Source organism: Eptesicus fuscus, chromosome 10 (assembly GCF_027574615.1).
Source record: "Eptesicus fuscus isolate TK198812 chromosome 10, DD_ASM_mEF_20220401, whole genome shotgun sequence".
NCBI lineage: Eukaryota > Metazoa > Chordata > Mammalia > Chiroptera > Vespertilionidae > Eptesicus > Eptesicus fuscus.
The window spans coordinates 23,750,021-24,023,824 of record NC_072482.1 but is presented as its reverse complement, the minus strand read 5'-3'; the positions used below and the strand labels follow the sequence as shown (position 1 = coordinate 24,023,824).

At 38.2% G+C, this 273,804-nt stretch overlaps 2 protein-coding genes, 1 non-coding gene and 2 pseudogenes across 4 annotated transcripts; 3 read left to right on the top strand and 2 right to left on the bottom strand.

Moving 5' to 3' along the window:
* The first annotated feature begins 44,075 nt into the window (after positions 1-44,075).
* Positions 44,076-160,907, top strand: COL21A1 (collagen type XXI alpha 1 chain). Of its 2 annotated transcripts, XM_054721962.1 has the most exons (29): positions 44,076-44,242; positions 47,848-48,399; positions 62,967-63,135; positions 63,226-63,442; positions 65,979-66,152; positions 67,169-67,246; positions 69,163-69,171; positions 69,427-69,510; positions 76,748-76,810; positions 92,341-92,394; positions 92,487-92,540; positions 106,052-106,105; positions 106,582-106,633; positions 107,484-107,539; positions 107,655-107,708; positions 114,898-114,951; positions 136,795-136,839; positions 139,007-139,060; positions 140,068-140,121; positions 143,491-143,544; positions 145,826-145,897; positions 147,477-147,512; positions 151,098-151,142; positions 155,887-155,919; positions 156,478-156,624; positions 156,707-156,761; positions 157,246-157,446; positions 159,310-159,387; positions 160,616-160,907. In XM_054721962.1, the coding sequence occupies exons 1-29, from the start codon at positions 44,155-44,157 to the stop codon at positions 160,801-160,803; spliced, it is 2,874 nt and encodes a 957-aa protein (XP_054577937.1). In that variant the 5' UTR covers positions 44,076-44,154; the 3' UTR covers positions 160,804-160,907. The 2 variants fall into 2 exon arrangements, with proteins under 2 accessions (XP_054577937.1, XP_054577936.1); XM_054721961.1 differs by lacking the exon at positions 69,163-69,171.
* LOC103301064 (tetratricopeptide repeat protein 19, mitochondrial-like) lies at positions 49,697-50,587 on the top strand (annotated as a pseudogene).
* LOC114231230 (U6 spliceosomal RNA) lies at positions 141,822-141,928 on the top strand. The gene has a single exon (XR_003617195.2). It is a non-coding gene; the product is annotated as a U6 spliceosomal RNA (small nuclear RNA).
* A 23,753-nt stretch (positions 160,908-184,660) lies between the features above and the next one.
* Positions 184,661-212,755, bottom strand: LOC103283976 (ATP-dependent RNA helicase DDX54-like; annotated as a pseudogene).
* Positions 212,756-246,404: 33,649 nt separating this feature from the next.
* LOC103300104 (cytochrome c oxidase subunit 7B2, mitochondrial-like) lies at positions 246,405-246,630 on the bottom strand. Its single transcript, XM_008157308.3, is given in 2 exon segments — positions 246,405-246,561; positions 246,563-246,630. Coding segments are annotated over 2 exon segments (225 nt in total).
* Between the last annotated feature and the right edge of the window lie 27,174 nt (positions 246,631-273,804).

The window sequence follows — 273,804 nt, the reverse complement described above, 5'->3', positions numbered from 1 at the left end:
CCTTGAAGTTTCTTCAGCCCAGGAACACGACTTGCTTTATAGCCAGGTGCGAATACTTTACACTTTAACCAAATGTCTGTGAAGCATTTTCCTGTGCCTCATCTCATTTGATCTTCACAGAAGTCCTGGAGTAGGTAGATAGGAGACTCAGTAGAATCCTATTTTTTTTTTTTTTTCATTAGCTGGAAAACAGAGATTTGGAAAGCTTAGAAACTTGACCCAACTGAAGAGAAGTAAGAAATGGTGGACCTTGAAAATGACTTCAGGTTTTCTCACTGCGCAGAATATAGTCAAACACTGCTGCAGTTAAATATTTTACCCTTTGTTATCCCTGGGTGATCTACAATAATAATCTGCTTTGTGTTGATATTTTCTGCTATGTTGCTGACAATTACTTGAAAGAGAAGTTGGGGTGCTTCACTGGGCTGGAAGAAGTTTAGCTAAATCAGAAAACAGGTCTAATTAAGCAAGTTTATTCTGTATCTATAAAAGGCTACGTCGATTCTTTGTCCTAAAAATGAGCATGTTCATAAATTAAATGAAGAAATTTTGTATATACTCGATGGAGATTTTCACACCTATTTGAGTGATAGTTGATTCCATCGATTTAATGGATGATGCTGAAAAGGAAAATTTTCCCATCAAATTTCTTAATAGTATTACTCCTTTAGGAATGCTTAAATTAAAATTGAAAGTAGGTGCAATCATCATGCTACTGAGAAATCTTAATAGTAAATGGTGTCTTTGTAATGGTACTAGATTTATTATCACAAGATTGCAACCTAACATAATTAAGGCTGAAATATTAACAGGATCTGATTTGTCCCTGTCTGACACTGGCCTCCCATTTAAATTAATTTGAAGACAGTTTCCCGTGATGACAGCATTTGCGATGACTATTAATAAATCACCAGGACAAACTCTAGACAGAATAGGAATATTCCTACCTGAACCTGTTTTAGGACATGGTCAGTTATATGTTGCTTTCTCTCGAGTTCGAAGAGTGTGTGACGTTAAAGTTAAAGTTGTAAATACTTCATCACAAGGGAAATTAGTCAAGCACTCTGAAAGTGTTTTTACTCTTAATGCGGTATACAGGGAGATATTAGAATAAGTTTAATCACTTTATCAGTCATTGTTTGTATCAATGTTTTTATATCATGTTTTTGTTATCATGTCTTTGTTGTTATATCATGTTGTTATTGTTTATTTATTAATCAATTTATATATTATTTTCATGTATATTTTACTAATTTTCTTTCACCTCTGACACAGTTTTATAGAGAAAGGGTGAATAGTGATATTAAAATATTTCTTCTATTTAATCTCCTTTCAATGTGCATGAATCTGTGCACCGGACCACTAGTTATATAAATAATGTTCATTGGTCTTTTCAACGCTTGAAATTTTTTTCCTGATTCTGAATTATAGGCTTTGTGAGGGAAATCATGCTTATATGAATAATCAAATGATATTTTTAAGCTCTAAATTACATGTTTCTCAAAACGTTAACAGTTGTGTTTGGGTGGCAGAATGATAAATATTTTCTACTTGCTTTTGTTTATTTTTGTTTGTTTGTTCTTAATCCTCACCCGAGGATATTTTTTCATTGACTTTTAGAGAAAGTGGAAGAGAGAGGGAAAAAGAGAGAGAAACATCGATGTGAGAGAAACACATCAATTGGTTGCCTCCTGCACGTGCCCTGATCAGGGCCCTGGCTGGGGAGGAGCCTACAACCAAGGTACATGCCCTCGACTGGAATCGAACCCAGGACCCTTTGGTCTGTAGGCCGACGCTCTATCCACTGAGCCAAATGGTTAGGGTTATTTTTTAATATACATGTATTACTCCTTCAATACAAAATGAGCATAACTACATGCTTTGCAGACAGAAACATTTGAAATTATAATTTTGAATTCCCATACAAATGAGAGATAATAACGTAACAATGTGATTAATTTATGTCCCTGTAATTCATAAAGCACATATTGTGCCAGATGTGCTTTTTAAATATCAGACACACTAAGTACAGATAGTACAATCTGGCTAAAATTACATGAGAAAAAAAATTTAAAAGCAGAAGAATCAGTTTATTGCCTCTTGTGAATGCCAAAAGAATATTATGTACTCTACTGTAAACATTGAGGCCATATAAGATAATAACTAAAATCATGGGTGTTGTGCAGTTGTGGCCCTGACACTTAGCACCTATGTGACCTTGTGCATGGCAATGAACCTTTTAAAGCTTAATATGCCCATCTGTTAACTGAGGACCATAGGACCTATTTCATAGTGTGGTCAGGAAGATTAAATGGGATAATGCAAATAAACACGAGGAGCATAGAGCCTGGCCGATAAAAGTACTCAAATTAGCTTAAATTTGTTTTTATCATAAGTACAATATTCTTTCTCTAAGTTTCCCCCATGGATGTCAGCGTTGGTTGTCATACCACAACCCTATTCCATTGCTGCTTAGGGTGGAATGTCTGGAGGAGGTTCTTGTGGTTGTTCCTATGTTAATTGTCTCATTACCTCTATTATTATTTGTGGCTGTGGTTAGATCTGTGTTCTCCTAAGTTAAACATATATTATATACATCAGCAAGTTTTTACAAAGTATTTAGACTAAGCATGTCTTCTACTCAGCCCAAAACAAAACAAATCAAAAAGCCACGATGAAATGAATCTAACTGACAGATATCAGAACCCTGGAAAAAAGCGTGAATTTTAAAAAAAATGTTTTTATTGATTTCAGAGTGAAGGGGAGAGGGATAGAGAGAAACATCAATGATGAAAAAGAGTCATTGATTGGCTACCTCCTGCATGCCCCATATTGGGGATCGAGCCCACAACCTGGGCATGTGCCCTGACCAGGAATCACTGACCTCCTTGCTCAACCACTGAGCCATGACAGTTGGGCTGAATGTTTTTGATCTCCAACTCCTTCTAAATGATTTAATTAAATGAATGTCTGGACAGTTATCAATATAAGAGACTTAGGGTCACTTGTGCATTTGTGTTTTTGTAACCGTGGCTATAAGTATTTTTAATTTTTAGGTGGTAACTTCAGATTTGTCATTTTTGGCCAGACCTGTTACATTATTAAGTGCTAAGCCTGAATCATGCAATGAGTTTGTGCATTTTAAGTGTTTCTACATCATCTTGGATATGGCTGTCAAGTTGAATTCCAAATTTTTCTTCTAGTAACTTGCCATGTTTTTGAGCGTTGGGCCTAAAGCAGCCTATGTAAGTCTAGAAAAGCAATTATAATTTCACATTTTCAAACTTGATTTGAATACTAATGACAAATTTAAAAATAAATGTGTGTATGTTTATCCCCTCTTCCAGTTTTATCCACAAAGATGGACATTTGTTATAAACTTAGCAGAAGAAAAATTTTTCCTTTTCGTTTCTTTTATTGCTTTAGTAGTTTCAATCCTTAGACAAGGCCACTCTATTTTATCTGATGCTGTTTTCTTATCCAAAGCTATGTTTTCAAGGAACCCACTTATTCAGAGTTACAGTCTTGCCAAACTTTTTCAGAGTGCAAGACTTTGCTACTATTACCATGCACTCTAGAGAATTTCAAATTGTGGCTTTTATTCCTTCAAAATCTTTCTGTTTTCTTAGGGTTGGCTATTGGTATGTTCTAAGGTAAGAAGAGAAAGGAAGAAGGCATATTTTATTATCTGCAAAAGTTGCAAAAATGGATTTTAGTTTCTGTAACCATTATTCTCATTAGAGAGTTTGGAAGTTTTAAGTGGAAAATTTCAGGAATTTTGATATATCAAGGGGGTAGAGGGGTCACAGGAACTCCCAAGGGAGTTGGTAATGTGTATTTCATCACTTTCACAGCAAGGATTTATTGGTGACTATAAAAACATTAAATAGGTGCTATATGCAAAATACAAGAGAAGTGATAAGCCAGTGTGTTTAATTTCAGTGGCTATCATAGGGTGCCTAGTAGATAGAGGTTCCATGACTTCAGGTACTTGTCATACAGTTGGGAAATGGACTATTTTAAATATAATTTTGAGGAAGCAAAATAAGACTCTGCAATTGATCTTCAAATGGTCTAATACTGGAGGTAGACACTGGAAGATATGGTCTGTTTTTGTCATGATTTGCTTCATAGAGGAGGTGGGGCTCGAACCTGCTTGTTGAAGCATATTTCAGTTTGAACAAATGGTTCAGTTTAGATGCACATTTTAGTCAGCATACATCACAGGGCTGGAAATGATCCTACAAGTAATTATTGTTTGCAATACAAATATTGTTTATACCAACAGTATTTGATGCCTTAACCTCTCTCTCTAGCATACCTAATGTGCAAATTACCCAGTACCAGAAACATCCAGTGATGGGCCACTTTCAGTTTTAGGGACAGCCCCATTTATTTAGAACTTCCCTCGAATTAAACTGAAAACGTCCTCTCTGGAATTTCCAGGCATCGATCCTAATTCTGTACTCTGGGAGTGACAGGGACAAGTTAATTTCTTTTCCACATGGCAGTCTTGTGAGTATCTGAAGACAAGTGAAGCATATTATTCTAAAACTGCTTCTCTTTTGCAGCAGTCTGGAGTTACGTCTCCAATCCGGTCAGCCTTCCCGGGTCACACTGCATTTGATTCTCTCTGACCATTGGTTGCTGAATAGAAAGGGTGCAGCCCTGTTCTTTTTCTCCCTCAGAGCCCAAGACCAAATGAATTGTTGGCAACCAGTTCACACTAATGACTTCAGTTTACCACTGGCGAAGACCTTTCGCCTACTCAGACCTCCTGCTAGTAAGCCAACTGATTCCTATCGAGCCTTCTACAAACCAGACTTTGGCTCCCAGGATTTTCCTGTGTTTCTTTTGAATTTTGTCTTCTTGCAGTTGGTCCATTATTTATCCAGGTGAGATCTTCTAAATCCAAAATCTTTCATTTAGTTTGAAATCTGTTTTAGCTTAGAATGGAAATTGATTTGCAGCTCATCGTTGCCCCCACCCAAATTACAAATATCTAATTAAATGGCCAGGGAGAATAGCAGAATTCTAAAACATGTCACTAGAAACTTCCTACTAGGTTGGCATAGGTATTACTCTTCATTGGGGAGACATTTAATTAGTTTTATATTAAGCTTGCATCTATCTGTTTTCAGTGAGCATGGTATTCTAATGTCAGCCTAGTACTCCCATCAGAGAACTATAGGTCAATTCGATATGATTTATTCTTGGCACTTAACAAGTGTTTTAGGTAGATTTCTTGTTTTAAGCAACATTTAGATGGACTTAAACACACACACACACACACACACACACACACACACACACACACACACCTGAAATTTCTGAATTCTAAATGGCAAATTTAACCCATTAAACTTGATTATAATTGCTAACATATTTGGACTCTTCTTTTTCATGCTACTGTTACAATGATTATTATTAGTTGTATTTTTTTAAATTTTTTGTTTGGAATTAAGTTGGCTTCATTTTCTTCTCCTACCAGTCATCTCTGGAAATTATATTCCTGTTTACATAATAATGGTTACCATTATATTTCTACTAGAGGCCCAGTGCACGAAATTCGTGCGGGGCGGGGGGTGTCCTTTAGCCCAGCCTGCACCCTCTCCAATCTGGGACCTCTCGAGGGATGTTTGACTGCCTGTTTACAGGGATCGGGCCATGAGGGTGTGGCCAGCCTGGGTGAGGGGCTGATGGCTGTTTGCAGTCTGGCCACAGCCCCTTCAGGGTGGGGGTCCCCACTGGGGTGCCTGGCCAGCCTGGGTGAGGGGCTGAGAGCTGTTTTCAGGCTGGCCAAGCCCCCCAGCGGGGACCCTCATCCAATGGAGGTGTGGCCAGCCTGGGTGAGGGGCTGAGGGCTGTTTTCAGGCTGGCCACACCCCCTGGCGACCCAAACTCCCAGCCCCACCTTTTTTCTTTTTTTTCAGTGCCTCCTTGAGTGGAGGCCAGGGGCTGGAAGCAGGTATCTGGGATTTATTTATCTTCTATAATTGAAACTTTGTAGCCTTGAGCAGAGGCCAGGGCCAGCCAGGGCGGGCGGGAAGCTTGGCTTCCTCCATCACTGGGGGCAACCCAAGCCTTCTGCTCGCTCCAGCTCCATGGCCGCCGCCATCTTTGTTGGGTTAATTTGCATACTTACTCCTGATTGGCTGGTGGGTGTAGCGGAGTGATGGTCAATTTGCATGTTTCTTTTTTATTAGTGTAGATCAGGCGTCCTCAAACTACGGCCCGTGGGCCACATGCGGGTGTTTTTGCCATTTTGTTTTTTTACTTCAAAATAAGATATGTGCAGTGTGCATAGGAATTTGTTCATAGTTTTGTTTTTTTTAATTACTTTATTGATTAAGGTATCTCATATTTGTCATCAACCCCACCCCCCCCATTCCCATCCCAAACCCCCCACACACGCATGCCCCCATCCCCCTGTTGTCCGTGATCACTGGTTAGGCTCATGTGCAAGCACACAAGTCCTTTGGTTGATCTATCGCCCTTGTCCCCACCCTCCCCTACCTTCCCTCTGAGGTCTGACAGTCTGATCAATGCTGTTCTTGTTCTTCAGTCTATGTTGTTCATCATTTCCCCTAGATGAGTGAGCTCATGTGATACTAGGAATTTCATAGTTTTTTTTAAACTATAGTCCGGCCCTCCAACGGTCTGAGGGACAGTGAACTGGCCCCCTGTTTAAAAAGTTTGAGGACCCCTGGTGTAGATATCAATTACAACTTGAGGTTTTCTAACAGCCAGTTGGAATCATTCCACCACCTCTGAGATAATGTACTTACTCTCTTTACGGGATCTGTTTCACCCTCACTGCCCTTCATCCCTCACTCCCCACCCTGCTCCCTGTTTGAAAACTTGTATTTTATTTCTAGAATGTTACTAACTTTTTAAAGTAACAATTTTAGACAGAAGTTTATTTTGGAGAAATGGTTAGAGAGGCAAATTTTGTTCATTTAAAAATAATTCTCTACCCCACGGATAGCTTTGTTTGTTTATCTTCTGATAATTTACTGGAGAGAGTGAATAGATAGTCAACATTTGAGTTCTTTAATGTTCATATGATCAAAATTTTCATAAATGAATGTTTCTTTGGTTAGGTCCATATTTTCCTACAGAACTTTGAAGATTTTGATCCATTCTTTTTAGCCTCACTTCTGTGGTAATCTCTAGACAATCTGAATTTCTTTTTAGTTATTCTCCCCATCCTCCTCCCCATCCCCCACAGAAACTTAGGATTTTTTGCTTCATCCTTTGAATTATGATTTTTCACCAATATGTGTATAAAGGAGGTCTTTCCCCCCACATGTAATTAATTTGGTACTTATGAAACCATTTCAATCTGAAGATTCAAATCTTTTTTTTTTTTTAATCCTCACCCAAAGACATGCTTAGAGAGAGGGAGGGAGGGTGGGAGAGGTGGAGAGAGAGAGAGAGGAGAGAGAGAGAGAGAGAGAGGGAATGATGGAGAGGGGGAGAGAGACAAACATCAATATGAGAGAGACACATTTACTGGCTGCCTTTTGTACTTGCCCCAACTGGGGTGGAACCCACAACCCAGTATACCTGATCTGGAATCTAACTGGCAGCACTTTAGTGCACAGGATGATGCTTAACCAACTGAGCCCCTCTGGATGGGCTGAAGATTCAAATATTTACTTAGCTTTTCATTATTTCTTTATATGTCCCTGTTTTCCTTCTAAAAATTCTTTTTTTTAATATTTTGAAAAATCTGTGTCCTTTTCCATTGTAATCTGGTAGAATTCCTCAACCCCCCTCCCCCCCGGCCCCTCATCTAGCTACTTTTCTCTTCAACTATTCTCACATACATCTCTGAATTTATTAATTACATTTTAAGTTTGTATATTAACTCTGGATGTTCATTACATGTTTGTTGAGTTTATGGTCTTCCTCCATGATGCTGGTTTTCATTGAATATTTATGTTTGCAGTTTCATGTTTACTACTGTCTGGATTTTCTCCCTCTTTACTACAGTTTGCTCCTAAAGCTTGTGGAGTTGGACAATGTCCTAGTTCATGTCTTGTTTTCTGGACGTGGTTGCTTCCAGTTTCTCTTGGGTTTTGCTAGTGAGAAGCCTATCTGAGGCCTGCTTTGCCGAACTAGTCAAAGAGCCCATACTCACGGCTTCCCATGGGTACAATGGGGGAAAAGTTGCATAATATCCAAGAGGCCACTGTTCTTTCTCATTTGCACAAACTGCTTCCTGCTCAGCCCCAGAGGCATCTACCTCTGTCAGGATACTTTTCCTTCTCTGGTTCCTGAGAACCTCTTTTCTTCCATCGCTGAGTAATGCTATTATTCCCTTGATCTTCCCAGCAGCGTAGGCCATGGGGTTAATGAAGGGATCACGTTCAGTGTTAACCTGACAGCATTCTAAAGCACCTGTAATTGCAGAAAGGAACGAAAATCATTTTGCTGCCTGCTTGATTCTACTGTGAAGTGAACATTTTGGACCAAGCCATATGTAGTAGACCATCACAGTTGCTCCTTGATGGGCTGTTGGTACTGTGGCTTTAGGAATCTTGTTTACAGTTTCTTCTGAACACAGTTGGATGATGTAGAAAAATAAGAGCAGCTCCATTTGCTTAAACTCTGACATATTGTAATTCTGAGATGCACTTGGCACCATTCCTAGAGAAATGTCAGTTTTCCAGCATGAATGAAATCCATCCAGTGCAGATGTTGCTGTTTGAGATCATTGAATTCGAACATCTGTATAAGAGAATGCAACCAATAAACTTTGGAGTGAGCAGTGAAGCATAAGTTTCCCACCTCATGAGTTTTTTACATTGTAGATGTCTTTGATAATAATAATAACACTAACTTAAGTTTGTATATCATAATCCATTTTATGGCTACTTTCTGCAAGAATTTTAAAAATATTATTATATAAATATTTAATGTCACCTTCGACAATTCATTCTTTTTATAACAATAGTCTCACAGAGCAGGGATTTAACAATATCTTTCTAAACATCTCACACCGTTCTCATTTGCTAAAGTGTGAACCAAAATATATACAAATCAAAATGTTTTCTAGTTCTCTTGGGTTGGTTTTTCCTCAGAAAGTTTCATTATTTACTCAGCTTGAAGTACAGTGTTGTCAGTTTCCAGAATGCCAGGCATAGCTTTATTCAAATGTAAGAATAAAACACATTCCAATGCCCAATTGTACACCCCCCCTCCACCATTTAAGAAAATCTGTATAAGATATCCCTCCTTGCCATTACAGATGACAGATAATCAAAACTTGACTGTGGTATTTATTTGCTAACTTTTTGTGTGTGTGTTTTGGGGAGAACAATGTAAATAGTTTAAGAAGCTCTCCATTTTAGAATTCAGAACCATATTGCAATCATTCAGTTGAATTTGTGTAGTGATTGTCATTTGTTTAAAAGGAGGAGCATTTTCAAGGAATTATTTTTTGTCTGATACCTTAGTAATAAAAAATAAACACTGCTATCATGTAAAGAGAATGATCAGAATAGTGTGCATGTCTTTGGAGCTCTTTGAATGCAACAGAAATGTTAATGATATGGTAATTTTGGTCACACAATGATAATTTGTAGAAAATTCATCATATATTAGATCTAGTAGATTCAATTTGGGAAGAAATTACTCTTTTGGGGGGGTTGTTTTAATGAATTAAATAGGTAAATTATGAGAATAGAATTGTAGTCAATTTGAAATGGAAGAGATCCTACAACTCACTCATTCATCTCTTCACATCCTGGTTTTAAAGAGGAGATACTGAAGTCCAGCCAGGCTTGTTTTCTTGCCCAGATTCCTAGTGTCCCAGTGGCCTAGCTGGGTCTGGGACAGAGATGGACCAGCTGCCGGTTCAATCCTCTTTCCCCCACACCTACCTGAATAAGGCCAGGAAGGAACTGAATATTGTGACTCATCACTTTTAAACAAGTTACTGTTACTGTACTGAATATAATGCTTCCTTAATTAACAAATGCAGGATGTTCATTTTTCCATACCAGAGCTTCCTTTTAGATGGTAAAAAATTGCACACTAGTTTATTTTTGAGGATGTTCTTTTCATTTTCCATTCTTTTCAACAGTTAGTCATGTTTCATTTGGTTCCCTTGAATGTCAAGATGCTAGGTTGTATTAATTCACAGTGACTCCTTTTCTCCTCAGGAAACCCCTCTGGCATACCTAGTATGTGGTAGTGGAGCCATCTGGGAGCCAAAAGAAGATTGTACCATTTTGAAGCATTTTGTTCTTTTCCTGGATGTTTAGCTAGCATTTTCCGTGTAGGAACAAGATGTTGGCTTTTGAACTGGCACTTCTCTGACGGGTAGGTAGGGAAAACCATGGGGAAAGAGTAGAAAACATTGAAATTGGTTGAAATGCTCACATTTACGTAAGCACTTATAAACATTTCACATAGATGATAGAAAGTAAGCGTTAAGATGAATTCATTTAAAAAATTGAAACTAACTTGATAAATACTGCATTTCCCCCCATGAATAAGCATATAGAATGTGCATATTTCAATTTTGTATTTTCTTAGTAGATGTTAAAAGGGAGGAAATTGAAAACTTGGAGTATTAAGTCTATATCAAGAAGTTAAGTACAATAGGTATTTTGCAGTTTTGAAATATGCATTCTTCCCTTAAATATCAAAGCATCAAGTCAGAAATCATCCATGACAATGTGTTTTATATGTTAACAGGAATACAGAATAAAAAAAAATTTGGTACCATTCGTCTTGCTCAAGGATGCCATTTAAGTTAATATAAGAATTTGTGTATATTCCTAACAAACCAATAAAATGAGGCTCTGTAGAATTGAGGAAAAGCTTTTGAAGCTTAAATTTTTGTTATGTATTTTAGGATAAATAAAAAGTGAACTCAGTACTTATAAGGTGCTAAACATATGAATCACTTCATAATATTTCTTAATTGAGTTACTATTAAGAGAGCATTACATTACATAAAGAGTAAAAATTGGACTCAGTTCTTAAGATTGATACCACTGAGGAAGCCCATATTTTCCTAAATGTTTTATGGTAGTTATAGGACACTGGAATAGAGGAGCCAGTATCAACAGAAAATTAGGTTTCTATATATCTGGCTTAGTTGGTGCTCTCATAGAACAATTGCTTTCAAAAGTTTTTACAAAACCCACAGGAAGACAGTTAACATTGTGACACATCTGTATTTATTTGGTAATTGTGTCATGATCAATATCTACCTTTTCTGCATTATGTTCTGACATTTCCCCTTCCATGGAAAAACACTGATCATGACTCACTAAATTGATTTTACAATCTACCGATGGGTCATGGTTTTGCGGTTTGAACAACATTGCCATAAAATTCCCTCCATAATTTTTTTTGGAAATAGTTTTATGTGACTGTTGTTAGCTCTGTTTGCCAAGTATATTTCAGGTATACAATGGGCTTACATCTCCTGATTCCATAAGTTCTGTAAGTTCAGTGGAAATTGACATAGGTATGTTTCTGGACCGGAGCATTTAATTTCTGTTTGAGACCTTCTAAAGCTCTTTACCTCTGCCATGTAAGTGGCCGTGCTCCTTGAAATGGGTCCCGAATAGAGGAATGTGGAGCAGAGCCCATAGCCAGACCATAGTAGACATAGAGTGTGAACACAAAATAAAACTTTGCCTGGCTGGAGTGGCTCAGTGGTTGAGCATCGAACTATGAAGGGTTTGATTCCTGGTCAGGAATCAAATGCCCAGGTTGTGGACTTGATCTCCAGTGTGGGGCATGCAGGAGCTGATCGATGATTCTTTCATCATTGATGTTTCTATCTTTCTCTCCCTTCCTCTCTGAAATCAATAAAAATATATTTTAAATAAATTAAAAAAATAAAACTCTTCTTATAAGGCACAATTTTTAAATTTGCTACTCTGCATTTCTCCTGATTGGTAGAGAATAGTTCAATTATGTGTTCTGCTGGTGGTAGGAGAGAGAACCTTCTTTTGGAATATTAACTCTACCTAAAAATATGTACAAGTTTAAAAATAAGTTTGTTATTTCTGATTATTAAACAAGATATGCTCCTTATAGACACATTTGGAAAATATGAGAAAGCATAATGAAAAGAATTATATATTTGTAACACTGCTATTCAGAGGTAACAATTTTTGACATTTCTATGAAAACATATATTTTAATCAATTATTTATAGTTTTGTGTTTTGCTTTATCTCTTACTGTTTTTTTTATGTCATTGAATACCCTTGGAATACATGGATTTCAAGCTCTGTGATGCTTCAGCATGTAGATGAACCAGCACTTATTTAGCTATGCTTGTAATGTTAGATGTCTGTTTTGTTCAATACAAATAGTTTTAATGGTCTAAAATCACAGCCCTTGGTGCTCAAAAGCAAATAATAAACCAGGGGAGGACCCACATCCTCTGACTCTGCTTAGCATCATCTGCATCTCCCCATTGGCCCTTTCCTGGCAGAGTGGGCCAAGTAAACAATTCCATATGTACATATACCTCATGCAAAGCTTATACTCAATTTTCTAAAAACTAAGAAGCTTTGTATTTCCTCTCCTCATTCCCCAGCAAACAAAATTGGAATTCTTTCTCTCTTTTCCTTTCAGGAAAGGTCATTGTCATCTACTAGATGCATAAGCCAGAGGGAGGGCTGGGGTAATTCTCATTTCTCCCCTCCACACAGATATAATCAGTCAAACTTGGCTTCTCCTAACTCCTGAATCTCTCTCAACTCTATTCTCACTCCCACCTCAGGCTCTCACCATCCCTAGTGTCTTTTCTGTGCATCATTCTCCCGACTTCTGGCATAGTGAGCTTTACCATGAACCAGAATGCCATTCCCGGCTTCTGGTTCATATGTGGAGTCCTAGAATGAGCTATAAAAAGAAAATCTATTCCTCTTCACTTGATTTAGAATGCCCTTCATGTTTTTTTTTTTTCGTTTTTTTTTTTTCTAACTACCCTCCCCATCATTGTCATTCTTTTCCCTGACTGCCTGCTCTGGACTGAAATGTGTTAAAGCCCTATCCTATATAATCCTATCTAATAAAAGAGTAATATGCAAATTGACCATCACTCCAACACAAAGATGGCTGCCCCCATGTGGTCAAAGATGGCTGCCCCCATGTGGACACAATACGGCCGCCACAAGATGGCCAGGGGAGGGCAGTTGGGAGGGATCAGGCCTCCAAGGGAGGGTAGTTGTGGGCGATCAAGCCTGCAGGGGAGGGCAGTTAGGGGTGACCAGACCAGCAGAGGAGGAAAGTTGAGGGCGACTGGGCCTGCAGGGGAGAGCAGTTGGGGGGAACCAGGCCTGCAGGGGAGGGCAGTTAGGGGTGACCAGGCCTGCAGGGGAGCAGTTAGGGGCTATCAGGCAGGCAGAGGTGGTTAGGGGTGATCAAGCAGGCAGGCTGAGGGGTTAGGGGTGATCAGGCTGGCAGGCAGGCAAGCGGTTAGGAGCCAGTGGTCCTGGATTGTGAGAGGTAGTTAGACATCCCCCGAGGGATCCCAGATTGGAGAGGGTGCAGGCGGAGCTGAGGGACCCCCCCCCCCGCCCCCATGTACGAATTTTGTGCACTTGGCCTCTAGTAAGAAGATAATTAAGATTAAATGAGGACATGAGGAGGGTGGGGCTTTGATACTATTGGATTAGGGTTAGCTGTTCTTATAAAAATAGATACCAGGGAGCTTTCCCTCTCACCCCAGTGTGTGTCTGCACCTGCATGCATGCACACACGTGCACATGTGCACACACACGTACACACACACACACACACACACACCTCTACAGACACCTACAAGTGGCATAGTGAGGACACAGCCAGCAAGATGGTGGCCTGCCTCTAGAGAGGTCTCACTGGAAACCATGCTGGCACCCTAATCTTGGACTTCCAGCCTCCAGAACTGTGAGAAAATAAATGTCTGTTGTTTAAGCCCCCAGCCTATGGTATTTTGTTATGGCAGCCCTAGCTGAGACACTGCCCCCGACTCCCTACAGCTACTTCAGAAATCTTCACTTCAGAAATGCTGTTTCACTGAGAACATATTGCTCTTTAGTATTTCCAGGCAAAATCAGGTACCACATTATCTTCCTATCCTTAGGTTACCTACAAATTCCTGGTTCTTCAAATTACAGGTCAGACTTTGCCTTGTTTTGGAAAACTCCCATCTTCTCTCTGCCAGGTGGATTTAGGTATTCATCTCTCTGAGCATCGTGCAAAGTGCACTCACCTCCCTTAACATCGCCACTCTTCTGTGTTAAGTGTGGATTTGACAGATTCCACCAAACCCTGCATTTCTTAAGGTCATTACCTAGCTCTTTCATCTTGTATCCCCAATGCTTAGCACATGCACTGACAAATAGTAGGTGGTCGTAAATGTTATTGAATGAATAGATAAGTAATAGTGGTAAAATAATTATTCGTGTATTAACTTGTATCTCTGGAAGATCTTTTTCTACTCTCTTACAATCCAAACAACCAAGCTTCATGTAGTCTTATCAAAACCAGCTGTGAGGACAGGATTTGAAATTCATTTACTCTGAAGTATAAATAACTGATAACAGTTTATGTCTCCCAAGGGCATTTCAATTTTAACAGGGATAGATTTCTTAATCTAAAGAAAGAAAGCTTTCTTGGAATTTCAGGCTTAATAATCATGTGGATTGTTTTAATTGAGGGTAGTGGTAGGGCTTAAGAAGTTTTCTTTGCTCTGCCTAAACATGAGAGCAGCAGTCCTGTTACCTGCTGGCTCACAGAATGAACTGGTATGTCAAATTACACAGCAAATTCATTTTTGTTTCTATTGCACAGCATAGATCATATGAACTTCACATCTGGTAAAAGTTTGGACATAAAATGTGCATCTGACAAAAATTGTGGTTTCCTGGGACATCCCAGTGACTCTGAGTCAAGGTCACAAAACCAGCATTGCAGAGTTTTGGTAATCTGGAACTGTGCTCTGCTTTTAGTTATTGAAAAAAATTACTCTTAGTTCCTTTGAAGACCCCCCTATATCATCATTATAGGCTTGGAAAAGCAATTGATTCAAAGTCCATTCAACTGTTAGTGGACTCCTTCTATGGAAGTCATCCAACAGGGATGAGAATCTTGTCATTCAAAAAAAAAATTCCATACACATTGTTTCCCAGTTTTTCTTAATGACCCCTTTCTATGTCTTATGGTCTCATCAAAAGTTTCATTCTCATACTAACTTAAAATCCTGTCTAATTTAGTTTTGTCACTTTATTCTACTCTTCATAGAGTGAGGAACATCTGATTTTCATATAAACTGCAATACTAAAGAAACCAAGCAGTAAATTGTCCCATAAAATCGAAGCAAATCAAAGAACACCATCACAAATACAATCCAAGTTAAATTAAGTTAGGAAAATGGGTTTTTCTGACCACAATGGGACTCAAAGCAGACCTGCTAGTTAAGGGGGGAGGGGGGTGCGGAGGGGGGGAGGAAGGAGGCTGACAGTTTGGTATGTTGTTTGTATTCCCAACATTTCCAATGAATTCTGCCCTGAAAAACCAGGTAACATTAATATAATTGAGGAACTGGTTTATTTTATATTGTTTTAATTTAGAAAGCAGTTAAAATATCTCATGGTAGCGATCTTTTTCTTTGAAGATTGTGAAGGAGAGGAACAGATACTTATCTCCTGAAATGTAGAATCATTTGGAAGATGGATCCATGTTAATTAAATGATGGAGGGACATTTGATTAAAAAAAGTTACCTTTCTCTATTTCTGGAAAGGAATAATATGACATTCTTGTCATTGAAGGTGAAGAAATCAAAGAGTTTTATCTTGGTATAAAATTGACTCTAAAAGCCACCAGATTGGGGGTTCATCTATGCCTGATAGTTTCAGTATTTTCCTATTAGTGAATGACTTAACCATTAGAAACATTTCTGATGTTGGGTTTAAAAAGTAGAATTTGATACATATGATTCTTTAAACAGTTTTGTTTAGTATTTGTTGATTCTTAGGAAGAGTATTTGAAATAAGGTGAAAAAAAGATTACAAAATAGAAGGCGTAATACTGATTATAATTTAGTGATTTTCCAAATAAATGTTCTGTTATAGTTGGAGTCTTGCCTCTGAATTCTCTCCTAGCCAGAACTCAAGTAGCGAGGTTGCTGAACCCAGGTCCAGTCTAAGGCCACTGGTCAGACACCTGGTGTCATTCCTGCCACCTACAACATAACTACTATAAATATACACACCTTAGAAAGATAGGATGCTCTCTTAAATGACTAATATATTTAAAAATTAAATGTCATGAACATATTTAAAAATTTCAAAAATTTGCCCATGGTTCATATCAGTGACACATCCTTGTGATTTGAAGTCCTTTTCTTTAAAATGCTGAAGCCCTCACCTGATGTTTTTATGATGCAGATAATTTTCTTTTCACCGAGTACCTGAAAACAGCACCCCACTGGCTGGGACAAGCTGAAAACTCACACAAATGGCAAACTTTAGGCAGCCCAAATGCCAGGTCTTTGCTGTCTGAGTAGGTTTTGGTTGCTGACATTCTAGCAAGTACCGTAGATTCTCTTTGTACTTGAGCAAAAAACTTAGCTACTTAAAGCTTTTAAGTTTCTTTACTGATGAACCAGCAGTAAGCACTAAAAGTGAAATTCTGTAAAATGTTTCAAATATTTTGAGTCATTTTATCAGAATTAGGTGTTCTGAATTGATGATCAGTTGATCAATTGCAATGATTTTCAACCTTTTTCATCTCATGGCACACATAAACTAATTACTAAAATCTTCTGCACACCCAAAAATATATTTTTTACCAATCTGACAAAAAATAGGTATAATTTTGATTCACTCACACCAGATGGCTATTGTTGTTTTCACTGTTGTCATTTTTTTAAATTTGACAACCTAAGGGAAAAGAGGTCAACACCCCTGACTAAATTGAATGTTTTAAAAATCCTTGGGGCACATTGGTTGAAAATCGCTGATCTAGTGGTTAGAAGTTTCTCAGTAGCTCAGGATCTCAAAATGATTTAATGAAATGACTATTTAGTACAGAGAACAATGTTTGCTTTAAAGGAAGCCTTATTTTAACACATGATGTTAAAAGAAAATGGAATATTTTAAGGGTTTTGTGGAGGGAAATTTAAATTATGGCTTTGAAAGAGTCAATGGTGTTTAAATTAAGTTAGTGGTTAGAGTGATCTTTTTTTTTAATTTTCAAAAAGGAAAATTTTTTCTGATTTTTTTTTTTCTGGAGGGTTAGGATTTTGTCTTTCTTTTCCTATATATTGATTTAAGTATTTGTTTAATGTTAAAATTTATATTACATGGTATCTTACTCAAGAGTCTTGCTAGTCACCATTGTCAGTTGAAAAATCAATTAAAATAAAACAATTTAAATATATATTACATATTAATTTAGTTCTTTTGAGGTGGAAACATTTTTGGTGATTGTCAAAAGGAGCCCTGGTGCATTTTGTTACTCTGGCCATAGATAATGCTATCATGTTCCTGAGCATCTTTGATTTAAAAGTAGTTTACCATAACTGCATTATACAAGTATAGTTTTTCACTGATTAAGTTTTTATATAGTTTTTGATAATAATATGATTTCTTCACCTGTGAAAAAACAATGTAATAACTATACTTATCAGAAACCATTTACTGGTGGCCTCCAAAAGATTTTTTAAAAATGCGATTGCTTGTTTAGTTTCTTTTTCTTTTTTCCAGAAGATTTTAATGCACTCTGTTTGCCAACATATATAGAGAATGACATGAACCTCCTACCTAAATTCTTAGGAGAATTTCATATAATTTTTATTTTTAAAATTGAAAGATGTAGTTATTTGGGAAAGCAAATAAATGGGCATTTCTGCGAGGCATGTTGTGGAACGAAGAATATCACTTATGGCATCCAAATAAAGCATGCATAAAAAGATGAAGTAAGAAAGTACTGGCCTTTTCCTTCATATTGCCTTCATGCAGGACATTTTGACTCTTCAGTGGAAAGGGAGAGATAACATTAAGACAATAAATAAACAAACAAAGGCTGTAGGGAAAACACACATTACGGTCCTCCCTACTACTGATAGTGCTGCATGACACAGATAACCACCATTATGCGAGGGAGTGACAGCCTTTCTTCAAATAAACACAACTGATATATAGGCTGATTTTCATGGGAAGTAATATTGGTAGGATTACTGTTTATCTCAGAAGAAACTAGCCCAATCATAGCTTTTAGCCAGGGATTACAAAAAATTTTTATTCTGAACAGACCAAGGATATCTCTTCAAACCTATGTGTCTTCTCAGAAACATTTAGTAAAAAATAAATATATGAACTGCTTACATGAGATCGCTTATCTCTTTGGTATGAGAGCAAAGATGTAAAGGATGGAAAAAGTAATGGACATAGAATAGAATTAATCCACTCACTTACTTTTGGCAAAATCATCATGTATTTAGGCTTAATATTTAGGAATCTGGGAGTTCTGATCTGTGTGAGCCACTTTGAAATTCTCCCCGAATCTCCCTGGGAATCCTTCTTTTTGAAGAATATGTGCTTAAATGGAATGAAACTATATCCAATTGACAATCACATGAAAATCCTCTAGGCTGAAAGCCAAAGAATATTTTTGTACATGTTTATCCCCCCTGAACTTTAAATGTAACTAGATGAAGTTTTTTAGTACTATCCTACACAAGTGAATTAAGTGAACGAGTTGTCTTCCAGTGGGAAACCTGCATTTTCTCACAGAGATGGATGCCAAGCCTTAAATTTTACTCCCTAGAGAAGCTGTACCTATTTTGTATTTTCAGTGTATTAGCACCCAAACTATATAACAATTTCATTATATGCATGAGATCTTAGAGCTTTGTAGATGGGTGGATCGAGAAACATGACACATATAACCACCATTATGTGAGGGAGTGAAGTATAATAAAAATCTTCATAGGCAACATTATTATAATATTTTACAATGTTATCTGTGAAACCAGAATAAAATAGAAAGAAAACACTTTTAATTTTATTTTAAACACTTTCAATTTTAAAAGGACTCTGTTGTTCATGGCCAAAGAATAAAAAGCAAATGCAAGCCATGAAATTGAGTGTGGTAAGTTTTTTAAATTTGCTTTTAGATTATTTTTTTAATGACTTGATCTATTTTAAGAACATTTGATTACAAAATAGAAGTAAAATCCTAGAAATACTAATAGTGGAAAAGTAGAGTTTATTTCAAGTCTGAAACAGAAAGGCTAACCAAACAAATTCAAGTCTGTTTAATATTTTAAACAAACTAATGCTTTTTATTTTATTGCTTTATTTTTGGGGCAAAGGACTATGAACATGGTGGTTGATTCCTACTATGAAATCTAAGACAAAGTTCAAATACAGTTTCACTCATTAAGGCCTTCTAATTGCCAATCCTTGCTCGAGGCAACCTCTATTGATAATTCTGTGGTTTTCAATGTCGTTGATTTAGCCCCCTGGCCATGACTAGGAACATTTTTTATTCTCACGACTGGAAGGGTGTACTACTGGCATCTAGTGGGTGGAGGCCAGGGGTGCCACAAACATTCTAAAATTCACAGGACAGACCCCATGATAAATACTTATCTGGCCCCAAATGTCAATAGTTGAGAAAACTTGAACTAAATACACAGTAGAGCATTTAATGCATAAAGAACTACAGGATATCAGTTAATGAGAAGTAGATTTTTGCCTCAAGACCAGCATTGAATTGTATGGTAGAAAGCAGGGCTCATATGACCTCAGAGTGACTTTGCTAAAATTTCTGACTCTGCTTTTGTGACTAATGTCTTTTAAATCTCTCAGACCTCACTGTGCTATTGTCAAATAGAATTAGTAGTATAGTTGCTGCTTCAAGGGCTTGTATGACTAAATGAAATAATGTATGTGATTCCTTAATCCATTGCCTGGTTCATATAGGATCTTAGTAAAAGTTAACTATTATTCAGGGTATTATCAGGAAGAACCTTGTAGCAGTTAGAACTGTTTAAAGATTGATGGTTTATTTGGGAGGTAATTAAGTTTCCTGTTAATAAGTTGAAGCAAAATATGGACAACATCTTGTGTTCCTTTGAACTCTATAATTGATTAAATGGTATTCCATTTTTCTTAGTCATACAAAACCATTCCTAAATAAATCATAAAGTGGATGATGGCTTTCCTCGAGTCTTTAGTAGCTACAAAATTTTAGGTAAGCTTGACACCAAGTGAGCATAGATAGCACTGATACATTCAATAATATTAGGACATTAATACTAAGACATTGACTTTCACTTCTTTCATACACGTTCCCTTAGTTCTCCCTGCTAAGCAGTGTTGGTTATTTGCTTGGATTCCCCCAGGCTGTTTTCTGTGTTTCTTTGTACATCTGTTACCAAAATCAAGGGGTGTTCTATTTAAGAAGAGACATTGTTGTCATTAGGTAGTTTTACTTACTTGCAGCAAGTAAGGAAGACAGGGGATTCACATAGAAAGCTCTGTCTCCTGGAAGGAAGGCTTAGCCATTGCTCATATATACTGTTTGGTTAATTACATATTGATTTCTTCTTTTCAGTTGGATAAACATATCCAGTAGGATTCTGGTCAAGTTCATCTGGTTATAGCTGAGTCTGCAAAATATTGTGCTCCATTTTAGCATTTAGCAAGAATAGCATTTAGAAAGAATCGCCCAGACCTTGAGACCATTGTGTGCACATCCATTGTGTGCCCATTGCCTAGAACAGGTCATGGCTGGCTAGCTATTTATCATTCCATCTAACATGACATTTATTGAGCAGCCCGGGATGTCAGGTACCCTGCAGTGCGCTGTACATATATTATATCTATATCATTTGCCAGGCAGGCAATAAATGTTCATTGAATAAATAAATGAACAAATATGTTAACAGTAAAAGCAACATTAATTGAACTTCTACTATGTATTATGTGGTAATACCGTTATTATTAAAAATAAAAATATATAAAATATATCTTCATCCTACTCCCTAAAAGCTCTTAGTTTTGTTGGAGAAACAGGATATATTTGTAATAAACTTCCTCTAAACAATGATTTAATTTAAATGGATTATACATCTTTATAATACTTCAGTTCTTATCAGACAATAAATATCAGGTATTTAGTAAATCAAACACTCAATAAAAATTTGTCCCTTTCCCCCAATTGAACAAAGTGCCGTTCACTGGATAGATCAGCAAACTTTTATTGCAATAAAAGTCAGCTGCTTGAAAAAAATGCTATCTTAACTGTGTAATGAAATGGAATTATTCTGCTGATCTCACAAAGGATAGATATCTTCATGAAAGCAATAGATGTTTTATTGCAATTTTTGCTAATTAAATTTTTATAAATTTATTTTGGAGCCCACAATTAAAGAATATGTATACCACTGAATATGATGTTTGCTTAATATAGGAAATATTTGTAAGTTGCTTTGGAATATATAATTAGGACTCACCTTCTAAATATACAAACTTATTTTCTCTTGTACTTAATTTTCAGAGAGAAATGACTAATTATCTTATTTTTAAAATATGAAAGATGTGCAGGCAAAGGATCTGATAGTTTTTTTCATTGTTTAAAAATGAAAATAGGTGTGGAAAAATCCAGCTTAGCCTCATGTGTTAAGAAGTTTGGGCCTGAATAATAAGACACAAGTCAAGAAAATATAGTTATCTGCAGGTGGTTAGGAGTGGGAATTGAACTGGAATCATCTTGTAGTCAGAGACAGTGAATAATGCTGATTTAGCATTGGCTCCATGTACCATCGAGCCTCACATCTGTGGGAGGTTGACTATAATCAGGAGGCTCCATTGATGGTTCTGATGGGAATTGTTTGGATAACAGAGAACGGAGTAGAAGGAGAGAGGATGGGATTCTCAGCACTTCTTTCAGTCATCCTAGTGTGGCTTGAGCTTTAAAAGATAACTTTTGCCCGAAAGGGAATTCACGTGTTTGTGAACAGGGAATGGATCTTTTTCCTATTTTTATATTTGGTTGTGCCACCTTTTGGCTCTACTTGGGTCAAAATTTCAAAGCTAAAATATGATACTTCTAAAAATAAACTCTTCTCCAAAAATAATAATGTTGGTCTTCTGTGGAGTTTGATGGTATCTAGACTGGCTTGCTTGGTTGGTTGGAACATGACCACTAGTGTGGCAATGGGTCTCATGTGTCAGCTGACTTTACAGCATTCCACAACCACGTTCGGTACACTTTGTCCTAGCCAATCATTCCACTAATGTGTGCCTTCAAAAGAAGTCATCTTAGAAAGTGCAGCCTGATTAGCAGAAGTCTACCACTGTTGTTAAGACATAAAACTAAATATCTTACCAGTGGTGGGTGAGCCATCAAAATATTTAACTGATTGCCTATCGCTTGTAAAGCATAGTGTGGCTTACAGAATTAGTGGTTTTGAATCCTGCCCTCCAGGAACTCACAGCTAGTCAGGCAAATAGGAGATACACTTCATGAGTGTATATTACCTTATAGAAAAGTGATAGATATTTGCTTAAAATTTTCAGATAATGCTCTATGTGTATTCAGGAAAGTGATTCTTTTCAACTATAGCAATCAGTTGTTTTTCCACTCATAGTTTTTGTAAATCCTGGTGTTAAAAAATTTAAGGAGAAGGGAAGAAAAATGTTATTTATTGAGTTTTATAATGGGTGAGATACTTTATAAAGTGCCTTTATGCCATTTCAATTAGCATTCACAACAACCCTTCAAAATAGATAGGATCAATTTATTTCTGATTGTAGAGAGGAGGACTATAAGATTCAGGAAGATTAAAATACTTGTGTTAAAGTCACACAATAAGTGGTAGCTAAGAATTTAAATCTGTTTTAACTGAAAGCTTATACTCTTTCAACTATGCCATGGTTTTTAGAATTATGTGCAGGAAAATACAGAAGTGCCTAGATTTGGGCAAATCTCCAAAAATGTTTCCATTTTGATCTGCAGGTAATTGTACTGCCAGGTGAGGATGGTGGACATTTCTGCAGATAGAGGGGGGACAAAAACTACAGGTGCAGTGTCAGTGGTAGCACCAGTCTTTGAAAACTAGAAATCTAGAGCTACATAAGTGAGCATGAAGGAGGAGATAAAGCGGCCACCCAAACTCTCAGGGTTGGACATGTGTTTATGCCCAATAATTTACTGGTAAAGAACCTCTGATTAAGAACCTTAAGGTGGTGGGAAACAAAGGGGACATTCAGCAAAGGTTTTGTGTGTGTGTGTGTGTGTGTGTGTATATATATATATTCATCCATTCCCCCCATTTATTGAATTTCTCATAGATAAAAGCATTATGAAACACACAGGGATATTCAGATCATATCCCTGTCCTCAAGAAACTCACATTTTGGTGGGTAAGGATGGATATGTATACAAACAATTATTATATCAGAGGTCCTTTGAAGTTTTGATATGAGACTGAATCCTAATTCTCTGTGAGTGGGAAAGCTATCACCATGGCAGTACCACAAGAATCATGATGTTTAGCAGGGTGGACAGTGATGGTTCTTGAATGGTAGGTGGGGACCACATCATGAAGGGCTTGTTTGAGAAAGAGCTAGAGCTGTGTCCTGAAGGCACTAGAAAATCATTAAAGGATTTAAATTTTAAAAAATTGATTTGAGAATATTTTGAACACAAAACACCCATGAACTCATCACCCATATTTATTTGCTTCAGATAGTTCTTTCTTTTTAAAGGTAATGAAGTTGCTGATGAACAGCTAAAGATCTCCTCCCATGCCTTTCTTGATCTTTTCAATCCCAGAAATAAATCACTCATTGAAGGTTGCTATATATTATCTCAATGTGTACATTTGTACTTTACCAAATATGTATGTGCTTTCATACAACATATATTATTATTTTGTAAATTTTAAAATTTATTTAGCCCTGACCAGTGTGGCTCAGTTGGTTGGGAGTCATCTCATACACCAAAAGGTGATATAGGTTTGATTCCCCGTCAGGGCACATACCCAGGTTGCAGGTTCGATCCCAGGTCTGGGCATGTACAGGAGGCAATTGATCAGTGTTTCTTTTTCTCTCCCTTCCTCTCTCTAAAAAAAAATAAATAAATAAAATCAAAATTTATATAGATGACATCATACTGTTCATTTCTTCCTGGAACTTACTGTTTTCACTTAACACTATATTGGTACACACAGCTCTAACATCCATTTTTACTGTTTGAGACATCCATTTTTACTGTTTGAAATAGCAAGGCTTTATATTTTTGATGGAGAATTAGGCTGTTTCTTTTATTCTGGTGACACATACTGCTGCAGTAATATATAGTATGTCTTCTTGATGTCTCCCCTGTACAGAGGTATGTTTTTTCAGAGTGTACTCCTTGAAATAGAATCATGAAATTGTAGCATATGTTTTTTTCAGCCTTACTAAGCTGAAATTGCTCTTCAAAGTGGCTACACCAGTGTATTCTCTTTAGAAGCATGAATTTCTATTTTTCTTTATCCTCTTTAACGTTTGTTGTTAACATATTTTGGGGGTATGAATAGCATTTTGCTTTAGTTTGTATTTTTCTATTGTCAAGATTGCTTATATTTTTAAATTGGACATCTAGGATTTCTATTATTTGAGTTTCTTGTTCATAATCTTTACCCATTGCCCTATAAGAATATTTATATTTTTTCTTATCAAATATAGATAGGGTTTCTTTATATATTCAAGTCACCAATCTTTGGTAGAAATGTACATGGCAAATATTTTATTCTAGGTTAGTTTTATCTTTTAACTTTTTGATGTCCTTTGTTAGAGAAATATAAATATCTTCCTTCCCAATGTTAAAAAGATATTCTATATATCCTAAGAGTTTTAACATTTTGCTTTATACATTTAGGACTTTGATCCATCTTTGGCATAGGGTGTGAATAAGGATACACTTTTATCTATATTTCCCCTTTCCTATATGATAAGCAATTACCACAGTACACACATTCAATAGTCCAGTTCTGCAACTCATTTATAATGTTGCCTCTCTTACAACCACTCCCATATATAGGTAGGTTTGTTTCTAGGATCTTTATACAAACTCACTATTCTAGTCTAAACCTTTGTCAATACTAAATCTTTAAAATAAAGTTTGATATCTGGTAGTGTAAATCTATTCCTCCTAACTTTTCTTCTTCAAAATTGTCTTGGCTAATTTCTTCCATTTGAAATTTTTGATCAACTTGACAAGTTCCATTCTTATACTCAAATATAAAACAACTAGGTTTAGATGAGAATTGCATTTACTGTATACATTATTTGAGGGGAAACCTTTTACCCTTATGATATTAAGTCTTGCCATAAAACACATTTATTTTTCATAATTTATAACTTTTTTATACTTCAATTATAATGTGGTTTTATTCATCCTAGACATGCCTTTGTTTTTATTGCCATCCTGAATAGTATTTTCAAAAGTACATTTAAAAAAGCTTTTTACTTCTAGAATAAGGGAATGTTATTTGATGTTTGAAAGCTCAGTTTTATATGCAACAACTTTGCTGAAATCTGTCATTTTACTTTTATGTAGATTTTAAAATCTAGATTATTGCCCCAAATAATTTATAATTTTATTCCTTTCTCAACCTTATGCCTTATTTTTGTCACCTTATTTTCTTAGATAGAGTGTCTATTACAGTGCTTAATAGAAGTGGTGATTGCAGGCATTGTTGTATTATCCTGGCTTTATTCAAAGAGAATTCTTCCAACATCTCACCACTAATTATTATGTTTTCTAATTTAGTTTTTATTATTTTAAAGAACTTGCCATTTTATTTTGAAATCATGAATGGGTGTTGCATATTTCAAAATAACGAATGAGTGTTTAAATACTCAAATGTTCTTCTGCATCTGTATCAGTAGTGTGGGTGGGTATGGGATGATAAAGTCCCAGCCTATGACAGTGGCAGTGGACATAGAGCACATAGAACTTTGAGGATTTTGCTATTAGTTGTGAGAAAGGATATACAGAAAGTAGCTTTTGGACGCACAGTTCTGACTTAGGATAACTGTAAATGATAGAGTCATTACTTGAATACAGAACAGAAAGAAAATAGCAATTTTTAGGAATAGATTTTTTTGAGCTCACTTTTTAAGATTTGTTGAAACTGAGATGTGTGTTGGTTGTTTAAATGTTGATGTTCAGCCGAAGCCGGTTTGGCTCAGTGGATAGAGCGTCGGCCTGCAGACTCAAGGGTCCCGGGTTCGATTCCGGTCAAGGGCATGTACCTTGGTTGTGGGCACGTCCCCAGTGGGGGGTGTGCAGGAGGCAGCTGATCGATGTTTCTCTCTCATCGATGTTTCTAACTCTCTATCCCTCTCTCTTCCTCTCTGTAAAAAATCAATAAAATATATTTTAAAAAAATGATGTTCAGCAAACTTTTAGATATAATTATTTAAAAATGGACTCTGGAATGTAAGAGTTAAGTATGCTCTGGAGAAAAAAATTTGCGGTTTGGTGGTTCCAAAGTAGATGCAGAGCAATGAGAGTTTGCAGAATAAGAAAAGTAGAGACTCTGGCTAAATCCCAGGAACCTGTATACATGAAGGACAGTAGGCGGGACTCTTAGGGAAGTCTGAAAATAAGTTACTCCTGGGGAGCGGGGTGTCAAGGAAGACTCAGGGGGAAAGTTTCAATTTTAAAAAGCCATCTATATGAACCCAGTTCGGGAAAGTTAAGAAAGATGGCCAGAAAGAGTTGACTTAATTTGGCAATTGGAAGACCCATGGTGCCTTTCACAGGAGCAGTTTCCGTGCTAAAGGCAGACGCTGGATTTCAGGGAGATGAAGCTTTAGCAGGAGGTGAGGAAATGGAGGAAGACAAGTGAAGGCCTCTCTCATGGAGCTTGGCCATGAAGGGAAAGAGAGAAAGGAAAGTGCAAATAAAAGAGTCCAGGGAAGAATGATCCTTTACGAATTAGGTGTAAGTTTCTCACTTTTGGAATTGTCTTATGGGTAAAGCATAGGAGGTTAAACTTTAGTTAAATGTGATGGTGAGATAGTTGCTGGATGTGGTGAAAAGCTGATCAAGGTTGTATGGCTGGACAGTTTTAATTCAGAGTTGAATTTCAGGTACATATTTGCCTGCCCTTTGGCTCTTCTTACTTGTGTCCAAAGGCACGGGGTCACACAAAAGAATTTCATATGAAGCAAATTTAAAGGCTGTTGCCAATCCCTGTATTATAACAATGAGGTCCTTAATAAATGTAAAACATGGCACAAAAACATTTTTAGATCATTAATAAAACAAACATTTTTGTGTTTTATTTATGGCCTAACAACCATATGCCAATGATCAAATGGATCTCTAATGTGAAAAAAAAAACCCCCACAAAACTAAATTAAAAAAAGTAGCCTTGCCTGTTTTGGAATAGGATGTTGAATCTATTTTGGTTATCGTGATTCAGTAACAGCTATTAAACCCACAGGCTCTGTTGGTCTGTAACAGAGGAAGTCCTTGTCCCTGTTCTTGCTCCAACATCAGAATCAGAGGACAACCATATTCTAGATTCTATTTATTTTGGCACAACTTAGTTCATTGGATTTGTTTCCAACTGAAATGATATCTTTGCCAGGTGAAGTTGGTAATGATTACAGAAATTTAAAAATATGTCTTTAATCCTGTGAGATGCTGTCGGTGTATTTAGCTGTCATTTGAAAATTACATTTGTGATAGAATGGGCAAATTTTTTTAGGTTGCCAAATTTATTTTTATAGTTGAAATTAGCCAAAATTGCCAACTTAAGTTGAGCTGCAACAAACCAGTTCAGGGTTTCCATGGAAACATGATTTCATCCCATCTATGAAAACCCATTTTGTTTTTTCTTCTTTATCATGGAACTTGAACCTCTGCAATGTTTTTCCTGTGATTCTTGCTCCAAGAAAAAGAAAACAGGTTTCCAATTAGAAAAAATTCTCATTTTGCCCATTAAAGTTTAACTTCATGGGACATGTTCATTTAGAAAGATAAACCATGGCCACATTATAAAACCTTTCCTATTTAGGTATAACTATGCATTTTTGTTATTTTTTGCCATGTATTTTTAAATACTTTGGCCCCAATCTCCAGTCACAATTATTCCAAGTTATGTTAAAATTACTTCATACTTCTAATATTTTTATCACGTGGTGTCTAGCTGGTTTAGAAATCTTCAGTGAAAGAATTGTAAAGTTCTTCTTCATTTTTATTTTCTCACCATGCCTATCCCCAAGGCCTGACACAAGTTGATTCTCAATAAATGTTTATTGAGTCAGTGATGCATCAAATATTTCAGTGCTTTCTGTGGGCTTAGCATCATTAAAAACTTTGTGGAATGCAAAAGACATTTTCTTATTTATAATTAGGGATCTGGGGAAGATAAAGAATGAAATGTAAGTGCTTGCTATTATTTCAGCTCACATAAACCAGAGCTTTACTATCTCATTTAATCCTTAGAATAGTCCTGGAAGGGCTGTGGTATTATACTGAATTTTCAGATGAAGAAACTGGCTAGGCAAGGTTCCAGAACTTGCCCAGGCTAGTGATTGGTGGACCAGGGTTTGAATTCCAGATCTCCATTGGCAAGTACACTTACTAGATGGGGAGACAATTCTTCTATACAGAAAACAGTTGGTGAAATAGTAAATGTTACTGATTGTGAGGAGTTCAGAAAAGGAAAGGTTATGTGGATGAGAGTACTCAAGGATGATGTAAGTAAAAATGCCATTTACTAAGTGGTGAACTCTACAGTATATCTAATCAGTACTATATATTTATATTTTATCCACTAGAATAAAATAACTTGACTCTGAGACTAGTTTCTTAAATGTCTACAATTTTCTTTCTCATAAAACAGGCTGCACAATGGTATAATTGTACTTTTGGGTAAAACACACAAAAGAATACATGTAAATTGATGTTACTGATTATCATAGATTCATAGAATGTCAGGCTGGCCAACCCTTCTGTTTTTATAGAAAAGAAAATCAAGTCTCAGAGCATAGTCCCAGCTGATTTGTTTTCGTTCTCTCTTGCTTACATTCATATGACAGCAGAGTCAGGCTAAAGACAGCCTTCCAACACCAAGCCTACTAATGTTCTTGAAGCCACATAATGTTTTCACTCATTGATTTGTAGCAGATGGGTACACATCATTAACGGATAAAAATAATTCTAATAATTTTGAGTACCTATTATTTATTTTCTCATGTCTCAATAAGCTATGATAAAAATATCTTACTGTGGAAACCATACATTTTACATTCTTGTACAAAATAGTCATAGAAATTACCGAAAATTTTAATTACATTATTACATTAGGTCATAATAATGCTTCGTACCTGTCCTTTGCTTATTTTTTGGTACCTTTTCCTTGGTGATGCTTTGTTTCTTTGACAATGTTTCCAAATGTCTTTCTCTAGATCTTCTCTTGTGTTCCATGTAAATGTAATGCTTTTTTATTTTTCATGATTAGTTGTTTTCTTTGAGAGGGAAAACTTATAACTTCAGAAAGAAAATCATAATTATTATTTACTTAAATGCTAAGTTTTTATCTATGTGTCATTTTTCTAACAAACCTAAAATTTTTCCCGTAAACCTAGAATACGTTAGAGTAGGAACCGTTGTTGTTTTTTTTGTGTTTGTAGCAAAATTACGCTATAAAATCCATGACTTTCTAAGTGGTTTATATTCACTATATGAATATTATTATTTTGGGAGGAGCTTTATTTCTGACTAGCAATTAATTTAACATTAAATAATATACTATTGGCTATCTCTCAACAGCAGCCATGGACCCATGATAATTCAAAATAGAAAAATAATGACCCAAATGTTTAAAAATGATTCTAAGTTTGCAGTACATATCAATAGTAGGAGACCCCAAGGTATCATAAAACATTTCCAATACACCCTCTAGAGAATATCATAGCTACAGTGTAAATATAAGAAATGTTAATGAAATGCTTAGCGCTAATTTTATTGGCCCTCTTAGAATTAAGAATGATTTAGGAGTGATTTATTCAGGTTAGACCAAGTCTCTCAAACCATCCGTGGAAATTTGAATTGGTGCCATCTGTTTCTCTAGTGTCCACTTGACAATTTCACAATCTATGAAACTCATCAAACTTGGTTAGAAAAAAATAAGAAAAATAACTACTCATACAATGCAATGCTTAGAATTGCTTTTCTTGGCAAACATAGAATTTTGAACATAGTGGTACAGATTGATGTAGTTTATTAATTAGGCAGCTTTAAATTAGTTTAATTTGAAACTGGAAACTGCAAGAGGGGGGCAGCTTGATGGAGAAAAATAAGTATAGTTTAGAGAATGACCCAGTGAAATAAAATTTATTTTAAAAGTTTGGGGGGAATTACACTAATTATTTTATATATATTTTATTTTTATATATATGTTATATGTTATAAGCTATATGTTATATATGTTATATATAGCTTATACACACATTTAAGCTACATTTGGTAATTAGTCCAGAATAGGAACACTACAAACCAGATGAGTTTTTAAATTTATTTTTCCAATCCTCACCTGAGAATATTTTTTTCATTGATTTTTTTTAGAGAGTAAAAGGGAGAGAGGGAGGGAAGGAGGAAGAGAGAGAAAAAGAGAAAAACATCAATGTGAGAGTGATATATGGATTTGTTGCCTCCTGCACACCCCCCTGACCAGGCCAGGGATCAAACCTGTAACCCAGGTGGGTTTGAGTGTTGACTCTGTAACCACTGAGAAACACCAGCCAGGGCAAGATGAGTGGTTTTTTAAGTAGAGGTAAATAATTTAATATAGTACTTTCTCCACTGAAATGGCTGAGTGTTTTATTACTATCATGCATGCTCTTTGAGTGTACTACTATTAGCCATACCTAGGAATTTTTTTGTGATATAATTTTTAGTAAATCCTGGCTACTAAAAAGGTTTAAAGTAAGAAAAACACAAGCAAAAAGACTTGGATTTACTATTAACCTTAGAAAAAATTTAGAATAGAAAATTTGTTTGGGATACGAATTCTTTGTTGATTATATGTGATACAAATATTTTTTACTACTTTGGGCTTGTACTTTTATTATGTTACCCCTATTTTTCTTTGAATACTTAATAAGCTAAAGCAAGTCAGCTAAAGCACAATCACCATGCTAAATGGTGAATAACATGCTAAATCGTGAATAACACCTAATGTGCAGTCCATGTTCAGTTTTCTCTGTTTCAAAAATATCTATGTACAGTTTAAATCAGATTCTCAACAAAGTTCACAATTGTATTTAATTGATAGCTGATCAAGTCCCCTTTTGTTTTCATGCCATTTAATTATTAATTGTATAAGTTTGCATTTTCTAGATTTCACTGATTTCATCCTCTTGATGTCATTTAATAAATTCCCAAATTTCTTATAATTGGGTGGATATAGAGACTTGAATAAATTCTGGTTTTACTTTTTATTGGCCAAAAATAATTTGCGGATGGAAACTTGGTCCTTCAAATTATGTCATGTCAGGAGGAACATCTTATTCTACTCTAATGGTAGATGAGTAGGTTCAAGTGTAGTCAAGCCTAATGCATCTGACTTAATTTCAATATAATCTTTCATGTAATAATATTAGCACCTCTGGTGATCCTTGCCTAGCTCCATTATTTCATTAGGGGTTGAGAAATATGATTTTCTAATTCTATTAATCTCCTGGCATTTAATAACTTGTATTATCCTGAAATATCATCTATGTAGGGTAAGTAGGATAAATGTTTGATTCTCTTTTCTGTTTTCTAGCAACCCCCAAAAGTGACCCATACTGTGTGTTTTTTATGTTTACCAAATTATGAACTCATATATTTAGTAAATTATTATATTTCAATCCATTGTAATTATTTTTAATGATCAGATGGTTTCATCTTTAGCCAATAGGAGCCCCTCAGCTTAGCTTTTGGGTCCTTTTGATCTAAGCCCAGTAATTTCTGAGATTTTCCTTGTTTTCAGAATGACAAGATTTCTCTGTCTCATATATCATATACCCTAGATCTGGATCTGCTATTTTCCCAAAGGCTCTGGTTCCGTTTTATGGGAAATGATATTTAGAAACCACAATTAGGGTGCTAAAGTTGTTTATTGATGATTTTATTCATATTCCTTGAGCATAAATTGCTCATTTCCTCCCATTTGCTTTTACCCTAGTTCCTCTTTTGTCTATTCCATTTGTTTTGTATTTATTATCTGATATTGCTATTTAACTTGGCACATGATCACATTTTATTGTCTAAGTAGGCAAGCAAGGAGCATTTAGGACTTGAACTCACATCTCATGATTTGTCATCCGCATTCTTTTTGGTGTATCATGGATGAAATGGAAGATTAGTTGATTGGAGATCAATTTGAGCTGAGTTATGTGTTTAAAATTTTATTAGCTTCCCTTTGGGGAATTTACTTTCCTGATACATTATCATCAAAATTAGAGCTAAGTTGGGAAAAATATAGGAATTTAGGGATGAAAAAGGGCTACAATTAAGCACAGCTTAAAACTACCAACAGAATCCCACGACCTGATTTTAATTGATTTGCTAACACAGGCAAATAACATACACTATACTGCATCTTCTTTGGCTATCTTTTATTAGTCTCATTTTGAAGGATTGCACAAACATGCATATTCTTTTATTGCTTGAATATTTAGAAGCTGTTCTGGCCAGATAGGATTTTAAATCACTACACCAAACTATAGACAATCAAGTTACTGCATTTCAATTTGTTGACTTTTTAAAAAAATTGATTTTAGAGAGAGGAAGGGGGAAGAGAGAGAGGGGAGAGAGAGGGGGGGAGAGAGAGAGAGAGAAGAGGTGAGAAACATCATTGATTGGCTGCCTCCCACATGTGTCCCTACTGGGGATCAAACCCGCAACCTGTGTATGTGCCCTGATCAGGAACCAAACCCACACAGAACCCATCACCTTTTGGTGTACAGGACAGCGCTCTAACCAACAATCAAGGTGGCATTAATTAATTACATATTTTGAGGGGCATGATTTGACCTATGAAATTCCAAAAGTTTTAACTCTAGACCTGTTGTTTTAATGATAATTAAACAAACCAAACTCTTACATAGGTACATGAATTAATTCTTAATTCTTTTACCTGTTTGCCAGAATTTTGCTCTTCTCAATTCTATCTGTCCCAATTGATGTTTCCCTCTACTAATACTACTACCTTAATGCCAGAAACATAGACTATAATAGATACGTGTGTGTGTGTGTGTGTGTGTGTGTGTGTGTACACGTTCATAAAAGCGTGATGATTAGAATTTCAGTTTTCCCACCTTTTCCTGTTTTACATTTGAGTTCAAAGACACAGGCTATAAATAAGCATTAGTGTTAGTGTCTCCTGAGGGGACTATTTTGGTCTTCAATTATATTTGAAGGTTTTACAGTCAAGCAAACAACTAAATTTTGATAAGCATCTTTCCTGAGAGTCCCTCGTTTTGAAAGCTTTTATTATGTTCTTGATGGCTCCTCCTGGAATTCCCATGCTTTTCTTGTGGACCCACTGGGAGATACATTAATTTCAAGGAGATGAGAAATTTGCTTTCATTTGTATCCACTACTCTCCGAAATTTACTCACATGTACTTATTTTGATTTTAATAAAGTGCCAGAGAAAATGACAGTGGAATATGATAACCACATAAGGTAAGGAAATAGAAGAGATATGAAAACAAAAGGATAACAATGGATCAATTTATCTCTCTTCCACTTCTCTGAGAATCAAATTCTTAAAGTTTATCGAGCTCTTTGATTTTGAAAATGGGACAATCTACTTCATTGAAAACCTGATGTACCCAAGCTTAAAACCCTCCATTGGATTTAATTTTCATTTAGGGAAAACAAATCTAAGTTTAACGTGCTACATGTGGCCCTTGCTCTTCTTTAGGTCCTCCCATTCTTTCTCTCACTCTCACACTCATTCTTCCCCGATTTCCTTCTGTTTCTAGAACAAGTCAAACTTATTCTAGCCCCAGGAGGGAAAGTTTGTCTTCGGTTCCTGGCCAACGTGGCTTTTTCATGTTACTGTGGTGTCAGCTCAAATAGCACCTTTTCACAGGCCTTCTCGGACCTCCATATCCAAAGGAGGGAGCCCTTCCTTCCTCCTGGCCCATGCGATACGTTACTGTTTTCATTTCTTCATATCACTTACCACTATCTGAAAATATCTCACTCAGTTATTTAGTTTCTCGAACATAAGCTACAGGAAAGCAAATTCCTCATCCGGTTTATTCACTTCCGAGTTCCCAGCACCTATGAGAGTATCTGGCACGTAATAGGCACTTGGAAAATATTTGTTGTTGAATGAATGTAGTGGAGGGAGTGCTGGAGGGAGAGAACCCGGGTTTGTTTTAGGTCTGTTGCTTAGTAGAGGGCATGTGACAGGCAAGCCGTATTACCCTTTTGCCTCTTTGTCTCAACACTTCCTAAGATTAAAGGAAAGAATGTTGTCGCAAGCATCGTAAACTCTCCTAAGTTTTCATTATCACAGTAATCCTGTGAGGTTAGAGAATACAGATCCCTATTTCTTTGTTGAAGGTAAGATTACAGATTACCGATTTCATCTCCTTTGTTTTTGAACATTAGACCATATAAAAATGATATTGTTATAGTTAATGGAAGTGTTATATCTATAGTCTGGAGTGCCTGTTGTATATTTAGCTTAGTGTATGTTCCATATTAACTGGTGTGCTCAGTTTAAATTTCTACATAACTACATTCTGCTATAAGTAATTTCATCTTTTTCCATTATCCATTAAGATTTATTTTATGGCATTAAATGGTTAAATTTTCCCCCAAACAGCATTTTCAATGTTTAAAAGGAGCATATATTCTTACGTTCTTTCGAGGCCCCTTCACTAGCAGTGAGGCGAGTGGTTATGGGCCTCATGCTGCAGCAGTGCCACCTGGGAACTTGTTAGAAATGAAAAATCTCAGGCCGTAAAAACACCTATGAATCAGAATCTGCATTTTAACAAGATCTCGAAATGTTTATATGCATGTTAACCTTTGAGAAATGGGGATGCTTAAGGTCCCTGACTACTCTTTGAGTAGCAAATCTTTAGAAATTTTTGCTTGTCAAGATTCTTTGAGTTAATAGTGAGCCCAGCTGCACTATTTGGGATTGCTAGCTTATTCATCTACCAGGGGAATAGGCATCTTTTTCTTATCATTTTTGTATTGCCTTATACCAGAATTTCTAGAACTTTGGTGTTCATTAGCATATGGGAAGCTTTTTTTTTTTTTAATTTAAGGTTTGGTCCCTTGCTCTATAATCTGAAGCTAGGACATTCATATGTTTAAAAAGCTCCCCAGATGATTGACATAAATGTTAAAACTTGATATGCCTCAGTTTATATGCATTATAAACACACAATACATATTTATATATAGCTATGAAACATTTATGAAACATATCAGTTACGTGTCAAGGGTTAAATAATGTGGCAATAACATGTCTTTGAAGCCCTTTTCATATGATTACTTTATAGAATGTCAATCTAGAATATAATAAAATTAGATAATAAAGTTTAGCCCAAGAATTCTGAAGGATTTAGAAACTACTTGGAAATAAAGAAAATGTGCCCAGCTAGCTTGGCTCAATGGTTGAGTGTCGTCGACCTATGAACCAGGAGATCACTCTTTGATTCCTGGTCAGGGCACAGGCCCTGGTTGCTGGCTTGATCCCCAGTAGGGGCGTGCAGGAGGCAGCCAGTCAATGATTTCCTCTCATCATTGATGTTTCTATCTCTCCTCTTTTCCTCTCTAAAATCAATAAAAATGTATTTGAAAAAAGATAAACTTCAAAAGCTACAAAATGAAATAAAGAGGATGTTTTTGGTAGAGGAGCAGAATAACTTAATTTTGAGGCCTTTGGGGAGGAAGGTAGTCAATATTAATACACATTGTTGCCATAAGACAGCACATCCTGGTGATGACTCACCAAAAATGCCTGTCATTGACATTCTCCGACCTTTATAGCCCTTTGCCCAGAGGGGCCAGCCTAATTTGAAAAATGACATTGGTGATATTGGACAGAATGTTTTGCATTAAGGTCTAGCTTACACAACAAATGATATAGTTGTCAAGCCTTCATGTTAATAGTCTTAGACAAATTTATGTACCTGAATATCATCACTGCAAATGTAGGATATTCCTGTCACCCAGCAAGTTTACCAGTGCCACTTTCCAGTGGACTTCTCCCATCAAAGGCAAATTTTGTCTGATTTCTAACACCAGAGATTAGATTTGTATTTTGGATCCACATATAACTGGAATCATGCTCTATATATTCTTTTGTGTTTAGCTTATTTCATTAACTAGAACATATTTAAAATCCATTTATGTTGTTATGTATAACAGTAGTTCATTACTTTTTTGTTACTATACATTACTCCATTATGTGAAGACACCACATACCTCTTGTTTATCTGTTCTCCTGTTGGTTGCGTTTGAGTTCTTTCTAGTTTGTATTATGAACGAAACTCCTATCAACATCATTAAAGTCTTTTTTGTGGAGTCATGTTTTCATTTCTCTAGGTTGCATACATAGCAGAAGAATTACTAGTCATAGTTTATGAGAAACTGAACCTAGCCATTCTCTAAAGTGATTATGAAACTGTTGTAATAATCTGGTTATTATTGAACAGGAAAGGAGTAAAGGGAAGACTAGGCAATATAGGCATGCCATTTACACAGTTTGCTAATTCATTACTCTCTAAGTCTGTTCCCCGCTGATCAGTGGTGGAAGAGACTGAACCAAAATGCACGCCCAGAAAGGTCCTGAGTGACATGGGAAGGTGCCTACTTGTTTGCAGTCACACCTGGGAGTGAGTCAGTGGCCAGGATAGGCATGACCACTGCAAGGGCAAGAAGCCTGAATATTTATACTTTCAGACAAAAGGTTAGAAGTTTGGCTCTTGGCCCTCGGCCCTCAGCCCTCTTTAGATTCCTGTTGCAGGGGGCACACTCCCCTGCATTTGCCATGGGCCATGCGGACTCCTCACAATGGACTAATGGGCTTTAATTAACTAATGCTGAACTAGACCCCGCTGCAACATGGAAAGGGAGCTCTGGACACTGGCCCTCCTTTTGGCTCTCCTGGAACACCAGCTGCACCTTTTTCAGGACGGGGTTAAGGGGCATGAGACTTTACAACCTGAGGAATGTAACTCCACGCAAATAAGCCCTTTTACCACATCTCATTCTCCCATCGGGGCTTCTGAAAATGCTTCTTACAGCAGTACCCTATGAACCTCATGCCCATTTGTGTCTGGGAAATTCGGCCCACTGATTTCTCCAGTAACAGTTACATCATTTTTTCTCTTCACGTAGCCTCATAAACATTTGATATTGTCACTCTTTTAGTTTTAGCCATTTAAGTGCGTGTGAAATGATATCATAGTGGATTTAACATACATTTTTCTGATGACTAATGACAAACACCATTTAATATGTTTATTGACCATTTCTATATCTTATGTAATGTGTCTGTTCAAGACTTATAGCCATTTAAAAAAATTGGATGGTTTTCCATTTTATTGTTGATTTGTAAAAAATACATGTCTATATATATTCTAGATATGAGTCATTTTTCATAAGTATTTTATTCTGAATATTGGCTTGAACACTTAATAGTGTCTTTTGAGGACAGAAATGTTGAAATCTATATCCATATTTAAAATTGCTAGTCATTTTGGTGTGCTGAGAAAATTTGCTTAATTCCAAGGTTGTGAAGAAATTCTCTTATGTGTTTTTCTAGAAGTTTTATAGTTTTAACTTTTACATTTAGATCTGTGGTTCACCTAATTTTTGTACATGGAATGGGATGAAGTCAAGGTTCATTTATTGAAAAGACTTTCCTTTTCTATTTAATTACTCTGTCACTGTTATTGAAGATTAATTAACCATTTAAGTGTGGGCTATTTCTGAACTCTATTGCATTCTATTCTATATGCTTATCCTTACACCAATAGCACACTTGATTACTGTACATTTATTGTAAGTCAAAATCATGTAGTGTAAATTATACAACATTGCTCTTTTTAGTCAAGATTGTTCTTTATTTAAGACTAGAGGCCCGTGCACAAATTCGTGCACCAGTGGGGTCCCTTGGCTTGGCCTGCAGGATCAGGTCAAAACCGGCTCTTCGACATCCCCTTAGGGGTCCCAGATTGTGGATTGCGAGAGGGCACAGGCCATGCACAGGGACTCCACCAGTGCACAATCGGGGACAGGGAGGGACGTGGGAGGTTGGCAGTCTGGGGAGGGACCATGGGAAGGCTCCAGGGCGTGTCTGGCCCATCTCGCTCAGTCCCGATAGGCTGGACCCCAGCAGCAGATGCTCCTACCGGTCGGAGCGTCTGCCCCCTGGTGTTCAGTGCATGTCATAGCGACTGGTTGGCTGGTTGACTGTCTGCCCCCTGGTGGTCAGTGCATGACATAGAGAGCGGTTGAGTAGCCTTGGCACATCATTAGCATATTACGCTTTGATTGGTTGAACAGACAGACACCCGAACACTTAGCATATTAGGCTTTTATTATATAGAATTTTTTTTCATTTAAATTTGTTTTTCTTAAAATCATTTGCATTTTATATAAATTTTAGAATAAGTTTGTCATTTTCTTTAAAAATCTGCTGGGGTTTTGTTGGGATTGTGTTGAATCTATAGGTCCTTTAGAAGAGGATGGAAATAACCAATACTGAGTCTTTTAATCCATGGATTAGGTCTTTCCATTTTTTTTCTTTCTTAATTGACCTCAATAATATATTGTATGTTCTAGTATAAAGATCTTTCACATTTTTTCATTAGTTTTCTTGCTAGGTTTACATATGATGCTTTTGATACTATTGAATATGATATTACATTTGCCCCCAATTTTGTTGCTGGTATCTAGAGTCACTTAAAAAACAAATCATTAACCTCATGTCTTGAGATGTTGGTAAATTCACATATTTGTTCTAGTAGTATTTTGGTAGATTTCCAAAAGTTTTCTATGTAGATACAGTCATGTTTTAGTTCTTTATATTTTTTTATTTTTCATTTTGCATATAACACTGGCCAGGACTCCCTGTACATTTTTAATAGAACTGATGTGAGAGTATATCTTAACTTATTATTGATTTTTGAGGGAAAGCATTTAGTCTTTCATTATTTAATATTAACTGTAGATTTTCATAGCTAATTTGATTTAAAAAATAAATACTGATCAGTTTGAAGTATTTTTAAAATCTATGATGTTTTATTAAAGTATAGTTGACATACAATATTAATTTTAAGTATACAACATAGTTATTCAACATTTATACAATATGATCACCACAAGAAGTCACCATACGAAGTTATAACAATATTATTGGGTATATTCCCTGTGCTGTACTAGTATATTACATCTGCATGACTTATTTATTTTATAACTGGAAATTTGTATCTATTATCCTTCATGTTTTCCATGTATCCTCCTCTCCACGCTCACTCCTATAAGCATCAGTTTGTTTCCTGTATCCATGAGTCAGTTTCTGTGTTATTTATTTTATTTTTTTATATTCCACATATATGTGAAATCATATGGCATTTACCTTTCTTTGTCTGACCTGTTTCACTTAGCATAATACCCTCTAGGTCAATCCATATCACAAATGGCAAGATTTTATTCTTTTTTTTTTATTGCTGAGTAATATTCCCTTGGGTATATATGTACACCACATCTTCTTTATCCACTCATCTATTGATGGACATTTAGGTTGCTTCTATCTTTTGTCTATTGTAAGTAATGATGCAATGAACATAGGAGTGCCTATATCTTTTTGAATTAGTGTTTTCATTTTCTCTGGATATATATCTAGAAGAGGAATGGCTAGGCTGTGTATGATAGTTCTACTATTTATTTTTGAGGCACCTCCATACTATTTTTCATACTGGCTGAACTGATTTTCAATCCCAACAACAATGCACAAGAGTTCCCTTTTTGCACATCAATGCAAATACTTGTCATTTGTTAATAATAGCCATTCTGACAAGTGTGAGGTGATATCTCATTGTGGTTGTGATTTGCATTTCCCTGGTGACTAGTGATGCTGAGCATCTTTTCATATGTCTGTTGGCCATCTGTATATCTTCTTCAAAGAAATGCCTATTGAAGTTCTCTGCCCATTTTTTAATTGGATTGTTTGTTTTTTTGATGTTGAGCTGTTTGAATTCTTTATATATTTTGGATATTAACCCCTTATTGGATATAACATTTGCAAATATATTCTCCCATCCAGTAGGTTGTTCTTTTGTTATATGATGGTTTCCTTCACTATAAAAAACACATAACTTTTTAGTTTGATATAATCCCATTAGTTTATTTTTCCTTTCTTTGCCATTGCCTAGGGAGACATATTCAGAAAAATGCTGCTAAGACCAATGTCAAAGAGTTTATTGCCTATGTTGTTTTTTTTTCTAGGAGTTTCATGATTTTAGGTCTTATATTTAAGTCTTTAATACATTTTGAGTTTATTTTTGTATCTGGTATAAGAATATCATCCAGATTCACTTTTTTTGCATGTATCTGTCCAGTTTTCCCAACATCACTTATTAAATATTCTGTAATTTTTAAAACTGTATACTCTTGCCTCCATTATGATAGACTAATTGACCATATGTGTGGATTTATTTTTGGTCTTTCTATTTTGTTCCATGATCTGCGTCTGTTTTTGTGCCACTACCACACTGTTTTGATTACTAAAGACTCCACCAAAAAAACTATTAGAATGAATAAATGAATTCAGTAAAGTTGCAGAATAGAAAATTATTATACAGAAATCTGTTGCATTTCTATATATTATTAAACTATCAGAAAGAGATATTAAGAAAATTCTATTTACAATTACATCAAAAAGAATAAAATACCTAGAAATAAATTTAACCCAGGAAGTGTATGACCTGTACTCTGAAAACTATAAGACATTGATGAAAGAAATTGAAGAAGACATAAATAAATGGAAGGATATACCATTTTCACGAATTGGAAGGATTAATATTGTTAAAATATTGAAAGTACCCAAAACAATCTAAAGATTCAGTGTAATCGCTAATACTAATGGCATTTTTTACAAAACCAGAACAAATGATCCTAAAATTGAGATAGAACCACAAAAGAGCCTGACTAGCCAAAGCAATCTTAACAAAGAACAAAACTGGAGGTATATGCTCCCTGATTTCAAACTACACTTCAAAACTTTAATAATATTTTTTTCTTTTTAATTCATGTATTATTTAGAAGTATATTGCTAAATTTTCAAGTATTCTAAGATAATCTTCATTTTCTTTTCTAATTCAATATAATTTAGGCCAAACAACATAACTATGTAATCTGAATTTTTTTGGAATTTGAAGCTTGTTTTTTACCCACCGTATGATCTATTTTGGTGACTATTTTATGTGCATTACAAAATAATGGATATTCTGCTGTTGTTAGTTGAAATGTTCTTTATGTCAACTAGGTGAAAAGTAGCAGTTTTTCAAATATTTTGTATCATTACTAATTTTTTTTCTAACTCAATAATTACTGTAAACTGATGATATCTCACATTGTGACTTGAGTTTGTCTTTTTCTTTTTTAGCTTAAATTTTGTTTTGCTTCATGTATTCTGAAGCTTTATTATTAGATGTTTACACATTTAAGATTTTTTAGCTTTCTGATCTGTTGCCAATTTTATTACTATGAAATTTCCATCTAAAATTCTGATTATTGTTCTCTGTATGTAATGTACCTTTTTTCCTCTGGTAGTTTTAAGGATTTTCTATTTTATTTCTATTTCCAACTGATTATGATGTGCCTAAGTGTGACTTACTTTACATCTTACTGGTGTTTGTTGAACATCTTTGCTCTGATTGTTTGTAATGTTTGTCAATTTGGAAAATCTTGACCATTGTATTTTCAAGTATCTCTTCATTCACTTTCTCCTTTTCATCTCAAAAACGAATTACTTGTATGCTAAATCAAGCTTTCTTGATATTTTCACATAGATTTCAGATGCTCTGTTCTTTTTATCACTGGCTCCCCACTCATCCTTTGGGTTTCATTTGGGCTCATTTATATTATTGACTTATTCATAAGTTTACTGATATTTTCCTTATATGTACACAGTTAAGCCCATTGCATGAATTTTTATTGATTTTTTTTTTTTATTGTAAGCACTTCAGTTTGTATATTTTTAATCCTCACCTGAGGATATTTTTCCATTGATTTTTAGGGAGAGTGGAAGAGAGAGGGAAAGACAGAGAGAAACATTGGTGTGAGAGAAATACATCAGTTGGTTGCCTCCTGCATGAGCCCCATTCAGGGCCTGGGCTAGGGAGGAGCCTGTAACCAAGGTATGTGACTTTGACCAGAATCGAACTCGGAACCCTTTGGTCCACAGGCTGACGCTCTATCCACTGAGCCAAACCAGCTAGGGCTCAATTTGTATATTTAAAAAAAATAATAATAATGTTTTTATTGATCTTCTTGTTTTAGAGAGAGAAAGGGAGAGGGAGGGAGAGCGAGAGAGAGAGCGAGAGCGAGAGCGAGCGAGAGAGAGAGAGAGAGAGAGAGAGAGGTGAGAAACATCAATTGATTGCCTTCCCCAAGCACCCTGACCTGGAATGAAACCACAACCTTTTGATGCATGGGATAACACCAAACCAACTGAGCCACTCCGGCCAGGACAGTTTGTTTCTTTTTTATAGTTTCCAGCGTTCTTCTAATTTTTTTCATATTTTTGCACATTGTTGTTCATCCTATTTATTAGATATTATAACAAATTTATTATTGATGTTGTATAACCCCTGTTTGACATATCTGATATTTAGATAATCTCTGGATCTGCTTATACAGAGTGTTTTTCTCCTGATCAGAAATCAAAAGACCCTTGGGAGATTTCTTTCAGCTTTTCAGTATGGTTTCCAGCTTTTTATTTCTGCGTTCTATTTTTTCTGTCCTTCCTTGGCTTCCTGCTATTCGAGATCTCCCTCTCACTGTAGTGAAGGACTAGGGTGTCTGGAGGGACTCCCCTAAACTCTGTTGTGCCTCGCCCAGTCTTCATCAGGCCAAGGATTTGTATTTGACATGTACCCTGGGTATCTGAACAGGGGAGGGTCTCTCTAGGCTGTTTCAGCTGCTCTCATCTTTCTTTGTATTACTTGTGTCCTCACTTAAAACTCCTGGGGAAGAATTGCTGGGTGGGGCATACTTGTTCTGTGGCTGGGCCCCCCAGGATGCTAATCTGCCTCACCAGCTTTGACTGGTTTCTTCCATGCTGTGGCAAATTCCTCTTCTTGAGGAGGATTCCCTTTCTGCTAGGGACAAAACCAGCTCTGAATCTGTTCCACCTTAGAAAGGATTAATAACTGTTGGAATTTGGTTAATTTAGGTTTCTTTAAATCCCGTCTTTTCTTCTGGGTTTAAAAATACTGTAGTTTTATAATTTATCTGGCATGTTCTCATTGTTGGGAGTGAAAGTCTTGCAACTTTCCACATTCTAACCAGAAGTGAAGTCCGTGGACTAACTTAAAAGATATATTAAAGTCATATAACTGAGTGTTTATAAATCAAATAAAATATATCTTTATAATTACAGCCCATTTTTTAAAAATGAAACTTTATCACTCAGTTTTATCTTATTAATATTTTAGCGCATATCTTTTGAATGTTTTTAAAATTCAAATCCATATTTAAAGAAGAATGTTTGCTACCATTGAGATAATAAAAAGAATGTGATAAGGCATTACAGGATATGCTCAAATGAATTCTAGTAAATATTTTGGGCAAAGCCCAAAGTTTTAGAAAAGTCTATAATTTTTCAAGGTAATTATGAATTAAAAGGTTTATCATGGTCTTCCTCAGCTCCTATTCATTGTGTGGCTATTTTAGACACACAAATTAATTTTAAGGACAGTAAAAATTAACCGTGCTCTGACTGGGTATTGCAATTTTAAAATTAAACTTACAATGGCTAGGTATTTGTCTTTATTTTTAAAATATATTTAACTTTTCTTTTTTCTTTTTTTCTTAGGAATCTGAAAACCAAAAATATTAGAACAAAAACAGAAACATGGCTCACCCTATTACATTTCTTTGGATAGTTTTGGTCCTGCTTCTTCGGAATTCTGTATTAGCTGAAGATGGAGAAATAAGATCAAGTAAGAACAACCAGTATTGCTCCTTTTTGTTATCAACAAGTTGTAGAAATCAAATAAGAGGAGCTCAAGCTTTGGTTTTAAGGATCTTATTCCTAGTGTCTTTGATGATGTAATTTCCTAAAATGAATGAATTGCTATGTTACACATTAACTGAGAGGAAAAGCTTCTAACAGAGGTAATTCTGAGAAAATTCTATGGTAATTGTTTATTCTGTTAACCCATCAGACTTTGGAATAAACAGTCTAGTGTTGAGTTCAGCTCTTCATGAGCTTCTTGATATGAAGATAAAAAAATACCTACATATTAGAATGGTTATCAGGACCATCCTATGAGATTAAATCATAGAGATAATGAGGTAATCCATGTAAGTGAGATAACGCATGTAAATGGCTTAGCACAGTGACATCTCAGTAAATGGTGACTATTCTGATGGCCTGTAGGAAAGCTTTCATTAGAGAAGGAGAGCTCTATTAATGTAGTTCTGCTACCCAGGCCACCAGTGTAGATACCACACTTATTTTTAAGAGTTTGCTTATTTTCATATCTTAAAACTTCTAAACATAAAGGCCCTACTATAAATTAATTCCGGTTTCTATAACAGTTAAATGAGGTGGTTTGACAACTTTGCTTATCTTGGCTTAAAATTTATTAAAATAACTAGAGGCCTGGTGCATGAAATTGGTGCATGGGTTGGGTCCCTCGGCCTGGCCAGTGATCAGGGCTGATCCGGGCCTTCCGGCTCCCCTTCCAGCTGCCAGCTGCCAGCTGCCAGCTGCCAGCTGCTGGCCGGGGCCTTCCTTCGTTCCGCGCTGCCCCTGGTGGTCAGTCACCTCATAGCGAGTGATCGAACTCCTGGTCTCCTGATCAAACTCCCAAGGGGACAATTTGCATATTAGGTTTTTATATATGTAGATGTTTGCATAACAATTTTATAGTTTAATCCACCGAAGTACTCTACTTCGGTAGATATTCTTTCCTCTCTCTATTTTTATTTATTTTTTGATCAGGAAAAGAGATTCACAAAATTTAAGAGGCTTACCTAGTATCACATAGCTTGCTAGAGCTGTAACTAGTACTTAAACTATGCTTTTGATCTTCAGTCCATTCCTTTTCTATGACATCTCTGATTCATCTCCCTAAGGAGAAGGTGTCTTAGAGTGCTATTTTGTCTGGTGTTTATAAATGGTGATATTTGCTTTTTATACCCACGGTCTTAGCTAACCTTACAGTTATGAAATATATACTTTATGGCTCTGGAAAGGGGTAGGGATTGCCAAGAATAACCCTGTAAGCGTTTATAACCACAGAATCAAGAGGCACACAAACACTGGCAGGTCCAGACAGTAATGAATCTCATAGTATTTAGGAAGGGCAACATTGAAGAGCTCTGCAAACACAACTTCCTGTCCTTCAAAACCTCAATAAAAGCATAACCCGAGACCAGTGTTCAAAAATAACAGAAGAGCTATTTCCCTTGGTTAGAAAAGTTGCCTCTGGACCAGGTTCCACTCTGCTGTCCCTGCCCTGAACTCTGGCAGCGGTCACCATGGCAGAGGTTGTTGCATAGTGTCCCTTGTACCCTTCTGCACTGCACCACCACCTTAGGAATACCATCGTAATCACACTTGTGTTTTTGAGACAAATCCATATTTTGGCAGATGTTTTTATTTTTAGTAATGTGTTGACTCTTATACATGTTCACCTGATCACAGTGTTTATTTAGATGGTTACTCTGATGGGTACATTGAGGTAACTGTTAAATTGAGGACTCTTCATGTGAGCCTTGTCATCATCATCTCAGATATGATATGTAAGTAGGCAAAGATAAGGAAAAGAGAAGAAAGGAGGGAGTGAGGAAGTGGAAGAGAGGAAGAGAGAGATTGACTGATAATTTACTCCTAAAGAGATACAAAAATACTAATTAAAACTAAACAATTCTTAGCCAACACCGTTCTTTGCAATTACATCTTATTTGGAAAGTATACAGAAAATAAATCATCCTTATTATAACTTTAAATTGGGCATCTGATCACAATTTAAGAGAAACCATTAATATGAGTAAAAGCGCAAGACTTAAAATTTGTTATCATATTACCTCGGCTCATCCCATATTCTTCCAACTCTTCAAATCCAGGGACCTGGGATCCTTATCAGATGGGCCCTGAGCAGTAGTATTTTTGCTGCTTTTAATTCAGAAGTTAGAGAAGGAGAAGGCAAATATAGCAGTTCCATCCTGAGAATTCTGTTGGCCATTTCAAACTATTGGAGTTATCCAAACAAACCTTGTCTTTTGGCTGTGTCTGCCTCTCATCTCTGGACCTTCACTCTTGCTGTTCCCTTTGATTAGAATGTCCTCTTCACCTGGCCAAAGCTCTCCTTTCAGATCTCAGGTTGCCTGCCGGCTTTCCCATACAACCTTCCTGAACTTTCCACAGTTAGGCTACTACCCCTTCCTAAATGTTTTCATAACACTGAACTTTCCCTAACCAACCAGTTATCTGTCTTACTGGACTGTGAGCTTTTTTTGAGATCTCTTATGTATCTTTGAAGGCAGTACCTTGCATGATATCAGACACAGAGTAGGTGTTCAATATACATACACCAAATGAATGAGACAGGGTTAGAGGCATGCTATGTGCTTTGAAAAAGAGAGTGAAGTTTTTTTTTTTTTTTTCTACAAGTGCTTAGAACTTGTCCAGATATAACTTCCACCAGAGTTAGTCTTTTTCTCCAATAGAACTATAATATGTGCTGATCACACTGTTTCCTGATTTCTGGAAACAAGAATCTTTATGGAGAAAGAGCTTTATAACTTTGAATATAGAGTCACTTGGCACAAGCCAATGTTTTAGCTACATTATTTGCTGAAGATGAGAGATCCTACCTTTAAAAACTCATTTTGCATGTAGTGCAAAAGTGATGGCTTTTGTGATCTCGGTTCATTTAACTTTTATGAACTATTTTAAAGAATACGGATCTTTTAGTGGCTGCTGAGTCCTGAAGTTGGCAGAAAATTTTTAATTTCTTTCTCCCTATTAATTGGTTTATATATATTGGTAAATATTTCAGGTAGTATTAAATAGAACATATTTCATTGAAAACTTAAAACAATGTTGGTGTATAGCTGAAAACCAGGCATTTATTTATTTTCATTTATTCAATGGGGAAATAGAATAAAATGCTGCTTTATGACAGGTAACACTTGTACTACAAAGAAATACCTAGATATCATGTCCATATACAGCATGCATATTTTATTCCTTATTTTAAAGCTGAATCATTAATTTTAAAAATAAAATATCAACCAAAGCAATAGCCTTCATTTACAACGATTTTTCATGAGCTAAGCAGTGTATCTTAATCTTCACAAAGCTGCTATAAATAGTTACTATGATCTTTAAAAAAAAATCAGCTTTAATGGGGTATAATTCACATGTAACTTGTAAAATATTTAAAATATTCATTGTAGTGAATAGACATACACATAAATTGGGAAAGAATTCAGTCCATCCGGTTAATTAAAAAATCATGCTTTTAAAACTTTCCACTTTTTTGCTTTTTATATAACAAATGCTCACTGATGATTTTTTTTTTTTTATACTTAGGTTGTCGGACTGCTCCAACAGATTTAGTTTTCATCTTAGATGGTTCTTACAGTGTTGGCCCAGAAAACTTTGAAATAGTGAAAAAGTGGCTTGTCAACATCACAAAAAACTTTGACATAGGACCCAAGTTTATTCAGGTGGGAGTGGTCCAGTATAGTGACTACCCCGTCCTGGAGATTCCTCTTGGAAGACATGACTCGGGAGAGAATTTGGTGGCGGCAATGGAATCCATACATTACTTAGGAGGAAACACAAGGACTGGGAAGGCCATCCAGTTTGCACTTGATTACCTTTTTGCCAAGTCCTCACGATTTCTGACTCAGATCGCAGTAGTACTTACGGATGGTAAATCCCAAGACGAAGTCAAAGAAGCAGCAGAAGCAGCAAGAGACAGTAAAATAACATTATTTGCCATCGGCGTTGGCTCAGAAACAGAAGATGCAGAACTTAGAGCTATTGCCAACAAGCCTTCATCAACGTATGTGTTTTATGTCGAAGACTATATTGTGATATCCAAAATAAGGGAGGTGATGAAGCAGAAACTTTGTGAAGGTAAGCCTTAATATAATTTGGAAACAATCAATAATTTCACTTTTTTACATTTTGGCATAGCTTGTTTATTTACACTTGTATAGTTATTTTTTTCTTTTTTTTTATTTAAGTTTTTTTCTTTATTGATTAAGGTATTACAAATGTGTCCTTATTCCCCTATTGTCCCCCCACCCCTCCAGTCCTGCCCTCACCCTCACCCCCTGTTGTCTACGTCCATTGTTTATGCATATATGCATGCATACAAGTCCTTCGGTTGATCTCTCCCCCTTACTCCCACCCTCCCCTACCTTCCCTCTGAGGTTTGAACATCTGATCGATGCTTCTCTATCTCTAGATCTGTTTTTGTTCATCAGTTTATGTTGTTCATTATAATCCACAAATGATTGAGATCATGTAATATTTATCTTTCTCTGACTGGATTATTTCACTTAGCATAATGCTCTCCAGCTCCATCCATGCTGTTGCAAATGGTATGAATTCCTTCCTTTTTATGGCAGCATAGTATTCCATTGTGTAGATGTACCACAGGTTTTTAATCCACTCATCTGCTGTTGGGCACTTAGGCTGATTCCAAATCTTAGCTATTGTAAATTGTGCTGCTAAGAACATAGGGGTGCATATATTCTTTCTGATTGGTGTTTCTAGTTTATTGGGGTATATTCCTAGAAGTGGGGTCACTGGGTCAAATGGCAGTTCCATTTTCAGTTTTTTGAGGAAACGCCATACTGTTCTCCACAGTGGCTGCACCAGTCTGCATTCCCACCAGCAGTGCACGAGGGTTCCTTTTTCTCGCATCCTCACCAGCACTTGTCATTTGTTGATTTGTTGATGACAGCCATTCTGACAGGTGTGAGATGGTACCTCATTGTCGTTTTGATTTGCATCTCTCAGATGATTAGTGACTTTGAGCATGTTTTATATGTCTCTTGGCCTTCCTTATGTCTTCTTTCAAAAGTATCTATTTAGGTCCGTTGCCCATTTTTTGATTGGGTTGTTTGTCTTCCTTTCGTTAAGTTGTATGAGTTCCCTGTAAATGTTGGAGATTAAACCCTTATCGGAGAGGAGGCCAGGCGCCAGCGGTGGGGATGCCGCCTTCCCTAGTCACTCCGCAGGGCGGGGGCCCCGGCCTGCTGCTGCTGCTGGCAGGTGAAGATCGGGGCTGGGCTCGCCGGGCTAGGCGCTGGCTGACTGACGTGGAGTTTCTGCCGCAGCACTCCCGTGGTTCTCGAGGCCCGCCGTGGCGGAGGAACTGGGATTGGGTGGGGCCTCCCTGGACTCAGAGGAGGATGAGGCCGAGGCCGAGATCATCTGGCTGCTGAAGCAAGCCAAGTTGAGCATCATGAAAGATGAGCCAGAAGAGGCTGAGCTAATTTTGCATGAGGCACTTCGTCTTGCCATTCGGAGTGATAACAAGAAGACCATCATTTACACTTATGATTTGATGGCCAACTTAGCATTTATACGGGGTCAGCTTGAAAATGCAGAAAAACTTTTTAAAGCAACAATGAGTTAGTTACCTGCTTGGAGGGGGCATGCAACAGGAAGACAATGCAATAATTGAAATCTCTCTAAAGTTGGCCAGTATCTATGCTGCTCAGAATCGACAGGAATTTGCTCTTGCTGACTATGAATTCTGCATTTCAACTGTAGAGGAAAAAAATGAAAGAGAAAAGGAATTAACAGAAGACATTTTATCAGTGGAAGAGAAAGCCAACACCCACCTCCTCGGCATGTGCTTAGATGCTTACGCTGGCTGCTTTCTGTTCTCCAAGCATCCATCACAGGCACAAAGGATGTATGAAAAAGCTTTGCATATTTCTGAAGAAATACTAGGAGAAAGACACCCACAGAAAAAGCTGCCTGTTTGTCTTCCTTGTATAGACCATTGTGCTAATGAGTGACCTGGCTACCACCCTGGATGCACAAGGCCACTTTGATGAGGCCTGTGCTTACGTGCAGAGGACGTCAGATCTGGCAAGACAAGTAGGACATCCTGAGCTGCACATGGTGCTCAGTAACCTGGTGCAGTTCTGATGCACAGAGAACGATATGCACAAGCAAAAGAGAGATCTACCAGGAAGCACTGAAGCAAGCAGAGCTGAAAAGAGATGAGGTTTCAATACAGCACATCAGGAAAGAATTGGCTCAGTTGTCCAGAAAAAGTAGATCTTTGACTTAATTTAATCAAGCTCTGAATAACTTTTTGTTGTAGAGAATTTTCCAGTACCAGTGGCACCAAAATCAATGGCTTAAATGAGAAATTTTCAACCTGTGTGTTGCAAGAATTTTTAAAACATGCAGTATCTGACTAGTCAGGGGCACTGATCTCTTTTCCCTTAAGTTCTCAAATAAAAAAAAATTACAACAGCCAACACAAAAAATAAAAAAAAATAAACCCTTATCGGAGATATTGTTGGCAAATATGTTCTCCCATGCAGTGGGCTTTCTTGTTTTGTTGATGGTTTCTTTTGCTGTGCAAAAGCTTTTTATTTTGATGTAATCCCATTTGTTTATTTTCTCTTTAGTTTCCATTGCCCTAGGAGCTGTGTCGGTGAAGATATTGCTTCAGCATATATCTGAGATTTTGCTGCCTGTGGATTCCTCTAATATTTTTATGGTTTCCCGTCTTACGTTTAAGTCCTTTGTCGATTTTGAGTTTATTTTTGTGTATGGTGTAAGTTGGTGTTCCAGTTTCATTTTTTTGGCATGTGTCTAACCAAGTTTCCCAGCACTATTTACTGAAGAGACTGTCTTGACTCCTTTGTATGTTCTTGCCTCCTTTGTCAAATATTAATTGAGCATAGTGGTTTGAGTCGATTTCTAGGTTCTCTATTCTATTCCATTGGTCTATATATCTGTTCTTGTGCCAGTACCAGGCAGTTTTGAGAACAGGGACTTTGTAATACATCTTGATATCTGGTATTGAGATCCCTCCTACTTTGTTCTTCTTTCTCAGGATCGCTGCAGCTATTCAGGGTCTTTTTTATTCCAGATGAATTTTTGGAGAGTTCTTTCTATTTCTGTGAAATATGCTGTTGGTATTTTAATGGGGAGTGCATTGAATCTATAGATTGCTTTGGGTAGTATGGACATTTTAATGATGTTGATTCTACCAATCCATGAACACGGTATGTTCTTCCATCTGTTTATGTCTTCCTCTATCTCTTTTTTCAATGTCCTGTAGTTTTCTGAGTAGAGGTTTTTTACCTCCTTAGTTAAGTTTATTCCTAGGTATCTTAATTTTTTTATGCTAGGGTAAATGGGATTGTTTTTTAAAATCTCTCTTTCTGTAAGTTCACTATTGGTGTATAGAAATGCCATAGATTTCTTGTCGTTAATTTTGTATCCTGCTACATTGCTGAATTCATTTATTAAGTCTAATAATTTTTGATGGAGTCTTTAGGGTTTTCTATGTACAGTATCATGTCATCTGCGAATAAGGATAGTTTTACTTCTTCTTTTCAATTTGGATGCCTTTTATTTCTTCTTCTTGACTGATTGCTTTGGCTAGCACTTCCAGTACTATGTTGAACAGGAGTGGTGAGAGTGGGCATCCCTGTCTTGTTCCTGTTCTTAAGGGAAATAGTTTTAGTTTTTGCCCATTGAGTATGATGTTGGCTGTAGGTTTGTCATATAAGGCTTTTATTATGTTGAGGTATGATCCTTCTATTCCCACTTTGCTGAGCCTTTTTATCAGAAAAGGTGGTGGACTTTGTCACTTGCCTTTTCTGCATCAATTGATATGATTATGTGATTTTTGTCTCTCAATTTGTTTATGTGATGTATCATGTTTATTGATTTGCAGATATTGTACCAGTCTTGCATCCCTGGAATAAATCCCACTTGGTCATGGTGTATGATCCTTCTAATGTAATACTGGATCGGTTTGCTAGAATTTTGTTGAGGATTTTAGCACCTATTTTCGTTAGAGATATTGGCCTGTAATTCTCTTTCTTTGTGCTGTCTTTATCTGGTTTTGGGATTAGGGTAATGCTGGCTTCATAGAAAGAGCTTGAGAGTGTGCCTTCCTCTTGAATTTTTTGGAATAGTCTGAGAAGGATTGGCTTTAGTTCTTCTTTGAATGTTCAGTAAAACTACCCTGTGAAGCCATCTGGTCTAGGGCTTTTGTTTGCTGGAAGCTTTTTGATTACTGTTTCAATTTCAGTAGTTATCGGCCTATTCAGATTTTTTGAATCTTCCTGATTGAGTTTTGGAAGCTTGTATTTTTCTACGAATGTGTCCATTTTGTCGAGGTTGTCCAGTTTGTTGGAGTAGAGTTGTTCGTAGTATTTTGTTACAATCCTTTGTATATCAGTGGGGTCAGTTGTTACTTCACCTCTTTCATTTCTGATTTTTTTATTTGGGTCCTCTCTCTTTGTTTCTTGGTGAGCCTGGCTAGAGGTTGATCAGTCTTGTTTATCCTTTCAAAGAATCAGCTCTTGATTTCATTGATCTTTTGTATTATTTTTTTGTTTGTTTGTTTGTTTCTATGTCATTTATTTCTGCTCTGATCTTTATTATTTCCTTCCTTCTGGAAACTGTGGGCTTTTCTTGTTGCTCTCTTTTTAATTCTTTAAGTTGCAAGGTTAGGTAATTTATTACCAGTTTTTCTTGTTTTTTTGAGGTAGGCCTGTAGAGCTATGAACTTCCCTCTCAGGACTGCTTTCATTGTGTCCCATAGATTTTGGATTGTTGTGTTTTCATTGTCATTTGTTTCCAGGATGCTTTTTATTTCTTCTTTGATCTCTTTGGTAACCCAATCATTGTTTAATAGCATGCTATTTAGCCTCCAAGTGTTTGATTTTTTTTCCATTGTTTTTATTGTAGTTGATTTCTAGATTTATGCCATTGTGATCTGAGAAAATGCTTGTTATGATTTCTATCCTCTTGAATTTAAAGAGACTTTGCCTGTGTCCTAATATGTGGTCTATCTTTGAAATGTTCCATGTGCACTGGAGAAAAATGTATATTCTGTAGCTATGGGATAAAATATTCTGAAGATGTCAATTAAGTCCAGCTGATCTAGTGAGTCATTTAGGATTGCTGTTTCTTTGCTGATTTTTTGTTTAGAGGATTTATCCAGTGGTGTCAGTGGTGTATTAAAGTCCCCTACTATGACTGTATTGCTATCGATTTCTCCCTTGATATCTTCCAGAAGTTGTTTTATGTATTTGGGTGCTCCTGTATTGGGTGCATATATGTTTACCAGAGTTATATCTTCTTGTTGAATTGCTCCATTTAGTGTTATGTAGTGGACTTCCTTATCTCTTGTGATGGCCTTTACTTTGAGGTCTATTTTGTCAGATATGAGTTTCACAACCCCAGCTTTTTTCTCATTTCCATTGGCCTGAAAATTTTTTTTCCATCCCTTCACTCTCAATCTGTGTGAATCTTTTGTTCTGATGTGGGTCTCTTGCAGACAGCAAATATATGGGTCATGTTTTCTTAACCATTCAGCTACCCTGTGTCTTTTGATTGGAGCATTTCATCCATTTACGTTTAATATTATTATTGATAAGTACTTGTTTGTTGTCATTTTTATTCTTAATGTTTGTGTTTCTTCTTGCCTTTCTGTTTTTTCTTTTTACAACAGTCCCTTTAGCATTTCTTGCATTGCTGGCTTGGTGGTAATAAACTCTCTTAGCCCTTTTTTTGTCTGTGAAGCTCCTGATTCCACCTTCAATTTTGAATGATAGCCTTGCTGGGTATAGTATTCTTGGATTCAGGCCCTTGCTTTGTATCACTTTGTATATTTCATTCCATTCCCTTCTGGCCTGGTGTGTTTCTGTTGAGAAATCAGTTGATATTCTAATAGGAGATCCCTTGTAGGTAACTTTCTGTCTCTCTCTGGCAGCCTTTAAAATTGTTACTTTGTTGTTGGTGTTTGCCAGTTTAATTATGATGTGTCTTGGTGTTGGTCTTTTGGGGTTCATCTTGTTTGGGACTCTTTGTGCTTCTTGGACTTGCATAGTTTTTTTCTTGCCAATATCAGGGAAGTTTTCTGTCATAATTTCTTCAAGCAGGTTTTCTGTTCCTTGCTTCTCTTCCTCTCCTTCCGGGAGGTATCCTGGAAGAGGGAATTAAGAGTTCCTACAGCCCTATTATGCAAATGTTGTTTCGTTTTGTGTTGTCCCAAAGCTCCCTTAAGCTCTCCTCTTGCTTTTTAAATTTTCTTTCCAGTTGCTGCTGTGTTTGTGTGTTTTTTCCTACTTTGTCTTCTAATTCGCTGATGTGGCCTTCAGCCTCTTCTAGTCTACTGTTTAAGCCTTCCATTGTGTTCTTTATTGCAGCTATGTCATTCTTCATTTCCTCTTGGTTCCTTTTCATGTTGGTGACATTCTCATTCAGCTCCTTATAATTCTCATTGAGTTGTGTGTATTTGTCACCCAGCTAGCACTTCCAATACTATGTTGACTAGAAATGGCAAGAGTGAGCATTCTTATCTTGTTCCTGATCTTAGAGAAAGAGCTTTCAGTTTCTCACCATTGAATATGTTTGTTAGCTGTGGCTTTTCATATATGGCCTTTATTATGTTGAGGTAAATTATTTATATACTTATTTTGGTGAGTGTTTTTATCATGAAAGGATGTTGGATTTTGAGAAGTGCATTTTCTGCATCTATTAAGACAATTATTTAACTTTTATGCTTTATTCTGTTAATGTGGTATATCATATTAATTGATTTCATAGGTTGAATTATATTTGCATTCCAGGAATAAATTCCATTTGGTCACTTTGTGGGATACTTTTTGATATGCTGTTGAATTCAATTTGCTAGTATTATGTGGAGGATTTTTGTATCTATATTCATCAGGAATGTTGGCCTGTAGTTTTCTTTTTTTGTAGTGTCTTTTTTTTTGGTTTTGGTACCCGGGTGATGATGGCCTCATAAAAAGTGTTTTGAAATATTCCCTCCTTTTCAGTTTTTTGGAAGTGTTTGAGAAGAATTGGCATAATTCTTCTTTAAATATTTAGTAGAATTCACCAGTGAAGACATCTGGTCCTGGGTTTTTTCTTTGCTGGGAGGTTTTTGATTACTGATTCAGTCTCCTTACTATTTCCAGGTCTGTGAAAGTTTTTGATTTTTTAATGATTCAGTCTTGCTAAGTTATATATTTTAGGAATTCATATATTTCTTTTAGGTTATTAAATTTGTTAGTGTAATTGTTGCAGTTTCTTTGCATTTTTGTGGTATCAGTTGTAATATCTCCTCTTTCATTCCTAAGTTTTTTATTTGAATCTTCTTTTTTCCCTCTTTTTTCCCCCTTAATCTAGCTAAAGTTTTGTCAGTTGATCTTTTAAAAAAACCAACTCTTTGTTGAGTTTTTCTATTGTTTTACTATTCTCTATTTTATTTATTTCCACTCTAATCTTAATTGTTTTCTTCCTTGTGCTAATTTTGGGCTTTGTTCTTTTTCTAGTTCCTTGATGTGAAAAGTTGGGTTGTTTACTTGAGATACTTATTTTTCAATGTAGATTTTTATTGCTATAAATTTCCTTCTTAGTACTGCTTTTGCTGCATACCATAAGTTTTGCTATGTTTTAGTTTTACTCAAGATACTTTCTAATTTCTCTTTTAATTTTTTTTGACTCAGTGATTATTCAAATAAGTGTTGTTAGTTTCCACATATTTTTGAATTTTCCTCCTAACATTAATTTCTAGTTTCATTCTATTGTGGTTGGAAAATATACATGGTATCATTTCACTCTTCTTAAATATGTTGAGACTTGTGTTTTGACCTAACGTGTTTTTTCTTGGAGAATGTTTTGTTTGTGCTTAAGAATGTGTACTTGCTGCTGTGTGGTGGGATGTTCTGCATATGTCTGTTAGATTCATTTGATCTGAAGTGTTTTTCAAATCCTTTGTTTCCTTTTTGATCTTCTGTCAGGATGTTCTATTTATTATCAAAAGTGAAGCATTTAAATCTCTTACTATTATTATGTTATTGTATATTTCCCCCCTCAGTTCTGTCAGGTGTATATATATCTTTAGAGTTATATCTTTTACTTCTTGCTGGTGAATTGACCTTCTTATCATTATATAATGTCCTTCTTTGTCTCTTTCGACAGTTTTGACTCAAAGCCCGTTTTATCTGATATAAGTATCAACACCTTTGCTCTCTTTTGGTTACTATTTGCATGGAGTATTTTCTCCCATCCCTTTACTTTTTACCTGTGTGTGTCCTTAATTATAAAGTACATGTCTTATAGACAGTATATAGTTGAATTTTGGTGTTTTTAAAAACCCATTTAGCCACTTCTTGTCTTTTTATTTGTGAGTTTAATTTATTTACATCTGAACTAATTTCTGATAGGGAAAGATTTCATATTGCTCTTTTGTTGTTTGCTGTCTTATAGCCTTTTTGCTGTTCTTTTCTCTCTTGTGATCTTCCTTTATGTTTCATTGATTATTTTTGTAGTGACATGCTTTGATTTGTTTTTCACTTTCATGTGTATAGGTTTTTTACTTTGTGGTTCCCATGGGGGTTACATTAAACATTATACTGTTATAAAAATCTACTTTAAGCTGATAATATCTTAACTTCAGTCACATACAAATATTCTACATTGTTGCATCTCCCTGCCCCTCTCACACTTTGTTATTGATGTCACAAACTACATCATCTTATATGTATATCCATTAACATATTTGCAGTTATATTGTTTATACTTTTATCTTTTAACTTTTATATCAGAATTAAAAGTTATTTACATACCACCTTTATAGCATTTCAATATTCTGAATCTATAAGTTTACTTTTACCAACATTTTTAATACTTTTCAGTACTTTTGTATTGCTATTTAATGTTCTTTCAGTTCAACTTGGAGGACTTCCTCAGCATTTCTTGTAAGACAGGTCTAGTGGTGATAAACTTCATTAGCTTTTTTAAATCTGGGAAAGTGTTTATTTCTTATTCATTTTTTGAAGGACACTTTTGCTAGCTATACTATTTTGGTTGGTAGTTGTTGTTTTTTTCATTTCAGCACTTTGAATTTATCATCCCATTCCCTTGTGGCCTGCAAGGTTTCTACTGAGAAATCCACTGATAGTCTATTGGGATATCCTTGTCATAAGGAGTTGCTTTCTCTTCATGCTTTCAAAATTCTCTCTTTGTTTCTGGATGTCCATTTTCTTTCTCAGACTTGAGAAATTTTTGGCAATTATTTTTAAAATAAGCTTTGTCTCTTTCTTCTTCTGTAACTCCCATCCTATGTATATTTGTCTAGCTGATGGTGTCCCATAGAGTCTTTTAGGGTTTTCTAAATTTTTCTCATTCTATAGAAATGTTGTTCCTCTGCCTAGATAATTTCAATTGACCTGTCTTCAAGATTGCTGGTTCTTTTTTCTCTTTGATAAGTCTGATTTCAAACCCCTGTAGTCAATTTTTCCATTTGGTTATTGTGTTCTTCAGCTCCAACATTTCTTTTGGTTCCTCTTTATATTTTCTGCCACTTGGATGATATTTTTATTTTGCTCATACATTATTTTCTTATATTTATAAAGCATTTTTATTATGGCTATTGTTAATTCTTTGTCAGTAATAGACCTCCCTTCATTTAGGATTGGTATCTGGAGAGTTATTTTGTTCTTTCGATTCTGTCATGTTTCCCTGTTTCCTTGTTTATCTCGTAGTCTTGTTTTGGGATCCACACATTTGAAAAGAGTCACCTCTCCCAGCCTTTACCAACTGGCTTTGTACAGGGGAGTCTGACACCAATCTCTCTGGCTAGAGATTCTGTGGGCCTCTGAAACCTTTTTAAGGAGGTTGGGGGGATGATATTTCTCTGGGCCTGTGTGAGTAATTTCTTAATTAGGGAGGCTTGCTGGTTTCTTTTCCAGGCACTCATAGTCTCTCACTCCCTTTGGTGTCTGTCTGCCACACTTCAAGTTCTCTAGTTCTTTAGCCACAACTTCCCCACTTTTCCTTGTTCTCAGTGACCACCAGGCAGCCACATATGCTGGTTTCCTGTCAACATTCTTAGGCAAGACAAATATCATCTTGTCAGGCAGCCCTTTGAAAAGCTGGAATACTGGAGTCATGTTCCACTCATTTCTCTTCCTGTGAGGGAGAAGCCTCAAGTAGTGTGTCTTCTGTTCACGCTGAGCCATGCAGCCACAGCAGTCCACCCCTCACTCTTCTTTGTTCTCAGTAGCCCACAGGCATCCAGATGATTCTGATTCCTTAATGCTCCAAGTGAGGTGAGGCAGATACCAGTCTCTTGGGCAGCCTTCTGAGAAGCTGGAATATTGGAAGCAAACTCTATTCCCTTCACCTCCCTCCGCGAGGGAGATGTCACAAGCTAGGGCATTCTCTCTTGGCACCTATTTGTGTAGGCACTTATTTGTGGCGTAAACTGAAATTATAACTGTGTAGTCAACCATTTGTGAACTTGAGTCTTCCCTGTGTCCTTTTTCCCCTTGCTCCTGAATGCACTATTTGTTTACCTAGATTATTCTATCTACCTATTGTAGGTGTTATAGCAAGTTCCCAACTGAGTTTCTCTTAGCACTTGATTTTCCTGGTACTTAAAATTATAACTTTCAAGTTCCAGTTTTTATTTTTAGTTTCCATTCCCCTCTCTGAATGTGGTTGCATACTTACACATATATTTCTTTTTTCTACACAATGAGAATGTTAATTATTTGCCTGTTTTCTTTTCCCTTAAATTTATGCAAAAATTATTGGTTGGTAATCAAAATAGCATTTTTCTTTCCAGTTCCCATGTGTAAGGGAACTTGATATGATATGCCTTTCACTTCTCTGGGAAACTAGTGTCTCAAATGATGTGGAAATTTTTATATGGTTGAAATGCTATTAAGCTGTTATACTGTAGAAATGTTGTAATATTTTCAGATTCTTCCAAGGCCCTCATATAACATACACATTGAGCATGACTGCTTATATTTTATAGTGCAGCTAACAGAACAAAACAAGAATAAACTTCACTAAACATACCTTAAAGTAATCACTCTCTTACATACTGATTTCAGAGAGGAAGGGAGAAGGAGAGGGATATAGAAACATCAGTAATGAGAGAGAATCATTGATAGGCTGACTCCTGCACTCCCCACACTAGGGATTGTGCCCACATACCCGGCATGTGCCTGACTGGGAATCGAACCATGACTTCCTGGTTCATAGGCTGATGTTCAACCACTGAGCCACGCTGACTGGGCTGTAAGGGTATCTTCTGGTTCTCCTTGTAGGTGAGCAAATTGGGAAGAAGGTTATTCCTCCAAAAAAATTATTTAAATACATTTTCCCTAAAGAGATGTGCCTAGATGAACATGAGAACATGGCTATATTGTGGCTGTTAATTTATATCCCTGATTTTACAAACTGTCACACTGCTTTCTATACATTTTGGGGAATTAGATTACAATGCAAAGGATTTTATTATTGAAAACGATGGATGCAATGTGTGCTTTATCCCCTGTGCTCACATGCAATTATGGAGTTACAAAGAACTTTTGCATACATCACCACATTTGATCCTCAGGCAATATGTAATCATCACCTGTGGAGGTGATTACATATTCTCACTTCACAGATTAGAATCTATGATTCATGAGAGTTTATGAGAGAGGCTAAGGTCTAAATCTAAACTTTTTGTATTAAGTTTGAGCTCTTTGTCCAGCATCTTATAACTTCTCATTTGTAAAGCAAATCAAAGGTGCAATTGAAATCTGAATATTCTTATGATGTAATGTTAAACACATTTTCTACTCAGCTGAACTTTTTTCTTTTGCAGTTCTAAATCAAATGCATTTGAAGTGATTGTTTTCTATATCTGCCTCCTAAATATTGCCTCATTATGATAGGAAAAATTTAATTTTGTGCATTGGTTTATGATTTAAACTGTGTAATAGAGTATCCTACTTCTCATGTTTTCATATGGAGGGGTTAGCTAGACCAGCTTTTTTGATCTCTCTTCCTGCTTTCTTTCACTCCTTACCCCTGAATGAGAAAAGAAGTTTTCAGATTAGTGAGTTTGATAAAAGTAATTGGTAGACCACAAGTGATCTTAGTGGGCAGCGCCTGCCTCTGAGGTGGGGTAGGAATAAATCAGCCTTGCATTGCTGGGAGGGAGTGCCTCATGAAACTCACTGAATCACACATCTAACCAACACCTTCTGTTTGCCTGATTTACCTATCTCCTCATGAGGTACCTCCAAGCTTACCAGAGCAAGAAGGATGTGATTGGGTTCCTTCAAAATTCACATCTTAAGACCTGAGAGAAAAAAATACCTCTCTTCCCAGGGAAACATCCATCTGATTTTATTTATATCAATCCTTTATTTCCAATATTCTGTGGTATAAGTTATGACTATACATATTGGGCTAATGAAATTCATCTCATTACTTTTTATGGTGTTATAAATATGATGCCTTCCCCTTTCCCTAATGTTATGTAAGAGAGTGATTACTTTAAGGTATGTTTAGTGAAGTTTATTCTTGTTTTGTTCTGTTAGCTGCGCTATAAAATATAAGCAGTCATGCTCAATGTGTATATTATATGAGGGCCTTGGAAGAATCTGAAAATATTACAACATTTCTACAGTATAACAGCTTAATAGCATTTCACCCATATAAAAATTTCCACATCATTTGAGACACTAGTTTCCCAGAGAAGTGAAAGGCATATCATATTTTATAACTTATATAGATGACTGTATAATACAAACTAATTCTTGTTAAGGAAATAGTTTTTAGTTATTTATAAATGATTATTATAATATATAATGTAGTTAATCATAGAAGAGATAATAGGCCCATTTTTAGAACTTTCATGAACAGAAAAGACTCACAATTAAGTTTTTTCCAGATTGACAGAACCAGTGATATTTAAACTGTAGAATTATAAACTGCTAGAACTGGAAAGGATATGAAGAACAACACTTTTTTTTTTTACCCCTCAAATGCTAGGAATGCAAGAAAGGAATCTTAGGATTCATTTAGATCCAAGAAATTTCAGAGTTATCCAAGGTCATGTGACTAATTAATAGTAAATCCTGGATGAGAATCATGAATCCTGTTTCAGTGTCCTTCTACCCCTCCAGGTATTAGGTTGCTCCATATTCAAAACTAGAGGCCCGGTGCACGAAATTCGTGCACGGAGGGGGGTTCTCCCTCAGCCCAGCCTGTACCCTCTCCAATCTGGGACCCCTCAAGGGATGTCCGACTGCCTGTTTAGGCCCAATCCCTGAGATCGGGCCTAAACGGGCAGTCGGACATCCCTCTCACAATCCAGGACTGCTGGCTCCCAACTGCTTGCCTGCCTGCCTTCCTGATTGCCCCTAACCGCTTCTGCCTGCCAGCCTGATCACCCCCTAACCACTCTGCTGCCAGCCTGTTTGCCCCCAACTTCCCTCCTCTGCCGGCCTGGTCACCCCTAACTGCCCTCTCCTGCAGGGTTGATCACCTCTAACTGCCCTTCCTTGCAGGCCTGGTCCTTCTCAACTGCCCTCCCTTGCAGGCCGGGTGCCTCCCAACTGCCCTCTCCTGCTGGCCATCTGTGGTGGCCATCTTGTGTCCACATGGGGGCAGGATCTTTGACCACATGGGGGCAGCTATATTGTGTGTTGCAGTGATGATCAATCTGCAGATTACTCTTTTATTAGATAGGATAGAGGCCTGGTACAGGGGTGGGGGCCAGCTGGTTTGCCCTGAAGGGTGTCCCTAATCAGGGTGGGGTTCCCTTGGGGCGGGGGCGGCCTGAGCGAGGGGCCTGTGCTGGTTTGCAGGTGGGCCACGCCCCCTGGCAATGCAAGCAGAGGCCCTGGTATCTGGAATTTATTTTCCTTCTACAACTGAAACTTCGTAGCCTGGAGCAGAGCCAAGCCTGGGGCTCCCTCTGAGGAGGCCCGCAGCCATTTGTGTTGGGGTTATAATTGAAACTTTGTTGCCTTAAGCGGGTGGGCCCGGCCAGGGTGTGTGGAAAGCTTTGCTTCCCCTGTTGCCGGCGGCAACCCTGGCCTGCCCTCTCAAGCTCCATTCTGCCGCCATTTGTTTGAATTTGTTTACCTTCTGTAATTGAAACTTTGTAGTTTGAGTGGAGGCTTAGGCCTGCAACGGCTGGCAGAAAGCTTGGCTTCCTCTGTTACCTAGGAAACCTTGCTCTCTGTGGCTGTAGCCATCTTGGTTTGGGTTAATTTGCATACTTGCTCTGATTGGGTGGTGGGCGTGGCTTGTGGGTGTGGCTTCTGGTGTGTCAGAGGTATGGTCAATTTGCATATTTGTCTATTATTAGATTAGATACACAGTAACTTATAAACTTCAGCATAATGTTCAAAACAATCCATTAACAAATGTTTCTCTTGCATTTCTGTTTTATGTTTATCCCCTTTTAATGAGAGAAAAGTCAGTTGAGACCTCACACTTGAATGCCAAAAAAATTTTCACGTTTTCTCAGAAAAATACACTTATATCCATTAATATATATTTGCATGCCTATATATATTTTATACTTCTTATATTCTCTAATATCCCTCTATTGATTTTCTTTGCTTATTAAAGTATTCCATGCTTAATCAACATTTACTGCTTTTGCTTTTGATTTATAGAATCTGTCTGTCCAACACGAATTCCAGTGGCAGCTCGAGATGAGAAGGGGTTTGATATTCTTTTAGGCTTGGGTGTAAAGAAAAAGGTTAAAAAAAGAATCCAGCTTTCACCAACAAAGATAAAAGGATATGAAGTAACATCAAAAGTTGATTTATCAGAATTCACAAGGTAAATGTTATGTGTTGATATATATTTTTTTGATATGTCTATAGCTTTGTTGAGAATTCTTTAAGCTTATTCATGTTCTTTTTTTCCCAGCAATGTTTTTCCAGAAGGACTTCCTCCATCATATGTATTTGTCTCCACTCAGAGATTTAAGGTCAAGAAAATGTGGGATTTATGGAGAATTTTAACCATTGATGGAAGGCCACAAATAGCTGTTACCTTAAATGGTGTGGATAAAACATTACTATTTACAACGACCAGTGTGGTTAATGGCTCACAAGTGGTCACCTTTGTTGACCCTCGAGTTAAGGTAATGATGCCTGGATATGATTATGCTATTCATGAGGAAACACTGTTAGGTTTATGTGTATTGGGGGAAGAGAGCTATAATTTTAACATGACTGGAAAGATATCAACTTCAGATTTCAATGTTGCTTTATTGAAAAAAAACAAAGGAAGGAAATTATTTTTAAAGTATTTTTTATTGATTTCAGAGAGGAAGGGAGAGAAAGATAGAAACATCAATGATGAGAGAGAATAATTGATTGGCTGCCTCCTGCACACCCCACACTGTGGATTGAGCCCACAGCCTGGATATGTGCCCTGACCAATAATTGAACCGTGACCTCCTGGTTCATAAGTGGATGCTCAACCACTGAGCCATGCTATCCGGGCAGGAAAATTCTTTCTTAATCCATGTGGAATTTAGGGTGGGGGGAACTAACATTTTTTAATGTCTGCTACTAGGTGCCAGGCACATTGAATTATAATACCCACCCAAAGAAGAACCTGTTGTTCCCATTTTACAGACAAGGAACCAAGGTTCAGAGATATTAAGTTCCTACTCAAAGTAACAGAGCTAGTTAAGTGGTGACAATAAAAATTGAATTTAGGTTTGGTTATTTTCAAGGTCCATGTTGGTCTGTTTTACATGGCCATGTCCCACAGGATATTGAAATAAAGACATTTGTTAGAACATTAAATACAGGCAGAAAATGGATGCAGAATTCACATTAAGTGTAAGGATATTTTATTCCCCATAAAGGGATATATTTAATAAAATCAATAAACTAAAAATAAAAGTGTATTTTCTAAGTCATGTGTTCTGAATACAGATGTGATGAAAAAAGCAATTAAGTTTTGATATTTACTATAATTATGAAAGTTTGATGATGTAGTATATAATTTAGGAAATGTACAAAGTCATGTAAAATTATGCATTTATATAATTTCTTCATTTGGTAAATAGATTAAATTTTAAAAAATTGTTGTCTGCCATTTTCACTAAAGGCAATGTTCTAGGTTCTGTGAAAAATGAAAAAAAAACTAAGACATGTTTCTTTCCTTCAAGGAGCTTGCTTATAATGAAAAATTTAAGGCTTCTGATATCTAATAGAAGTATATCATAGTTAGCAGAGTGTGGAGGGAAAAGTGGATTCTAATACAAAATATAAGAAAGTCTTCATAAATGATATGGTTTTTGGACTGACCTTGAAGCATGTTTGTAGAGGATTTTGATGGAGAGAGATAAGGACACATTAGGTCAGTGGTTCAGTATTGAATAGTCATGTGTTGTACAATTCAGAATTTTTATTTAGAGAATGGAAATTTGTATCCCTGTGTTTGGAGTATAAGATGCATGAAAGAAGGGACTAGCAAGGTATGCGCTCAACTTGTGGGGATCTGGAAAGCCACACGAAGGGGTATGGACTTCATTCTGTGGATGACAGGATTCCATTAAGAGGTCTTGACCATAGATGTGTCATGATGGAAGAAACTCTTCTCTTTTTCTTTTTTTCTTTTATAAGCAATACTTTCAAGTCTGTCTTGGAATTGTGTTAGATTCTGGGAATAAGAAAATAAGATGGGGCATGTTCTGTGACAAAACTTGAGTGAGAGAGATTAATGGTGGTATGAAGGATAGCCTGGAGAGAGAAGGGTTTGAGATAGAGATATGTTTGAAAATTATTCAAATAAAGCAAGCTACTCATGAGCCCAACTCATGGCAGTGAGAATGGACGTGAAGAAGTGAATTTCAATCATGTTTAGGAGATATATTTGGTAGAACTTTGCATCTATTTGTTATTGACACTGAGGGAAAAGAAGAAGATAAAGAAACTCGTTTTGTGTTAGGAACTGAAGATACTATGATATAAGGGAAATAGGGATAAGAAGAAAGTTTGGGGGATAGTTCAAGTTTGTTTTGTAACATACTCTGTCAGGCTGATTGTAAGACATCCTGGCAAATTATTCTAGCAGTACTGGAATTAGAGGTACCATATGTTGATGTAAGTATGGGAATTAGTTCATAGAAGTAATAATTGACCTGTAGGAATGGATGAGATAGTCAGAGAGGAGAGTGAAAGATGTCAAGAACAGACCTGTGGGGAATGCCTCATTAAAGGGCAGGTTGCAGAAGAGGGGTCCTCAAAGAGTATAAGTATGAGCAATTGGAGAAGAAATGAAGATAATCAAGGTAGTTTGAATCATGGAAGTTGAGTGAGAATATCAAAGAGGAGGGATTAGCTATGGAGTCCAAAGTTGCAATGAAGTAAAAAGGATGAGGAATGAGAGAAATTATTTGGATTCAGAGATTAGGACCTCATTTGTGACCTTGAGCGAGTTGTTTGACACATCTACTTTGGGATATGGAATAGAAACTCTGGGGATAATAAAATAATTGATGAGTGGCATTTGAGGCCCAGCTTGGGTTAGGGAGAATTTGTATATAGTATAGCTAATTTATGTGGTGTGGATTTATGGTTGACAGCAAAGGAATGAGCATGAAGAAAATAAAAGGTTGTTAGGAATTTTATTTATGAATCTTCTATACTTTCTTCCTATAGACATTGTTTGATGAAGGCTGGCATCAAATCCGTCTCTTAGTAACAGAACAGGATGTAACTCTATATATCGATGATCAACAAATTGAAAGCAAACCCTTACATCCAGTTTTAGGGATCTTCATCAGTGGCCAAACCCAAATTGGAAAATACTCTGGGAAAGAAGAAACTGTTCAGGTGGATAAATAATTACTTGCTTTTTGCATTATATAAAATGGAGCTTTTGCTGTCCTTTCTGATAGTATTTATCACATTTAATTTAATTGTGAATTTCTTTAAGATACTTAAAAATGTGGTCAGTTCAACAGTGAAATTGTGTGTTTCTGTGTAAGTATGAAAAAGCAAAATTAGACTTAATCTATTTTATAAGAATACTTAGAAAAATGTTCCCCTGGGTTCAGGGTAGAATTCTCATTCTCATAAAACATTAATTTCATATACACTATCCCAGGAGAGGCATAGATTAAATAATGAATTTGGAAAAGGCAATGTGATTAGAGTTGTAAGTAGCATTATAAACATTTCTTTACAGCTGTGAAGATAAAATTAAATTAATGCATGTCAGGGTTTTTCATGAACAAAACTAACTTTTTCAATATCTCTTTAATGCACACTATCTATATGTGGGTTGAGAAGTGTGCATGTAACATCATTTCTTGTAACATCCTCTATTTGAAAAGTCAGGATTTCACACTCTTTTTATTAAGGGAAGGCTGCACATTTAAATGTGTGATTGCACACATGGTCTCTATATATTAATGTTACATGTCAATTTATACTAAGTATTTAAATAGTAACAGGTGCTGGGCCTACTCATCACACAACATTCCAAGCCAGCAACTAAATCTCTGAGACTAAAGATGGTTTTGGAGCCACCCTTTTTAACTGTCCTAGAAAGTTCTCTCTAGACTAAAGAGCTCTTTAGTACCACTTAATCAGTGGTACTAAAGAGCTCCACTGGGTTCCTGAAGGAAATCAGAGATTTATTTTTGGTGCTAGAGAAGTTTGCATCACATCTTTAATACTATATGCTAGATATTCAAATTTTATTATTTTCATTGTTTTAGCTGAATGCTGTGATTTAAACTTTCCATGATTGCTAACTATATTGGCTGTTTCTGTGTATCTGAGTTGTTCTTATAAAACAATTAGCTTGGGCCTCAACTTTTACTTGATTGGATTTATGTTCCTAGTTTGATGTCCAAAAGTTGCGAATCTACTGTGACCCAGAACAGAACAACCGGGAGACAGCATGCGAGATTCCCGGATTTGTAAGTAGGATGGATTATTTTTTCCAAGTGTTGCTTTAGTACTTTCAAAGCCATAAATAAAAAGCAGATAATATGTGAGTTTTAACTTAATGTATAGAGTTAATTTTTTTCAATTGTCAAAGTTATATTGATTAAAACATATTTTGAAGCTCATAATTGAAATAAAATTTTAATGTTTCACTGTGTAAGTATGAATGAAAGACCACAATAAACTGTTTTTCCCACATCATGTCTGGTTGTGACTGTCCTAATATTCATGAGAAGCATGACTAGACTTGCTCTAGAAAATTATAGGATATTTTGTCTGAATATCTTGTGTGAAATACATTTCTGTTCTTAATTAAATTTATAATTAGTATATTACGCATTATAGTTCTGGAGCAGGAAATGATTCATTTTCCTGATCACCAGCACATTTTCTCAAACAATAGTATAGTTCTCAAAATATATAGTTTTATTTTTATTGTTGTTACCTAAGATTTTCTTGCATTTCTAGGATATATTTATTTGGCTATTTTCATTGATGTGTTAAGAAAGAAAAGATTATAAGCTAAAATGTCACAAAGTCTGATTATATATACAAGGGCATATAATCAATCTATTTTCCTCTAGGCAAAAATGGTATGCAGTATTGCTGCTATTGCAAATAATGTAGAATGTTGTAAAACTTTTTGACAATGTGGATTCCCAGTGATATTTGAGCCCTATTTGAGCTTTTTTAGTTTATATAGTCATGCTGTCATAATCTCCTTTTTTCCTATTAAACTGAATAACTTATGAATCCACATGTTCTAAAGTCTTGAGGACATTGAGCAACATAATTAATGGCTCTACAATAAACTCAAAGATGGAACCTTTTATAAATGATTCATTACGGGTATTCTAGATAGGTAATTGCTTAAGCAATATACCTTTTAGATACTTATAATTTAGAATATACATCTTTACTAAACATATTGTTATTGCATTTTGACAGTCCACTGTACATACTTTATTTATTGATTTCTGCATCATTGTAATAACCATTACCATTTCCCTTCCGTATAATAAATGGCAGATTTTGAATTCTCACATTCAGTTTTTTTGTGTGTGTGCGTTTATGTCTCCTTCCTTACTCTTAGCTGTGACTTGGTGTAGCTTGTTTGCTTTTTGTACCTTTATTCCCACCTTCTCATTTTCTGATATAACGTGGTATTGTTTGGAAAGGTTATTAACCTGTCTCAAATTGTGACTTATTCAGTAAGAAATAGACTGTTTAAGGAGAAGCTCCCCTGGAGTGCATGAAATTTTTTTTTTTAAATATATATTTTATTGATTTTTTACAGAGAGGAAGAGAGAGGGATAGAGAGTTAGAAACATCGATGAGAGAGAAACATCAATCAGCTGCCTCTTGCACACCCCCTACTGGGGATGTGCCCGCAACCAAGGTACATGCCCTTGACCGGAATCGAACCTGGGACCCTTGAGTCCGCAGGCCGACGCTCTATCCACTGAGCCAAACCGGTTTCGGCAGTGCATGAAATTTAATTCATGCTCTTTAGGACTGGTTAGATATGTTTTGGCTTTTTTCTCTCGTTCTTAAAGGATTTCCAGTAAGTTCAAGAGAGCATATAAATTCTACATTGATGTATTTTTGTTTCTGCGTGGTCATTATATTAAGCAGCTTTGGCATTTTAATTTTCTCCTACTCTTTATTGTTGTTAATTTTATTTGTTTATCCTACTATAAATGTAATAATAACATGTAGAAATAAGTAATTTTTTAGGATAGTTGCAAATAAATGTTTTAGCTCTTGCTGGTTTTGATACTTCAGTCATCTTTAATCTGGACCATGAAATATCTGAAAATTAGGAAGATAATTTAGAATTTAATTAAAAACATATTTTCAAACACATTTGTTATTGTTTTTCTTTCAGAATGGTGAGGTAGGCCTGGATACTATTGTTTTCCTTAAGGTAACATTTGCATTGTGGGACTGTTTAGCTTCCTTCCATCAACTGTAAGTATTTTAGATACATTACACCCACCTTTTTTAATGTAGTTTGAGTGTATTTAGTATTCATACCTTTTTGTGATTGGGAATTTCTTATTAGGTTAGGCTAAATAAAATATGCACATACATACGTACATATACATATATATGCATCTTTCCATGTTTATTTCAATTTTTGTCTTCGTAGTGTCTCAACGGTCCCAGTGATGTAGGTTCAACTTCAGCTCCCTGCGTTTGTCCTCCGGGGAAACCAGGACTACAAGGCCCCAAGGTGAGTAACACCAAAAGTGCTATTTTTTTTTATTAAAATACACAAACAAGAGCTTCCAAATTTGGAGCTTCCACAAAATTCCAAATCACCAGTGACCCTGTTGTGAAATTTTCACCTAATGATTTAGAACAGTTTAAAACCTGAGTGTTAGTGGCCTTTTAAAAAGCGTATTCTAGTCCATATTTGTCTTTGAACCTAAAACTGATACCTCTAGCCCACAGTAGAGTGAGGGAGCAATATTAGTTAGTTTGCTTGTTTATCTGCTTGCTCCCTCACTGTCCCCCTCCCCCAACACTGCTGCTGATCCCAGAATGATTCTTACGACTCGGTAAAAAATTAAGAAAGAGCCCTTAAGATATGCTCTAAATTCTTAAATATCTAAGATCTCAATTTGTCAAAATGATTTTCAGATAGAAAAATGGAGAAAAATTTTAAAATTGATTTTAATGTTGTGTTGGATGTCTAATTTTAAAAATGGAGGCATATGTATTTATTTCACTTAATCATGTAATAATTACACTGGGGAAGTATGTTTGGAGCCGTGATGTACATACTATTTTATAACCAGTTTATTTTTTACATAACAAAATACTTTGATATGTTCCTATGTAATTAAATATGAATGACTAAGTTTTTAAGTTAAGTTGATACTTACTGTAGCATCAGACATAGCCTAAGATACTGAGAAGTGGTCTGTTCACTATAATGTTTTTAATATTATTTTAAAAATCACCTAATAAAAATAATGTCTAAATTGAAAGCAAGTATGACTCTCTTGGGAAAAAGTGTTTTGTGTATTGATCATCTATTACTTGAGATGACCATAAAATTTTTTCTTAAATATGAATTATAATTTATATTTAGATGGAATTTTCTCATTTTGAAAATATATTTTTATTGATTTTAGAGAGGAAGGGAGAGAGAGCTAGAAACATCAGTGATGAAAGGCAATCATTGATTGGCTGCCTCCTGCACTGCCCCCTACTGGGGATCAAGCCCTAAACCCAGGCCTGTGCCCTTGACTGGAATCAAACCCGGATCCTTCCTCCAATGGCCGATGCTCTATCCACTGAGCCAAACGACTAGGGCTAGATGGAATTTTCTTAGTATTTCAATCACCATGACTAAAAAAATCTTAGCTTCTGGACTACTGATTGAAGATAATTTAATTCTTCCTATCTTTTATACATATTTCTCCCATTCATTTTCATATAATAGTTCATGAAATACTTCAAGCCTAGCAGTTAAAATCCATAAAGAAATGAAATTTAAGAAATAAAAGTTTACCTTCAATATTTCATTTAAAGTGAATCTATTTGGTTTGGAATTTGACTTCAGTATATTATAATTAATTTACTATTGTAAACTATTTTTAGATTACTTTTCAGAAAGTTGACCAAAGAATTCTTTAGTTCAATTAACTCCGTTATTTAGGATACCTTAACATTAATGAGAAATACCTATAAATGTTCCAAGGAGAATATATTTATAAGACAGCTTACTGTGACCTACCAGCAGACTTCTTTTTAAACATATTTACAATACTGAAATGTTATACATAAAAATGATTTGATCTGCAAGAGATACAATATGGAAACCAGAGTTCCATGTCACCTGTTCTCTAAAAGCCCAGAGTGCTTTCCTCACTCTTAATGATTCTGGTCCCCCCAGGATCTCTAAAGGGCTGTCCACTTTTGAGGAGGAATCAGATGCTTTTGATGTTTTCTGATTCTTCATTAGTGGTTCATTAGGGATCTTGTAGTGTCACTGCTTATTATTCACCTATGTTTCCATAGCAGAGTTTTAGAGCACCCTTTGTCTTATCTGATATCCAATATTTTTAGGTTTCACGTGTTCCTCATTTTCATTCTCTTTTCTTAGTCATAATGTAACCCCATTGCCACCTATTACTTTAAGTGAAATTGCAGTTTTCCACCAATCTTCAAGTTGGCGTGCCTTCTTGATCTGCTTCCCATTTTCTTCAGAAGATCTGGCTGGAAGAAAGGAACACACACACACTCCTCCATCCTTTTAATGCTCTTTCCCCTGGAAGTGGTTCCTTAGCCACATCAGGGACCTGTATGTGAAAAACAGAATCCCTAGCAACACTCTGAGTTTCATGCACTTCCTGTAGAGAATTTGTGTCTTGGAAAATTGATAGGGTTTTATTTTGATTAACAAAACTGGAATTAATTGAGATGAAGCAATTTTACTATAGATCAAATTGAGACTTTTTGGCTGTCTTTGTTTGATGCTCTCTGGAAAGCTTTGCAGATGTCTATCAATCAGAGTTACCTGTGAAAAATAAATCGTCTTTTTATTAGCCAGAAATAGAGTTCTAGGAGGTGAGAATTGAACCATGTGAGTAAAACAGAAGAGAAAGTCTTATATGGATAGGTGGGTAAGTGCTTATTCTAAGATAACTAGCTTTCCCGTTGCAGGAAAAATCCTGCAATAGGATTTCCTGCTGCACTCTACCTCGCCTCCGTTCCTCCCTTGTTCGCCCGCCTCACCTTCTCCTCCAGCCCGCCCTCGTTTCGCTTCGCCCCCCCCCCCCCGGCCCCGCCTCCGCCCCTCCCTTGTCCCCCGCCCCGCCTTCTCCTCCAGCCCGCCCTCGTTTCCCTTCGCCCCTGGCCCCACCTCCGCCCCGCCCTTGTCACCCGCCCCGCCTTCTCCTCCAGCCCGCCCGCGTTTCCCTTCGCCCCCGGCCCCGCCTCCGCCCCGCCCTTCTCCTCCCCCCCCCCCCCAGCTTGCTTGCTTCTTCGAAGCTTTACTCCCTTCTGCAGCTGTTGGCTTCTTTGGACGCTGTCTTGATATGCAAATTAGCCGCCATCTTTGTTGGGACAATTTGCATACTCATCCTGATTGGCTGGTGGGCGTGGCTTGGCTGGTGGGCGTGGCTTAGGTGTAGCAAAGGTGCGGTCAGTTTGCATATTTGTCTATTATTAGATTAGATGTCATCTGTTATAAATTCTTGAACTTTCCAAAAAACATGACAACCCTATTAAAAAAACAGGTCAAATAAACTATGATAGCACACACTTAGACTTATCATGGCATGAAAACTCTTCAATAAGCAAAGAAAAATATATCTGTTATTGGACTGTGAATGCCTTGAACATAGCTTGTTCATTTTGTATCCTTAGTGTCAAACCTAGGAAATGAGTAAATTAATAAATGAATCTGTTGGAGTAATTTTTATATGCAAGTACTTCACAATGAAGGCAAATGCAAACTAAATTCTCCTTTGGAATTCTATCTAACCCAGTGTTTAATAGTAATATTTTTTAATTTAATGAATTAGGAAATCATTGAAAAAATAAGATTTACCTCTCCTCCTTATTACTTATCTGGAATGCCTTTGTTCTGTATGAAAAGTCCAGCAATCTCCAGTTGACAAACAACTCCCTTTTGAAAGACCTTAACATGCAGATGGCAGCTTCTTCCATCACTTTCAGTAGACATAGGAACATTTTTGAGACACACTTTACAGTTGATCTAACCTTAAATGTTAGATGTATTAGTTCAGAAGTGAAAAGAAAGCTTTTTTTTTTTCTTTTTCAGAAAGGAACAATTTCTTAATAAGTTCTTTGCTCTGAAATGCCACTCTCACTCCAACTGTATTCCTGCGGATGCCCTTTGTTTCACCCTCATAATTCTACATCAAAGTGATTCATTTGGACTTTCAAAGTATCCTGTCTGAATACAAAAAGCCTTTGGAAAATTTCAGGGGCCACTAGGCATTTACATTTTTATGTTAATTTTCCTAGGCTCAGTAGATTCCTTCCCACCTAAGAGAGCGGGTGTTTGTGTTTTGAGGGAGGGAAGAGGCTGGTTTTGGAGAATGGAATGGGTTTCAGGTCAGATACTCCTGTGGAGACCAAGACTAGAATGAAGGCACAAAGATTTTGAGAAAAGGGCTTGATAACATGGGATTTGTTCCTACATGAAGAGCTCCAAAGACATTTGTTTTAGATGAGTAACTTAAAATATTAGCTTGCTTTTGCAAGCACAGCTATTTTTCATTTTAATTATTCATAATTACACTGCTTGAGAGGCCACGTTCAGAGATGGTTTAACTCAATCCATGACATTTCCACTCCCGTCCACAACTCAAAAATCCTGTGGCACAAATTCAATTCAACATAAGTAAGTTTTGCTTTTCAGCAGGATACATATTTTTAAAAATTCAAAATATGCAAGTGTTTCAACTAAATTAGGAGAAAGTGATTGAGAATTTATCACAATTGTATGATAAGTCATATGTCTAATTTAATGCATTTGGAAATCTTTTTCCATGTTCAATTTGCTAGCAGTCCCCATGTCTGGTTCTGATTAGTTTTTGAATTTTAATGTAGGCAGGCAGAGTAGTTTGTAGACACAGGGACTCTGGAGCAGAATTGGATGATTTCAAATTCCATCTCCACTATTGTTCCGTGGCCTTCAGCCAGTTACCTAACCTTCTCAGGCCTCAGTTTTCCTACATATAAAATGGGAGTAATATTACTTGCTTTATGGTATTATTATGGGAAGTCATTTAATGTATGTAAATCTTTAAAAGCAGTCCCTAGCATACAGTGAACAACCAATAAAGATTGGGTGTCAGCTTTTATTACAGTAATAAAATGGAATTTTTATTCTGGTTGGCCTTCTCTCCAAAATTAGTTAGGGTTTTACTTTATTCTTTCAATTTTATGGAAACAACACCAAACCTACCTGAGTTTTTGCAAATAGTAGGGTAGTGATCAAAATAACCATTAAACTCTATCAGTAATAATAAAGCCTGCAAAAGAGATTACTTTCCGTTTGTGGAGCCGTTGACCAGTGTTATGGTCCTTAGGAAGTCACATTGGATTTATCTTGTGGGTGATTTCTTTCCCCTTGGAAACTTGGTTTTGATTCATTTAAAATGTTAGTGTTAAGTGTGTTTTGTGCTTCTGTGTAGCATAGAAACAAATTCTGTTTCTTCTTGTGCCAAAGTTTTATTTCAGGCTCATCATAGGAGAGGTTAAACCTTCTCAGAGTCTTTCCATGTCCTAGATTTTGTGCATAATTAATATTCTGCACGTAAAGAAGTCTTTAACAGGAGATTTGATTTGAAATAAATCAATCAGCAAATAGTTATTGAATCTCTACTTGATACATAGCATTGGAAAAAAAGGTAGAAAATATGGACCATGTTTCAAGGAATATAAATCCAAATGATAAGTGAAGAAGACTAATCAAGAAAAAATTGAGAAAAGTTCAGTTATGAATAAGTGATCAGTGATACAGGGGCTGCTGTAGCATTTCAATAGAAAAAGACATCAGGAGAAAATGGAGTTACAAGGAAGGTGCAGTGATAGAACATTTTGGCATGATGACTCTTACATAGAAAGGGAAGAAAATCTTCTTCCCGGGAGAAAAGAACGATGGAATTTATCGAAAGGCAGTGAATCCAACATGAACATGGATAGAGAAGGATGACAGGGAGGCTAGAGATTAATGGAGATCCCCTGAAAATAAGGAGAGAAACATTCTAGCACTCTAGAGACCCAGAATGTTGCTCTTTAGTGTCCAGCTAACACCAGAATCCTTGGATCCGAATGATAAATTATGCCTTCTTAGCAAGACATTAAATGTTTCAGCATTATTTTTCTCTCTAGATTTACAGCGATTCTCTCTTTTAAAAATGACATTTTCCTTTTTTCAACCTTTCCTTATGCTGAGCCTCTTGGGTGACTCCTAAGTGAAGAGCCCATCCCTTCTTCATTGGCCCCTTAATCGAGTTCACACAGTTCTTTCCATTTTTCCTGTTAGTTTCAGGAACAAATCTCCCTAGCCAGTAGCCTGAAGTAGTATTTCCAACCAGCAAAGCTGGCTCTGTGGAAGTACCCTTAGTTAATATATAATCACTGGGGTTCTGTGTGAATGATTTCTTGCTGAAAATAGTGAAGCATTATTGAGTTGAAAATCAGTTGTCTCTCTGCAGGAATTTATTGGTTCTGATGGCCAAGACTTTGTGTTTTTTTGGCAAGTTGTCCCAATGTGGACCTCATGAACTCAGTAATAGATGAATATGATATTACTAGAAGTCTGGTGCACGAATTCGTACACTGGTGGTGTCCCTCGGCCTGGCCTATGATGGGGGTGGGGAGCTGGCAGGCCAGGGGGAGGGGCCGCGGGAGTTTTGCCCACCTCAGGAGGTTGGCTGTGGGAGCACACTGACCACCAGGGCGCAGCTCCTGCATTGAGCATCTGCCCCCTGGTGGTCAGTGCACATCATAGCAACCGGCCAACTGGTTGTTCAGTTTTTCGGTTGTTCGGTCGCTTAGGCTTTTATATATATAGATTTGTGAAGTATTTCTTAGAGTTAAATTATAAAACACCCTCACCTCAAAAAAACAAATGTTTCTTTCCTTGTTTCCTTGTTTTGTTTTAAGGGTGGTGACCCTCTGAATGGTCAGTACTGGCCATTGCACAACAGTCTAGAGTTCCATAGAATGTGCCTGGGCTCATTGCCATGTTGTACAGAATAATGTTCTTTGGAGATCTCTGGTTTGTGAGAGCAAAGGTCATTTCTTCATTTCTTAGGTATTACATGTGCTAAAAGACTAAGGGGTTGTTTGGCTTGGGTCTCACTCACTCATAAAAGTATTCAAGTTTTAGAATTTTAGCATGTTCAATGACATTTTAAATATAGGCAAAGAGACACATTTACTGGATTGAAAGAAATGACTTGTGCAGCTTTAAACGTGAGTCCCATGTGTAAGATCACATAGCTTTGTACTGTTATTTCTTAATAAATAATTATGAATTGACTTATTGTATCATAGGTCAGTGATATCTGTAGTATAACATGTAGAATAGAATTAAGTCTGTAGACAATGAGTGAAATATTACTCTCATTGAAACTGTATTTGTTATGGTACTTAATCATTTTTTTAGAGTTCTAAAAGTGTATCCTGTTATAAATATTAACATTTTACATCAGGGAAATGTACTTTACTTGTTATACCTGGTAGTTGCACACAAATAAATCACCGTAAGTTTTACATACTAAAAAGCCTTTATTTGTTAAGCTAGGCATTTAGAATATGGTATCATTTTTTCTAACCCCCATTTTAGGAATTCTGTTTGTTTGTTTTTAACATACAGATAGCTGCCTTTAATGGAATTGGCTCTGAACCTTGATGGGCTCTGACTGCACCAATATAGTTAGTTGTTTTGTATTGAGAATTTTTTTTTTCCTCTCTAGGGTGACGCTGGACAGCCTGGGAACCCTGGCTACCCTGGACAACCTGGTCAAGATGGTAAGCCTGTGAGTACTGAAAGCTTAGTCATCTCCAGTCCTGGGATTATAGAGTCAAAGATAAAATTTCACCTGGCAAAGTTAAATAGGCAAGGGAGACTCTATTTAAGACTATTGGAATAGGGGAGAGAGATTGAACTCCACTTAGCTGAAACAAAAGGAGGGTGGATTTTTGAGTGCTGGAGTGAGCTAGTGGAAAAGTACTGGAGGACTTTGGGGCGGGGGGGGGGGGGGGGGACGGGGAGGTTGATCAGTGGGACAGAGCAACTTGAGTTATCCTGAGCTTACAGATGGCAGATGGTAAGTAAGCCATCTGCCATCTGTGTTTTCTAAGTGGCACCCATGGAAGGTAGGGTACTGCCCTCCCACAGAGACTGATAGTTGCATACACTTATCTTTTTAAAGACTACATTGCAAAGGGATGGTCCCTGAGAAAGATCTTCCTTGCTAGTTATAAAGTTAGTGAGAAGGTTTTTAAAAAGATTTACAGATCAGAGGGGCAGATAAAGAATTTACAATTACAAATTTTCTAAAGTAAATCTTCTCAGGAAAGGGAGGTCCAGGCCTCGCCTCAAGAAGAAGCCAGTCTAAAGTTTAGTCAATCTGAGGGGAGCATCCAGGCTGGCTTGGTCAATAGAATTAGCATGCTAGTAATTCTTTAGGTATTATATATACTTCAAAATTGCATACATCTCTGCAACATTTAAAAACTTGTTCAGTGAATTCTTAGTATCAATATTTAGTTATTTTCAGAAATCCTTTTATATTTTCCCTTCCCATCTGTGGAAATTCCCAAGGGTTAACCTAAATAGAGATAAATTGTGTCAAGCTCAGACTTTTGTCAAAAAGACATGTTTATTCGGGAATAGTAGAGGAACTGTAATTCAGGACACACAAACTGTACCAAACTATAGGTGAGTCTCTTGAGGGTTTGATATCTGTGGAGAAGGAATGTAAAGAGGGGAGAGTTCAGTTAAAATCATGAACAAATGGAGATTAGTGTTGAAAATTCCCCAAGCAGGCAAAAACCAGTCTTCATACAAGCAAAGCTCTATCCAGCCAGTTTTTGTTCATGCCTCTGGGAACCATGAGCAAAACTTTCTAAGGTTGATATGAGGCAACCCCTGATCAAGTTTTTATCATTTAAGAAAGTTCTAACCTTCTCAGTTTTCTGTAAATCAGGCATTTATGGGAAATCAATTTCTCATTCATTTAAGTTTTATTTTTCTGAGGGCACCTGCATGAGATTTTCCATTTTATATCCTCCAGTTTCATTTTAGATTGAAATTCTTTCATACAAATTAAAACTCTTTCCTTTAAATCTTTATTGTTAAAACGATTACATATGTACTCTTTCTTCCCCCTTCTAGCCTTCCCTGCCCCCTGCCCCAGGCCTTCACCACCCTATTGTCAGTGTCCATGGGTTATGCATATATGCATACAAGTTCTTGGGTTGATCTATTCCCACCCACCCACCCTTCCCCACCTTCCCTCTGAGATTCAACAATCTGTTCCATGCTTCTATGTCTCTGGATCTATTTGTTCATCAGTTTATTTTATTCATTAAAACTCTTTTTAAGGTTATATTCTTTTCCTAAAGATGAATGCACTTCTGTACACTTACAATTTGCCAAAAAATAATATCCTCTAAGGTTCAAGAGAACTTAAGGGGCATTTATGAGTTAAAGAAATATAAAGCAGATCCACTTTAAAGCATTTTTTGGCAAATATTTACAGGTAAGTTACTATCAGAATGTTTATACCAGTAAATAAACATCAGGGATTAGCTTTTGGATGTTAAATAGTTGCCACCAAAAAAGTATCTCCTAAGAGTTTCTTTATCATGAGACATTAACTGTTGCCATGAAGGATGGGGAAATTTGTATTATGAGCCAATAATGTTTGAGCAGTTAAAGCACTCTAGGTTTAGTGTTAAACATCAGTACTCCATTGGGATGAAAGAGGAGCTAGTCATGTCTTTGGGAGGTGCTGACAAATTTAATACAAAAAAAAAATTCAGCCAATTTTTGAAGAGCAGTGATGTTCTAGGGCCATTGACACCAGTGTTGCATGGGAAAGGGGTTGATTATGCAGGTGAGTGTCTCTAGAAAGACATGGTCAAAGAAGGGATTCTGAAGAGGTAACAAAATGGTAGCCAACTGGAGCTGCAGGGAGCTGAGAAAGCTGGGTGCTTGGGGCTGAGGAGCTGGGTGACTGGGGCTGAGGAGCTGGGTGCTTGGGGCTGAGGAGCTGGGTGACTGGGGCTGAGGAGCTGGGTGCTTGGGGCTGAGGAGCTGGGTGCTTGGGGCTGAGGAGCTGGGTGACTGGGGCTGAGGAGCTGGGTGCTTGGGGCTGAGGAGCTGGGTGACTGGGGCTGGGAGCTTGGGGCTGAGGAGCTGGGTGCTTGGGGCTGAGGAGCTGGGTGACTGGGGCTAAGGAGCTGGGTGACTGGAGCTGAGGAGCTGGGTGCTTGGGGCTGAGGAGCTGGGTGACTGGGGCTAAGGAGCTGGGTGACTGGAGCTGAGGAGCTGGGTGACTGGGGCTGGGAGCTTGGGGCTGAGGAGCTGGGTGCTTGGGGCTGAGGAGCTGGGTGACTGGGGCTGGGAGCTTGGGGCTGAGGAGCTGGGTGACTGGGGCTGAGGAGCTGGGTGACTGGGGCTGAGGAGCTGGGTGCTTGGGGCTGAGGAGCTGGGTGACTGGGGCTGAGGAGCTGGGTGCTTCAGGCTGAGGAGCTGGGTGACTGGGGCTAAGGAGCTGGGTGACTGGGGCTGAGGAGCTGGGTGACTAGGGCTGGGTGCTTGGGGCTGAGGAGCTGGGTGCTTGGGGCTGAGGAGCTGGGTGACTGGGGCTGAGGAGCTGGGTGACTGGGGCTGAGGAGCTGGGTGACTGGGGCTGAGGAGCTGGGTGATTGGGGCCGAGGAGCTGGGTGACTGGGGCCAAGGAGCTGGGTAATGGGGCTGAGGAGCTGGGTAATGGGGCTGAGGAGCTGGGTGCTTGGGGCTGAGGAGCTGGGTGCTTGGGGCCGAGGAGCTGGGTGACTAGGGCTGAGGAGCTGGGTGACTGGGGCTGAGGAGGTGGGTGCTTGGTGCTGAGGAGCTGGGTAATGGGGCTGAGGAGCTGGGTGACTGGGGCTGAGGAGCTGGGTAATGGGGCCGAGGAGCTGGGTGACTGGGGCCGAGGAGCTGGGTGACTGGGGCCGAGGAGCTGGGTGACTGGGGCCGAGGAGCTGGGTGACTGGGGCTGAGGAGCTGGGTAATGGGGCTGAGGAGCTGGGTGCTTGGGGCCGAGGAGCTGGGTGCTTGGGGCCGAGGAGCTGGGTGACTAGGGCTGAGGAGCTGGGTGCTTCAGGCTGAGGAGCTGGGTGACTGGGGCTAAGGAGCTGGGTGACTGGGGCTGAGGAGCTGGGTGACTAGGGCTGGGTGCTTGGGGCTGAGGAGCTGGGTGCTTGGGGCCGAGGAGCTGGGTGCTTGGGGCCGAGGAGCTGGGTAATGGGGCTGAGGAGCTGGGTACTTGGGGCTGAGGAGCTGGGTGCTTGAGGCTGAGGAGCTGGGTGACTGGGGCTGAGGAGCTGGGTGACTGGGGCTGAGGAGCTGGGTGCTTGAGGCTGAGGAGCTTGGTAATGGGGCTGAGGAGCTGGGTGCTTGGGGCTGAGGAGCTGGGTGACTGGGGCCGAGGAGCTGGGTGCTTGGGGCCGAGGAGCTGGGTGACTGGGGCCGAGGAGCTGGGTGACTGGGGCCGAGGAGCTGGGTGACTGGGGCTGAGGAGCTGGGTAATGGGGCTGAGGAGCTGGGTGCTTGGGGCTGAGGAGCTGGGTGACTGGGGCTGAGGAGGTGGGTGCTTGGTGCTGAGGAGCTGGGTAATGGGGCTGAGGAGCTGGGTAATGGGGCCGAGGAGCTGGGTGCTTGGGGCCGAGGAGCTGGGAGACTTGGGCCGAGGAGCTGGGTGACTGGGGCTGAGGAGTAATGATCGAGATTCATTACGGAGAAGGCTAGAAAAACCAGGATAGGAGGAGGAGGAGGAGGAGGAGGAGGGGGAGGCGGAGGAGGAGGAGGAGGAGGAGGAAGAGGAGGAGAATGATGATTTTGGATATTTGAGATCTCTGCAGAAAGAAAATCCTTTGGTAGTTGGAAAGCATTGGTTCCAGTTCATCCTGGATAAAAATATTAGTTAAACCTTCATATGGGCTAGAGAACCAAGCCAATAAGTACAGAAATAGCAAGGTGGTGTAGTTCAGAAAATAGGGTGACATGTATCAGACTGCTTCTATTTTGAATAGAATAAAATGAGTAGATTCCAAACCCAACATGTCCCTTTTACCTTTATCCTTAACTCCTCTCATCTCCAGCATTAGCCTGGCAGTGTCTCTTATAATCCATCCCTTTCTCACTTGAACTGAGAGTCACGTGAACCTGTTGCATTCCCTCCCTGCAACTCCTAATCCCACCAAAGATGCTGCCTCAGGTCCTGTGTGGGTTCTGACCTAATCACAATGGAGGAGATGAGTTTTTTAAAGAGGAGCCTTCCTTTGGCTGGAGACCCCTTCCCTGGGACGTACCCTTTCTGTTCCTGGCAGCTGCATGCTGTGCCAACTCCAAAAGCAGATACACTTCCCAGGCTGGGGTGTCATCTGCTGGCACCTCACAACAACCCGGCACTGCTAACTTATTTGGGTTTTTGTTTTTCTCAGTGGTGAAAAGTCTTGGGCAGTATTTGGAGATAAGTGGGGAGCAGGCCTTTCACAGGCTATCAGTTCTAGTTTGCTTCATTTTTTTTTTCTCTTTATCAATATCTTGCCATGAATGAAAGTGCTGGAAATTTGTTGCAATTAGCCTGATACAATAATCATGGATATTGCTCTGAGTCTTATTTAAGCTATCATAGACATATTGTCTCATTATCTTCAATATATGTACATGTTTTCGTGTATGTGTATGTGATTTTATGTATAGACTAGAGGCCTGATGCACGAAATTCATGCAAGAGTAGGCCTTCCTTCCCCCGGCTGCCGGCGCCAGCTTCCCTCTGGCACCTGGGACCCAGGCTTCTCTCTGGCCCCGGCTTTGTCTGGAAGGACATCCGGAATGGTGTCCGGTCTAATTAACATATTACCCTTTTATTATTACAGATATAGAGGTAGCTATGTAGTATTTGGTATTAGATGTTAGGAAATATTAGACGTTAGATGCTGTTAGATGATATCTGATGCTAAAGAAAGAACTAAACAACTGTGGTAGATAGAATAATGGTAACATTCTGATCTTAAAGACATGCTAATATGGTACCTTGCATGGCAAAAGGGACTTTGCATGCATTATTAAATTAAGCATCTAAACATGCAGGCATTATCCTGGTTTATCTGAGTGGTCCAGTGTAATGACAAGGTTCCTTATAAGTGGGAGGCAGGAGTATCAGAGTCAGAGAAGGAAACGCGCTGATGGAAGCAGAGATCAAAGTGAGGCAGCTCTAGAAACTGGGAAAGGGAAGGAACAGGTTCTCCCCTAGAACCTCTGGAAGGAATGCAGCCCCTGACACTATGAGTTTAGCTTCCTAAGAACCATTTTTGGACTTCTGATCTGCAGAACTGTAAGTCTGTATGGTTTTAAGCCACTATGTTTGGGGTAATTTGGTGTAGCAGCAAGAGAAAACTGATACACTAACCCAAATTCTGTTTACCCAGAGGCATGACTTTTTTCTTAAATCCCCCCCTGTCCCCCAGTTTCTGTCTCTCTGCAGGAGATAGGAGATTGGGTGGCCAGGCAGGAAGAGAAAGTGAGCCTGGGAGCCAGAACAGCTGAGGGTCATTAGTGTGTGTCCAGGGCCAGCGCGCAGCGGGAGTGGGAAGGTGTGGGTGGAGCCTCTGGCTGGCGATCGAAGCCATCTGGACCAAGGAAACTTGGATGGAACAATTCGAAGGGAATTCTGCTTTGTTTGGATTTAGTTCTGTGCAACCCCCCTCAATAAGCAATTTGACTCTCTCATTATAACCAGGCCAAGTCAACCAAAGCTTTAAATAGTAAATTATTCCACTCTGGAGAAATACTAATTTTCATAAGGAAAATGCCTTCAACAAAAATTAAAGAGCTATTTTCAAATCCTTCCACTCGTTTCTCATTTCTCCATCAGTTAAATAACTTCTATCGGCACAGTGTTTGAACATATTTTACTCTTTTATCATTATAAAAAGAGAGGCAAGGAAATATTTATCTGTCCTGCTAGGTAATCAGAGTAGAACAACTATTAAAGACACAACACCGGCCCTAGCCAGTTTGGCTCAGTGGATAGAGTGGCAGCTTATGGACCAAAGGGTCCCGGGTTCGATTCTGGTCAAGGGCCCATACCTTGGTTGCAGGCTCCTCCCCAGCCTGGGCCCTGGTCGGGGCCGTGCAGGAGGCAACCAATCCTTGTGTTTCTCTCACATCGATGTTTCTCTCTGTATTTCCCTCTCTCTTCCACTCTCTCTGAAAGATCAATGGAAAAATATCCTCAGGTGAGGATTAAAAAAAAAAAAAAGACACAACACTGATTTTTTTTTAGAAGGAGGCCATATGTGGAAACATATAATAGGACTATTTTAAGATTTTGTAGAAGTTGATATTTTTACAATGCTCACTTCTGTCTGTTTTCCATCATTATTAATAACTCTTTAGGAAGTAAAGTACTTTACTGAAATCAAAGCCTTAGCTGGTAGGTGGAGAGATCTGTGGCTGTTTTGCCCTCTGCTTTGCTTTTAAACATTGCTTTGCTACTGAGGGCCCCCTGTTTCTTAATCTGGAAAATGGGAATATAACGCAGAGGAGATCCAGGTTTTCTCCAGACTGATTTTCTAAGATTCCATGAAGGCCACCATATTTGCTAAGAAAGGTAAGTTAGACAAAGCTACAGAATTCTGGAGATGATTGTTCTTATCACTGGCCTTAAGAAGTGACTCAGGACCAATAGATTTAAGAGTAGGTCACACTTAGAGATGCAACACTCCTCCCCCCGCCCCCATCCCCGCCTTCCTCAGTGTGCCCCTGAGTGGTCTATAGGTTCCAAAGCTGGCCAGCTTACTATGGAGGGTTAAACCTTATAGAAGTGGTAGTCAGCACAGATGGGGAATTTCAGAGTTACATGACTTTATCAAACCATGAATAAAAAAATAGGGGTAGGGACGGGACTAGTAGGGGATGAAGCTGTATAAGTAGGAGGGAGAAAGGAGAAGACATGGAGTTCATTTCTTTGGGCCATTGTGATGACTTTGGCTTTCAGTTGGGGTGAACTCAAGAGCCATTGTAGGGTCCTGAGCCAATGATCGATGTGATAAAACTTATTTCAGAAAGGAATTACTCTGACTTTTGAGTTGAGAATAAATTTTAGGGTGATAAGGGCAAAAGCAATGAGATCAGTCAGAAGGCTCTTGAAATAACCCAGGAGGGAGATGATGGGGGCCAGATGGTAGTAGTGAGGTGAAGAGAACTACTACTCACAGTCTGGGGATATTTTGAATTTAGAGCTGACAGGATTGGCTGATGTATTGGATGTAAATTTTGGAGAAAAGTCAAAGGAAACTCCAATAAGATGTAGAAGGATGGGATAGAGAAAATTGGGCAAGAGAAACCAGGAGTTTGGTTTGGATATATTAATTTTTTATGTTAGATGGTCAAGTAGAAATTTTCAGTGGTAGTTGAATATTGAAGTCTGACATGTGGTGAGTTCCCTTTTTGTGAAGTATTTTTCATTTTTTTAAACAAATTTTTATAGTACTTTATATATCAATTAAGAAGAACTTCTTATGCATGAAGAGAATTCATCCTTTTATCTATCTATTGTAAATATTTCTTCTATTTCTTTGGTTTATAATTATGTTTTTACTTTTAAAACATGTAATATTTTCCCACAAATATTTTTCTCTTGTAGTTTCTTCCAGTGTTTTTTGTTTTGGGGAGCTCAAGATACTTAATATTCATTTTCTTTTCTAATGTTTTTTAAGAATTTTAAATTCTTGATTTTATTTTTGTAATTTGCTTTGGTGTTTGGGATGATATGAAGGTCCAAAAAATTTTGACAAACTTGGAGAATGACTATTTTAGCACAGTGAAATTCAACTGGAGTAAACATATGGCTCTTATTTGTCTGGGAGATGTTATTTAAATTTAACCTTGGTGAAAAGGGATCAACATATGTGATGGGGATGCCTAAAAGGATGATGTAACTTTTGGCATCATTAGTAAACATATAATGTCTATATTAAGAAAGATGACAGTCCTGCTTTTGGACTTGGTTTAGGATACAACACTTTAGGGATGTGTAGGGTCTGGATTTCATTCAGAAGAGATAACAGAACTCAGAAAACAGCTATGGGGGAGGATTTACTGAACTTCAGGTGTAATCCAAACAAGAGATACTGTTTTAAAATACTCAATAATGATGGTAGAGAATCAGAGGAAAGGGGGTAGGGGAGACTAGTACTGAGGCTTGCAGAGTATGCTTGACAGGGGGTGAATAATTAGTAGTAGAACAATAGGACCCACGAGACAAGATTTTTATGCTTTTCTCTTTCCAGGCTCTTAACTGAAAATGTGCCAATTGTGGACTCCACAGTTTAAGAGCTGTGGGAACTTTAAGGCTGAGAGCCATGAAGATTAAAGACCTGGAAACTGGAATACATTAGGACAAAAGCCAAAGCCATGGCTATTATTTGGCTTGGAAAGGGGAATCACAAGAGGAAGCTTAATTATGAAGTGTATAAAAAACATCCTTCTAGAAAGAGCAGTTACTATCTGGACTCTCACTTCACCTCAATTTGGGTTCCTTAGCAAAAGTGTTTATTATCTCAGTGTCTCCCACTCCTATAAAGCACACACACACACACCCTCATGAGAGTCACACTCATACACTAAAATATGGGCCATTTGCCTCGAATGAACTATTCTACACTTGGACAGTTTATCTTCCTTTTCTGTAATAAAATCTTATTTACTTCTTTCTTAAAGCTTTCCTAGACAACACTTAGTTGACTAGCTAAGTCATTATTCTCCAGCACTCCCCTTATATAAATCTCGTATATGGATCTTTCCAAATTTATCGCATATGCTTCTTAAATAGATTACTTATATTTTATATGTTATAGATAGTATAGACAATAATGATGTATACACAGACATCATATATGTACTAATGTTATTTGTGTATTTAATTAAATTATTCAAGGAATTGTTTGATTCCACATCTAGTATTTATGATTTTAAAGATAAATTCATGTGTATAGTGTGTCTTCCTTTGATTGTAATCTCTTGAATGCAGGGTTGTTTCTATGATTATTTTTAGAGCCCTTAGCATTAGTGACCAGCTAGACTCAATAAGTACAGGAGTGGGCAAAAGTAGGTTTATAGTCATGAGTACATGAAACATAAAATTTATTCTTACATTATTATTTATTAATTATTGTATTATTTAGTTGTATTACCATTGTAAACCTACTTTTGCCCACCACTATTTCTATGTCTGTTTGCTTATTTTTTTATTCTTTCATTCATCTGGTCATATACATAATATTTGTTGGGTATGTCACTGTTCCTGGCACTCTTCTAGGCTAAGGAAATGTAGCAGCAAACAAAATAGACAAAACTCCTGCTTTATTGAAGCTCACACCCCACGGGGGAGAAACAGATAATACATTCACAATAATAACTTAAAAATAAGTAATATCAGATGATGGTAAGTACTATGGGAAAATTATTGCAGAGCAGCAAGAGAGGAAATGGGGTTAGTTATTAGTCACCTCCTTTTGAATATAAAGCATAATTACTAGAAATTTAGGTTGAGAAGTAAGAATTATGGAAAATGGTATCTCTTATATTAAAAAGTTGTGTATTTTTCTTTTGAAATAAACTTAGTATGCATTCTTCTTTTGAAATAAGCTTGGTATAACTTTAAGTGTAAACTTCCTTGGGGAACAAGTTAATTTACCTAAATTTAATTAAATTCTGTGAATCTAAGAACTGAACTATATCTGCAGAGATTATTTGCCAAAAGTAGACAATGTTATTCTTTCATGAGCTTAGCTTAAAACTAATTATGAATGAAAAGTGGCTGATGTTGCTTTGTATTTATCAACCATCCACCTTTATCTAAGGGAAGGAGGATTAGATTTAGTTTAAATTTCATTTATAGTAAATGTAGTTTGCTTTAATTTAAAGTTCTTCCCTCATAGAAGCATAGAGTTTCTCATTGTCAAATATAAATCATTTGTCTTAGCTCAGTGGTCGGCAAACTCATTAGCCAACAGAGCCAAATATCAACAGTACAACGATTGAAATTTCTTTTGAGAGCCAAATTTTTTATACTTAAACTTCTTCTAATGCCACTTCAAAATAGACTCGCCCAGGCTGTGGTATTTTGTGGAAGAGCCACACTCAAGGGGCCAAAGAGCCATATGTGGCTCTCGAGCCGCAGTTTGCCGACCACGGTCTTAGCTCATAAAAATATTTTTAACATTTTGTATTACTTCCTATTTTGCAATCAATTAAACTATATTTTCCCCCAGAGTCCTTCCCTCAATCAGTGATATTGATCAGCCATCCACTGCACAAGCCTAAATCCTGGACATCATTCCACATTTCCAAATTCCTCACCTTCTGTAACCCATCATCAGGTTAGACTACACCTTGAATGGATTCAGATTCTCCCTACCATTATCTCTTCCCTTCAGGAGCCTCCCATATGATCTTCATACTTTTTCTTGCTCCCTTTAATATGTCCTCCACAGTGTGAAAGTGATCTCTTTAAAGCTCAAGTCTAATTGTGTGATACCTAATTTAATGGCTTGGATTAAGATCAAAGTCCTTCATAAGACCCACAAGCTGTGTACATAACCTCCATTCTGTCATTCCAGTCTGTGTGCAGTATGCATACATACATCTCTTCTTTCATCTCCAGGGATATGGCTCATCCTATCATGCCACCTAGCACTTTGAAGGGCTTCCTCTTATGTGTTGTGCTTTCCTTAGTGTTCCTTTGAGCTCAGGTCTTCAGAAAGCTTAACTTGGACTGTCTACTTTGTTGTTGTTGTTAATCCTCACCCAAGGATATTTTTCCATTGATTCTCCGAGACAGTGGAAAGGAGGGGGAGAAACAAAGAGAGAGAAACATTGATGTGAGAGAGACACATCAACTGGTTGCCTCCCGCATGCGGGGATCTAGTCTGCAACTGCGGTACATGCCCTTGACCGGAATCGAACCCAGGACCCTTCATTCTGCGGGCCAATGCTCTATCCACTGAGCCAAATCGGCTAGGGCTTGACTATCTACTCTTCATCTCCCATAGCATCACAGTTCTTTCTTAGAACTTAGCTCAGGTGTAATTTTATATACATTCATGTGATCTGTTAGTCAAGTAATACAAGTTAAATAGTTCAACTATTTGATGAATAGTTGGGTTAGATGGTAAACTAGTTTCTGTATTAAATATATATATTGATATATAGATTTCTGTATTAAATATATATAAATATATATATACTATTATACACACACACACACACACACACACAGATTCATGAATATTCTTCGAATTTAGTTGTATATAGCTATAAAGTCCACCAATGATTAGAAGATTCCACAGTGGACATTAAAAGTAGACACTTGATTTTGGTTACCTAGTTACCCTGGCTATGTACCTAAGAGTATCTGTTGGAATTTTGGAAAACTTTGAAGAAAATTATGAAATAAAATAAACTCTAAATTACATTCATACATTTTAAAAATAAAAGTGATATTCCAAATAATTTCTTTGGATTTTTATACTCATTTTTAAGTTTAGAGTATTTAAAGGAAACCTTCTCACTACTTAAAATACTATATAATGATTAGAATTGGGCTCACTAGACATTTTGACCCTAGCACATTTGATGATTTTATTACCAATTTCCATTTCAAAACTATATATCTTTCCTGGAGCATGGCAACTATGAATCATGGAAGAAAAGTAAATTGACTTTGTATACTTCAACCCTACAATTTGGCAGTGAGAATATTTTTTTCCTATAAAATGACTCATCTACAGAGAAACTTTTTCTGAACATGGGAAAAACTTAAATACTGTCAGAAATCTTGCAGATGGGGTAGTGTGGATATTTGGATCTACTAATAATTGCAAAATGGTAAAATTAATGTTGACAAGTATTAAGCAGTCAAAGATCGTGTGAAAGTTACAGTGTACAACACAGAAACTTGTGTATTTGGGAAAATAAAAACTCAGTAAACTATGAAAAGCTTCTAATTTTTCCTGTTTCAGGGCATTTTTTGTTTGTTTGTTTTAGTGTGCCCTGCTATGAGTCAACGTTTTATTTCTTGCTCATCTTGGAAATTGTTCTCTGTTATGATAGTCCTCCCTGTTAACCTTTATTTTCCTGGTTTTTAGTCCAAACTTTTTTTCTGAATTTAATCTAATTTTTTCTGGTGTTTTGCCCTGGGATTTCCCCACCTTGGATGTGGTTTTGTTTTTTTTATTTTATTACCAATCATGCTTCCTGTAGCTTCTAAAATAATCTTTGAATTTCTTTATACAACTTAAGTTTTTAAGACATTGTCTCATTGTAAGTTAAGAAAAAATGAACAACAGTAGCTTGGTTCTCGTATTTTGGGAAGCAGTTACTATTCCTTTATTGCAGTTCTTCCAAAATCAAAACCAACAGAGCCATTGTAAAATACACTGAGGCCTTGTTCACATGTTCAGGATTAGATACGTATGAATGTTGCAAAATGGTTAAATCATGATGATGACTAGACCTGCCATTCCCCATGCATTAATGGTGGCTATTAAGACTACAGAATAACATTCTCCATAAGTGTTCTCATAGGATTATACAATAATCATTGATTCTAAGAAAAGAAAGAAATATTTATTGAGATACTGTCATCTGCCAGACATTTTCACCCATAACACCGTGTTTCTTTTCCGAAGTAAAGTGGGCATTAGTATCTTGATTTATGGTAAAAAACTGAGGTTTAACTGGGCAAAGTGACTTTGCCAAAATCCCATAGAAAGGGAGGAGCAAAAATTCAACCCAAGGTCTTTTCCAATTTCAAAATTCATTGTCTTTCCACTTCATTGTGTTGTCCCTGGATCTGGGGATTTGATTTCTCTGTCTGAGGTCACATTATGAGTCAGAGGTGAGCTGAAAACACATTCTGGGTCATCTTCATGTTACTTTAATTCACTAAAATGTCATGCGTTCTCTCTATAAAAATGCATTAACTTCTTCGAAGAGAAGAGATAGCATGGCAGTTTTTGATCTTCTCCAAAAGATTAACTTTCTGAAAAAAGTAATAAAGCAGATATGACATTTGGCTTAACTTTTGAAAAAATGTGAGAGAAAATAATTCAGTAAATGTGAACTTTGCAGATGACCAATCATTTTGATAAATAGCTAATCTCCATGGTAACTTTCTTTTAGAGAATTTTATGAATATGTCTTTCCTCTAGGCACTCACTTAACCTGCTGTGCTTTGGTGTCCTCATATTAAAATGGAGATAAGGCTGCATTAAAGGGTGGTTGTGAAGATTAAGTGAATTTATTAGTTTGGAACATGACAAGTTGTGTATATAAATCATTGCTATTATTATTTATCCCAATTACAACAGCCTATTACAAGTTATGTCAGACTGTCCAGAGAGTGCATGCAAGATTCTGAAGAATCTGAAGGACAGCCTCGGTGGTGGCATTCATAAGTAACCTAGTTCTATGTGGCGTGTGCCAACAGTGATAGAATTGAAATTCAATTCTAGGCCTCTCTGATTCCAAAGTGGTGAGGGAAGGAGATTCAGTGATAACCAGAGTGGTACAGATATACAGCTGAGCAAACTCTGTGTAGGTTGACTTCTTTCTTTTGACTGATCCTGAGAACATGAACCACATGGCATTACTAAAGTTTCAATTAGTAAAGAGCACAAACATAACATGGTTCCTCAGGGGAGGAGATATTTCGCTCTTGTGTGCCGTGTGGATGACTTGAAGGTGACTTCTTCCAATGTTTGATAAACAGAAAATGTGCCAAACGCTCTATTTCATGCTGGAAATACAGAAATGAATTAGATCTGGTTCCTCTTCGCAAGGGGACACAGAGACAGTGCCCGCCCAGAGAGCCTATGGCGGGTTTGAGAATCGCTGGTTGTTTCGGATGGAGTATGGAAGGTTGCTTATGATTCTCACTCACTGGTGAAGTAAAATGTTTAAGGATCCGGCAAAGGGAGTTGAGAGAAATCCTGACTAAAGCATAATGATATACTCTGTGAAATCTGAATGGGGTATGACGGAAAGGATGATGGTTAGTGATAGAAATGATGGAGTCATCATCATTCAGGGAGTAACTGAGAGCATTTTACAAAATAAGAAATGCAAGTGTATATAAAAAGAGAAAAACTATAATCTGTGACTGATCTTTTGGAGACAACCACTATTGTTGTTGTTGTTAGAGCTAGCAAAGAGTAGTAAAAGAAATATTTGGAAATGGGACTGAAAAAGCAGGTAGTTATGATGTCTCTAAAATTGCAGCTGAAAAGGTATTGACAAGTAATTGGGTGACTACAAAGACCAGAGCAGATATCTATGAGGAGCTACATGAAAATAAAGCTTTTGGGTTTAAGAATGAAAATGTGATTGAAACATGAATGAGATCTGTGTTAATACTATTGACAAAAGAAAGCTGTGTCCAAACAGTAAGGTCTGAGAAAGATGGAATATGAATAGAGTGGGAGAAAACTGGAATCTGAATAAGAGAGGTAAATGTGTTTGCAGGTGCCAGTGGTCCAGGTCAACCTGACATTGACCCTGAGAACCTAGATAAATGTTCAGGGCCTGGAAGTTTGTTTGGGAGTTTAATCCCCATGTACTAAGTGAAGAATGAAGAGATCCCCCTGTCTGAAAAAGATGTGCTGTTTTACCAAGGGTCCAGTTTCTGGAGGGATGTGTAAGAAGAAGTAGAGATGAAAGTGGACCATGGCCTCAGCAGACAGCTCAGCCTTGGGAGGTGGGGGACACATGTCACAGCCATATTCTTGGGGATAACATAGCAGCTTTCTAAAATGAGCATTCCAAAGGCTGTTATAGACTTATTCTAAGGGATAACATTCATCAGGTTTAATTTATTCTAGGGATTAGCTCGGATGGCCATTAATTCAGGAAGTTTAAAAATATATTACATTTGTTTAATCCTCCAATTTTAGGTGTTTTCTCCTGAATGTGTTGAATATGTTTCTAATGTGCAGTACATTTGTTTAGAGGCTGTGAACATTGGCTTTATATTCTGATCCCAAAGGCTTCCTTTTAATTGAAGCATTTCTGAGTATTTTTATTAATCTTGAGATATTTAAGACCTTTTTCTTAAAAGCTGAAGGATATGAATTCCTTATTAAGCATTTGACACTTTATTATTTTGATTTCTTAACTAAGTGGAGTCTTAGGTGTGAGAAACTTGAGACAGGCGTGAATCCTGAAATGGAGGGCTGCTCTTTGGGAATGTGCTGGAATGTTAATTATTTATTCTTCACTTTTCTTTAGGGATATCAGGGAATCTCAGGATCACCAGGTGTTCCAGGATCCCCAGGAATACAAGTATGTGACCTGTTTATGCATATTTTAGAAATACTATTTCTAGTGAGCCATAAAACCATAACTAACAGAATTTTATTTTGTGGTTAATTTAGGGAGCACGAGGACTACCAGGTTACAAAGGAGAACCAGGGAGAGATGGTGAAAAGGTAAACACATCCACACACAAATATGTCCAGTTGTTTTAGTCACTCAAAGAAGATAAGGATGTTGTTACCTATGATGAATCCCATTCAATAGTGATCACCTTGGCGAATTCAAAGATTTGTGGCTTCAGAAATTTGTCAGTGGCCATTGGCTAATGAAGCTTTTATTACCGCTCGGTAGGTGTGGCTCAGTGGTTGAGCACTGACCTATGAACCAGGAGGTCACAGTCGATTCTCAGTCATGCCACATGCCCAGGTTGCAGGCTCGATCCCCAGGAGGAGCCATGCAGGAAGCAGCTGATCAGTGATTCTCTCTCATCATTGATGTTTCTCTCCCTCTCATTCTCTCCCTTCCTCTCTGAAATTAATAAACTATATTTAAAAAAATTTAAAGCTTTTATTACTAGATGAAAGTGGTTTTTACTTGATGACCACTGTAAAATGGAACAGTTACTGGCTTTATCCTGGTTCCATATTCTCTCCTGTGGTTAAGCTCTGGGGGGTGGGAGCAAGCTACTCTCTTAGAAGGGAGAAAATTATATGAATGTAATATGTCCCCTGTTAGCCACAGATAGTTCAATATCCACATGTTCATCTCCATAATAGATAATTGGCTTAGCTTTACTGAACTTCTCAAGTTTCAGTGGGTACAGACAACATTAGAACTGCTGACTTTCCTTGAAGTACATGTTCTTTAAATATATTCAATAAGTTAACACCTTCCCAAGGATCCAGTCAAGGCCTACTGGCTCTGGTAGCTGGTCCACATCCAAGATGCCTGTTTGTATTTGCTCATATCCCCATGTTGATTTGTTAGCTTAATTCCTAAAACACAATTTTATTTCTAAGTTCTTTGTTTGCTCCTGGTAAAAACCTGCATTAATTTTCTAACTACGATCTTGGCAAAATTATTATATTTTTAAAATAATGTGTACAGCATCCACATGTGAGAAACCCTGATGCAAACTATATCTATTTTATGTTTCTATGGTTGTTCTTATTGGATGGATCTCTGGCAGATCTCCAATGGATCTGCCACTTTCAAGCTGGAAGATCACTTCAAGCTGTTTGATCTTAGACACGTTACTTAATAATGTCTTTGACTCTTACTTTCTTCATTGACGCAATGGAGATTTCTTTATAGGCTTTTGTGAAGACTTAAGTGAGATAATGTATAAAGAATACTTAGTATGGTTCCTGGTACAGGTTTCTTCTTAAATAAATGCTTGTTGTTTTGTTGTTCTGCTTTATTCATCAAGCAGCTTGGTTCAGTTGAGATGTGGCATGGGGTAGGCTGGCGTGTCACGGGCAGACATGGGTTAGAGTGGTCACCAGGGTAAACAGGAGGGTTAGTGACTACAAAAGAAACAGAGGAGATGGAATAGATCAGGGCAGCTTTATATTAGGGGGAGAGTTACAGGAGGTAGAGCAGCAGCAGTAATTGATATAATTCCTGAGAAGCAGTATAAAATCCTCTTGTTTACTGAGTGGCCTTGAGCCTCTATGAATATTTTTAGCCACTTAGCAATCTCAGCCCCTTTTGTTTTTTACTTTTTTAAAGTATATTTTTATTGATTTCAGAGAGGAAGGGAAAGGGAAAGAGAGATAACAACATCAATTATGAGAGATAATTATTTATTATCTGCCTCCTGCACCCTCCTCCCCCACTGAGGATTGAGCCCACAACCAGGGCATGTGCCCTTGCCTGGAATCGAACCCGGGACCCTTCAGTCCACATGCTGATGCTCTATCCACTGAGCCAAACCAGCTAGGGCTCTCTGCCCATTTTAAATTACAGAGGTGCATCTTAAGAGATGACAGGGAGCAGGCCAGGCTCACAGGAATGGGAGATGTCTTATATTTCCTAGCTCTTTCTATATCCCGAGAGACAGCTGGTGCTTCTCCAGGTGAATGGGGAATTCCTCTGGGAAGGTCAGGAGGATACCTGTTCTGAGAAGAACTTCAGTACAGGATCATTGCTGTTTCTTACAAATAGCCTGATTTGGGCATTTGGGGGATGCATAAATGTATGCATGTATGAATGAATGCATCTATGAATAGATGAATGAATAAAATAATTTTTCCTTTTACCTGGGTTTTAGAGACAAAATATAGAAAGGAAGCTTTGTATTCATCTTTAAAGAATTGGAGTGAGTTTTCTTGGGAATAGATGTGCCTTTTTAAAAAAAATAAAGGAAAAAAGTAAAAATAAAAAAAGGAATAACAATAATTCAATTAATCAAATCTCTAACTGCTCTATAGTTTAGGGTTATCTTGCTGTCTTTAAAATATGGTAGATGGATGTGGATTTTACAAAGCCATACTTTTTATTGAGTTAGATAACTAAGATGTATGTTTATGCAAAGGTCTCTGTTTTCAATCCAGTAATGATTTCATTCAGAATTGATTGTTTTCTGAAATTCATTGTTTGGGCATAAATCTGATTTGACACGGTCATCGGGGTCTAAAATCACTTCGTGCTACCATTTAAATTCTGCCTCACATTCCGTGGCTTCAGAGAATTCTTTATCTCAAGTTAAAGTAATTTAGTAAGTTACTTAATGACTTTTCCTTGCGTGTGTGTGTGTGTGTTTTTTTTCTCTCCATAATACATTTCCTTGACTTTCAGAAATGGGACTGTTAAAATCATACCTCTGAGGTGGCCTTGACTTGTGGCAGGGCAAGATGTTTCTTCCAGGCATTACACAGTGGCTTTGGGAAGATTGTTCCACACAATACTGTTCTCCATTAGGAAAATTTCCCAGAACAGTTTCCACTGTGGATTTCTTCTGAAAACTCCCATAACAGGGATTCTCGCTTACAATAATTAAAATTACATGTATTTCTCACGTGCTTTAACATGTTCCTCACATATCAGACAAATTGAATGTATATAGATTTTGCAGGATATTTTTTCCTCTGAGTTTACAAATCAAAAGGAACACTTAATCCACCAAATGGTCTTCAATTGGTAACTCATTTTATAACATGCTTTAAAGCTATTCTCTGGAACCTAAGTATGTCAAAACACGTCCTCATCCTTAAGGAAACCTAACATATTTAAATTGTGTGGAGAAATATATTTTTTAAAACTTATTTGGGGTTGTATTGGTTAACTGGTATCTATTTATGGCTTTTGAAAAGTGTATGAAACTTTTTATGGCAAATTCAGTTCTGGAGACACAGGAAGTATTAATAATTTCTTTTTTAACCTATCCAGACTTGGTTTTTCTAGGTTTAGGATATACAATATACTAATTATATCTAAGGTATCATTATGGAACAAATTATACATTTTGTTTAATTTCTTTGTTAGAGCACTTAACATTTAAATGGTTCCTTCAAGACCTCATTTTCCCATTGTCTTCAGCATCACTACCAAAGAATCTTGTGATGAGTGAGACTTTTCCCACTTAAATAAGTCCCTTATGTGCATTATCTGGGCTTCCAAAGTCAAAAGATTAAGTGCTGCTGTCGTGATTTTTATTATAAATTCGGTCATGATCGAAGAACTCCAATATATACCTTGAGAGAACAGTAACAAAGGATCGAGGTAAAAAGGTTGTTAGGGAATGATATATTAAACTTAGTATGTTAGTAGTTTTACTTCTTGCAGTGTTTCTGAAGCAAAACAAAAAAGTTTAAAATATTAAAGCAAAGCCATTAGTGACATAGGAGGGAGAAATAGAACTGGTTTAGCAAAGTTGCCACTTTTTTTTTCTTTCTCCAAAAGAGAGAGTAATCTACCCATAATCTACCTGTGTAGTTTTCTGAAAGCATCACAGCGCAAACAGTGGTGTGTGTGTGTGTGTGTGTGTGTGTGTGTGTGTGTTGTGGGGAAAAGGGAGGGAGATTTAAAGCAGTTACAGGTTACAGGCTGAGCTCTGAATTTAGGCTACTTAACCACCCAGTCATACTTCTTAATCTCTCTAAACCTGGTTTTCAAAATCTAGAAAGTGGGGGCCATGATATTATTTTATAGCCTTGCTTGAAGATTAAATGAGACCAAGCATGTGCTTGGTCAGTATTAAATGCTATAGATTTTGTGATGTGATAATCATGATTTGCTTATTGAAGCCACTATCGTGCTGATTACATAAGGTAAATGTTTTGGAAATACCTTTGATTTATTTTTTTAGCTTTTATCTACATGTTAAAGTGCCCATCTGAAGCAGACAGAAATTTTCTAAACTCCTTTCTTCTGCATATATCCTCTTACCTGTATAGGTACCTATATTTTGCCTCTCTCTTGTTAATATGAATGAACCATCCATATATAATACCAACCTTCCTCTTGTGCTCGGGATCCCATCCTTCTCCATTACTTAGTGTTATTAACTATCCCTTCTTCTGTGTCAGTAATGTTTATCTTTTCTGGTTAAATTATCCCAATAGCCCAAAATGACCATCTCAAACCAATCCCATAGCCTCCTTCATTTACTACCACATTTCTCATTCCCATTCCAGTGTAAGCATGCCTTTACTCACTTGCACTTTCTCACTTTCTTTCCCACTTAAAACACCAGTAGGATTTCTATCCCAACCATCTGCTGCATATTTAGATCACTAATGTCTACCATCTTTAAAATCCATTAGTCAGTGTTTTCCAATAATCTCTGCTTATCGGCAGTATTTGAGACATACAACAAGATATTGAATATGTCCTTCTTCTTTGAATGAATTGACTATTTTCTTCTTCTTGGAATGATTTCTTCTCCTGACTTCTGGAATATCACATGTTCATATGCTTTCTCTTGCCTTACTGGTTACTTTTTCATAATTTATTTCTTATCATCTCTTCCACTTTCCATTCTCTAAATGTTGGGGTGATGAAATATAAACTTGTCTATACTAATAATAGAGGAATATGCAAATTGTCCAAGACGCCGTCACGTAATGACCAATCAGGATGTGGGCGGGGCCGCAGTGGAGAGCTCTCAGCACCTGGGCCAGGGATCCGAAGGGTGCAGAGAGGAAGGAAGAGCAGATAGGCAGTTAGGGGGATCAGGCAAGGAGGGGAAAGCAGATAGGCAGTTAGGGTGATCAGGCCAGGAGGGGAGAGCAGATAGGCAGTTAGGGGAATCAGGCCAGGAGGGGAGAGCAGTTAGACTCTTAGGGGGATCAGGCCAGGAGGGGAGAGCAGTTAGGGGCACTAGGCAGGCAGGCAGGTGAGCGGTTAGGAGCCAGTGGTTCCGGAGTGTGAGAGGGATCCATTTCTCTTAAGGGATGAGGGATTGGAGAGGGTGCAGGTCGGGCTGAGGGACCCACCCCCATGCACGAATTTTGTGCATGGGCCTCTAGTAGGAATATAAACTTATATAGCAAATATATAAATGTACTATTGGTGATAAGTATAGTAATGATTAATGTGTTGATATAATTAATGTTATAATTGATATGCTAAATAATCAAAATATTATTAAATGAAGACATATACACACATATACATATTCTGCTTTCTAATACAATATTTTGCTTTATCTGAATCCAGAGAATCCATGGAATTATTGTTATAACCCGGACTTTCTGAAAAACTTTCTTTACTCTTTATTGAAGAGGCGGTACCACATTTCCTTCTTTCCTACATTCTTTCCTCAGAGGCTCTTCCAAAGCAGCACTAGCTGTGCCTCCCTAAATAGTCTCTGAAGTCAGGGTGGGAGTCCCTCCTGTACAGATGGTGTTGACCTGGGTGTGCTCAGGTTTTCAGTACTTCTTTGGGTACTTTTCTGATCTTTCAACCCTTTGATTTTAAGGCTCTAAAATGGATTCAGCATCTCAGTTTATTATGAAGAACCAGTAATTCCATGTCCTGCCTTTTTTATTGGCTGCTATGCCTCTTTCTGTCCTGTTTAACTTTCCTCTACTGGCATCATTGGGAAACTTACAACTTTTATTGAATTTTTACAGCGTTATTCATATTTTCTTGGTTCTAAACTTAACTTCTCATTTTCACTTTGAGCATATGCTGTTCTGTGGTAATTGATAAACTATGGCAGTGACCCTGTAGTAGGAGCTCAGGAATCTACTTTTTTTCTAGGCCTGAGTAGTCCAATGGTGATCACCAAGCCCCAGGGAAATGCCCATCCTTGTGTTAGAGGAATATTTGAATAGATTTGGACAGTTCCCAGTAAGTCATTATTGTGTGAGCCTGAGTAAGACAGCATTTCTTCTTAACTGAGAGGAGAGAAAACAACCAAAATATGTAAAGCTTTTGATGTATTGGGTGCTTTTCGAGGCTTTTACTGTTGTGTGTACATTTTTCTGTTTTATTTTTAGACATATTTTGCATCAGTTTTAGTCATATTTTTTTTACCACATGAAATCCTCAACAAAAGTCATATGCAGTTAGTAAAATAAGTCATGCTATGCCTATTTTTACATTAATTGTGAAGTAAGTCTTTCCTATTTTACAGTCTAGAAAACTGAGAAGTGAAAAACTTAATCATTTGTCTGAAATCATTCAAGGATCAAGGAGTTGAGATAAAATGTCTTGATCTCAATGTGGCTTTCTTTTCACCATTTTTCCTGCTTTGGCCAGAGCAGTTTGCAGCAGTGTGGTTCGCTCCACTTTCACGCTGTTGCCTGCACTGTGAGAAGAATCCCTGAATGCCTGGCAGTAGCTAAGTAGATAGTAGGAGGAGGGGGCTGGATGAATGAGTTTAGGTTGTGCAGATTGTGCCATGAGACAGGTTTCATTGTCTACATCTCTCTTAAGGGATGAGGGATAGTTCACTCTAGGCCACAGATCACCAGACTTTAAATAGCACACTCTTTGCAGTAAAAGTCTTTTGGGCATGTAGCCCCAGATATATGTATGAGTTATATGCCTATGCTACTGTACAAAGCATTATGTCCTTTAAAAACAAACAAACACACTGAGAAACCTTAAAAGAATAAGAGGTTTGAAAATATTACTTTTCATATTCTCTTACTACTGAAATAAATAATCTGGATCTGACTTTAGAAACTGTGGCTGTGGAACAACTTATGAGATGGACAGCTTCTTCATGTCATGAAAGCTATGGAAATGAAACCATCTTACTATAAATCTTGGATTCTCTTTGATTCTAATCTCTTGTAAACTTGGATGGAAACAAGAGTGTGAATCCTCAGAACACTTGTTTTATTAAAATTATCTTGGAGGACTTGACTGTTTACCATACTTTAGAAAATGAAAATATTTTGTATATTCAGCAAATTACCATTAATCACAAGCAAGGCATCAGCTAGGATAGAGTAGGTTATGCTGCAATAACAAACAAATCCCAAATGCCCATGAGTTAAAACAAACAAAAAGTTCATTATTCATTAAACTACATATTAATTAGCAGCAGTGAGGGTTTCCCCCATTGTTCTCATATGGAGGCTCAGGGTAATAGAAGTTTCACCATTTGGATTATAAGTATAGTAGCAGGTACATGGAGAATCAAACAGTGGCTCTTAAACCTCTCCCATTCATCTTTGATTAACCATAGCAAAAAATTTGTAAATCACACCAATTTCAAGAGTCAGGAAAGTGTGATTCCTTCCTGTACTTGGGAGTAGAGAGAATCTGGATATTGATAAAAGTTGGTCATATCTACTAAGAAAAAATACGAGTGAATCATTAACAAGGTTGGGATTATAAAGCACAGAACACATACAACGTAACTGTATTTTAAGACAGTCAGTGTTAAGTGCCAAAGAAGGGAGTTGAGTAAAATTTTCCAGTTTAGAGGAAAGTTGAAATTTCAAAAAGACTTAATGAAAGAAACTGTATACAGAAAGTTAATCACAGCTGCACTCTATAGGAACTGTTTTTATCCAATTTAAGAAGTCTCTAACATAGGGACTCTGTGGTTCTTTATCAATTATCGTGTGTGTGTGTGTGTGTGTGTGTGTGTGTGTGTGTGTGTGTGTTTTCAACAAGACAGTAATAAACATCTTTTATGTATATTTCTCAGTAAGTGTTTCTGATTATAGTCATAGGGAAATTTCCCAGACATGAATTGATTATAAGATCATAAGGTTAAATTCATAATTAAACTTTGCCACAATTGCCTATTTACTATCCAGAAAGTTTGTATTCCTCTAACAAGTATGTGAAAATATCTTTTGTTGCACTCTTATCAGCACTGAGTTTCCTTAAAGTTTCTAATTTCACTACTATCAATGGAAAATGGCACTGATTTAATTTGCATTTATTTATTAGTGAGTAAAGTACTGTGTCATGTGATTTTTGGACATTTTGTTATTTCTCTGTAACTCACTTTTTATTCATATCCCTTTTTCCCCCCTACTGGGCTGGTCATCTTTTCAGAAATAGATTTTATATGTGAAATATTTTTGCTGATATATATTATGTGTTTTGACTTGTTTTAAAAATTTTTAGCCCAACAGAAAATTTAAATGTTTGCATATATACTAGTATAGTTATTTTTCTTTTTATTTATCTTGTTTGTTTCTGTATAGGAAGGTTTTACATTCTTACATTTTTAACATAATTACCCATGATTTTAATTTAGAATCTTATTATTTTATATTTTAACCTTTAAATAGTTTATATTTGCAGCAAAGTTAATGAGCATTCATATTTTCCCCCTCTATTTTCCTAAATGGTTAGCCAGCTGTCTCAACAATGTATATGGAATATCACTTTTTAACTCCATTTATTTGAAAAACCATTATCACTGAATTTCCATTTTAATTGGGGTCTGGTGTTTGGGGCTTTCCGTTGTGTTTCACTCATCTGTCTACATCTTCTCTAGTGCCAAGTTGTTTTTAATTATTGTTACTTCATAATGCGATTTAATATTGGCAGGGCCAGTCCTTCTACAATTAAAATTTTCCTGGCTATTCTTGCAGGCTTATTTTTCCAGATAAAGTTCAGTATCTTTTCTTTAATTTTTTAGAAGTTCTTATTCATATTTTAATTAGGACTTCTTTGAATTTATGAATAAACTTTATAAGCATTGATGTAATCTCAATACTGAGTTTTCCTGTTCAAAATTATGATTTATCTTTTTATTTAATCTTGAATCTCAATGGAATAATATTAATGTTTTCTTGTATTGGTCCTCAACATTACCTAAGTTTTATATCAAGGAAATTTTACCTCTTTTTTCCTACTAAAAATGGGATTTTTACTTAAATATATTTTCATATTGATTATTGTTATATATAAAATACTGCTTTTATTAATTTTTAAACAACAATTAACTATTTTTCTTTATATTTTTTGTAGGATATTAGACATAATAAATGTATAATCATCAATAAAGATAATTTGTTTTTTTCCTTCTAGTTTTTACCTTCTTCCTATATTTTGTCAAAATTCATGGGCTAGTGAAAACTGGCTATAAGAACATTAAAAATAGTGGTGAGACTATGCAACTTTACTTTTTAACTTTCAAATAGTCACAGTCACTTTTAGTCCATGTTTGTGGCTCTTTAGGTAGTGTAACTCTATCAATGGCATACATATATTTGTAATTTTGTACCTTTGGTTTTTTTATTCCAGCCACTACCAGCATCTACAATCCTGTTTTGCCCTAGCTGGTTTGGCTCAGTGGATAGAGCGCCAGCCTGAGGACTGAAGTGTCCTGGGTTTGATTCTGGTCAAGGGCATATGCCTCAGTTGCAGGCTTAATTCTTACCCATGAGGGAGGCAACCAATTGATATGTTCCTCTCACATCGATGTTTCTCTCTCTGTGTCTCTCCCCCTCCCTTTTACTCTCTCTAAAAATCAATGGAAAAATATCCTCAGGTAAGGATTAAAAAACAAAAACAAAACAACAAAAAACAACACAAACATACAATCCTGTATCAGTGTGGTCCTCTCTACATTAATTATTAATAATTAATAATAGGAGACTTGAATTTATCAGACATTCCCTATATCCTTTGCTTCTTTAAAAAAATGTATATATATTTATTCATTTCAGAGAGAGGGGAGATAGAGATAGAAACTTCAGTGATGAGAGAGAATCATTGACTGACTGCCTCCTGCATACCCCACACTGGGGATTGAGCCTGCAATGCAGGCATATGCCCTTGACTGGAATCGAACCTAGGACCCTTCAGTCTGCAGGCCTATGCTCCATCTGCTGAGCCAAACCTGCTAGGACCATCCTTAGCTTCTTTTTTCTTTTCTTTTTCTAGGCATTATGTCCAGCTTGAAAGGACTTATTGGTGGACCCACCTTAAACCTTAATTGATTTAGAAAATTTAAAAATGTTACTTATACTCATACCCTTGATTTGGTCCTTCACAGAGGCTGAGTTTTCATTGAAGTTCTTTATCTGTTAGAAATGAAGAAAAAGTTGCTAATCCCAGTACTTTGGATGTGATCTATTTTATTTACTACTTGCAAACTGGCCAATTTTTTTCATCTTTTATAGTACCTTGTTAAATTAAGCCAATACCAGTCAATTCATGATACTAACATTGTTTTCTCAGTTCTTTACTCTAGCTACAAGTTCATTTGATGCATTATTTGCCTTTGCAAGTTATAAGAAAATTTTAAATAAAATATTCACCATAGCATTACATGAATAAATATTTTTCCATCCTCCAATAACTGTTTTTCACTGCTCACTACATAACCCCATATAAACAGTGCCATATATATTTTTTAATATTGATGTTTTGGCAGCCTCCTCTTTCTACTATACTAATTTTTTATATTAGTTAATTTAGGCTAAGCTGTACTGCAGTAACAGATGACTCAATGACTCAGTGGCCAACACAAGAACATTTATTTGTCTTTCACATTACATGCCCATTGTGGATAAACTTTGGCTTCACTTTACCACGTTTGCTACTAATTACCTTTAAACCTTGACCAGAACTTGGCTGAGTATAATGTGTTTGGATCACACTTTCTCATGTTTTATATTTTGTAGATACTACCTCAATATTCCCAACCATTTTGTTCATTAAGTTTCTCTGCTCCCCTTTCTCTCCCCAGCCCCCTTAACTGCTGGATGTTAATGTGGCTGCCATGCCTTTTTATTTTACTTAAAAATCTTGCTTATGTACATGAAGGTACATATTTTATATTTTTTTGTCCCAATGCTGATGAATATGCTCCTGGACTCCTCACTTCATCTGAGCGTTGTTTCTCATTTCCAGGAAATTAAAGTTTGAACGTTATAGCTCCTATAACTCCTAAGCAGAGAATAGAAGGCTTAGCTGGGACTTTTTTTAGTCTTAATAGGAAATCCTGGTTTGTCCCTTTCTTCTGTAGTTTTATCAAGTATTTAATGCCCAGCTAAATTCCATTTTATCAAGTGGATCTTAATCTAGCCTGGTTATCTCATTTCAGCCCTCTAAGAGTTACCTTCAGTTGTTCTCTTTAATCTCTTTTCTCTCTCTAGTACAGTGGTTCTCAACCTTTCTAATGCCGCGAACCTTTAATACAGTTCCTCATGTTGTGGTGACCCCCAACCATAAAATTATTTTCGTTGCTACTTCATAACTGTAATTTTGCTACTGTTAATGAATCGTAATGTAAATATCTGTGTTTTCCGATGGTCTTATGCGACGCTGCTAGCGGTTCTCAACCTGTGGGTCGCTACGATTCATTAATCGTAATTCACTGACCACCAGGGGGCAGATGCTCAATGTAGGAGCTGCCCCCTGGTGGTCAGTGTGCTCCCACAGAGGGAGCACCGCTCAGCCAGAAGCCAGGCTCATGGCTGGTGAGCACAGCAGTGGTGGCAGGAGCCTCTCCTGCCTCTGCTGTAGTCGGGCAGTAAGGAGCGAGGGGTCCCAGACTGCGAGAGGGATCTCTGACTGCCGGCTTAGGCCCAATCTCCTGGCCTAAGCTAGCTGGTGGACATCCCCTGAGGGGTCCCGGACTACGAGAGGGCGCAGGCTGGGCTGAGGAACGCCCCCTCCAAGTGCACGAATTTCATGCACTGGGCTTCTAGTCTGGTAATAAGTCTGACCAAAATAACCTCATAGGGTGATCTGATCACAGATTCCTAACTGTGTAGATCATGGTGGAAATCAAGCCCCAACCCTGTTAAAAGGTTTATCTTTGCCTTAAGCAAGTCCTGTCCATTGTTCTTGTGCATCTGGTTAACACACCTTTAAAATGCCGGAGTGACCCTCCTTTTTAGACCCCTGGGTGTCATGACCACCCTTACGGGAACACATGGTATTATTAACTAACTTGTTCCTTGCTTTTTCCCAACTTTATACAATTTTCCTTACTTTACCTCCTAATTCCAAATGTACAAAAGAAACTGCAAAACTATCATTTTCTGGAGCATTTGAGATCTTGATTCCTGGTGTGTTGACAGCTTGGCTTAAATAAACTCATAAAAATATTTCTTATGTTGACAAACTCTAGAATGTATGGGCTTTTAGTGGGTCTTTTCTCCCTCTGACAGACAAACACATACAAACGCACACACATACTCCAGATTGTTTTTAATCTCTGGTGAAAAATTAGTCAAGGGTAAACTCTCTCTTTCTTTCCATTTCTCTCTCTAAAATAAATAAATAAATAATAATAATAATAAAATAGATTTAAAAAAATTCTATTCCTGTTTATACTTAAAAAAATCAATCCCTCCCCAAACTTCAAAATGCAGTGGTGGCATAAATGAGAAAAATGTTTTTTATGTAATTCATTGTCTAAGAATTCAGGGGCTCATGTTTTTCCCTCTTTTTGTTCTAATCTCTCTAGCATGTTTTCTTCTACATAGTCAAGGCTATATCACTAGTCACTATCATATATGCATTCTGATCTGATGGGAAGAATGAAAGAAAAGTCATAGCAATAGTTTCCTTTTAATCAATGATGTAGAAGTTGCATATCATAGTGCTATACACGTTCTATTATCAGGAATTTAGTCACATAGCTGTGACTAACTGTAAAGGAGATTGGGAAATATAGTCTTTAGTTGGGCAGCTATGTGCCCAGATACAAATATATTTTATGGAGGCCTGATGCATGAATTCGTGCACAGGTGGGGTCTGGCTGGCCCGCCCTGATCGAGGTGTGGGGACCGATCGAGGATGAGGCCTGCCAGAGGGAGGGGCTGCAGGCAGTTGGCTGGCCGGCCCTGCCCCCTGATCGAACTCCCGGTCAAGGGGACAATTTGCATATTAGCCTTTTATTATATAGGATGGTAAAAGGTGAATAAATTTGTTATTTAAGAAACATCCAAACCTGTAGCAAATTTTTATAAGTTTATTTGAGCCAAACTGACGACATATGCCAGAGACCAAGATCTCAAATGCTCCCTACTATAACAGTTTTACAGCTTCTTTTATGCATTTGAAATTAAGAAGGGAACATAAGGAAGATTGTATGCAGGTGGGAGAAATCAAGGTGGAGATTGGATTACAGGATAAATGAACATTAATCTTTCAAAGATAGAGGGCTTTAATGTAGATATACATTTAACTGTTCACAGTTTTATTTTCAATGGATTTTGAAAAGAATAATGTTGAAAAATATATGCTGTTATTTTTTAGGCTGAAATGTATTTTCTTTCATTAATTACAGTTTTATTTTCAGGGTGACCGTGGACTTCCTGGTTTTCCTGGGCTTCATGGAATGCCAGGATCAAAGGTGAAGGAATCTGGTCTTTTTAAATTCAGCAATGCCATATATTGTTTCAGATTTCAAGCTTTATATCACAAATGTGTTATAAATAAATGCTCATATATAAAGCATTTATTTATCGTGTTAAAGTAAATGATTAAGTTAAGATTAATATAGTTCACATAAGGCTTTTCCAACATTCTTTAAAATTTCCAGTCATAAATATTGAAGTGTTTAAAATTTATGAGCTTTACTATATAGAAGTTCTCTTAACTATAAGTCCTACACTGTAGGCCCTGTTATAGGATGAACTATCCTTATTTTGCCTTGTTTTTCTTTATAAAGCCTGGAGACTACAACTTTTGTAAGCAAAGCTTAAAATATTTTATTTTGATGTTGGCATATTAAATTCTTTTGTTTATGATTGGTATTGCTTTTTCTTTAATCTCTGAGGAAAATATTCATATATCTCTAAAATTCAATATTTGTATTTTGTCTTCTAGGGTGAAATGGGCCCCAAAGGAGATAAAGGATCACCTGGATTTTATGGCAAAAAGGGAAGTATGGATCACAAAACAAAGTATCCATTTTGAACTTTCAACGTAATGGAAATAGAAAACTTGAATTTGGTCCCAGCCCACCATTATAGCAATTAGTTTTATTCCTATTGCTCAGGGAACTTATTAAAAACAATGAGAAAATGAAGTAATAACTGGTGATTATTTTGCATGATATTCTATGAGAATACATTGTCTTATTGATCATTTTGAACTTTTAAAATAATTACGGGGAGAGATTCCTTGGGAGTGGTAGCTGCATGTCCATTGACAATTGACTTATGGGCCTTCCTATTTCTTCACATTGAAGGAAGATTATATTCTTCGTATATTTAAAATACTCATTGCTGCCCTACCAGTGTGGCTCAGTGGTTGAGCATTGACCTATGAACCAGGAAGTCATGGTTTGGTTCCCGGTCTGGGCACATTCCCTGGTTGCAGGCTCATTCCCCAGTGTGGGTCCTGCAGGAGGCAGCCAATCAATGATTTCTCTCTCATCATTGATGTTTCTATCTCTCTCTCCCTCTCCCTTCCTTCTCTGAAATCAATAAAAATATATTTAAAAATAAATAAAATACTCATCGCCTTTTTAATTTTTCCAAGATGTGGCTTCTGTGTTTCGATGCTTGTAATAATTCTGCATCCATCAATATTTTCAATGTCTTATGTTTTGTCCACTGGCCTGATAAAATAATACTCCGCCAATAAGCTGCAAAGCCAACATAAACGGTAGTTCCATGAATTCTGTCATTCCATAATGAGGTGAACTTACTTTCCTACTTAAGTTTGAGTTGGAAGTTTAAGAGAATATTGTAAGGATTGTTTTTTAAGTGTTCTCTTTTTAATGCAGGGTGCAAAAGGTGAAAAGGGAAATGCTGGTTTTCCTGGCCTTCCTGGACGTGCTGTGAGTCTGACAGAAAAAGTTCTTGCACATCTTGCTTTGAATAAAAATTATCTGATAGTATATTTCTTTAAAAATTGTTGCAAAATATATTAAAATAAATGTATTTATTTTTCAGGGAGAACCAGGACGACATGGAAAGGATGGATTAATGGGTAGTCCTGGTTATAAGGTACTTACACAAAGAACAGAACAACTTACGTAATTTATGAATGTACATTAGAAAAATGTACCAATATTTGACTTCTTCTCATATGGCACTGGTGTAAACTTAATGAGCTAAAAGTTATTTTACTGTAATTTAAAAATGATACTACATTACTTTTGACTCTATAGTGAATTCTTATTGTTAGAAATAAAATTTCAGGATATTAAAAGGTTGATGGGTTTGTTTGGTTGGTTAGAGGCTTAAGTTCTTAGCTCCGTCTCCTAATAGTTTCAGGTTTCAGAACAATTGAATGTTTTTTAGTATATTTTCAGTTATGCAATCATCACTAGAGTCTAATTTTGAAATATTTTCATCACCTCAAAAAGAAATCCTATACCCATTAGCAGTCACTCCCTATTTCTACCCAAGCTATTATTCCTCCATTTCCAGGCCTATGCAACCTCTAACCTACTTTCTGTCTCTCTGGATTTGCCTACTCTGAAGTCCTTCAGCCCATTGGATAAGTCCCACCCACATTATGAAGGGTTATCTGTTTTACTCAAAGTTTACTGATTTAAACATTAATCCTATCTTTAAAAACTCCTTCAGAGAACTATCTAGACTGGTATTTGACCAAATATCTGGGCACTATTGCCTAGTCACATAATATTAATACATATATTTTGTTGACACATAAAATGACTCATTCACAGATGACATGACTTTTTACTCTTTTAATCTAAAGGTGACCCCTTTTTATTATTGTATCAATATTAAAGAAATTGTTTGAATGTTATCTTTATGATTGCATTCAGGATAAATGTTTTGACAATACAATATAGGTGATAATTTATGCTTTCTATTACATTCCAGTAGGAAGCACATAATATCTGTCCTATTATTGGTAATACTAAATTTGATCACATGGTTAGAAAAGGGAAAGCCATGTATGTGTTTGTGTTTATTTTATCCATGGTATATTTCTAATTTACCTAGTTCCTATTTAAATGTCTCTAAAATTTTTAATAGTTTCCTTTATAAAGGTGTAGCAAGTATTTTTTTAGTTTTCCCAAGTGTATAATATTGTTGATGCTATTGTAAATAGTGTCATTTTTATAGCTTTATTGAAGTACAATTTATGTATAAATAAAATTTACTCATTTCGTGTAACTACCACCAAATTCAAGTTTTAGAATTTTTGTAACCCCAAAGAGTTCTCTTATTCTCCTTGGCAGTTAATTACTAACCCTACCCTTTGGCACTAAGCAACTACTGCTCTGCTTTCTGTCACTATTTATACCACTCTTAAAATTTCAATGAAATGTAATCATGCAGTATTTAGTCATTTGGATATATGCAACCTTATTATTTTCATTCATCAGTTGATGAACATTTGACTTACTCCCTATATTTGATAGTTAAGAATAATGTTGATATCAATATTCTTATAGACATCTGAGTTGGGTATGTTTTAATTTCGGGGTGGGATGTTGATACCTAGAATAGCTGGGTTGTATGTCTGGGGCAGGGTGCTGTCCTATTTGGTATGATGGTATCATATTAGTGCCATCTTCTGTTTCATGAAGGTGTTTTTTTATGTTATTTGTTGCATAGATATTTATAACTGTTACATCTTCATTTTTAATTGTGGCTTTAGCATTTTAAAATTTCATTTTCTGTCTCCTTTATTAATTTTTAGCTTGAATTCAACATTGAATTATAACAGGATTACATTTCTCCTTTCTGATCATCTTTCTTTGCTTACTAGACCTTTGCCTCTCCTTCTATCATGTTAGCATTAGCTCTTGGAATCTTTTTATTTTCGTTGTTTCTCATGTCCAGCATAAAGTTAAACTCTGCTTTTTCAAAGCAATCTGAAATATTTTTCTTTTAGGACATTAATTGAATCTACTTTTATTCCTAGGCTAATAGATTTGGTCTTTGTCATAATACTTATGTTAGAATTTTGTTATACTTAGTACATTCATTATCTTATATTTATTATGCTTCTTTCTCCATCTGGTCTGTTGTTTTCTTTGGGATTTAGGAAGATTTATATGTATTTTTTTCTAATTGTCTTCCTCCCCCCACTAAGTTTTATTGAGATTTTTGACATACAGAACTATGTAAGTTTAAGGTGTACAGCATAATGATTTGACTTACATATATTGTGAATGATCACCACAATAAGACTAGTTAACATCCATCATATAGATACAAAAAAAGATAAAGAAAAAAATTTTTTCTTGTGATGAGAACTTTTAGAATTTATTGTCTTAATAACTTTCAAATATACCATATAGCAGTACTAACTACAAATGGTCTTTATACTAATGCCTTTTGTAGTATATAAACACTTCAGAATTCCCTTAGTCATCCTTTACCTTACTTAGGCATCTAATCTTTGTTTTGTTTTGCTAACTTTAAATGATAACCATGTTATCTATGTTACAATTAATGAACTTACTCTACTTTCCCCTTTCCATTCTCCTTATTTGTTTAATTATATCACTTCTACTTTTTCAGATCATATAATACTTAGAAACTATTTTTCTAGTCTTTGCTCACCTTTCTTTCAGATCAGCAGTTAAATATATTTAGTGTTCATCACCAGTTCCTTGACCAATATTTCATCGTCATAACTTAAGTCTGATGAAAATTCTCCTCTATGACTGTATTCCTTATATAGGGCTTGCAAATACAGTATTCTCTAAATTCTTATATTGTAACATATTCTTCTATATTCTTGTTACTTGAATGACAACTTGGCTAGCTATTATAAAACCCTTATCTCACCTTTTTTCCTTGAATTTCTTGAAAATGTTGCTCCACTACTGTCATGTAGATTACTCATGCCAGCCTAATTGTCTTTCCTTTGTAAGTGGCTTTGTGTTTTTGTATGGAAGCCCAGAGAGTTTTTAATTTTTTAATTTTTAACTTAATGTTTAAAGTCCAATAGCATAATTTATGTATGAGAATTAAGAATTTCAGGTATTCCAAAATACTTGTAATAAGTAGATTCAGTGTTTCTTTTCATGCTGGAATGTTCTCTTGCATTTTAGTTTTAAATAGAACCTTTTTTTTTTTTTTTTTACATTGCTTTGGTTTATAGGTGTGTTGAGACTTCTTTGGCTGTCTTCTGTCTCTTTCAGTTTCTCATCCTTTTTAAAATTTTTATTTTTATGGGCTATGTTTAGTTTCCCCTTGATGCCTTTTTAAAAAAATATTCTCACCTGAGGATATGTTTCTATTGATTTTAGAGAGAGAGGAAGTGGGAGGAGAGAGAGAGAAACATCAATCAGTTGCCTCCTGTACATGCCCTGATCTGGGATCAACCTTCAACCTAGGTATGTGCTCTATCCTGGAATCAAACCCACAACCTTTTTGGTGTATGGGAGGATGCTCCAACCAACTGAACTACTCAGCTGGGACTCTCCTCAGTGCCTTTTTAAATTTAAAATTAAATCTATTTCCCTTTGGTTTCTAGTAATCATATATATCCAAGATGATTTTGTCTTTTCAATTTATTTCTTGAATTAATTTAATTCTTATTTTATATATTCCCCTTTTTAACATCTGAAAATGCTTGTATAATGTTAATCTAGGCTGCAGTACTTTTTTACAATTTTCTTCTGCTTTGTGTTTATTTTTATGTGAGGGAAACTTACTGAAAAGTTTTGATTTTGATTTTATATTTTCTCTTTCAGTAGTTTTGTTTGGGTATTGTCTGCCAATTCTTTGCAGTTTGAAATGTCATATATATTTAGACTTGAAATAGTAGGCAGGATGTAAAAGTTTGAGTGGCTTGCTAGGCTTCTTAGAGTATCTCCTTTTTTATGTGTAGTGAAGTTACAAATTACTTTAAACAATGAAATTGTTTACTGGAAAGTGTTGACTATATCTTCTGTTGAGGGGGTGGAGAGGTTTGAAGTATAATGTGTTCATTTAAGAGTCTGTGGCACATCCAAGAGTAGAAGGCCAGCAAGTAGATAAATCTAGGTTAGAACTCCATCTCATTCAAAATGGGAAGTGAATGGGATATGGAACAGAGTTGTAAGATTATCTTAGATTATATGAGGGACAATGATTTCACTGTAAAAAATGCAAATGCAGGTAAGTGTATAGGTTTGGTGGCAAGATGTTTGACTTGTTTTCTTAAAAAAAAAAAAAAAGTGGGAGTTGTCAGCTGTTGAGAGATGGGACAGAAAGGCAATTTTTGTTGATTGGATAACTTTTCATATATTTGTGTGGAAACTGTGGCAAAGAGGAGATCAAGGGAATAAATATAGAAGCTTCACTGAAGTCTAGTTGAAGCTGGAAGTTCCAATCTGTGTGACTATTGTACTATTTCTTCTCTCCCATGTCTATACTTAGAAGCCCAATCGTGGGTCTGAAGAGGCTTACAGTTTGATTTCAGTCAGGCCTGGGGTTTGCATAAGCAAGTGAAGCATATGAACAGTGAGATAAAGGGGTAAGAATTTAATTAGGGAGCAATTGAAATACTGAAACATGGCATTTAATCTGGATTTGAAAAGAAGCAAACACAGAAAAGGACAGATTATAATAAGGGCATAGTTTATTGGATACTTACTACATGCCTGGCTCTTTCCCCAGCACTTTATATGCATTTACTCATTAATATCAGAAATCATTATGAATTATAAGTGAAAAAATTTTACCCTTTTACAGTTGAGGAAACTAAAGAATGGAGAGATGAGATATTTTGTACATTGTTTTATAGCCATAATTTAATAACTAATGAAAATTTCTTTCACCAAATTGTTTTTAAAAAATTATAGCCAAATAATATTTTCCAAATATAGGGAATGATTAAATTATTGATTTTACCGTTTTTTGTGCATTGTAGCTAGATTAAAATATCGACCTTATTTTAAAAATACTCATTTTGCCTAAATTATATTGGCAAACCACAGGAGTACAAATATAAAACATTTAAATCCTAAAATGAATCATAAAAGTAATGGACTGTGAAAACCCCAACCATTTTGGTGGCAGTGGAGTAGCTAACTTTTATGGACCTTCCCTTCTATGCTTAGATCTATACAAGGCACTTACAAAAATTCTTATTTTTTTAAGATATGTTTTTATTGATTTTTAGAGAAAGGGGGAGAAGAGAGAGAGAAACATCTATGAGAGAGCTACCTCCTGCACGCCCCTCACTGGGAATCAAGCCTGCAACCAGGCATGTCCCCTGACTGGGAATTGAGCCAGTGACCTCTCGGTGCCCAGGACGATGCCCAACCAATTGAGCAACACCGGCCAGGGCAAGACTCTAATTTTTTATTTAAAGAAAAGATCTATGAAATTGGCAATGTTAATGTCATTTAGACATTATTAAGATCAGATTAAGAGAGCTTAAAGAATTGACTGGAAAGTGCAGTCGGTTACATGGCAGAACTAGAATTCCAGGGCTAGTTTGTGTGATCCTGTCCATGCATTATGCTGTCTGAACTTCATGTCTGTTTATTTGGTCAGCCAAGAGATGCTTCCCAGCCTTATAGCTTCAGAATAACCTCTGGCACGCTAGAGATTTGTTTACATATGAAGAATAAACCATGCAGCAAGATCAAAGTCAAAATAAAATGTCTAATAGCAAAGTAAGGATATTCCTCAAAATTAAATTATATGATAATGGTCACACATCTTTCACCTCATTTTGAAGCTTGGCATGGTCACAAACTAAATTATTCTCCATCCTTTTATTTTTTGTGTGGGTAAGGACCATGGCATGAAAGGTGATACCCATGCAATGCATGTTTCATATGTCTGTTTTTGGTTAAATTGCCTTCTTAAAAATAGCTGGTTTGTGGTGGAATAAATCATCTTTGACATTAGCTGTAGAAATTGGGTTGAGGAATAATGTTTAATGTGACATTTTCTCAATTATTTATTTATTTTTATCAAGAAAGACGTTAATAAGATAGCAAAATGATAACTTAGAGGTGAAGGCATGCTCTATGCCATTTTCCACCAGCCAAACAAATTGGTGTGCGGGTATGCAGTTCTCCAGATCATGAAAGTAATGAAGTGATCAGGCTAACCTCTGGTTACAAAACTGAATTTTACAGGTTAGTTGTGTACTGCATTTGATTATGTTAAGGAAAATGGCCAGTCAGAAATCATTATTCCATCTCCCAATGAAACATCATTAAGAGAATGAAGAGAACACTCCTAGGTAAAGATTATTGACTCTCATCATAACTAACCTGCATACTCTTCCAACTACAAATGCTATAGCTCTCTCCACAAACGTTTTTTCCATTTTATTTATCTGTTTGAAATTGAGCATTTAAGAATAAATAGGTCATTCCCTCTTCCTTGAGATGCCTCAGTGCTTGTAAAGGGGCATAAGTCATATACAGCCTTACATTCTGTTCAACACTATTCTAAATACTGTGGGTGATTAAGGAAATCTCGTGTGTTTTCTGCTTTTAAAGAATGTGCAAGTCAAGAAACTAACACCTACATAAACAAGACACCTGTTCAACAACCTGGCCATTGTAAATTCAGTGCCAAGTGTAAAGCTGTGTAATGTCATTGTAGATCACAGATAGAGTGACTTGTAAGAGCAGAAAGTGTGTGTAAGTCTCTATCTTGAGATCTAGGCAAGGGCAGTGGTTTTCAAAGTGTGGTCCCAAGACCAGCAGTAGCAACACCTCCTGGAGACCTGTTAGAAATGAAAGTTATTGGGATCCACTCCAGACCTATAGAATCAGAAATTCTGGGATCTGCAGACTAATAAATACTCCAGGTGGTTCTGATGAAGCTAAAGTTTGAGAATCGCTGCTGTAGATTATAAAGAATGCAACTCTTGGGAGGCAAGGTCAACATAGATCCCATAGGATGATCAATTTTAAAGTGAAAATAAAAATAAATATTAAAAGGATTGATGTAAACTTTGGTCACATTTACTTGAAAGATAAGAATACTGTCCTAGTCTCATGAGTACACAGTACATAATTATTTTATAACTTAACCACCCACTGTCATGTATAGATTTACTATTTATATAGTCACTTTATGAATCGCAGAATGGGTTATTTGATTCCAGGAAAAGTTAATATCAATCATCTAGGAGTAATTTTTATTTTTCTGTTTGTGTCTAATATGCTTTAATATGTAATATAATACATACAGTTATTTTGCAAGCATGATGAAAATGGAATTCTTTATTTCCTCTTACTGCTAACAGGGAGAAGCAGGCCCTCCGGGTGCTCCGGGGCAGGATGGACCACGGGGAGAGCCTGTGAGTACCTTTTCAACTCAGTTCTAAGGGATGAGGCTCTTTTCCTGCCTTGAAGTTTATCAACTATTTAAATTCTCCTCCCAAGTGCCCTATCCTTCTTTAGTGACTTCCAGATTTGGAAGTTGTCAAAGCTCTTTGTGGAACACTTTTAAAGAGGGAAATATTTAATCCTCTCTCACACACTAGGGAGAATTTGCCAGCAGGAAATTTATGTGCAGCATGAATCACAAGCAATCGTGCCCACACAGAGTGTTTAGCACAACAGCATGGTCTGTTGGTGAGCCGTTAGTCAATGTCACTTTGCCACTTGCTCATTGTCTTGTAGTATGCTGTCTAGGATCGTATGTTCAATAAGAATCAAGGTTAAGAAACATAGGATTGAAAAAATATTGAGCCTGAATCCGAGATACATGTATGTGTAGCAAGTGTGCCATATGACTCAACTTCAGATGAGTTGTAGAAATACAGTTTTTTTCCACTTTTTATTCCTACAGCTCCAGGCCAACTTGGCCAACATTTAAATACCAGCTGATTTCCTTTTATTTGTCAAAATTACCGATCTTCAGGGAATTTGCACTTAGTTTTGGGAGGAGTTGATTCAAGAAATGAAATAATAGGCTGTCTATTGTAGTTTATCACAGTGTTCAGTCAAGGGTTCAGAATCTAATATTGGACATCAGAGGGAAAGAGGGATCACGGAAGCTTCTTCAGTGGGGCAAGGGATTGAACTATTCTTAGAATCATTCAATCAAATATTCCTTGAATTCTCATATTGTGTATTTTGATGCACTGGGGCAAGTTTCTCTACATAGCAGGAGCTTATAATCTACTTTGGAGAATAGCAAAAAATGGGATGCAAATAATTACCAACCTGAGACAGATTATAGTAAATTCCAAATATGGATTTAACATGGCATAGGAAGGCCAGGGCTTGAAGATAGTCTCTGTCACCTTCTAGCTTTGTGAGTTTGGATAAATCACTTCACATCACTGCAAACCTTTCTCCTCCTCAAAAAGTGTACTTTCTCATATTGCCTGATTTATAGATTTCTTGTGAGACTTACATGGGAAATGTGAAAAAAATTGTGAAACAATTGCACAAATGCATGGGTTCATTCAAGATGCTGAATGAGTATAGGAAGGGAATCTTGATTCATGAAGTGATTGAAAAATTTTTACCAAGGATTTAGGGCTAGGGCTAGATTTAGTCACAAACGGGTGACTGGGAAAGAAAGGGAGACAAGAGGAAGAACTAATATGAGTGAAGACACACAGGTAGGTTGGTTAAGGGTGTCCCCATGAAATAATGAAATGATCTTAAAGAGGTCCTGTGAAGGAAGGGTCCTTATTGGGTGGTGGGAAGTAAAGTTAGGAAGGTGATTAGGATCATAGTATGGAGATCCTGGAAAGCAAACTGTATTCACTTCCCTTGAAAATGGTGTAAGAAAAAAAGAATAACATGATAAAAAGTAATGCTTTAGAGGCAGTAATGAGATACTGGTATACGCAGAATGAACAAAAGGAATCAGGATAATAATTACCTGGCTATTTTGACAGACCAGTCATAGGCAAATAAGGCCTCAACTAGGCTTTTAATGAAATGGAGAGGATTCAGTAGGGATAGTATGAGTTCAGTATGTCTGACCCATCATTATTATTAAAGTATAACTCTAGGACTGGTAACGATATGAGACTAGCTATATTTATATTTTTGTTTTCAGGAAAAATTTAAGGGGTGTGTGTGTGTGTGTGTGTGTGTGTGTGTGTGTGTGCTCATGCTTGTGTGAGTGAAGATAAAAAGGGGGTTGGGGAAGGGAAGACAGGTGAGTGAGAAGGTGAAAGGGAAGAGAGAAGAGACAATGGACATCAGAGACAGATTATCATCAATAGTGTTCTAAGTGTTTGTGTCAGTTATTTATAAGCCTTAGTGATTCGTTTTCCAAAGAAGCAGCGTGACAGTGCAGATGGTCAGCAAGTCTATGTAAACCAAAATGCCATGCGAGCAGAATATATTTACTTTGAAATTAGCACTGCTGTGTTCCTGTTAATAAAACCAAACTAAGAAGAAAACTAGTAGAAAATGAGGAGCTCTTGAGGGGATGTTTTCCTCTCCTAAGGCTGCTGTTCCTTACTGTCAGCCAGGAGCAGGCACCAATTTGTGTTTTCTCCTGCCATGCCTGGTCCTGCTTTGTTCAAGACTTGCCCCACTTGGAGCTTTTGCCCTAGCGTACATTTTTTATACCAGGCAGCATGATCCTTCAGATTTCAACCCAACATTTAGTGCATTCCTGGAATGTGTAAGGCATTGGGTTTAGTGAGGAGAGAAACACAGGACTGTCCCACGGAAACTCACTACCTCATAGTGGAGATAGACAGTAAAAGGATAACATAACAAAACCTAAATTATAAAGTTCTAAAAAATTGACAAACAAGGAGCTGGGCAGGGAATGATGGCAGTGGGGTAGTGGAAGTTATTTAGATGTAATCTCTCCTCCTTAACCAACCAGATAGAAAACTGGGAGTGACCAAGTGAGACTCTTATTCCTTTCCCACCAAATCAGGAGAGGCAAGAAAGGATACCTTATCCCTTTGATCCCACTTCTCTCTCTTTCCTGGTAAATGGTGGGGTGACAGTCAGGCCTCCTATGCCAGGAGACCTACTCTGTTAGGAAAACAATGAACAGATTGGCCTCTAAAATTTGCTCATATTACTTGGATACATTTCTTCTGGTCTTTCTTCTCTTCCAGTTAAGAACAATTAACATAATAAATTATTCTGTTATTTTGACAATGAATGAAAATATGGTTAGAAATATCCTGTGAAGAATGATCCTTACCCTTTGTGGAGAAGCTTTGAAAATGAGGAAAAATGAAAGTTTATATATTTTGGTGACACCAAGAAATGAAGACTCTTCTGTTGCATGTGGGTGCTGGTCTTAAGTATTTGTAATGAAAGATTTAACCCCACTAAAAAGGACATGTTCACTATATTATTTGTTCTGTAATGTGGAAGCCAAGAAAATTAATGGAGCTTAAGTTGAAAGGACAGGAGCTCTTAGAAAAAATGCTTTAAAGCTGATTAAACACAGCTTATAGCAGCGGGATGATGATTCATCCATGTAAGCAGATTGGTAAATATGAACTAACTCCTTGAATTCAACTTGAGGACAAAGGCTGTATTTTACTGGAAAATGATTATACCATTTTAAAATACAATTACATTCACATGCCTATGCTTTGCATTTTAAAGGCTAGTATTGTCGGTCCTAATAGTAATTCAGTCCTAAAAGTAACTTGCTTTCTAAGTAGCAAATTGTACCCACTTAACTTCTGCTGGATTTATTGTAATTGGTTTCAACCATCAAAGGATTATAGCATTTCAGTCATTCATCCAGTAAGCATTTGCTGAGTGTCTGCTTTGTGCCGGACATCATACTGGTGGAGGAGAATAGGAATATTAATGTGACGGTCCTGCCCTTAAGCAGTCAGATGAGCCAATAGATCACAATCCTACCTAATAATAGACAAATATGCAAATTGACCATACCTTCGCTATGCCCGTGATTGGCCAGGAGGCGTGGGGGGGCGGGACTCGGGGTGGCCGGGGCAGCTGATTGGGCCGGCGGGACGCTGAGCTCCTGTCGCCAGTGGTGGCTCGAGCTCAGCATCTGGGCCATGGCTGTGCTGCGGCACAGAAGGGGCCTCTGGGGCAGTAAGCTCACGTCCCACCGCGGACCATCAAAAGCGGGGGAGCTGGGTGCCTGTCTGCTCAGAAACCAGGCCTTTCAGAAGCCTCCGCCATGCTGGAGGCTTCTGAAAGGCCTGGTGCATCAGCGGACAGGCATCCAGCTCCCCACCCTAAACATGCATGATTCAATCATGCACTGGGCCTCTAGTATAGTATAAATGTTATGGAGGTGGGAACAGGGGTCTTGCAAATTTGTAGAAGACATGTATAACACTAAATGAATTTGGGGATGCTACTGAAAGAAATGCATTATTTTCTATTAGCAGCATTATGGAGATATAGTTCATATACTATACAATTCATTTATTTAAAGAGTATAGGGATGCATTTTTAGAAATACACATTTTTATTGATTTCAGAGAGAAAGGGAGATATTAAAACATTAATGATGAGAGAGAATCATTGATAGGCTGCCTTCTGCATGCCCTCTATAGGGTATTGAGCTGCAACCCTGGCATGTGACAGGGAATCAAACCGTGATCTCCTGGTTCATAGGTCGACACTCAACCACTGAGCCACACTGCTGGGCTAAGAGATTCATTCTTAAACAAGATGCTCTCTTGGCAGAATTCTCGAATATAAATGGGAGTTGGCTGGTTCTTTGGGCTGGCAAGGCAGGTGTCTGTAGCATGTTCCAAAACATAGAAGTAAAAGATATCATGATACTTTGGGAAAAGCTGCTAAGGATACATGGAGGGGATGGGATAAAAATACAAGATGAGGTTGTAGGGGTTAGGTAGACTACAAATCAAGACAGGCCTTATATGCATGTGCTATTTGGATTTAAATCTGAGAGTGGTGGGGGCCATGCACAGGTTTTAGGTAGAGGAGTAAGTTGATCAGATTTAGGACGTTTTAGAAAGATCACACTGACAACAGAATAGAGAAGGCATAGAAGGTGAGCCGAGATCGAGGACAGAGCCTAAGAGCTGAGCTCTGTCACCTCCAGTGTCAACTAAGGCAATAACATTCAGAGTTGGGATGGGGAGCTTGGGATTATTGAAATGAACGAAATGGTACCAATAGGGTTCAAGGATCAATTGCATGTGGGTAAGATGAAAAAGGATGACTCTCAGAATCTTATCACATAGATGGAGGCACAAGACCAAGCAACAAACTGGAAATAGAGCAAGCTGAATCACTTTTGGCTAAGGGAGGTGATCCTAGTATGTTTTTAAATGAAAGATATCTAGATAACAATGAGGGCATTTAAACAGGAGAACTAAGCTTTGGATGGTTAAAATAGACATGTAAAAATGGGGACTACTACCATTCCAATAAGAAATAGTGAGTCAGATTCAAGGGAAATTTAAAAGAATTACTCTGAATACTAGGTATAGTAGATTGAAAAATGCTTTGCTTCCCCAGAAAGATATAGGACCCTATTATAATTTGGAAATCTGTAAATGTTGTCTTCTTTGAATTAAGGGTCTTTGCAAATATGATTAAAGATCTGGGAAGGGGAAATTTTCCTGGGTTACCTGGGTGGGCCTGATCCAATCAGTTGAAAGACATTAAGAGCAAACTGAAGTTTCTCAGAGGAGGCAAAGAGATCATAGTAGCTGAGATTGGGATGATGAGGCACAAGTCAAGGAATGTTGGCAGTTACCAAAAGATGGAAGTGGTGAGGAATGGATTCTCCCCTAGAGCCTCTGGGGTGGTACAACCCTGTCTAGACCTTGACTTCAGACTTCTGGTCTTTAGAACTATGCAAGAATAAAGTCCTGTTGTTTTAAGCTAAGTTTGTGGTAATTTTTTATAGCAGCAAAGGAAACCAGTACACTGGGCTTTTCATCTACTCTAATCCTTAACAATTATTTATGTAATGAACCTATGTAAAAAGGCATGTGAGTACACACTGCTACATATCTCAAACTGTTCATGTATTAATCAAAAGCATTTGGACTTAAAGAAATTAGATAAATAGGTCTCAACAACAATTTGGTTAAAAGCAGGGCTCCTCAGTCACCAATATTTTCTGTATATTCAATTTTGTTAAACTCCCATTTGTTTCTAAAAGCTTATTTTTATCCACTTCTCATTTTTTTCTACATTTTTGCGTTCTGTTTTTTGACTTTGAGCCCACATGTCTTTATATTACAAAGTTGGAAAGATTGAAATGTCTGGTGCATAATGTATCCTATCTAATAATAGGCAAATATGCAAATTGACCGCACCTTTGCTATGTCCAAGCCACGCCCACCAGCCAAGCCATGCCCACAACCAATCAGGACGAGTATGCAAACTACCCCAACAAAGATGGTGGCTAATTTGCATATCAAGACAGTGTAGAAAGAAGCCAAGAGCTGCAGAAGGGAGCAAAGCTGCAGAGAAGCAAGCAAGCCGGGGGGAGGAGAAGGGAGGAGCGGAGGTGGGGCCGGGGTAGAAGGGAAAAGCAGGCTGGCTGGCAGAGAAGGCAGGGCCGGGGGAGAAGGGAGGAGCAGAGGCAGGGCCGGGGGCGAAGGAAGGAGAGCGGGCGGGCTGGCGGAGAAGGGAGAAAAGCAGGTGGGCTGGCGGAGAAGGCGGGGCAGGGGACAAGGGAGGAGAGCAGGCAGGGCGGGTAGAGTGCAGCAGGAAACCCTATTGCAGGATTTTTCCTGCAACGGGAACGCTAGTAATGTATATAAACCACAGTTTAAAAATATAATACAGTATGAATATCTATACTTATAAAAGGGTAATATGCTAATTAGACTGGACATCTTCCGGATGTCCTTCCAGACAAAGCCACGGTGGTGGGGCCAAGGCAGAGGTAGTTAGGGGCGATCAGGCTGGCAGGGGAGAGCAGTTAGGGGAATCAGGCCAGCAGGGGAGAGCAGTTAGGGGGGTCAGGCTGGCAGAGGAGAGCAGTTAGGGGCAATCAGCCAAGCAGGCAGAGAGTTTAGGGGCGATCAGGCTGGCAGGCAGGCGAATGGTTAGGAGCCAGCGGTCCCAGATTGTGAGAGGGTGCAGGCTAGGCTGAGGGCATCCTTCCAACCCCCATGCATGAATTTCGTGCACCAGGCCTCTGGTGTATGCATAAGAAAGAATCTGCATGGCAAACATGGTATAATCACACTTCAGTTACTTTGCCTATGTCTTCCCCCAGGTTGGGTTTCTGATGTTTGTTATGTTCTATTTTTGCTTGTCTGGCTTTTATTTCCCCCTGTGAGAATGCTTTTGAAATAGATTCTGAAAAAATTAAGGCCTGGAATTTGAGTGATTTACATTGTTTTTCTCTTTAAAAGATGTTTAGTTTGTCAGGTTACATTTTCATGCCAGGGGATGAAGAATAAAACAGATTAATTTGAAGAGTCCTCAATTGTTGGATCTAGGTTTTCCTAACTTCTCACAAATTTACTCTGATTTTACCTAGGGTGGGTGGGGGGACAGGGCTGTCCAGGGCAGCAGCACACTGAATTTAGGAGCAGTTATAAAATGATAACTCTAAATACTAACTTTTGGTCAAATCACCTTTTAAGCCCAATTATCACGTTGGTCAGTCTTCTGCGTTGGCCAGTTGTTGCTGACCAGATTACCTGCAGTAGCAGTGTTTCCATTGCCTCTGTGTCATGGCTATTCTTGTCCTGACCCTCAGTCCTGATAACATCTCCTATTTAGGGTAACTTTTTCCTCAGGCACTCTGAGCCTTTTGCTTGTTAGAGCACAGGGAGCCTATGGCTCATGATGAAGATGTGTAGGCAGGACTAGGGTTCCACTGTTTGAGCCAAGATCCCTGGAGCTCCATGACTGAAGAGGAGAGAAGATGCCACATTTTCTGGATCTATGGAGGTGAGCACATATTTCTCAGTTAAGGATGTCTTACATCTTTTTTTTTTGGGGGGGGGGGGCGGAAATGTTTGCTTTATCATTTTAGGAATAAAGACATGGAGGTCATTGTACTGTATTTGCGGACATTGGCTCTGGAGGCGTTTGTTGTTTCCTTTCCTCATGCCTTTTAAATTCTTGCTAAACCACATGTTATGCTTGTGTTAATGGTGTAATGTTAACTGCTGATCCCTGCCAAGTCATCATTTACTTAAGAGACAAGTAGGCCTTTTGTTTAATCACCTTTTCTGTGGTGTGATTACTTGACGTGTCATTGTTATGCATAAATACCAAAGACAAGCATGAAATTCCTGGGAAAAGTTCATGTTGAACTGCTAGGGTGGTTTCCTGTGTGGAATAATCCACTTTATTATACTAGAAAAGTGGAGGTGTCTTTAATTGCCCACTTGACTGTATTTCTTATTTAGATTGAGAAGGTAAGAGGGGAAAAACCTCACTAGTTCTGTCCTTGTTCTGATTTGATTTGCAATTGTAGGGCAAGCTTTTTAAAGTCTTTTGTGCTAATTTGTAACACTTTCCCCCCCACTCCTCTTGCAGGCACCAGGAGTGGCACATCCTTGGTATGTGTTGAGTGGAACCACCTTAGCCTGGTATCTGCTAAGAATTTCAAATGGCACTTTTAGGGTGAAGGCGACCCACATTGAACAGTTTAGGAAATTCAGTAGTCTTTATTATTGTGATAATTTCCTCATAATTCCAGGTTTAGGTTTTAAAACTTAATTGAGAATAACTCTTTGAATGAATGTTGAAGTATGTTTTATCTAAATTTTAAAAAAATGTAAATGTCTGAGTATCTACAGGAGTGACTAAATTTATAACTAACATCTACATTTTTTTTGGTCTCCCAAAATATGGCATTTGGCATTGTAATGACTGAAAATATAATACCTTTTCTTTAACCTTACAAAGCAAATGTTGGCTAATTATCTGTATAAATTTATTAATAAAGTCCCACCAGGTATAATCATAGATCTGTTTGATTCTTTCCAATTACAAATGACTTCATTGGCATAGTAAAACCAGACCACCATCAACCAACTTTATAAGTGACATTGTGGATTTTAAGTTTAGAAAATCTGTGCCTATCATATTGATCATTTTTGTTGGTGTTGTTTTGAAGAAATCTTTTATAACCTGGTCATTGTAAGATCACTGATAAATATTAAAATATACTTACTTGAGTCCTCCTCTTCTTTGTCCATTTCTTTGTAATTGAAGAGGCTTTATTGAACCCTGAAATGACAAGAGGAATAAGTGCAATTGAACATAAGAAATAATGTGTGATTAAGTCTCCAAATGGGTAACATATCCTCTGAGTAAATATGTCCTTTAGTCATATGAGGACCAGAGGCATTTTTGTATTAAAAACCTTTGATATCTAAGAGGTACTCATATGATATTCTTGAATAGTTCAAATGCATTCTCCATTTTCAAAGCATGGAAAATACAGAATTAACAAAACAGTGTTGTTCAAGACAAAGCATATTTATTTTAATACTGGTTTCATGACCCATATAATCTGCCATTTGAGCAGATGAAATGATAATGTTTTACATTCACTCTACTTTCAATGACTGTGGAAACATCCGTATTTTTTATGTAATCCATAGTGCACACTTTGGTAACTAGATCATTTCATTCTAAAGATCTTTTTCTTGTGTTTTATCTTTTAATAAATATATTCAAAGTGCTTGAGTGTGGTTACCACTTCGAACACTAGGCCAATGTATGATGCCTCTGAGAATTAACATCAGAAAATGATTTATGTTCTGGATGTGTTTAAGGGATGTTAAAACCGAGGGGGGATAGCTGAGAAAGAGCACTTGAAAATATTCTTTTTGTTTACATTAATGTTCATTTTTATTTTTGGTAATGAGGTAAGCACCTAATTAGTTAATCAATTGCCAGTAGTTCTAGGTACTGAAATGATTTGTAATATACTTTTTTTTGGTAATTTTGAATACTGAACAGGAGTGTTCCATTGTTTGAAATAGACATGCCTTGTTACGTCATAGTTATCTGTTTATACTCTGTTTTAATTTCAGTTCTTTAAAAGATTATGGCTTTGAAATGCTTTTGGCATGGATAAATGCTTTGTCGGTTGTGTAAAAAACTAAGGTGTGTTGTTAACTAAAGAGACTAATATTTATAAATATATTCCAGAAGTCATGTGCTATTCTAATGGTTCACCATTAATTTAATCTGATGAAAAATATCATCACAGGATATTAGAATGTAAATTACTTTTCATTTTATTAACACTTAGGGACTAGGCTTTTTCAATGAAAATCTCTTTCTTGCTAATAAAGTATGAAGAGTAATTTGATAAACTAATATTAAAATTAAATCAGGGCCAAGGAGTCCTGTGATGATTTCTTGGTTCTAAAAACTATGAATAATTTTTTTGTGTGATAAAATTTTCTTCTGTCTACGTAAAAAAGAAAGCACTTAATTGATGGACTAGGTAAAACAAAGAATTTCTGAAAATATATTTTAAAAATTCAATGTTAATCATACAAAATGGGAAACCTCCACTAGAGAGCCTTAGAATTGTTGCAGAATCTTATTGAGATGCATAGTCAGGTGCTAATATTTGCTGAACAGTATAGAATGTACAACATTGCACCAGGTGGTTTCAGATGGAACACTTGCTCTTCAGTGAGGGAAAGAGAAAATTCACTCAAGATACATAAAAATCTTGTAGCAGTTTAAGACCATTTAAAATTCAGTTTTCTGGGCCCGGCCCCATCCTAATAAATCAGAACCAGGAGCTGAAGCCCAAGAAATAGTATTTAAAGAGTTATTTATTTGTTTGTTTATTTAAGAAAAGAGAGAGAGAGAGAAAGAGAGAGAGAGAGAGAGAGAGAGAGAGAGGTAAAGAGACAATGATTTGTAGTTCCACTTATTTATACATTCATTAGTTGGTTCTTGTATATGCCCTGACCAGGGATGGAACCCCCGACCTTGACATATGGGAAAGATGCTCTAACCAAATGAGTGACCTGGCCAGGGCCCAAGAAATGGTATTTTTTAAAAATATATTTCTTTATTGATTTCAGAGAGGAAGGGAGAGAGAGATAGAAACACAAGTGATGAGAGAGAATCATTGATCGGCTGCCTCCTGCATGCTCCAGACTGGGGATTGAGCCCGCAACCTGGGCATGTGCCCTGACTGGGAATCGAACCATAACCTCCTGGTTCGTAGGTCAACCCTCAACCACTGAGCCATGCTGGTGAGGCGAAATGGTATTTTTAATAAGTGCTTTATGTGAATCTGATGTAAAGTTTGACAGCTAGTGATATAGAGGCTATGGAACAGGTTGCTCAAAACAGAGGAATATGAAAGTAGAAAGATGGTACCCAACCGAGGAAAACAATTTTAGTGAAAAATTAAAGGGAAAATGGAATTGTGACCTTATCATTTTAGGCTGTATGCGTTTTAATAGCTTCTTCTGCCTAAATAAGCTTCAGTATTGTCATGAATGATAATGTGAAATTATATTTCCAAAGGGGTTTAGTTCGCTTGTATATTTAAAATACTTTATTATTTTTGACACAATCACAGAAACAAATCTATCTTGTAAGACAAAGATACATACTAATATTCTACTAGTAGATGCAATTGAATAAGACTAAACTTGTTTATGAAAGAGGTAAATCCTCACAAAGATAGAAATTTGATCATTTAAATTTATTCTATTTTCAATTTTACATGAAATTTTTAGGTGATTAATTTTCCTAGAAGTTTAAAAATTTGAGTGCTATAAATTATAGTATCCTATATAATAAAGGGTAATATGCAAATTGACCCTAACAGCGGAATGACTGGTCACTATGATGTGCACTGACCACCAGGGGGCAGACACTCAACACAGAAGCTGCCCCCTGGTGGTCAGTGCACTCCCACAGGGGAAGCTCTGCTCAGCCACAAGCTGGGCTGATGGCTGCCAGTGCAGCTGCTGTGGTGGGAGCCTCTCCCACCTCCTCCACAGTGCTAAGGATGTCCAACTGTGACTTAGGCCCGATACCCGTGGGGAGTGGACCTAAGCCATCAGGCAGACATACCCTGAGGTCTCCCGGGCTGCCAGAGGGATGTCTGACTGACAGCTTAGGCCTGATCTCCCAGGGAGTGGGCCTAAGCTGGCAGGTGGACATCCCCTGAGGGCTCCCGGACTGCAAGAGGTCACAGACTGGGCTGAGGGATCTCCTCCCGAGTGCACAAATTTTTGTGCACCGGGCCTCTAGTTTAATAATAAAACAATTTTTAATTCTAGATATGCTGTATTAGCATTTTTATTTTAGAAAAGTTAATTTCTGTTACTGTGGAGAAGTGGGGAAATGCTCCCTGGTTAGACTAATCATGTTCAATGCCAAAATTCTAGCTCTTTTGTCAAAAGAGTTAGAAACACAGCATTGTCCTTCCCTCAGAGATACTGGTGTCCTGTCTAAGTTTATCCTTAGCAACATGTAAAAAATTATCTACAGGAATAATCTACCAAGTCATGAATACTGAGCCAGTGAATTATTATCTGAAGTCACAATGATGAGTCATGTTAAGATTCTTCCAGAATTGATCTTTGCATTCTCATGTTTTAGCTTTTTTTCTTTAATCCAGTGATAGCCACCTTTTTATTTTGGCCAACCAATGTTTAACAGTGGTTTCTTTAATGATATAAACGTAAAGAAAAAAAGTCTTATATTATTTTTCTGAGAATTTTTTGAAATGAAAAAACTTCATGGACCAAATTTTTATTGAACATTTTAATTATGTTTTATTATTATTTATATTTATTCTACTCATTGTTTATATTTCTCATTACACATTTATATTATTTAATTCTTTTAAATAGGCAAAATATATAGAACGTATGTGATTAAATTTAAAGTCTGTTAGCCAAATCCCATTCCCACTCTGAGATAATAGCTGCTATTCATTCAATGAGATCCTTTTCAAACTTTTTCTTTTCATATTCAAATACATAATTAATACATATAGATATTTTTACAATAAATAATTATGTCCATTGAAACTTTACCTTTATAATATTATGGATGTTTTACCAGATCAGGTTATAAGAGAGAATATAGAATCTATTTATAACATGGATGTATTCCATTTAATCTCTCCTATTGAAGTTACTTATATTCACACATACTTATGAACTATTTTTCAGAAAGGATGTATTACTGTAAGTGAAATTACTACTTCAAAGCCCTATGTTTTATCCCAAATTTTAAATAGAAATGTCTAGTGTTTCACCAAGTCTGGTGTTTATTAATTCGTTTCCCACGGATTCAGATCCAGTTTTACCAAGTTCTAGTCCTGGGTTATTAAAAGGTTTAAATAAATAATGCATGGTAAGTTTTATAAAATGTATCTTTAGTATCTTTTGAAGTGATTTTGTATTGTTTTTCCTCTATTAATATAGTAATTTACATAAACATAACACATTATATGGGTATATTTCTTAATGTCGAACACTCATTGCATCCTGAAACAAGCCCTACTTAGTCATGCTCAACTTGTTCTATGCCCTGATATATTTGATTCCCTAACATAATAGTGAAGTCACTTGCATTTGTAGTAATGATATAGATCAGTTTGTAGATTTCTTTTTTTAGGAATTATTCTTGACTGGTTTTGTTATTAGGCTTACTTGAATTTAGATGATCTCCATCTTTTTAATGCCCTGGGGAAGTTTAAGTAACATAGAAACTATCTGGTCCTGGGATAATAAGTATATTTCTGAGGTAGACAAAATAATGACTCCCCCAACCCAAGAAAGATGCCTACATCCTAATCCCCAGAACCTGGGAATATGTTAATTTTCATGGTAAAGAGGTTTTACAGATAGGATTGAGGTTAATGACCTTGAGATTATTGTGGATTATCTGGATGGGCCCAATCTAATAAAAAAATAAATATGAAAGAAGATGGGTAAAAATATTCAACTGGAAAAGGATCTGATTTGCCACTGCTGGTGTTAAAGATAAAGGAAGGGATCATGAGCCAAGGAATGTGATTTCATCTGGAAACTGGGAATGGTCCTCAGTTTACAGCCAGCAAGAAAATGGAAACCTGGGTCCTACAATAGCAAGGAATTCAATTTTCCCAATAACCTGAATGAGTAGGAAAAGGATTCTCCCCTAGAAAGGAGTCAGCTCCTTGCCAACTCCTTGAATTTAACTCAGTGAAACCCATGCTGGACTTCTGCCTATAGGACTGTGAATAAATAAAATTTATTGTGTTAAGTCACTAAGTGTGTGGTAATTTGTCATAGGTCAAGAGAAAGCTAATACAATTCCCTTTAATTTTTTCTTTTAGTAAATGTTTATTAGTGTATCATCTCATTATTTTCAATAGAAAAAAAATTGGGATATACTAGTACATTATATGAACACTAGCTTTCCCGTTGCAGGAAAATTCCTGCAATGGGATTTCCTGCTGCACTCTACCCCGCCTCCGTTCCTCCCTTGCCGCCCGCCTCGCCTTCTCCTCCAGCCCGCCCGCGTTTCCCTTCGCCCCCGGCCCCGCCTCCGCCCCGCCCTTGCCGCCCGCCTCGCCTTCTCCTCCAGCCCGCCCGCGTTTCCCTTCGCCCCCGGCCCCGCCTCCGCCCCGCCCTTGTCCCCCGCCCCGCCTTCTCCTCCAGCCCGCCTTCATTTCCCTTCGCCCCCGGCCCCGCCTCCGCCCCGCCCTTGCCGCTCGCCTTCTCCTCCAGCCCACCTTCGTTTCCCTTCGCCCACGGCCCTGACTTCGCTCCTCCCTTCTCCTCCCCCCGCCCCCCTGGCTTGCTTGCTTCTTCAAAGCTTTACTCCCCTTTGCAGCTCTTGGCTTCTTTCGACACTGTCTTGATATGCAAATTAGCCGCCATCTTTGTTGGGGCAATTTGCATACTCGTCCTGATTGGTTGGTGGGCGTGGCTTGGCTGGTGGGCGTGGCTTAGGTGTAGCGAAGGTGCGGTCAATTTGCATATTTGTCTATTATTAGATTAGATAACAAAACTCACAATGGGCTGAGTTACACAATAAGTACAATAATTTAGCTGTAAAATTATTTATGTAATATTTCAAAAATGAGGTTATCAATAAAAGATACTTAGGAAGTTATAGATATAATTTTCAAATAGTTATTTGCTTTTTATCATATAAATGAATAAGATTAAAATTAATTCATTTTTTTCAAATTGCCTTCAACCTTTGATTTGATGTTTTAAAATATTTTTATTTGTTGACATATATTACTTTTTTAAAATTTAAAAATCTGTGTTGTTAAAAGTATTGCATATGTCCCCATTTTCCACCATTGACCCTTTCTTAATATATTTTATTGATTTTTTACAGAAAGGAAGGGAGAGGGATAGAGAGTCAGAAACATCGATGAGAGAGAAACATCGATCAGCTGCCTCCTGCACACCCCCTACTGGGGATGTGCCCGCAACCAAGGTACACGCCCTTGACCAGAATCCAACCTGGGACCTTTCAGTCCACAGGCCGACACTCTATCCACTGTGTCGGCCATTGACCCTTTCTTGCCCGTACCCCTGCCCCCTGCCCCAGGGCTTCACCAACCTATTGTCCACGGGTTATGCATATGCATACAAGTTCTTTGGTTAATCTCTTCCCACTTACCCACCCACTCAGGCCTTCCCTCTTGAGATTTGACAGTCTCTTCCATGCTTCTCTATCTCTGGATCTATTTTGTTCAAGTTTATTTTGTTCATTAGATTCCACATATGAATGAGATCATGTGATATTTGTCTTTCTCTGACTGGCTTATTTCACTTAGCATAATACTGTCCAGCTCCCTCTATGCTGTCCCAAAGGGTAAGAGATCCTTCTTTTTGACTACTGTATAGTATTCAATTGTGAAATGTACCACAGGTTTTTATCCTCTCATTTAGTGATGGCCTCTTGGGCTGTTTCCAGATCTTAGCTATTGTAAATTGTGCTGCTGTGAACATAGGGTTGCATACATTCTTTGTGATTGGTGTTTCGGGTTTCTTAGCATATATCCCTAGAAGTGAGATCACTGGGTCAAATGACAGTTCCATATTTAACTTTTTGAGGAAATTCCATACTGTTTTCCATATGGCTGCACCAGTCTGCATTTGTATTACTTTTTAAAAATATTTATTATAATTTTCAGATTTCTCTGGAAAATGGTATACAGCTTACTGAGTCAGCTATAAAGGTCTTTGAAAAATCCATGTCCCATTTTCTCCTGAATGAGAAGTTCACCACAGTTTGTCTTGAGTTATACAGTGACATTCCAATTGCCCAAAATAATATGAGCTGCACTTTTTAGGTTTTCAGAGGATCAGAGCTTAATTTAGAACAACTCTGGTATTACTTTGGAACTTTTCTTTGAAATGGAATTGGTTTTCAGGTTTACATATGTGTATGTGTATATGTTCCTTTTAACTCACTAATGTGTTTCACATGCATGGTTTCACTTGCTGTTGTCCAGGGGTGGGTTATTTTTCTGTAGTTGAGGGGAGGGGTCAGGGCGGTTCTATGACGTTCCTGTGATGTGGCAGTGCAGACAGTTCTCAGGTATTTCATTCTGGTCCTCCTCCACCTCCTCTGGGTTTTCAGGTATGTAATTTTAATTTAATAAATATTTCCTTTTTAAATCTTGTCCTAAAAAATAATACATTTGCAAATCACGTAGCATATCTTCTCAGCCTTAAAACTATATAAATGCCTTGAGATTAGGGTGAGAAATGCCAGTAACATGAAGCAACTTTGCAAAGGGCTCTCCGATAGCTGTTCCTTTCTGTGGCATCTCTTGTCTCTTTATGTAACTTATTATGACAGATGGGTGACATTATCTGTTGTACGTAAGTATGAGGAGCCCACAAGTATTTACCAAAGAATATTCTATTGAAATTATTTGGGTAATTTGGATCCAATCTCATGTGGGTCTTGGTTTGTAGGATAGGGAGAAAAAATTCATCCATTGTTACTTAGATTGCTGTTTCTCCCCTTAAAGATCAAACGGAGTAGTAAAACTGTATTAAAGTATTAAAGAGGGTAGTAAAACCAGTAATTTCCATATTAAGAGTTCATTGCAAGTACTTGTATATTGGTTTCTTTAAGATCTGGCAGCTATGACTGTGACTTCTCTTCAGAGTTATCTTATCACAGAACAATCTTTTGTACATCATTCATAATGATCTGTCAGTTTGGAATTTAAAAACACTGGATTGAAAAATGTTGTGGAGTTCACCTGTAAATATATTTGAAACTTTTGGTCATATTTTTCTGGGGGGAAAAGTGTGTTGAAATATAAATGTTTTTAATAGTGATGAAATAGAAATGTATTTATAGTTCTACTTTAAAAAAAAAGAGAAGTCACTGTAGTATTTTTCTATATAATCAGAGTCAGCCAAACATGAAAAGGCAAAGGTAATGAATGAGGGCAATGCCAGCATGTTGCCGCCCCCTAGTGGGAAGCCGTAGATTGCCAGAGTCATCTTGGAAACAATGGCAACTTTTGGAAATGAGCATAGAAAATAGCAAGGTGGAAAGACAAAACAGACTTCCTCAAAATAGAGAAAAAAGACAAATTTTGAGATACTGAAAAGAATGGACTCATTTATTTTGTAACTTTAAAAGTTCAGGGGGGGAGCTGTGAAAAGACAGTCATGAAAATCCAATCATTATCATGCCAGCATTGAACTAAGCACTTGTGAAAGTTCATTGATATGATGTACCAACTCCATGAATTAGGTTCTGTTATTTCCCCCACGTGTGATATAGTGATACTGAGATTTCACAGTTTAAATAACTGGCCTGGAGTCAGTTAGCCACTTCATAATGGACTGGCTGACTCCAGAGTCTAAATTTTTAACTGTTTCATACTACTTCTGTGTTCTTTTTAAATAATCATTGCAATCTTTGTAACTAATAATAATAATACTTTCAACAAGAGTTCTTCTTTCATTGACTCTCTGGGAATAAATAAATAACTTCTTTATATAAAAAAGAAGACATAATATGCTTCTAATATTTTGAAAGCTGTGTAATATTAAGTATCTTCACCACTACATAGAAACGTTGAAAAATTGATTTTAAAATATCATTAATGGGTTGCATCTGTTTTCAGTACATTGAAAATGTTGCATAACTTAAAAGCATATTTGATTCAAGATGCTCTAATTTCAGGGGTGAGATAAATGTATTCATTATATGTGGGGAAGTATAAAGTGATATTTTGTCTTTTCCAAGTAATATACCATGGATACATCTTCTTCATTATAAAGTGGTCTCTAGGAAATAGGGACCAAACATTTTATTCTAAATTCCTATTTTTAATGACTGTTTGTTACACAGCAATGGTTTAATGGTTACAGAGAAGCTTCTAGAACATTTATTTTTATACCCACATTTTTCACCACAACATTATACAGGAATTTCTAGCTGACTCTCTCCTCTTCCTCAAAACCCAGATTGAAATCACATAAGTGGAAGAAATAGCTCTCTTTACTCTTACCAAATAGAAGACTTGTTTCTGTCTTTACTTGTACATTTCACAGTTGTCTGAACCCAGACCACACAGGTGAAAGAGAAATATAAAGATTTAGCTTGGAAAAACATTTGCTCTATAAAGTAGTTGTTACTAAATACTTTTGGATCAACAAACTGGTAACTTTCAAATGGTTTTGAATGATATTTCTGCTAATTAAAATTGGCAAAGTTTAGTCTGTTTCAATAAATGCATTGGGAGCCCAGGAAAATATTATCTAGGAGAATTTTATTAACTAATAAAGCTCTGAATGATTTCAGCTCTTTTGGTTAACCTCTCTCTCAATAGTCTTTTACTCCATGCACACTCATGATATTATATTAGTTTGGCCAAAAATTGTTTTTATAAATTAATTTTACATTTTGTTTTTAATATTACATAGTTTTATATATTTTTGCTTGTTACTTACAAAATAAGTATTTAATAATTCTTGGTATAAGTGGAATAGAGGATATAACTTCTTTTCACATCTATGAAGTGTATTTTAATGTTCACTAATTTTAGAAGAAACACAATAGTTGAAAAATAACCTTTTTTTTCCAACCTGAAATTCTCCCCAAATATTTGCAATATCTGATATGTTGAGATAATGTAAGATTTGTGGCTATGTCCTAAGGTAAACCAAGCTCAGTCTTAGAGTTACTCAGATAGAAGGGTGTCACATCAAATCCAGGGGGTGAATGCGGGGTTCTCAAGGATTTCTGGGAGGTGGAAGCCAGCTTGCTACTCAGGAATGCCTGGGCATAACTCTGTTTCCCCCCAAAGTGAAGGTGAAGACTTGCTGAATCCCGATTTGGCTTTAGAAACAAGACTAGAGTCAGGATATCTGTAACTATTTCCTATTATTATTATAAATTATGAAGGGCATAGAGACTTGAGTAGTGATGAAGCCCTAAATAATAAAGGACTACTCTGTGCAGCAAAATTCAGCTTTTCAGGTTTGCTTGTGTCATGGGCAATTACATGACCCCATTAGGGATTCTTGGGGCCAAGGGACTGTTGCACAACTGTATCAGCATAGAATAATGTGTGGCCATCTTGATACAATTTTATAAGGAGATTTTATTTAAATTCAGAACTTGATCTAAACTGATTGTGTGTGTGTGTGTGTGTGTGTGTGTGTGTGTGTGTGTGTGTTTGAGTGAGATTTGGTTGCAGATGCCATCATTTTATTTATTTATTTTTATTTTTTATTTTTTTAGATCTTATATGAATATCTATTTCTCTCTGATTAAATCACACTTGCATCAGCATTCCTAAAATTTAAAAAGATGTAGTGGAGAATGGGCATGGTGTCAGGTCTTCATTGTTAAGCGAATGAAACACCCAGGTCTCTGGTGCACTTGAAGGGAAGAGGGGTGCTCTTACCCAGCATTGATGGGCATGGATTTTCAAATTGAATGGAAGTGTGCCCCGGCCAGCGGGGTCTTCTAACGGGGGTACCAAGGCGGCGCACCTAAGAGAATGAGAGACAGACAAGGGACGCAGAAGAATGGAGGCAAGACAAAAGGGATTCTGATCAAGCCTCCAGATGCCATCATTTTAAATGGGGCCTTTATTCTGAACAATATTGATCTTGATTTCTTTGAGAATATAAATTTTCTGTATATGAGGATACAGTTTATATTATTCCATGTTCATTATACTTAAAACTCAGTTTAATTTGCTTTATGTTTTAGAGTGTTTATAGAATGTCCTGTGTTCATGTTTTATAATGTTACATTGAAATTTAATATTATTTTATATTATATCTAGTTAGTACATTTATAAAGGCTTGTGTTTTCAAGTAGACTTCAAACACCTGTAGATAGCCATTGCTTACATGCATTTTTAAAAAATATATTTTATTGATTTTTTACAGAGAGGAAGGGAGAGGGATAGAGAGTTAGAAAAATCGATGAGAGAGAAACATCGATCAGCTGCCTCCTGCACACGCCCTACTGGGGATGTGCTCACAACCAAGGTACATGCCCTTGACCAGAATCGAACCTGGGACCCTTGAGTCCGTAGGCTGACACTCTATCCACTGAGCCAAACCGATTAGGGCTCTTACATGCATTTTTTTCTCTGTAAAGGGCGTAGACCCCTGGCAAACTGAATTGAGCCAAGTAGAATAAAATTGAATTGCAATTTATAATTCAAGTGGATTTTAAAACTAGAACTATATGCTCCTGTCCTGTACTAAACAGAATCTATGTGATAAAAGCCTAAGAGACCATTACAGTGGAACGACTGGTCGCTATGATGCGCACTGACCACCAGGGGTAGACGCTCAATGCAGGAGCTGCCCCCTGGTAGTCAGTACGCTCCCACAGGGGGAGTGGCCGCTCAGCCAGAGCCGGGCTCATGGCTGGCGAGCACAGCGGTGGTGCCAGGAGCCTCTCCAGCCTCCACGGCAGTGCTAAGGAGCAGAGGGCTGAGCGGTAAGGAGCGAGCAGGCGGGCGGTAAGGAGCGAGGGATCCTGGATTGCGAGAGGGATGTCTGACTGCCAGCTTAGGCCCGATCCCCAGGGAGGATTGGGCCTAAGCCGGCAGGTGGATATCCCCTGAGGGGTCCCAGACTGCAAGAAGGTGCAGGCCAGGCTGAAGGACCCACCTTGCTCCCCTCCCCCCAGTGCATGAATTTTGTGCGCTGGGCCTCTAGTTGTATTAATAAAATCAAGATGTTAGAGGCAAAATTATGGCAGACTGTCCCTGTAATAGAAGATATTTGATTTCACTGATAGTGGCATCTCTACCACTTGCCCTGATTTACTGAGGAGAGCACTGCTTATTCTTTGTAAGCCCTAATGATGCAGAGGGCTTTCAAAGAAATACTGATGGGGCCCAATTTCTTTCTCTTTCACATTCTCTTTTCTGCCAGATTGTGAGCGCACACACACACACACACACACACACACACACACACTTTAATTATCCCATATCTTAAGTGTCATCAAGAAAGGAGCTAAGAAAAACAATAAAAAAAATGAAAATTGATTAGTGTGATTAGCACCATCACTGTTTGGGTGAGAAATGATTATTTTGATAAATGTATTGAAAGACTGAGTAGAATTACTTTCTTATTAATAAATGTACTAATATTATTCTCAAATTTATAAAATTAACATTAATTTCCTCTGACTCTTGCTAGAGGACTTGTACGTTCAGGTTGAGCCATGTGAAAGACCTCTCTGTTTTCCTGTCTCTCCACAAGCTGTGGCCTGCATATTCTTTATGATTTTATTAGCAAGGGAATCATTAGGAGAAAGATTATATTTTACACAAGGAGTTAGGTTTCTGGGTATTTCAAGGCTCAGTTCGGAGGAAATTATTTAGTTTCATCAGTTTTTAATTATAGTTGTGATATTGTGAGGGCCTTTGGGACTGTTACGTTGAATCTGAACTCTGACAATTTTTATTTGCATTATTCCTGATAAGTAACACAGGAATGTGTTTAGATGAAATGTCCTTATTTTATCACTTATGTTGGTCTGAGGGAAGAACCAAGGTTAATATCCTCAGAGATTTTTGAAAGCCTTTATTTTAAACTTTTAGTATCAGTAGATGTTCATATAGTATCAACTGTCATAAATTTCCTGTTTTCCAAATTGGATTATTATAAGTGGAAGTGTTATAATGTAAATGGATATATTTGAAATTATGCATTATTTATAAGTTAAAAATCCAATTATGACCTATTCTCTAATGATACAGTCAACAAAAATTTTATTTAAAAATTTATTTTATTTCTTTTTAGGGAATCCCAGGATTTCCTGGAAACCAAGGCTTAATGGGACAAAAGGTGAGTAATGATGAAAGTTGAAAGATTTGGGCCTGGGTTAGCTTATTGAAAGGGCAATGTGTCTTCACCAAGAATACTTTTTTACTACATTCATGGCAAGTCAAGTGTTCAAATACAATATAATTTCAGAAGCTATTATTTTACAAATTAGTTTTTATTGTTATTTTATCCAGATAATATTAATTTGCATTTACATACTTGCTTTCTATTTTACTAGGTTACTTTTCTATCTTGTGCTCTTAGTAGTAATTTTACTACTTCCTGAACTATACCTTTAGAAGTTCTTTTAGTATAGATAGCTTGATAATAAATGTTCAGTTTTTATTTAACTAAAAATATCTTTATTTTACTCTTGTATTTGAGACATAATTTTGTACAACATACAATTCAAGATTGATGATTATTTTCTCTTAACACATTGAGAAATTTCTTCTATTGTCTCCTGGCTTCTGTTGTTACTGTGAAATATCTGCTTTGATTCTGATGACCATTGATTTGTGTCTGTCCCTTTCTTTGGGATTCTTTTAAGTTATTCTCTTGTTTTTAGTGTTGTTGAAACTCACTGTGGTGTATCTAGATAAAAATTTCTCTTTATTCATCCTGACGGGAATTCAATTTGCTTCCTGGCTCTGTGGGATCATTTCTATTAACTCTATACAACATCAACCATTACCTCCATATTACTACTATTTTATTCTCTCTGTTGCATCTTTCTGGAATTCTTGTGAGATATATTTATCCCTTCTAATTTTGTCCTCTATATCCCTAAATATTTTTTTTATTTTCATATTCTTTATTCTGTCTTACATTCTGGTTAAACTTTTTGGATATATTTATTTTCCAGTGTACTTATTTTTCCTTTACTGTGTCTAACCTATTTAAATTAATTGGGGTTTTTTTTTTGTTGTTGTTGTTTTTAAATCCTCACCTGAGGATATCTTTTCCATTGATTTTTTTAGAGAGAGTGGAAGGGAGGTAGAGTTGGAATGGGGGAGGTAGGAGGAGAGAGATCAATGTGAGAGAGATACATGGATTGGTTGCCCCCTGCACCAGCCCCAGCTGGTCCCCCCATATGTGCCCTTGACCAGGATTCGGATCCAAGACCCTTAGGTGTGCAGGCCAACACTCCAACTGCTGAGCCACACTGGCCAGGGCAAGTTCTAATTTTTAATAATATCTTTTTATTTGTAATAAATTTTCTTATTCTGTTTTCAGTCCTACTAGTCCTCCTGGTTTTATTTTTTAATTTGTAAATATTTCATATACAGTTTTAAATTCTGCTTCTATAGTTTGTGGATATTCCTGTTGAGTCTCTGTCTGTGGCTTGCTGCCTCTTTCTTTCTTGTTGATTGTGAGCTCATTGCTTATCTTAGTTGGTGGGAGTCCTGTCAGCTTAATTGGAGATGGAGGGCTGCCTCCTATTGGTAGCATGGACACCATTTCAACCCTCTTTGAAAGTTCTGCCTCTATAAATGGCTGGTCCAGCAGTTAGTTTCATGAACTCAGCATGTACTCTCAGACAACCCCAATCCTCTGACTCCTGCACAGCTCCAAATCCTCATAATCATAGCCTCAACCCAGAGTATATTTTATTAAAATGAGGGATCTTTGAAGACCTCCCCTACTTCTTATAAGACCGGCATTTTCTCACAGAGGATGCTCTTTCTGTTTTTTGTTTTTGTTTGTTTTTGTTCTGGATTCAGAGAATCCCTTGGAGCACCCAATGAGCCACACTCCCGGAAGTTTAAATCTGAATGCTGTTATTCCGTATTCAGTTTTTTTTTTTTTTTATTAGTATGTTTTTACTATCATAGATCTTAAACCCTGATAAGTAAAAAAAAAATTTTTCTTTATTATTCCCCCCTGTTGTCTCACCTTTTTGTGAACTGCTAGGTCTTCTTTGAAAGACTGGCAAGTGTCATACCTGATTTCCTAATGAAAATATTTGACTTTGTAAATCCACAGACCCCAGGCCCACGTCTTTAAGGTGTTCAATTCCTGCGTTTCCAGCCTTGCCTTGCTCCTTTCTTTTGTAGTACAAGAAGGGAAAACAGACCACACTGGGCTGATTGGTATTGAATTTTCACTCTGTAGTGCTTGGGTTGGAAATTTCTGGAAATGAGTTGATAATTTCCAATTTTAAATTTGATCTGTATTTGATTTTTAGGGAGAAATTGGGCCTCCAGGACCATTAGGAAAAAAAGGAGCTCCGGGGATACCTGTATGTTAATGTCATTATTATCAGGTGTTTGAAATATTGTTACTGTGTACCAGGAGTTTGTATTCTGGAGTTCACAAAACTGGATGGGGTGCAGCAATAAGATACTTGGGGTTCATCAATTCCATGTATTTGTATGAAAGAGATAATGTTTATGTCCATTTTTCTAGAAAAGTCTAGATTTCTTCAGGTTCTCAAAAATTTGACCACCCAAATAAAGATCAGAGACCTTACTATAGATAAACCAGAAAATAAATTTCTAATATTTCATTATTTGTGCTATTAACCAGTATATTTTACATTTTATAATAGCAATCACATCCTAAATTGACATCAAAGCATAGTATTGATGACATGGTATTTTTAATATGGCCATATTGAGGTTATAGTATTTTCTGATGATATTAATTGAATTTTTATTTTGCTCATCACATTTCCTTTGCCATATTTAAGAGAAAGAAGATATTTTTAGTATACATGATGGTATTTAAAGTACAACAAAAACTAAATCAGGTCCTTTTGCTAGAGTGGTTATCATTGTCTTATTATGAATTATATGTTTAGCTAAATATATGGCCATTTTGTAACTTGAAGAGAGATTATTATATTCAAAGAATTTATTAGATTGCAACTCTTTCAAAATATTGTTCAAGAAAATAGAAATTGTAAGTAATGTTGATCAAGGTAACATCTATGCAGAAACCTAATTCTTCACCCTCATGATAAAAGGAAGAATGAGTATAGAAAAAAATAAACTTTTCCTTACATCTGTTTTTTACCAGCCATTCAGTAACTTGTGCTATTGTAGATTCTTTGAGCAAAAATTTACAAGGACTCTGCTAGCTTTCACTCTATCTTGTATAGGTTGCTTAATTATTTTATTATGATGTGTAAGGAAATTTTCCAAATAAGTGGGTCAATTGTTATGAGAATATGTGGCTTGGAAATGAATTTAAATTTTTAAAATGTTTTTCTCTATATTTCTCTTGAATTCCCACTTAAAAATGTAGGGTTTGATGGGAAGCGATGGCTCACCAGGTCAGCCTGGAACTCCAGGATCTAAGGTAAATATAGGACAATCAATAAGATTGAGAACTTTGTGTCAAATGACCATTTATGTACTTCAGTAAAAGTTTTAACTACATTGATTTTATTTTGAATGTGGTTTTAGTTCTAGGAACAATCACTTGTAGGAATAAAATCTTAGGCAAAAACTATGCATATAGAACAGACTAAAGTAAAGCAGGTCTGGTTTAAGCTGGGAAGGTTCTAGACTCCCTCACTACTCAGCTCCCTCCTCCCTTATTGGCATCTTAGAGGGCACTGAGGAACACATAGAGTTCTATGAAGTTTAGTGCCAAACCCACTGACCTAAAGCATTAATGGTCACCAGTTTTCTAGTCCTCTCTCTGGTATTTTTATTTAGTGGAATGTATATGGAATTTTTATTCATGAAATGTGAAATGCCTTGTAGTGAGTTTTATTAGGTATTTCTTCCCTAAGGTCTATGGGTAAGATAGCATATTATCTTTACTTTCCAAATTTAAAAAAGTAAGGCAAGCTTGATGAATATATTTAGGATGTCAGGTTAGGTATTCTCATGGTAGAAATGAAATTCTTGTAATACCACGCTATGACCATTTGCTAGTGTATAGAATCCTGTGCTGAGAAAACTATTTTTTGTTGTTGTTACTTTTTTTTTTAGAGGATGGAACTAAAGATGTCCTGGCTAGAGTCAGGAAGCTATTCTCAACTATTTAATGAGTATATTCTAGGAAAATCTTTCAAAAGGAAGTTATATAATTGCTGTTTTGGAGGTATTTAACTAGACTTTTTTTTTCCCCAGGGGAATAGAACCTGGCATACTAAATGAGTAGATGACCTAATGTACTTTGAGTTTCTGAAGCATTAAAAAAAGAGAGAATAAAATATCATGGGAACCTAGTGATTAGGGAAAAAGTAGCTGCCCTTTCACCAGTGTGGACCCATGTGGATTCTTGGAGTATTGTGGGTCCAAGCAGCAGTAGGTGTGCAGAGTTGCTGTAAAACCTTTGAGTGACTCGGCTTCCCAAGTAGAGGTTCTCCATACCTTTTCAAGGTCATTTTTTAAAGAAGATGTGGAGTAGTTGTATGCTCTTTAAGTATCTGAGATACAACGACTCTCCTATCATACTCTGGATTCTCTAAATTTTGAGAATACAATCTAAGATTTTATCAGATTTTTATTTTTTATTGTTGATACTACTACAGATATCCCCCATTCATCAGCTTTTTAAAATTAGCCACTTCACATTATTGGCTCCTCCTTAGCTGGAGGTCAATTAAATCTGCTGGCTTTTTCCTAAAAGATATTTGTGGCATTTGTTGATTTCGCTGATTTGGCTGGGGAGGCAAGTGGTTGTTTCCAATATCACACAGTTTGTTATTTTTACATGAATTACTATAAAGTTTAATTTCCCTCATCTTGAACTTGAGCAATAATTTTGTTAAAAATAGACTCAGGATGTTAAAATTATACATATCGATGTAATATTTTCAACGAAACATTTTAAGTTTTTTTCACGCAGTTTATTAATTAGCTCAAGTTTTGGAAACCTTTTCTGCAAAGGGCCAGATACTAGTACTTTAGTCTTTGAGGACCACATAGTCTTTGTTGCAACTACTCAACTCTTCTATTTTATGGCAAAAACACCCATGGGCAAACACAAACCATGTGGGATACGCCAGTGTTCCCCTAAAACTTCATTTACAGAAACATGCTTTGGTGCTCGCTTCGGCAGCACAATCACTAAAATTGGAACGATACAGAGAAGATTAGCATGGCCTCTGCCCAAGGATGACACGCAAATCCGTGAAGCGTTCCATATTAAAAACAAACAAACAAACAAACAAAACACACACACAAAAAAACGAACATGCTTTGGGCTAGGTTTAACCCACGGGTCACAGTTTACTGACCTCTCTATTAGCTTATTTCTGCCAGTTTTGTCAAGTATATGTATGTGGACTATGCCTTCAGTATCATTGGCTAGAGTGGGACAAAAAGCTATCTTAGAAGGGCAGGGGTGAGGTTGAAACTCTGTGGGAGATCTCCAGAACACTTCTAATTTAGATTACAATACCTCTTTTTTAAATAGCTGTTTAACCATTAGAAGTCTACTTTACCACACTACATTCCAGTTTTCAAAGACATTACTTGACTGATATTAGGACATATTAACATAATCAAGCCATGTAACTTTTGGCAAGGCTTCTGACATCCTTGATTTCCAGCTTAATCACTTGTAACATTAGAAATGTTAAGGAGCTATTGTTCTATGGCTCAACACTGCTGTTATGTGCTACATGCTTTAATTAAATCCATATCTCAGGTTCACATGTTTCTCAACATGAGCACTTTTCCAAAGCTGAACATGAAGCTGGTTCCCTTATGAGTGAATCCAACTTGTCTATGGATGATCATCACCTGCTCCTTTCAGGTGTCACACGGACCTGTTTAATTAGGGCTTTTGCCAGATGCTGACTGGGTTGTGATTTCAGGTATTATTGTGTATTTGCAAACCAGAACAACCGTTGACAATTTCTCCTTATTAGCCAGCAGGCCTTTTCTCTCTTTTATATCTAATCATCTTGTCCCGTCTTACATTCTTTGCTGTCAGTTCAGTCTTGCTTGCCAAGTTTCTGTTAGAAAGGACTGTGCTGGAATCTTGAAAAAGAGCACAAACTAAACATTTTCTGATCTGTATTTCTTCAAAAAAGCCACTGTACATTGGAAGCTAGGTTTCTTTCCTTCAGGTGCATCCTGAAGGTGAGCCATAGTGAGAAAGGAAAACAGCAAAGGAAAGATCTTCAACCTAGAGGATGCTGTGAAAATATGTGGCTGCAGTCTGTGCGGTGTGGAGACCTAAATATTTTAATCTCTCCCCTTATACTTGGACCTGCTTGTATAAAACACACATACTTTTAGAGAGCTTTTATAAATGTGAGAACTCACTTTCTTGCGTAAAAGAGTTTTTCTTCATAAGTAGGCTCAATGTATAGAGTCCATGTTTCAAACAAGTGGAAAGTTGAAAATATAGAAATTATTTTATTTTGTTCATTCTCACTCTTGTGGGTAGTGATATTCCTCCATTGAGTTTTAGAAAGAGTGGAAGAGAGGAGGAGAGAGAGAGAGAGATCGATGTGAGAGAGACACATCGATTGGTTGCCTCCTGCATGATCCTCTACCAGGGCCAGGCATTGAGCCTGCAACAAAATATGTGCCCTTGACCAGAATTGAATCCAGGACCCTTAAGTCTGCAGGCTGATGCTTTATCCACTGAGCAAAACTGGCTAGGGCTAAAAATTATTTTAAATATATTTCTATAAATGTCCATATCAGATAAATTATGACTCATTTTTTTTTTAATTCAAATGTTTTGATGCATTGACAGGGAAATAAAGGTGAACCTGGACTTCAAGGGATGCCTGGGGTTTCTGGGCTCAAGGTAACTGTGATTTGATGCACTTGGAAATATTTTCAAAGAATTGTAAGTTGCTCTCTTTATTTGATAATATTAACATTTATATCTCTTAAGAAAAGTTATCTGAAATTAGGATTTCCTTTGTCACAAAATTAAGGTACATGAAAGGAAATGACCAACATGGACCAATTAACTTCTGTTTTTTGGACACTTTCTCATAGTTTGGGTAATAAATGCATGAAATGTGCTTTGACTTGATTTTTCTGGAAATGGTTAAAGTCGTGTGCTAATATGAACCTTCTTTCTGGTCTAGAGAATATCACTCTCTCACATGGGTGGAAACAAGAGTGGGTGGCTCCCATAAGTTGTGCTGTTCCTTTGTTTGCTGATGGATGGGACTTTATTTTCAGAGTGGGGACCCAGGGCCGCCATTACCAGTTTCCCTCAAACCATGCTTATGTTTATTTCGTGAGCTTTTCAGTTCCCTTCAGCTTTTAAAAATCTAGTGTAATATTGAGCAGCTTAGGAGCAGGCCCAATGAGCAAAGAGAATAAAACTTAGTTTCTACAGAAGAGTTTTAGGATAGAGTTTTGGACTGATGGTTAAACACAAAACAAAACACTGAAAACCATGAAACATTCAGGATCGTGTCCTATCTCTTAGAGTTTTAACCCAAAGATTGTTGACACATCTTCACTCAATGCTTTCTGAGAACCTCCTTATTTAACAGTTTTAAGATACTGGGTCCAGTTTCATGGTGTGAGGCCTCAGGGACCAGAGTAGAGGCAGCAGCAGCAGCAGCAGCAGCAGCACAGACACACCAGCAGGTGCTGGGACTCTGCCTCCCGGTCTTGCTGGCAGGCAGGGTCCTCACTGTTCTGCCTCTGGACTCTGGAGCAGATGCAACGGAGCCTCATGGATGAAAAGGATCGGATCATCGCAGTCGTCTACAATGACACTCGCTGGGGCAGGGCCAACAGAGCCAGGCTCCCGCAGGAGTGACAGCAGAGGCAGCAGCTGCTGCCACCACCTGAGCCTCCCCCACTGGGGGTCGTGCCCCAGCACCAGTCCCTGAGCCTCTCGCTTGGATGGAGCCTGCTGTGTGTTCCCTCTCCAGACTCCCCAGCACTCCAAACCCCTAAACACGTGCAATAAAGTGGTTCTCAGCACTCAAAAAAAGAAAGAGAATAACCCCTATGAGATGATGAAGAGTAGACAATTTGAGTTAAGATAACTCAGGGATATTATTTTTTTAAATATATTTTATTGATTTCTTACAGAGAGGAAGAGAGAGGGATAGAGAGCTAGAAACATCGATGAGAGAGAAACATCAACCAGCTGCCTCCTGCACACCCCCCACTGGGGATGTGCCCGCAACCAAGGTACATGCCCTTGACCGGAATCGAACCTGGGACCTTTCAGTCCGCAGGCCGACGCTCTATCCATCCACTGAGCCAAACCGGTTTCGGCTCAGGGATATTCTTTATTCTGAAACAGCTCAAGAATTTGCTTCTAAGAAAATAATATTCCATATGTATAAAGAAAAACTACAAATGTGTACCCAATTTAACTACAGAGATGTTCACCTCAATATTGTTTATAAAAAATTTTTGAAAAAATGTTTAACACTATGGGAGTTTTAGTCAATAAAATATGGTAAATCAATAGAGTTGAATACTGTTCTGTGATTTAAAGATTATGTTTTAAAAAACATAATGGCATATAAAGAAATTCATAATATCAATATGTGTTGAAGTAAAAGATGAAAATTATGCATACATAGCACCTATTAAGTAACTAAGTTATGTATGTGTGTTTGTGAAGGGTAGAGAGAAAATAGATAACAAAATAAAAATAGTGGGTAATGAGATTTTCAATACTTTTTATTCTACTTACCAGTTTTGAAACAATAAGGTAAATTTTTTAAAGTAGCAATATGAGAAAAAGCAGTTTTAAGGAGGAAGAAAAAGTAGTTAGTAAATGGAAAAAAAGATACCTATGTTTATTATTTTCACTACTTTATTATTTACTTTATGAATGTTATGAAATATAATAAAGTACCAAATATTCATAAAATTTTATGGTATGCTATCAGAAATTCTTAACTATAGAAAAACATAGAAGAGGTTTTATTGGGAGTCCGGTAAACTTGTTCTTCTTTATTATTCCTATAGCAATAACTCTAAATGTCAACCATTTTTTTTTAGCAGCAATTTAAAATTTGAGGTATGTGTAGAAATAAAAATAGCGGTATTTTTCATAAACACTAGGTCTGTGATCTTCCTGTAATTTCTGTGTTACTTAGGGAGAGCCCGGAGCAGTGGGCCCCGCGGGAGAACCAGGATACCTGGGTTTACCTGGAATCCAAGGGGAAAAGGTGAGCATGGTTTAGGAGATACAGTTCACTTTTCATGAGCTGCTAACATGAAAGTTTTCCTTGGGTGAAAATTGGATAGTAGGACTGGTTATACTTTTAGTGATAAGCTGACCTGTATACTGTGTTTGAGCTCATGCTCATAGCTGTGGTGTCTTGCATGTCCCTATGTGGGTATTATCTTCTAGATGAGGACCTGGGAAGAGGCTTTCAGATCAGAAAATATGAACATACAATTAAATACTATTCTGTAAATTTAGACTGTTTGGCAGTCAATCCAGGTGAGTCAAGAATGTTTCAGGAAAAGTATTCAACGTCAGGCACGCTTACCAAAATATGAATCGCTCTTTCTGAAACTGGGGCAAAAGTCTGAAAGGATAAAGATTACAATCAGATGTGTGACCATAAAGTTCCTATCTATTAACAATTCTACTACAGAGAATGAATTCTATTAAATTCATTTAAGGAGTTTAAAATACAAGTCGTATATGCTCATATAAAATTCTCTCTCTCCTTCTCTTTCAAGGAACCCTGAGCTGTATCATTTGTTTGAAGGTTTTAAGCAACAAGTGACTGCCCATTTGTCAAAAAAGTCTATGCCACTATAAATATATGCATTTCAGGTTAAAAGTCGATATACTGGCTTTTATTCTGGAAAGGATACAAGCTCTTAGGTTTTCCTCTTCATATCTTTTGCTGTTTCTGTTTTTCTGCCATTTTGTTTTTCTATCCCTCATGTATGCCCAGTATAATCCTTGACCTTTTGGTTCTGATGAGCAGTAGGCAGCACTTGCTGACATAGGAATGACCTTCATCGCAGAATTAAGTGTTAGATCCTTAGTGAATATTAAGTAAATCTACTGTGAATACATAGTTAGATTTAGAGCATTTCCTTGTTCAGAAATTTGCCATATAAAAGAAAAGCTGCATTCTGCTTGCTGTAAACACAAAAACTGTATTTTGTTTGCTGATAACATGGTGCGGTGAAAAGAAATTTGGAAACTGTCCAAGTTCAACTTTGGGAGAGCGGTCACTCTTCCTGATCTGTGGGTTCATTGTCAATATGCACAAGGACCTTGAACTAGTTGGTCTCTAAGGTCTCTTCTAACTGAGAAATTCTAGGAAGCTTATTATTATGGAATTTAATCCCCCCAAACTTCATTTTGAAGCATATGTTTTTTAAAATATCATTTCAACATGATGTTTTATTTCATTGTTTCCTCTAACATTGTGGCTACTATGAACTTAATGGAAGATTTTGCAGTTTGATTTCTTAAAATAACATTTGCCAAAATAAGTCCTCTTTTCCTTGTTTAACTTCAGGTTATGATCAATATAGAAAAGTTTTCTTCTTCTGTTAAAATAGAAATAGTAGTAAATTTTCTTTTCACTGTAAAAGCACAAGAAAATGTTCATTTAAAACATCATTTTGACAGCATGTGATTTTATTCTCTTCCCAAATGTTGTGTTGGAGTCAGCTTCTGTATACAAGGCATTTGTGGAACTTGTATGAGATCATATATTTTTCTTTGCTTGAGACATAATATGCTACTATGATACATATAAAATTGCCTTTTTGCAGGGGGACAAAGGAAATCAAGGTGAAAAAGGCATTCAGGTATATTGTTGGCTTTTTTTTTTTTTCTGCTTGGCTATAAAATAAGGTCTTTGTTCTTTTAATGCTTTGGTTGCTTTTCCAGTTCTTTTGTCTTTTACCATCAATATCTAATTGTTAAATTCCAGCTTTCTCCTTTTGTTACTAAACTGTTCAGACCATGTCAAATCTAAGGTTAAGATCCCTAAACACCAATCAGAAAGAATGTATGCACCCCTATGTTCATAGCAGCGCTACTTACAATAAATAAGATCTGGAAACAGCCCAAGTACCATCAGTAGATGAGTATATATAAAATTTGTGGTACATTTACACAATGGAATACTATACAGCTATAAAAAGAAGGAGTTCTTGCCCTTGGAGACAGTATGGATAGACCTGGAGATTATTATGCTAAGCAAAATAAGCCAGTCAGAGAAAGATAAGTATCACATGATCTCACTCATATGTGGAATCTAATGAACAAAATAAACTGATGAAAAAAAAAAAAAATAGGACCAGAGGCATGGATACAAGGAACAGACTGACAGATCCAAGACTGGGGGGGGCTGGAAGATTAATCAAAGAACATATATACATAGCCCATGGTCACAGGCAATAATGTGGTGAAGGATGGGGGCGGGGGTTGCTGGGTGGAGGAGGGAAAATGGGAAAAATGGGGAGCATCTGTAATAGTGTCGCCAATAAAATAAAATAAAAAGATTTTTCACCACTTCATTGTAAAAAACTTAAAACCAAGTGATTCAACAAAATAAAGATATATATTTTATTACACACTTTAATATATATTTACTTATGTTTATAGTGTATATGTTTCAAAATGATTTGAAATGGCTTATGGCACAAGTAAATTTGATAAGAAATTATTACTATCTAATGTAATACTAATCAATGGAAGGAAACATACTAATCAGTAGAAGGAAAATTAAACAGAAAATTATACTGGGCCAAGGAATCTAGGGTGGTTAGGAAGGTCATTTCATTTTGGGTGTCTTAGCAACAAAAACAAAGAGGAGAACCATGCTACTACTAGGGAAGACTAGGACAGTTTCACTTCAATTTAAGTAGCTATTCAAAGGGTTTTTTCACTCACTGAACACTGACCCATAAATAGGATGCCACTAGCAGGATCAATGGTATGCTTATCTGAAATAAATTATATCTGTTGGTCTTTCAACCTGTTAAGTTTTAGAAATGGAAGACTTTTCCAAATGAAGCATCCATCTTATATTAAAAAAATGCTGTTTGAAATTTTAACCCTGCTATTTGGCTTCTGTAAATGCTTGCTTGCTTAAATAATAAGGAAAATAAAACTACTCCCACTTCAGAGAGGCCATTAAATCTTCCCTGGATGAAGTTATCAGTGCTGGCACCAGGCCAAGCCTTTGGTTGAGGTCTCAAGGCCCCAGCACATAGGGGTTCTTTAAGAACTTGCAAAGGAGGCCGGAAACACCCCATATTTGGGAGACAAAGAAGGTAAAAACATATAAGTAGGGAAAGTTCCTCCATGTTGGGGCCCAGAATTTGAGAAACATTTTCCTCTGGACCCGCGTGTAATAAATGTAACTCCATCTCTCTAAGTGTTGCTTGGTTCTTCTCCGGTTTTCTGTAACACAACCACGAATTATAAATCTAATGTCCAGACAGTACTTTTACAATGTTTTTAAGGTTATAAAACTCAGTTATCATGGCTTAGTTTTATGTAGAATAAGCTTAATGTGAAAAGAAAAATTCTTTGCAAAATTTTACAGATAGAATTTTGAGAGTTCTAGAATTTTTGGAGGCATAAAAGGAAATTTCAAATAGATAATAATAGAGTCAAAATCTGCTAGGTAACCGTCTAACAGTTTGTTTGTTTGTTTCCAGAAAAAGCATTTTTTTTGTTTTTTACTGAAGATACTCAAGTATTATTGTATTATTGTGATTTTTTTAAGTTAATTTTGAAATTAGAAGTGAGGTAAATTTTAAGTAACTGTGAGCTCTAGACCCATATATTCCAATTTTCTTCTTGGTATTGCTTTTGGAATACCAAGGTCTCATGTACCTCAACATGTTTAAATCAGGACTTGTCCTCTTTCCCCATAGATTCTTTGTCATAGTAATTGGTACCACCACACAGTTACCCAAGAAATAAAGTCTTAAAAGTCATCTTAAAACTCAATCTCTTTCTTCACATGCAGTTTTATATCTAAATGTCTCTTGAACTTGGCTCTTCTCTGTTCCCTGCCCCTCCCCCTCACCCCCGTCCTAATCATTTCTTATCAGTGGTCCTGGATTACTGTAATATTTTCCTAACTGGTCTATTTGAGTCCAGTCTACTTCCTCCCTGCCCCCACTCCCCCCTTTACCAGCTTGCAATAACTGAATTACCTATCTGCTTAGGAATCCATCAATGATGTCCCACACAGTTCAAGATAAGGTCTGCCTCATAAAATTCCTCCTGGTTTGACTGAATCTTCTTCTTCAGTCTTCTCTCTTGCCACTCTGCCCACTATTATCTATTATTGCCCACTGCTTTAGCCAAAAGAAATTACTCGCCTTTGTTCTGTAGTTGACTCCCTCAAACAACCCTCTTATCTTTTCTCATTGGCTACCTCTTTGTCATCCCAAAAGGTTGCAGTCAAAGTTGAGTCATCTTCCTTACTCTCTCTGTCAGATGTCCCTTTCTATGTTTCAATAGTATCCAGCCAGATGTTTAATTGTACATTGTACACTTATCAGACAGTTTTTTTTTTCGGTATTCTGTTTTTTAAAATTTTCATCCTTGATTTAATTGATTATCTTTCCCACCACTCAGTAAGCAATTTGAAGGCAGCAATGCTATCTTTGTTTTCATGTCTCTAAGGTCCCACAAATGGGTGCTTCTCAATGAATATTGGGAATTCACCTATGTAAGAAAATGAATAAATCACTATGTAAGAGTGATTTAAAATTTTAGTCACTAGATTTTTAATTGATTATGTTATCAAGTCATATATTTTTCTAGAAACTGCTAGTTATCTTGTTCCACAAAGGAATGAAGTAATGCTTCCAGGTCTAGTACAATGTCTTATAAATGGTGGAGATCCAAAAATATTTATTGAGTGGACAAGTGTGTTTATATATTTATCAATTTTCTCCCTTCTTGTGTGTCCTGATTTAATTATATTCATTCAAAACATATTTGCAGTATATTTTTAATTTTTAAAAATCCCTTTAAAGAGGTTTTCTGTCCTCAAATGAGTATAATCAACACTGAACATAATTATGTCATTGAAATTAATAAAATGTCCACAGCCATTGGATTTTTAAATTACTTTCATGCTGTTAATGTGGACATGGAAAAACATTCTCAGCTATCTAAAATTATTTACCTGTTCTCCCAAAGTTTATTTCTTGTCTCTATCCATTTTAACTATATTAGGTCAATTTTTCTCTCACTTTTTTTTTTTTTTTGAGAGACTACCCTACATCTAACATCATTTACATAGTTGCATTACTGCTTTTGTGCCATTTATTCTAGACTATAGAGTAACACATGGTTTGTTTTTATATGTGATTGTATCATAATTGTGCAAGCTAATTAATAACGTTTGTTAAATTTTAAAGGGCCAAAAGGGAGAAAATGGAAGACCAGGGATTCCAGGGCAACAGGTATATATTTTTTTTCTTTGCTGGAAAATGAAATAAGGAATAATATAATTGGGCTGAGTGAGGGTTACTTGCATTAAAAATAGAAGGGAAGGGTCAATGTACTATGAATTCTAATCATACAAGGATGAAAATTCTAGGTGGTGGTGGTATACTGGTTTGCTTTTAATTGTTTTACGTTCACTTTCTTATCTCGTTTCTATTGGTGGCTCTGAAACTTGCTTTTCAATGCTTTTTTATGGCCACTTACATGACTGAAGGTAGATAATGCCACCCATTTTAGAAGTAGTTATTGGCCAAAGGCAGCCGTACAATGACAGCATCTCCATACCTACTGTTTAATCTTGATTTTCTTCTTGCAATATGAACAGTTGAGGCCATATGTAGTGGAGGAATGTACTTGTTTTCCTCTAGTTTGTTCAGAAATATAAATTACTACACCGGAGACTTATTAAAATCTTATTTTGAGGGACGGTGTTATGAAACAGATACATAATAAGATTGTTTTGCTTCTTCCCTGATTAAATTCTCCTCATTAATTAGTGTTCTAATGAGATTACCATCTGGCACATAAAGTCAGTTGGAGCCAAATTGAACCAAAAAGAGCACGAAAGTGATTAATACTTACATAGCATGTTTCCTGCTGCATCGCCTATACTTAAGCTCAGTTCCAACTTGGTCCACATTTAAAGGGCAAGCTGTACATAGGAGCCCTCCCATTGTTATGGAATAAGGAATTTATGGAATTGGCACGGAAGAGACAGTTGGACACTCTGAGGTTTCAGGAAAAGCCTTTATTCAAAGCAGCACTGCTGGTTCAGGGGACTCTAAGATCTGGAATTAAGGAAGGGGCAGTGACTTCAGGAATGTGCATTAGGGACATTGATTAACTTAGGTACAGAGTCCAGCTGCTAGTCTCCTATATTCTTTCACAAATGGAGTTAATTATCAGTTAGCAAGAGAGTGCAGGTTACTGGAACAAATTCAGACTGCCAGCTCCAAAAATGTCTTATGCTCCCCATCACCATAGGGTGGTCACTTTTGCGTGTGGGGAGGAGAAAGATTCAGTAATTACACCAGTTCTGGAGACACGTGGATAAAACCACGTGCTGTCTCTAAGGACAGGGGTCTCGGTGTCCCTTGCTTGGAGAAATATGAAAGTCCACGGGGAAAGTGTTTAAAAGCATATGGCCCCAAGGTTGTCTGTAATATGGGCTGGAAGGTGAGTGCAAGATATTAAGAAGAGTTGAGAATTTAGAAGCTAACAATAAGCACCAACGTATCTAAGAGGAGAAATAGATTGAGTTTTCCACGGTACCACAATGTTAATGAAAAATGTCTCTTAATTTTTGTGATCCTCCACTTGATTCAAATTCACTTGATAACACTACCAAACCTATCCCTGTTTCCCTCCCTGGCCACATAGACCAACCCCCTCAGTTTCACTAAGTTAATCACACACTATTGAAACAGGAATTTGGGGTGGGGGGGTGAAAAGGACAGGTTTTAGGAAATTTGAGAAATTTTGGAAATTAAGGGGACCATGGAGGAAGCACAGGGCTGCAGAGCAACAGAAAGTATATTTCCATAGAATGGGGAAGCAGAAAAGCTGCAACAGGTACATTTCCATAGAATGAGGGAGCTGGGAACAGCAAAAGGTCTATATTTACAAAATAAAGGGAAAGAAGTCCTTCATCCAGAAGGAGTAAAAGCCCAAAGGGAATAGGAAAACAATAAGGAAGGAGGGGGGAGAACCTCTGAGGTTCAACCTTTGAGCCCAGGAGTTACTATAGTAACCAGTCCAAGGGAATAGTGACCAATCAGAGGGGATATCAAGGCACCAGAATCTGCAGCCTTTATAAGCCATAGGGAAAAGGAACCCAGTGGGACTCTTCCCCCTCCCTATGTCGGAGTCTGTACTTGTTCTTTAATAAATTTCCACCTTTGCTATACCATCTTCTGTCCGTGGATTCATTCTTCGACTCTGGAGGACAAAGAATCCGGGTTCCAGTCCAAAAATTCCGTTTCACTATCTATAAACAGTCTTCCCAGAGGAGAAGGGGTCTTCATCCATTCAACCTCCCTAGCCCAGGCCTTTCTCCAGAAATTGTTACTCACAATAACTCTCTAAACAGAAGGATACTTCCTTTGGAGTTTGAGCTCACACATAGTCAGCTCACTGGTTTGCTTTTCTCTCACTTCTCAAGGAAAATAGCAAGTCTGCTCCCTACGATAGGATTTGGATTCCCTAGGTAGCTTCTGCCCTTCATTGAAAGCTGCATTTCCCACCCCCAGGAACTAAGCTGATGTGGAGGACCCTGGGGCCAGAACACTTGTTGCTTTTCAACAGCTGGATACTCTGCCCAAACTCTAAGTCAACTAAGTCTGAGTTCCCTGTCATCCTACTAAGTGCTGTGCATGTGTAATTTCTTGGCCTTCCTGTTATGAATGGAATTCAAGTGAATGTTTCTCTCATGAAATCATCTTAGTGATTCTCGGATGATAGCTGTTTTCAGTTTCAGCTCTAATTCAGCTTTAGTCCTGAGAACTTATTATTTTATCTTTCCTCTTGCATTGAATCCAGTTGTAGGATTATGTCTGGTAGGGAACACTGCTGCATTTCTTCAGAATCCTCAATATTTAATGAATGGCCTTACAGAGAGAGTTTACTAAGATTTTTATATTTTTAAATTACTCTTTAATTTGAGAATCTACCTTTCTCTGTGCCATACACTGATTTTACCTAATTTTTATTTCTTTTTGCCTAATTTGAATATCCATATTTAGGGAACCTAGAAATAAATCAAAATAAATCCTCAAATTCAAAATTCATTATGTGGAATGTTCTACACTACATTTTATATTGAATTGAAGAACATCAATTTTTAATTTTAAAGTTGAATAATGAAATCCTACCTGTGTCCGTGAAAAACATACCCTTGTTTTGAACTGATATTGGTGATTTTAGAGCCTTGAGTATATGATGAATTTCAAAAATGGAAAAATGTAATGCCTTCCCTGAAAGTTCTTATTATCTATATTATATCATTGGAATGAATATGTGAAAAATATGAGTGAAAATAATTCAATATAGCCATTACATGTATCCATATCCAGTGATTTACTAGCAGCGAGTGGCTTAGACATAGGACAAATAGGCATTTTCTTCCCTATTAATCTTTTACTGGTATCTTTGCTTTAATTTGTCTTTGATCAGTAGTATGCAGTAAAGTATAACTTTAAGAGCATATACAGGAAAATGTAATACTCTAAATTGCAAAATAAAAGAATAAATATACCTTATCTTTCCTTATTTGAATTTTAATTTTCATTAAAATAGTAATATATTTTAAGTTCAGCATAAAATTTATTATTGTTATTTTAAATTTAAGAATAATTCAGATAGAATCCTATTGTAACCTTATATTTGGCCTGCAGCATATAAAATATTCATATCTAACAATGAAACAGTTATATAAATGAACATCCTACCTAATAAAAGAGTAATATGCAAATTGACCCTAACTCTGCTACACCCACAAGCCATGCCCGCCAGCCAATCAGAGCGAGTATGCAAATAAACCCAACCAAGATGGCTACAGCCACAGAGAGCAGGAGGGAGGCTTGGGTTTCCCAGGCAACGGAGGAAGCAAAGCTTTCCGCACACCCTGGCTGGCCCAGGCCTCCGCTTAAGGCTACAAAGTTTCAATTATAGAAGGTAAACAAATCCAAACAGAAATGGCGGCAACCACGGAGCAAGCAGGAGGCTTGGCTCTGCTCCAGGCTACAAAGTTTCAATTGTAGAAGGTAAATAAATTCCAGATACAAGGGCCTCCGCTTGGGTCGCCAAGGGGTGTGGCTGGCCTGCAAACCACCACAGGCCCCTCGCTCAGGCCGCCCCATACCCCAAGGGAACCCCCACCCTGATCCGGGACACCCTTCAGGGCAAACCAGCTGGCCCCCACCCGTGCACCAGGCCTCTATCCTATCTAATAAAAAGAGTAATATGCAGATTGACCATCACTCCAACACACAATATGGCCACCCCCATGTGGTCAAAGATCCTGCCCCATGTGGACACAAGATGGCCAGCAAGGGAGGGCAGTTGGGAGGCACCAGGCCTGCAAGGAAGGGCAGTTGAGAGGGACCAGGCCTGAAAGGGAGGGCAGTTGGAGGTGATCAACCCTGCAGGGGAGGGCAGTTAGGGGTGACCAGGCCGGCAGAGGAGGGAAGTTGGGGGTAAACAGGCTGGCAGGGGAGCAGTTAGGCATCAATCAGGCTGGCAGCGGAGTGGTTAGGGGGTGATCAGGCTGGCAGGCAGAAGTGGTTAGGGGCAATCAGGAAGGCAGGCAGGCGAGCAGTTGGGAGCCAGCAGTCCTGGATTGTGAGAGGGATGTCTGGCTGCCCGTTTAGGCCTGATCCCGGATCGGGCCTAAACGGGCAGCTGGACATCCCTCTAGGGGTCCCAGATTGGAGAGGGTGCAGGCTGGGCTGAGGGACACCCCCCGCCCCCATGCATGAATTTCGTGCACCGGGCCTCTAGTTTTTATATATTCAGTTAGCATATTGCCTAGTCATTAGTCTCCTTTAAAAAGGCAAAGGAGATCTCTTATATGTATAAATCTGTCACTAATTGTATCAATATTTTTCAAACTAAAAATTAAATTTGATTAACTCTGTGGAAAATGGTGCTGGTACTGTAGCTTACACATTTATTACAGTTTTTTCCCCCTGTTAATTTTTAAAGGGAATTCACGGTCATCATGGTGCAAAAGGAGAGGTATGTTTCTTCACCTGTTATGCTCCCTCTACAGTCCTTATTGCTTGGATTTTCACTACTATATAAATCTAGTAATTGATATCGCAAACAGAAAATGTCTTTTATGTTCTTCATTGGTTCCTAAACAGTGACTTTCAGGATCTGTAGATTCATTCAGTTAGGTATGAAATGTTATGTATTTGACAATATTACTGGTTCTTCTTTTTAGACTGGGTGCTAAATTTTTTCTGCATATTTTTCAATGAATAATATTTTGTGTTTTCCTATTTGTCTGTCTTACTAGAATTAAAACTCCTTGAGAATAGGTCTGTGTCACATTAATTGTATCTCTGACACTATTTATTGCCTACATAATATACTGAAGAAATAGTAGATGGGATGGATGGATAAATGGCCATTGAATGTGATATAAAATGTCCCTCCTGATCATTAACTGTGTCTTACTATATAACATATATATGTTTTATATTTATATCCATATCCTTGAGTATTTTCAAGATGCAATTATGCCTCCTGAAATACTTAAATAGAACTCTTGAGGATTTCTTTTGCTTTTAGAAAGGTGAAAAGGGAGAACCTGGTGTCAGAGGTGCCACTGGACCAAAAGGAGAATCTGGGATGGATGGCCTGATGGGGCCTGTGGGTCCCCAGGGACAACCTGGAGAAACAGGTCCTCAGGGACCTCCAGGATTGGATGGGAAGCCTGTATGTATTGTACTTTCTTTCATAGTTTTCATTGCTTTTTACTTGGTATATACATGTTATAACCCCTAATAATTTGATGCAGGGGAGAGAATATTCAGAACAGTTTATTCGACAAATTTGCACTGATGTATTAAGAGGTAAGTCTCAAACATTAGAGTTTTTAATAACTGTTTTCAAATTATAAAAGTAAAAGCAAGTCTTTGTAGAAATATATAAGTAGGATAAAGAAATAAAGAACATTTATAAACCCTTGTCTGTTTTTATTCTAGATGAGTATTTTTATAACAAAGATGAAATACTATATATACTATTTTGTAATATTTTTAATAAGCAAAATTTTATTATTTCACCATTAATAAAATTTTTGACATAATTATGACAATTTAATTTATAAATATGGATGTCTATAATTTATCAAATTTTTCTTCAGGACACTTTCACTCTTTCCCCCCAATTTTAAGCAAATTATACAGTTGCACAGAGCAATGAGTAATTACATAAATTTCTAGAAGTGAAATTATTGGGCAAAGAGATATCTGTAAAATTTTAAAAAATTATTGGAGATATTGTTAATTACCACTCATATTTAAGCATACGGGGGTGGGGTTCTTTGTTTTTAAGCCCAGCTACCCGTCTTACTTCAGAGTGGAAGAATTCAAAATTGTGATCGTTGCCAGTCCCAACATGGTTCCCCTGGTGTCCCTGGGCCACCTGGTCCTGTGGGCCCAGAAGGTCCCCGAGGATTTCCTGGTTTGCCAGGAAGAGATGGTGTTCCTGGACTAATGGGTGCTCCTGGACGCCCAGGTGCCAGAGGATTAAAAGGTACTTATGTGCATAAGCGAGTGAACAAGAAAGGTACTTTTTTTTGTATCCATACCTAAATTCACGTAGTAGAAAATAATTCATCTTTGTTTTCATGATGACAAAAAAAATTATGTTAATCCCTTAGTCTTTCCGTAATTTGTCAACTGAGTGAAAGAATGCTTATTCTATTTTCTTGAAGCAACATTTTCAAGTATAGGTAAATAGTTCAGAGTTAGGGAGCATGCAAAGTAACAAATTAGAAAATGTTGACAATGCACTTAGAAATTTTACTTGAATCTAATAAGGTCTTTAAGTAGAAAATCAAAGGTGCCATTTCCTTTATTTCAACTTTGGTAATTTCTGTTATCAAAGATTATCCAATTAATTTTTCTATTATAGGAAAAATTATGTTTCGCAACCAAACTTCCTAATAACCCACAGCTTCTCTTTGTCTTTGAATGTTTATGTGAAATGTGTGTTGCTAATTCTTCTCTTTTAATTTAATATCATATGCACAATATAGATGTTTCATTAAAATAATAAGAGAACAAGTATGACTAACAGAAATGATTCCAAATCATTTTCCTTTTTAATATTTAACCCTTATTAAATACTAGTGGCCTGGTGCACGAAATTCATGCACATTAAAAGAGGATTAATTAGAGGAAATAATTTAACCCTTTGCACTTGCTTGCTTTTTTCTTGATTCCTTTATTCTAATGCTAACCGTGTCGAGTCACACTCGACATCCGAGTGCAAAAGGTTAATATTGCTATTTGCCCTTTCTCTATAATACAAGTGTCAGAGATGAAAGAAAATTAGTAAAATGTATATAAAAACCTTCCTCCTGTCAGAGTCTGGGGCTCACCATGGGACCCAGAGTTAAGTCCCTGCCCACCTCCATGCGCCTCAAAATCACGTGAGACCCAGACCCCCCCCACCCCGCATCGGGCTAGATCCAGACCCGGCCAGTCCCACACTTGTTAAGCCCCGCCGGGCAGGGGCATAGCCTCAGGTCCCTTGGCCCGGTGTCAGGATGGGGGGCATGGCCTGAGGTCCCCCAGCCCAGACCAGGGCAGGAGGCATGCCTTGAGGTCCCACATCAAGTCCTGCCAGGTGGGGGACATGGACTGAGATCCCCTGTCAAGCCCCGCCAGGTGGTGGGGCACAGCTTCAGGTCCCCCAGCTCAGCACCGGGAGGGGGGTGCAGCTTCAGGTCCCCCGTCAAGCCCCGCTGGGTGGGGGGCATGGCCTGAGTTCCCCCGACCCAGCACTGGGGTTGCACCTTGAAGTCCCCTGTCAAGCCCCGCTGAGTGGGGGGCACGGCCTGAGGTCCCCTGACAAGCCCCGCTGGGTGGGGGGCACGGCTTGAGGTCCCCTGTCAAGCCCAGCCAGGCAGGGGGTGCAGCCTCAGGTCCCCTGGCCTGGTGCTGGGGCGGGGGGAGCAGCTTGAGGTCCCCTGTCAAGCCCCGCTGGGTGGGGGGCATGGCCTCAGGCCCCCTGGCCTGGTGCCGGGGTGGGGGGCGCGGCCTGAGGTCCCCTGTCAAGTCCCACGGGGGCGGGGGAGGGCGTAGCCTCAGGTCCCTGCTGATTGCTCGTTAAGGCTCCTTTTGGGAACGTGGGTGCAACCATCTTTGTGACGGAGTGATGGTCAATTTGCATGTTCCCTCTTTATTATATAGGATAGCTGGACCACTGATAGTTTCAGAAATTTTTGCTTCAAAAATTCTGTTTCCAGTTAGTAATAATAAATAGGTGGCAAACTATTTTTAAAATAAGCATTTTTCTTTCCATGTGTGCATCAAGAGCTTGGAAAGAAACAATCTAGGAGGCAGTGATTTTATAGGAAAAATTAGCTTACTCCAATCTTTGACACTGCAGGCCTCCCAGGAAGAAATGGGGCAAAGGGGAACCAAGGGTTTGGGTACCCTGGAGAGCAAGGGCCTCCTGGTCCACCAGGTAAGAACTGCTATATGTTCATAAGTGTTGCTGCATACTTTGCTTTAAGAAAATCTTCACAAATCTATGTCAAATAATTTGAAACCAAGACTCTTAAGTCACCCTCTGCTAGCTGTGTTATTTAACGTTGCTGTGCCTCAGTTTCCTCATTTGTAAAATGGTGATGACATGTCATCTGCATCGTGACATTATTGGAAGATTAAATGAGTTAATGCATGTAGTGCTTGCAGAACAGTACGTGACATAATTATGTTTTCAATAAATGTGTGTTATTATTGTTTTAGATGATGTCATTACCTCATAAGGCTTTGGGTGGATCAAATAATTTAATAAGTTTGGACAACCCACAAATTAAAATATTAGAATGTTAGTTCAGTGTCTTAATTAGTAGCATGATTGTTATATTAATACTAGAGGCCCAGTGCACAAAATTTGTGCACGGAGTGTGTGTGGGGGGGTGCCCCTCAGCCCAGCCTGCACCCTCTCCAATCCAGGACATCTCGGGGGATGTCCGACTTCTGGTTTAGGCCCAAACCAGCAGTCGAACATCCCTCTCACAATCCGGGATCACTGGCTCCCAACTGCTCACCTGCCTGCCTGCCTGATCACCCCTAACTTCCCCCCCTGCCAGCCTGATCACCCCTAACCACCTCTGCCTGCTGGCATGCTCACCCCTTACTGCCCCCCCTGTCGACCTGGTTGCCCCCAAATTCCCCACTCTGCTGGCCTAGTTGCCCCTAACTGCCCCCTACTACAGGCCTGGTTGCCCCTCACTGCCCCCCCTGCTGACCTGGTCACTCCACGCAGCCTGCTGTTTAGTCGTTTGGTCATCCCTCACTACCCCCCCTGCCAGCCTGGTCTCCCCACACAGCCTGCTGTTCAGTCGTTTGATTGTCCCTCACTAACCCCCCTGCCGGCCTTGTCTCCCCATGCAGCCTGCTGTTTGGTCATTACTCCGGTTGTTTTGGTCGTGACAGCCCCTGGCTTTTTATATATTAGGATAGCTTGGCTTAGTTTTACAAAAATTACTGATTACTTTTGTACGGTCCTTTTTAAAGTGGAAGGTATGTAGAATTAACAAAGTTATACTTCCTCTTTTCACATTAGTGCAAATATGTACAATTTTCAAGGAAATTTTTTCAGTTTAAATATCGTACAAGATCAGCTATATATATCACCATGAAAAAACAAACTCCTCTGTTTATATGCTGCTAATGTCCCATCTTAGGTCCAGAGGGCCCTCCTGGAATAAGCAAAGAAGGTCCCCCAGGAGACCCCGGTCTCCCTGGCAAAGATGGAGATCATGGAAAACCTGGCGTCCAAGGGCAACCAGGTCCCCCTGGCATCTGCGATCCATCACTATGTTTTAGTGTAATTGTCGGAAGAGATCCATTTAGAAAAGGACCAAACTATTAAGGTCTAATGCCTCATTCAGCATCGTAGGCATGGTGCTTTTCTTCTGTGGTCTTTTGCATCTCAGGAAGATAACAACAGTAATCCCTTGAAAAGAAACTAAAGTACCTCGGTGTTTTTATTATTATTTTTTTCCTTAAGGCAGTGGTCGGCAAACTGCGGCTGGCGAGCCACATGCGGCCAACACCCCCACTTCTTCTAATGCCACTTCTTCAAAATAGACTCGCCCAGGCCGTAAACCGACTTCTGCGCATGGGCCACGAAGTTTCAATTGCACTGTACATGCGCGCCCGCATGTGGTATTTTGTGAAAGAGCCACACTCAAGGGGCCAAAGAGCCGCATGTGGCTCGTGAGCCACGGTTTGCCGACCACTGCCTTAAGGAAATATATATAAAAGGTCACATATACTGATCTTAAAGGATCCTCAGTAATTTGGAGCCTTTAGATTAGTAGCATTAACCAAATCTCAAGGGTTTCTTGTAAGTCCACTTGTTTTTATCGAAGTTGAATATAAAAACCACCATTGCCTGTTAGCCAGTGCATGTCAGTCACTGTGAAATATTTCACATGCAACCTCCATGCAGCAGAGTATTTGAGTTTCATTTCATGTCTGTGTGAATTTCATGCTTCATATCTCATAACTCATGCTTCTTCATTAGAAAAAAAACATGTTTCTGGTCATTGGAAATAAGATCAGGGCTGATATTCAGCTGGGACCGACCTTATTGCCATACCAGTCATTTACTCCAGTGTCTGTGCTGATTGGATGGGGCAATGGACTGCTGGTTGCTCAACATCCTGAGTATTACATGTGAATAAGATTAATGTGTTTCTTATTTCACTTGCAAATTATCAAATTTGATTAATGACTATGCTGAGAAAGTATCAATTACACAGGGAATGGTGAAAGTTATGTAACATTAAAATATATATTTTTTAAAGTGCCATTTTACCTGGTCAATATATTCAAAACATGCAGAAGTTCATAAATAGTAAAAAGACTTTCTTCTTCATACTTGCTGGGTAATTGAAATGTTTGTTGTATGCCTTCATGTTCCATTGCACTTATATGTGTATGTTCATATATGTTCATTGTAGCAAAGCTAATGGGAGTAAATGCTGTGGTTGAAAGGAAACTCCACAGTTCCTAGTATGTCTTGATGTTTTTAGTAGACTTTAAAATATTATAAATAGTCTTTGGGTACTGTACTTAATGCTTTTGTAAGGAACATAATTTGAGATCTTTTATCTTTATTATGCTTTAAATTTTGTTACATGCTTATTATTCAAAGTCCAATAAAGTTTTTACAGTCCTAATTGCAGTGTCTTTTTTTTATTGTACTATAATTTACTTTTTATTTTCTTTTTATTGAATTTATTGGGGTGGCACTAGTTAGCAAAGTTATACAGGTTTCAGGTACACAATTCTGCAACACACCATCTGTACACTACATTATGTGTTCACCACTCCAAGTAAAGTCTCTGTCCTTCAACATTTACCCCCTCATACCCTCCCCTACTTCCTCCATCCCTTCCCCCACTCCCCACAATCACCAAACTGTTGTCTGTGTCCATGAGTTTTTCCTTTTTTGCTCAATTCCTTCAACTCTCCCCACCCAATAACTCCCCCCCCACACTCCCCCCGGTATTGACAGCCAGATGCAGGTATGGCTCTCAAAGATAAAACTTCTGACCCTATGGGCAGTAGCTCTTAACCCTTTCTGAGTTATGAACCCCTTTGGAATCTAAGGACATCCCAGAAAAATGAGCACAGGGTGTTAGGAGACCAGACAGTAGAAGCTTGTAGGAACAAGAGTTGAATTCAACTTCCATTAGTGATAAACAGCCTGATTTTCATACCTCTAGGACCTCTGGGCCATTCAGAGCGGAATCGGCTGATTTTGTGCTCAGGAAGAGAGGGAAATCCTCTTTTTCTGTCTGTAGTGTTTCTTAAGTGTTCTGGAGGCAAGGGATCTGAGGAATTATGTCTTTTTTAATACATGATTTTAACTAATTGTTGAGTATATTACTCATATTCAATGGTTATTTATTCAGTGGATATAATTGTATTACATGATGTACCCTATTCTTAAATAACTGGATCATCTGAAGTAAGAACTTAGACATTCATTTGGTATGCTACTTACCTCAGTAGGCAGCACTTGCTTCCAGGCCAAGCAATGGCTGTTGGTCAGGGTTTAGCTCTGCTGGCATGTCATTCTACCACTTCAATGAGGACCTTGGAGGAAAATGAAGTCCATGACATTTAGTATCTGAATTAACATAAGGCTTGCTTTGATGTTCTATCCAACCTGGTTGCCCCCAGGTATCTGCTTAGGTCTAGCCCTCCTACTCCCCCTGCTAATTATGGCATTTAATGCTAAGACCTGGTAAAGAGCAGAATAGGTAATTGCTACCATTTCTTAATTCATTCAACCAGCATTGAGCACAGGGCCATTAGGTGCCAGTTACTGTGGTAGGGATACAATAGCAATATTGTAGAGTCTGGCCTGAGAGAACTTATATCTAACTAGGGGTCCAGTGCATGAATGCGTGCACCTTGAAAGTAACTGTGGGCTGTGAGGCTGCGGTGGGCACAGGGGTGGGTCTTGGCCCATCCTCTGTGCCCCCGCCCAGCCTCTCCCACTGAAGCCCCCAGTCCCGTCTGCTGGCAGCCCCACTCCCACTGCCTCGGCTCCCACGTGCTGACAGTACCGGCCCTGCTCGCACCTGCTGACAGTTCCGAGTGATCGGGGCCAGCACCGGGTGCCAGCAGTGGGTGCGAGCTCTGGGCAGGACTGTGGCACATATGGGAGCAAAGAATTTTCAGTAATCACCAGAGGCTTGCCCCAATGACAGCGACTGGCACCCCGCCTTGGTCTGGTGCCCCCTATCACCTGCTCCACCATCCTGCCTGCTGCAGACGCGCGCCATGTTCTGTGCGTGCCCCCTGGTGGTCAGCGCACGTCATAGCGACCGGTTGTTCAGTTGTTCCACTGTTTGGTCTATTTGCATATTAGGGTTTTATATATATATATAGATGAGTCAGAGGTAAGGAAACAGGTGATTTCTGTACATTCATTCTAAGAAAGGAGAAAATGCTGTAGAAATGTATAGGATGATGCAATGAACTGAACTGTACCCCTCCCAAATTCAAATGTTGAATCCATAACCTCCATGTGACCATATTTGCAGATAGGGCATTTAGGAGGTAATTAAGGTTATGAGGTCATAAGAGTAGGGTCCTAATCTGATAGGATTGGTGACCTTATAAGAGGAAGAAGAAGAGATTCTCTCTTGCTCTCTCTTGACACACACACACACACACACACACACACACCCCACAAACATGCCTGCACACATGTTAGGCCATCTGAGCACATAAGGATGTTCTTGAGATGGAGCTGGAAACCATTCTTTGATTCCCCAGTAGAGGGCAGCAAAATATATAAAAGTAATATATATTTTATTATATTTATTATATATCTATCTTATTATATTTATCATATGGACTATTGCTATATATATTTAGCCTGAACATTTGTTTTCAGTTTTCTGAGTATGGTGAGATTTATATCCTTAAAATTTATTCCAAAGAAGAAAAAAAATACTGTTTTTATGAGTTGAAACCAGTTAATGAAGCCATTTATATTTTGATGTCTTGACTTTCTGCTTTAACTTATATGATGCAGTTTATCTAATTAAAGTGCTCTGGCTAGGAGCTTTTATTAATTATTCAAAGTGATAAATTTATTGTCAAAACAGAGGTTTGATGCTCACTCCTGGTATTCCTCAGTTACTAATCTGGTCCATTGGCTGGTATTGTATTGTATTGTATTGTATTGTATTGTATTGTATTGTATTGTTTGTATTGTATGTTTTTTAAAATATATTTTTATTGGTTTCAGAGAGGAAGGAAGAGGGAGAGAGAGATAGAAACATTAATGATGAGAGAGAATCATTCATTGACTGCCTCCTGCAAGCCCCCACTGGGGATTGAGCTCACAATCCAGGCATGTGCCCTGACCAGGAATCAAACCATGACCTCCTGGTTTATAGGTCATTGCTCAACCACTGAGCCACACTGGCTGGGTGGCTGGTATTTTAGCTGTGTTGTACTTAAAGAAGGCAGAAAGTTGTTCTTATCATTACCTAGAGATTACAATGAATAGTCAATCTACATATCCTATAATCCTGGTACAGTACACTGTATAAAATTTCAACACAAGAAATTAGCAGCTCTGTGGCTAAAGCATTGAGAACCTAAACTGTGAGAGCTCTGGGGCATAATGAGGAGCATGAAGGGAAACTCAAATTAGGAGTCTGTAGTTTTAAGGGAAAAGACCAGAAGTCAACCCATACTTTAGTTAAACTGAGCTGCAAAGCTTTCTCTGGAATGTTTTAACAAAACTTTATCTTAAAAGCTACATAGAAAAATTTATTTTGTCCCAAATAACATATTTGAAATAAGGAACATTCAGGAACATTACTGTTTTTTTTTCCACTAAAGTATTTCTGGGTTCTGCCTTCCCCAAAGTAGTTTTGCACAGAAGAATTTTGCGTAAATAGATAGATTTCAAAGTCCCATACTGATATCTTAAAAGAGAATGACAACTTGAAACAACTGACTGGAGTATCATTCTGAATCAACAGAGAACTGAGAAAAAGTGACTGTGTTTTTCTATTATGGCCAGTTCAGATGACACTTGAAAAGTGTCTAGAGCTCTTACAGAGTGAAATTCAAAGTGAAATTTTGAAATAAATAATTTTGATTTTTAAAAAAGTGAACAGCCCTGGCTGGTTTAGCTCAGTGGTTAGAGCTCTGGCCCACAGACCTTGGGGTTGCAGGTTTTATTCTGGTCAAAGGCCTGTACCTGGGTTGCAGGTTTGATCCCCAGCCCTGGTAGGGGCAGATGCAGGAGGAAACCAATCTATATGTCGCTCTTATATTAGTGTTTCTCTCTCTCCCACTCCCTTCCACTCTCTCTGAAATTCAATGGGGAAAAAAAAATCCTCTGATGAGGATTGACAACAACAAAAAAGGTTAAAAAAAAAAAAAAAGAGAGTGGTCTGTGACTTGTGTTACCTTGGATGAATCAGATAACTTCCCTGAATTTTTTTTATTATTGTTAATCTCTAAAACGAAGGGTACTGTGTTTTTCAACTCTGGCTGTACATTAGAATCACCTAAGAAGCTTTAAAAAAAATTTCTTTCTTGGGATCCACCAGAGTTTCTGGTGTAATTGATTTGTCTTTTAGGCAGAGGAAACTGCCGGAAGCAAGAGATTACTGCTCAGTGGAAGTGAAAGTAATTCTATACTTATTTATAGAAAGCTGGTTGTAGAGGGTGGCTGAGGATAAGGGTAGAGATGGTTGGAAAAGGGATGGAGCGGGAAAAGGAGATAACAAAGAATCTTGCAGGATTTTAAGGAGGAAGTAGCATGAAGAGATTTGCACTGAAGGATGATCTTTCTGGCTGATGCAAGAGTAGATGAAACCAGTGATGATTGCCTGGATGAAAAAGGGGCTCTAATAAATTTGACAATCTCAGTGACCAAAAGTATCCTCACAGGGTGAGCTGAGCATAAATTCTTAGCTAGGCAGGTCATGGTGGTAGTATGCCCCAGGCCTATAAGAGGTCTATCTTTGCCTTAAGCAAGCCCTGTCCATTGTTATTACATATATAGGTTCAGATGACTTTGAAATACCACAAGTCCAGACCCCTCAGAGGTGTAAACACCCTCAAGGGAGCACATAATCTTGTTAACCCAATCGTGAAGATTTCTCCATCTTACTTTCATGTAAACTTTATTACATTTCCTCTTAATTCCAAACGTATAAAAGAAACTACAAAATTGTCATTCTCCTGAGCATTTGAGATCTTGCTCCTGGTATGTTGTTAATTTGGCTCAAACTCTTAATAAAAATTCTATACAGGTTTGGACATTAGAATAAGGTGACCAGATTTTAACATTGGTAAAGCGGGACACCATTGACCGTGGGGGGGGGGGGGTTCTTTTTTTTTTTTTAATATATTTTATTGATTTTTTTACAGAGAGGAAGAGAGAGGGATAGGAGTTAGAAACATCGATGAGAGAGAAACATCGATCAACTGCCTCTTGCACACCCCCTACTGGGGATGTGCCCGCAACCAAGGTACATGCCCTTAACCAGAATCGAACCTGGGACCCTTGAGTCCGCAGGCCGACGCTCTATCCACTGAGCCAAACCGGTTTTGGCCCGGGGGGGGGGGGTTCCTTGATTAAAAATTTGGTCTATATTGTAATCGCTTTTGGTTTTATTAATAAAAGGAAATTCACTTCTTAGATCATTGTTGAATTTGCATCCTCTTTTCTTACTCATTATGTTAAAAATCTAAAAAAAATAATTAAAAATTATATTATAAATTATTATATACATATTGCTTAAAAACACAGTAAGTAGGTACATAATTACATGAACATATTTCATTGTTAGTTTATAAATTAAATTAATTCAATTGTTATAAAGTATATTTTAAAAATTATTTTAATCCTATATTTCTTTCTAAATAATAACAATACTAACTTGTATTATTTTTCCTCTGAATTTGCCATAACGTAAGTCGTAAGTGTCACTTCCAAGGCCCGCGCTAGACTTTTTGTCGCCACTATAAAATATAAATAATACGAGTACTGTCTCCTAAATTCAAGAAAATTTATGTATTTATGATTTATTACTTACCTAAATTATCTGAATAGCTGATTTGTAATGACATCACTTGTTTAACTAGCTTACTAGCACGCAGTATGATGTGTATCATCTGAGAGACAGTTACAAAATGTTTTCGTCGTTGCCAATCCCAAAAAATTCCATTGTTCATTAAGTCCAAACAATGGTGGTCGAATTCTAACAACTGATCAACAATGCGAACTTTGATAATCAGTTCTCGATAATCAGTTCTCAACAATTATTTGTTATTATTAAAGTTTAACATTATAAAATTAACAAAAAAATATAAAACTCATATCCTGGCTAAATAGCCATATGGCCGCGGAAAACCGTATATTCCCTTCCCGTTCTTCTGCCGTTCCCTAGCTTGTCGTGCATTCTTTCCAAAAATCGGGACTTTTTTAAAATGCTGCGGGACGCGGGACAAATTGTTAAAAATCGGGACTGTCCCGCCAAAAGCGGGACATCTGGTCACCTTATATTAGAATGACAGTTGGAAGTGGATAAGCTAATTAAATGCCATTGCAGTAGCACTGAGGATGAAGGTGAAGATAAAAGAGGATAAAATTGCAGAAGGGATGGGAAAAAAAGACCATCACTTTATTAGTTCTACTGTGGACAAAAGGGCCCACATCCTAACCTGACAAGCTCAGGAGAGGCCTGCATGGCAGTCTTACAAACTCAAAGACCTAAAGTAACCACAAACAATGGTCTGCAATTAAACTTTAACTAAAAGCAGTTATGGTGGGTAGTCACCTCCTAGGCCGGTATCTTTGAAGCATCCATCTTATATAAAAACTGCTGTTTGAAATTTTAACCCTGCTATTTGGCTTCTGTAAATGCTTGCTTGCTTAAATAATAAGGAAAATAAGACTACTTCCACTTCAGAGAGGCCATTAAACCTTCCCCAGACAAAATTATCAGTGCTGGCACCAGGCCAGGCCTTTGGTTGAGGTCTCAAGGCCCCAGCACATAGGGGCTCTTTAAGAACTTGCAAAAGGGGCCAGAAACACCCCATATTTGGGAGACAAAGAAGGTAAAAACATATAAATAGGGAAAATTCCTCCATGTTGGGGCCCAGAATTTGAGAGACATTTTCCTCTACACCCGCACGTAATGAAGTGTGACTCCAAACTCTCCAGCATTGTTTGATTTTTCCGGTTCTCTGTAACATCTTCACTGACAAGGTCAACCTTTACCTTAACTGAGCCTCTCTGTCTTTTTGTATCTATGATAACATATCCTTGAAATGTCTGGGTAACTTGTAACTTCCCTTTTTCCAGACCCCTCAACCAAATGCCCCGGGGGCCAAGACAGGAGACCATAAATTCCTTCATTGTTATTGTTATCATGTTAATTGTTGACTGTTAACTATCCTGCACCCACCTCTGTACATGTCTATCATTTTACTTTGTTTCCAATCCCAGAGGTTTCCCTGCTTTGCTTTCATGTAACCCAGCTCCATCTCCTTTCATTGCAGTGTATAGAAATAGATGAAAAACCTCCATTCTCCGGAGCATTATCCCAATCCTTTGAGATTCTGCTTCCTGGCAATTGTTGACAGTTTGGCTCAAATAAACTCACAAAAATTCTTTACAGGTTTGAATGTTTTTATATTCACACTACTAAAATCATGGATAATTTCCAGATGTGCCCACACCATCCTCAGTGACTTTGGGAAGGTGAGTTAACTGTGATAGTGTGAAATAAGGTACAACCAAAATTTGTACCTGGTTGTTTACACACAGGATGTACTTGTAAAAACTGAATAGTTAAATTGAGCAAAAATAGATTCTAATCTTGAGGCATTTATATAGGTTACAAAGGATTGAAATCACCTCAGTCTCATGGAACTCCTTGATTAATTTAACATTGGTTTACCCCACAAGGCTCCTAGAGAAGTTTCCTTCTCTGGTGCTATAATAAGCAAATATTTCTAGATCCAGAGATTAAGAAATGTATTTTAAAAGTAGTTCTAAATGACCAGTGCAGAAGTGATAGAAACTAAGAAAATCCCAAGTATTAAAGGATTTTCAGAAATACTTTTTCTGAAAATGTATTTCCTTTTCTTAAGACTCATTAAACTCTTGTATGATAAAGAATTCATTAGACAAACTGAGTCTTAGAGGATTGCTCAGTACTTTGGGGGAGGGGAAAGGATTGTTTCATCCTTCACAACTAGGGGCAAAAGGGAAAGGGGGAAGCTTGCTTGCAGGAAGTGACTCAGACTTCAAATGTTCAGAAAGAACCCAGTGAGAACAGAGAATGGTAGTGATTGGGGCTGGGGTGGCATTACAATGGAGAATATATTTTTATCATATCACATGTATTTAAAAGGTGAACCTACTTATGTCCACATAAGTGAAAAGATCAAATGTAATTAATATCCCCTCATGTTTTGCTTCTATAATTTTGAGTCCAGGGAAACAAAGGGTCTAGTTTTTTTTTTATTATTATTTAAAAAAAAGGTAATAGAGAGGAGTAAGAAGCAGAGTGTAATGTCAGGTAATTGCTTTTATAACAAGTTTTGTAGGTTAACTTACCATTTTTAGATGCAAAATGTTAATGCTGATTAGCATTTTGCTTATGCAAATGAGTAATGGGGAAGAAAAAGGAAGTCTGTGGTTAAAGATGGTATTTGCTGAGGACAAAAGGAAAGAATGTTAAGAACCATGTAGACATTTTCTGATAAAATTTAAGAAACATGTAAGATTCTTTACTTCTAATGTACCTGCCCAAGGATCCCTTTTATAATAATATATTTAACTACATTTAAGAAAACGTACTTTTCTTTATTAGCTTCTTTAAGTATCAGGCTTTCACTTAACTAACAAACACTTCTTTACGGCTTGTCAAGAAAGGAGAAGTGGGAAAGATCTTTTTAAGCCTTCATAGGAATATGTGGCACCCAGGTAGGAAAAAGGGGGGGAAAGAAAGTTGGTTCTGATTAGTTTCATGCCACATAATACCATGATTTTGTTGTTCAGTTTAAGGCAAGCTAGTTAAAATTTTAGAGGCATTAGCTCACCTAGGAAATGATTACTGTCTGAAATAACACACAGGGAGTAAAAGATGAATGCTGTTGTATGTCCCCCTGAAATGTTAATGGCCCCAGGAAGGTTTTAGAATCTTAGGGGCCAAATAAAGAAGTAACAGGGACCTGCTAAGTCATACTATTCTCATTTTATAAATGAAAACACTGAGTTTCATTTATCTAGACAGTAATGAATCCAAGATTGCCAGGCTCCAAATTCATGTTTTCAGCCTTAATAGAAACTAAATTGTGCTCTCCATGTTGCAAAACAGTGTATAATTGGCCACTGGAAGTCATCTAATATTTCTGCATCTGTGTTCATCAGGCAGAACTTTTCACTGCCTTGCAGTTTATCTAGTTCAGTAGAAAGACGTTACATTACGTGTGTGTTTTTTGCTTTTTGTTTTTTGTTTTCTTTCCACTGGAATGTCATTTGCAGGTTTCATTCAGAGAAAATATCCCAGGTCAGTTTTGGGACCTCTGGTAAGTGTTCCCCTAACATCCTATGCATTCACCCATGATGGCGTTTTTGTTTTTAACCCTGTTTTGCGATTGTTTTTTTGTCACTCTCCCTCATGTGTCTGTGAGCTCATTAAGGGCAAGCTCCATACAGTGTTTGAAAATATGTTTTCAAGTATACCTCTTGACCAGCCTTGATTTGAAATTCTTTTTGAATTGTATTTATTAGTATAATGATCATATGGAGGAGGGTATTGGTGGTGCCAATAAGCCTAGGATGTTGGCAAGTTGAGTAAAATTCTTAGCAGAGTACCAGGGACACAGAAAGTCTCGATAACTATTAGCTATCATTTGATAACTTTCTGATGATTGGCTTTTCTGTGAAACTTCACCAATGATGAGAAGAAAAACACAAGGAAACCAGGAAGGTCTGTAGCAGCATGGGTTTTGGGCAGAGATGCCAACATTTCCTAGCTGTGTGGCCGTGAACTTGGTTGTGATAGCACCAGTATTCTCATCTCTGAAGAGAATGGCAATACTACCTCAGAGGATTGTTTTTAACTGGGATAATTCATTTTAAAATACAGAGCAAGTGCCCATCACATAGTAGGCCCCCATGAGAGGTGAGCTGTTATGATTGCCAGTGGAGTGCAGGTCTCAGGTTAGCCACCATCTTGTCACTTGTGGCTAATTGCTGAAGTATTGGGACAAGTTTGACCCATACAATCAATGATCAAATCTCATCTCAGACTTTGACCCTAACTCTTTCTCTAGCCTGCCTCTTTCTCTAATGAAGCCTGTTTATTAGAATATCCTGCTATTGAATATTTAACTGGATGAATATTGATATTTATTGAATATCCTGCTATTGAATATTTAACTGGATGAATAAAGCAGAATTCTGTATGTGCAACCTTGCTACTTGAGTGCCATCAGCATCTTTGTTATCAAGATCAGCTAGGGAACCCGTCTCCTCTTGCACTAACTAAACAGACTGCCTGCAAGTGGCTTCTGAGGGCATGATTGGCTGAGATGACAGGAAGTGTTGCACAGTTCCTCTGCTTCCTGACATATGGGCTATGTGCATAAATAAATATGCGAATACATCCATTTGACTTTTGTGGAATCACTAAGATTGTGTAGAATCAAGCCTCGTTGTTGCTAAGAATTGCAACTTATTGTGAATTTTTAGTACTTTTAAGGGTACATTTGTTAAATAACTTCTTGGAGGTAAATGAAAGTATTTTCTTTTGTGATTCTTGCAAAATTGATTTTTATTATTTGAATGAAACTTACTGTATCTATATAACAAATAATGTGTGCAAACATATTTTTTTCCATTTTAAAATTTGTGAAAAATAAAAGGCACTGTGATATCTTTGTTAGCATACCCCAATCACATATTATTTTATAGTAAACTAGAGGTCCGATACATGAAATTCGTGCAAGATTAGGCCTTCCTTCCCCCGGCTGCTGGCACCTGCTTCCCTCTGGCACCCAGGACCCGGGCTTCCCTCGCAGTCCCAGCTTCGTTACGCTTTTATTATTATAGATGGGGAAATAAGGCTTTGAATAATTTTAAGCATTCAGGCTATTTTAATGCCTTGAAAGTATTGAACACTAAATAGAATACTAGTTAGTTTGGGGGAAACTGGGGAAATAAGTAATAGAAAAAATGCATATATTTCTATGGGAAATCAAAATTTACATTTATTTTTTCTAATATTCTACTAATTTAATATTGGTGCTTTCTAAAAACATGAACACATTTTCTAATTTTTAGTGAAATAATGTGGCTTTTTGGTGCCAAATTCTCTATTCCACAAGACTAACTGTTGATGAAATTCGACAAGTTTGTTGAATATTAGAGATTTTGGTCTTTAGGCATGGAAATTAAAGAAAAGTATTCAACCACATAACTTTTTATGCCTAGTATCATCTAATTTCCAAGGAAGTAGGCAAGGAAACATTCTTTCCCAAATATGTATTTATATGAAAATCTGTCTAAATGCCTCTGAAATGAAATTTGTACAAAATGTTACTCAGGGGAAAGAAAATTCTGAGGGCAAGAATAATTACAATGGTTTTGTACTTCTGATTACATAAAAGATACTTCAAATAAAAATATAAAATGTATCCAAATAAATCAGGTAAATATTTTCCTGCTCTTCTCATTTCACAATTTCAAAATAGCCTGATATTGGTGTGCATTTTAGTTTTTCTAGCTCCTGCCTTTCTCTTATCTCTCCTTTCCTTTTTGCTTATATAAAGCCCAAAATACAAACTAAAACTTGATTTTATTTACTGTATATATTTAATAAATATAATTAGTTACCTTAAAAAACTTTGTTGAAGCATAATTAATATATAATAAAATGCGTTCATTTAAAAATGTATATTTTGATGGTTTATAACAAATGTATGTGCCCGTGAAACAGCCACCACAATTAAGATACAGATGATTTCCATGATACCCCAAAAGTTTTCTGGTGCCTTTCCTCAGATAATTTATCCCTCTTCCAGCGCCAGGTAACTCCCCATCTGCCTTCTGTCACTACGGATTAGAATTTTCTTTTCTAGAGTCCCATATAAGTGGAATCATACTTACATAATCTTTTGTTTCTGGCTTCTTTCATTCAGGGTAATGTTTTCGAGATTTATCCGTGATGCTGTGTTTACCTATGATTTATTTTTTTATTGCTAAATAGTATACCTTTGTATGACTATATTTCAAGTTGATTATTCATGTACCTGTTTGTGGAAAGTTGGGCTGTGTCCAGTGTGAAACTATTCTGGAAACAACCCAATGCTTCTGTGAACACTCATCTACAAATCTGTGTGGAGATGTTTTCATTTCTCTTGGGTATCAGGAGTAGAGTTACTGGATTGTGCTGTAAGTGTATTCTTAGCTTTGTCTGCAGCCGTATTTTCTGGATATCAGTCCTTTGTTATATTTTGAAATATTACTTCTAGTCTGTGGCTTGCATACATATTTTCTTATAGTTCTTTAAAGATAAGTTTAAATTTTTATGAAGTAGAGTTTTATCTATTTTTTAGTGTCTATAGTTTGTTTTCCACCTAAGAAATATTTATCTAACTGAGAGCATGAAGACTTTCCCCCTTTCTTTCCTGCCAGAATAGAACTAATAAAATTTTCTGCAGTGATGGAAAACTTCTATATCTGCACTGTAGCCACTACTCAGATATGGCGGGTGAGCATTTGAAATGTGCCTGGTGAAACTGAGGAACTAAGTTTACATTTTAATAGGCATATGTTTCTAGCAATGACTGCATTGGACAACATAGGTCTAGAAGTATTTAGACTTCTAGCTTTTATGTTCAGGCAGGTCTGTGATCAAATTATTTCTTAATTTTATTTTTAATTTCAGTTTACATTCAATAATATTTTATATTAATGTCAGGTATACAACACAGTGGTTAGACTAATACTGATCTTTTACAAAGTGTTTCCTCCATATTCCAGTGACTAATTGTGAGTTAAGTTTTGTGTTAGTGTGACTGAGGGCTAAGCTATCTTTTTCCACAACAGGGCTATAAAACACTGTTGAAAAAACTATCATTTCCCCATTGGATCACTTTGGTAAAATAATTGACCATAAATATAGAGCAAGTTTTTGTTCCATTGATATATATGTTTATTCTTATGCCAGTATCATACCACCTTGATTACTTTAATTTTAGAGTGAGACTTCCAACTTTTTCTTTTCCAAAGTTGTTTTGCCCGTTTTAATGCCTTTACATTTCTATAAAATTTTATTTTATTTTTTAATATATTTTTATTGATTTCAGAGAGGAAGGGAGAGGGAGAGAGAGAGAGAGAGATAGAAACATCAATAATGAGAATCATTGGTCGCTGCCTCCTGCATGCCCCCTACTGGGGATCGAGCCTGCAACCCAGTCATATGCCCTTGACTGGAATCGAACCCAGGACCTTTCAGTCTGCAGGCCAATGCTCTATCTACTGAGCCAAATCAGCTAGGGCATTTCTATAAAATTTTAGAAAAAATTGTCCATTTCTACCAAAAAAGCCTGCTGAAATTTTTATTGAGACTCTAATGACTCTATTGGTTACTTTGGGGAAAATTGAGATTTAAAAAATATTTAATCTTTTCATGGCATATTTTGGTTCTTATCTATTTTGGTTCTTCTAGAAATATTTTGTAGTTTTCACAGGTCTTGTATACATTATTTAGCAAAATTCTTAAGTAATTCATGTTTTTGGATGATTCTTGTAAATGCAATATTCTAAACTTTAGGTTTTATTTGTTCCTTGCTAAAATAATTTATGGAAATACTACTGATTTTTTAAATATTTATTTACTTATTTTTGTATACTGATCTTTTATGCTGGGACCTTGCTAAATGTACTTATTATTAATTCAAGTAGATTTTTTTGGTAGTTTTGTTAGAATTTCAAAGAACCAGATATACGTTACACAAATTTCCTTTTCCTTTTTTCATTTTCTATTCGACTAATTTCTGCTTTTATATTTATTTTTTCCTTCTCTGACCTACTTTGGATTTAATTTGTTCTTTGTTTTCTAGTTTTTAATGTAAACATTGACTTTAGACCTTTCTTATTTTCTAATATAAACATTTAAAGCTATCAATTTCCTTCTAAGCATTGCTTTAGCTGCATCTTAAAACTCTGGTATTCTGATTTTAATTTTAATTAAGTTCAAAATATTTTCTAATTCCTCTTCTGATTCCTTTTTGATAGATGCATTATTTAAAACTATTATTTAATTCCCATACATTTGGATACTTTTCAGATTTATTTCTTGTTGATTTCTAATTTAATTTCCTTGTAAGGAAAAAACTATCAAATTTTAAAATTTTTGTATTGAATTTATTGGGGTGACATTAGATAATAAAACTGTATAGGTTTTAAAAGTACAATACTATAATGCATCATCTGTATATCGTATTGTGTGTTCACCACCCCAAGTCAAGTCTCCTTCCATAACCATTTATCCCCCTTTCACCCTTTTCTGCCTTCCCCACCCCCTTTCTGTCTGGTAATCACCATACTGTTGTCTGTGTCTATGAACTGTGTTTTGTTTCTTTCTGTGTGTGTGTGTGTGTGTGTGTGTGTGTGTGTGTGTGTGTGTGTATGTGTTTTTCTTTAAGGAACAGAGATTTAATTTAAGGAACAGATCTATTGTGGAAATATGCCATTCACACTTGAAAATAATGTATTCTACTATCATCAAATGGAGTTTCCTATAAATTAAGCCATATTGGTTAATAGTATTGTTCATATTTACTCTTAATGATTTTCTTTCTACTTATTCTTTCAATTGCCAAAAGAGGGGTATAGAAATCTGCAACCATAATTGTGTATTTTCTTTTCCTTTTAGTTCTGTTAAATTTTGCTTCATGTATTTTGTAGCTCCCTTACAGGGGTTACACACATTTAAGAATGTTGTCTTCTCAAAGAATTGATCTCTTTTTGTTATAAATACTCCTCCTTACCAATGACAATAATCCTTGTTCTAAAATATACTTTGTCTGAAATTAATATAGACACCCAGCACTATTTTGAAAAGAACTTGCATGATAATACAGACATACCTCGTTTTATTGTGCTTCAGTCTATTGTAATTCACAGGTGTTGTGTTTTTTATAAACTGAAGGCAAGACCCTCCACCAACAAAATGATCGCCACTTGCTTTGTTGCAATGCTCACTTTATTGTGGCTGTCTGGAGCTGAACCTGCAGTATCTCAGAGGTATGTCTGCACTTTCTTCATCTTTTGACTTTTACCTTATCTGCATTTTTACATCAGAAGTGTAAAGATATCTTACAAGCTTTGTTGAATCTTGCTTTTTATCCAGCCTTTATCCTGGAAATTCTGTTTTTAATTTCAGTTTTTAGACCAACAGTGAGGAAACTTTTCTGTAACAAAGCTAGATAGTACATATTTTTTAATCTTTGAAGGCCACACCATCTCTTTTTGCATCCACTCACCTTTATCATTATAACGTCAAAGTATACATAAACAATGCATAAACTCATGTGGATGGCTGTGTTCCAATAAAGCTCATTTACAAAAACAGGTGGTTGGATGGATTTGGCCCAAAGGCCATAGTTTGTGGACACGTGGTTTGGACCATTTAAATTACAGTTATTATTAATCTGATTTGGGGCTTAGCTACCATCTTTCTATCTGCTTTCAGTTTGTTCCATCTATTCTTTATTGTTTTTCTTTATTCTTGTCTTCTAATGGATTTAGTATATTTTAGTATTCCATTTTATTTCCATTATTGAGTTACTAGCTCTGCTCATACCTTTTAGTATCTCTGGAGTTTACAACATAGACTTGTCCAAATTTCTCTTAGGTTAAACCACAGAAAAGCCTAGTTTCTATATCATGGTTATGTCATAAAGACTATATTTGTTCTGTATATATATTATCTTTTAACAAATATGAATTGTTTTAAAAATTTATTTAAAAGAAGGAAAAGACCAAATAAATTCATTTTATAGATATTTGACTGTAGAAAAATTAGAAAGTACATGTTAGGGAAAAAAATACAACAGCTAGCAGCAACCTTACAGTTTGAAAATATATTATTGAATATATAGCAAACATAGTTGGTCTTAAAGAAAAACTTATACAAAACAAAGCATCAGTAGAAAAGCAATGAAAAACATATTCTTTAAATGACTAACAGACTATATTAATAAAAGCTAGAGAAACCCACAAAGTATAAGGCTGTTGCAATCCCAAGTCAAAGAAACATAGAAAAATCTAAGAGCATCATGAAAACTTTCCCTGTATGTATATCAAAATGTGAAATCTGGTACCAAAACCAATAAGATTCCTTGATGATCATGTCTGTCAAATGAACAAAGAAAAGGGAGATAGCAGAGAGACTCGGTTGCCACTTTGTGTCTGACTTTTTGAACAATGTGGAGGAAAGATCTCAGAGCTGCTCCTGAAATGATCTCTGGATTTCTTGTGTAAGCAGGTGACAGCCCCACACCAAATGAGCCGCCTGGATGCTGAATTTCAAATGCCCTCTTTCCCTTGAGTCTGCCTTCTCCTCCAGCCCAGGGTCTGGCTCAGCCTCCCCAAGCCACAGCATGCCCCCTTCTCACAGACTCTGTGCCTGTTCCCAGCAAAGCTCATCTCCTCATATAAAAATAGGTGGTGTTAAGCTGAATGAAAAAACAAACAAACGTAGTAGGTCTTCTGTAACAGTACCACATACATAACAGGTTATAAACCTACCCAAGTCATTATCCCAACATGATGGTGCATAATTGAAACAAAATTTCAAAGAAAGGTTGAAATTTTGAAAAGGGACATTGGAATAGTCAGATATAGTCATCTTCCTCCACAGTGACCTTCAGGCCCACTTCTGAGAGAACTGCAGAACAGTTCTCTGTTTTCCTAGAGCTATTTTGAGAAAAATAGAGGAGAGAGAAAGAAGAGAGGAGAAAAGATTACTTGTGAAGAAAAAAGTGGAGAGAGTCACATTTACCTAGAAGTGTTGTCAAAAGTCAAGTAAAGCATCATCCTATTTGGGGACTTCCTTAAAGAGCACAGGAGTTGGCTGAACTTTGAATGAGGACATTGGGTGTCTCTAAAGTTGCCGTAAGCGCCACAACGCTGTATTTCAATCAGTGTGTGGAGAGAGTGGTGAAACCCACTTGGATGTGGCTGTGACTGGAAAGAATGACTTTGGTCCACGGTGGAAGGCCAAGGCTCCCTCAGTATGTACAGCCACCAAGCACATCATGTGTTGAAAACTCAATCTTTTGAGCTTTAGAATACAATTCCTTTATTTTAAATTCAAAGTGTCTGTGTATAGTTTCTGGAAAGGAAATGAAAAGAGTACATTATAAAACACTTACACTTCTTGACAACAGCCTGTCAAAAAGATGGTTTGTTTGGAAGGAAAATGTTATTGGTATCTTTAGAGAAGTCTCGTTTTACAAAGAAAGCTCACAGCCCTATGAGCTAAATAGGACAAATATTTTTTTTAAATTTTATTTCAGAGAAGCATGCAGCGGCAAAGAAATTCTGACTTTCCTAATATCTGGTATCTAGTTAAAATTAGAGAATGTGTCAGAACTTTTAGCTCTAAATACCCAGTGCAATACATTTTCTTTTCAACTCTGCTGTCTCATTCTGCCCATGTCAAAATACCCTTAAAAAATATCCTGCTTAAATATATGTGGACATTGCAGTCTAAGGTACTGTCAATAAACATTTTAATTGCCTTTGGATAGCTGCAGCACATAATGATAGAAACTAGATTTGAACAATAAGAATTTAATACATTTCTTTTAATGAATTGGTATGCACGTTGATTTCTTGAAATATCATGCTTCTTTTTCTTTTTCTATTTTTGGTTAATCTTTACCTGAGCATATTTTTTTCCCATTGGTTTTTGGAGAGAGTGAAAGGGAGGAGGAGAGGCAGAGAGAGAGAAACATCGATGTGACCGAGGATCGAGACTGCAACTGAGGTTTGTGCCCTTTACCGGAATCAAACCCTTTAGTCTGAGGGCTGAGGCTCTAACCACTGAGAAAACCAGCTAGGGCTCATGTTTCTTAATTGCAAATTTTATTATGAGGTTCTTAATATGAGGACTAACGCATATTTGATTATTTTTAATTGACATATTTTTGACAATGTAGTCCATTTGTATAAACTTTGAAGTTCTCTACTCTGGGGATTACAAATATATTTTTTACTGGGATTTTTAAGATATGAGAACCTTAGTACATCTTCTTCATTGCAATAAATACTCTGAATAATCATGACATTGAAAGAAGATCATATCTGGAACTAATTTTACTTCGGCTTCTGCTTTTACAGAACATGCATTCACAGTTCCTCTGAATTGTATATAATTCCTCAAGTTTTTTAAACGAAATTAAAAGATAACTGTGAATAGAGCTGGAAGGCTAGAATAAAATGTAAAAAGGTAATTATTTATTAATTCTTTAACCTTGTTTGAACCTTTATACAAACATATCAACTGAAACAAGATATCTTTGATACAACTGGGAAATGTAAATATTGACTGGTATATGATACTGTGAACACTACTATTAGTTCTGTAAATATTGTAAATTAGATTTGATGGTGGAATGATATTTGTGGTTGAAAAATATACTTTTTAAAAGATGCAGAGTAAAGTATTTATGGATAAAATAAAAAAGGATCACAGTAATCATAAGTATTAATGTTGGACAATAGATATGTAAGGAAAAATCTTTGTATTATTCTCTCTAATTTTGTGTGTTCAAAAATTTCCCTAATACAAAAATTTTATTTTTAAAAAGCTATAAATGGAGGTTATGTAGGAGGTGATCCAAGACCAAATAGGGAGATCAGGGAGGCCTCACTGAAAGGTGAGATTAGAGCAGAAATTTGAAGGAGAGAGCTAGTGGACCTCTAGGGATTTCTGGGTCTTTTGCCCATTTTTCTACTGGGTTTCCTTCCTTTTTTCTTATTGGCTTGGAGAGGTTCTTTATATATTTTGGGATATGAACTCTTTGTTGGATATGGTCCTGCATGCATTTTCTCCTCTCGCCTATTAACTCTGTGATACTATCTACTCCTATTGTACCCATTGCTGATTCCTTCCCAGCTATTGGACTTCTTGTTCCTTGAATATGATAGGCTCACTCTCACCTCAGGGCTCTGTACTAGCTCCTACTTCCGCCTGGCATGTTGTCCCTAGAGAGCCACATGGATCTTACCTTGACTCCAAGCCCAACAGCCAGTTCATCAGGCTACAGTGCATCTCAGGCAACCATGTCTGCTGAGGAGGGCACCACATTGGCAGCTACTGGTTTTTTTTGAAGCACCTGCCAAGAGTAACACCACCAAGCGAACCCTGACTGGGAAACAGGTAGCTGTGAAGATCATTGACAAGACTCCACAGAACTTAGCCTTCAGAAACGATCTCATGAAGTACGAATAATGAAGGCTTTGAATCGCCCCAACATAGTGAAATTCCTTGACGTGGAAGAGACTGAGGAAACACTCCACTTTGTCGTGGAGTGTGCTAACGGAAGAGAGGTGTTTAAGCACCTACTGACTCATGGCAATGGGAGAGAAAAAGAGATCTGAGCCGAAACCTACCATATGGTCTACTGTGCAGTATTAGCATGAGAAGTGCCGTGTTCACACAGATGCAAAGGCAGTAAACTTGCTCTTGGATGCTGACCTGGACTTCAAGATTGCAGGTTGGTTTTGTTTTCAGCAAGAAATTCACCTTTGACAAGAAGTTGAACACCTTCTGTGGCCGGCTTTCTTAGGCTTCCCCAGAACTCTTCCAAGCCTAAAGGTAGGAGGCTACCCTGATGGTAGGAGTGTGAACTTTGGGGTCATCCTATATACACTGCTCCTAAGATTCCTATCTTTTTATGGGTAGAATTTTAAGAAGCTGCAGGAGCCAATATGAGACTGCAAAATACCATATTCGATTTTACATGTCCATGCAGTAAGAAAATGTGCTCAAGAAGTTTCTCATTCTCAGTTCCAGCAAGAGAGACATTTTAGAGAAAATCGTGGGAGATCCATGGATGAATGCTGAAGCCTTACATGGAGCCACTCCTGAGTACAAGCACCCCGGAAGGACCTAGCTGATGAGCTCCATGGGTTATACATCGAAAGGATCCAGAAGCACGAGGAGGTGATGGTTACTTTTCTACTCCTGGGCTATAAGAGATCTGAGCTGGGGACTACACTGTCACCCTGAAGCCCTAGCCTTCAGCTGATCTGACCAATATCAACATTCTTTCCCATCCTATGAGGTACAGCATAGCATCTCTGCCAACCCCAAGCAGCAGAGTTTCAGCCAGCCTGCCATTCTCACTTCGAATTATTACTCTAAGAGTATTCACTATGCTAACACACAAAAAGTGGGGACGGAAGAGTACCAGGAATTGGGGAGAAGGCCAGGAGAACTTACAGTTTGCCGGCCAGCCCCCTATCCAGCTTGGAGAAGACCACCCCTATTCTCTCCAGGAACAGTGACCTCTCCACCAACACGAAGGAGGAATTCCCTGCTTTTGGAGAGGGCTAGCCTTGGCCAGCCTCCATCCGGAATGATAATGCAGCCTAACCATGCCAGGTCTGAGGCCTCCATGGCTTCTGCTTCCCCACATTAACCCAGGCCCAGCCTGATTCCCCTAGGGATCCAAGTCAGCCTCTAAAGCCTAGGGGGCCTCTGGGCTGTGGACTGCTGCAGAGATTAACTGTAAGGTGCTACAGCCCCCACCCCACCCCCGCCCCCAGGGTGTTGCTGTGTCCTCCCTTTCCCCCCACAACATCAGAAGCAGTGATAGGACCCCAGACCAAATCAACTCCTCCATGGAAACTCTGTCTATGCAGGACATCTGGGCCAGGTACACTATCTGCAGGATTTTCCTGGGGTGTGACCCCAGCCTCTTCCTCTGTCTATTACCAGGACCAGCAGGGGGCCACTGGGAGCTTCTTCAACAAGCGCAGCTTCAATGTTAAATGCAAAAATCTGTGTTTCAGTTTGTAAGAAGGAATCTGAATGAAGCTGAAAGCAAAGGTGGAGTGAAGACACTCCAACCTCATGTGGTGAGCAGTGGAGACAGTGATTTAGTAAAAGGAAGGAGGGAGGGAGGAGGGAGGGAAGGTAGGAAGGAAGGAAGGAAGGAAGGAAGGAAGGAAGGAAGGAAGGAAGGAAGGGAAGGAAGGAAGGAAGGAATTTCTAGAGAGAGCTGTATTCACTACACTTTACATGAAATAAGAAGATCACCAGTACATGGAGTCCAAGGAGATGATGTGGGAGGTTGACCAGGTGCAGGAAGCTGAACCAGAAATACATGCGGCTGTGCATGCACTGCGCGTAGGGCTAGTAGAACCTTGTACAGCAGAAGACAGAGGTATGAAAACTCCCAGGGATGTGGCCTAAGCTGGTTCAGTGTAAGCGAGTATTGTCAGGTATCTCGATGTCCTCCAAAATAACAGAGAACTTAAGCTTTGTAAGGCTGCCAGGAGCCACCTGGTCTGTGAGATGAGAAGAGGGGCTGGATGGCCCTAGGTGTCTACTGGACACTCGGCCCCTGCCTACCTGGGTGAAATCACAAAGTCCACACAGATGCATTTCCCCTGGGGCATTTCCTCCACTGCTCTTCTCCCTCTTTCATCTGCGTTTATCCAGGAGCGGAAAGGGCTCTTTTGACAAAATGATCCATCTAGTCATTGTTGGAGGAAAGGTTCTCCTATATTCTCCCAAGAAAGGCACAGGGATAAGAAACATCTTGATCAGGTTGCAGCATCCGGGCTTCACCATTCACCATTTGCCTGCACAGCTGCTCTTCACTGAAGATCCTCTGGCTTGGAAGAATGAGATGAAGATCATGTCAGTCTTTGAAGATGCGTTCTGAATTTACATTTTAATCCAAAATGTTAAACCACAACTTGCAAGGATTTTGAGTAGCCATCTGTGTCTAAGGTTTGCTCTGCTCGTGACAAAATCATCTATTTTTTTCCCCCCTTAACAACCCTTTAGGACCTTATATTAGAAACCACAAAAACACTTTAAGCTAATTCTGTATCTTATTCAAGAATCCAGTAAACACTGAGAAGCCAGGGGCATGAAATGTTCCATCTCCCATTTCATTCTAGAAAGCTTTTGTGCTGAGCTCAAGCCCTTTGTGTCCCTGAATGAATTTTTAACTCCATTTACCACTTTTAATAATAGCTACTTGAGGGTAAAGTGTTGTGAAAGGGGATTGTTCCCATGAAATGGAGTGATAAGTAGTTAAAGCGGAAGAAATTCTGTGTTTGTTTCTGGTTAAGTTCCCTTCTGCCATGAGAGTCAGTGGCCACCAAAATGCAAAATGCAGTGGCCACCAAAATGCAACAGTTCTTCCACTGGAAAATAATTTGTTCCAGCTTACTTAGCTATTCCTTTCTCTGATCTCTTTTTAAAAGTGGAGCATGGAGCCATTTGAAAAGATAGAATCATTTCTATATCTAAAGGCATTTAGGGTGATAGGGCTCCATTACCAGGATGCTTTACTTGAAAGTTAGACCTAAAGGTTGTGTCAACAGGAATACATATTTTTTTTTTTTACTGATTTCAGAGAGAGGAAGGGAGAGGGAGATAGAAACATCAATGGTGAGAGAGAATCATCGATCCGCTGCCTCCTGCACACTGACTACTGGGGACTGAGGCCACTATGCCTGGGCATGTGATCTGACCAGGAATCGAACCGTGACCTCCTGCTTCATGGGTTGACACTCAACCACTGAGCCACCTGGCTGGGCAGGATGCTTTGCTTTTGGATGTGTTTCTAATATCAGCCTTCCTATAAGAGCCATGAGGTTTCTGTTTCTCATCTGCCAAGTTTTCCTGGGTGAATTTTTGATCCTTGACATTTGGCTAAACGCTCCCATAAACTATACAAGCTTAACAAACTGCTGTTGTTCAGTGTTTTAAAATATATTTAAAATTGATTATCATTTTATAAATGGTCATCTCTGTGTCACATCAACTCCTGAACTACATATTATGCTTCCCCTAACTATCATGTCTTTTTGTACCATAGTTCTTTCTATATTATAATATGCTTACTAAATGCATTTTTTGTTATTTAATACTAACTCGCAATAGAAATAATGCTCGTCAGGTGGAAGCTTGTTTTGCACTGAGGAGGAAACCCCTGGGGTCAATGTTCTCAGTAGGGAGCTTGCTGAAGTATCTCTTGTGCTCCAGGGACTTGTGCTGAATAGAAAACCCCAGACAGAGATTGAAAAGGCACAGTTGCAGTTGGCATTATCAAGTCAACATCTGGTCATGAAATTTAGAGATGCTCATTCTCATGTGTGAAATTTAGTTGCAAAAATCTTCAGGCTTCACATCATTGATAAATTGGGTGGCCTCGCATTTTTTATTATTCTTCTCAATGGGAGAGTCTAAAGACATCCAAAGGATTTTCTGCCCAAAAGCACTTGTTGGAAAAGACATAATTTCATTTTGGCTTTCCTAGTAATTAAGACTACCTCGTGTTACGTGTACATGCCCCTTCTGCCTTAGGCTCAAAAGTTATTATACTGTCACGAATCTATGAACAAATGAAGAAAAAATAACTAGGAATCAGGAAACGTGAGTTCTGGTTTTAATTTTCCAATTTTGTGACTATAGACAAGTCAAATATAAAATAAGTTTAATGCTAATTTTGAAGATTAAAATAAATAAAACTCTACATCAAGGGCTTAGTACAGTAACTATTTGCTTAATAAATACAATCAGTCTTAGTGCTGACTATATTTCAAGCTGTTCTTGCAGCGCTGCATGGCCATGTGACTAAGTTCTGCCCAATGGATTGGAATCAGAAGTGATATGGGCTAGTCATAGGCTATGCTCATAAAGGGAGAGAACCTGCCCTCTCTTGTCTCCTTCCTTTATACTGCTTCTTGGATTGTGGACATGGTAGCAAGTCCTCTTAGACCACGCAGATAAGTACAATATGCTAGCGATGGTCAGACCAACAACATGATTTGGTGAAGCACATTCTTCATACCAACCCTGGATCATTCATGACCAGACTGTTATAAGACAGAGAAATACATGTCTAGCTTAGTTAGGAATCTGTTACATAGTACAGATATATATTCTATCTAGCACATTTTTAAATACAAATATTTTTATTTAGTTTGCATACATATAACATTAAAGACATGTTCTGTGTCCAATGCCAACCTATAGTTTGTTATTCATATATTATCAAACCACATATACACATCATATAATACACATATATACATCAAAATGTAAAAATGTAAAATAGCTCATAAATAGCCTAATTTCTCCATTTGATATAATACATCCCATTTAAGATAAAGGGTGCAATTAACTTAAATTGTTAACAATTATAAACATTACTTGAGTATTACTTTATTACAGGAAACTGATGTTTGAAAACTTCATTAGAATTAGAGACTGTTTTAGCCAAGTTTATATTATGCTATTTCCTAATAGTGTAATGCCTTTTTGGCCACATAATGTAGGATTGGCATCTGACCAATTTTTCAGCCCATAGTTCACAAACCCAGAGTTTCTTGAATAAAAAAAGATCAGACATCCTTGAGAAAGTACACTTCAGTACCATCACAAGAGGGAGGCAGAGAGGGATACATCAGAAGGAGAAATCAGATTCAGAGCATGAGAAGGAGTTGATCATGAGCCAGAGAATGCAGGTGGCCTCTGGGAGCTGAGAGTGACCATGGAGAAAAGCCAGAAAGGAAAAGGGGACCTCCGTCCAACAGATGTATGGAACAAAATCCTGCCAACAATCAGGTTGAACCTGAAAGCAACATTTTGATTTTGGCCTTCTGCGATGCATCAGAATTCTCACCTAATAAACTGTGAGATAAAATGGGCCTTGTGTTAAGGGTAATTTGTTATATCAGCAAAAGAAAACTGATACCAATACCCAGAATATCTTATGTTTCATCAGTCATAGTGGGCTTAAGGGGACTTGAGGTTGGGTGATAAATTGGATTTTGGCTCAGGACCCTATCAGTGGGCCTATCAGATGTGAAAACACAGCCTTTTATCATTCATCCTAATATATATATATGTGTGTGTGTGTGTGTGTGTGTGTGTGTGTGTGTGTGTGTATACACAATCTATATCTATATCTATATCTATATCTATATCTATATCTATATCTATATCTATATCTATATCTATATAATATTTTTATTGATTTCAGAAAGGAAGAGAGAGAGAGAGAAACAGCAACGTTGAGAGAGAGTGCCTCCTGCTGGGGACTGAGCCTGCAATCCAGGCATGTACCCTGACTGGGAATTGAACTGAGACCTCCTGGTTCACAGGTTGATGCTCAACTACTGAGCTACACTGGCTGAGCCCATTTCTTAAGTATGTTATTGGATTAGAGATACTATCAAATTTCCAAAATGCCATGAAGGCTGTTATGGTAGAAGAGTCAAATGTTAGATACTAAAATCCTAAACTAGTTCCCCAAAATATAAACTGAAAAAATACTGCATCTGCAGGGAATCATGGAAGTTAGTTCCACTATAAAAAAACTCAAAAGATGCAAGTGTGGTTCTCTATACTGCAGGCTCATTTACCTCATCTGTCCTGCTTGGCCTTGGAGAATAAAGATTTTGAATGTAAGTTTAATCAAGAGGTGACTCCACTGAAAATGTAGGTTTTTACCAGAGCAAATCTATACAGGTTCTGGTACTCAATATGAAGCTATCGTCCTGGAAAGCAGATCCCCCTCCCCCACATTTTAATAATTGGATCTGAAATATGGTTTTCACCATGCAGATACAGAAGTACACTTCAGGGTCAATAGGAATAGTACCTGCTAGAATGATTCCCAGATATCATCATTGTTATCACCCAGTTTCTTAGCTCTAATTTCAGGAGAACACTTAAACCAGAGAGGCCAAGGGTGATACATGAACCCTTGATAATGAACCCTCTGATTGAACTATACTCTATTCCATCATCATGTTTTATATTGTATAGCACCTGGGTTGGCGATGTTTACCCGGCCCCCAAGAAGTAGTGTCTGGCACATATCCAGATTAGTTTATGTAAAAACCTTTTCTAGGTCTAAATACATGACATTAGGCTATAAGGGTAGCATGTGAGCTTCCAAAAAGTTTGACATAGCTTTCAATCAGGTTTTTCACCTGCAATTATCCCCCTCCCCTTTTTAGGAGAACATGGAAACTCATACCAAAATCTGTTCAAGAATAATGTTGCCGATCTCTGCAATATTCTGATTGCGATATTCTGATTGCAATATTCTGACTACACCAACTTCTTCCTCTAGCCAGATAAGTAAGTTAAATCTTATCTACATAAGTATATGTTATTTTATTTTTCTATGTCATGTTTATATCTGTCTCATCATCATCAGTCTGAAATAACTAGTAATATGTGCTAGTATGGTGGTTTTAGAGCTCAGCATGGATGCCCCTTCATAAAAGCTGACCAGCTACTTCCACAGCTAAGTGCCTCAGTTTCTAGCAGCGCCCAACCCTGAGATCACTGCCCCTTCTTCTTCCCTGCCCTCCCTCCCCTCTGTGCCCTGTACTCCCAAAGTGCAGTTGCGTACACACTGTGGGGAACTGGCAGCCAACAGATGGCAGGTTGAGTATAATGGAAACACCTTCTATCATGGACAGGAAAGCACTTTGTTGGTCCTTATGGGAACATAGACTTGGATTTTGATACTTTTGATACACCATACTTCAGGAAGTTTCCTCCCATCGGATCCATTCATGCAGGCTTTGGATTCAGAAGTGAGCAATGTAAGGCGGAGGCTACATGTGGAGGAAGTGATCTGGGGGCAGGTGCCGCCCAGATCCTCCTTCAAGACTGAGGCACTCATTTTGAATTTGCTCACATTGGTGCTGATAGCTCTCAGCTCAGAGGACTTGCCCTTGCAGAGCAGCTGAAGAAAACCTTTTCCCCAGAGATAGCTTGTATCCAATGACTGCTCAATTCCAGGGGTCCAAATTTTTGGTCTAAATCTGGGCCAACTTTACATGTCTGGGTCACTCGAAGGGGTTTGACTGCGTCCTTGTTATAATTTCATTACCGTTCAGTTTCTCCCTCCACCTCTAGGTGTTGTTCCCGAGAGTACTTCCCAATAAACATCAAGCATAGAAATTTCTGTCTCGTGAGCCGTTTCCTCAATAATCTGACCTAAGGCATCTGTTTAGTACAGTGTTTGGGGGGAAGTAGTGTTGGAATTTCTAGCATCTAGTCCCAGGCACTTGGGATTTTAATATTCATCTTTATTAATTTTATTCTGAATGTGTACATGAGGTGTTCTGGATTAGAGACAGATTTTGTATTTATTACCTTACAATTAATAAGTATGTAATTTCCCTCTCACCTCAGTCCTGACCCTTGAGGTGATGTGATGAAAGCCAGATGGAAAAGTCTACATAAGTAGCTGGACACTCCACTGATGAGGAAAAGAGAAAAGTGGATTCTCTCCTCATATAGAGAAGAAAGAGACAGCTGCCTCCTCTTTCCCCTCCTGAGAGGAGAACCTTTGCTCCATGGAGAAGGGATGGAAAGGATCCTGGGTTCTCACTAATGTTCGGAATATATGTACCTCTCTCCAGGGGCCACAGCCTCGTGGGTCTCTGGCTTTTTATGACCTACAGATGTCTCCGAGGTGCTGGGCCTCATTTTCTCTTGAAATAGAAACATACTTTCAGAATTCAATGAATCGTTCTGGAATGCTCTCACCATCTTATCCAGGAGGCCAAGTTTTCAGAAAAATTTATTCAGAAAGCCCAAATGGTGCAGAAACACAAAAATATTTTTTTCTATATCCCATAGCATCACAGTTCCTGCTTAGAAGAGTTGGTGTTAAAAAGATTATTTGTGATGTGGTCAGACTGTAGTTTCCAACACTGCCTTTTTTAGAATCTTGCAGATTTTAAACTAGCCAAAGTAGATTCTTTTGCATTTGTAACTAAGATTCTTAGTTGATGAAGATACCATTTATGTAATATTATAAATCATGCAAATAAAGGTATATGTATATATTATTTAATGAAACAGTTAGTAAAACTATAAAAACAGGTTTAGGACGAATACAAAACAAATTGAAGATTACCTGATATTTTCTTCAGAGGTTGAAGAAAGGATGAATTTTAATTAGTAGAGTACAAAAGAAGCATAACCATCCTACCTTATAATAGGGAAACATGCAAATTGACCGCACCTCCGCTATGCCCATGATTGGGCCTGTGAGAGGCTGGGGGCGGGACTCCAGGTGGCCTTTCTGGCTGTTGAGAAGACCAAGATGGCGGCTCCAAAACCTCTCAGTTCCAGGGGTCCCGGGTGGCAATCGCCACCCGGGGGGCGTGGCCGGGCCCAGCCGGGCCCTCCCGGGGTGATCCAGGCAGTGATCGCCACCCGGGGGGGCGTGGCCGGCCCAGCCGGGCCCTCCGGGGGTGATCCAGGCGGCCATGCCACACGGGGGGCGTGCCCTGGCCCAGCCGGGTGCTCCCGGGTGATCAAGGCGGCGATCGCCACCCATGGGGCGTGGCCGGGCCCAGCCGGGCGCTCCCGGGGTGATCAAGGCGGCGATCGCCACCCTGGGGGCGTGCCCGGGTCCAGCAGGGCGCTCCCGGGGTGATCCAGGCGGAGATCACCACCCTGGGGGGCGTGGCCGGGCCCAGCAGGGCGCTCCCGGGTGATCAAGGCGGCGATCGCCACCCGGGGGGGCGTGGCCGGGCCCAGCGGGCGCTCCCGGGTGATCAAGGCAGCTACCGCCACCCTGGGGGCGTGCCCGGGTCCAGCAGGGCCTCTCGGGGTGATCCAGGCGGAGATCGCCACCTGGGGGCGTGTGGCCGGGCCCAGCCGGGCGCTCCCGGGTGATCAAGGCGGCGATCGCCACCGGGGGCGCGTGGCCGGTCCCAGCGGGCGCTCCCGGGGTGATCAAGGTGGCGATCGCCACCCGGGGGGGCGTGGCCGGCCCCAGCCGGGCGCTCCCGGGTGATCAAGGCGGCGATCGCCACCCTGGGGGCGTGGCCGGGTCTAGCAGGGCGCTCCCGGGGTGATCAAGGCGGGGATCGCCACCCGGGGGGGCGTGGCCGGGCCCAGCGGGCGCTCCCGGGTGATCAAGGCGGCGATCGCCACCCGGGGGGGCGTGGCCGGGCCCAGCCGGGCGCTCCCGGGGTGATCAAGGCAGCGATCGCCACCGGGGGCGCGTGGCCGGTCCCAGCGGGCGCTCCCGGGGTGATCAAGGCAGCGATCGCCACCGGGGGCGCGTGCCCGGGTCCAGCAGGGCGCTCCCGGGGTGATCAAGGCGGCGATCGCCACCCGGGGGGGCGTGGCCGGGCCCAGCGGGCGCTCCCGGGGTGATCCAGGCGGCGATCGCCACCCTGGGGGCGTGCCCGGGTCCAGCAGGGCGCTCCCGGGGTGATCCTGGCTGCGATCGCCACCCTGGGGGCGTGCCCGGGTCTAGCAGGGCGCTCCCGGGGTGATCCAGGCAGAGATCACCACCCTGGGGGGCGTGGCCGGGGCCAGCAGGGCGCTCCCGGGTGATCAAGGCGGCGATCCAGTGGCGTGGCCGGGCCTAGCGGGCGCTCCAGGGTGATCAAGGCGGCGATCGCCACCTGGGGGGGCGTGGCCGGGCCCAGCCGGGTGCTCCCGGGGTGATCAAGGCAGCGATCGCCACCGGGGGCGCGTGGCCGGTTCCAGCCGGCGCTCCCGGGGTGATCAAGGCAGAGATCGCCACCCTGGGGGCGTGCCCGGGTCCAGCAGGGCGCTCCCGGGGTGATCCAGGCGGAGATCGCCACCTGGGGGCGCGTGGCCGGGCCCAGCCGGGCGCTCCGGGGTCATCAAGGCGGCTATCGCCACCCGGGGGGCGTGGCCGGGTCTAGCAGGGCGCTCCCGGGGTGATCAAGGCGGCGGTCGCCACCCGGGGGCGCGTGGCCGGGCCCAGCGGGCGCTCCCGGGGTGATCAAGGTGGCGATCGCCACCCGGGGGGGCGTGGCCGGACCCAGCCGGGCGCTCCCGGGTGATCAAGGCGGCGATCGCCACCCATGGGGCGTGCCCGGGTCCAGCCGGGCGCTTCCGGGTGATCAAGGCGGCGATCGCCACCCTGGGGGCGTGCCCGGGTCCAGCAGGGCGCTCCCGGGGTGATCCAGGCGGAAATCACCACCCGGGGGGGCGTGGCCGGGCCCAGCGGGGCGCTCCCGGGTGATCAAGGCGGTGATCGCCACCGGGGGCGCGTGGCCGGTCCCAGCGGGCGCTCCCGGGGTGATCAAGGCGGCGATCGCCACCCATGGGGCGTGCCCGGGTCCAGCCGGGCACTTCCGGGTGATCAAGGCGGCGATCGCCACCCTGGGGGCGTGCCCGGGTCCAGCCGGGCGCTCCCGGGTGATCCAGGCGGCGATCGCCACCGGGGGGGCGTGGCCGGGCCCAGCGGGCGCTCCCGGGTGATCAAGGCGGCGATCGCCACCCTGGGGGCGTGCTCGGGTCCAGCAGGGCGCTCCCGGGGTGATCCAGGCGGAGATCGCCACCCGGGGGCGCGTGGCCGGGCCCAGCCGGGCGCTCCCGGGTGATCAAGGCGGTGATCGCCACCCATGGGGCGTGCCCGGGTCCAGCCGGGCGCTTCCGGGTGATCCAGGCGGCGATCGCCACCCTGGGGGCGTGCCCGGGTCCAGCAGGGCGCTCCCGGGGTGATCCAGGCGGAGATCACCACCCTGGGGGGCGTGGCCGGGCCCAGCAGGGCGCTCCCGGGTGATCAAGGCGGCGATCGCCACCGGGGGGCGCGTGGCCGGTCCCAGCGGGCGCTCCCGGGGTGATCAAGGCGGCGATCGCCACCCTGGGGGCGTGCTCGGGTCCAGCAGGGCGCTCCCGGGGTGATCCAGGCGGAGATCGCCACCCTGGGGGCGTGCCCGGGTCCAGCAGGGCGCTCCGGGGGTGATCCAGGCGGCGATCACCACCCTGGGGGGCGTGGCCGGTCCCAGCGGGCGCTCCCGGGGTGATCAAGGCGGCGTTCGCCACCCGGGGGGGCATGGCCGGGCCCAGCGGGCGCTCCCGGGGTGATCAAGGAGGCGATCGCCACCCGGGGGGGCGTGGCCGGGCCCAGCCGGGCGCTCCCGGGTGATCAAGGCGGCGATCGCCACCGGGGGCGCGTGGCCGGTCCCAGCGGGCGCTCCCGGGGTGATCAAGGCGGCGATCCAGTGGCGTGGCCGGGCCTAGCGGGCGCTCCAGGGTGATCAAGGCGGCGATCGCCACCTGGGGGGGCGTGGCCGGGCCCAGCCGGGCGCGCCCGGGGTGATCAAGGCAGCGATCGCCACGTGGCCGGTTCCAGCCGGGCGCTCCCGGGGTGATCAAGGCAGCGATCGCCACCCTGGGGGCGTGCCCGGGTCCAGCAGGGCGCTCCCGGGGTGATCCAGGCGGAGATCGCCACCTGGGGGCGCGTGGCCGGGCCCAGCCGGGCGCTCCCGGGTGATCAAGGCGGCGATCGCCACCGGGGGCGCGTGGCCGGTCCCAGCGGGCGCTCCCGGGGTGATCAAGGCGGCGATCGCCACCCGGGGGGGCATGGCCGGGCCCAGCGGGCGCTCCCGGGTGATCAAGGCGGCGATCGCCACCCGGGGGGGCGTGGCCGGGCCCAGCCGGGCGCTCCCGGGGTGATCCAGGGGGCGATCGCCACCCCAGGGGAGGGTGGGCGACTTGCCCAGCTGCTCCCAGGGTCCCTGGGAACATTGCAGGCATGTGGTTGCTGAGACCCAGACCAGGCTTCCGGCCACAGATTCATAGCTTTGAGGAGACCTAGGGCAGGGATCTGCTTCATCTTCAGAGAGACAGAGGTTCTGCAGTGCCCCCAAGACGTGGGTGGGCCCAGCCAGGGATCAAGGGGCATGGAAGGACTCTTGGCAGAGGGGCAAGGACCCTCACCCCTGAGGCGGGGGTTGAAGGGTGGGGCCACCTCAGTGAAGGGGTGCTGCACTGCAGGGTACTGGACTGACTGATGTGATTCAGAGAAGCTCCCAGTGCTAATGAGCCTCGCTCAGGCGGCCTTCACACTTCAGAGGCAGTGACTACTGCTCCTGCCTTCACCCAAAAGCAAGCTAGCTACACCCTGCCCCATAGCAGAGCATGCCTAGGCAGTGAGTGGGAAGCCTTCCACCTGCTTCGGAGAGGGGGGGTGCAGTAAAGAATGGGGGGAGAGGAAAGAATGTGGAGCATCCGCAATGAAGAGGTGCTTGAGAAAGAGGCTGGGAAGCCTGACTGGAAGGTTTGTTCTGTTTGCTGGGCTGCTGCCCCTTAGGAAGCGCAAAGAGCATGGCTCTGAGGGCTTCCTGTGTGCTCTGAGGGCTTCCTGAGTCAATTTCCACAGCCAACTGGAATTGGCCTCAGTTTCCTGGTCTGTAAAATGGATGAAGCGTGTCCCAGTGCCTTCACTGATCTTTGATGGCCAATTGAGATACTATATAAAGAAAATGAGGGAAGAAGTGACAAAGAAAAGGAAGGACAAAAAAACACAAAAGAAAGATTGAAAGGAACCTGTAAACCCATTGTCACTTAAATAGGGAATATAGTCAGTAGTGTTGTAATGATGGTATGATGCCAGGTGGGTACTAGAAATATCGGGGAACACTTTGTAAAGTATATGATTGTCTAACCACTATTCTGTAACTAATATAAAACCTGAAACCAATACAAAATAATGTTGACTGTAAAGAAATGAAAATTGGAGTGAAATTTTTATGAATTTCAAAGATTAAATAAAAGCTGTAAAGGAAGGAAGGGGAGAATAAAAAGTGTTTTTCATTTTGCCACTTCATTAAAAAGACAGTTGTCTTTATGTGGTGCTTTTATGCTTTTCTAAGTCATTATCTCATTTTAATTTCCGGGCAACTTAAATACAAGATAAGTATTCCCTCCACTATTCAAAGAAAGGAAATCTTGGTGTCTGGTCCTAATGATTCAATCGTCAAGCCCTTATTGTAAAGCAGGGTTAGTAAAATTTTCTGTGCAGGGTCATATCTATACTAATAAAAGCCTTGGGGGTGATCAGGCCCGCAGGGGAGGGTATTTGGGGGCAATCAGGCCCGCAGAGGAGCAGTTAGGGGTCAATCAGGCCATCAAGGAAGCAGTTAGGGGGCAATCAGGCAGGTAGGTGAGCAGTGAGGAGCCAGCAGTCCCGGATTGTGAGAAGGATGTCCAACTGCAGGATTAGGCCCGATTCCTATGGAATCGGGCCTAATCCTGCAGTTGGACATCCCCCGAGGGGTCCCATATTAGAGAGGGTGCAAGCTGGGCTGAGGGACACCCTCCCCAGTGCACGAATTTCGTGCACCGGGCCTCTAGTATTGGTAATATTTTATATATTATGAGTAAAGGGTATAGGGATATTTGCTATTTTTTTTATTATATACTAGAGGCCCAGTGCACAAAATTCATGCGGGGGGGGGGGTCCCCTCAGCCCAGCCTGCACCCTCTCCAATCCAGGACCCCTCAGGGCATGTCCAACTGCCGTTCAGGATCGGGCCTAAACCGGCAGTTGGACATCCCTCTCACAATCCAGGACTGCTGGCTCCTAACTGCTCACTTGCCTGCCTGCCTGGTCACCCCCAACTGCCCCCCCCCCTGCCAACCTGGTCGCCTCCAACTGCCCCTCCCAGCCGGCCTGGTCACCCCTAACTTACCCCCTTGCTGGCCTGGTTGCCACCAACTGTGCCCCCTGCCAGCCTGGTCACCCCTCACTGCCTCCCTCTGCTGGCCTGGTTGCCCCTCACTGCCTTCCCCGCTAGCCTGGTCGCCCCATGCAGCCTGCTGTTCAGTCATTTCGTTGTCCCTCACTAACCCCCCTGCCGGCCTTGTCACCCCATTCTGCCTGTTCAGTCGTCTGTTCAGTTGTTTCAGATGTGATGGCCCCTGGCTCTTTATATATATAGATATGTGTGTGTATATCACATCTATATATATAATATTGCATAATAAATGTAAAAATACCTACAGAAAATCTTTTAGTGCAAAACTGCTACACAAAGAGCTTCCCAAATATGTGGCTTAAAGAAAAAAATTAATTTATTCCTCTCTCACAGAAGCATCCTTAGAGAAATAGTCCAGGTTGCTGGGGTTTCTCTGCTTCATACTGTCATTCAGGGACCCAGATCTCTTTCTTCCATCTTCCCCCAAAACATTGTCCTCATCTGGATGGTATAAACTGGCTTACAGGTGTGTGTGTGCCACCTCACAGAAGGGAGAAAAGATCACAAATGTCCATTTGAGGACATTAAGACTGAGGACCTACAACCAAGATTACCCAGCAAAACTGTCATTTAGAATTGATGGAGATATAAAGAGCTTCCCAGATAAGAAAAAGCTAAAGGAGTTCATCACCACAAAACCAGTATTATATGAAATGTTAAAGGGTCTTCTAGAATAAGAATAAGAAAATATGAACATAAAATGGCCATAAATACATATCTATCAATAATTGAATCTACAAACAAAACAAACACGCAGAACAGAAACAGATTCATTGATACCGAGAACTTTTTGCTGGTTGCCAGATGGGAGAGGGCTTGGGGGGTGGGGGGGGGGGCATGCAAAAATGGTGAAGGGATTAGGAAGTACAAATTGCTTGTTACAGAATAGTCATGGGGATGTAAAGTACAGCATAGGAAATATAGTCAGTAATATTCTAATAACTAGGCATGGTGCTGGATGGGTGTGGGACTTATTGGGGTGCTCAGTTATTAAGTTATGTAATATCTGGTCACTGGGGTATATGTAAACTGTAATTGAAAATAAAAATGATTTAAAAAAAAAAAAAAGACAAGACCGAGACCAGGTGGCTCACGTCATCCCTGCTCACTCTGCAGTAGAGAGAATGGATGCTGAGGGCCAGACGAGGCTGCAGGAGTGGCTGGGAAGTATCTTCCAGCTACAACTTGCTTGCTGTGATTTTGATAAAAACTGTCAGTCTCTTCCAAAGGGACTTTATGAAAACTGGCACAAAGAATGATTTCATAAGACATAAATACCTATGCACAATTTTCTTCACTGCTCACAAAGCTACAAATATTATCGGTTAAAATTCTGCATCTTCAGGTCAGAATAACTCCAGAGAATATTCCTTGTTTGGCTTTTAATGGCTTCAAGGATTTTACATGAGAAACAACCTATTTAAGACTAAAGAGGGAAGTCATTAAGAGCTTTTATAACTCTTGCCATTATTTACCAATGCTTCATCTGAGGAAACTTAGTTTGCTGTACCAGTCTCTCTCCTCTCTATTTGGCTTGATTTTAAAATGCACCTTCAAATTGCCTTCTCATGGTAAAGAATTAAGAGAAGGGAAACTATTTCCTTCGTTTGTGTTAGAACTTGTGAAGTTCTTCCCCAAATTAGGAAGAGGTTACCTTGGCAAGAGTGGGTTTGTTATTTTCTCGAACTAATTAATCCTGATTCCTGCCCATGCTTCAATAAAAGCAATGGTTTGGTGATGCAGAGTTTTAGCCATTTTAGAAATTAGTTTATGCATTCAATACAGATGTTTTACTTTCAATATTTTGGCTTTTCTCTGTGAATATTAAAACAAGTTTTGAATAAAACAGTTTTCAGGTAGGAATGTGGTTATTTCTGCATATTCTTTTTAGCTATAAAAGAACCAGAAAAAAAAAGAGATCAAAGTAATAGAGATAATCTACCCCCCTTCCCATTCTACTGGTAGTAAGGCTTCAATAGGTTAGACTTAAGTTGGAGTTATAATTTCAGGTTTGGGTTAAGACAGATCAATAGATACCAAGGACTTAGTTTTGATTTAAAGCATTTTATATGAAAAAAGTCTTGCCATAATCACTACAGAATCTTTCATATCTTGATGACATCTTCTTTCTTTTTTTTATAGTTGGATGTAAAATATTGATGGATTTGTTTTATAAAAATCAACTGTTGTTGCTTAGGAGGGATGGGTGTGGGATGGAGGGCGTCAATGGGAACAACAAACAAACAAAGGGCATATCTGTAATACTTTCAACAATAAAGATAAATTAAAAAAGTAAAATCATAACCACTGGAAAAAAATCATCTGTTGTTAATAGTGCCTTCCACATGTGGCATGTGATGCTTCATAGTTGAGGGAGCCCTGGCTGGTGTGGCTCAGCTGGTTGGGCATTGTCCCATGCACCAAAGGATTGCCAGCTCGATTCCTGGTCAGGGCACATGCCTGAGTTGCAGATTCAAGCCCTGGTCAGAGAGTGTGCAGAAGGCAGCCCATTGATGTTTCTCTCTCACATCAATGTTTCTCTCTCTCCCTCTCCCTTCCTCTCTCTCTAAAAATCAATAAATATATTTTTAAAAAATAGTTGAGGGAGGGGGTAGACTTCTCTTGAGCAGATCTCTAATCAGTGTTTCATGTGGTTGATGTCATGAAACTTCTTTGTGGCATTATTCTAGATGCTGGTGTGAAAGCAATGAATGATTTCTTCTTCAAACACTGTGACATTTTGTTTCAGTAACTCCATCTGTGGAGTATAATTGTAATGTTACCCCATCAGTAAGTACAACTCCTGGTAGGCTCTTGAATCAGATTTTATGACAATCCAGAATTATGTCTTTTCACCCAATTGTTCCACAAAAAGCATCAAGTTATGCATTTACAATGTTTTCATGTTATCAATAATTTTGAGTTTATTCCTAAAATGCATGAGTATAATATGCACAGATTTAATATAGTTGGATATAATATAGTCCAACTCTGTTGTTTTACAAATAATAAAGCTAAAAAAAAAAAAAGACTTTGGGGGAAAATCAGTTAGCTAATTGGCAGTTGGCAATATTGCTTAGATCAGGAATGCCACTCGGTCACCACTCTCTCCCTCCACCCCCAAACACACTTCTCTCACTTTGTAAAATAATCTTTATTATTGAGAGTATTACAGATGCCCTCTTCCCCCCCTGCCCCCCCCCATTTCCCTTTTCCACCCAGTTCCTGCCCAACCTCAGGCCTTCACCACCCTATTGTCTGTGTCCATAGGTAATTCATATATGCATATATATTCTTTGGTTAATCTCTTCTCACTCCCCTACCCCCCTTCCCTCTGAGATTCATTAGTCTACTCCATGTTTCCATGCCTCTCTGATTCTATTTTATTCATCAGTTTATTTTGTTCATTAGATTTCTTATTTATTTTGATGTTTAGGTGCAATTGTTGATAGATATGTATTTATTGCCATTTTATTGTTCATATTATTTCTCCTCCTCCTCCTCCTCCTCCTCCTTCTTTCTCTTCTCAAAGAATACCCTTCAACATTTCATGTAATACTGGTTCGGTGGTGAATTCCTTTAGATTTTTCTTGTCTGTGAAGCTCTTTATCTGACTTTCAATTCTGAATGATAGCTTTGTTGGGTAGAGTAATCTTGGTTGTAGGTCCTTGCTATTCATCACTTTGAATATTTCTTACCACTCCCTTTTGGCCTGCAAAATTTCTGTTGAGTAATCAGCTGACAGTAGTATTGACACCACTTGTAGGTAACTAACTGCTTTTCTCTTGCTTCTTTTAAGATTTTTCTCTTTCTTTAACTTTTGGCATTTTAATTATGATGTGTACCATTGTTTACCTATGCTGCCATCTTGGTTCTCCAGACACACTTCTTTTCATACATATCTATGGTAGAAATTGTTACTTAGTTGTTTTTTTTTCTGCTGAGTCTAGCTATGGTTCATAACGCATCCTCAACAAAGTGTGCAAGGTAGGTCCTATTATTTAGAATTGATACTTGAATTGAAGCTATTTGCCAGTTCTAGCCTAATTCTTTGTCTCTTGAAGTCTAGTCCAGTGTCTTTATATTTTCTACACTCTAATTTTCACTGTTATACAATGATTTAGAAATTTTATTTCAGTGTAGACTCTGAATTTTTATATAAGTTAAAGTACTTTTGTGAATGGTTGGCTAAATTGAGTTAGCCAACCATTTACATTTTTCTGCTTCACAATTCTGCCTCAGAATTTTTATACTTGAATTATATTATACTTGAATTATTTTGCTTTTGCATTATTTTAACAATGGATTCCTCAAATAAGTGGACATCCTAAAACCTTTACCTACAGGTAAAATGTATTTGCACAAACATTAGATATTGATGATTAAAATACATACAGAGCTATACACTATAGGAAAATGTTCCTGAACTTAATAATTCTTTAATATCTCCTATTTTCAAAATTATTGCATAATTTTATTCTTTTTCAGAATATACTAACAGACACATTAACAAATGACAGCTAAGGTAATGGTTATTGAACAACAACAAAAAAATGTGACAAACTAAACCGGACCTGCCTACGACAGAATATTGGGCTAAATTCTACCATAAATTCACACATGAGACTGTCTGAAAGGCATCCTCTCAGCAATGAAAGGCACAATTTAGATTTTGGTGGTTATGTCTGTGTACAGACTGAGGGCTGAAAAAAGAATGGGTTGAATCAATTCAGAGTTCCACTATTGTTCTTTGCTATGTTTTTAGGATACTTTTAAATTGAATTAGACTTCAAGAAATGAGACCACACAGAAAAACAATCCTGCCTGCATCTCATTTCAACTTTACAAGTCAGTTTCTCCATCTCTTGTGATAATGCATACATATTAAAGACAAGGAAAGTGGCTATTCAAATTTCCATGCTCTCACCACCCAGCAGGGAATGCCATGCTAATCAGATTCCAGTCTCCAGTCAGAGTGACTGCTGCCTCCTGGTGCCTTGAGTTAACATTGACATTTTGTGTATCATTTTATGCCTAACTATGAACCAAAAAATACTGCTGCTTTTAGAAAGGAAACTGATATTTATTGAAGTCTCCATTGTGTTGCTGATTTGTGTGTGTTAGTAATTGTGTTGATGGATGATCCAAAATTAATTATAAATCATAATTAATAATTCAAGTTTATACCTTTGTGTTATGCCAAAACATAGGTTTCTAATTTTTTTTTTTTTTTGAGTTTTTCTTGGATCCAAGCATCTCTTCTTTTAATTTGGTTATTTATAATGTTCAATGTAACTGGGTTTCCAAGAACTTAAAAGGTAGAAAGGGTCTTCCATCTTGTTTCCTAGTGCTGCCCTCTTCTGGAGGAGAATGGAGTGGCAGCCGAATAGATGGGTTTTCTCTCTTTTTTTAAGGGAGGTTAGGAATATATTCAGTTTAATCTAATTATTTTACATATAGATAAACAGGTTTTTAAAAATAAAATTTTATCCTTCCTTTATTTTTCATTTTCTGAAAAAAAGAAGGTACCTCTGCATTTTTCATATTATTCTCTCAAAATTATAAATTATTTCAATCATCCTATACTTCGAGCTTAAACTCCTATCACTGATTACTTTCTTCAACCACAGTCCCAGGATTAGGTCTGTATATTCTGTATCCTCAAATTCCATTGTCACCAATGAAAATTGTTGACTAAAAAAAATCATTGTCCATAAATTGAACTCAACTCTTAATATAAAATATTTTCTGAAATTATCTCACATCTGAGTTATGATCTAAAAGATTGTATAGATAAATTGGATCTAGTTTTTTTTTGGTCTGATTCTTTAGAAGATTGTTTGAAACCCACTCACTTTGCCATTGATAGAAATACGGTTTATTGAATTGTACCCTCAACAATAGGAGTATGGTTTTTCAACCTTTTTTTTTTTTCTAGAATGGCAGTAAGAATGTGACTTACCTTTACCCCATTCTCTATTTTCTAACTGTTAAATTCTTGGGAGACATTCTGAATGGCCCAGTTTAGGTGAAGAGACTACCTATGGATTAATTAATAGTGTGGCCAGAGTACCTGATCTCTTAGCCCAAATATAGCTCCCGAAAGCTCACATTCTCAGACCACCCCCTCCTCATAATACTAGTTATCAATTATTATATAATAAATTGCTACAAATATAGTGGTGTAAAGCAACATGCATTCATACTGTACAGTTTCAGTGGGTCAGGAGTCTCAGCAAGGCTTTGCTGGGTCCTCTGCTTCAGAGTCTCCCAAGGCTTGACTGACAAAGAACCTAAACCCAAGTGCAGAAACTGCTAGAATTAAGGACTGTTGGATTGAAGGTCTCAGTTCCTATCCAGCTGTTGGCTACATGTTGCCACGTGACTCTATCCAACATGGCATCTTGCTTTATCGTAGTCCCATTTGTTTATTTTCTTCTTGGTTTCCTTTGCCCTGGGAGATGTATCGGTAAACATATTGCTATGAGAGATGTCTGAGATTTTGCTGCCTATGATTTCTTCTAAGATTTTTATGGTTTTGTGACTTATATTTAAGTCATTTGTCCATTTTGAGTTTACTCCTGTGTATGGTGTAAGTTGGTTGTCTAGTTTCATTTTTTTTTTTTTTTGCATGTACCTGTTCAATTTTCCCAGCACCATTTATTGAACTTTGAAATTCTTATCTTTTCTCCCACTTTTTCCCTGTGCTCTACCAATCTTAGTGTTTGACAAATCCTAGGACATGCGTATGTTTGGAAATATTTTTTAAAAAGTTTAAAAAATGATGTCATTAAATTCCCACCATTAAAACCTCAATCATCCAAAGAATGTCTAGCCTTAAACAACTTAATTTCATATTGTGACCACTAAGATGAACTAGTTGTCAGAACGTACCCTTTGATAGCGAACTGCACTGAATTGCACTATAGGACTGTTAGCTGTATGCTGGTTGATTACTGAAAACAGCCTTCTAAAGATGAATGTTTTGATTTAAAGGAGGAACAGAACTGGGTCTTGGAGTCCTTGGATCACTCTGGAGGAGTTAGAAGGGTCCTTGTACATTATATATACCAATCTCATTTATTCATTTTGTAGTATTTTTTTCTTCATCATATTTTGTAACTGATCAGAATCCTTTTTTTTCCCCTTTGTCAAAAGATACAATGGGCCCTGACCGGTTTGGCTCAGTGGATAGAGCATCAGCCTGCGGACTGAAGGGTCCCGGATTTGATTCCAGTCAAGGGCATGTACCTTGATTGCGGGCACATCCCCAGTAGGGGGTGTGCAGGAGGCAGCTGGTTGATGTTTCTCTCTCATCGATGTTTCTAACTCTCTATCCCTCTCCCTTCCTCTCTGTAAAAAAGTCATATATATATAAATATATATACATATATATATATTAAAAAGACACATTGGGAGTCATAGCCACAACTCAAACCTGCACATTCTCACTCCAAAGCCCAGAGTCTTCATTTCATACAAAGTTTACATCTTATCCCCCTAAGTCCTTCTAACTTTACCTTACAGTTCATCTAAGCCATACACTATTCCCACATTATAATGTTTTTCTATTTCAAGTTTAGAGTTCATCAAACTATGATAGTGATCTATTTAAGGTTTGGGAAGATTTGGTGCGACACATCATTTCTCTTATACATTTTCTTCATTTTTTTTCTTTGTTACTTTGATGTGAAGAGTCTGATTTAGAAATTATGAATGGATAAGTGGAAGAAAATTCCTCCCTCTCTTTTTTTCTCTCCCTCATTCCTCCCCCTCTTTCTCCATTCTTTTCTCTCTTCCTTTGCCCTCCCAGCTTTTCTTCAATTTCTTCCTCCACCATCCATGATATATGGTGATATTTTGGTCATGACTATGTTCCAGGTAGAATACATACATTTTGAACAAAAAAACAAACAAAAAAACAAAGCAAAACAAACAAACAAAAACCCACCCTCAGTTTCTATCAGAAAAATATATAAAGAAGTTGAGAGAAATACAAATACTTGTGGCCTTCCTTCCTTTTTTATATAAATGTTTAGGTCACCTAGGAATGTTTCATAGCTGCTGCATGGTATAGAAGCAGAAAAGAGGGAAAGGAGAGGAAAGGACAGAGAAGAATGACTTCATAATTAGCCCGAGGTTATAGGCTTTCTGAGTGTGAATTACATAGGGAGCAGTGTTTTCAGTCAAGTGAAAACTGACTTGGAAGTGGAGTAAGCTACACATTTTAGGTCTCTGAGGAACTTTGATTTGTTTACTTACACTATTTAAAGATGATCACTCTCTGGGTGAGCCAAGTTGAGGCCAAAAGAACAAGGCTCCACTGGCTCTCCTGAAAGGATTGAGATTTATTTCTCTGGAGTGGCCTAAATGAGTACTGATTGATTCCAACAAATCATCCTGTTTTCCTTTAGAGATTAATATGTTACAGTATAACACCCAAAGAAAACTGGAGGAATTAGTAATGATAGATTTCGAGAACCATCTTACCATAAAATAAATGGAAAACATGGGGCCTATTATATGTGTAGCTAGGCATAGAATTGTGTGAGAATACCTAAAGGAATAATTTTGAGACCTAGGCCAGGGTGTTACAGAATGAAAGTATCTCCATGTCACATGGATTTATGAGACACCACCAGAGAAGTTACGTTTAGGATTAACAATCTCTCTTGTATAGCTTTCCATTTTTACTGTTGGGATTTATATACACCAGTTTCTTCCCATTTTAACATGATTCATTCCCTTTATTGATTAATTCAGTAAATATTTATTGTGTGCTAAATAAATGCCAGGTGCTTAGGATAGAAAAATTTGTAAGTATGGCATCCTGTTGCAAGAAATTTACAGACCATTGAGACTATAAGTCTCTGAGAAAACTTGCTCCCCATTTTAAATTCTCCCCCTTCCTATGGGAGAAATTGAGGAAAATAATGATGAAAGAATACTTAATGCTATTTTGGAAGTAAAAGAGATATCTGGAGTATAATTCACTTATTGATCATATTTAATTTTCAATATGTTTTTATTGATTTTAGTGAGGAAGGGAGAAGGAGAGAGAGATAAAAACATCAATGATGAGAGAGAATCATTGATCAGCTGCCTCCTGCATGCCCCACACTGGGGATTGAGACCGCAACCTGGGCATGTGCCCTGACCAGGAATCGAACTGTGACCTCCTGGTTCATAGGTTGATGTCAAACACTGAGCTACTCTGGCCAGGCATATTTAATTTTCTTAAAATCATGCAGTTCTGTACTTATATGTTGGAGCCAGGTTCCTCCCATTTGCCCCTCGAGATCTACTCCCAACAACACATGGTTTCTTGATTTCCAGCTTCTTCAAGTTCAACTTGACCAATGGGAAGCCCCAGCAGAGCAGAGGAGGCGGGAGAAGAAGGTCAGTGCATTGATCTTTCCCCCCTTGGTGATCATCTTAAGATGTTGGTGTCCTTCTAGCAAACGTCCTTGCTCTTCCCCAGGAAGATTTCTCTCTAAGACTCTCTGTCTCTGGGCTCCATTCTCTGCTCTCTTTCCAGCTCCTGCATAGTGAAGCTCTGCTGTTTCTAAGGGCTGTGGTATTCTTGGGGTTCCCCTACTCTCTGCCTGTGATTTTGAAAATAGTTTCTTTGTGAATAAGTGCTCTTAGATTTTTCTATTTTGAATGTGGGACTCTGATTACTACAGTGTATATTGAGTCATCTTATTGTGTCATAATTATATCTGTGTCCTGTCTTGTCCTAAAAATACCACAAGAAAATTTATGTGTATATTTTTATTGTTTGTAAATACAATATTATAACCTTTAAGCTATCTGAATCTAACTAAATATTATAAGCATGAAAATAATATTCCTTTCTAAACCATTAATTACTCTCACCTATTTTCATATGCAATATAATGATGATAGGTATGAACAACAGAAAATACAGAGCTCACATACAAAATGAGGTGGATAAAATTATGCCCTAAAGAGAAATAATGTACTCTTTGGCCTTTCTTTGGTATTTCTTTTTCTTGATTTACTTGCTTTTCCATCCCTCAAAACAGAAATGAAACAATAGTACTTTTGTTTCTTATTTCAATATTATTATGGTCTTCTCTGACTTTTAATGGAGCATGTGTAGTTTCAGTCTGACAAATCTGGCAAGATTTCTTAAAAGAAACAGAAGTAACACTGACCAACAGGTGTTTTACTATTCTCATAGGCCCTATGAAATGACTGAGTTAAAAGTTCAAATAAAATTTAGCAAACTTCAGTCAAAGGAACATTTTTGTTAAGATGGCTCAACTAATATTTCTGAAAATGAAGTATAAGTCATAGTAGATTAAATGAATTTTTAATTCTCATGTATTACAAATGTTTAATAAATTTATATTTACTAGATGGAATTTTTTTTACAATCTGATTAGAGTTTATAGTCAACAGAATTAGAATATATTCTGGTTTTCTCAAAATACTGGTATGAGATTTCAATTTTATAAAATTTAAAATAATGTGACTAAGATTTCTCCTGGCCCCAAAGTTATAGAACAACAAAGTTATAGAATCAAAGGTTCTTAAACTATAGAATATATGGTCTCCAATTCTTGGGTAGCCTACAGGGATTCACAAGGCTTAGGATATTATATGGAAAATATTCATTTTTGTTACATATTTGTATTTTCCTGGGAATACGTCAGAAGAATTCAAAGGAGTTTTAGAGCCACTCATTTAAATTTTATTGACATGGTAGATTTTGCTAATTTCAAAAATATTAAGGAACTTTACGTATAGGGCCACTTTTTACAGGGGATAGGCATGTGAGTAATTTTGATCAATAAAATGTGGGGAGCATCATGTGTGCCATATCTGAGCAGAAGCTAGAAAACATTTCCAGTTTCAGCACTTTCTCATTTACTTCTGCCATCAAACTAGATACATTTTGGATGGAGGGGCCTCTATCAGCCTGAGTCCTTTGATAGAGCAATGTGTGGACTTTTGAGATTTTTTGTTTCTGCAGTGAAAATTACCCTAAGCTGACTGATAAATAGGATGATCAATGGTCAATGTTCACATTCTTTCTAGAGTGGACTAAATCAAAATGTCTGTGTCTGGTTAAATAATAAATCAGTTCAATTTGCATTTGCTACTTCCCATTCTGTTCCACAAGGCCTAGCATATCATCATCTACAATTACCTCAGCATGAGGATTTCCCACTTTCAAGAATTTTTCATGAACACTTTCTTGTTAAAATCAGTTCATGAACTTTGCTTCCAGCTTAGGAGTAACAGGAAGCATATTTGTTTTCCCTGCTGAAGCAATAGCAAGAAAAATACTGGCAAAATAAAGGAAAGGGTTTTCAAGATCCTGGATATTAGGCAACAAAAACAGTGGTCTCTGAGAGACAACAGATGAGGTGAGTCCAATTTGATAAAAATATTTCAATTGATTTATTAAACTATTATTTGAAGTTGTAAATTAGTTTAAATGACAAAATAGTAAGTTTAAACCCCCAAACAATTTTTCCTTTAATATTGAATGTATTCTCATTGTTTGGCTAGCCTCATCAACAGAAACTAGGAAGTAATTTAAATATATGTTGGTTTAATACTAAAGTAACCGAAGTCTTTATGCAGCCAAACAATTTGCAGTTAGTTGAACTATAGAAAAATTACATTCAATGACAATTAAACAGCTTCTGAGTGTGTGATCTTAAAGGATTCTAACTCGAAACCCCCTCATCTGAAATAGGTTCCACATGAGCTGGCTTGCAAAATCCAGCTAGTTTCTTGTTGCTATGAGCATTGCATTTGGAAACTCACATTTTCTCCTAATGTTAAATAAAAATCTTGCTATTATAAGTATAAGGATAGTGGAAACTCCTTCATTGAAATGAAAGGTTTTATAATTCTTGGATTATACTAGTATTAGGAAATGATACTCATAGTTTTCTACAAGGATATATCTAAGAGTATTTTTTAGAGCCTCTATGATACTCATAACATTGAGCCTTATGAATTTTCAAAACCCCATGAACTGATGCTATTCCCCAAACCCTCACCCCTCAGACTCCCCCCGCACTTTGAGTTGCGGAAATTGAGTCTCAGAGGAGTTAAGGCATTTGTCCAGGATCTCACAGCTGTGAAGCAGCAATGGGGTTTTGAAGCTGTGAGGAAGGTCCTGACTCAGGGTTATCGTTTTGCATCTAGGTTAAACCCAAGGCTGCCCTTCTTTGTGGCCAAAAGAGACAATTATAAACAAAAAGTTTCCTTGTTCTGTAGCATCTTCCTTTCTTTATTGTTTAGGGGAATTATTAGTTGGTATTTTTAATTAGAAAATCACAGAAGTAGAAAATATATGTTTTGAATATGCGAAGCTGCTCTCAAAAATGAAAATTATGTGTATATATAAGTTTCAAAATGTAGGTTGCAAAATTATTTATTTTAAAATGTTGAGCTTTATTTTGGGATAGGAAGATCTATATAATGCAAGAGAGAAATATGTACAGAGCAAGAGAGAAATAGGGAACAAGACACTACGTTCTATTTCCAGAGTTGCCTTCATCTCTCTAAGGCTTGGAGCAAGGTGCTTAATTTAGCTATGCCTTTGTTTCTGCATCTTAAAAATGTTGATTTTGGAAATTCCTCCCAATCAGAAAATTTTCTAATGTTATGAAATAACCTAAGGTAGCTTTGCAAAGGAATCCTACCTAATAAAATAGTAATATGCAAATTGACCGCACCTTCACCACGCCCACCAGCCAATCAGGGTGAGTATGCAAATTACCCAACAAAGATGGCAGTTAATTTGCATACGCTGAGGGAGGGAGGAGTGAAGACTGAAGACAACTTAGAAGGAAGAGGGAGGAAAAGCCGAAAGCAAGGTGGCTGCCAGAGGGAAAGCCTGGGTGGGGCGGAGCGGGGGGCGGAACGGGGTGGAGTGGGGCGGGTGGCCGCAAAGGCGGCCGAAACGGCCGCTTGCAGGATTCTTCCTGCAAATGGGCTACTAGTAAAATATAACTGTTACACACCTTTCGAACAATTATCATGTCATAGTGATATGTGAGAAAAACAAAATGAGAAATTTACAGTTTTCACTTTAAAACTCTTCCCTACCCCTAAATATAATTTTTCAGAGCTAATAAATTCTATATATTGTAATATATGAAAATGCTATGATAGATAAATTCAATTTTAAACATTTTGCTTTTTGTTAAGAACAGATACTTATATGTACATTCACAGACAATAAATGTTAGTTAGAAATATTAGTCAGACACAGAAGTTTTCTGTATGCATTCATATTCATTTTTATCTAAAAGATAACAAAGAGAGGTATCCACATGTCCACCTGTATTAGCCGACCTCAAATTCAGCTGGGTGCTGGAAATGAGTCAGGATTCACTTCTCTGCTTTCTCTGGTCTTGATTCAATATTTTTAGCATCTCATTCAGATTCCAAGAAGCCATGTAAGTTATGGAGTTGCAACTAAAATCTCAATATAAAGCCAATTCTCTTGGAAGATTAGAAGAAATTTACCCACTGGTCAAGGAAGGTGAGAAAGAAGTCCCTCTGTATTAGCCTGGACTCCAAGGGATCTACTTTTTTTTTTCTTTAATATTTCCTTTTGAGTGTCAGAATACTTTCTCCTGATTTTATCACTTATTTTTATTAGTTTCTTATTCCAAAAGGTGAGAAGTGCTATGGAAGGAGAGTGGACAGGAAGGGGTAAGGTGAATACTAGTAAGGTAAGGAACTGTGTTCAGATTCCATTTCATCTTATACTGTCTGTATGATTTTAGCCAAGGCAAGTTACTCAATTTCCTCTTCTGTAAATAGGATAATAATACTACCTCATAGATTTGCTTTGGGGATTAATTAACATATGTAAAGTACTTAGAACGTGCCTGGTATAATGTAAATGTTAGCTACAAATATTAACACACTATGTGCTTTTTAAACATTTATAAATAAGCCCTACTTGATCACAGTGTATGATCATTTTAATGTATTGCTGGATTCGGTTTGCTAATATTTTTTTAAGCCTTTTGCATCTATGTTCATCAGAGAAGATAATATATTGAAAATATTTTAAAATGTACTAATATTACAAAGCATTTTTCGCTCTTAGAAATAGAACGTTGCCTTTGCTTTTCATTGTTTTGCTTGTGGTGAAGAATGTCTTCTTTCTGGCATTAGTAAATATCTGGCACAAAGTACCCTTAGGACAAGGATCTAAAGTCATATTGCATTATTCCTCTTGTGTGGTAAAAATAATTAGTAACAGCTTCTTAGCACATACCATTAGATCATTATTATTTTGTCTTTTAATGTGGCTAAGAATAGAACTGTAAGCTTCTCTATTTCTTATCTCTTGGGTTTGCATGAAGATTATATATTTTGAAGATTTTTTTCAGGAATAATTTAATATCACATGTTCATTTTATTAGATTTATTATCATGAATTTGTCTGAAATCCACTCGTGAGATCATAGATAAACTGAATAGTTTTGTTCCATTTTGTTGTTGTTGTTAATCCTCACCTGAGGATATTTTTTCCATTGAATTTCAGAGAGAGTAGAAGGGAGAGGGAGAGACAGAGAGAAAGAAACATTAATGTGAGAGAGACACATAGATTGGTTGCCTCCCGCATGTACCCCAACTGGGCCAGGGATCAGCCTCCAACCGGAGTACGTGCCCTTGACGCGAATCAAATCCATGACCCTTCTGTCCTCTGGCCGATACTCTATCCCACATTAAGGCTTGTTCCTTCTTTATTGCCCACATATTTCCAGTGCCACCTGCCCGAGAACATTTTATATCATTTCCTTGTATTTTGAATCTTTGTGCCTCTATGCTGGCTGAGCTGTAGCAGTTGGATAGTTCCTGGACACCTTTTGTACACTGAGATAGTTAACAAATATTTAACTATACGTGAGAGTGACTGCAAGCTTCATGGATATATCTCACCAAACCAAACTAAAGGAACCCCCAACTGCAAATTTCTTAGCCAGATCACCAAAATGTACATGGTCCCTTCCACATGACCTCGTGTAAGGAGAAATATGATGGGAGAGGAATAGGGGTCTTAACAGGTCACAGCTAAATTATTGAAAACATATCACCATGTCAAACATTGCTAGAGTTTGTTCAAGGGCCTTGAAAGAGGCCCTGGCACATAGAAGAACCTGAAGTTAAAGCTTTTCTAGAGTTACAGTAAATATATTTCTGGGTAGAAGACTATAAATAACAGAATTTGATAAGTCCAGGTGCAAAATCCAGATTAACTTGAATTGCTCCTGAGTGCATTTCCTGAATATCAAGGCCCAGGCAGTTTAGTTTACTTTTCAGGAATGATACCAATCCTAGCAGATCCTTAACAGTTAGTTACTTGTTTATTAGTTTAGTTCACCCTATTCTTGATCTTAAAAGGTTTATTATAATAAAGCCAAACAATTGTACATTTTATTATTAACTAGAGGTCCAGTGCATGAAATTTGTGCACCTGTAGGGCCCCACCCCCTAGCCCCCCAATATTCATGTATTTATGTATATGTGTATATGTATGCATATATATATATTTTTTTGTTTGTTTGTTTTTGTATTTTTGTTAATCCTCACCTGAGGACATTTTTCATTGATTTTTAGAGCAGAAGGGAAGGCGAGAGACAGACATGGATGTGAGAAATACACATCAGTTGGTTGCCTCCTGCACATGCCCTGACCGGATCGGGCGGAGACAGCTCCGCTGACAGGGCCAACTGCTGGTGGCCCGCTGGGGCTCAGGCGTTGAGCTATGGCGATTTTCTGTTTCTGCTTCCACTTCTGGTAGAGGTCCCACTTGTAGGAGCTGCTGTTATAGCGACCACTCTCTGTCTGGATCTTCTTCTTGTCCTCCTGTCCCGACTGTCCCACAAACCGCTTCTTCTTATGGTCCCACTTGAGCTGCTGCCCACCTCTGGTCAGGTTCTGGGCCTCGTCCCCCATCAGGTCCAGGACAGCGCCAGCCACCTGCTGCTCAAAGGCACCCCATCCCCATCAACGCTCAGGCCCGTTCACTGTCCAAGTCCTTGGGCCCACAGGGGACATAGAAATCCTGGTCCAGCGGCCGGGCCTCCTCCTTCTGCCTCTTAGCTCCCCGCTCAGGTCCTGGCTGCTGCCATTTCAAGCCCAAGGCCTCTGTGAAAACGTCCCCCTCCCCCCACCCCCTCCCCCTCCCCCTCTCCTCTCCTCCTTCTCCTCCTCCCCCCTCCCCCTCCCCCCCCCTCCCCCTCCCCCTCCCCCTCCTTCCCAGACTGCTCCGCCTGCTGCTCCGGGGCAGCTCGGGGCTGGGCCAGCCAGGCCTCCTCCTTCCACCTCTTGGCTCCCCGCTCAGGTCCTGGCTGCTGCCATTTCAGGCCCATGGCCCCTGTGAAGACACCCCCCCTCCCCCGCCCCCAGGCCCTCCTGCCGCTCCTGCCGCCCTGCTGGAAGCTGGCGATAGCCTTCCAGTCCTTCTGCCGCTTGGCCCGCATCACCTGGCTGCTCAGGTCCCGGCCAGAGGCGTTTATTTCAAAGATGGTCGCCCGCGAGCGGTACTGCTTGATGCTGTCCACCAGCCTCAGCCACCGCAGCTCCTGCTCCTCGAAGCTCGAGCTGAAGAGGGGGTGCAGGCCCAGCCCCGCGAGGTCCAGCTCCTTGGCCCGCTTGATGGACTCTGGCGAGGGCAGCACATACTGCTGCTGGGCGTTGTGGGCCACGCGGCCCAGGCCCCGCAGCTGCAGCAACGCCTCCAGGGTGGTCCGCAGGCTGCAGTCCTCGTCGTCCGTCCACCACGCTCTGTGGCACCCGGACCAGCACGCTGTCCACCACGCTCTGTGGCACCGGCCCAGCACGCTGTCCACCACGCTCTGTGGCACCGGCCCAGCACGCTGTCCACCACGCTCTGTGGCACCCGGACCAGCACGCTGTCCACCACGCTCTGTGGCACCGGCCCACCACGCTGTCCACCACGCTCTGTGGCACCGGCCCAGCACGCTGTCCACCACGCTCTGTGGCACCGGCCCAGCACGCTGTCCACCACGCTCTGTGGCACCCGGCCCAGCACGCTGTCCACACCCACGGCGCCCGAGGGCCCCTCGCGGGGGCCGGTGAGGGTGAGGGCAGGGCCCAGGAACAGGTGCAGGTCCAGCAGGTTGGGGACCTCATCTGGGGCCACCAAAGAGCAGGCTGTGCCACTTCAGCCAGCCCGGCCACACCCACGCGGTGCAGGGGGAGCTTGCCCTCAGCCGGGAAGCTGAACCTGATGACGTTGTCCAGCAGCGGATGTCCAGGCCCTGGGCCGCCAGGTCAGTCTCAATGAGGTGGAGCACTGGCCATGGGTGAACTTGGCCAGGTTGATCTTGCGGGCTGTCTGGTCCAGGGCGCTGTAGATGTGGGTGCAGCTCACCCGCTGGAGTGGCTTCGAGGGCCCGCAGAGACCAAGGTTGGGGGTGGGGGGTGGAAAGCAGATGCTCATCGCCTGGGGGAGGCATTGGGGGAGGGGTGGCCGCGGGGAGGGACTGATCAGCGGATCCGGCCTGTTGGCTGCCACAGTGTGTCATAGCCACCGGTAGTTCTGCTGTTGGGTTGGTTTGCATATTAGTCTTTTATTATATAGGATTAGCATATTCTGTTACAGCAGTAAAAGGAGAATTTGTGACTTTGGACTGCCAGAGTAGACATTTATTTTAGAGTTTTAATTCCCATTTGTACACTGAAATTTGTATTAAGCATTAGAAGTTCTTCGTGATTTTCTGCACAATCAGTTTCTTAATACTGAGCCATGAATATCAGCGTGTATTTCTGTGTTTAACTGTCGATTGAGCAGTATTGCTGTGTTTAACTGTTGGTTGAGCACTATTGTTAAGATATTTTACAAAGAATTTAAAAACAACATTTAAGACTTTACTTTTACTGCTATTGTGTTATGGACCTTGATTTTGAAACATGTTTGTCTTTTAAAAATAACAACACTTACGTTTATTCTCCAAATCTTATTTGAAATTAGAGTTTATTAAAAGTTTCAAATCTTTGAGAAAGTCATAAAAGATATAATAAAACTTATGAAACTGTGTTAGGGATCAATTTAATCTGTTTATACCTAATATTATTTCCAATGATTTCCTTTTGCAGAAAATATCTGCTGTTGAGCAGATGTGCTGTCATTGGCCTCTGTCATTTAATAATCGCTTGCTCCGAAAGAAGTTAAATCTCTTACAGAAAAACAAGGCTGCCTTAATTTTCTTAAAGTGAATGCTCCATTCTTTGGAAGTGATGGGTTCAGTCCATGTATTTGAGCAGTTGTCCATACTGAGTGATTATGTATATGTGATATAGCAGAAGTATCTTATTACCCAAGATCTAAAGAAATATTTGGGAATGAGAGGTATCTGATACTTGTATAATTTCATTGGGTGTCCTGTTCATGAAAATAATTGAAATACCTGATATTTATTTTGATGAATCAAGACTCTTAAATGGTGTTTAAAAAATAGTGAAAGGACAGCAGTCAGAATTTAGTGAGAAAATAGTTCTTATTTCTTTCTTCAATAAATTGTAGGCCAGTGTTACAACAGAACCTTCTGGGACTTAGGAGGGAGTCATTAATCCTTCAGACTAGGATGTCATCATGTTTAGAGAACACCTCATGTGCATGAAACCATTTTAAATTTCTCTGATTATAAAAGAATTTCAGAGATTTTTTTTCACTATGTGAGCAAGTAGTAACTTAATGATGACACTCTTGGGAGTCCATTTGAATTCACTCATCACTCAACAAGTTCCAAAGAACCTTTATAGTCTTGTTTGATCAATCCTAAAAGGTCAAAGTCAATCACATTCAGCTTAATACATCATGTGAACTATGTATAGGAATTAATTCCATAGAGCAAGCCTCCTCAAAATACTTACCTTAAGCCCATACATACCAAGGAGGTTGTTACCACTGTTGATATGGTAGTGAATAGTTAAAACAGAAAAGTTGGCTATTTGAGTAGACATTTTATTTTTCATATCACCAAAAGTCAGATGCTTTGTTTTCTCATGGGAAATGGCTTTAGAAACATCTCTCCCCTGGGAATGACTTTGGAATTCACACACCATGGCTAATACAGAATGTCTTGGACAGTATTGGGGTTATTTTTAACACATGACAGAAGTCATGCTGTGGGAATTCTAAAATGTGAATGAGTAATTCTCTCAGCAATCATATCTTAAATAATAAAAATAGGTAATGTCCATTCCTTCCATCTACTCTTGGGTTTTCATAAATCTAAAAATGCTGTTCTACCTTGGGAAATAAAAATTCATCATCAACATTTATGAAAATAAATAAATTTGATGCAAAAATGTTAGATTTGAGCAAATTAGATGGAATTAGATCTTGGTGTAGAAAAATAAGTTCCCTTCTTTTCTCACTATTTAATTCCCAAATCAGTAAGAGTAGAAAGAAAGGAATTAAACACATAAGAGGTGTTCTGCAAATGCCAAGATACCAAAAAAAAAAAAAAAAAAAAAAGAAAATAAATAAATAAATAATCCAATATTCACTCTTTTTAAAACAGCAAATTTGTTACTTATTTTCTGATTTAAAAGGCAATACATGTTTGTGGTAAACAATTTAGAAAATATAGTAAAAGACAAAGAAGAAACAAAAACATCTCATTTAAACCACCAGTCAGAGAAAACTACTTTTAACATATTAATGTACAATTTTGCAGATATTTGTGTATGCAGGCATATGAAAATGTTGGTTCTTTGCAGACATTTGTGTGTGCATGCATCTGAGAGTGTTGGTGTTTAGAAACATTGATTTGTATTCTTTTTAATGTTATTTATTCATTTAATTCCAGGAGATCAGGAATCCTGGTCTATTTTGTTCACTGATGTAGCCCAGTGCCTGGCACATGGTAAGTTGTCAATAATTATTTGTTGAACTTACCCGTGCAGTATGACTTTTATTCATATGTCAGTAAATATTCTTTGAGCCCTGCTGGTGTGGCTCAGCCATTGAGCATTGACCCAGAAACCAAAAGGTTGTTGGTTTGATTCCTGGTCAGGTCATAAGCTGGGGTTGCGAGCTTGATCCCAGTAGGGGCGTGCACAGGAGGCAGCTGATCGATGATGTTCCTCTCTCATCGATGTTTTTATCTCTATACCCTTCTTCTTTCCTCTCTCTCTCTAAAAATTAATAAAACCATATTTAAAAAAATATTCTTTGAAAACATGATGTTTAGTCCATTGAACAGTATGTTGTAAACTGTGTAACAAACATACTATTGCTGGGAATTAAGATTATTTCAAACTTTTTTTTTTGCATAAAATTACCAAAACATCTCTGTGCACAATTCCTTTTTTTGTACAACTTTGATTACTGGAAATAAATTAAAAAGCTAAAATTGTTTGAAATTCCCTATCTTAAAAAGCCTTCTATGGAAGTTTAATTTATCCCTCTCCTTCTTGGAAATCGTAATCTCCACTTCTTTTGATGGACCTCCTCTCTGATACTCTCATCCAGATGGTTTTAGAGGGATTAGCACCGTCCATGAAACCATTTTCCAGGACAGAGATGGACCCATAACTTAACTCAGGCCATTAAGGTGAGAAATACTTACTTTTTCAGAATGAGTGGGGAAATTATTCTCTTGACTTTTTGATGGAAAGGAGGAAGGCTACCAACCATCATGGGAACAGCTGGCATGGGGAGTAAATTTTAGGTATATGGGGAGTAAATTTTAGGTACCATGGACACCATAGAAAGCAGAGAAGAGAGACAGAAATAACCTGGATTGTTACACACTAGGACCAAACCTCACATGAAACTTGACCTAACTTTGAACTTTTCAGATTTCAGAGCTAAAACATTGCCTCTTTTCCTAGTGTGAGGTAAGTTTCTATTAGCAGTAATATAAATATCCTGATATGATAAATATCCTTCGCAGCGTGCAAAAGGATAATTTTCCAAAATCTACTCAACATTGGTTATTATTATAAATTGGCTGATATCAGTAAGTACATTACTAGTATACCTCATTTTTGTTTCTTCAATTGTTAGTGAAGTTGAACATTTTGCATATGATCATCTGCACAATTTTTCTTCTTTTATGGTTCTAGTTCCTTGTGGGGTATTTCAACTACTTGGGTTCCATGAGATGTATCAGTATCCTCTTGTTTGTTTTTATATAACCTTTATTTTGGAATAATTTTAGATTTGCACAAAAGTTGCAAAGACTTTGCAGAGATTTCCTCTATGCCATTCAGTCTCCTTCCCCTAACATCAACATCCCACAGAACAAGGGTGTGTTTGTCAGACTAGGAAATAAACATTGGTACAGTACTATTAAACTAAACTACAGGCTCTTTTTGGGTTTCAACAGTTTTTCCATAATTGTCCTTTTTCTGTTCCAAGATCCAATCAAAGTTATATTTAAAACAATTTTCCTTGTTCGTGAATTCCTTTTTAAAATAGTCACATTATTCAACTCATTTTCACTTGCCTAAATCAATCATAATTTACAAAGTGCTAACGTATTCTTAACATGAAGAAAATTTGAGAAAGAACTCCATATGGTAGGTAATACTTCATTAATTTTGTTTTAACTGTCATACTGCTAAGCAAGTATCCAGAATAATTCATAGAATATTGACACAGTAAGTGGGCTAATTCTATGTTGCAGGTACAAGATGGATAAGATAATCTCTGAAGTCTCCTCCAAACTTGCACTCACTTTGGAATGAGAAGGACAGAACTTCAAATACTAGAACATGTACCAGCTGTGTACGATGCTGGGTAAGTCACCTAAAAATTGTCTTGCTGTTCCTTGATTGTAAACTATCACTGTTAGGAAGGTATGTGTATGTGTCAGGAAAAAAATTGCATGCTTTTGGCGGTGTGGGTTTTTGGTCAGCTTAGATTTTCTTAGTTAGGTGGTGTTCCAAAAATATAATTAGAATAATGCAGTTCTTTCATTAGCATTTATTTTAAGTGGCAGCCATAACTGAATATAAAATATATTTTGGGTGTTATTTATTTCTTTTCTGGATAATGTTGTTTATGTTTCTTCTGAAAATTTTAATATATAAAACTGAATTTAATTCCTCACTATTTAATTACTTATATCCTTCATGATTACAATAGAGGTTTATTGTATTACAATTCTGGTTCCTGCTGCTGTAATCTTCCTCAAGTGTACCCATTACACACACACACATTCACACACACACACACACGTGTATGTGTGCATATATGAAAGTTTATGATTTCTAGTAGAAAGTCAGTTTGGAAATTACTGGTTATAGGTAGAGTTGAGAGTTGTATGTAATAGCTTCTGATAACAGTGCATCTTTAATATAGAGGGTGTCCCAAAAATGTATATATACACTCTGAATAATTATAAAGGCAATGTTTATTAAAATATATTTCATTTTCAAAATTGAGCTATCAGCTGTCAGGTAACTAATAGTGTTTGAAATAGCTTTAAGATGTTGGTCTCAAGACTTCTTTTCTCTCATAAGATGGAATAGCATATGCCAATGCAAGACAAATTTTCTAATTACTATAGGTACCATCATCCCATACCATAGTTCATAGGATGGTGATCAATCAAGTCAAAGGACCAATCTGGCATTTGCTGTGATCTTCCCATCCCCCTTCCTACCTCTGACTGCTATGAAGTGGGCATCCACTGGCTATCAGATCCTGTGCAAGGCACTGATAATATCAGGTGAGAAAAAATGGTAATATTTTCTGCCTTCATGTAGCTTGCAGATAATAAGGGGAAGTCAGCATGAATCACAGAATCACATGTGCATCTGATCATAGCACTATGAAGGAGCCGTTCAAGCTTCTCTAAGAGTAAAGCTTCCCTAAGATTTGACTTCCTGAGAGGCAGGGTGTGGCCAGGGGTGGCAGATGTCTTCCTGAGGAAGTTGACATTAGCAGGAGACCAGAAGTATGAATGGGAGGTATTATGTAAATGAGATGTGGAATGGAGTAAGGTGGGCATCGAGGGGAGTGGGGAGTGTTGAGTAGAAATTTCCAGGCAGAGAGTAGCTCTGAGGAGTGAAGGAGGCATCCTCTAGGATCTTATAGTGAGCCAGTGGATGCAGGTAGGGAGAGGAAGAGAGGGAGGTTGAGGAAGCTTTCTTTGGGGAAGAACCTTAGAAGTAAGGAAAAGTGGATGAGAGACAGCGCTGGGTGTTGGTGCTGAGGAAGTGGGGTGGAAACGTGTGGATGTAGAGGGGGTTGACCATGGGAACTCTACTTTTCAGTTTTGCCTAAGACCAGCCTTGCCCTTACATTTATGAGATTTTGTACTGAAAAATTTATATATCCTCCTAAAACACATAACCTCAGTCTAGTCATGAGGAAAACATCAGAAAAACCCAAATTGAGTGATATTCTGAAACATAACTGACAAATATTACAACTGTCGAAGTCATAAAAAACAAGAACAGTCTGAGAAAGTGTCAGAGCCAAGAGGAGCTTAAGGGGACATAACAAATGAATGTAATGTGGTACGCTGAATGGGATCCTGGAACAGAAAAATGACATTATATGAGGCCAATTATCGCACTACCTGGGGCTAACAACTTACTTTTGTGAGCTCTGTAAGGGCAGGAACCTGTATCTTATTCTTCTCTCTTTTCCCAATGTCAGTCACAATGAGTGAGACACTCTAAAATAGTTTTGTTGAGTGACTAACTCAACAAGTACTGGTAATTTCTTTAGGATGTCTTGAATCAAAAGTGCTATAAAAATACAAATAGCCCCAACAGATTTGGCTCAGTGGATAGAGTGTTGGCCTGTGGACTGAAGGGTCCCAGGTTTGATTCTGGTCAAAGGCATGTACCTTGGTTGCGGGCACATCCCTAGTAGGGGGTGTGCAGGTGACAGCTGATCAATGTTTCTCTCTCATTGATGTTTCTAATTCTCTATCCCTCTCCCTTCCTCTCTGTAAAAAAATAATCAATAAAATATATTTTAAAAAATACAAATAAATACTTCTAATAACATATTCCCTGTTCACCATGAGATACTGCAATGAAAAGATTTTGGATTCAGCAGAAACAGATGGTTCAGTTGAGATATCAGATAGGTCATATGGTATCCTGAAATTGGTGTCATGGTGGATTTTGGCCTTTCTTCCAAAATGAAATAAGCAGAAGTCAGTGGAGAATAAACTAACTCCTTCCCCTCCCCGAGGTGGAAATTGAGAAGGAGGGTGTTTGGTAAAGAAGTTTATTGAGGACTTGATAGAACAATTGTCTCCAAACTTCTTTTATAAGGGGTCTACCCTTGAGAAGTACAATTATTGCTCTGTTTAATAATGTGCCTCACTATATGAGGAGGCAGAGGTCCCTCCCAAATTTAGAAACTATCTTGTGCTTCTTTAAGGATTAAAGCTATATAAACAAAACTGTCTGACAATTTGTTTTTGCCCTGAAGAGGTATGTCCTTTGTTCAAAAGCTTGTCCTGCAGCGTGGACCCAAACAAAGAATCCAAAGGGCTTTGTGAGACTTGGGCACCAGATGGTCTTTGAACCTAGTGGACACCGAGGGCCATGTTTCTCACCACCTATATTGCTGAAGCTCTCTTCCCGTTCTTCCAGTATTACATGGATTACATGAATCAGAGTTATGACACTGTGCTTGCACGATGGAAGTGGGTAGGGAGAGATGTTGGATATTGTGAATAGACAATTAGATGTCTCAAAAAATAGAATGGAGAGTCTCACAGTGGAGTTAAGAAGGAGTTATTTTGGAGTTACACAGATGCACATACACAAAATTAAACCAAACCAACCAAACAAACAGAAAACCCCAGGAGGGGGCAGGGTTTTATTTCGTAGGATTCTCCCCTTGGAATCTAAAAGTATATAGCAGGTTCTTGAATAACATCATTCCATTCAATGTTGTTTCATTATAACATTGAGAGAGAGAGAGAGAGAAAATTGATTCCTGATGGAGGCCGCTTTCTGTGTGACATTCATCTTACTTGTCTTTATTAATCTTTCTTAAATGTATATGTAGCTCACATTTATTTCAATGTTTAATATTAGAAGTGTTTTGGATCTTTATTTAGAAGTTTGTTGGGTTTTGTGACCAGAAAATGCCACAGAAATTTAACTATTTGTTATATCAATTAGCCTATGATAAAATTAGAACCTATATAATATTAAATGAGAATGTACAGAATTTAGTTCACTGTCTTGTTTCCTCTGGGGCCCACATAAAGACAAGGTAACTACTCAGGGGTTAAGCTGGGTGTGAGAGAAATGAGGAGAACAGTGGGGAGCAGGGATGGGGAGTGTGCTGTATAATTGGAGGAAGGTGACTCTGAAATGAGGTAGAAAGTGATGTTTGAATTAGACCAATAATAAATCCATTAAAGTCCAAGTTGGCATAAATAGATACCAAGCCTTCATTACTTACAAATTTAAGCATAAGAAGAGAAATTAGCCCTAGCTGGTTTGGCTCAGCAGATAGAGCATCGGCATGCGAACTGAAAGGTCCCAGGTTCGATTCCAGTCAAGGGCACATACCTGTGTTGTGGGCTCGATCCCCAGTGGGGGACTTGCAGGAGGCAACCTATCCATGATTCTCTCTCATCGTGGATGTTTCTATATCTCTCTCCCTCTTCCTTCCTCTCTGAAATCAATAAAAAAATATTTTTTTTAAAAAAGAAGAGAAATTAAAGCCAAGATGAGCATGCCAAAGGAAAGAAAAAAACAACAACAGAACTTTGGCCAGCCTACATTTCTTTTGACTTCTTTAAGGATTCTTCTACTAGCTTCTGATTCTGCATTACCAAATGTACACAGCAACTTACTACTTACTGCTTAGAACACTATGTTGTCTAAATTGTCTGGTTAATAAATGAGACTTCGTTGAATGAATTTATATTTCAAGAAAATGATCAGTGATGAATAAAAGCAGTACTTTAACATTAATCTTCATAGAAGAGAACTAACACCTTATGGACAGGAAATAGTTCATTTACTTAATGTTTGACTTCTAATTGGCACCATTTGACAAAATCCAGCACCCATTTTTGATAAAAACTCTCAGTCAAATGGGAATAGAGGGATTATATCTCAACATAATAAAGTTCATATATGACAAACCCTCAGCCAATATCATGTCAATGGTAAAAACTGAAAGCTTTTCTCTAAAATCAGGAACAAGACAAGGATGTGCACTCTCACCACTCTTATTCAATATAGTTCTATGAAACCTTTTGTAGGTCAAAATGATGTAAAGCAAAGAAGCAATCATCACTAATTTATATGGGAAATTTTTGATCATTCCCAGACCCCCAAGATAACCTACCAAATCATACCAAGTAACACATGAAATGTACAATAACACTAACAAATAGTAAAAGCTGGAATGCACAAAATAAATCGAGATAAAACACAGGTGCTCAAAGACACAGTGCAAAGCTCTGGTGGCTTCATGCTGACATGCTGAGTGTAGTTCTCGGGGGAAGAGCTTAGAGGGGCCACTCTCTCTGCTTGGGGTGTACATTGCCTCTATAACGTATCTGTTCCTTTAAAAAAATGCTGAATGCTATTTTTGGTTTTCATCTTTGTTTTTGTAAAACTGAAAATCCTCTTCAGATTTCTTTTAATTAGTGAAAACAGCTATTAATGTAGGTATTTTGTAAAAGGCAAGTGGCAAAATTCCAACTTTGAAAAGTGGGAGATACCTGTATTATACAGGTCCTCAAACACAATTGTTCTTCATAGAATTTATCATTCCTACACCATGTTCTCAAACACGTTCCCCTTCTTGAATTTCTAATTTCATTTGATGAATTTCTTATTCAATTATTTCTTCAAGCCTGAAAGCCAGGGAGATTACTCACTCCTTTTCACCTTCTATATCCACCCTGTCACCAAGTCATGTTGTTTCTAATTCCTATATCTTTACCTCTGTATTTTAAAAATTATACAATTAATATATAATTATTATTAAAAATTATGTACTCCATAAATATAAGGAAGAGTTAAAATTCTTCTTCAGTCTCCCTGTTCATAAAACCCAGCCTCTACATGGAAACTCTATTCATATTCCAAGAGCTTTCCATCAGCTAGCCTTTGGGTCTCGGGTTTTCCACACCCATAGCATGATCTGTTCTGGGTAAGATGGGCTCAGAGAACTAGACTACATAAGCATGGAACATGGATTCTACTGAGTTTGTGTGTGAGATAACCAGAGCATGATGTAAAGGAATGATCCTAGGCTTCAGGTGGCCATGTTGCATTGACCATGAGAGGAAGGGCAATACTAGCCTGATGGAGTGGTAGCGTGGCTAGAGGAGGCCAAGATAGGGCCTTCTGAAGGTCAGGGTCCAGGGAGGGAGCCCGGCTTTCCTAAGGTTAGTACTAGTTTCTAATGTAGCACCAGGTTTCATTAGAATGAATTCAGAAATTGAATAGGGCTGAGACTATAGATGTTTTAATTTTTTTTATTCATCAAGTATTTGAGTTGTTACCCTAAACTGAATCCCATGCATGTACTGAAGAAACAATTGGTGAACAAGACCCAGTACAGATGCATCTTCCAATTTCATGTAGGTCTTCAGCAATGTGGATAATTTAGTGGTGATTATATGTCTATAAATATTCTAAATGAATATTATATTGATATCAGAGTAAACTCTAAAAATTACATTAGAGTTAAAAGTAAACCTATAGTCTATTGTTACTCTTACATAAATGTGATCTTTTATGTAAGAAGTGAGACTGGGCTTCAGTGCTGAAGTCCATTACTTATAGTGCACTGCCCTCTGGTGGTTAAAATACAATTGTTTTTTTCCTTTTCTTTTTTTTTTTTTTTTTTAGTTTACCCCAAGGCTTCCTAGAGAGGAAAGATCCTGGGTCTTTGCTGATGAGCTTTTTGGCATTCTGAATTTTCACATTAATATTTATGTTTCCATTTTATTATTGTTTTCTTGAAAAAAATCCCATTGTTTTTGAAGTTATGTTAAAATCACAGATATAACTACCCTGTGAGGAATTTTTAACCATATTCTGAGAATCTCAGAACCAATTCCAGTGAGATTTGGGGAGAAAAACTTGATTTATATATTGTATAGCTAAGGTTATAATTTATGAATTGGGATGGGCTACATTATTTTTCAGGTTCTGTTGGTCAGTAGACTTCTTGCTTCTGAGAACATATTGGTAAGGTAGGAAGATCTTAGTCTTTGCTAATATACTTACTTAGAGAATAGTTTTTGTTAAGTCATTTCTATTGAAGATTTTTTTCCATTCAGTTTTCTCCTCTCAATGCTGTCTGGCAGTTTGTCAATCTAATGATAATAAAGCTATGATGCCCCAAGGTATGGGCATTGTGCTTCTTGTCTTTATCCTTTCATTCATAGTCAACAGGCACCTGCATTTTGAGGCCATGGAGAAGTACTTGGGAAAACACAAAGAGAACATCTGTAATACTTTCAACAATAAAGATAAATTTAAGAAAAAAAAAATACACAAAAAAAAAACCCCACAAAACTCTTTTTAGGAGTTAAAGTGTAACCTAACAAGGATCTCCTGGTGGTATGCGTGGGGTGGGGAGGCACCACCAGCACAGTCCTTGGGAATATGATTATAATATACCCCTCTGGCAGCAGCAGGGGATTGCTTTTAACCATTTCATGCCAAGATTAATATAGAACTTATACCTATATTTGTGTATCAGTTCGTAGGTATATACAAACTTGAGAAATCATTTATTTGGGGAAGTATATAGTTATACCCCGTCTGCATGAGTTTCTGCATTTCAAACATGTGGTTCCCATTCTGAGACCTAGTGAACCAACCATATTCCTCTGGGAATCAGTAAGTAAAAATGTCAGAAAGCTTCACAGCATGTATGTTGATTGATTGAACTACAGTAAATTCTCTTAGTTTTTTTTTCCTGTTATTTCTGGTTAAAATGTATGGGAAAGAAAGATGCCTTCCCCAGGAGTTCTGCTGTATATCTACCTTCACTAAGCACCACATTAAGTGAACTCTCAGAGGAGGAGTCTTGTTGCTTTATTGTAGAGAAATTCTTTCTACTCAAGATAAAGGACCATTATTAGAAACTGGGAGTTGTTTTGATATCTCACCTTAATACATCTATTTTTTTCTGTTGATGATAGAAAAATAGGACCCTTTTGAGGGACAATTTTGTAATATTTTTAAACACTTTAGATATATATATATACACTATGACCAGTAAATTCTGCTTTTAGGATTCTGACCTATAAGAATATGAACATGTTGAGTAGTTAGAGGTATAATCAAGAATTTTCATTTCAGTATTTTTATGATAGCAAAGAAAAAAAGGGGGTGGGAGAAAATAAATATAAATGCCTATCAATAGTGAGTAGATAAATATATTTTGCTATATCACAATGTGGAAGACAAAGCAAACCTTAAAATGGGAATTAAAACGCTACATATGAACTGACTTGAAAAGCTATTCATACTATGTTGTAAAGTGAAAAAGGGGATTTAAAAAATAATATGCATCTACTAAAAAACTACTAGACCTAATAAACAAGTTTAGCAAGGTTGCAGGATACAAGATCAATGTACAAAAGTTAGTTGCATCTCTAGACAGTATCAATGAGTAATTTGAAAATGAATTTAATACAATTCAATTACAGTAGAGTAAAAAAGAATAAAATTACTTGAGCACAAATATACTCAAAGAAGTTCAAGACTGGTACATTAAAACCAGTATAGTTAAAAAGTTAAAATCTAAATTAATGGAAAGAATCCCAAGCTCATGGATTAGAAGACTTAATATTGTTAAAATAGCAGTATTCCTCAAATTAATCTACATATTCAATACAATCCCTATCAAAATACCAGTTGGTTTTTTTTTTTGTGGAAATTGGCAAACTGATCCTAAAATTCATATAGAAATATAAGAAACCCAGTAGAGCCAAAAATATTTTAAAAGGGAGTCAAGTTTGGAACTCAGACTTTTTTATTTCAAAACTTACCACTGAGCTTCAGTAATCAAGACAGTGTGGTACTAGAATAAAGATAGAGGTAGAGATCAATCTCTCTCTCTCTCTCTCTCTCTCTCTATCTCTCTCTATATATATATATATATATATATATATATATGTATATGGCTAATATGCTAAGTGTCTCTCCACCCGTCCAAATGGTCGCTATGATGGGCACTGACCATTAGGGGGCAGATACTCAATGCAAGAGCTGCCGTGATGTGCACTGGCCATTTACAAAGAAATAGCACCACGGACCTGGCGCTGACAAAGCAACACTCGGCTTCCCCAAAGTGGGACATAGGCCCCGCCACCACCCCGGAGCAACAGCCCACCAAATCGCAGCCAATGCTGCCAACACCCCATGGCACAAAATGTGGCCCACAGCCCAGTCCAGCCCAGAAAGGGTGGCTGTGGGCACCAGGTAATGACATCACATAGCAACGCCCGGCTTCCTCTCCCTAGCGACTAGCCTCCTTGCAGTTTCTTCAGCCCAGGAAGACGACTTCCTTTATAGCCAGGTGCAAACATTTTACACTTTAACCAAATGTCTGTGAAGCATTTTCCCGTGCCTCATCTCATTTGATCCTCACAGAAGTCCTGGAGTAGGTAGATAGGAGACTTGGTAGAATCCTATTTTCTTTTCACTAGCCGGAAAACGGAAATATAGCAAGTTTAGAAACTTGACCCAACTAAAAAGAAGTAAGAAATGGTGGAACTTGAAAAGGACTTCAGGTTTTCTCACTGTGCAAAATATAGTCAAACACTGCTACAGATAAATATTTTACCATTTATTCTCCCTGAGTGACCTACAATAATAATCTGCTTCATGTTGATATTTACTGCTGTGTTGTTGACAATTACCTGAAAGAGAAGTTGGGGTGCTTCACTGGGCTGGAAAATGTTTAGCTAAATCAGAAAGCAGGTCTAATTAAGCAAGTTTATTTTATATATATAGAAGGCCAAGTTGACTCATGCATGCATGATACACATAAAGCTCTTGCTGGTGCCAATCATATGTGTGTGTTTTGATCTGTCATTGTCGATTGTGAATTTGGTTGACACTTCTATTATAGAGAAAGGGTGAATAGCGATATTAAAATATTTCTTCTAATTAATTTTCTTTCAATGTGCATGAATCTGTGCACCAGGCTACTAGTAGACCATAATTGAGAGCTCAGAGGTAAACCCTTATAGTCAATTGATTTTCAACAAGGTAACAAGACAATTCAATGGGAGAAAATACTCTTTTCTGCATATGGTGCTGGGATAACTATATATCCATATTCAGAAGAATGAAATTAGACCCTATTATTATACCAAATGAACAGTACAAGAGCTAAAACATAAAACTCTTAGAAGAATACATAGGAGCAAGTCTTCACAACCTAGGTTTAGTTAATGATATCTCAGCTATGAAACCAAAAGTGCAAGCCATTAAAGAAAAAGAGTAAGTTGGACTTCATCCAGATTGAAAACTTTTGCTTCAAACACCACCATCTAAAAACTGAAAAGACAACCCATAGACTGGGAAGAAATATTATGCAAGTCATATCTCTAATAAGGACTCTGTATCCAGAATATATAAGGAATTCCTTTAAATTTTTAAAAATTAGTTATTTATTTTACCAGGCATTTTTTAAAATAATTTTTTATTTTTTCAAATATGGTTGACATACATTATTATATTAGTTTCAGGTATATAACATAGTGATTAGACATTTGTATAACTTAAGATAAATCTAGTACTCATCTGACATCATACATAGTTATTACAATACTAGAGGCCCAGTGCACGAAATTCATGCATGGGCGGGGGGAGGTGTCCCTCAGCCCAGACTGCACCCTCTCCAATCTGGGACCCCTCGAAGGATGTCCTACTGCCGATTTACAGGGATCGGGCCTAAACCGGCAGTCGGACATCCCTCTTGCAATCTGGGACTGCTGGCTCCTAACTGCTCACCTGCTTGCCTGCCTGCCTGATTGCCCCTAACCACTCTGCTTTCCAGCCTGCTTGCCCCCAATGTCCCCCGCCACTGGCCTACTAGCTCCCAAATGCCCCCCACCAGCCTGATCACCCCCAACTGCCCCCCGTGCCAGTGTGCTCACCCCCAACTGCCCCCCCCACCAGCCTGATCACCCCCAACTGCCCCCCGTGCCAGTGTGCTCACCCCCAACTGCCCCCCCTGCTGGTCTGCTTGCCCCCACCTTCCCTCCCTACTGGCCTGCTTGTCCCCAACTGCCCCCCTGCTGGCCTGCTCACTCCAAACTGCCCCCCCCCTGCTGTCCTGATCACCTCCATCTAACCCCCACTGACGGCCTGCTCACCCCCAACTGGCCCCCCTGCTGGTCTGCTTACCCCCAATGGCCCTGCCCCCCACCAGCCTGATTACCCACAACTGCCATCCCATCCTGGCCTGATCACCCACAACTGCCGTCCCCTCTTGGCCTCTAACTGCCTCTACCTCGGCCCTGCTACCATGGCTTTGTCCAGAAGAACATCCGGAAGGTCTCCTGGAAGGTCCCCAGCCTAATTAGCATATTACCCTTTTTATTAGTATAGATAGAGGCCTGGTACACGGGTGGGGGCCAGCTGGTTTGCCTTGAAGGGTGTCCCAGATCAGGGTGGGGGTTCTCTTGGGGCAGGGGGCAGCCTGGGCGAGGGGCCTGTGGTGGTTTTCAGGCCAGCCACGCCCCCATGGGGTGAGGGTCCCCGCTGGAGGGCGTGGCCAGCCTGGGTGAGGGGCTGAGGGCTGTTTTCAAGCTGGCCACAGCCCCTTCAGGGTGAGGGTCCTGCTGGGGTGCCTGGCCAACCTGGGTGAGGGGCTGAGGGCCGTTTTCAGGCTGGTCACACCCTCTTCAGGGTGCGGGTCCCCGCTGGGGTGCCTGGCCAGCTTGGGTGAGGAGCTGAGGGCTGTTTTCAGGCTGGCCATGCCCCCCGGCGATCCAGGCTCCCAGCCCCTCCTTTTATTCTTTTCTTTTCTTTTTTTCAGCTCCTCCTTGAGCAGAGGCCAGGGCCAGCTGGAAGCAGGTATCTGGGATTTATTTATCTTCTATAATTAAAACTTTGTAGCCTTGAGCAGAGGCCAGGGCTGGCCAGGGCGGGCGGGAAGCTTGGCTTCCTCCATCGCCAGGGGCAACCCAAGCCTCCTGCTCACTCCAGCTCCGTGGCCGCCATCATTTTGTTGGGCTAATTTGCATACTCGCTCCTGATTGGCTGGTGGATGTAGCAGAGTGATGGTCAATTTGCATGTTTCTCTTTTATTAGTGTAGATTACTGACTATATTCTCTATGCTATACTTTATGTCCCATGACTACTTTTATATTTGACAATTTGCACATCTTATTCCCTTCCCCTTTTTTAATCCCTGTAACCTACTTCCCATCTGACAACCATCAAAATGTTCTCTGTATCTGTGAGTTTGTTTCTGTTTTGTTTGTTCATTTATATTGTTTTTTAGGTACCACATAACAGTGAAATCATATGGTATTTGTATTTTTCTGACATATTTCACTTAGCATACTACTCTCTAGGTCCATCCATATTGTTGCAAATGGCAAGATTTCATTATTTTTTTATGGCTGAGTATATATGTACCACCTCTTTATCTGTTTTTCTATCGATGGGCACTTAAGTTGCTTCCATATCTTGGCTATTGTAAATAGTGCTGCAATGAACATAAGGATGCATATGTCTTTTTAAATTAGAGTTTTAGGTTTCTTCAAATATATGCTCAGAAGTGGAATTGTGGGGTCCTTCTTTATCTCTTGTTACAGGCTTTGTTTTAAAGTCTATTTTGTCTAATATAAATATTGCCACCCCCAGCATTTTATTTTTTGTTTCCATTGCATGAAATATCCTTTTCCATTTCTTTACTTTCTGAAGTGAGTTTATTAATAGGCAGCTTATTTCTTCAGCTACCCTATATCTTTTGATTGAAGCATTTAATACATTTACATTTAAAGTAAAAATTCATAGGTATGTAGTTATTGTAATTTTATTATTCATGTATATTTTTCTTATTCTTCTTAAAGAAGTCCCCTTAACATTTCTTATAATATTGGTTTATTAGTGATGAATTCCTTTGCTTTTTTTCTTGTCTGGGAAATGTTTTATCTGACCTTTGATTCTAAATGATAGACTTGATGGGTAGAATAATCTTGTTTATAGGTCCTTGCTTTTTATTACGTTGAATATTTTATGCCAATCCTTCCTGGCCTGCAAAGTTTCTGTTGAGAAGTCAGCTGACAGCCTTATGGGAGCTCCCTTGTAGGTAATTAACTGCTTTTCTCTTGTTGATTTTAAGATTCTCTCTATGTCTTTAACCTTTGTCATTTTAATTATGATGTGTTTTGGTGTGGACTTCTTTGAATTTATCTTCTTTGGGACTCTGTGTTTCCTGGACTTTTATGTCTATTCTCTTTGCTAGGTTTGGAAAGTTTTCTGTCATTATTTATTTAAATAGGTTCTCAATCCCTTGTTCTCTATCTTCTGGTACTCCAATGATGCAAATACTGGTTTGGTTGATATTGCCCCAGAGGCCCCTGAAACTATCCTTATTTTTTAAAATTATTTTTGCTGTTCTAATTGGCTGTTTTCTGTTACCTTGTCTTCCAAATTTCTAATTTGATCCTCTACTTCACCTAATCTACTGTTGATTCCCTCTAGTGCAGTGGTCAGCAAACTCATTAGTCAAAAGAGTGGCAAACCGCGGCTCGCGAGCCGCATGTGGCTCCAGAGCCGCAGTTTGCCGACCACTGCTCTAGTATATTCTTCATTTCCACTATTGTATTTTTCATTTCTGACTGGTTCTTTTTTATGTTTTTCTCTCTCCTTTTTTATGTTTTCTATCTCCTTGTTAAAGTTTTAACAGAATTCATTGGACATCCTTATAACTAATGTTTTGAACTCCGTATCCAGTAGATGGCTTGTCTCCATTTTGTTTAGTTCATTTTCTGAAGTTTTGTCCTGTTTTTTCATTTGAGACATGTTTCTTCCTCTTCTCATTTTGGCTGCCTCCCTGTGTTTGTTTCTGTGTCTCCCGGTATTGGTAGAGGGGCCTTATATAGTAGATGTCCTGTAGGGCCCAGTGGTGTAGTCTTCCTGGTTACCTCAGCCAGGTGCTCCAGGAGGGTCCCTTGTGTTGGTTGTTTGTACTCTTCTGTTGTAGTTGAGCCTTGATTGCTGATGGCATGTCAATGGGAGGGACTGACCCTTAAGCTGATTGTCTGTGAAGACCTGCCATGACTGTAGTGGAGGAGCTGTTGTGCAGGGGCTAACACCACAGAGCAGGATTTGTTTTAGTGAGGCTCTGGTGCTTGCTGAGTTTGCCTTTTTGGTGTGTTGTTTGTATAGGTGGTTGGGTGGTGCTCTGGTGTGATCTTAAGCTGACCACAAGATGTATTGGTTCTGGAGCCTCTTGAGAGGGACTGTGATGCAGGCCAAATTCAGCCACTGACTTTGCTTTGCCTGGGGCCATGTAGTATGAACTACAAAATGATCTATAGATGGTTACTGCTTGTGCTGGGCTTGGAGGTACCTGGGAGAAGCCAAGCTGTGAATCAAGGCTGGCTGCCACTAATGTCAGGGTTGGGCAACTTAGTCAGAAGTAGTGGGCATATGCTGTTTGTTTGGGGGTTGTGAACCATTGTAGGATTTTAGAAAAATCTGCAGCATGAGCCAAGACCAGTCATCTGTATATAAAAGTCACTGGAAATGGCAAGGGTGGCCCCAAAAGTTGGGTCAGGTTGGGTCTCAAGGAATTACTAGGGTGGAGGGAACAGTGTTAGCTAGATTGATGTAGACTAAGACATGGTACCCACCTGCACTCACAGGGGGAGGGCTCAGCAAAGAAATAATGGATTCTTTCAGCACTTCTGTCTGGGAGACAGCTTCTCCTCTAGTCATTGCCATGAAGCCAGACAATTCAGTTCTTCACCCTATGTCCCTGGCACTACCTACTGCTCCAGTACCTAAGCTCAGAGCAAGTGAGTCCCTCAGCAAGAAAGTCCATGTATGTATTCCATTCTCTCTCTCTCTCTGGTTAGTGGTTTTCTATATAACAACAGTTGTGTGTTACATTTGAAAATAAATGCTATTTTACACATTATAAAAATTTGACGTCAATAAAAATATTTAGTCTTCTGGAATTAAAATTTGACAAATAAAGCATGAGAACCAAGATATTTTTCATATGCTTTTATATATTTTAAAAGGTATTTCCATTATTTTAGGCATTTTTCACGTATATATTTATTCATTATATGTTTTATTGAGTTGTTGCTAAGTTCCAGACACTTTACTAGGTGTTTTGGAGGTTGACTAGGATATATTCTCTGCCTTCAAATACTCATGTTCTAACTAAAAAGATAATTTTACAAATAAGTAATTATGGTAGAAAGTGAAATAAAGAATTACCTACAAAATGAGACAGCAAAGAAATAATAAAAAAATGAGGTGGACACAAAAATGTAACTAATTGCAGTATCTAAAAAGAAAAAGCACTAAATCATTTTATTAATCCATTAATAAAAATAGATTTTTTTATTGCAGCAAGAACCTTGAGATCATCAGTGAAATTTTATAAAATTGCAAATTACTTCAACTTGGATCTTAAAATGCCAACACATTTTAAAAGGGAGATACATCATTAAAAAGTTACACAAATTTAAATTCTATTTAAAAAATCCAATGCTGTGCCATCATAAGGAAAAGCAATGTTAATACTTTCTCTTTTCTCTTTTATTCCCTCAGATTTTAAAACGATCATCTTAAAGTGAATGAACATTGAAGTTGACTTTGAAGAATATTAGACGCACTTCACATTTTACAGGTAACTCATTAAAACACCTTGTGTCACACAATTGCCTGTATTTGTCTCATCTTTCAACCTCCTTCTACTTTCACCCAAAATAGAGGTGTGTAAATAGCTTGTAGCAGGGTCCTTGGTTCATGTCTGGCGGGAAGTTCTTTAGCATTTCGAGTTATAATTATTTGTATATATGTCTTAGCTCCTAGTCCAGATTATAAACTCTGCCTATTTCTAATTGCATCTGCAAAAGAGTCCAGTATAGTTGCTTATACAGACAGGTGCTCAGCAGTTATGGCATGCATAAATGATCTGCTACCAATCCAGGAAACAAACTACTAGAATTTACATTTTCCTCACTGACAAATTTTGATTTAGAGAATGTTTCTTTTAAATCCTTGGGAAAAGTTAATCAGAATCTAAATCTACCATGTCACTTCCTTTATACAGTCCAGTGCAACTATTCTTCTGGGTCCATAAAAGTGTCTGGGACATTTGCCAGGATATATTACTTTAAAACTTAGTTTCAGCACTTCAGAAATTGTTTTCCTTTTTTAATACTTTCCCAATAATTATGATTTCCTGCCATCAGGTAGCACCAACAATTATAGTGCCTTAAAAAAAGTGTTCTTTGTGATGCAGACTTTAGTTTTAAAAATAATTTAAAATAATCAAATAAGACTAACTAATAATAAAAAGATATATAATTAAAGATATTTGAAGAGACAGTGGAATAATTTTGGATTGTTCACTTTCCACATTTCATCAAGTCTAAGATGTCTTTGATTTTAATTGGCACCATTCTTTTATGTATCAATAAGATGGAAAAGACATTAGAAATTACCCATCTAGTTAAGTATCACATTCATTACTTCTCATATTTTTCTTTATTGAGTATTTAATGTATAACATAGTGAGTATAGTTGATAACACTGTATTTATTATATGATTAAATTTGATGAGTACAGAACTTGTCTTCTCGCCAATTTTTAAAAAATGTATAATTTTTTAAAAAGTCCTTTTGTAATTATTAGACACAGATATTTATAATACTTTGCTCTGTTTCCATGCCTTTGTGGGTGTATGGTAACTTTGTTTTTTAATATATTTTATTGGTTTTTTACAGAGAGGGAGGGAGAGGGATAGAGAGTCAGAAACATCGATCAGCTGCCTCCTGCACGCCCCCTACTGGGGATGTGCCCGCAACCAAGGTACATGCCCTTGACTGGAATCGAACCTGGGACTTTTCAGTTCGCAGGCCGATGCTCTATCCACTGAGCCAAACCGGTTAGGGCGTGTATGGTAACTTTTTATTCAAAGCTGAATCATAACACAATCTTTCTGAGGACATTGTGTGGCAATTAGACTTCATATGAGTATTCAAAATCCTCAAAATTATTAAAATTATGACAAAATAAATAGCTACTACTAAGTTTGTACATGCTTTAGCTTGTTACATTGAGTATAAGAATAACCTCAATTTTAAGATGATTGATGCTGATTTCAGAGATCATTTACCATTTGTGAACAAATTTGAACTTAGGATCAAAGAAATACAGTATCTTTAACTTTGCCTGTGTTAATTCAACTTGAATTTTTAGTTCATAACCAAAAGCCCTTCTCTGAACTTTGGGTTCCCTTTCACTCAGCACTGTCTATTTTTACAGTCCTTTTGGGATTTCTTATTTCCAACCTAATCAAAAGAGGTGCTTAATTTTCTCTCCCAGTACTGCTGAGCAACTTGAAAAAAATTACAATACAGCCTCTAGTCCTAAACATTTCTTCCAGCTCATGAGACTATAGAAGAGATAAAGAGACAAGCCCACAGAACACTGAGCTTTGAAGTTCTATGACTAGATTCTTTACAATCAGAGGACGTAATTTCCAATTTTGTTCTTTAAAAGAGTAAAACATGTACCCCAGCCCCCAAATCATCCTCTGTTGTAATTACATGTTACCTTTCACGTCTTACCAAAGTTCTAAAATGAACTTGACCTCTGGGACTTTTCATTCTCAGCAGGCTGGGGAACATGGCCACCATCTTTCTCATTTGTTTGAAGGTTTATTGGAATCTCAAAATAATTCCCATAGGAGATTCCACTTTCTTTAATCATGGATCAAATGATTCCAGTTTTAGCATCAACATCAAGATTGGAGAAAGGTTACATATTGTTGAAAGCTCTTTCTGGGAAAGGCATTTAAAACTCAACTGAATAGCCTAAGCTGAATATCTTACACTGAAATAACTATTTTTATTCTAGTCTCCTAATGCGCTGTGTGCTCGCTCTTAGAATTTGATAGCAATTACCATTCATTCAGTTGTTCAAGCCAGAAACCAGAAACATTCAAAGACTTGCCTCATCAAAGCCCCCATTCTGTCTTTAATTATTTGCTTGTCTTTCTTTGTTATGGACTGAATATTTAATCTCCTCAAAATTCATAAGTTGAAATTCTAACCTCCCAAAGTGATGGCATCCCAAGGTGGGGCCTTTGGGAGGAGATTAAGTCAGGAGAGTGCAGCCCTCATGAATGGGGTAAATGCTCTTACAAAGGAGACTCCAGAGAGCTCTCTCTTTCCCTTTGCCATGTGTGGATACAACAAGAAAACGGCCACCTGAAATCCAGAAGAGGGGCCTTACCAGACCCGACGATGCTGTCATGCTGATCTTGGACATCTACCCTCCATAACTGTAAGGGAAAAAAATTATGTTGTTTATAAACCATCCAGCCTATATAATTTTGTTATAGCAGCTTGAATGGACTAAGAGACCTGCTCTAGACCTTAAACTCTGATGCGATAGAGACTATGATTATTCCATTTATATTTGCAACTCCAGTTCCGGGTGTATAATGTATATATTACATTAAAATGCAAGTGAGAATCAACTTACTTTGTGTCTTGAGAGAATGAACTGACTTATTAGTAGTTAAGGGCTGATATTAGAGGGGAACTTGGACTTTAAGCTCCTTGATTTTAACTAGATTTTATTTTGTGCTTATTTTGTACCTTAATAGGATTACTGGTAAATGCTTAAGCTACTCATAGATATAGAGAATTTTAGAATTAAAAGGAAACTCAGAGATCAGTTCAGCCTCATACCAACCCAAAGAAGGCATCTATTTTCTGAAAATTTAAAAGTCAAGAACACTGGTTCAGCACTAGAGCTGACTTAGGTTTCCTTTGTGTCTCCCCAGTTGGTGGGAAAGAGTCAAGTGTTGCTAACAGAATATCTTTATAAATAAATTAACAATTGTTGGACAGAACTTGCTCTCTGATAGAAAGCTAACAAAAAAAATATTGGCTTAAACTTTGTCTGGCAAAGTTAATATATTATGAACATTTTGACATTGAAATTCAAAGATTTTCTAAGACTAGGTTTCTTTGGAGTATAAAAAGCACTTTTGAGGATATCAAAAGATATAATAGATGAAGTGGGAGGAAAAAGTTATGGGAAGTTAAGTCTTTCATTTGTTACTTTTGACAAGCTAAACCCACGTAATAAGAGGCAAGGTAGTATTCTAATAAAGCATGCCTCACTGCGTATAATTGAGTTAATCTGTTCTCATCTCTAGCACATCAAGCTGCCAAGAATTTTAATAATCACAGTGCACAGGAGGATTAGGGAAGCTCTATACTCTTAAGTTGGTTAATGAAGTAAAGTGTTATGAGATATGTTTTCTCAGATGGGAAAAAACCTAGCAGAACTGACTTTGGTTTGGATATGGTATCCATTTGCTTCTTATTTTAAAATAAATCTTCTAGGAAGACTTCTTGCATTCCTCTAGACCTCTTTTTTTTTTTTCTTTGCTGGCATCAATAGTTCACTGAAAATTTCCTTATTAGTAAAAAAATATTTTGGAGCAAAAGGGAGTGAGGAGTATTCTAAAATTGATGGACTCCTTTGTGTCAGATGTGTTAAGTACTTAGACTCTACAACAACCCAGTTAGATAGGTGGTATTATTTCCATTTTAGAGACGAAAAGTACACAGCTCACAAATGGTAGTATTTTGTTCAAAGTCAATTGGAAACCAGGAGACTATGTGAAAGAAGTCTGTCTCAACTTCAAGTTGACTTTCTTTCTATTCTCTTTTTGTCACTTCTTGCTCTGCTCCATAAAGAAAAAGTGTTCTAATTCAGATTTTGGTTTGGTCTATAGAAAATAGTATCTATAGGATACAATAACATAAAATAAGCCTTTTGTACTATTGCAAATATCATTTTCCATCACAGCAGTAATTAGAAACAACATTGATCACATGAAAATCATTCTTACTATTTGCCCCAGAACTGTAATCAACTGTAACTGTATCCAAAACTAATAGACAAAATTTAAAAAGTGGTTAACCAAAGAAATAATTACATACTGTTATTAAAGTATTTTTTGAAGATTAAATCCAGAGAAACTCTATGTCAATCAATGTGAACAACTGGGAATCCCAAAGGAATACCAGTTGGATTTTAATATACTTTCTTATGTGCTTGTACTTTACCATTACCCTATTTTGCAAAAAAGAAAATAATTAAAAAGTGAAGAAGAAAAGTAATCTACTTTACTTCTACCTCACCCCTACTTCTTCTTTAATCCATTGGAACAGTCATTCTACCAGAAAAAATTTCTCTGGTCTTTGGCACATCGGTCAGTTTCATAGCTAGAGAACATATGATGTAGTTCATGTATTCATTTCATTATTATATAGCTCGCTATCACTTGATCAGAACGGAATTTATTCTTCCTCATCTAGGACATCAAATGGTTAATACTACTATGATTTAAATCCAGAGAAAGTTAATAAAAAAAAAGTCACCACAAAACTGACAATAAAGGCCTATATACTTAATGATAAATTTAAAACCATCTTTCTAAGACTGGGGACCTATTAATAATATATGCTAATCCATAATTTGCACACTTTATTCAAAATAAATACTTAGATTAAACACTTATGGAGGCTATCCATTCTAATTGCTTTCTATTTTTAAAGTAATGTTTAAAATTACATCCTATATAGTAGATAGTTAAGCAATTTATACAATTTGGATTTTATTCTAATTTTAAGAGAACTCCTTCTAAATTAAAAGTGGCATATTTTCAGCCTGCATTTCTTCAGGTCAACATTCTTATCTAAATTGTAGGAAATTCTATTTTAAGGGAATAAAAAGAAATCAACCATAATAATGGCTCATGCTTAAATAATACTCATATGAATTGACATGAATATATGATAAATATCCATTTTCTCAAGACAATTGTTAACATATGGTCCCTTGATTTTTTATTTAGCAAAATAATTTAGAAAATACCATTACACTAAGAAAAAGGATCAGAACATAGTTTTTGATAATTTAATTAAATATCACTCCTCATAATTTTCAGTCTTTCACCTACACAATATAAACCTCTACACACTTCACTATAATCAATTTTAGAAAACAGTTTAAAAAAATCTCTCCAGTATCCTAAAACTTTAGGGCTGATGCTTAAAGTTATCTTCTAGATTCCATAAAAATTATTTTTTTAGTTAGTTCTTTTTATTAAACATAGCCACCAGGAAAGAGGCTTTATATTAGCTACATATAACCACAAAAAAAAGTGAATAAAATTGCTTGTGGCTCAATAGAGATATTAAATTGTATCCGTAAAGATTTGAAAATTTGCACATGTTAAATAGAACAAAGCTGCAAATGTGTCTCCTTATAGAACTGGCTTAAATTCTAGGTTATAGAATTCTCCCACGAAATCTGTTTCAAATGCCCTAATTTTGTGTGGCACATAAGATTCTAAAAGTAAAAGTAGTTTGGGAAAGTTTCCAGATCACTAGCTGTAAGGAAAATAAAACCTCTGCTTTGGGCATAATCATGTCCTTTTAATCAATATAGTAATTTAGGTATTAGAAGGGGTTAACGGTGATTACCTTCTCAGCTCCAAATTTGGAACCAATTGAGAGATAGGCACAAGAGTCAGACAGAAGGAGGCTAAAATATTAGCTTCCGGTTTGGTTCAGTTGGTTGGGTGTCATCCCATTCACCAAAGGGTTGCTGGTTCAATTCCTGGTCAGGGCACATGCCCAGGTTGTGGGCTCCATCCCTGGTGGGGAGGCAGCCGATTGATGGTCCACTTTCACATCGATGTTTCTCTCCCTCTCCCTTCCTCTTTCTCTCAAAATGGATTAAAAAAATAGCTTTAGAGGAGATTAAACTGGATGAGAAGATATGGTACAGGTGTGTGGCCACACCAAAAGAAAACATAAATCCAATGCAAATGCCTATGATGGTATTTTCTGAAATGTATCTTCCTGATGAGTTCAGCTATTTTAACCTGGTGTTTTGCCTCTAATGAATCCAGTTAGATTGTACATGAATAGTTCTCCTTCCTATAGAATATATCTTCACATAAACATTTTTCCTTTTTCTCTCAGAATGTATGATCACTTGTGTCACTTTTTACTTATTTTTTTTTTTTTACTTTTCCTTTCCACCCTTTTTCTCTCTTAAGGAAAATAATTATTCACTTGGGACTATAAAATAAAACCCAGACAGGAAAGAAACATTCCATGAAGCCTAAGCAAACATGGAAATTGGAAACCAGAGTGGCCTTTATTCAAGAAAAGATAGAGCGCCCATCCCTGGTGAGGGTGTCAGGACAGAAGTGGCTTTGTGGGGAATTTTGGAACAGATGGCAGGGAAGACTATGTGCTCACCTGACAATAGTGGCTCCTCATTCCTGGAATGCGATCCACTCTGATCTGTTATGGAGGGGCTGTCACCTTACTGCGACTCTTCCTTGAGTCCCCCACCACCAAAGAAAATCAGAAGCAGGATGGGCCTAGTTCTAATATTTTCTTTTCTTTTAATTATGATCTTCCAAATGCTACATAAAATGTGTTTCAAAAATACTGAACAGAAACAAAATATGATAACAGAAATTATAGGTGATTTAAATTTATTGTGTAGAAAATTATTTTAAATCCTATATAATAAAAGGCTAATATGCAAATTGTCCCCTTGACCGTGAGTTCGACCAGGGGACAGGGCTGGCCCACCAACCGCCTGTGGCCCCTTCCCTTGGCCGGACCCACCCCTGTTCAATCCCCCAACCCCCGCCCCAATCGGGGCAGGCTGGCCAGACCCCCACACCTGTGTATGATTTCGTGTACTGGGCCTATAGTATTTAACTAAAAATGTAAATGACATTCATTGCCTTAAAAACTATAAAAAGGCATATTAAAAATTAAATACAATTCAAGCATGCAATTGTATCTTTCCTATTGTCTGGGGAAAGCTCAGGGTATTTGTGCTATTGTCTGGAGCCTGTCTTGATATTGTAATAATATGAAGAACTAAAATAGGTTTCCATCCTCAGTTATTGACAGAGAAGTTTTCTACCATTTCCAAATCTGATTCTGTGTTTTGTTTGTAATTTTTATTGGAAAATATTTTAAAATTGGCATTGCCTCAATTTTTTACAACCTAGTGGTGTTTTTAGCATTTACCTTTTTATTTTACTTTATTTTTATTGTTGATGCTATTATAGATGTCCCCATTTCCTCCATTTTGCCCACCTCCACCCAGCCCTGTACCCCCTTCCCTCTGATCATCACTACACTGTTGTCTATCAGTTATGCATATATGTTCTTTGGGTAATCCCTTTATCTTTTTTCATCCATTCTCCCTTCCCCTTTCCCATATGACAACTGTTAGTCTGTTCCATATATCCATGCCTCTGTTTCTGTTTTGTTCATCAGTTTATTTTGTTCATTAGATTCCACATGTAAGTGAGATCATATGCTATTTGACTTTCTCTGACTGGCTTATTTCACTTAGCATAATACTCTCCAGATCTATCCATGCTGTCCCAAAAGGTAAGATTTCCTTACGGCCCCATAATATTCCATAGTGTAAATGTACCACAGCTTTTTTTTATCTACTCATCTACTGATGGACACTTGGGCTGTTTCTGATTGTAAGTAATGCTTCTATGAACATGGGGTTACATATATTTTTTTAAAATTGGTCTTTTGTATGTATACTCCCAGAAGTGAGATCACTGGGTCAAAAGGTAGTTCCAGTTTCAATTTTTTGAGGAAAATTCATACTGTTTTCCACAGTGGCTGCAGCAGTCTGCATTCCCACCAACAGTAGACTAGCATTCCCTTTTCTCCACTTTCTCACCAGCTCTAGTTTGTTGATTTATTGATGGTAGCCATTCTGGCAGGTAGGGATCGCATTAATCCAGAGTCCTCTGAAGTCAATGAATTTCAAGAATAAGAAGTTAATTGATTGAAGAGGATAGCTTAATTTTATATGTATTTTTAAAATAAAGCTGTTTTATTGAAATCTTAAATAATTTGTTACTTACCTAAACTTTATGAACTGAAACAACATATAAGTGTTTTTATGTTGCACAGTGCAAAGTACTGTAGGCAGTTATTTAAATGGTGGTCTAACATGCTATCATTGTTGAGTTACTTGCTTAAAGAATGTACAATGCCAGGGTAGTAAAAAATAAGTTCTGTTCAAGGGGGAAAACATGGTAATCAGGGCAAGATTAACTCCAGAGTGAATTTCATTACAAAGGTCCAACAGGGAGATATGTCAGGGCACTGGTAAGATGTACAAATTTATTAAAATAATTAATGTGATTACCTAGATCGTAAGTATTCTCATAATAATCTTAGGGTACATATCATTTAGACTCAGAAGAAAAAAAGAGAATTGCTAAAGTGACTTTTTTATTCTTGGGGGGCAAATTTTTATAATTTTGGAGTTTTCAGAAGAAGAAAATCATAACAAGAGCCTCTCTGGATTTTGGCCCAGAACAGTGTACTTTTGTCCTATTCATGCCTTTTTTTCCCCTGCACCTGTGTGTACCCTCATTCACAGTCTCATGTTCAGAGAAGATACATCTGTCTTAGGTATATAGAGTGCCCAACTTTCGCAGTTTGTCTGGGAGTTTCCTGGGATGTGGGACTTTTAGTGCTAAAATCTGGGCAGTCTGAGCAAATCAGAGCAGTTGGTCTTTCTACTCCATTTTTCAGCAGGAGATTAGACATTTGGTCATTCACACAGAATGGACAAATAAACACGTTAGCCACTGTGCATCCATGAAGTAGCCCTAGTGTCCAGATGGGAGACAGATATTTTTCTTTAACTCTCAGCCAGTCCCTCAGTACCAGAAGGAGGTAGGTCTGAAATCTTCAGACAACTTCTTGACACATCTCTTTGATCCAGAGGTAATTAGATCTTTCTCCACTCACAGGGAAAGGGAAAAATAAGTCATCTTGGTCACATCTCAATAATGATTTGCACTGGAGCTCAGATCAAAGACAGATATGTTGCAAGAACATAGCCGCCGTGTTAGAACCAGGTGGGTGATTATCAGAAGCACAAGTTGATTTCAGGCATTTCTCCTTGGTAAAGTTTAGAAGACAAAGTTGTTGGATTATGACAGGCATAGGTAATGTAATCCACCAGTTTGGGCAACAGAGCCGATTTGTCTTTTGGACATCTTTCTGTGGAGGGATTTGTAAACCAGATATTTTTGGAATTAGTTTTACATTTGTGAATCTTTGGAGCATGGTATTTAGTTCTGTTTCAGGAAGGTAGCCTGTGTATTCTCTATGTCAAAGCTCTTTCTTCAACAGAAATATTGAGCCAGTTGTCATGGACTTTCTGATTAATAATAACTTGGTATGTTACAGCATCTCCTTCTATTCTGACATTTGCAGTTCATTTGTTGAATGTTGGATTAGCCTGCACTCCTTCACATCTGTCAACTTCTGCTTGTTTCCCTTTAGCTCACGATTTTTCTGGGTAAACTTCTGTTGTAGGATTATATGTTGACTGATGGAGCTCCTTAAGGTCTCTACTTTGAGCTGAGGGTTTTTCCTTGACTATCCGTTGGAATTTTGGCCAGTTTCAGTGGAGAGGGGTCATAGATCACTGTCTTTATTTGTTTTTCCTATTTTCAACTAATTTTTCAGTTTGGATTGGAATATTGTCTGTATTATCTTCAACTTTTGTTAATGTGTTTTCCAGAGAGAAGGGAGAAAGGCAGGGAAGAAGAATAGATGAGAGAGAGGGAGAGGGAAGGGGAGAAAAAGAGAGGAAAGGAGAGGGGAAAAAGGAGAGGGAGAGAAGAAAAGAAAGAAGAAGGATGGAAGAAGGAAGGCAGTGAATGAAGGTAGAAAAGGAAAAAAGGAAACGAAGAAGGAAGGGAGGAAGAAAAACAGTGTTATTATCAATCTGGTTCCTTCTTCAAAGAATGTGAGAAGCCCCTAATGAAAGTTTGCAGGACTTTATAATTTTGGTGAAGAAATGGATATATCCAGGATGCTCTTTGGACTTCATGGACAGACTATTTATTAATGAATTCCCATAGTATCTATTTTATGGCCTGGGTAGCTTAAAATCTACATTTTATCATATTTCTCAAGTATGATCAGGTTGCTAGTGAACTCAATTAAAATACTAATTAAATAACATGTTTGCTGTTGAGCCATCTAGTTATGAAAATTACAAAACAAGGTAATTTAAAAAACAGTTTTATAATCTAATTAAAATAGATCAAGTACCACTGTACCTCAGGTACTGTGCTAATTATAGTTGGGGAAAGATAGCAATTTGAGTAAGATGTTTCAATAGGAGATATAAATGTTAAATACAACTAATTAATTATTAGGTAATATTATTCTGGAAAGGACTTTAGAAAGATGAGTATATATAAAATGTATATTCTAATTAGCATCTTGCCTAAAAAAGTGAGGCTTTCTTTTTCCTAGAAAGTTTAATTTAATTTTGTCTATTATTACATGCTTTTAATTATGAATTTTCTTACTATTGGCAAATTTTACTAAACTTGCTTGCATTATTCATGATTATTATTAAGGGTCATGATCTTTAAGAATAAAAAATTGAAAATGTTTAAAAATAAACCAGTTTTTAAAATATGTAAAGCATCCTAAATATAAAAATATAGTTATTATTTTCTATCAATCTCACAGTTTTAATGAGTTGAAAATAAAACTGTATCAACTTGGATGGAACTGGAGAGCATTATGCTAAGTGAAATAAGCCAGTCAGAGAAAGATAAATATCACATGATCTCACTCATTTATGGAATATAATGAACAACATAAATTGATGAACAAAAACAGATCCAGAGTCAGAGAAACATCGATCAGACCATCAAACCTCAGAGGAAGGTAGGGGAGGGTGGGGTAAGGTGGAGAGATCAATCAAAGGACTTGTATGCATGCATATAAGCCTAACCAATGGACACAGACAACAGGGGGGTGAGGGCATGAGTGGGGGGGTGGGGGTGGGGGGGCAATGGGGGAATAAGGGCACATATGAAACACCTTAATCAATAAAGAAATTAAAACAAAAAAAAAAAAACTAGTATTAACTTATATTTTAGCTCTTACAACAAAAAATATTTAGAAGCCTACAAGAAGCTAAAAAACCTGTAAAAATGTGAATTACAGCAGAGAGGAAAATAATCTGTTCTTTTTATCATATAAAATTGATTATTTCATTTTTATAAATTTGTATGCCTTTTTTTTCTTCTTTATCTCCTATCAGATACAAAAACTTGATGACACCTAACCTCTAGTTAATTATGATGTTTCACAGTTAACAAGGACAGCCACTTAACTTCTTTGGCCTTTTTTTTCTTTAAAATGCAAGATAAAACCCCTCCAGTGTATGGAATCCTTGGATGAAATGTGATTTGAAATAAAATGGTTTCTCTGTTTACTTAATTTGACACTCCTCAGCCTCAGAACAACACTCTCAACTTCTGCTTATTATAAAAGGCTTTATGGAATGAAGAGTCTCTCTTCTCAGAGTGCAATTCCTGTGGGTACCTGGAGCCCTGCTTACTGAGCACAGGGCCTTGTCATGAGAAGCACGTGATGTAGACTTCTATTTACCCCTGTTCTGAGATATTTGCAAAAGGAATGATTAAGTCATCTCTTGTGGGAGATTTCTGCCTTAAACATCTTTGTCTTCCTAATCAAAGATTGAAGAATCCGTGAAACTGAAATTAATGACAGTTACTAATGTGACTTGTCCAAATCCTTGGCTTCTGATGGTTGTGCTTTTGTTTCCCTGTCACTGGTTAAATTTTGAGTCCTATTCCTCCGGGTGCAAATCACGTGTGATTAATGTGCTTGGTGAGAGTCATTTAGTAAATATATAAATCAAGTCACTTTGTTGAAAAATATATATTCATCATTTACAGGGATCAAGCTGTGGTTTCCTTTGCAATCTACCTGTGGAAATGATACAGCCCAGTTGTTTCAGAGTTCCCCTCCAAACTGTTAAGGGGGCAGAATTGACCCTTCCTTGGCACAGTGGAACTTAGAGAAATTAGAGGGTTAGTAGTGGTTGCTATGCGGCATTTTGGATCCTGAGCTGGAGGATGACCAACAGGTGTGAACTGGTCTGCATCTGGCATTGAATAGTTCATGACTTTAAAAGGGCAACCTTATTTTGGCGAGACTACTGAGAACTATGAAGGAGAAAAACCATATGAAATTCTTAATAAAATGCAACAATCTTAACAAAGGACTAAGTAGTCACTTTGAATATGCTAATAAAATGTATGTTTCAAATGAAACATCAGCATTCTTCTCTTCAGGTGGAATGGATGGTGTGCAAATTGCATTATCATGACTGTAAGGGCTATTCAGGAGTATTTGCTCATGCAATTAGACAGGTGCACAAAATAAATGGCAGGAATGCAAATCTTCAGCCTTAGCAGATGTTATCATTGCATATCTGGGAAACATGAGAACATGTTTTCTGAACTGAAAAAAAATATTAAAAATTATTAGATAATTGAGTAAATTATTTAGAAAACAAATAAAATATAAGAACATCATACAAATAGTAACTAGGTAGAAAATATAATGGAGTAAATGATTGTCAGAATAAAAACATAATTTTCTTACAAATAAATTTAACAGTAATTATGCATTACTAATATAAAGGTGACTGTAAAACTCAAAGGGAATAAAAAAGACTCAAATGAAAGCCAAGACAAAGAAATACTGCCTTGTTCCTTGACAATAATATTTAGTAGTATAAAGTTAGTAACACTCTCTTAATATATGCTCACTTAATCTTTATAATGAAGTACAAATAAAAATGAAAGGGATTATTTAGTTATAAATGATACTAAAATTTATTTGAAAATAAATTAATGTATAAAAATACACAGGACAATTTCTAAGAGGGTTATAAATAAAGATACATTAGCCCCTACCTGCTGTTAACATTCTATATAATAAAAGCCTAAGTGACCATTATGGCGGAATGACCAGAATGACTGGTCACTATGATGCGCACTGACCACCAGGGGGCATACACTCAACGCAGAGGGAGTGCCTCTCAGTCACAAGCTGGGCTCACGGCTGGCAAGCACAGTGGTGGCGGTGCGAGCCTCTCCCGCCTCCGTGGCAGCACTAAGGAGCAGTGAGCAGGTGGGAAGTAGGAGTGAGGGATCCTGGACTGCGAGAGTGATGTCTGACTGCCAGCTTAGGCCTGCTCCTTGCGGGTGCAGGCCTAAGCTGGCAGGCGGACATTCCCGGTGGGGTCCCAGACTGCGAGAGGGCACAGGCTGGGCTGAGGGACCCCCACCCCAGTGCATGAATTTTGTGCACTGGGCCTCTAGTATGTTATAATGTAACAGAAGCTAAAGCTGTATTGTACTGGAATATGATTAAACAGATGAATTAAGGGAAATGAACAGAGTTCAGAAATACTCAGGGGCTTGTTTCCAGATCAGAATGGATTAATGATCAGAATTAGAACAGATTCTAACACTCACTTGATACTACTCACTATACTCATTTTTTAAAGGTTTCAATATATTTTAATTTTCCAAATATGCTATCCTATATAATAAAAAACTAATATGCAAACCGACCAAAGGGTGGAATGACCAGTCGCTATGACATGCACTGACCACCAGGGGGCAGACACTCAATGCAGGAGCTGCCCCCTGGTGGTCAGTGCGCTCCCACAGTGGGAGTGCCACTCAGCCAGAAGCTGGGCTTACAGCTGGAGAGCACAGCAGTGATGGCAGGACCCTCTCCTGCCTCCACGGCAGTGCTAAGGATGTCCAAGTGCCAGACATCCCCTGAGGGCTCCCGGACTATGAGAATGCTCAGGCCAGGCTGAGGGATCTTCCCAAGTGCACGAATCTCGTGCACTGGGCCTCTAATATTTAAATGAGTTGCAGAGTGCTTAAATGACAAATTGACTTTGAAACAATTCTGTATGACAGCAACTGGGATGGTTACTCATCATTCCACTCTTTTGGGGTGACTCTGCCAACAGGGGACAGGTTCCATTCTATTCTAATCTGGGTGGTTTTAAATATCCATGCACCAACACAGAAAGTGGTTCCACTGGCTAGTACAGCATTATCCTATTTGTCATGAAAATCTGGGGAGTCTTGCCCTAATTTGCTGAATGCTTCTTCTCTTGAGACTGAACATATTTCTAGTCAGGGGAGACAACATGAAGGTGTAATGGGATTGCAGTTGACTGTAGCTGCTGGTCTATTTCCTTGAGAGACCTGGTAGGAACTCTGAAGCTCAGATGCTCTCCTCCAAATGTTCAAGATTCAGGTTCAGTTCTGGAGGCTGGAAGTCCAAGATCAGGGTGGTAGCATAGTTGGGTGAGGGATGTCTTCGGATTGCAGACTTCTTATTGTACCCTCACATGCTGGAAGGAGTTCCTATCCTTATTGCAGCAGAATAAGCTGGTTCCAGGTCTGCCAAAATAGTGCTGACCAGGAACATGCAAGGAGAGGCAACAACTACCATCTAAGAGAACCTGCAAGATATGTCACTGCTACCACATACATGAAAGCACAGCATGGTCCCAATGTGGTTACGCTTAGAAAGGTATTGGTAGGAAAGATGCCAAAAAGCAAAAGAACTGGTTACATAGCATAATAGGGATACAAATGAGTTCATCATTTCCGCAGTACCTTATTATTCTATTTTTTTCAAAATTTGTAAAAAAATTTCCAATATTCTGTGCAAGTAGAGGTGTGTCTTGCACTGTGTCCATTGGTGGGAAGGGAAGGTCTAGTTGTCCCATCAGGTTTCAGGTCCTTTTGATTAGGTGATAAAGGGAAGAGCTACCCAGACTTCTCTTATTCCTTTATATAGATACTTTCTTCCTTTTACCAAATCTAAATGTTTCCCTTTCTCCTCTCCTTCTCTCCCTTATAATCATTTTGGTCCTATTTGGGGCTTTTCTCTCATCATCATCAAATTTTCATGTATTTTTTAAAGAATCATAATAATTTATGTCTCTTGTCTTGAGGACCAACTATTTACTTTAAGATATATCTAATTTATCTACAGGTTGTATCTCTAAACTGGTGTCCTTAGTATTAGTTATATAACATCTAGGCAAAAAATGTACAGGGATAATTCTTGGTGTTTAAAATTAATTGAAAAGCACTGTATTTTTATGTCACTTGGTTTTACATCTTTTGTCAATTAATCAGATTATGTGAACTGGACCAAAGTCAGGTTCCCTGTGCTACACAAAAGCTGTGAGAAGCAGTGAGCCATTGGCACTCTGTCTACAGAGGATGAGCAATATGGTTTCAGTAGGATCTCTCCATTCTGCAAGTACCCTCCATTTCTTAAATTCTCAATTTTAAGTTTGCTCTACTCAGTATCTTAGAGCCTTCCTCCCTCCTCTTCCAGCTAATGTATGCTCTTCTTAATTCATTTTATTTCATAGCATCATGTCTATTTACTCATGGATTTCCTAAGGATCTCCACTTTCTGTGGCTAGGTTTTGCATTTATTATTATTATTATTATTATTATTATTATCATCATCATCATCATCAAACTTGGGTCAACTTCGAGGGAAAAGTTTCATTTGTCAAATTATTTATGTTTTTCAGTTCATCCCTAGATGGAAGCTCATCATTCATTCTGGGTTGTCAACAGCCTTTATCTTCAACTCTTGTTACTACAGTTTTTATCTGTGAGACCTTCGTTTTCAGTTTTCTCACACCAGTGGTCTGCTAGTTGGCTGAGTTTATTTCATCTCCATCAATATTCTTTCTAATTAGATATGTCCTTAGATTCAGAATCAGTAGCAAGCCCTGTCATCAGTAAAGTGCAGTTGCTCAGACTTTAATTTCATTCATTTGGTATGCGAGAAGTTGGATGTCAGAAACTTCTGATTTAATTAGGTTTGCTCACTGAACTCAGTATGTTGCTCAGTCCAACTGTCCACTTCCTGTTCTATGTCCTTAAATCTGACATGTTCTTCTCAAGCATAAGGAGTTTGTATTTGATTTTCTCTTCATTTAGTTTGGCTTCATTAGGGGAACTTCCTGCCTTTGAAAATTTTACCATCTTTCTTACAAGAGTAGATGAGCAGAAATAATAAATATAACACAATATAATACTGGTTTTATTATTATCTAGTTAGAATACATTTAAAAGATCTTTAAAATACTCTTGCTTTAAAAAACACTATTTAAGTCATTATAAATAATATTTTCAATTCCCATCTGTAATTTATATGAAATGTATTAGGCATTACCATATCACCATTTATGGTTTTGACTTTAAATTCCCAACATTTGCTTATTATTTAAAGTGTGAATGAAATTGTTAAAAAAATGGCTTTGGGGTTAATTTGTTATTTTTTAAAAGTATTTTCATTGATTTCAGAGAGGAATGGAGAGGGAGAGAGAAAAAGAAACATCTATGATGAGAGAGAGTCATTGATCGACTGCCTCCTGTACACCTCACACTGGGGATCCAGCTGCAACCTGGGCACGTGCCCTCTTGGTTCGTAGGTTGAAGCTCAACCCCTGAACCATGCAGGCTGGGCTGTTATTTCTTTATATTCTATGCCACTGGTTCTCAAATTTCAGTGTTTATCAGAATCACCTGGAGGGCTTATTCCAACACAGACTGCTGCCTCTCCCCCCAATTTTTTAATCCAATAGGTCTGGTTTGAGGCAGAAGAATTTGCATTTTTAACATACTCCCAGGTGACACTGATGCTGCAGGCTTAAGAATCATACTGATCTCTTCTAATGTAAGGATTTTGTAAAGATTTGTATTCTTGTTGCACTTAATTTTAAATTTTTATCCATGTTCTCCATTTCTTAAGTTATAAAGTCTAAAATTTTATATAGAGAGCTATATATAAAAGCTCATTGCAACACACTCATGCACAAATAGATTCCTGACCTTCCTCACGTATCCCAGTTTCTTTTTTCAGAAGCAAACAGTTTCAGCTCTGAGGACTCATTACCAAAATCAGATCAGGCTGATGTTGATTAGCCTGGGCAGCCAATGGGAAGAACTTCACTGTTGAAGGTTCTAAGATGGTGGATCTTCTCTGTAGCTGTCGCTCTGAGCCTTTAGGAGTTTGTTTGTAAGTATACTATGGTCAAAACTTCCTCAATACTCCTCAGTTCCTGGGTATCTTCCTATATCTCTGGAAGGAAGAAAACTCGATGACTCTGATCTCACAAAATTAAAATGGCCAGCTTCTTCAAACATGTCATTGTCCTCTTTAGGCATTTTCATTCTAATGCCTACTTTTGTATTTATCCTCTGTTGGACTCTTTTAATTACACAGTGGGAAATTATTCTCACTTTCTTATGCTACTGGTTCGATTTCCTGACATCCTTTCGGTTTGTTTTATAGTCCTAAATGGGTCTCATACAGCATTCTACTATAGGCTCAGCTGTGGCCAATGAGAATTATGGGAATTGAAAAAAAATGTGTCAGGGTTTAAACAACATCCAAAGACTTACAAATGAGCTCCTTAATTCTCAGGTTTTGATTCCCAGCCACTCTGGCATCTAGCATTTTCTCCATTAACTCTACAATATGTGGCTTGAAAGAGAAAAAGATCTCGTCTGGGCTCACCTACTGGATCAGTATCAAGTTTGATTCTAAGGCGTGCACACAGATGTTTTCCCTCTGGAGAACACTTGGATATCAGAGGTATTCTTTATACTGGTCTACAAACTTGTTTTCATCCAGAAAGCCTTGAGGCAACAGCTTAACTCTTCCATTTCTTCTGGAGTCTAAACTGCCTGGTATACTTTCGTGTCCTTAGAATGTGTTGGTTCTTCAACTCCATAAATTCCTCTGTGTTCTCATGGTCCTCTCCAAAGAATTATTTTAATCTGTTTTCCTGAAAGAGAAAGCTCTTTTTAATGTGTCCACTCTCACAGTAATATAAATTTCTTTACCTAAGTATTAGTATGATACTTTTTAAAAGCTACTTTTAATTATTTTTATATAATTATTTAAAATGTTCTGTTTTTATAAAACAAACCCTCTGTGAGTCTTCTTATTTTTCTGTTATATGCTGATTGGTTCTGTTTGCAATTTTTCAAGCTTTTTTTTTATTGAAGATTATGACAGAGGGCATGTATTTCACAGATTATGTATCCCATGGTAATTATGAGAATGAAAGTCAGGTCATTAGCAAAAGCTGAACAAAGGCTCTGGCTGGTTTGCCTCAGTGGATAGAGCGTCAGCCTGGGGACTGAAGGGTCCTGGATTCGATTCCAGTCAAGGGCACATGCCTGGGTTGTGGGCTCGATCCTCAGTGTGGGACATGCAGGAGGCAGCCAATCAATGCTTCTCTCTCATCATTGATGTTTCTATCTCTCTCTCCCTTCTCTGAAATAAATAAAATTATATATATATATATATATTTTTTTTAAAAAGTTGAACAAAAAGAAAGCATAATTAGCAATATATATTGGCATCTGAGGAGGCTACTAATAAATTACACTACTTTCTCTACCTCCAAAGTTCAGAATTAATTAGGAACTAAGACACAAGTGTCCAGCAAATTCCTATCAACATATCAGCTTATTAAAGATAAATGTGCCAAAACCGGTTTGGCTCAGTGGATAGAGCGTCGGCCTGCGGACTCAAGGGTCCCAGGTTCGATTCCGGTCAAGGACATGTACCTTGGTTGCGGGCACATCCCCGGTAGGGGGTGTGCAAGAGGCAGCTGATCGATGTTTCTCTCTCATCGATGTTTCTAACTCTCTATCCCTCTCTCTTCCTCTCTGTAAAAAATCAATAAAATATATTTTTAAAAAAAAGATAAATGTAATAGAAATTAGCCCTGGCTGGTGAGGTCCAATTGGTTGGAGCATCATTCCATGCACTGAAAGGTTGTAGGTTTGCTTCCCGGTCAGGGCACATACCTAGGTTGTGGGTTCAGTCCCAGGATAGGCAAGTGTGGGAGGCAACTGATGGATGTTTCTCCTTCACATCAATATTTCTCTCTCTTTCTTTCTTCCCCTCTCTTCAAAATCAATAAACCTGTCCTCGGGTGAGGATAAAAAAAGTTCAATAGGAATTATGGCTAGGATCTGGGACCAAATGGATTTTTCTAATATTTTGTTCTAAATTTAAATTACTCTACATAGCCAGAGTTGGATGACTACAGCTCCATTCCCCATGTGCCACTATAAACTTGTAGCTTGATGTAGAAAATATGTGTTTCTTGAGGGGAAAAAAAAAAGCCTTTATGAAAGAGAAAAAGGCCCCAGAAGGGGGAAAGTAGAGTATGTTTATTTTCTTCTCCTGAGTTCACCTGTCAAGATAAGCTGATGGGACTCTACCTGAACAAGAAGATTACTTCTGTCATCTCTAAATTTTCTGTCCAATAGGCAGTAGTTATGGAAAATGTATATCATAGAGGTTAGATATAAATTCTAAAGTAGACCACTTCTTAAGAGAAATAATACATATATATTAGTTTCCCACAGCTTCACTACAATAATATAGATGGGGATAATGCTCTGTGAAATACACAAATATGATTAATGATAAAAAAAATGGTGCTCAGGTTTGTTTTTTAAAAGCAGAGGTGCTAAAGTGAAAAGAAAAATGAAAACAGCTTCCCAAAGGAACAGAATTTGTTAACAGTATTTTTAAAAACCTACAAAGATGATGGGGTCCTTATCTGAAGTCTTTAGAATTAGCTTGGATATGGTAAAGCCAAAGAAGTCAGACTTGTAGATGGATTAAGAGGCCCTGCAATCAATGTATTCAACTAATAACAATTGAACTCTGGACTAATTGCATGGTTTTGAGGTTTCATCCATAATCATTATCCATAAGGCAATGAAGTACTCTCATGGGAACTATTTCAGTTGACAATCTGAAATAGCTCAGGTTTATGTATTCTGGCATATAATCACACAGAATAAAGATATCCATAAGGCAGGCTCATTTTGAGGGCATTGTAACCTTCAAGTTGGACAGATGGAGCACAGAGATCTGCCAAGAGAGAGAAGTTGACAAGCTTGGGAATATTGCCATTACCTATGAGGACAAATTGCAAAGGAGGGTGTTGTGTTTTTTTTTTTTGTTTATCTACATCCAATAATTCTAATGAGCATACATCTATATTTTAGGCCCTGTCGTATTCAGGCACTATGTTCATTCACATATTGTCTAGGTTTAATGAAGGAAGCTGAGTGAAATGATTGCTTATTTTAAATTATATATTAATTTAATTTGAATTAAAATTAATGAAGCTTCACCAGGACGTGGACAGATACTATGCCATGCTTGTGGGGCCTGAACTGCCCCTCCCTTCACTTGACCTGTCTGGGCAGCTTGCACAGAGGCCAAGTGTGAAAAAAGAATTTTCAAGCTGGTGTTAAGCACAGTCATTATCAAAAATTAAATTATATAATCTAACAACTAAATGAACTATATTATAAACAAAGGTAAAATTAATGAAACTTCAAACATTTGCTATTAATTCAATTCAATTATTTTAAATCATTCATTTGTTAACATTTATTGAAAACCAATAGGTACTATACTTTATAAAAGTTATAGTAGATATAAAAATGAACATGGGATTGTCTCCTTAACCCTTTGGGGAAACAGGCTTGCAAACAAATAATTAGAATATGTATCTGTATAAAGGATGATAACTAATACTGGGCATTAGCAACACAAAAATGCATTAGCTACACAAAGCAAGTAATCAACTCAAGAGAACTTAGGGAAGGTTTCATAGAAATGTAGAGAAAACAATTTTTTATAATACACTTCAACATGCAAATACAACCTCTAAAGTGTCATGTAGGATAATTTTCAGATGATAAATTTTTAAAAAAATATATTTTATTGATTTTTTTACAGAGAGGAAGAGAGAAGGATAGAGAGTTAGAAACATTGATGAGAGAGAAACATCGATCAGCTGCCTCTTGCACACCCCCAACAGGGGATGTGCCTGCAACCAAGGTACATGCCCTTGACCGGAATCGAACCTGGGACCCTTAAGTCCGCAGGCCGACGCTCTATCCACTGAGCCAAACCGGTTTCAGCCAGATGATAAATTTTTGATAATGTTATTAAGCATAACTCATTGAATGGACAAAGATTGTTACTTAAAGACACTTTATTTCAGAAAAAAAGTTGCTGATGAGTAAAGATTTTGTTTTTATGTTTTCATTGATGTTTTTAATGATGGAAGAAGATGGCATAATGTGAAGGAAACTCACAAGAACTTGCTCCATGACTTTAATGGCATGAATGTTCAAGATCACCTCAAGGTCAAATTGGAGGCTTAAGCCAATAAGTTCTGTTTTCATTCTGTCCTCTATGTTTAATATTTAATAATTACAAGATTATCTTATGCAAAAAATGTGAGGCATTGTCAGATAAATTTTCTATGTTATGGAAACTGAAAAGATACATGACAAGAAGATATAAAATTCAGGTTTCTTTGTTCTAATTTATAGGCCAAGTTGCACAAATGATTGTTATTCACTAGATGGCAGAATACTAAAAGAATACTCTGGCATAGTACAGCTGGTTTCATAAATATGCTGGGTAATTTGACTTACGGGCCTTCATATTGCTGCAGAAGTCAATGATTTATTGTTAAGTGACATTAAATATAACTGAATATTCTTAAATAGCCTCTGCCACACATGAAGGTAGTTCCTATAAATAATAGGATTTTATATTTGTAAGATTCTTTTTTATCAACCTTAGTTTCCTCTGGATGGTCCCCAAATCTTTGCCTTCTGTGTTTCTTAGGACGGCTATTTTCCGTACAATCTTCCTGGCTTCCTAACTCATAAACATAGGAGATATTCTAGAATCCTTCCTCTGTCTTGACCCTCTTTACTGCAATATTAAATGTCACGAACAAAGGTCTGTTGATCTACTTCAACAGCTGGCCTTTCTGATATGGCTTCCCCTCTCAATAAGCCCTCCTAATACATGCAAGGCCCTTCTCTAAATAAATCAGTGGTTCTCAACCTTTCTAATGCTGCGTCCCTTTAATACAGTTCCTCATGTTGTGGTGACCCTCAACCATAAAATTATTTTCGTTGCTACTTCATAACTGTAATTTTGCTACTATGAATCATAATGTAAATATCTGTGTTTTCCGATGGTCTTAGGCTCTACAGCAGCAGTTCTCAACCTGTGGGTCGCAGGTTGAGAATCGCTAGCAGGGTCACCTAAGACCATTGGAAAACACAGATATTTACATTACGATTCATAACAGTAGCAAAATTACAGTTATGAAGTAGCAATGAAAATAATTTTATGGTTGGGGGTCACCACAACATGAGGAACTGTATTAAAGGGTCACGGCATTAGAAAGGTTGAGCACCACTGAAATAAACCATCCTCATTTCTTACACCGTCTGTTATTGGTGTCTCCTGCTTGTCCTTTCTGTCCTGACTCTTGGTGTGACCAAGTGAACCTTCATACAGCCTCTGCAGGGTCTTTCCAAACACATAGTTAATCACAGCAGGGTATTTAAAAAATAGTGTAGACATCACTTTTTACTTATCGGATGAGCAAACATTTAATACAAAATTTGATGAAAACTCACCATTGTGAGGAATGTGGGGCAACAAGTACTCTTCTACATCTATATTTATGACAAGAAATGGTGCAATAGTTTTAATATAAAAAATAAATATTTCCTTAGAACAATTCCTCTGCTATTAATTTTGTTGCAGCATTATTTGTAAGAACCAAACCTATAATGAACCTTAATATTAATCAATATAGAAATGTTTAAGTATAGTTTGGGATGTTTACATGGTAAATTACTATGCAGTTATTTAAAAAATTTTTTAATCTTTATTGTTGAAAGTATTACATATGTCCCCCATTTTCCTCAGTTGACCTCTTCTAGCCTGCCCCGCCCTTGTCCTCTTCCCAGGCCTTCACCACCCTATTGTCTGTGTCCATGGGTTATGCATAAATGCATACAAGTTCATTTGTTGATCTCTTCCCACCCATCCACCCACCACCACCTTCCCTCTGAGATTATGCAGTTCTTAGGAATAAAGGTGGATCAAAATAGAACTATCTTCAAGGTATATCATTAATTGAATGAACAAGGCACAGAGTAAAATGTGGAGTATGAGTCATTTGTGTCAGAATATTTATTTCATGTTTTTTTGAAAACATCCATACAAATGCATGTAACTATAATAGGCTCTGTATCATAGTGGTTAGCAGCATAGATCATGGAGCCATCTGACTCCACCACTTACTAGTTATGGACCCTGGGCAAGTTGGTTAGTCTTTCTTAACCTCAAATTCCCCTTTGTTAAGTGAAAATGATAATAGTAAATACTTAATAGGTCTGTTGTAAGGATTAAATAGGTAATAAATATAACTTTGAACAGCATCTGGTATTTAATAGGATCTATATTAATGTTTACTATGAATTTATACATTAGTCCAGTTTTTCTGGAAACAATATGCAAGGAACATTTCTGGAAGGTGGATCTCGCGGCTGAAGGTTGTCTTCGTTTTTTAATATGCTGTATAAGTAATGTTAAGAAGGAAATATCTTCTGAGAATTTTTAGTGGATTTCCGTTGCTTTAGGGTTAAAATTAGTTAGTGTATCGTTTAAAACCTTTGATGATTATTGACTCCCTGTTTGACTTCGATTTGTGACCCTTTCCTATCCTCTGTACAGAGTTTATTTGGCATTCTTTGAAACTATTAAGCTCTTTTAGAAATTCTTTCCTCTGACAAGATGTCCTCCTCTCCTTGAGAGTTCTACGTGACCTGCCATGCTCCAATGTCACCCCTCCAGAAAGTCCTCTGGCACCTCTGTGCCTCTTAACCTGCGCTCTTAGCTCTGTGAGTGTTCTGTTACGGAGCTTATCTGCTTGGTGATCAAATATTTACCTCACCCACTTAAAGGCCGGAACTATGACTTTTTCATCTTTATATATCACGGTGACTAATTATTTGTGCAATTAATATTAAATTAATGAATAAATGAACTGTAAACAAAATTCCTTTCCCCCAACCTAGAAATTCCTCCCAAAACAGTCAGTCAGATACTGGAAAGCAAAGTCCATAGTGGGTATTTCAAGTTGAGTAGATTAGACATTGGTTACACAGGTATAGGAAGGCTTAAGGAGTGAAAAGGGCATTCTGAGGTAGCTAAGTTTAATAACTTCAAGAAGTTAGAGAAACAGCAGGGAATAGGTGGGTTCTGGAACCCAGGAGTTTGAGGGAAGGGCTCAATAGTGCTGATTCTTTGGAACTCTGAGGGAAGCTCTATGCAATTTGTACTGGGATTCTGAAGAGGGGGCAGACTCTCGATTCCAATAATTACAGGCTGTTGTTGTTCCTTGTGATTAAGCCCCTATGGTGTGTGTCCCTCAGACCTCTAAAGGTTGTGTGGCCTGGTGGGTGCTCAGACTGCTGAGGTGGAGGTGACAGGTAGGTGCTTAGGTGGTCCTGGACTATGACACAGTTGTTTAGCAGGTTCTTATACTACCATGTTCATGCTGTGGAGCCTTGAGGGGGAGCTGGTGCTGGGAGTGCTGAAGGAAGCCGGGGTGAGACCACAGTCTGCAGCTATGGGGGTATATTGAGAGGAAGTGGAAAACAGAAAGGCAGTCCTTTTACTCTTCAAATTCTCCACCACTGCAGTTCCTCTTCAATTTTTCCTCCACTGCAGTATTCCTTCATTGGCTGATCTTAACAGGAGGTAAGCTGGCAAAGGAGTCTGGGAAAAGTAGTTTGCAGAGTTTCAGCTCCAACATAGAGGTTGGAATTGTTGCTGAAAGACAGTAACTGGCTCCATGGTGTGATGGATTAAAGATTTTCTACCTTTTCCAAAGTTGGATTTGTTCAAACACACTCATCATTTCCATTTTACATGTTATCCAATGTCAGCTTAGATCACTCTGCACTTCTTAGAGTTTTTATTGTTGTTTTCTTTTCAATTTTTATTTTAAAATGTATTTAGACTTATAGAACATTTGCAAAAATAGTACATAGATATATTACTGCCAGTAATGTATGAGTGTTTATCACACAGCCTTGCCAAGAGGCTATGTTCTCATATTTTCAAAACTTTTCCATTCTGAAATGGTGTCTCAGTGTTATTTAAATTTACATTTCTCTAATTATGAGTGAGTTTGAACATTTTTAATGTATGGAGGGTTCTCATTTTTCTAGCATATTTTTAGATCTTTGTCCTTCAATTTTTCAGTTATTATAAATAACTTGGGGTTTTTAGCCCTTTGATGTAATATATGATGGAAATGTTTTCTACCAGATTTTCATTTGCTTTTTGACTTTATGTTGTCCTCTGCTATGAAAAGATGCTTTCCTCTTTTAGGAATTTTTATCTATTTTTTTTTTCTTTTATTGTTTCTGGGTTAGGAGTCAACATCAGAAAACCTTTCCCTACTCTGTAGTTAAAAAGGAATTTTTTTCATGTTGTCTTCTAGTACTTGTAAGGTTTCAGGTTTTATGTTTAGATTCCTAATCTACTTGAAGCTTATTCTTTTTTTTTTTAAATTATTTATTGATTTGGAGAGAGAAACCTCCATTTGCTGTTCCACTTATTTATGCATTCATTCATGGATTCTCATATGTGCTCTGACTGGGGATTGAACCCACAACCTTGGTGTACTGGGACGATGCTCTAACAAGCTGAGCTACCTAGCCAGAGCTGAAGCTTATTCTTATGTGTCATACAAGATAATGGATATAATTTTCTTTTTTCTCAAATTCCTACCAGGTTGTCCCAGCACAATTTATTAACATATCCATCTTTTCTCTGATTGTTTAAGATGCCACCTTTATTATATAGTAAACTTACATGTATATATTTGGATCTATTTCTGTGTTTTCTTTTTATTTCACTGTAATTATAGCTGCTCTGTATTATGTTTTAGTGTTTAATTGGGATAGTCCATCCCCATAGTTTTTGTTTTTCAGTGTTTTCCTGAATATTTCTGCATGTTTGTTTTTCCATATGAATTTTAGTATCAAGTTAATTCCTAAGTATTTAATCTTCCCTGTTGTTGTTATAAATAAGGGTTTCTCTATCATATATCACTATTTGGTTAGTGTTTGCATATTTGAAGGCCATTCATTTTTAATGTCAATTTTATATTCTACCTTACTGAATTATTTTTTAGTTAGTTTTATGATTGATTCATAGATTATCTAAACATACTATTATATCATCTTCAAATAGAGATAATTTTACTTTTCTTTTTTAACCATTCTTAGGCCTTTAGTTAATTTATTTTGTCTAATTGTATGAGCTAATACCTCTAGTATGATGTAGAATAGTGTGGAGATATGAGCATACTTGTCTTAGACCTGAACTTAGGGAAATGTCTCCACTACATTAGACACTAACTATAAGACTAAGATAAACATAGTATTTTACAATGTTAGAACGTTTTATATTTAGATTCCTAATCTGCCTGAAGTATCCCTCAATTTCTATTTTTTGAGTATTTTTTTTCATGAATGGGCATTGAACTTTCTCAGCATCTATGGAACCAATCATTTGAATTTTCCCTTAGATTTGTTAATATGCTGTATAACATTAATGGATTTCCTAATATTGAACAACCTTGCATTCTTTGAATAAATCTACTTAGTCATTGTGTATGGTATTACCTTCTTAGTCTGTGTTGGATTTGTTTGCTAGTATTTTACTTAGTGCTTTTGCATGAGAGATAATTTTCTAACTTTTTACTGTCTATTAGGTTTAAGTATCACTACAATATTTGTTTCACAAGAGAAATTTGAAATTTTCCTTCCCCTTCTCTGGAATAATTTAGAGAGCACTGGGTTGATCTGGTCTTCGAAGTTTTGGTAGAATTCGTCTCTGAAACCTTTTGAGGTCAGTCATTTTTGTGGAGTACTTCCTGTAGTGGGTTGAATAGTGGTCCCCAAATGATAATCCCCAGACCTTATTTAGAAAAAGACTTTTTGACTCTTTGCAGACATAATTAAAGTAAACTTTTGAGATGAGATCATTTAGGCTCTAACTCCAATGGTGGGTGTCCTTACAAGAGACAGAAAAGGAGAGAACACACAGACATAGGAGAAGGCCATGTGAAGATAGAGGTGGAGATTGGAGTTACACTGCCACAAGCCAGGGAATGCCAGGAGCCACCAGAGTTGGGAGAGGTGGGGAAGGATCCTTCCCTAGAAATGACACTTTGCTGACACTTTGATTTCAGATATCTGCCCTTCAGAACTGTGAGAGAATAAATATAGGAGCCCTAGAAAACAAATAGGGTTCCTTAATCACTTAATTACTTTTTTGAAGATTAGTCTTCTGAAGTATTCTAATTCCAATGGGGTCAAATTTGGTAGTCTGTATTTTTCTAGGAAATTATCCTTCTTATCTAATTTTTAAAATATATTTGCACAGATGTCTGTAAATTATTCTCTAATGATTTAAAAACTTTTTCTTTTGTTTCAATGTGTATTTTCCCATTGACATTTCTTTTATTTATATTTTTCGTTTTTTTTTTGTTTATCTTAGCTTGAGGTGGCTATATTTTTGTTTTCAAAAAATAGAATTTCCATTTACAAATTATGTGTACTGTTTTTTTATACCCTGACTTGTTATTTTATGCTTTTTCTTTATTATTTACTTTTTAAAAAATTTTATTTGGCTTTCTTTGTTCTGTTCTTTTCCTAGTTTTAAAAATGGGACATAAATTTATTTTATTTTCATCTTAAAAGTGTTTAGTGCTATAAGTTTTTCTCTGATCTGCTTTAATTATATCCCATGGATTCTGATATGTAGTGTTTTCATTGTCATTAGCATTCTTTGCACGCAAGTGTTGTTTAGGAGAAGCTTGTTATTGTTTTTGTTTTCAATTTCTGGGTGAAAAGAGCTTTGCTTGAAAATAAAATTGGCCCAAGCCCTCAGCCCTTATTTTATCAACTGTTTAATAATTTTTCTATGATTTCTGTGAATTCTCAGAGTCCTAGAAAAGTTCTGGTCTAAGCTAAGTCAGCCACATCCAATCTTAGAAGCAATACAGATATTTGGGAAATTTCTTCTCTTGTGCCTAGAAATAAAATATTAAAGATGAGATAACTGATTCCATTTTCCCCCTTTATTTTCCACTGAATCCAAATAAATGGACTTTTTCCATGCCCTTCTTTTCACAATCTTCCAGGGTAAGATTGTTCATTTTATTTAAAACTCAAATTGACTGCAAAACTGTAACAGGCTAGATTTACATTACAAAAACTATCCCAGAAGCCAATTCTACAACACCTGTTTATGAAAACAATAAAAGTATTATTTTAGGATTTAGAAATGAGTTGTTCAAGAATCTAAAGAATTGAAAAAAGAGTAACAATTTTCAAAACACTTGTATGAAATTGTGTGCATTAAATTTCCTACTTGAATAATTAAATTGTATAACTTTATGAATTAGTGAGCTTTATAAACTAGTGAGCATCCTATATAATAAAGAGGTAATATGCAAATTGACCATCATGCCCTTGCACAGATGGCTCCCCCATGTGTCACAAGATGGCTACCACAAGTTGGCCAGCAGGGAAGGGCAATTGTGGGTGATCAGGCCAGCAGGGGTGGGCAGTTAGGGGCGATCAGGCCAGCAGGGGAGGGCAGTTAGGGGCAACCGGGCAAGCAAGGGAGGGCAGTTGGGGGCAATTGGCTGGCAGGGGAGCAGTTAGGTGTCTATCAGCTGGCAGGAGAGTGATTAGGGGGTGATGAGGCAGGCAGGCAGACAGGCAGAAGTGGTTAGGGCAGTGGTCAGCAAACTGCGGCTTGTGAGCCACATGTGGCTCGCGAGCCGTGGTTTGCTGCTCTGTTGACTAATGAGTTTGCTGACCACTGGGTTAGGGGAAATCAGGCAGGCAGGCAGGTGAGTGGTTGGGAGCCAGCAGTCCCGGATTGTGAGAGGGATCCCAGATTGGAGAGGGTGCAGGTTGGGTTGAGGGACATCACCTCTTTCCCCCCTCCCCCCGAGTGCATGAATTTTGTGCATCGGGCCTCTAGTATTTAAATGAAACCTAAAACCAATAGTAGATAATCCAAGGATATGGGATGTACCCTAGGAAATTTAAACCTAAATTTAAAAGGTTTAAGTCATTTGAGAATATAATTTGCCTTTACTTTGTTATGATAATAAGAGATAGTGCTGGTCTCCTTAAATAATACCTTTCCTGAGTCCCAATACACAATATAAATGTTTGGATGTTGGTATAATTTATTTGAGCATAGTTCTAAATGAAGTGAAAAATCAGAAGCTTAAATTATTAAGGTATTTATATTCAAATAACTCAAATAAGTCAACATGCACTGAATTCTGATGATAACATTGGAGAACAAAGCAAGTAAAGACAGGATCTTAGGCCTATTAAATTATCAGTATAATAATGTGGACATTGAATGGACATGGTGAATGAAATGAAAATAGTTTAAAATCCCTTTTGAAGAAGAATAAATTACCAACATGCTGAAAGAATGCAAAATTAAAGTGAGTAATTAGTATTGTCTGTTAAAAGCTCAGAGTTTAAGCTGTTATAGTAGCTGCATCTTTGACTCAGAATGGAAATTAAACAGCTTAGTAGCATTCTTAGTGCAATTTGACAATATAATTTAAACATAAAATCCATGAAAAATGTTGAATTAATGCCCTGCTTCATAAGGCAAATTAACTATTGAATAAATATGCCAGGTTTATAATTTAAGCCATTTAGTTGGGCATTAATTAAGTATAACATAGCATGTTAGTTCTTGTGTATTTTAAATAAATACTCTGAAAGAGAACGTTTAAACAAGTCATCTCAAGTTTATTTGGATGGTTCATGGGATTTGGAAAATGAGAACTAAAATTTATGATACAGGATCTTTAAAACTAATTCCTGCTTTGAGTTATGTTGGTAGAATCATGTAAGTTTTAGTCAGAGAAGGGTGATTTAACTTACACTTTTCCAGATGAAATAGAGAAATGAAATGGGATGAAATCTATCTCTACGTAAAGAAATCATGCCCCACATGAAAATGCTTCAGTTATAAAGGATAAACTAGTAGGATTTGTAATACCTCAGCCCTATTATTCAGTACAAACAAGGAAAATGCAAATCATAATCCAGGATTTTGCTTGAATAAATGGAGATTATTTAGTTAAAGGGACCATTGTGTGGCAGCTGAGGAAGAAAAATGGAAGTTCTAAACAAGAAGTCCACAAGAAAGGGGCTTAAGTACATTTTTCACCTTACCACATTCAATTCTAGAAAAACAGGAAAAACTGGGGACTGAATACCAAGCAATGGGACTTTTCTTGTCAACCTTGTAGACATCTCACTTACCTTTCATTAGAATGAGTTAGTATGTTGGTCTTTGGAAAATTTTCTTGGATAATTATACATTTTCAGATTCTTGGAGATTTTAAAGAACTGAACTATTTTCTGAACTCCTATGATGATTTAGTCTGCTAACACAATTCTGTGGCTTGAACATTTACTAGTTCTAGGTGGTTTACAGGAATATTAGGGAGTCACTCGGTTGTCCTAGAATCATTTAAGTCTAATAGATCTCAATTCTATGAAGTCAATGCTTTTCTGAACACCTATTTTGATCTAAAGTGTGGACTGAATATCTACCATACAATCATTTAGAATTTTAGAATTCCATGCCTTCTGAGATCATATAACCCAATTTTCTATTCTATACAATTCATTAGTCATCTTTTTTTTTTTTCCCACTTCAAAAATTGTTGGAACTTCCCTCAGTTTACCCACAGAGAATTGGGAAAATAAGCAGAGGAGGTTCATGAATTCAACTAATATTTACTGAGAACCTACTATACTGAGAAGCTACAGAATGATGCTGAATTATTGTTTTACCTTCAGAAACCTCTAGAAGCCATGTCTCAAATATCTGTGACAGAGGGAGGAATCCTATGCAAAAAAAAAAATGTTAAATCTGTATCCAATCTGGCTAATTTCTGCGTGGGAGAAAAACAGTAATACCGCATTTCAAATTAAAGTAAACTTACCAGATGTTCAAAAAAAGACTTTTGCTCTGTTCTCCAATACTCCAATACTGTAGTCTAACCAGTCCACATTTAAAAATATATATATTTGTATTGATTTTAGAGAGGGAGAGGGAGATAGAGGTAGAAACATCAATGATGAGAAAGAATCATTGTTTGGCTGCCTCCTACATTCTCTCCACTGAGGTTCAAGCCTGCAACCCGGGCATGTGCCTTGACCAGGAATCCAACCGTGACATCCTGGGTTCATAGGTTGAAGCTCAACCACTGAGCCATGATGGCTGGGCTCAGTCCATGTTTTAAATAAATATCTGTCGGCTATTTTTAGAAAGAAAAGAAATGTTCACATTTTAATTTTTTAATGAAATTCAGTTTTACCATAAAATAGTTTTTATGAATGGAATTAGAGTTTATTTACTATTTCTGGCATTTTCATTGCTAACAACTTCCCCACTATATTGATAATATATCACTTGCCAAGTTAATTACATATATAACCCTTCACAGTCATTTGACATAGCAAATCAGTAAGGGAGCATAATAAGTTAATCCTTTTATATGGTCTTGTATTCTCAAGCTATTTTAATACTAGAGGCCCTGTGCATGAAATTCATCACGGGGGGATGTGTGTCCCTCAACCCAGCCTGCACCCTCTCCAATCTGGGACCCTCAAGGGATGTCCGACTGCCCGTTTAGGCTCGAACCTGCTGGCTCCCAACTGCTCGCCTGCCTTCCTGCCTTCCTGATTGCCCCTAACCACTTTTGCCTGCCAGCCTGATCACCCCCTAACCACTCCCCTGCCAGCCTGATTGATGCCTAACTGCTCCCCTGCCAGCCTGATTGCCCCTAACTGCCCTCCCCTGCAGGCCTGGTCACCCCTAATTGCCCTCCCCTGCTGGCCTGGTCACCCCTAACTTCCCTCCCCTGCAGGCCTAGCCCCCCCTCACCCACAACTGCTCTCCCCTGCAGGCCTGGGTCCCCCACAACTGCCCTTCCCTACAGGCCCGGTTGCTCCCAACTTCCCTCCTCTGCCAGCCTGGTCCCTCCCAACTGCCCTCCCCTGCTGGCCTGATTGCTCACAACTGCCCTCCCCTGCTGGCCATCTTGTGGTGGCTATCTTGGTTCCACATGGGGGCAGCCATCTTTGACCACCTGGGGGCAGCCATCTTGTGTGTTGGAGTGATGGTAAATTTGCATATTACTCTTTTATTAGATAGGATAGAGGCCTGGTGCATGGGTGGGGACCAGCTGGTTTGCCTTGAAGGGTGTCCTGGATCAGGGTGGGGGTTCCCTTGGGGTGTGGGGCAGCCTGGGTGAGGGGCCTGTGGTGGTTTGAAGGCCAGCTACGCCCCCCGGCAACCCAAGTGGAGGCCCTGGGATATGGGATTTATTTATCTTCCATAATTGAAACTTTGTAGCCTTCAGTGGAGGCCAGGGCAGGCCAGGAACTTGGCTTCCTCCATCGCCGGGGAAACCCAAGCCTCCAGCTCACTCTGTGGCCACAGCCATTTTTGTTGGGATTTATTTATCTTCTATAATTGAAACTTTGTAGCCTTCAGCAGAGGCCTGGGCCAGCCAGGGCAGGTGGAAAGCTTGGCTTTCTCCATCGCCGGGGCAACTCAAGCCTCCTGCTCTCTCCAGCTCCATGGCTGCCGCCATTTTTATTGGGATTTATTTATCTTCTATAATTGAAACTTTGTAGCCTTGAGCAGAGGGAGGCCTGGGCCGGCCAGGGTGTGTGGAAAGCTTGGCTTCCTCCATTGCCAGGGGCAACCCAAGCCTCCTGTTTGCTCCATGGCCATAGCCATTTTTGTTGGGATTTATTTATCTTCTATAATTGAAACTTTGTAGCCTTGAGTGGAGGGAGGCCTGGGCCGGCCAGGGTGTGGAGGAAGCTTGGCTTCCTCCATTACCTGGGAAATCCAAGCCTCCTGCTCACTCCGTGGCCACAGCCATCTTGGTTGGGTTAATTTGCATACTCACTCCTGATTGGCTGGTGGGCATGGCTTGTGGGTGTAGCAGAGGTATGGTCAATTTGCATATTACTCTTTTATTAGATAGGATTCTGGTGCCTGACAACATTTATTTGTTCATTTGTTCATTCATTCACTCACTCACTCACTTATTCTTTCATTGATTTTTTTACAGAACAGACTCCAGTGAGAATGCCTGCTCATTGTTTTCTTCTAAAATATTGTTTTATTGTAGCCTCTGTACTTAATTTCCACCAGATGGTCTGGACTGGGGATCAATGAAAGCTAGCTTTCTACACATAGTGACAAACTGCAACATTAAAATTTTGTTTATGCTAGTATTTCTGTATTCTTTTGTATGGACTAGAGAAATGGACGAGAGGGAAGAAATGAGAGAGACTAACAGAGAGGAACCAAGAAAAGAGATGAACAAAGAGCCCTGACTGCATTCACATCCTCGGTTCCAGTTGTATCTGAGACCCAACTCTAGTCCTATTCTTGGAATTATGTGAGATTCCCCAGCCACAATCAAGGAGCCTCTTACTTACAATTCACTTACTTACATTTCACGTCTTACTTACTTACAATTCTTACTTACTTACAGTTCACTTCTAGCCAATATAATTCAATATTACCAAGTGGATATTATTAGATTTCTAGTAGTTTGGGCTCTGGGGGTAAGCACTGGGAAACAAAGACAAATAAGACATGGCCACGATCTCAAGCATCCTTGATTTAACAAATGCTCCTCAAGCACAGGGGAATGCAGACAAACTTTTGTCTAGTGATAGGTTACTTCTAATACCCAAAAAGGTCAATAGGGGTCTCACATGATTCACTGAATCACTTTTCCCAATGACTTCCTGAAGCACTGTTTTTATGGACCTACATATTTTATTACATTCTCCTTTCATGATCTTAGTAATAGGTTATATTAGGCAAGTGTATATGAGTAAATGAGATGGATTTGACTTTACAGTGCTAAAGTAGTTTTTACAATCCCTTTAGATTCTGAAGTACTTTCTTAGTAATTTAAGACATGGAGTTTCCATTTCAAATACAGGATTATCATTAGAACACTTGTCTTAGTTGTTACCCATGGAACTGCAGTATACTCATGTTCTAGAAGCACTATCAGACAAAAGACTCTCCCACACAAAGTACTTATTTATCAAGACTAAAGGACAAATAATTTGTAAGAAATAGAAAACAAAGATGAAAATGTTGCCTGAATTCTGTTGACAATAATGACACTGTAAATAGGATGAATAATTTTCCTTTTTTTTGTGTGTGGATTTCAACTAGAGTTAACCACTGAAGAGTTTAGCTCTTGATCTTCATACAAATTTTGCTGATTCCTCTTATTCAGTTCCTATTGTCTGAAGTTGCAAGTATGCTATGGGTTCAAGGCCAACTGAACTATATTGCCCTCCACAGATGATTAGGTGGGCAGGTGATTAAAGGAAATACGCTATTGAGACTGGTCATGGGATGTGTCCTGGGAGAGGAGTCGGGTGAAACAGACCTATATCTGCATTAGTCTGCTCAAACTGTCATAGTACAATGCCCAGATTGGATGGCTTACGCAACAGAAATTTATTTTCTCACAGTTCTGGAGGCTAGAAGTCCGAGATCAAGGTGTTGGCAGGGTTGGTTTCTTTTGAGGCCTCTCTCCTTGGCTTGTAGATGGCCATCTTCTCTCTGTATCTTGACATGGTGTTGCCTCTGTGCATGTCTGATGTCTATATCCTCTTCTTAAAAAGATCCTAGTCATATTGAATTAAGGCTCACCCACATAACTTCTTTTATCTTAATTACTTCCAAATCCAGTCACATTCTGAAGTCATGGGGTTAGAACTTCAACATATAAATGTTGGAGGGGGAGCACAAATTAGTCCATAACAGGCACTTAACTATGTTGCCATATACAGATGATTAGCAGTTGGTTATTAAAGAAAACAGGTTAATGAGACCAGTCATGTGATATTGTCTGGGCTAGGAATCCTATGAACCAGACTTGCCCCATTGCTACGTTAAAAACAGAGTTGGACAACTGGACCCATGGTTCCCCAGGCCTGGACTCAGGCTTGGAAGCTGTTTGGGAATGTTTGTTTTCTAAAATCTGGCCCTGTTTTAACTCATATTTAAAAGTTATTTCTTAAGTCTTCCATATGTAAAAAATTATTGACAAACCTAATTAATGTCATGGATTAATTTGTGTGATTCCTCTTATTCAGTTAGTTCCTGTTGTCTGAAGCTGCATGTGTGTGGTTCTTAAAGTGAGTATTGCTTGGATGTTCATTAACAGGCACAGTTCAGACTTTAGCTTTAGAGAGTTTGCTACTGAAATATTGGTACATGTAGGTAGCTATTGTGTTTCTTTAAGCATGGCTCCTTGGAGAATCATATTCCCTGTTAAACACCAAAAACAGCCCAGTTGGTAGAGGGACTGCTAACCAGCTATTAAGTGATACTGCCTTGAAAACAAAACAAAACAAAACAAAACAAACAAAAAAAAAACCAACAGGAAAACAAAATGAGAGGGCCATTTGGGATACAAGGAAATGTTTTTATGGGTCTCCACAGGATCCGTACTAGAGTGAATGCGGTGAGAGAGAAGCCCAAATTTTTGGAAAACCAACAGGTATTTTAGAAAAACAATATTTTCTGATAGGAAGGCTGAAAAATAATTTCATACTTCCCATATGATAGACATGTTAAAATCAGTTTTGTTGTTAATCTACTTGTGTATATAATGTTTATTTAAATATGCATTTTTTAAACGATTTATTTTTAGCCTTTCAATGCTTATTAAAAAATTATTCTATGCAATATGCCATCTACATTACTATTAAAATTGTTAATGGGTCAGAGAGTTGTTGGACTTTATACTGACTAAGTTGTTGGACTTTATACTGACTAAGCTACCAGGCTGTGTAAGGTGACCCTGGAAAGCTATAAAAAGTGCTTTATAATTTCCAAAATCTTTAATATTTTTGCCTGCAAAACTGTAGTTCATCAACAAGCATTTGAGGAATATAGTATCTTTGATTAACTATAGAAAGTAGATTTAAAGGCAATTTATTAATGCAATACAGATCTTACAAATTTGCTGTAAAAAAATGGAACATCTTTCTGTTTAATCAGCCATTAAATGTGGCCCTGGGGAAAATTGGGTGAGCCTTCTTATATTCAGAGGGAAAAATTGGTCAAATGCCATTTCTTTTAAATAGTACCTCTTAATCATTTGTAGCAGCACAGAAAGAGACTTGAATTAAAGAAAAATTAATGTGGAATCGTAGAAGTTGGACGAGCTGTTTGGAAAGACTGTCTACACTTGTTGGCTTTCTAAGAGTAATAATGTCTTATACCCTGACTCATAATCAGGGAGGAGTGAGGGATAAGCATTCATTTGACACAGCTATTGGGTAGCTCTAAATAATCACACATAGTATATTACCTGATAGGAAAATAAGAGGCCCAACCCCAGCTGCCAATTGAATACTTCATCCGTATTTCTTTGACGCCCCTGACTTTAACTCCTGTCTGCTCTAAGCATGAAAAATGCTTTCACTCACATTGCAGTTCTGTTTCCTGATTTTATGTCTGTGTATGATTTTTTTGTTTGGCTCATTTTATAGAATAAATATGAACATAAAAACAATTTCCACTAAGAGTTGTAGAAATCAGTAATGTAATTAAAAGGCATCTAGACAGTGCTGTGTAGTGGTTAGGAGAAGGGGCTGCAGAGTCAGGCTACCTAGGAGTAGGGGCTACAGAGTCAAATCATTGCCTACAAGTGTGATCTTGAGGAGGTTATGTCATCTCTCCTTTTCTCAGGTTTCTCCTTTGCAAAATGAATATAATAGTATGGCTCCCTTGTCTGGTTGTAAGAATTAACTGATTAATACATGTAAGAAACTTGGAGTAATTAACATTTTATTAACATATAGTTGGTATACAATACTATAGTTTCATGTGTACAATATAGTGATTCAACATTTATATACCTTATGATGTAATCATAGTACTATGTCTAGTAGCCATTTGTCACCGTACAGAGTTATTACAATATTATTATGTTTCTGTGCTGTATATTACATCTCCGTGGCTTATTTATTTTGGAACTGCAGGTTTGTAATTCTTATTCACCTTGACCTTTTTCACCCATTCCACACCCTTCTTCCTTTGGCAACCATTAGTTCTGTGTTTCTATGTGCCTTTTTTTGTTTTGTTCATTTTGTTGTTTTTTAGATTTCACATATAAGTGAAATCATATGGTCTTTCTCTGTCTGATGTATTTCACTTAGCATAATACTCTCTAGGTCCATCCATGTTGTTGCAAATGGTAAGATTTCATTCTTCTTTTTTTTTGCTGAATAATATTCCATTGTATTTATGTGTCACATTTCCTTTATTCAATTGACTATTGATTGACACCTAGGTTGCTTCCATATGTTGGCTATTGTAAATAATGCTTCAGTGAATATAGGGGTGCATATATCTTTTTAAATTAAAGTGTTTTTTTAAGAGGAATTGCTGAAACTTACAGTAATATTTACTATATTGTGAGCAAGATAAAAGTAATCCTACCTAATAAAAGAGTAATATGCAAATTAACCATCATTCTGCTATGCCCACAAGCCACGTCCACATACCACGCCCACAAGCCAATCAGGAGGGAGTATGCAAATTAACCCCAACCAAGATGGCTGTAGCCACGGAGAGAGCAGGAGGGAGGCTTGGATTTCCCCAGCAATGGAGGAAGCCAAGCTTTCCACACACCCTGGCCGGCCCAGGCCTCCACTCCAGGCTACAAAGTTTCAATTATAGAAGATAAATCCCAACAGAAATGGCTGCCACCACTGAGCGAGCAGAAGGCTTGGCTCTGCTCCAGGCTACAAAGTTTCAATTATAGAAGACTAGAGGCCCGGTGCACGAAATTTGTGCACAGAGGGGGGTTGTCCCTCAGCCCAGCCTGTACCCTCTCCAATCTGGGACTCCTGGAGGGATGTCCAACTGCCCGTTTAGGCCCAATCCTGGTGGGATCGGGCCTAAACGGGCAGTCAGACATCCTTCTCACAATCCAGGACTGCTGGCTCTCAACTGCTCGCCTGCCTGCCTTCCTGATTGCCCCTAACCGCTTCTGCCTGCCAGCCTGATCACCCCCTAACCACTCTGCTGCCAGCCTGTTTGCCCCCAACTTCCCTCCTCTGCCGGCCTGGTCACCCCTAACTGCCCTCTCCTGCAGGGTTGATCACCTCCAGCTGCCCTCCCTTGCAGGCCTGGTCCTTCTCAACTGCCCTCCCTTGCAGGCTGGGTGCCTCCCAACTGCCCTCTCCTGCTGGTCATCTTGTGGTGGCCATCTTGTGGGGGCCATCTTGTGTCCACATGGGGGAAGGATCTTTGACCACATGGGGGCAGCTATATTGTGTGTTGGAGTGATGATCAATCTGTATATTACTCTTTTATTAGATAGGATAGAGGCCTGGTACAGGGGTGGGGACCAGCTGGTTTGCCCTGAAGGGTGTCCCGGATCAGGTGGGGGTTCCCTTGGGGCGTGGGGCGGCCTGAGCGAGGGGCCTGTGGTGGTTTGCAGGCTGGCCATGCCCCCTGGCAACCCAAGCAGAGGCCCTGGTATCTGGAATTTATTTTCCTTCTACAATTGAAACTTTGTAGCCTGGAGCAGAGCCAAGCCTGGGGCTCTGGCAGCCATTTCTGTTGGGGTTATAATTGAAACTTTGTTGCCTTAAGCGGATGGGCCCGGCCAGGGTGTGCAGAAAGCTTTACTTCCCCTGTTGCCGCCTGCAACCCTGGCCTGCTCTCTCAAGCTCCATTCTGCCGCCATTTGTTTGAATTTGTTTACCTTCTATAATTGAAACTTTGTAGCTTGAGTGGAGGCTTAGGCCTACAATGGCTGGCAGAAAGCTTGGCTTCCTCTGTTACCTAGGAGACCTTGCTCTCTGGCTGTAGCCATCTTGGTTTGGGTTAATTTGCATGCTCGCTCTGATTGGATGGTGGGCGTGGCTTGTGGGCGTGGCTTGTGGGTGTGTCAGAGGTATGGTCAATTTGCATATTTATCTATTATTAGGTAGGATAAATAAATCCCAGATACCAGGGCCTCTGCTTGGGTCGCCAGGGGCCGTGGCTGGCCTGCAAACCACCACAGACCCCTCGCCCAGGCTGCCCCATGCCCCAAGGGAAACCCCCACCCTGATCGGGGACACCCTTCAGGGCAAACCAGCTGGTCCCCCACCCATGCACCAGGCCTCTATCCTATCTAATAAAAGAGTAATATGCAAATTTACCATCACTCCAACACACAAGATGGCTGCCACCATGCAGTCAAAGATCCTTCCCCCATGTGGACACAAGATGGCCCCCACAAGATGGCCACCACAAGATGGCCAGCAGGGGAGGGCAGTTGGGAGGGATCAGGCCTGCAAGGGAGGGCAGTTGTGGGCGATCAGGCCAGCAGGGGAGGGCAGTTGGGAGGGACCAGGCCTGCAAGGGAGGGCATTTGTGGGTGATCAAGCCTGAAGGGAAGGGCAGTTAGGGGTGACCAGGCTGGCAGAGGAGGGATGTTGAGGGCAAACAGGCTGGCAGGGGAGCAGTTAGACATCAATCAGCCTGGCATGGGAGTGGTTAGGGGTTGATTAGGCTGGCAGGCAGAAGCTGTTAGGGGCAATCAGGAAGGCAGGCAGGCAGGCAAGGAGTTGGGAGCCAGCAGTCCTGAATTATGAGAGGGATGTCCAGATTGGAGAGGGTGCAGGCTGGGCTGAGGGACACCCCCGCACCCCCGGTGCATGAATTTTGTGCACTGGGCCTCTAGTAGCATATAATATGCTATAATTTTTTAAAGTATTTTTCTTGTTTGCCAAATAAAATACTTATGTGTTTTTTTCACATCCTAAATATTTATGGTGTTTTTAATCTTTTCTGATGATTTGGATAAGGGCTCACTCATGCAGGTCTCATGTTTGCAGGGACCTCTGGAAAATATTTCCAGATCTCAGTTGCTCCAGAGAAAATCCTCTATGTTCCTGGAACTTTGAATCATTCATATTATCTTATTTCACAAATAAGGAAACAGACTCATCAGGTATATTTCTTAGTAGCTATCCTAGGTCATTTATCCAGATGTAAAGATAGTCACAATAATATTGGAAATATTTATTACAAATATCATTTATGGAAAAACTCAGAAACTAAGTTGTGAAAAGTACTTAACATGTTTTAACTCCTTGAATGCTCTTGGCTACCATATGAAGTAGGTAACATGATAATTCCTGTTTTTGTATTGTATTGGTACTCAATATTTTTAATTGTTTGTATTTTCTACAATAAGCATATATGTCAACTTTATAAAGAGGAAACAAATAAGCAAGAGGTAAATCAGTCACTCAGTAAATAACATTGGATCCAAATACATGCGATCAAGGTTTTCTCTCAACCTTAGAGGAAGGAGACACTGAAGAAGTGGTGATGAGCCTGCTTTTCCACCAAGTGTGTTTCATCGCATAATTGGCACTGCACTAAGCCCATCAAATCCCTTGTTGTAGTTCCTAACAAAAATACAGGTACTTGTTATAAATATCATCCTAGGACAAAATATTTACTATTATCTTACCTCATTCTGTGAGCCTGTCTTTCTAAGAAATGAGCTGACTTTGGGTTTTCTTGGCTTTATGATACTATAATAAATTTTATGGTTGTTAGTTAAGTATTATGGGAAGAGACCAGTGTGTTCTAAAGATAGGAAAACTGGAGAAAGAAAAATATTTACCTAAATGTAAAATAAGAAGTGTTAAGTTGATATGAAGCTGCAGAAAATTTTAGAATAGTTAATCAAGTTTAGGGGTTGCTTTCACCCTGGGGAGTCACATATGAAGTAGAGTAAGGTGTTCTGTCACTCTAATGTATAGTCATAGCTGATAATTTAGTCTATTTTTTTTTCAATTCACTGTAGGTTAATATAAATGTTAATAAATCGAACACTACTTTGTTATTAATTATAAAGGTGGCTTTTCCTTCTTTTAAATATGCAATCTAAAAAGATTGCCTATGTCCTGCAATATAGTTTATTTACATTTAGAGGTCATAGCCCTAGCTGGATTGGCTCAGTGGATACAGGGTTGGACTGCAGACTAAAGGGTCCTAGGTTCAATTCCAGTCAAGGGCACGTACCTAAGTTGCAGGCTCCATCCCCAGGAGGGGGTGTACAGGAGGCAGCTGGTCAATGATTCTCTCTCATCATTGATGTTTCTATCTACCTTCCTTCTTCTCTGAAATCAATAAAAATAAATTAAAAAAATAAATTTAGAGGTCATAATATTTCATAGAATATATTTAGTAGAATATGGTTTGCCT

Bases quoted from the DNA above. Each gene is read 5' to 3' on its own strand.
- COL21A1 (XM_054721962.1), top strand. From the start codon at position 44,155: ATGGCTCACCCTATTACATTTCTTTGGATAGTTTTGGTCCTGCTTCTT. The intron at 63,443-65,978 runs GTAATGATGCCT...TTCTTCCTATAG, and splicing joins TTGTTGACCCTCGAGTTAAG to ACATTGTTTGATGAAGGCTG. The intron at 143,545-145,825 runs GTAACTGTGATT...TGTGTTACTTAG, and splicing joins CTGGGGTTTCTGGGCTCAAG to GGAGAGCCCGGAGCAGTGGG.